A 288,358-nucleotide genomic window follows, 5' to 3' on the forward strand; every position below is an offset into this window, starting at 1 on the left:
AAATGGAGGGAAAAAGGCTTACTATAACTTGCAGTGTAGTGAGGAGACCTCCATCTCCACATCATAATAATTTCGTCACTCCGGTTCAGATGATCTGGAATGCCACCATGCACAACTGTTCCTATGTTCTGGCTGTTGCCTTTATCCTAGAAACTGATTGAAGTCATGTGTGTTTCTCAGAAAGGCAGCACACTGCCACATTCAAGGTTGCAGGGACTTCTCAGCCCCCGTTTTCTTCAGGATGCAGGAACCCAGGGAGAGAATGTTGTACCATAGTGGGAGGTGGGAATAGGCAAGAAACAGTGCTTGCTTTGAGTTGCTTCCCAAAGCCCCGTGGTTCCTGGCGCTGGACCAAGGAAGAGAGACTGGTGCTTTCCCTAGGTGGACGGTGGAAGGAGGCCTTGTGGGCCCTCTGAGGACAGTGGGATAGCTCTGGCTTCCTGAAGGTGAACTAGGACACCCATGGGGGGCCCTTGGGGTCTTTGGAAATACTGTCTTAGTTACACGTACTATTTCATCCTTTAAAATGGTGTTAGAGGCCATCAAATTCATTCAACAGATATTTACTGTGTGTTAGGCACAGTTGTAGGCACCAGAAAGTCCTCTTGAACGGATCAGACCCCGCATTCTGGGACCTAGGGTTGCCAGCGGAGTTGAAAGATTCCTCAGGCCTGCAGTGTCCTGCCTTTTTGTTATTGCTTCTTTCTTGTTTCCTTTCCCCTTCATTATTGTATTATTTTCCATACTTTTCATAGCTTCCCCTGCTAAATGGAGCAAGTGGTGAGATGGAGTCATTAAAGTTTACAAGGACTGAGGTTATCTGGTCCCGGAAGGCTTATCAGAGAGATGAGGTGCAATCCAGGTTACCACGCTACACTGCCGCTTCCCGCAGTGACGCTGTTCTTGTCTTCCAATCTGGCTTCCCAGCCTTCATTTTCTGTATCACTCTTTTTCTCTCTCTGAGTGATTGTAGATGACCTGGTAGAGGAAAATTTGTGACTGATTCTGGTATTTCATTGAACACTTAAATTTGGTGTTTTCAGATCATCACTAAGGTGACTTCTAAGTCAAAAGCCAAATCGTGTTGGAAAACCCAGACTGTTGCAGGGCAGCTGCATCTGTGGGGTCTTTTCCTGCACACCAGGTGAAACCTCAGGCTGGACAGGGGAGGGTTCTTGACTCTGAATGAGAAAGAATTCTCCAGCAGGTCAGAAGAGTGTAGCTAAGGAAGGAATTCCTTAAAGGGAGAGCAGCAGGGAATGGCAGCTGCCTTGCAGGCCAAGAGAACAAGTCAGCTGAAGTAGGACAGAGTGAAGACTTGTACTAAAGTCTAGGAGATGGAATGAAATAACAAAGTAACAAAGACACCACTGCAAGTGCACAGAGACAAAACCCAGTAAGTTGAGCAATGAAAATTTTTTATTTAAGGTAAAAAGTACACACTTGAAAAAAGAAGAGTGCAGGCAACCTCAGAGAGGAGGCTCACTTAAGGGCTTAGGATTCTGTCTTTGAAGGCTTTCAAGACTGGCGCAAAGGGCAGGGGTGGGGGTTGTTGGGCATAGGCTTGACGTGTGGTCTCATGCTGTCTCTTTCTGGTGAGAGACAATATGTTATTATCCAGTCAGTCCTCTAGATAATTCTGTGAGATAAGCTTAACACAAGGAATTTATTGATCTCATTCCTTTCCAAGACAGTGGTTTCCCTCAAGCACTAGGAACATATCAGTTAAAACTGCTTACCCTGTCTTAAGACTGGGTGGGTTATTGTCTAATTATCTAATTACCAAAGAATATGTCAGGAATCTTACCTCCTAATTCCCTGGTTTTTAAAATGGAATCTTAGCTCTAAGATGCAGTACCTCCTGTTCTTACTATACTGTTTATGTCTTGGCATTTTTCATTATAGGCAGGAAAGGTTAATCATGATGCTTGTCCCATGTCCCTGCCCTACTACCTCAAGACTACAAAACAGTACTTCCCACCAGCAACAAAAAAATTCCTCCCTCATCCCATAGCTATAGCCAGGAAAGGGGGAAGTTTCAAGGCTACCCGGACTCCACCCCCTGGGCCCTTCGACAGGTGATCCTACACAGAAAAGCAAAGGTGAGTCTGTTTTCCCAGACATACCTACCTAGTGCCAGGTTAGCCAGTGGAAGGTTTGGAAGGCGGGTCCTCTTATCAGGCTATTATTTTTTACAATGACAGTTTGCACAACAAGCGGCAGCTTAATCCAATAAGAAGAAAGTTGCCCACTTAAACTTGCTTTCTCAGCTTTTCACTGACAACCACGAGATCTTGGATGGCCACCAACCTGTCACTGAGGTGCTTCCTTCATGTGTAGATGGGAATAATGGACATCATAACATGTTTTTTTCAAGATGAGATAATGCCACAGTGGGCTTTGAACTCTTTTAAGGTGGCACCGAGGGACCCCAGGGTGTCATTACAGCCGTGGGGGAAACACATCAAAGTTGGATTAATGTAGTCTGGGTACTTGCACCTTGGGACTTAACACTTCTAATATTCTGTATTCTTTCATACCCTTTGCTTGCACAAAGTGGTGCATAGATAGGACCAAAAAACTGTCCATTTAGTGTCACTGAACTTGGCTTTTTCCTTTTCTTCCCATAATTGCCAGTCTTTAGCTATTGGGTGACTGCTAATACAGAGGGAAGGCATGTTGCTTCATCAAATTTGCAGCTTTACATTGTGACATTCTGTGTGTATGTGTGTGTGTGTGTGTGTGTGTGTGTGTGTGTGTGTGCACTCGTTCATGTGAACAAGCAAGATGCACATGGCTACCTTCTGTTCTGCCCAACCTCCAGGCCTGTCTCTGCAGTGGAGATGCCCCCTCACCCTCCATCTCCTGTGTGTGAAATGTTTGCATTGTCTTTGCTTTTGATAAACTGTCACCTTAAGCTATTTGCCATAAGAAATAAGGGTAAAACTCCATATCATTGTCCCTACCATGTTTCTACATGTAACTCAACTCAAACTTTGTTAATGAATGACTCAACAACTTTTACTTTTTCCAGGTCTGTCTGCCTAGTATGCCTTTTTTATTGCTCAGTGTGAACATTTCTTTCCTATAACTGCAACACCCAGCACTTCTTCACAAGACTTTCAGACTCCTGTTCAGGGAAAACCCCAAGTCCTTCCTCCATCATAAAAGGGGTTTTCTTGCTCTCAGAGAGGGGGTCGGTGAGGTGTGAGACTTGCCCTGAGTTTGACTCCGGGATGGAATCAGGTGATGCCCCTTCCACCTCACTCACTGAGCTCTCGCAGCTTTGCTCTCTTGGAACTCAGAAGCAATTTACTCTTGAATTGCCCCTTGTTTAGTGCCAGAGAGTTTTCACTCCCTGTTGCAATGCCCCACAGTAAGGTGTCCTGGTGGGGCGAGCCATGCTGTTCTGTGAAGTAGGGGCCTGGGCGGGTGGGGAGGGACAGGGTGTGGAAGCACAGTTAGAAGAGCTGAGCTCTCGGAATACAGATGTTCTCAGGCAGAGCGCTTATAGAAAAGAGGCATATGTATGTTTTAGAGCTGCAAACCAGTCCCTTCAAGCCATTCATGACTCTGCACCCCTGGAGAGCTGCATGTCCCCGCAGTTAGCATAACTCACTTTGAAGCCCACTTTGCTACAGCCGACCACCCGAGGAGAGATCAAGTCTCTCTGGGTCTCAGGTGTGAATTCCTGGAGAAGGGATTTTAGCTGGTCCCAGCCTCCAGGCTGGAGCTCAGAGGCCACAGCGCGGTGCCCATGGCAGTGGGAGGGAGGGGCCTTTCCACAGGGCTGTTCACACAGGGCAGGCAGGGCTGTGCCACACTGGGGTCGGGGACTGGTGTGTAGGAGCTCTGTGATCACTGCGGAGGGTCTTCATTTTTCCCCGTGAGAAGACAACACACTCTACCATGCAAGCCAGATTATGGGGCATTTAGCTTATGCCTTTAACAGCAGTTAGAGTGTAAAGATTCTGTGGCAACTTTATGAAGGCCTGTACGAGGAGCCGCGTTCTCGGGCCCTGAGCCTTACGCACTCACATACTTCTGAAAGAGAAAACAGGGGCGTCTGAAGGAGCAGCCTGCCTCTTCTCTCAAGTCCCCTTCCACCTGATGCATGAATTCCTATGCCATGCATGTGGACAGGAGGGATGGGCTGGACAGCAATTTAGGCAGTGGTGCTCTTTCTTCAGCCTCACATGGGCCGTGGTCCAGGAATGGTGCAGGTCTGGGAGGGCACGGAGCTCTTTTCCACCAGCTAGTCAGCAGGTTTCATTGCTGTCGATATTGTTGGACTAGAATCCAAGGCTTGCAGGAGGACTGGAGAGAAGGGGCAGGCTGGGCGGGATACGAGAGAAGCAGTGGTCCAAGGAGCAGGTGACAAGCTTGGCTTGTGTTCAGCCACATTAACCTAGAGGGAAGCCTTAGCTATACTTGCAAGGTGAGCCCAGATCACAAAAACAGGAAGGGCCGAGTGTAGAGAGCATTCAGTTTGGAATCAGAGTGGACTCAGTGGTGACTAAGGAATGCCAATACCTCCCTGTATTGTCCCTGTGAGGACTTACAGCCCAAAGCACAGTCCTAATGTGGGAGATGCCCACTCCCTGGAAAGTACTACAGTCATTGTTATATAACAGGATGGGAGGTTATATAATTATGTGCCAAAATGAGTAGGAAAATGTAGAAGTCAGAACTGAGAACAGGAATCTGCATTTCAGTGCTGTTGATAGGGAAGTACAGTGTAAGGTACTATATGGTCTAAGTGGGTAAAGTGTAGACTGGCTTCTCATCTCAGTCCAACACCTGTGGGCCCCTGGGCAAGTTACTTAACTCTTTGATCCCAGGCCACCTCAGCTTGATGTTGAGATAACAATGCCTTGTTGGGGGGTTGCTGTGGGGGCCAGAGATGCAGAGGGTGCTTGGCATGCAAGGGGCGATCTCCAAACAGCAGCTCTTACTGTCCTGAGAAGAGCATGGTGGGCTCAAAGGTGCAGCTTCCAGTAGCAGTGCCCAGAAAGTAGGCTATTGACCCAATGGGGCTCATGATAATGAGCTGATTCAGAAGCTAGAACTGTAAAGTAGGATTGTTTTAGAGATAATAACAACTTACAGCTTATTCCAGGTTTTGGAGGAAGACCCCTTATAATTTGGAACACAGGAGCCCCTTAGGATGATGGGACTCGGTTAAACACATTCCCAAGATGAGATGACTAAGCTTCCACACTAAGGTCGCCTTTCTTTTTTATTTTTAATTATGGTAAAATACACATAAAATAAAATTTACCACCTTAACCATTTTTAAGTGCACAGCTCAGTGGCATTTAGTACCTTTTTTGCATTGTTGCGTAAACACCATCACCATCCATCTCCAGAACTCTTTTCATCAAAAATGAAATTCTGTGCCCATTAACCACTAACTTGCCCTCCTCTCCTCCAACCACCCTTCCACTGTCTGCTTCTAATGCAGTTGACTGCTCTAGGAACCTTGCATAAGGGGGTTGTCCAGTATTTGTCCTTTTGTGACTGGCTTATTTCACTGAGCATAATGTCCTCAAGATTCATCCACGTTGTAGCAAGTGTTTGAATTCCCTTCCTTTTAAAGACAAGATCACCTTCCTAAGGGGAACCTTACAATTCAGCTGAAGGTTTATTCATGGCATCAGACTGAAAGCGTCTTGATGAACTGCATTCTGCTCTTTTCCTCCGTATCTGCCCCTTCTTGGCTCACCACCCCTTGCCCTGTTTCAGTAACAGCTTCCTAACCGGCTCTGTCCTGTGGGCCTGTCTCTACTCCCAGTGCTGCCCACCTCTGACCCCCTCGCAGCTCCCCAGCTGGCCCTCCTCCCGTGTTCACGCTGGGCCCTCGCTGCCCTTCCCATTCCTCCCACCTCATCCATCTGACTCCTCTGCATCCTCCCATTCCATTCTGCTCTTACCTCTTCTTCCAGGAAGCTCTCCTACCGGCCCCATCTCACCTCAATGATCCCCGTAACCCTGCTTATTTTTAGCCCAGCACTTGCTCTGTTACATGTGGTTGTCTGCTTGTCTATTTCTTTCACTGAAGGGAGCTATGTCTTCTTTAGTTTTTGATATCTCTGGTGCCTGCATGCAGTAAGAGTTCAATAATTATTTGAAGGGTAACATACACATGAGTAAGTGATAAACTCATTGGAAACGCACCTTCTGAAGGGTGGCCTTCTTTACAAACTCAGCAACATCAATATGATCAAAGGGTGGGTTTGACTGTTGCATTTTATGGACTGAGATATGCCATAAAGAGATTTTTGTGGAGCTATATTAAAGCTCAGGGTGAATATCAAAGGGACCAGAGTTATTTAGATAAGGTCACGAGCAAAAGTAGTACATACAATAGTCTTCTGCTCTCTCATTCAGTACAGAGATAACATATATAGACATGCTTACGTAGATGCTTAAGGTACTGAAGCTTAGATGCAAATAAGTGCTCAGATTATAGGTGTACAGCTCGATGAGTGTCCCAGTGAACACTCCCAGCCTTCCACAGGCCCCTTGGGGTTTTCCCTCTCACTGTCCTGGCCTCTAGCACCAGGGGTTAGTTCTGCCCATCTGGACTTTATAGAAACGGAACCCGACAGTACTACTCCTACGTGTTGTGCTTCTTTTTGTGGGATTCATTCATCTTGTGGCACATTCACTCACACATCCCACACGCTCTCACTTCCTTAAGATGCCGTGGCACCTTGACTGGTGCAGGAGCTGAGTCGTGTGAGTGTGTGCCTCCCACGTCAAGCGCGTGCCTGTGTACAGCTGGGGGAGTGGCCAGCCCAGGGTGGGCGGAGGTCACTGCATTCAAGGGCATCTTTGTCTCCCTAGCGCTCAATGCAGGGCCTGGAGCACAGATGGCCTCAGTAAATGTTTGCTGAGTGAACCCAATGAATGGACATTTTGTCACTGGGTCTTTTCAATCATTCCTTGGCTTGTTCCCTGACTCTCCTTGAAATACAGCTGCTTTCATGGGCTGTGTCTTTATTGGGTAGTTGTGCTTGTTTTCAGTGCCAGGAAGAAAAAGCAGGAGCAGAAAATGGACCTTCCCGGGCAGCCATATTCTCGGCAAAGGAGACCTTCTTGATGCCAAGAATAGAACCAGCCACAGACTGAGTGGGAGTTTAGAGGCCATCGAGACTCAAAGGGCCTGCGGGGAATCAGAGGGGCTGGGTGAGCCGGCTGGCAGACGGGCCGTGACTCACGCAGTGCTGCACGCTGTGGGGAAAGGGCTTTGACATTCTAGGGAGGAAAAACCCACAGCAGGCTGAGCGGTTGGCCCACCTTCTGTATCACATGACCCACTTCAGCAGGAGGGGGAGAGAGACATGGAGAGAAAGGAGAGAAACAGTCTTTTGTTCTGCCATCCTGCACGATTGTTTTTCTCTGCACAGTGCTCTGAAGTCAGCCAAGGATTTCCCTGCAGCCTCAGAAGATCACCCGGCAGACAGGAGGGTCTTTCACATCTGGGGGAACAGAGACGTTTCTTTGCTTCCTCACTGAGTCTCATTCTGCCTTACCCACCATGCCTGTGTTCCAGAGCCTCAAAGTAACCCCGAACACAGTCATACATCTCTACAACCACATATTTATTTCCCCATCTAAGAGTAGGTACCATCTGTGCAAAGGATCCCCCCAATATGTGTGAGTTTGCTTATGAAAAAAGTGGTGAGTCACAAAATACAACCACATGGAGACCTATCTTTCACTGAGATTTTAAAAATAGAGATTGTGTGGGGAGTTCTGAGGTATCAGATAAGAAGCCTGGAGTGAGAGGACAGAATACAAGTGCCCTTGGCTCCTGTGACTCAGCCCGAGAGCTCCTCGTGGGTGACCAGCCCTCCGGAGCCGACACGGAGGCAGTGAGGCATGCGCCTTCTTGCGCTCCCGGCCTTGTCTTCCTCTGGTGTCTAGAATCCTCTGTGTTCCCTTCAGTCCGGCTCCTAGGCCTGGGGTTCCATGCCCCTGGCTCTTTGGCTTCCTCAGCTGGAGGTGGGTGTGGGACCCAAGGCCCAGTGCCACCACTACCCATGCTGGGAGGTCTCCTTTGCACAGACCGTGCCCAGCCTTACTTCGGTGGGGAAATACGTGGTTGTACAGACATGTGACTGTGTCGGGGTTACTTTAAGGCTCTGGTAGACACGTAGGGTTGGTTAGCCACTGAATATCTCTGGGCACTGCATTTATTCTCCATCTTTTCATTTCCTTGTTTGAAATGTGAGTCATAATATCTTCCCCCCAGGATTTCTGTGAGACTCAGCTGAGACAATATAAGAGTCTTCCAGTATGTGACTTTACCCTAATCCAGCCGGGCTGAGCTGCTTTCCAGGGCACACGCTGCCCCGAGGCCTTGGGCACATCTATCTCCCCTGCCCCTGCACACCCTCTTTTCTTCTTTCAGCCTGACTAATTGTCACTCCCATTCAGGGCCTGGCTACTTATCCCATCTAACCTGCGCAACTCCTGACTGGTGAGTACTGGGGTGCCTCCACCCTCAAGGCCCCTGCCGCGCCCTGTCCTCCATTGTTAATTGTCTTGTCTCTGCAGTAAGCTGTCTGCGCCTGGAGATCGAGACCAAATATTACTCAGAGCTCAGTGGATCATAAAAGCTGTTGAAAGAAGCAGAGGTCAGTAAGGTGAGGACAAAATGCCACCCTCTGTGGCTCCCAAACTGCTTCTTGTTGGAAACCTCTTTCCTGCTTTGTTTTCCTAAGTCCTGGGGTCGTGTACATGCCCTTCCTGAAAGCAAGTGGGTGTGCATGCAGGCTGCTCCTGGCCTAGTCTGACTGGGGAGGAACCTTTCTTTCACCACTCAGAACCATAGGCAAGTACCAGACCTGCCTTGTGGGTAGAATTGGGCTGCTGCAGAGTCTGGGATCAGGTAATGGGGGGCCTCCCCGTGGTCCTCCTGGGGCTATCCAGTCTAAGGGCAGAGAATGAATTGACTAAGAGCTGTCCCCTGTACAAGGCAGGGCCGTAGTGAAGCTTAGTTGGTTAATAAAACTGTATTATTTTTTAGAGTTAGAAAAATCTCGTGATTGATTCTGCCTGTGAATAACAATGATGCTGTTCAACTTGTTTCTATCCACTTTAACCTTTTTTTTCTTGACTGGAGCAAACTGATAGGATTATTTTATTTTCCTTTTGTGCCAGATCCTGATGACATTAGAATTTGGGCAGGGGTTTTTCTTTTGTGCTCTAAGAAACGCTAGGGGACAGCTGCAGCCAGCAAAAATGCTTAATCTGCACTTGTGAGGAGTGTGTGGGGGCGGGGGCAAGGCAGAGGGGAGCATGCTTAGGAACACTAACCTTTTGGGGGATTTGAGGACTGATGGGAAATTATAAAAATATGAATGGTTCTTATAGCACCAGGGAAATCTGACATTCTAGAAGTCTTCCATGGAAACAGACTGCTCATATCTGACAAGTTTGGTATGAGAATCTAAGCCTCCTATTTAAAAATTGAGGTAAGGGGAAAAGCTGCTTTAAATGAATCACTCGGACAGTTCTGTTGAGGATAGATGACTGACAAGGGGATGAGGGTGGAGGCAGGGAGACCAGTCAGATGACAGTGCGGGTGATGGAAGTTGTGGGAGTTTTGGACAGAGCCAGCAGGATTTGCTGCTGAGCGGGACGTGAGGTGTGAGAGGTCAACAGGGGTCAAGGAAGATGCCAGGGTTTCTGTCCTGACCACCTGGAAGAATGCAGGTCCCATTTTCTGAGATGAGGGAGACTGCTGGGAAGGCACGCTTTGTGGGGAGCCTGCCTTAGGCTTCTAGCACACCTCCAAACGCAGAAGCTGACTCCAGTATAGGGGTGGAGCACAGGAAAGAGGTTGGCTCCAGAGGTACAAATCTGGGGGTTGTCGGGGTGTAGAAGACCACAAGCCATGAGCCAGGGAGAGCTGCCAAAGGACAGAGGCTCCGGGAGCACTCCCGAGGGGAGGCCGGCATTGCTGCTGAGGATCAGCAGGGGGCCTGGGAGGAGGGCCGGAAGGGAAGGCACAACCCAGCCTTGACAGTCCTTGCTGCTCTTAGCATCCAAGAGTTTGAGTCCTGCCTGCAGGCTTTGGCACCTAGAGTCTCTGGTGACCTTGGCGGAAGCAGTTTGAGGAAGGGGAGGGCAGCCCCGCTGGAGTGAGTTCAAGAGAGAAAGGGAGAAGGAGAACTGAGACAGTCACAGGCAGCCTCTCCAGTTTTGCTGCAGACGGAGGCAGAGCTCCAGGGAGGCAGGCAGAGTGCACGCGGAGGCGGAGATGTTCTGTAGGATCATGACTGTGTGCCGAAGGGAGCAGTCTCATAAAGAGGAGAAAATACTGCTGATGCGGGAGGAAGAGGGAAAGGGGAGAGACAAGGGCGAGGAGTTACCGGCCTGTAGGAACACACAGTCCCCTGCGGCAGTGGGAACAGAAACTGCCCCGTGGGTTCAGTGGCAGACAGTCTACTGGGCTTGGTGGGAGAAACAGATTTGGAGCAGAATGTGAATTATCATATTCTCTTCAGATTAGAAAAAGACTTAAAAAGTTTAGCTTGCTGGGGTGGTGGACCCAGCTTTGGGTCCCCCCTCTTGGCCCTAGCTAGATTTCTGTGGGAAATCTGGTTGGCAGTTGTAGTAACTCTCAGTAAATCATATATTTTTTTGGTTCCTGTGGCAGGGACAGTGGTGCTCATCAAACATTTGGCACACAGGACATCTGTCCCCACCCCACCTGCTGCCTTGGGAGGGAGGCGGCCGCAGGCGACTGTTTCTGAATAGTGGGCTATGAGAAGGTTTGACATGTCACTTCTAGGTCAGTGCATCAAAGGCAGACCCAACACTGCAGCTCTCTCCTCTGCTGCTGTGGCCCCCCCGTGTCAGTCTACTTCCCTGGGGACTATATGGAGCAGAGACCCCCCCTCACCTCCCAGCCCCAGCTAGGCATGCATCATGAGCTGAAGATAAGACTTGGTTGCATCAAGCCATTGCCCTTCAGGGTTAAAACATTACTAAGCACAGCCTAGCCTGTTACTAACGCAAGTACCACATTACCCACCGTGGCATATAGTAGTCCAGGTTTCATGAGAGACTCCCGTGATACCCTGGATGTTCTTAGGACTTGCTAATCACACTGTGAGCTTTTTCAGGTGACATGCATTTTGAACCCAGGACTCACCTTTCCTCACCTGGAAGGGAGGTGCCAGGTGCTGGAGCAGTTTACCTATCCATCACCTAAAAAATCCTGTAGTTCTTGGTTCCTAATGAAGTTCACATCAGACAAAGGCTCACAGCCCAAACTGGTAATAGAGGAGAGGGACGAATCAAAGCATCAGAGATGCCCTGGTTCTGTCTTCCAGCAGACAGCTGGTAGGCTGGCCTCTCTCGCAGCGGCTGCTGGGTGCTGTTGCATTTCTGGGCTACCTGGGAAACAGGACCTGCTGGTCAGCTGAGTATCCTAAAACTGCAGCGCCTAAAGGAAAGACTGCCTGGCAGAGGTCCTGAGTTAAGAGCCAACCCAGGGACTCCGCCTCCTTTTCTGAAAGCAAAAGCAGAGCTACATCTGGCCTGCTTCCTTCCCACCTGCCACCTGGTGGTTCTCTGAAGAATTACACCCTCTTGCTCAGGGCTGGCCAGGTGCAAGGATCTTGTTCCCATTCTGCCTTCTTACCGGATCTTAACAGGGTATTAGCTCTGGAAGGCACCTCAAGGATAATCTAAACCAGTCTTCTCAATTTACAGCTAAGGTAACAAAGACCTAGAACAGAGGCATAGAGCTAATTAGTGGTGGAGCCAGTTAAGCTAGAGCCTAAGGCCCTGAGGAAGCCTTCATTTGTTCTCCTAGCATTTGCTCACTCACCCACTTAGTGTTTGTTTTAGGCCTAGCACATGCAGCGACCATGCTGCAAGCTGCGTTGGAGATGAAAGCCTCTGTCGCTGCCCATAAGGAGCTTCCTGAGAAGGAAGGTGGGCTTGCACAAAGGCCATTGCATAAAATGACTGTTCTGTGGGAGGCCAAGGTAAGGGGAGGGCCAGGAGCAGCTGCAACCAGACTGTGTGAGCTCAGGAAGGGGCTGTGTTGGGGCTGACTGCAGGGAAGGGGTTTCTCTGGCAGGTAAATCAGGGGCAGGCCCAGGCATGGGTGCCATGTACAATGGTGCACCGAGCAAACGGAAGTGGTGGATTCTGGCCTTGCCAGGGGTTCAGTACCATCGGAGTACGTGCAGAATGTGGAGGAAGGCGTGGACAGGAAGTGACTGGAAGCTGGGTAAAGGAGCCTTCTCTGTCTGCAAAAGTCTTTGGGCTAACCCTCTTCAAAGGATTTTTTATTGGCAGAAGTAAAACAAGCAGGTTTATTCACTGGACAAATCTCTCTGGCAATGGTGAGGAAGACAAAGTGGAGACCAGAGAGACAGGAAGCTGGGAAGTGGTCAGATCGCCATCACAGTAGTCCGGGCGACCTGCCCTGCACGGCTGTGTGAGCAGGGGCTGGTGGGAGCGTGTGGACCAAGCCGTCACTGCTGTGTGCAGGAATAGAGGGGGTTCTTGAGTTCTGGCTTGGGAATCTGAGTGAGTGGTGGTGATGCTGGGGTTCTTGTTTGTGGAGTCGAGGAACGAACTTAGCAAACACTCAAGGTAGGAGAGGCTTTTATTTAGAGATACAGTGAGAGGACAGAGCTCCTGGCTCACGCCATGAGGGGACAACAGAGCCCTCATGGTGTTGGGAGCAGCAAACTTCGGTGAGTGGAAGTCCCAAAGTCCATGCTGCTTTTGTCAGCCTTGGGTTCCCTCCGTCTGCTATCATGGCTGCTCTGTTTGTGGCCCACATGCCAGCCCTGAGGTGGGGCAACAGGCTGATGGACACCAACTGGCCACATCATTTTGAGTACTTGTTGCTCCATTTCTCTTCTGTGATAGATGTTCTCTGCTGGGTGACAAGAGGTGATGCAATGACCTTCACACCTGTGGACTGTATTTCCATGTCCTTCCCCTACCTTCTTGTCCTTTATCTCCCAATCTTTCTCCCTACAGGTCCCTCATCAGCTGGCCGGGCCTCCCACCACTGCCCATGAGCCTGTATGTACTTTAACCTTGGGTTGTGGCTCTGCCCACACCGAATGGATGAACAGGTGGCCACCTGAGCAAGGCTGTTGTGTAGCTGCTGTCCACCTGCTGCTTGTACCCACGCACCCTCCTGTCCAGGAGCCAAGCTCAGGCTTTGACTTCATTCTGTAGCTACTTCTGGGGCATCCCCCACGCAGCCATGGGTGTGAACTGAAGACAGGGCTGCGGTGAAACAGAGGTGACAATGACGTAGCACATCAATGTGATATTCTGTGGAATGTCTACACAATCTAGGTCTCTTCACACTATACGCTGGTGGTGAGGGGTGGGCAGAAAGTTAACTTGGTCCTGGGTCAAACTAGGGGATGTTGTCCATCCTGTGTAAACGTGAGCTGCTCCTGCTCCTCTTTTCTGACTGGAAGAGAAAAGAATGCGTTTCCCGACTCCTGGGCCACCTAGCAAGTACCCGAGGCCTCATCATACTGCTCTACGAAGACACCCATTTGCTGTGGCAGCTGACATGGGGATTGTTTTGTGGTTGAGTTTTCAGGAGTCTCCCTTCCAGGAATCAGCTGGTGGAGGCGCGACCACCACTGCATCCTCTGGAGCCTTCAGGGTGGCACTCATTTCCACCATCCTCCCTGGCTATATTATCACTTGCCTGGGGAAGGGCAGTTTCATAGGCTCGCACTTGGCGTTTTCCATTACAAAAGCATTTTACCGCAGAGGCCAACAGCCCATTTTGGGGACTGTGCCAACTTGCAAGTATGCTTTATTTCAATTATACATTCAGGGACTGGACAGATGACCCCAGGTGGGTGTGCAGGCCTAGGGACCCTTGGCCAGGACTCCTCTTATTGTCTGGTTTCTGCATGTCACTACTCTAGCAAAAGGACTGTGATGACATTTCACATGTCTAAATCTCAATTCCAACACTGACTCTTGAAACATTTGGGTTTTCCTCTGTTTCTAGTGTGCTGTTAGCTTAGTAAATGGCCATTGGTCCCTTTGGGCAAGGGATGGGTGGCCATACTGTGTATATTTGCCATGGTGTTGCAGGAGACCTGGCCTCCTCTTCAGTTACAGGGTTCCAGGCGCAGAAAATGAGCAAAGGGCTGTAAGATTTTATTGGGATGACTATACTCAGCCTCCTGACCATCCATCCTCAATTTCTTCTGATGGTGTAAGGTGGATGCCACTCTTGCAGTAGTCAGCCTCAGCTGACCCCATGGGCACTCTGGAGCAAAAATGGCCCGTCACCAGGAGGCAGAGCCAAGATGGCGGCGTGAGTAGAGCAGCGGAAATCTCCTCCCAAAACCATATATATTTTTGAAAATACAACGAATACAACTATTCCTAAAAGAGAGACCAGAAGATACAGGACAACAGCCAGGCTACATCTACACCTGCGAGAACCCAGCGCCTTGCGAAGGCGGTAAGATACAAGCCCTGGCCTGGCGGGACCTGAGCGCTCCTCACCGCAGCTCCCGGCGGGAGGAGAGGAGTCGGAGTGGGGAGGGAGAGGGAGCCCAGGACTGCTGAACACCCAGCCCCAGCCATCCGCACCAGAGCACACACAGTATGTGGGGTGCTGGATACTAGGAAAACAGGACAGTAAGACCTGTGAGCAGGTCCCCGCAGCCGGTACCCCTGGGACAAAGAACAGCGAGTGCTTTTTGAAAGTCTTAAAGGGACAGGGACCCCACAGCTGGATGGAAGCATCCCAGGACACAGCCCAGCAGCTGGAATCCCAGGGAACTCTGGGCACCCTAACCCCCTGGGTGGCAGCGCAGCTTGGAGGCCCCTCACAGTGATAAACAGCCTCCCGCCCGTTTCCCCTCCGACACAGCTCCGCCATAGCAGAACAGTAGCCTGAGGCCGGCCATGCCCACAGCAACCACGGAGCTTCCTCCACAGCGGCCAGGCAAGAATCAGAGACCCTGTCTGCATGCAGCTGCCCAGCACAAGCCACTAGGGGGTCACTGTTTTCTCAGGAGAGGCAGGCCACAAACCAGCAAGAAGGGACGTTTTCCCAGCTGACACACACACCAGCTCCCCATAACGACCTCTATCGCCATGAAAAGGCAGAAGAATTTGATACAAACCAGACTAAACCAGACATCCTCCTCTGAGAAAGAATCTGGGGAGATAGACCTAACCCATCTCCCTGAAAAAGAATTCAAAATAAAGCTCATAACCATGCTGATGGAGCTGCAGGCAAATATGCAAGAGCTAAGGGATGAAGTCCGGAAGGAGATTACAGAAATGAAACAATCTCTGGAAGGATTTATAAGCAGAATGGATAAGATGCAAGAGGCCATTGATTGAATAGAAACCAGAGAACAGGAACGCATAGAAGCTGACTCAGAGAGAGAGAAAAGGATGTCCAGGAATGAAACAATATTAAGAGAACTGTGTGCCCAATCCAAAAGGAACAATATCTGCATTATAGGAGTGCCAGAAGAAGAAGAGAGAGAAAAAGGGATAGAAAGTGTATTTGAAGAAATAATTGCTGAAAACTTCCCCAAACTGGGGGAGGAAATAATCGCTCAGACCATGGAAATACACAGAACTCCCAACAGAAGGAACCCAAAGAGGACAACACCAAGACACACAATAATGAAAATGGCAAAGATCAAGGACAAGGACAGAGTTTTAAAGGCAGCTAGAGAGAGGAAAAAGGTCACCTACAGGGAAAACCCATCAGGCTATCATCAGACTTCTCAACAGAAACATTACAGACCAGAAGAGAATAGCATGATACATTTAATGCAATGAAACAGAAGGGCCTTGAACCAAGGATACTGCATCCAGCACAATTATCATTTAAATATGAAGGAGGGAGTAAACAATTCCCAGATAAGCAAAAGTTGAGGGACTTTGCCTCCCACAAACTACCTCTACAGGGTATTTTAGAGTGACTGCTCTAGATGGGAGCACTCCTAAGACTAAATAGATGTCACCAGAGAAAATAAAATCACAGCAAAGAAAGCAGACCAACCAAATACTAACTAAAGGCAAAAAACAAAATCAACTACCCACAAAAGCAGTTAAAGGAAACACAAAAGAGCACAGAATAAAACAACCAACATATAAAGAATTGAGGAGGAGGAATAAGAAGGGAGAGAAATAAAGAATCACCAGACAGTGTTTATAATAGCTCAATAAGTTAGCTAAGTTAGGCAGTAAGACACTAAAGAAGATAACCTTGAACCTTTGGTAACCACAAATCTAAAGCCTGCAATAGCAATAAGTACATATCTTTCAATAATCACCGTAAATGTAAATGGACTGAATGCACCAACCAAAAGACACAGAGTAACAGAATGGGTAAGAAAGCAAGACCCATCTATATGCTGCTTACAAGAAACTCATGTCAAACCCAAAGACATGCACAGACTAAAAGTCAAGGGATGAAAAAAGATATTTCATGCAAACAACAGGGAGAAAAAAGAAGGTGTTGCAGTACTAGTAGCAGACAAAATAGATTTCAAAACAAAGAAAGTAACAAGAGAAAAAGAAGGACATTACATAATGATAAAGGGGTCAGTCCAACAAGAGGATATAACCATTATAAATATATATGCACCCAACACTGGAGCACCAACATATGTGAAACAAATACTAACATAACTAAAGGAGGAAATAGAATGCAATGCATTCATTTTAGGAGACTTCAACACACCACTCACTCCAAAGGACAGATCCACTGGACAGAAAATAAGTAAGGACACACAGGCACTGAACAACACACTAGAACAGATGGACCTAATAGACATCTATAGAACTCTACACCCAAAAGCAACAGGATACACATTCTTCTCAAGTGCACATGGAACATTCTCCAGAATAGACCACATACTAGGCCACAAAAAGAGCTTCAGTAAATTCCAAAAGACTGAAATCCTACCAACCAACTTTTCAGACCACAAAGGTATGAAACTAGAAATAAATTGTACCAAGAAAGCAAAAAGGCTCACAAACACATGGAGGCTTAACAACATGCTCCTAAATAATCAATGGGTCAACAAACAAATTAAAATAGAGATCAAGGAATATATGGAAACAAATGACAACAACAATACAAAGCCCCAACTTCTGTGGGACGCAGCGAAAGCAGTCTTAAGAGGAAAATATATAGCAATCCAAGCATACTTAAAGAAGGAAGAACAATCCCAAATGAATAGTCTAATGTCACAATTACTGAAATTGGAAAAAGAAGAACAAATGAGGCCTAAAGTCAACAGAAGGATCGACATAATAAAGATCAGAGAAGAAATAAATAAAATTGAGAAGAATAACACAATAGAAAAAAAATCAATGAAACCAAGAGCTGGTTCTTTGAGAAAATAAACAAAATAGATAAGCATCTAGCCAAACTTACTAAGAGAAAAAGAGAATCAACACACATCAACAGAATCAGAAATGAGAAAGGAAAAATCACGACAGACCCCACAGAAATACAAAGAATTATTAGAGAATACTATGAAAACCTATATGCTAACAAGCTGGAAAACCTAGAAGAAATGGACAACTTCCTAGAAAAATACAACCTTCCAAGACTGACCAAGGAAGAAACACAAAATCTAAACAAACCAATTACCAGCAAACAAATTGAAGCAGTAATCAAAAAACTACCCAAGAAAAAAACCCCAGGCCAGATGGATTTACCTTGGAATTTTATCAGACATACAGAGAAGACATAATACCCATTCTCCTTAAAGTTTTCCAAAAAATAGAAGAGGAGGGAATACTCCCAAATGCATTCTATGAAGCCAACATCACCCTAATACCAAAACCAGGCAAAGACCCCACCAAAAAAGAAAATTATGGACCAATATCCCTGATGAATGTAGATGCAAAAATACTCAACAATATATTAGCAAATTGAATTCAAAAATATATCAAAAGGATCATACACCATGACCAAGTGGGATTCATCCCAGGGATGCAAGGATGGTACAATATTTGAAAATCCATCAACATCATCCACCACATAAACAAAAAGAAGGAAAAAAACCACATGATCATCTCCATAGATGCTGAAAAAGCATTTGACAACATTCAACATCCATTCATGATAAAAACTCTCAACAAAATGGGTATAGAGGGCAAGTACCTCAACATAATAAAGGCCATATATGATAAACCCACAGCCAACATCATACTGAACAGTGAGAAGCTGAAAGCTTTTCCTCTGAGATCAGGAACAAGACAGGGATGCTCACTTTCCCCACTGTTATTTAACATAGTACTGGAGGTCCTAGACACGGCAATTAGACAAAACAAAGAAATACAAGGAATCCAGACTGGTAAAGAAGAAGTCAAACTGTCATTATTTGCAGATGACATGATATTGTACATAAAAAACCCTAAAGACTCCACTCCAAAACTACTTGAACTGATATCGGAATACAGCAAAGTTGCAGGATACAAAATTAACACACAGAAATCTGTGGCTTTCCTATATACTAACAATGAACTAGCAGAAAGAGAAATCAGGAAAACAATTACATTCACAATTGCATCAAAAAGAATAAAATACCTAGGAATAAACCTAACCAAAGAAGTGAAAGACCTATACCCTGAAAACTATAAGACACTCTTAAGAGAAATTAAAGAGGTCACTAACAAATGGAAACTCATCCCATCCTCATGGCTAGGAAGAATTAATATAGTCAAAATGGCCATCCTGCCCAAAGCAATATACAGATTTGATGCAATCCCTATCAAATTACCAACAGCATTCTTCAATGAACTGGAACAAATAGTTCAAAAATTCAAATGGAAACACCAAAGACCCCGAACAGCCAAAGCAATCCTGAGAAGGAAGAATCAAGTGGGGGGATCTCACTCCCCAACTTCAGGCTCTACTACAAAGCCACAGTAATCAAGACAATTTGGTACTGGCACAAGAACAGAGCCACAGACCAGTGGAACAGAATAGAGACTCCAGACATTAACCCAAACATACATGGTCAATTAATATACAATAAAGGAGCCATGGACATACAATGGGGAAATGACAGCCTCTTCAACAGATGGTGCTGGCAAAACTGGACAGTTACATGTACGAGAATGAAACTGTATCACTGTCTAACCCCATACACAAAAGTAAGTTCGAAATGGATCAAAGACCTGAATGTAAGTCATGAAACCATAAAACTCTTAGAAAAAAACATAGGCAAAAATCTCTTGGACATAAACATGAGTGACTTCTTCATGAACATATCTCCCCGGGCAAGGGAAACAAAACCAAAAATGAACAAGTGGGACTACATCAAGCTGAAAAGCTTCTGTACAGCAAAGGACACCATCAGTAGAACAAAAAGGTACCCTACAGTATGGGAGAATATATTCATAAATGACAGATCCAATAAAGGCTTGACATCCAAAATATATAAAGAGCTCATGCACCTCAACAAACAAAAAGCAAATAATCCAATTAAAAAATGGGCAGAGGATCTGAACAGACAGTTCTCCAAAGAAGAAATTCAGATGGTCAACAGACACATGAAAAGATGCTCCACATTGCTAGTTATCAGAGAAATGCAAATTAAAACCACAATGAGATATCACCTCACACCAGTAAGGATGGCCACCATCCAAAAGAGAAACAAAAACAAATGTTGGTGAGGTTGTGGAGAAAGGGGAACCCTCCTACACTGCTGGTGAGAATGTAAACTAGTTCAACCATTGTGGAAAGCAGTATGGAAGTTCCTCAAAAAGCTCAAAATAGAAATACCATTTGACCCAGTAATTCCACTTCTAGGAACTTACCCTAAGAATACAGCAGCCCAGTTTGAAAAAGACAGATGCACCCCTATGTTTATCACAGCAATATTTATAATAGCCAAGAAATGGAAGCAACCTAAGTGTCCATCAGTAGATGAATGGATAAAGAAGAGGTGGTACATATACACAATGGAATACTATTCAGCCATAAGAAGAAAACAAATCCTACCATTTGCAACAACATGGATGGAGCTAGAGGGTATTATGCTCAGTGCAATAAGCCAGGCGGAGAAAGACAAGTATCAAATTATTTCACTCATATGTGGAATATAAGAACAAAGAAAAACTGAAGGAACAAAACAGGAGCAGAATCACAGAACCCAAGAATGGACTAACAGTTACCAAAGGGAAAGGGACTGGGGAGGATGGGTGAGAAGGGAGGGATAAGGGCAGGAAAAAAGAAAGGGGGAATTACGATTAACATGTATAGTGTGTGGGGGGCATAGGGAGGGATGTGCAACACAGTGAAGACAAGTAGTGATTCTATAGCATCTTACTACGCTGATGGACAGTGACTGTAATGGGGTGTGGTGGGGGGACTTGGTGAGGGGGGGAGCCTAGTGAACATAGTGTTCTTCATGTAATTGTAGATTAATGATAACAAAATGAAAAAAAATATATATATAATCCTATAATATTATCACCAACGATCTCAAAAAAAACCAAAATGGCCCATCACAGTTGTCCTGCACTTGGCCCAAATGCCTGGCCTTTACCCTACTGTCTCCGTCAGTTGTTGGATGTGGGCTGCCCTGGGAAGGGTATGCAGACTCTGATGGGCTGACAGCAGGTTTTCTGCTAACAGCATTTCCAGCAGCTGGAACAAGTCCTCTCCAGAAAGGAGATTTAGGTGGGGCATCTCAGAGTGCACCAGAGCCTTTGGAGAAACCACCATGGCTGGTGGAGTGAGGTTCTTCACCACACGGAGAAAGCTAGGGTTAGAGCATAGGTGGATAAGATCAGCCTTGGACAAGGGGATGGCGTCTCTCACTGCAATGATGGGAGGAGAAGGAGGTAAGAATGGGGTTAGATGAAGGTAAGGGTTTGAGTAGCAGAACAGGAGTCGGGGAAATCAAGCCTGATAACCTCTCTTTTCTTTGTAAAATCAGAAGCAGGGTCATCTGCTAAACTGGGCTTGGGTAGGTCCAGGGCTTGAGAAGAATAGCCTCCAAGGTAAATGAGAGAGAACACCATCTGGGGACTGCAGGCTGTTTGGGCGGGCATCTGATGTTGTGGGACGTGACTGTCTATGTGCCATGCCCACTAGATCAGGTGGTTTTCCCTGTGGCGCTGAGAGCCCAGCTGGAGGAGCAGAGTCACACTCTTCGACTCATACTGGGCAGATGCTGCTGAGGACATGAGGCGATAGGGTGTTAACTGCTGCACTCGTTTCCCCAGAGCGTTCTTTCAGATTCTTTAGTCATAAACTCTCCATTCAAAAACTTGTGTTTATTTTCTAGGGGGACAAAGCATTAGAGAGTTGAGGTGCGGGTGAGCTCACACTTGCTGATCAATTTGTTCTTTTATGGATCATGCTTTTGGAGTTTTATCTGTGAGACCTTTAATTAAAGGTCACAAAGTTTTTCTCCTAGAAGTTTTATAGTTTTATGCTTTATGTTTAGGTCTAGGAAACATTTTGAATTCACTTTTGTGTATGGTGTGAGGTACGAATTGAGGTTCATTAGTAATTAAGGAAATGCAAATGAAAACCACAGTGAGATGCCAGTGTATATCTCCCAGAGTGGCTGAGATGAAAAGACTGACCATACCATGTAGCTGACATGGCCCTGGCTGTTTGATGAGCATGTGAAGGACCCAGAACTCTCACACACTGCTAATGGGAATACATGATGGAAAATGGTTTGTTAGGTTCCTAAGAAGTTACACATATAACTTCCATATGATACACTCTATTTCTAGCTGTTTACCTGCCAGAAATGAAAGCATATGTCCATACAAAGTAACTTATACACATGTGTTCATAGCAGCTTTATTATAATAGCCTCAAACTGGGAACAGCCCAAATGAACATCCACAAGTGGAGGGAAAAACAACTAGTTGTATAGCCATACAACTGGAATACTGCTCAGCAACAAAAAGGAATGGACTATTGATACATAACAACCTAGTTCATTTGAGAGAAATCTCTAAATAATTATAAGAGCAAAGGCAGACAAAAACAATTTGTACATACTATATGATTGGATTCCATTTTCATGAGATGCAAACTAATTTGAAGTGACAAAATGCAGCTCAGTGGTTGTGCGGAGGCAGAAAGGATAACAAAGGGGCTTGAGGAAACCTTTCGAGGTGATGGATGGGTTCACTGGAGTGTAATGATGGTTTCATTACAAATGATAAATCGATAAATTGTTCAATGTCCATCAAAACTTCAATTTTTATTCTTTCAATAGTGCACTTATTGTATGTCAGTTAATCTCAATAAAGCTATTACAAAATATTGACCTGAAAATTAACTATATTATTGAGTCATTGATAATTAGCAAATAGAGCCTATAAAAATACTTAACCTTTTAAATTTCAATTTAGTCAAGTTAGACCTATTAGAGAGTGTTAAAAAGCAGAACTCTTGATATTCTGACTTAAGCCCCACAGTCAGCAGTAACTGACAAAATATGCCCTGTTTGCTTTTACCACAAACATTCTCTCAACACAACGCTTCCTATTTTAACTCCGCAGGGTCCCAAGGTGACAAAAATTAAAGGTCCTTTATCAGGATCTTAATGACCACCATTAACTGCGCTTCCCATGTCCTGGCTCAATCCTTTCCACTCCTGAGAGGTTCCTATTCACATTCCATTTTGCAGGTGAGAAAGCTGAGGTGAGCCCCAGGCAGGTTTAAAGGCAACCCCAAGGCCCACGCTTGTACACGATCCATCGCAGCTCGGGGTGGGAGCGGTCTGAGTCCGGGAGTGTGAGCCCATCGTCCCAACTTAGCCTACCCGATTTTCTTTTTCGGAAGCTTTCTCCCAGTCACGTTGCCAGTCTCAGGCTAGCTCCTTCCCAGGTATCCCTGGAGGTCCGGGGCTGCCAAGAGGAGGATTCTGGTGAACCACACTGTGGACTACCGGTAGGACGGTAGCTGGCTGGTCTCGGAGTGCGTGGGGTCTAAAGAAAATATGATTGTCTTTGTTGGGCTGCCGCCCATCTCCGTTAGGACAACTCCATCCGAACCTTAGGGTCACGGCGGAGAGGAGAGCCGCACAGGGCCGGGAAGCCGCCGCGGCCAGCACCGATGCTGACGGGCAGGAGGTAGCAGGGCTCCGGAAAGGAAGGCAGGCCGGCAGCCGGGGCCTGAAAGAGCAGCCCCGCCCAGGCCCCGCCCGGCCCCGCCCATGCCCCGCCCCTCGGCGGACCAGTCCCTCCAGGCCCCGCCCCATCCACGGGCCAGCCCCGCCCGCCAGTGCCTGGGCCGGAAGTGAGGGCGCGCTCGGCCTTTCGGCGTTCGCTTGCTCGGGTCTGGCCGGGCTGGCGGCGGCGGCGCTGGCGGCGGGAGCCCGGTCGCGGCATGCAGAAGCCGCCGCCTGCCGCGGGCGGGGAAGTCTCCCTGCACAACTTCAGCGCGCAGCTGTGGGAGCAGCTCGTGCACTTCCATGTCATGCGACTGACGGACTCGCTTTTCCTGTGGGTGGGGGCCACGCCGCACTTCCGCAACCTGGCCGTGGCCATGTGCAGCCGCTACGTGAGTGTAGGTCGGGCCTCTGCCGGGGGCGGCGTGAGGGGAGGGGACCGAGGACTGGGCGCGCGGGGACAGGCCAGGCCGGCGGGCGGCGGGGGCTTGAGCGTCGGCAGGTGCCCGAGGGCTTCGGGCTCCTGGGTGCGCGGCGTGGCCCCCGGGCCTCTCCGGGGCCCTGGCGGCTCTGCGGAGCGCCCCTGCGTGTCTCAGGGTACCGGGCTCGGTGGCCCTGTGCCCCTCAGGGAACCGTGTGCGGCCCTCGCCGGCCGCCCGAACGTCAGCGCCCCTGTAATCGAGGGTCTAGCGGCTTCCTCGTGACACCCCTGCCCCTGGTCACACCCCCGCCCCGGGCTACGGCCTCCGTCTCTTGGTTTCCGTGCCGCCTCTGTATTGACACACCGACATTGCTTTGTATTTCCAGCACAGCTTCTTTCCTGAACTTGGGACTCCTGTGTCTCCACGTGGAAGTCTAATAGGCATCACTGCCACCCCACATATATTCGAGACCAAGTTCATGACCCTTGCCCTAGACCTGCCCCTCTGCCAGCCCGCCAGCCCATCTCTGTTAGGGTAACTGCACCCCAGCCGTAGAGTCATCCCTGATCCCCTCCCTCCCCCACACCCCCCGTGCCCAACGTCAGCGGACGGCTAGGTCAGAACATATCCGGAATTCTGCCCCCTCGCCTCCCTCAGGTTTCCTCTCCTCCTGGCTGATTCCCCGTATTAATTTCTTAGAGTTGCTGTAACAAAGTGCCACAAAATGAGGGGCTTAAAACAACAGATTTCTCCTCTCACAGGTCTGGAGGTGGGAAGTCTGAAATCAAGGTGCTGGCAGAGCTGGTTCCTTCTGGAGACTCGGAGGGAGAAATCATCTGTCGCTTTTTTCCTAACTTCTGGTGCCGCTGTCAGTCCTCGGCATTCCTTGGCTTGCAGCTTCATCTCTGCAATCTCTGCTTCCAGTGTCACAGGGCCTTCTGCTCTGTGTGTCTGTCTCTGTGTCTCTTCATTTCTTATGAGGACACAGTGGTCGTATAGACTAAGGTCCAATCTATTCCAGTATGACCTCACCTTAATTTACATCTACAAAGGTCCTATTTCTAAATAAAGTTACATTCACAGATATCAGGGGTTAGGATGTGGACATATGTTTTTGGGGGACACAGATTAGCTCACAACATTGCGTTATGGCCAGTTCTTGACAGGCAGCCGGCTGCAGTCAGATGGTGTCATGCCTTTGCTCCAGACCTTTCAAGTTATAAGTTCACAGTCCACAGACTTTGCAGTAACCCTCCAGGCCCTGGTACCTGGTAGGGCTCCCTGCTTCCACCCTCCTTCCTGCCCACTCACCAACCCCTTGGCCGCTCTACGCACTGGCATGCCCGGATGTGCTCCCTCTGCAGGTTATTGTCAGTATCTGTGCTGGTGGTGAGGTTTGTCTAGTATTTAGATCCCTGGCACCTGACGAGCTGCTCCTTACATGAATGAGCGAGCTCCTTCAGGGAACTATTGGTTTGCTAGGGAGGGCTACCAGTGACCCGCAGCCAGTCTGGCAGGAAATGCTGTGATGAGGGGCACAGGGCCGGTGGGCAGCCAGTGAGGTGGCACTGGGCACTCTGTGGCAAGGACGCAGTCCCTGAATGGACTTACGAGTGTCCTCACACACTATCCCCCCTCTGCCTTTCCCCTTTTCCTGTATTCTTTTCCTAGGTGGATTTCCCTTTATGTCTTTTCTGTTGGGTACTGGCAGCTGGGCTTTTGGGCATGTGGCAATTCTAGGTCTTTCATTGGAGTAGAGGTGGAGGGCCTGGGGGGCAAGGGATGGTGGGCTGGGCTGAGCATTTGGAGGTCCCAGCGGGAGATGAGAGGTGCTGGCCATTATGTAAGGCAGCAAATACAAGATTCCTGTGGAACAGGGCTCGGCAAGCTATGACCTGTAGGCTGGCCTGCTGTCCGCTTTTGTAACAAAGTTTTATTGGACACAGGCCTGCCCATCCATTTAGTGGTGTCTGTGGCAGCTTTTGCACTTTGATGGCAGAGTTGGGTGGTTGCAGCTGGATCTTGTGGTCCATGAAAGCTAAACTGTTCACTCTCTGACCCCTGCAGGGAGGATGACCCTTGGTCATGTTGCCAAAGGGTCTGTCCCTCTTTCCCTAAAGCCCCACAGGTAAGACAAGGCCATATAGAGTAAAACCACATACCTCCGCCCTCTCCCAGGTGCCCTGCTTACATCAAGAAGGTCTGTTTGTGGTGGGAAGAGGAGCTGCATGACTGAGGTGGTACAGTGCCCTCCCAGCATGTGGAGCTGTCCTGGGACCAGGGGAGAGGGGATGAGGGACCCTGTGCTCTCACATAATCTGGGACATGTTTGGTCCACTTGGGGGGAGTGGATGGTGGTGCTCCAGTCACGTAAAACCATGTAGGCATGTGTCTGTCCAGGAGAACAGCTTAGTTTAATACGATTTTGGAAATAATGCAGTATTAAGAAGGATAACAATAAAGGGTTTTAGTTTTATTTTTAGAGGAAAAAGTCCACCCTGTTGAGGTAGATTTTCTATTTTCAGGAGGCTGAACTGTAAATACTATTAACATGTAACTAAATGTTTAATTTGAAATCCTTAAACAGCAAGTTCATTAACGGAGGTCAATTTTTTTTTTTCAACGAAAAAACAAGCAGTAAATGCTTTCATTCTTATCCTGTGTTTTTTGATTATCTTTTTTAGACCTGAACAAATTCTGTCTCATAGTGAAGTGGCTTTGAACCCTTAGGAGACAAGGAGCAGGCTGATCTGTGCTCGGCTCAATGTCTGGCACATAGTGGGTGTTTGCTCAGCTCACCTGTCTCCACCTGGATGGGGAGTGGGTGGGAGGCTTATGCCTCTAAAAACTGTGCCACTTCCCAAGATTCCTAGATTCCTGTACTGAGGCTATTTCTTTTAGAAGTCTGCTATTTGGTGGAAGCAATTTTGGCCATATTATAAGGTAGTGGGTTTTTTTTCCTTTTAAGTTGGGACTTTTCAGTGGTAAGGGGGGTTTCTGCCAATTACTTTGGAATCTAGATTACTTATAAATTTCAGGAGGGCCACATTCATTTATTTTTGGTTTTATTGCTTCTTGTTTGAAATGAAGATTGGCCAGGTATATTTAGAAGTTTTTATTTTCGTTATTTGCACACTAATAGCTGGTGCCCTTTTGCAAAGTCACAGGGCCCTTGTTGACCTTAAAGAGCCCAGACACCTTTAAGGGAATGGAGCTTGTGTTGTCTTACAGGCCTAGGTGAGATTAAGCACCTGTCTTCTAGGCTGACGGCCACCCCAGGGGCCAGGGGGACCTGGAGGCACGTGGCACCAGATTCTGGTTAGCTTCCTTCGTGCTGTGCCCTTGAGGACCTTGTTTGTTTCTGTCTTGGTCATAATGTTGCCCTTCAGCATGCTTTGGAGTTTCCAGCACTAAAACAAGCCCTAGAACTTATTAACATCTCTGTGATGCCAGCTTCAGGTGACTTCTCTCCGTCTGTCCCAACTCTGTAACCTCATATGCACTAGAGGGTCAAGCACCTGGCTGTTGACACAGACCTTCTTTCTCTTGGCAAATGTCTAACCGCTCAGAACCTGCCACTGCCACTTCGTGAAGTCTCAGAAGCCAGCTTCGTTTGGCTAGTGGAGAAGCAGCATATCACGCTCTTCCTTTTCCTTTTAGGACTCCATCCCTGTGTCCACCTCCCTCCTTGGAGACACTTCTGACACGACTTCCACTGGCCTTGCCCAGCGCTTAGGTATGTACCCGTGGCTGCTGTAAGAGCAGCCAGCTGGGGACCTCACTGCTTAATGGAACTGTGAGGCCAGTCACGTTAGAAGGAAAGAATCCGTATATTGAAAGATCAACTCATCATTGCAGGGTGACCATAGATCTTTGTGTGTTGGGTCTTCCTTAAGGAGGGCACATCCATACGCATGTGGTACTGCCGCTGTCTCAGGGCCAGCGTGCTCCCAAGGGACTCTTGTGTCTGCCTTGGCCGCTCTCCAGGCCAGGGAGTGAAAGGTGGCTTAGCCTCCTCTTGGAAGCACACCGCTTGCTCAAGGAGAGTGAGAGCGATGGCCTCAGTGCCCAGTGGGCCGGGGCTCCTGGTAGTCTCCTGGCCTCCGGGGGTACCAGCGCTGTGCCTGGGTACCCTGACAGTGGGGCGCCTCTGTCTTCTCCCCACGGTTCCCCAGTGTGCTTGGGCAGTTCAGTGCGGAGCCAGTAATGGAGCCCCTGGGTCCTGTGCTGGGGACCGCCTATGAGTGAGGCCCAGCCCCTGATTTTGAGGAGCTTATATTTCGGTTGTGTTGACCATTCTACCAGCCTGACCCTTGATAAGTGGGAGTTTTTATGTCAGTTCACTGTGGGGTACACCTGTGTAAACCGCAAAGCCACACAGTGGAGGGGGGGGTGTGGACAGGTCATTCTAGATGCCACACTCCATTCTATGCATGAATAGAGACCACAAAGGCAGTCACTGTTCTTTTTCTTTTGTCTGAAGTTAGAGCAACCTAACAAGTTATTCTAGTAACTGGTATTAGGATGTAACTTTAAATTTACAGAAAAATTGCAAAAAAGATACAAAGAATTCCTGCTTAGCCTTCCCCCAGATTCCCAGTATGTTTATATTGTTATTTTTTTCTGACCCACATGAAAGTAAGTTGAAGAGAGGATGCCCCTGTTGTCCATACTTCACTGTGAATTGGCCAGTGTGTAAGGGGTAATACACCTACAGCAAACAGATGGTGGTGTGCCGTGCCTGGTCAGGTAAAGGTGTGGGAGTGTGGATATTCTAGAGCCCGAAAACTGGGTGGGTAGCCACAGCGTGGGATAACAAAGTGGAGTAGAGAGGGGTGGTGGGAACTTGTCCGAATAAATTATTTATGTTAGTAAAGTAAGATGGGCTCAAGGGTATCCTTGAGATGGAGGCCTAGTAGCATTTTATATATGCAAAAATCGTTTTTTTGTGTGTGTGTGTGTGTGTTTTAAGTTCTGTGCAAATTTTTTTAAATTAATGTTTTTCTTCCTTGTTTATGTCAATTTATAATAATATTCATAAGTTAGAACATAGTCAAAAAACTAAGTCCTCGTCAATTGTTAAAGTCAGACATAATGAAGGGTCCCATCCTGCCTGTATCCGTAAAAGCCAGCAGCCTCAGCCTAGCCCAGCGACAGGCACGCGGAAGCAGCTTGGAAGTCTGGCGTGATGTGCCTGCCCACAGCACCAAAGGGGCTGGTGATGCCCAGTGCTGAGGTCACGAAGGGGCTGTCCAGTGCAGCCATGTGTTACGCCAGTTGTCTTGAGCTTAGGCCTGGACCCTGCAGTTGGAAATGTGTTAACTGTTGTCCTTGTCTAGAGGGTGATGAGGTGACAGAGGTGTTCTGAAACAGTGTCTTCTATGGAAGACGAACGGAAGTAGCAAAGGAGATGACCTAGTGGTCTGAGTGACCCTAGCATCATCAGAGAGCTTTGGTGGGGGTGGGGACCCCCTTACTCTGTGTGGCTCTGGAGGGCAGAACTGGGTCTGCTGGGGGATGATACAGACATAGTTTTGCTCCTTGTAAGACCCTGTCTTAGCAAGTAGAATGATTGGAATCAAAGTGGCCCCCTTGGGGATCGGGAATTGCCTGCCCCTGAGCAAGGGTAGGCTGAGCAGGCTGTGACTCGGCAGGCCCCAGTGTCACCACCTCTCAGCCGTCACCTTTCTGCCTTTGATGTTGGGGCTAGCGTCCCGTCGGACGTCGTGGGGCCTCTGGAGAGCAGGCGCTTGCACCTGCCCTGTGTGTGTGGTGGGGCCACGGGAGCGGCCTGGCCCTGGGTGGCCAGTGTTTAACTGTTTGAGGCTCACTGCCAGACTCTCCTTCAGGATATTGTCTTTCAGGTTCTGGGCATGTGCTTGAATTTTTAGTTGGGACAGTGTAACTCAACTACTATTGGTTCTGTAGAAAGGGGCTAAAACCTACATTCAACACTGAATTGAAAGTTACACATTTTGTAACTGTATTTGTGTGTATCTATATGTAAGTGCCCAGAAAGGTAGAAATGTAGGATCATCTTTGGGAGAGGAGTGGAATTGGTAGAGAGGGTGGTTAATATTTCAAATAACATTATCTGTATTTTTAAAAAGTAAAAAACCAAACCAACTCTACAGCAGTGGTTCCCAGACGCCCCTGTTCCATTCCCTCAATGGCTTGTGAACAGAGATTGCTGCCCCCACCCAGGCTTTCTGATTCAGTTGGTCTAGGTGGGGCCTGAGAATCTGCATCTCTGACAAGTTCCCAGGTGCTGCTGCTGATGTGGGGATTGCACTTGAAGAATCACTGTTTATAGAGTAGCAGAGGCCATGTGACCGCAGTCTGCACTGGCAGCAGCTGCCATTGAAGAGTCATAGAACTGAGCACCTCTGCCCTCCCTAAAACCCCATCCTCTTTTTCCAAGCATTTCTCAGCTCAGGTGTGGGGCTCGTGGAACCTCCAGCTATTTCAATCATGGCTGTGTCAATGTCTTTTCTCTTTTTAGCCAGGAAGACCAACAAACAGGTGTTTGTCAGCTATAACCTTCAAAACACAGACAGTAACTTCGCATTGCTTGTAGAAAACAGGATCAAGGAAGAAATGGAGGCTTTTCCGGAAAAGTTCTAGCCGAGTGGCAGAAGTGAGGATTTGTAACTTATGTACAATATATGTTTAAATAAATGGATTGAATTTTACTGTTTGTCATGAGACTAATGGGTTTCCATTTTATTTCTAAAGGGTTAATCTTACCTCCCCAGAATGTGGGCAGAAAGGCTGTAATTGATCAGCCTTGAGGACAGAGTAAAGCAAAATGGACAGTAATGTTTCCTCATGTGATTGCTCAGAAAAAGAGAAAAGGACTTAAAATGGGGTTTTGTTGGATCGAAGGGAGCTAATCTGATAATCCAAGAAAGAGTTGGGTTATTCGTGACCCTGTTAGGAGACCCCAGTCAGAGTGAAGGTGTTGAATCTTTGTAAAACAGGCGCAGGTTGACTCTTCCTCCTCTGGCCTGGCCCTTCCCCCTGGGGGTCTCTGGGGCCCCAGGCCCTGTGCTCCACTGCTCACTCCCATGGTGGGGTCTCCAACTTCTCTGGGCCCTTTTCTCACCTATAAAGTGGGAGTAATCTCAACCTTGCTGGGTCATTGTTAGGATTAAATATGCAGAAATGCTTTACAAACTGTGCCATGGCAATTAAGATGCTAATTAGGGCTTTACTTCATTTTCACGGACCCAGATGTTTCAGATCTTCCTTGCTTCCTATTATTGTCTTCTTTCCTTCTCTTTTCTCCCAAGTCCATGTACCTGTTTTGGTCACTTCTAGTCCTTAGCCTTTTACTGCCTGCCTCTTGGAGTGGAATCCAGTGCTGTTAGCACACATTGTCCTTCACACTCTTTGCAAAGCCAGTGCTCCCTGGGTCAGTGGCTTCACATTCAGAGGGCTGAGGGAGCTGTCACAGATTGCTGGAGCCTGGCTTTTCCCCAGAGACTCAGATGGCCAGGGACTCAGGCTTTGGCGGCTTGAAAAGCTTCCCGGGTGCTTTACAGCACAGGCAAGGTTGAGGACCACTGGCAAAGAACTCTAGAATCTCCTGGGTCTGTCAGGAGCCTTTTTGTCACTAGAGGCAGATAGTTTAGGGCCCTGGAACACGTTTCATTCAGTGGCAATAGTCTCACGTTGAGCCAGTGGTAGGCAACCAGGGGTGCGGCACTTTGGCCAGGACAGAAGCACTTTGGGGGAGTATGTGTGGGGGGCTAGTTGCTGCCCTCCTTTGTGGATTTCGTGTGCTAACCTTCAAGGCCTTGGCCAGCATACAGCAGGCATCTCTCTAGGAAGAGTACATAACACAAAATCAGGGCTATGGAGAGAAGAGTTTGATATAAATACTTTATTAAAGAAATAATCTTGTTAAAAAATACTACATTAGAGAAGAGGGTTTGGGGTTATCAGCCTTTCCTCACAGAATCACAGTGTAAAGTAGTCATTTCTCGACCTCTCTAAGAACCTTCCGGCCACTGGTTAGCAGGACATCAATACACAAGAGAAAAGAACTCTTTAAATTTACTGGTGGCCGCCCATTTTTCAGGTAGTCTTGATAATAGCCCTGAATAAACAGTTGGTTCAATCGATCTCTGGGTCTGCCTGCCTTCAGGACTAGGACTTTGTGGGCAGAGTGGGAGGGCACCCACTGTCTGCTCGGGTGGGAGTGAAGACTCAGTTACAGGGGTGCTGAAGTAGGGACAGTGAGGTCTGCATGAGCAAGCAGGGTGTTTATTACCTGCAGTCAGCGACACCCCTTCATTGCATACCACCAGGTGAGGGGGAAGACATTCCAGAGGACATTTGTTAATGGGGCAACATTTTTATTTCTTTACATTTACATACAAATTTTCCCCGAAGGTACAACAGATGTGACATCATGCAGACATTTAGCTTGGAACGAATAGTTTGGAACTCAATTTGGGCTTGTGCTGAGTGAGCACCTCCAGAGTAATCCCGGTCAGCAGGTACAGTAACACGGTTCTTACAGAAACCTCAGAGTTGGGGTTGCAGAAAGGACCGAGTGAGGGAAGTACTCCCCACTAGACATGACACACTGTACTGCTTTCCCAAAGCACACAATACATTAAAGTGAGGTGTCTTTTAAGAGACAGGGTTGAAGTGTGGGCCTTTTCCAGCATGCGTGTGCCCTGTGCCACCTCGGGGCTGGGTGGTGCGCTTGTCACATGATTCACATAATGGCACTTCAGTCATTCTTGTTTGGCTCTAGGAGGTGGTAATGTTTGAGTGCAGTACCTCCTTTACAAGGTTTATTTTTGCTTGCTTTCAGTCTTGTGGCCAAACCAACTTACCAGGCCCTTTCCTGTAGTTGCAAGTGACTATATTCTTAAAAAATAATGTTTAAGACTTTCCTATCTGTCTTGGGTGCTAATATTTAGGGTTTTTGATGGGAGTTATTACTGACTTCTGGAAAAGAACAAAATGAGGTGTCCAGCCCTGTCTCAGGCGTTCACATTTGTGCATAACTTACTGAGAGGGGGTCACAGCTTCCTGGTAGTCAGGATCGCAGGCCACAGGCGTGGTGGTGAGAGTAGTTGGAGGGCATGCCTTGGGTTGTTTCCCAGGCAGCAGGAGGGCTCGGGGGTGGAGGGCAGACTTGAAGTGGCAGGTGCCTGAGAAGTGTTTCCCTACTAACCACACAGGAAGCAGGAATGAGGAGTCCAAGCACAACCAGTGGGTGCCAGGGAGCGGGTGGCCGCCCCCCCCACAGAGCCGGTCAGGTGGGCCCTGCTGCCTTGCTCACTTGGTATGAGATCTCTTGGTGCTCGGCCCACAGGGAAGTCTTTCTGCTTTGGCTGCATTCATAAAGGTGTTCCTCAGGAGCTTCAGACATCCCTAAGCTGGGCCCGCGGCCACAGGGGAGCAGAGCTGTCGGGCCTCTGCCCAGGGACATCACCTGCGATTGTTAGCAAGTCAGCCTCCTTCACACCTGCTACACGTTGGTCCTAGGAGCCCAGTCCGCACAGCCAGCTTCTAGTCATCGAGTTGGTCCTGATTGCTGAAGTGACAGTGCTGACCGCCGTCCGTCTCCCCTGGACCAGTGTTTTTTGTTGTCACTAAGATGGAGATAGAGACCCCAGAGCAGGAGTCCGTGTCTGTGTCGTGTCTTGCTTCTGCCCCCCTAGAGACCCCTGGCAGCACTCCACAGCTTCAACTTGTTCCTTAAGGAAGGCCTGTGCAGCCAGGACACCTACAGGTCCTTCCTAGCACAGTAAGTGGACAGCAGGTGTCCCAGTGCTGGGGGATGGATGTAGACACAATGGCCAGGGGTCTAGCCAGATCCTTCCTACCTTCCCCTCTGCCCAGAGGCCTGGCTGCTGCGTATGTTGAGTCTTGGACTTAATGATCTTGTTACCAGGTGGCTTTGTAGCAAGTATGCTAAAAAGGCAAAAGGTATCTCATAAGTTTGGCACATGAAGGCTGCACAGATGTAAAGAAAGGCCTTTTTAAAATTAAGGTGAATGCAGACTAACATTGAAATATGAAACAAAAGTGACTGCAAAGAGACACAGGAAGGTGAGCATAAGCTGGGCCGGGAGCAGGGCTGGGGAGAGCCGGGCCAGAGAGCCTACCTGCCTGGGCAGCTGGTCCCTGAAGAAGGCCGGAGAGCCCAGGCCTGGGAGTTTGCTCACTTCCTGCAATGTTTTATCAAGTCAGTGGACTCCTATGTCTACCAGTTTTGGAGGAGAGTGGTGTGCAGAGACAGAAACAGCCCAGGTGGAGAGCTGGAGCGGGTGAAAGACCCCGTCAACCTCCCTTCTGACCCTTTGAGTTCGAGCAGTCGTCAGCTGAAAGTCATCCAACTGCTTAACCAGACCCGAAACGACAGTTTTCCAGGAAGAACTCAGCCTGCTGCAAGGACACACGTCAGGAAGTGGAGAGGTGGGCAATTCCAGAAAGAAGCCAGGCTGCCGCGACACTCAGGTGCTTGTGTTGCCACAAGGCAGTGGCTACCCGCACCAGTGAAGCATGTTTCTCAGGGGCCCCTGATTTCCCGTGAAACACCCCTCACACAGGTAGGGAAAGCCCGACATGAAAAGGCAGGAGGACACCGTCACTGGGAGGAGACGAAGTGGCCGTGTTTTCAAGAGTGCTGGCAAAAAAGCTGACCAAAAGAGGGAGCATTTCTGCTGGAGCTGAACTGGGAAGGACATACCCGCACACATCTCCCACCTCAACACGTTTGCTCGCCGTCGGGCACAGGGCAGGGCGGGGACTGCGCTCTGGTGAGTTATTGCTTGTTTGCAGTTGGTTGTGATGCTTTAGGAGGCTGAGGTCAGCTGCACTCGCCCAGGAGAGTCCCGCTGCTGGCCCTAAGCCCTACTGTGTGCTGACGAAGGGGCAGGAAGCAGGAAGCAGGCCACGGTGGGGGGAGGCACCCACGGGCTGTCACCTTGGCAGGAAGTTGTGAAGGCGCACAGTCCTTGGAGCTGGTGGTGTCCAGGCAGGGCCTGGAGGTGGGCCGGCACCTGAGTGTCCTCCCTCCATGGGCTGGCTGCCTTATCATCCATCTCAGCTCTGTCCCTACTGGTGTTAATTCAGAACGTGGCCATGTTTTCAATAGTGCTGGCAGAAAAGCTGACCAAAAGAGGGAGCATTGCTGCTGGAGCTGAACTGGGAAGGACATACCCGCACACATCTCCCACCTCAACACGTTTGCCCGCCGTGAACTTCATGGGACAGGCCTGTGTCAGAACACGGGGCACTGTTACCACTGATTATTTAAATTACTCGTGAAATGTTTCAGTTTTCCCTCCAAAGAGCTTACAACAGCAAGTCCAAAAGGATGATCTCTAGGGGAAGACTCAGCTGGTTTTAATGATACTTGTGAGCTGCTTTCTCCCAACTCATGGCACAAAAGTCCTTACCTTACAAACAGAAGACCTTTAAAAAGCACACACAGACTAGCAGAAACCTAATCATTTACATTTCAGTCCTGGTGATGCCCCACGGCAGCTGGCAGGCCGTTCCTGGGTGCTGGGGTGCAGGCGAGTGACCCCCGGCTGGGCTGGGCTACAGGAGGGGAGGAGATGTGCCGTGGGGCTCCCTGCGGTGCCTTCTCCCCACCGGGACCTCCTCCGAAGCCGGTGGTTCCATTTGGAGATCAGTGAGGGAAAAGGGAATAAAGTGCTTCTCATAAAAATGACCAAAATAAATACAAACATTTAATGGCAGAAAACAACGTCTACAGGGTTATTTCCAAAGTTTGCTTCCTCAAACACATGATCCTTAGGGTCTTGGAAAGACAGGATTTCACCGCACCAGTTGAGTCTCCTGGTCGGTGGCGGCTGTAGCAGAGGGTGATGCTCCTGCACCAGCCATGTGTTCGGTCCCTGGTCTGTAAACCTGTGCCCGAACAGACCCCAAAACTTGCAGCCCACAGTGCCCCCTGTAGGGAGCCGCACCTGGGGCTACATGGACTTCATACCGTTGGCAGTGGCCGTCTCGGGCAGCCCCTCTCCCGCTGCAGCCACGTCGTGCAGGCCCGAGTAGTCCTTGAGCTCCGCGTTGGTGAGCAGGAGGGGCTGCTCCCCCTTCCTGTGGGGCAGGAGCGGCTGTCGCGTGTAGTGCTCCCCATTGGAGATGTTCTCCGGCAGGTTCTGGTTCCTGCTCTCGGGCAGCAGGAGGATGCAGATGATGCAGATGAGCGTGCAGCAGGCAAAGATGATGTGATGCAAGAAGTAGCCTTTCTGGTTGTGCAGGTCAATGATGGGCGCCGTCAGCATGCCAAAGCCTGCGCTGGCCAGCGCCAGCCCCAGCCCGCCGCACCTGCGGGAGGGGCACGAGCACACAGAGTGGGCGTCCACCGTCAGAGCCCAGTGCAGCCAGGGATCGCTGAGCAGGGTCACAGCAGACCCAGCCTGGTGTCAGCTGTCCTGGGCTCCACCCCAGTGCCCCCATGTGGGATATTCTAGACCACCCTCACCATGGCTGGGTCGTCTGTGGATCGCCTCTAGTTCAGTTAATATTTCTGCTCATCCACTCAAAACTTTTTACTTAATTTACTTTGAAAGGCAGCCTATACACTGAAAAACAAAGTTGTGCTATTTTTCCCAAGGCTTGATCTTCATTTAGAAAAGGGGGAGTGGTGAGAGGACGACCAGAATTCAAGAAGGTATTAGAGACAGAGCAACTGAGAGAGATCTCTCCATGCCGTAACTGGAGAGATGGGAAGATACTTCAGAAGACAGAAATTTTCTTGCTGTGAGTTGATGCTATTTGTCGCATCCCATGTATTTCCTAACACTGCTATGCATACTCCCACCGGAAAGTATCCCATCTCTGGGAAGTGACTGCCAGCAGCCGGGTACTGATCAAGATAAATTCACGTCAGCACTGAGCTCAAAAAGTACTGAATACAGCATAGAGTGGGGGCCACTTATCTCCACTCCTCTGCCATATGAGGGAAACTACCAAACATTCCAAAGGGATTAGTAGATACACAACATTTAAAAAACACGTTAGAACTCTAGCATCTGTACTTGACATAAAAGCACATTACTAGGGGTGGGGTGCCAGGGGGCAGCTGAAAGCAGTACAGTGCTGGCTGCAGTGCAGAGGACTGTGGTGTCCCATTATGCCCTACGCTGCACAGGCCAGAGAGTGCCGGCTGGTGGTCTCATCTCTGGGGCCACAGGAGGGGGCCAGGCAGAGGCAGTCTCGTCTCAAGGAAGGGGTAGCAGAGTTGTTTCCAGACCTCAGAGAGCAGACCCAGACCAGTAGGTGGAGGGTACAGGCATGCGGGTTTAAGGAAGAACTTTCATGGAGCTGCTCAAGAATCATGCATCACCCTCTAGGGAAGCGACCTTGACTCTTGAATGTGCTGAGACAGAGGGGCTGAAGGAGAGGCCCCTGCAGCACTGGGGGGACACGTGAGCTCCCAGCTCTTGAGGAGCCTGTGATGCTCTTGTTGGAACTGTAGGTGGCGCTGACTCTCAAAAATACTGTCCCACAAGGGCACAAGGTGACTGTGTCTATACCCTAGCAACACACACACTGAAAATGAAAGTTTACTATAAAACTGTGCAATAACTCTGAAATAATAAAATACTAAGAAATACATAACAGAAGAAGTGTAAGACTTGTGTGCTGAAAATGAAAAAACACTGAGAGAAAATTAAAAAGAAAATAAATGGAGGTGTTCCATGTTCATGGATTGGGAGACCAATATTGTTAAGTTGGCAGTTCTTCCTGAATTGATCTATGGACTCAACACAACCCCTATCAGATTCACAGTGACTTCTTGTTTTTTTTGCAGAAAATGGTTAAGACGATCCCAAGATTTATATGGAAATGCAAAGGAGCCACAATAGTCAAAACAATTTTGAAAAATGACAAATTTGAGGACTTACCTTTCCAATCAAAACTTAATATATAAAACTACAGTAATGAAGGCAGTATGGTATTTGTGTATCAGTAGATTGATGCAACAGAAATAAACCCTTACATTCATGGTTAACTGATTTTTGACAAAGGCAAATTCAATGGGGAAAGGGTAGTCATTTCAACAAGTGGTGCTAGCACAAATGGATGTCCACACTCGAAAGCATGAAGTGGGATGTTTACTTCACATCAAATACACAAATGAACTAAAAATGGATCATAGACCTAATGTAGGAGCTAAAACCATACATAAAGAAAATAAAGGAAAGAAATAGAAGAAAAATAAAGGAAAAATAAAGGAAAACCTTTGTGACCTCAGGTTAGGAAATGATTTCTTACATATGACATCAAAAGCAGGATTCACAAGAGAAAAAATGATCAACTGGACTTCCTCAAAATTAAAAACTTCTTTCCTCCAAAAGATGCTCTTAAGGAAATGAAAAGACAAGCCACAGACTGGGAGAAAATGTTCACAAAACATATCTGATAAAGGACTTTTATCTGGCGTATGTAAAGAACTCTAAATAAGATAACCCAGTTTTAAAAATGGGTAAAAGACTTCAGTAGACATTTCTCTAAGGAAATTATACAAACTATAAAACATCCAGTAAGCACACAAGAAGATGTATAACATCCTTAGTCATTAGAGAGACATATCACAACCACAATCATACACCAGTTCACACCCACTATGATGACATAAGCAAAAGGACAGACATAAAAAGTGCTGGCAAAGATATGGAGAAAATGGACCCTTCAGACATTGCTGCCAGGGAAGAAAAATGGTGCAGCCATGTGGAAAAGGTCGGCAGTTTCTGAAAAAGTTAAATGTAAACTCCCCAGCGATTCCACTCTTATGAAACATGAAAACATGTGTCTGTATAAAAGCTTACAAATTGGTGTTCATTGCGGTATTATTCATAGTAGCTTCAAATTGGAAAGAATCCAAATGCCCATCAGCTGGTGAATGGGTAAACAAAACGTGGTCCACGGAATGTGATTCAGCAATAAGGAATGAAGTGCTGACACAGGCTACAATGTGGATGGAGCGCAAAGACATTATGCTAAAGTGATTATATGATTCCATGTATGTGAAATATAACAAAAAAATTAAAAAGGGCCAATCTAGAGACAGAAAGCAGATCAGTGGTTGTGGGGCTGGGGTGGGTTGCAAAGAGCTGTGAGGGGCCTTTTTGGGATGATGGAGACTTTCTGTGACTGGGCTGCCTTTGGAGTCGTTGAGCTGTATGTACACTGACGATGGAATGAATTTTTTGGTATGTTAATTATACCTTAACAAAGCTGTTAAAAAAACCCAAACTGCTCCAGCTGTGGGGCTGGGGCCTCTTGCTGACACCTGTCCCCAAAGCTTCCAGCCTGGGCCTCCCCTCCAGCCTACTCGGCCTTCCCGAGAAGTCAGTGACTGTCCGGGGCTACTTCTACCGGTCAGCCCTGCTGGGCTAGGGGTTTCTGCTCTGCTTTCCCCACTGTTCTGCTGAATAGCTGGTACTTTTACTCTACATTCAAGCCTTCTCGGGCCCTTGGCTGCCAGCAGTGAGGGGAGACCCCCCCTCTTCCCTACTGCTGTCCTGCCACGATGGGCTCTCTGGCTGGCCAGTCCTGGATCAGTGGGGTGACAGGATGGAGGGGGAAGAGGGGCAGCCCCTTGTGGCTCCCCAGTTGAACAGCTGTGCTCATGGGCCCCCTTAAAGCAGACATGGGCCTCCTTAAAGCGGTTGCGTATGCATGGGTGGGACAGTGGGTGGTCTTCCCTCTGCATTTTTTTGTGTTTCATACAGAAAGGTAGATGGCACTTATCTCCCCCTTTTCTCTCCATAAATGAGGGACGGCTCTGTATCTTTGCAGATGGTAGCCCACTCATCCTGAGATGCCTGGGCACATGGGGAGGGGTTTCCTGGGTAAGGAGGTGGGGGAGAGGCCCACTAGGCTGGACCGATGCCTGCCTGCAGAAACTGTGAGACAATCAGCATGTGTTGTATTCAGCCACTTAAATTTTGGGGTAATCTGTTGCACAGGTACGGATAGCTGACACGGTGAGTGACGGAGTTCCCTAGCCTTAGCCATGGAATACAGCCAGCCGCCTCTGAACCAGGCTGGGATGTGTCTTTGGTAATGTGCATTAGAAAACCTTTCACCAAGGGAGAGACTGAAAGGCTGTGGGAACAGTGACACTACTGTGCTACTGGGCCACCAAGGGGACACATTTTTAGGATACCAGATACCCATCCCTTCTAAGGCAGATGGCAAGTCTTGCCTCCTTGTGCTTTAGGAGCACAAAAATGTTAATATCCACTGGATATCTTTAATAGTAATAATATCTGAATTGATTTAAGGACATAAAGACTGACACACAGGCTGGCTTAAGTAAGAATTCCAGAATCCTCAAATCATTCTTTTAAACCTGTGAGTACCAGCATCCCGTATTTGAACACAGACACAGACCTCCCACTGTTCCCTTCCTCTTTTATGTTACTCAATTTGTCTTTACTCCATTTCTATGAAGTCAAGGATGAACAAGTATTTGTGCCAGTTTTTACAGAAATAAATATAACTGCCAAAACTATTCAGGTAGGAATGATTAATAATGTCAATTGTCATTCACTGAGTCTACTCCACCCCCCTCTGTTAGCATCTCTTCATAGGCCTGCTACCCTTATCAGCCTATGAGCCCTTCAGGGGCAAGGGCTGTTTTTGGACCATCAACTGGCACATATTTATGCTCAATAACTACTGGATGCTGTGGATTCCACTGGCTTCCTAGGTAGGAAGGCCAACTCATCCAAATGAATGGGACACGTTAAACATGGATGACCATTACAAAGAGCAGTGAGACTGAATCCACCTGTCAGAGGAATAATATGAACACCTAAAATAGCCACTTAGTCTTTTGGATAATTCTGACCACTTTGGAAACCACGGGATGTTGCCAGGGCTGTACTGGATGCCAAGGATCATGGGCGTGTTTCACTGGGGCCTTTGATACCAGCGGGACATCATTTTCTCTGAAACCTCCTGGATTTCCACCTGACCTTCTTGTCTTTATGAGTGAGTGACATTCACAAGCAGTGAGAGAGACTTATTTTGAGCTCAGTGCATGTAAAGTCCCCACCTGGGTTAATATATGGAATGTGGGGTACATGACCCACAAGGAAGGATGATTCACTGTGCTCAGCACTGGATGGGAGCCTCCCTTCGTAACACCAATGAACTACATCATAGTAACTTACTGTGTTAAAAAATCAGGTCTAATGAAATGAAATACATTTGATTTACAGTAGGATTAGGTGGCACACTTAAAAAGTACATGCATATGTATAAATATTATTCGTAAAATTAGAAACAATTTTGGCAGAATTTGGTATACTGTTTTTGGCTTTGCGTTTTCTTTTTGGAATGTCAGTGGAAAGGATGTGATCATCACATGCTTGGTCTAGGCTTCATTTTCCTCCCCCCAAATGTTTATTTTGTGCACTTCCTGCTCCTCTCTAGGTTGTTACTAGAGGGCAGCATATGCTCACATGTAAATAAATATCAGAGCAAGCGGACACCTCAACCTACAGGTAAAAGAACCAGATGGCAAGCTTGCCTCCTTGTGCTTTAGGAGCACAAAAATGTTAATATCCACTGGATATCTTTACTTTAATAGTAATAATATCTGAATTGATTTAAGGACATAAAGACTGACACACAGGCTGACTTAATTAAGAATTCCAGAATCCTCAAATCATTCTTTTAAACCTGTGAGTACCAGCATCCTGTATTTGAACACAGACACAGACCTCCCACTGTTCCCTTCTTCTTTTATATTTTCTTTCCTCCATTTCTGTGAAGTCAAGGATGAACAAGTATTTGTGCCAGTTTTTACAGAAATATATATAACTGCCAAAACTGTTCAGCTAAGAATGATTAATAATATCAATTGTCATTCACTGAGGCCAGGCCCTTTACATATGCTCTCTTCCTTCATGTCACTGCCACATATTAAGGCAGTTATGACTAGTTTCATATTAGGGCACAGAGATGAAGGCTGGCTAAAGGACATGCCTGGGGCCATACAGGGACAAGTGGCCTTTGGGACCAATAGCTCCATCCTGCCCTTTCCTCTGTGCCGAAGACCCAAATCTTAGGCTCGAGGCCACATCCCCAGCACTGTGGCTGCCCCTTGTCCTGCTGCTCGACTTCTGGCCTGTGTGCTTGTCTTCCTGGTTCTGGCCACTCACTAATCATTGTTATGTTACACGTTTTAAAAGAAGTTAAACAGACTCTCACACATAGGTCATCTTTGCCCTTGGTGTCTGTTCTTTAGAGCCAAGGATGTCAGGGCTGTGGTTCTGGTCCTGAGGTGGGGACAAGGGAGGAGTGAGTCAGAAGGCAAGTTCCAAGAAAGAAACTTCTAGAAGAAAGGGGTAAGAAAGACAGCCTCAGGGGGAGGGAGCAGATGGGCTCCGACAGAAAGAGGATTAAAGCCTCAGCCCAGGGCTTTGAGGGAAGCTATGAGGAACTGAGGATGAAGTGGGCTTGTTACCAACAGCACCTGCCCCCTCCTACCTCGGCCCCTGGGCTTTGTGAGGGGTCAGGGAAGACAGTGGAGACCTCAGGGGCTCCTGCTGACCTTCCAGATGGCCATTGGATTGGAAAGATGTCCTCCACCAAAAGCCATCTGCATCTAGATCAACCAGGACCCTGGCCAGTCCTGCCTGAGTAAAAGGGGAGAGGGTGCCGCAGATATGGCGGTCCCTACCTGCCTGCAGCACGCCACCCCTGAAGCCTCAGAAGCATGCCTAGGAAGAGCCTGCTGCATCGCTGATGACGGATGGATGGAGACTGGGCCTCCCGAGCAGGAGGAAGAACTCCCCGGCAGGGCGGTCTGGGCGGACTCTCGTGAAATGGGTAATTAGTTCAGACCCTAGTGAGTCTCTGTCATTCAGGGACAGTGGATTTCTACAAGTCATGTGCAGAAAAGTTCGCTTCCTATTTGCTTCTAGTTAGGCAATCCAGGCATCTTAAGCTTTTCTACTGCTCTTGTTCAGAAAGTGCGTTTTTAATAACAGCATTGGGGGAAACAGCTAGTTTTGTATTAAGAAAAGTGAAGCTCACAAACCCCAAGCTGCCCACCCTAGCTTATCTTGGATTTATTTGTGTAGAATGGGAAGTGGGGGGCAGGTTGGAAAGCCCATTCCATCCGAGGGCCTCTGTGGGGACTGTCCCTGAGCGTACACAGGCAAGGAAGAGCCAGGCCTTCTGAAGGGAAGGGTGAGGAGGGACCCACAGGCACGGTGGTATGGGGTTACCCGGAACTCTGCTCATCTGGCCAGGAGACCCCCACTTTGGGCTTAGCTTGCTTTCATCCTCTGCAAGTACAAAAACGTCACCAAGGGTCAAATAGTTTCTCTAGTTTGTCATCTTTGCAAGCTGAATCTGAGGACATATTTGTTGAGTTCCTATCCCAAAATAATCTTTCCAGGTTTGCATCAAAGAAGAAAAGGATACTGTCTTTCCTTCAGCTTAGCTTGTTAAGCAAAAATCTACCAATGAATAAGGAGGTCTGCCAACTCCCAGAACTGAGGGGTGGCTGCCCAGGGACATCTACATCATCACACCAAGGCCTGCCGGAAAGTCTAACTTTGACTTCTGTTCTGAAGAAAAAGTCCTCTTTGCTGAATTCTTTTGTCAAGTAGGTAAAGACAAGACACAGAGGCAGTTCTGGCTGCCTGTGGCATTTTGCAGCTTCTAGCTTGAAATAAGCTTTAAGTCTCTTCTCTTCATTTTGCTTTAGGAACAGGATGAACTGCTTGGCATTTAATTGCTTTTTTATTAAATATACAGTTCCTTGGAATTTTATTCCACAGGTACTAAGTAACCTTTGGACTTGTGATTTAACCAGGAGAATAAATCAAAATGAGGTCATGTGAAAATTCTCTTGTCAGCATGATTAGTGGAAATGTGGGAAGGAAGAAAGTCTGTGGACTCCCTGCCTCCTCCCAGAGTCCCTCCCAGCACCCGAGGGGTTGAGATAACTGGTCCTCACACACCCTCCTTGTTTTCCCATGTGGAAGAGGCAGGTGCAAGGCTGTCACCATGCTGACTTCTGGGTTTTACCTCACAGATGAATAATTGCCCATACTTACAATTAGATTTTAAAAAGCGTGTGTGTGGAAAAGGACCTCAGCAAATTAAACAAGACTGAAATTGCATCAACCAGCTCCTCAGACCACAAAGGTATGAAATTAGAAATAAATTACCCCAAGAAAATGAAAAATACCACAAACACATGGAGGCTTAACAACATGTTCCTAAAAACCAATGGATCAATGACCAAATAAGAACAGAGATAAAGCAATATACGGGGACAAATGACAACAATAATTCAACCCTGCAAAATCTGTGGGATGCAGTGAAGGCTGTGCTAAGAGGAAAATATATTGCAATACAAGCCTACCTAAGGAAAGAAGAACAATCACATGTGAACAGTCTAAACTCACAATTAATGAAACTACAAAAAGAAGAATGAATGAGGGCCAAAGTCAGTAGAAGGAGGGACATAATAAAGATTAGAGCAGAAATAACTAAAATTGAGAAGAATAAAACAATAGAAAGAATCCATGAAAGCAGGAGCTAGTTCTTTGAGAAAATAAACAAAATAGCTAAACACCTAGCCAGACTTATCAAGAAAAAAAGAGAGTCTACTCACATAGACAGAATCAGAAATGAGAAAGGAAAAATCACTATGGACACCACAGAAATACAAATAATTATTAGAGAATACTATGAAAAATTATATGCTAACAAATAACCTAGAAGAAATGGAAAACTTTATTGAAAAAAACAACCTTCCAAGGCTGACCCAGGAATAGAAAAATCTGAACAGACCAATTACCAGCAATGAAACTGAATTGGTAATAAAAAAACTACCTAAGAACAAAATTCCTGGACCAGATGGCTTCACCACTGAATTTTATCAAACATTTAGTGAAGACCTAATACCATCCTCCTTAGTTTTCTAAAGAGTAGAAGAGGAGGGAATACTCCCAAACTCATTCTATAAGGCCAGCATCACTCTAATACCAAAACCAGCCAAAGACACCACAAAAAAAGAAAATTACAGACCAATATCCCTGATGAACATAGATACAAAAATACTCAACAAAATATTAGCAAACCAAATTCAAAAATACATTAAAAAAATCATCCATCATGATCAAGTTGGATTTATTCCAGGGATGCAAGGATGGTACAACATTAGAAAATCCATTAACATCATCCGCCACATCAACAAAAAGAAGGACAAAACCACATGATCATGTCCATAGATGCTGAAAAAGCATTCGTCAAAATTCAACATCCATTCATGATAAAAACTCTCAAGAAAATGGGTATAGAGGGCAAGTACCTCAACATAATAAAGGCCATTTATGATAAACCCACAGCTAACATCATACTGAACAGTGAAAAGCTGAAAGCTTTTACTTTAAGATCAGGAACAAGATAAGGATGCCCACTCTCTCTACTTTTATTCAACATAGGCCGTGGTTAGGAGGTCCTAGCCATGGCAACCAGACAACACAAAGAAATAAAAGGCATCCAGATTGGCAAGGAAGAAGTTAAACTGTCCCTGTTTGCAGATGACATGATATTGTACATGAAAAACCCTAAAGACTCCACTCCAAAACTACTAGATCTAATATCTGAATTCACCAAAGTTGCAGAATACAAAATTAATACACAGAAATCTGTTGCTTTCCTACACACTAATGATGAACTAACAGAAAGAGAACTCAGGAAAATAATTCCATTCACAACTGCATCAAAAAGAATAAAATACCTAGGAATAAACCTAACCAAGGAAGTGAAAGACCAATACCCTGAAAACTATAAGACACTCATGAGAGAAATTAAAGAAGATACCAATAAATGGAAACACATCCCATGCTCATGGATAGGAAGAATTAATATTGTCAAAATGGCCATCCTGCCTAAAGCAATCTACAGATTCAATGAAATCCCTATCAAAATACCAACAGCATTCTTCAACAAATTAGAGCAAATAGTTCTAAATTTCATATGGAACCATAAAAGATTCCAAATAGCCAAAGTAGTCCTGAGAAGGAAGAATAAAGCTGGAGGGATTACGCTCCCTGACTTCAAGCTCTACTACAAAGCCACAGTAATCAAGACAATTTGTTACTGGCACAAGAACAGACCCATAGATCAATGGAACAGAATAGAGAGCCCAGATATAGACCCAAGCATATATGGTCAATTAATATATGATAAAGGAGCCATGGACATACAATGGGGGAAATGATAGCCTCTTCAACAACTGGTGTTGGCAAAACTGGACAGCTACATGCAAGAGAATGAAACTGGATTATTGTTTAACCACATACACAAAAGTAAACTCAAAATGGATCAAAGATCTGGATGTAAGTCGTGAAACCATAAAACTCTTAGAAGACCACATAGGCAAAAATCTCCTGAATATAAACATGAGCAAGTTTTTCCTAAACACATCTCCTTGGGCAAGGGAAACAAAAGCAAAAATGAACAAATGGGACTACATCAAACTAAAAAGCTTCTGTACAGCAAAGGACACCATCAGCAGAACAAAGAGGCCACTTACAATATGTGAGAATATATTTGTAAATGGCATATCCAACAAGGGGTTAACATATATAAAGAACTCACATGCCTCCATAATCAAAAAGTAAATAACCCAATTAAAAAGTGGGCGGAAGATCTGCACAGTTTTCCAAAGAAGAAATTCAAATGGCCAACAGACACATGAAAAGATGCTCCACATCACTAATTATCAGGGAAATGCAAAGTAAAACCACAGTGAGATGTCACCTCACACCAGTTAGGATGGCCAGCATTGAAAAGACTAAGAACAACAAATGCTGGTGAGGATGCGGAGAAAGGGGAACCCTCCTACACTGCTGGTGGGAATGTTAACTAGTTCAGCCATTGAGGAAAGCAATATTGAGGTTCCTCAAAAAACTTAAAATAGAAATACCATTTGACCTGGAAATCCCACTCCTAGGAATTTACTCAGAGAAAAGAAGTTCTCAGATTCAAAAAGACATATGCACCCCTATGTTTATCGCAGCACTATTTACAATAGCCAAGATATGGAAGCAACCTAAGTGCCCATCAGTAGATGAATGGATAAAGAGGAGGTGGTACATATACACAATGGAATATTATTCAGTCATAAGAAGAAAACAAATCCTACCATTTACAACAACATGGATGGAGCTAGAGGGTATTATGCTCAGTGAAATAAGCCAGGCGGAGAAAGACAAGTATCAAATGATTTCCCTCATTTATGGAGTATAACAATGAAACATAACTGAAGGAACAAAACAGCTGCAGAGTCACAAACTCCAAGAAAGGACTAGTGGTTACCAAAGGGGAGGGGTGGGGAAGGGTGGGTGAGGAGGGAGGGAGAAGGGGGTTGTGGGGTATTACGATTAGTACACATGGTGTGGAGGGGTCATGGGGAGGACAGTGTATCACAGAGAAGACAAGTAGTGACTCTGTGGCAGCTTACTACGCTGATGGACAGTGCCTGCAATGGGGTATTGGGGGGGACTCGATAATATGGGTGAATGTAGTAACCACACTTTTTCATATGAAACCTTCATTAGAGTGTTTATCAATAATACCTTAATAAAAAAATTATATAAAAAAAAGCGTGGGTGTGAGAAATATTAATGACATTCCCATGCAAAGTTCAGTGTGACATATATCAGGATGAGCTTTTCTCTAAGTTACAGTCCTTACCAGAAAATGACATTATTTGGCAGTTAAGTAAAATCCTTTTAAATACAGCAAACCCTTTTATTATGCTATAATCTTAATCACATCAGATGGTAGGCAGGGCCTGGGCTGTCCAAGGCCCTGCTCACAACGCCTACTGCCCGGCATGTAGTGGGTTCGCCATAGATGTTTGTAAATATATCAGTGTAGCTTGCTAGGCCTTCTCTCTCTGAGGCCTTTCTTTGGACTAGTGAAATGAAATTCTCGAACCAATTACAAAATAAGGCTCTTTCTACTTGCTTTTTCTTTTGAAATAGATTTTTTTAAATGGAGGTCTGTTTGAAGAATTGACAGCATTTGACTACAGCTGAAGTATGGGCATATCTTAAATGATCTACTGATTTCTCCCTCTTTTCAGTCATTGCTGTGCTTCCTGTACCCCCAAAAAGTTCCCTGGGCCCTATTCCTCCAGCTACTGCCTGGATAGGATGTGGGCTTCAGTTCTCACCTGACTGCTGCCTGGGGTCTGGGCCAAGTGCCCCACCTGGAGCTGACACGTCCGCACACATGCTGTGCCCTGGGGGCCAGGGCAAGACAGAGCTGATGCTGGTTCACCCCACATCCTTGCCAGACAGGCAGCCCTCGCCCAGGCTGAGATGGAAGCATCCCGCGGGGTGCCCCCCGTGACGCACCTGATCACCGTGGGTGTGATCTCCGCACAGAAGAACACACTGAGGCTGCCCACTGCGTGGGAGGCGAACATGCCCACGATGGAGAACGTGATGGAGAATTTGTCCTTCACGCTGTCACTCATGCCTGAGGGAATCACAAGGGGATGGTGAGGGGAGCAGGGAAAGGGACGCTGGTAAGGCTGAGGGGAGAGCAGTGGGGTGCACACGGAGGGCCCTCCTGCCATCCCTTGCCTCCCCGGATGGAGGTTCAGAACAGGTGCTCTATTCCCTAAGGAGGCCAGGAGCACCTCCAGGTATAGGTCAGACCAGCTCAGCACAAGACTTTACTGGGGTTCCTGTGAGTCCCCTGTGGGTTTGGAAAGGGGCTCACATTGACCCTGCCAGGATTCCTTAGGCCAGGAGCCAAGATGGCAGGAAGGGGGTCACTGGGGCTGCAGTGATGCCCCTTCTGTCCCCACCTTCCACACTGGCTCCAGAGAGGGAAGGTCTCTGTAATCCAGACAGCCCTGGCTGTTCTGGCTTCAGGTTTGACCAGTTCAATACATGGGACAGGGTATCTTAGGACTGATTTAAGGGAATAGAAACTCAAATAACCCAAGCAGAAGAATTTATAGGCTTGGAGAGAATGTGCTCAACGGATCCAGTCATCCTGCAAACGGCACCAGGGTCTGACCTCACACCAAGGCAGCGTCTAGTACAGCACACCGCATGCTGTTGGCGCCATGCATTTGGGGCACAGTTCGGTTCCCTGCAAGGCTGCTTCATGCACGCACGGCTCTCTCTGCACAGGGCCCTGAAGCACAGGCTGGGGTCACGCCAGGCACGTGTGACCAGCCAGGGCAGGCAGCAGCTCTGCTGTCCCCGTGGCCAAGAGCAGCACTTGCATGATTCGCAAGGGGGCCGGCAGCTTTCCCTGGCAGCACAGTCAGCCAGGCCTCCAGGGCTGCCAGGGCTTCCTGAGCTCCTCAGGCACTGTCTGTAAGACAAACAGCATCACTGCCTAGGCGCTGCTGGGGCCTGTGCTGAACGCTGAGGCCAGGGGAGGGGACAGGCATGCAAGCTGGGTGCAAATGGGAAATAAGTCGCTTTGTTTAGAGGCAAGAGGGAGTAGAGAATACAAATGTATGCTTATAGTGTCCAACCTACGGCCAACTTCAGCTGCAACTCTTGGAGGGGAAGGGGGAAGGAGAGAGAGAGAGGGGAGAGGGAAACCACAGGTCCGTGAGTATGAAAACACCTGTTTGGAGGCAGTAACAAGATGAGGAAGTGCATGCCAGGCACCTGGGGCTCACCTGAGTCTGGGTGCTGGCTGTACTTTCCGATCACTGGACCAAGGAAGGGGTGGCATCCACACGGACGGTGATGAAGAAAGCAGGAAAAGAGGGGAGAAAGCAAGCATGTTAGGTAGGAAGCTTCTGCTGCATTTTCTGTGACTTGTTTCTAAGTCAGCTCCCTGTCAGCTCTGGGTGAGCCCTACCTGCCCGCCACCAGGCCCATCTGGAGGCATGGCCAACACCTTTTGAGGGTGCAGTGCTGCTAGAGAAAAGGAGAAGGCTTGCCCAAGGTACAGTCCCAGGAAACAGAATTAGCACGGCACTCAACAAAGTGCTTTTTGTTGGGAAGGGAGGGGCTAGACTCCCGTGGCCTCCAAGCCTGGGGAGGAATCCAAACTGCAGAGCCGAGACTAGCACGTACCCTGACCTCAAGCCAAAGGGTTAATTTCATTGTGCCTAAAATCACTCAGGTGGCTCTGCTGGTCTGTGCTCGGGGGCATCGAGTACCACGGGGGCAGAGCCACAGGCAGCATTTCTGTGTGCTCTGAACCCTGATCCTCGCAGCTACTTGTCACTGGCATCAAGTTCCTGTGGCATTCCTGCTCAGGGACAAAAAGGGCATGTGACACTCCCAGGGGCTGCCACTCCCCTGCACATCCACCCAAACCATGTGAGCTCTCAGAAGCCTCCCTGGAAGGGCGGCCAGGGCAGCCCCGACCAGGGGTGCAGGATGGTTGGGGGACAGACACCACACATCTGTTCCCTCATTAGTCACAGCTGAAAAAAGGCCAGTCTCCCAGCAAGATACAGAGAGTGCAGAGAACTTGCTCAACTGAGAAAAATTGTTCCTGGGTTTGAAACTAGCTAGATTGCACAACAAGGCTGAGAAAGTTTTGAATTTTTTCTTTCTCTCTTTTCTGTTCCTGACACTGGCCCCTGCACCACGGCCAGCAGCATATGAATCTGAAATACTAGGTGGCTTTTTCCCACAGCTCTGATCTGGGGTGCAGCTGGGCAGCCACCGCATCTCATCGCCACTGCCGGGCAGGCTCCCCATGGGAAGGAGGGCACAGGTCGGCGGCATCTGTTTCCCGCATTGTCCCTGCTGCCCCGGGAGGGACAGGCCTGGCGGGAGGAAGGCTCAGCTGCCCGTCACTCGTCTCCCCTGGGGCGGCTCAGAGAGGTGTCTGGTGCCTTTCGCATGCACAGAGGCAGCTATTTGTTCACGAGGAGCTCTCCCAAGCCTGCCTATTAAAGCTGGAAGGTCTACATGGAGTCTCTTGTTTTTCTTTAAATTATTTTTACAATATACTGAGAAATTCTTTGGCCCGAAGACAAGCTGATGGACTTGGGAAGGTCTACTGAAAAGCAATATCCTCCTTAATTTCACCTGAAAGAAAAACAACTCTTTTGCTCTTCTTTGTCCCTTTACGGATCACAAAGAATCATCTGGCTGTTCGTGAAGTCACGTCCACCAGGCCCCACCTGTGGGGCATCCTGGGGCAGCCGGGAAGGCTCTAAGCTGGAGCCCAGGTCTGTGGGGAGGAGAGACCCAACACAGTACGGGGCAGTCCCCTCACATTCTGGTAAGGCTCATCCTCCCCCGAGGCTCCCCGGAAACTGCTCTTGAGTCAGGCCCCACCCCCCAAAGCCTTCTGCTGGACGCCAGCTGCCCCCCGTGGCTCTGCCCTCCCCCGCCTGCTCCCGGCCCACTCACGGTTGAGGAGCCCAAGCTGCAGGAGCGAGGCCAGCGCGGTGAGGATCATGAAGAGCAGCAGCCCTCCCCTGCGCCCCAGGAACCTGACCACCACGCACATAGCCAGGCAGGATGCCAGGGCGATGCTGGCCACGGTGTAGTAGTCCGCATAGAAGTTCTCCAGGAGCGGCACCTTCACCTCGTGGCCCATCATGCTGCGTGCAAAGCAGTGGTGGATCCCGTAGCCGGTCAGCCTGCGGAGACACCGGGAGGGACACACGTGTGTGCGGGTGCACATGAGGGCCATGCTGCCTCCTGGGTGGTCACTGTTTCTGATGGCCAGGTAAGCAGCTTAGAACATAGCAGGGAGCATTCTGTTTCTGAGAAGGAATGTGTGACAGAGAGGAGTGCAAGGAGAAGACTTGACAAGTGACAGGACTGCTCCCCGGGGGCGGGGGCTTGCGGCTCAGTCACTTCAGAGCATTGAGTACAAATGCAGGGTGACCCGTTCATGCACTATCTTTCACTGGCAGTCAACCTGCAAGACAGGGTGTTCCATGTGCCTCTGCCATTTAATCCCATGCTGGCACCATGGGCTACTGTCAGACCTGCGTTACAGACAGGCCAACTGGCTTAGAGAGGTGACTCAAGGTGACTCAGCAGCTGGTGACACAGCTAAGATGACTGCCTATGTGCACCTCGGCTTCATTCCTCTGTACTCAGGGTTCTGCCAACCGGGGGACAGCCAGAGCGTGACCACCTCCACCCATTCTTGCCACTTCCTGACAAAGGCACCCCTGGAGAAGCCAGCAGGAAGTCAGGTTGAGTGAAGACACCTGGTCATGGAGACTTTGTTCTAGTTCTGAGTTTATCAGCTTGCTTCCCTTCCACTGTCCTAGGCCAGGCCTCTTCTGCCCCACAGGGGCCTATAAACCTGCTGGGAACTCTGTGCCTCAGTTGCTGCAGACAGACATCCACTCTGGGAAATGGGAATAAAAATGTGACCGTCATCCTCAGGGAGGCTGTGACGATGCATGCCACAGGGCTTTCTTCAGGTTCTGAAGGGCCCTCCTGGACATCTGGACATGGTGTGTATGAAACGCCCTCAGTGTGAGCGTCCACTGTGTGTCCACACTGTGTGTCCCTTCTCTCCCAACTGCCCTCCTTTGCTTTCAGGAAATCAAAGTGCTCTCATCAAACCTTGAGGATGCATCAAGGTTAACTGCCATGAGCACCCCCTCCCCATCCCCAGGCCCCACCGCACACACACACACACAGGAAGAGGCTGCCCCATGCACGTCCCCTAGGGAAATACCCAGCAGAGGACCCAGCTCCCCTGTGTTTAACTAGTTTATAATCTAGCTGTTGATGAGATTCGGTTAGTCTCGGGATCCAGGTGACGTCCTCTGCCTCCCGGCCTACTGAGGGCTCAGGGAAACCTTCCACCTTTTTGTTTCAGTGCAAAGGAAGTCCTTTGACCATAACAGGTAATTTTAAGTTAATAACTCCAGAGAGATTCATTATTCCCAAACAAGAATCATTAAAATGGAAACTTGCCACCTCATCTATGTCACAATTCATGTTTTTCCCCAAATAAAAATTGGAGAAGTCCCTCAGTTCTTGACGATCCCATTAGCTCAGCCAGTGTCTGCCTGAGGTTGGGCGGTGGTGTGGTGCGTGGGCCTGGAGCCCGCTCAGGGTGAGGGTGGGGGTGGGGGTGGGGATGCAGAGGGCTGGGGCCCCGCCCAACGGCATGGCTGCGGCTCTGGCTGGTTGCTCCCTTGCTGGACCTCAGTCTTCTCGTCTGCAGGACAGGCTGTAGTTAGATGTGTGCTCTGTGGTCACTCTGCCAGTAGAACCTTTGGTATCCTCACCAGAATTGAAGCTGGAACCCCAATATCAGGAACTGATTAAATGGAGCTACTTTGACAGACACAGCTGTGGGGAATGGCAGTTCCAGAGCCTGACAGCAGTCCTGAGAGCTTTCCCGGGCAAGTGCCACCACCTGCCCTGCCACCAACTGAGAGTTACCCTCCATGACCTCTGACCCTGAAGCAGGGCCCGCCTGTGCAATCCCGGAAGGGCAGGCTTACTCAGCTGTGAGTCAAGGTAGGAAGGACTTGCTAGGTATACACTTAGCCCATCCTAGGGGCTGTTGGGAAACTGTGCGAGCAGTAGGGACATACAGGGTCCAAACCCCATGGCAGCAATGTGGGGGCCTCTTAGAGCATATCTAGGGTTCACACCTGGGGGTCAGGCCAGCCCACCACCACCTGCAGCTGCCTAGGGCCTCTAACCAGGGCTGGCTGCAGGCACTGGCTGCCAGTGGGGTGCGAGGCTACATGGCAGCCCAGGCAGACCCAGAGGCCCACCCGTTTCCAAGCCCCTGTCCTGTGAAAGTGCCTGGACATTCCAGGCTGGGAGTCCCCTCTGCACTGTGCCTCTGAAGGAGGCACACTGATCGGAAGGTACGTGGTGAGACAGCCCCATCCTCAGGTTTCCCACCTGCTCTCCACCAGGAGGGCCTAAGGATGGTGTCTGCGTGGGCTAGCCCCGGGGTCCTCACATGGTCAGCACGCAGCTTAGACCGGTGACCTGGCCTGGCATGGCTGGCCAGGGCCCCAGGAGCCCCAAGGCTGGGGGGTCCCTGTTTTCCAGCACTTGGAGCCCCTCAGGCACCTGTGAGGAAGCTCACACTTACCCAGGGCCCCTTAGCAAGGTGGGAGGCTGGGCAGGGCTGGGGGTCCTGTGTGGCCATACTTAAAAGTCCAGCTGCAGGAGGAAGAGGGCCCTGCCAACCCTCCCTTGAACTGCTCTCTTCCGGCCCTTCCCCGACCTCCCCCCGAACGTGTCCCTCTTGCGACTCACGAGTTCACACACAGGACCACGATGTTCTTCCACAGGTTCCGTGTTCCCACCACCTTCACAATGCAGACCTTCTTGGGCCTCCGGGAAAGCCCCTTCTCCAGCTCTGCAGAGAGAGAACCGGTGACGTCTCGGGGAGACCTGGACTGGCAGCCTCACAGACGGCCTGCAAGGACAGGCCCTGGCTTCCAGGATGGAAAATGCATTCATGTAGACACTAACTCTGAAGGTCAAATTTGCCCACGGGGTCTGAGGGAGCCATCAGCATACCTTTTTTGGGAGCCAGGACACCCACAAATAAATACCCTACATTGCAGAACTAAATGATGATATTCTAGGTTCCAGGGACACTGAACAGGCCTGCGTAAACCCAAGCAAGCAGCCGTGCCCTTATAGAGTCTGCTTGGCCTGTGTCACCACTGCCCAGGGGCCGGGGACACACAGGCTGACGCTTCCCTTAACTGTGTGTAGTATGTCTGCACACACAGCTGTGGCTGCTGCTTCTGGAACTGCCCCAAGAGTGCATGCACCTTTGAAGGAGAAATGAATGAATGAAGATGTATGCAGAGCAGTGTGTACATATGTGCACACACACATGCCTATCTGTGCATGTTACACTTAACTCAAATGTCTTTGGGAGCTGAGCAAGACTCACAGTGATGTGACAACCTACAAAGTTAAGGGACAGAGTTTCTCCTGAGGCTCAAACCCGCTCCAAACAGTGCTCTGAGCAGACCCTGACTACCACACGAACAAGGTTAAGGAGTTTTCTGTAGTCCTGGTGTTGACGTAGCAATTAAACAGGGAAGATCAAAACAAGGAAATGTTTCGGGCTCCACGATGCCCTCCCAGTCACCCACCCTCGCATCTGTGGGCATAAATGCCATGCAGTCAGCCTCCTCGTCCTCTGCTGTCCTGGCGTCCTCAGGGAGTAATTCCCTGCTCAGGAGCTGAAGGAGGAAAGGGGGACCCGACCTGCCGTGCCAACAGGGAGACTGCATGAGGAACACTCAGAAATTCTGTACTATCTTTGTAACTTTTCTGTAAACTTGAAGTTATTCCAAAATACATTTGCTAACATTTTAAAAAGCAGTGGGGGTGGGAAGGCCGCAGGGACGGAGGGCGCTGCAGGTGCACGGAGGGACCGTGATGCCGCAGGAGGGCTGTGGGCACCGTGTCTCCGCAGTGCTCTACCTCTTAGGGCCACTCCCGGCACGGCCCGAATGCAACCCTCTACCTGCCGTCCACTGCGGGAGGCTCTCAAACCTCATCGATTACAGTTCGAAGGACAAATACGCTGCTTGACCATAAAGGTTTAGGAGTTGTGGATCCCAAAAAAAATTTTTGTGTGTGTGTCTGAGGGATACCGTGTCACTTGGGTTTGCAGAACTTTCTTACTTCCCATACTCAGATGCAAAGCTTGAGGTCTGTGCCAGAACATCTGCATTTCGGTCATCCATGCACAGTGCCTAGCTCTTGAGGTCTTCCTGGTCTTTATTTCTCCCCTCTGCAAAAAGTTGGCTAATTTGCTTTCAGACATTCTTTCTCCATGCTTAGAAAACTAAAGAATTTTTAAAGAGCATGGAAATATTATGGTTAATAGATAGTGTTGGATCCCATGATTTGAGTACCTTCACTGTTATAAAACTCACCAGGAATCAGCTCTACTAGTCACACTTGCTCACCATGAAAAGCTTCCAGCAAGAAAATTTAAATGTCCATTAGCATGCTCATGTAAGTTTAAAGCTGTTACTTGTGGTAATGTGGCCCAAACTTGATTCCTAATACATTATTGTATGTGAAATAGATGTTGTTAAACAGCTGTAACCATTGTAATTATGACCTGAGTTTTTTTTTTATTAATTTTATTTTCGTATCATTAATCTACAGTTACATGAAGGACATTATGTTTACTAGGGTCCCCCCTTCACCAAGTCCCCCCACATACCCATTCACAGTCACTGTCCATCAACATAGTAAGATGCTGTAAAATCACTACTTGTCTTCTCTGTGTTGCACAGCCCTCCCCGTGCCCCCCACACATTATACATGCTAATCGTAATGCCCCCTTTCTTTTTTCCTGCCCTTATCCCTCCCTTCCCACCCGTCCTCCCCAGTCCCTTTCCCTTTGGTAACTATTGGTCCATTCTTGGGTTCTGTGCTTCTGCTGCTGTTTTGTTCCTTCAGTTTTCTTTTGTTCTTATACTCCACAGATGAGTGAAATCATTTGGTACTTGTCTTTCTCCACCTGACTTATTTCACTGAGCATAATACCCTCTAGCTCCATCCATGTTGTTGCAAATGGCAGGATTTGTTTTTTCCTTATGGCTGAGTAATATTCCATTGTGTATATGTACCACATCTTCTTTATCCATTCATCTACTGATGGACACTTAGGTTGCTTCCATATCTTGGCTATTGTAAATAGTGCTGCGGTAAACATAGGGGTGCATATGTCTTTTTGAATCTGAGAATTTGTATTTGGGTAAATTCCAAGGAGTGGAGTTCCTGGGTCAAATGGTATTTCTATTTTGAGCATTTTGAGGAGCCTCCATACTGCTTTCCACAATGGTTGAACTAATTTACATTCCCCCCAGCAGTGTAGGAGGGCTCCCCTTTCTCCACAACCTCGCCAACATTTGTTGTTGTTTGTCTTTTGGATGGTGGCCATCCTTACTGGTGTGGGGTGATATCTCATTGTGGTTTTAATTTGGATTTCTCTGGTGACAAGCGATGTGGAGCATCTTTTCATGTGCCTGTTGGCCATCTGAATTTCTTCTTTAGAGAACTGTCTATTCAGCTCCTCTGCCCATTTTTTAATTGGATTATTTGCTTTCTGTTTGTTGAGGTGTGTGAGCTCTTTATATATTTTGGATGTCAACCCTTTATCGGATCTGTCATTTATGAATATATTCTCCCATACTGCAGGGTACCTTTTTGTTCTATTGATGGTGTCCTTTGCTGTACAGAAGCTTTTCAGCTTGATATAGTCCCATTTGTTCATTTTTGTTTTTGTTTCCCTTGCCCAGGGAGATATGTTCAAGAAGAGGTCACTCATGTTTATGTCTAAGAGATTTTTGCCTATGTTTTTTTCTAAGAGTTTTATGGTTTCATGACTTACATTCAAGTCTTTGATCCATTTCTAATTTACTTTTGTGTATGGGGTTAGACAGTGATCCAGTTTCATTCTCCTACATGTAGCTGTCCAGTTTTGCTAGCACCATCTGTTGAAGAGACTGTCATTTCCCCATTGTATGTCCATGGCCCCTTTATCGAATATTAGTTGACCATATATGTTTGGGTTAATGTCTGGAGTCTCTATTCTGTTCCATTGGTCTGTGGCTCTGTTCTTGTGCCAGTACCAAATTGTCTTGATGACTGTGGCTTTGTAGTAGAGCTTGAAGTTGGGGAGCGAGATCCCCCCCACTTTATTCTTCCTTCTCAGGATTGCTTTAGCTATTCGGTGACCTGAGTTTTTTTTTTATAGCATTAAACTCTAGAGCCCAAAGTCTAAAGAACTGCCTGAGGTTTACAGAAGTAACTGCTTTATTTGAAATGAAATGAAATTAACTTGTTCAGGCTATCGATGTTTTGTCTGTCTCTGTTATGCATATCACCAGTCTAGCAACAACAATGTAAGACTTCCTCTGCACTAGATCTGTTCTGGGACAAAAATCCCCCAGCCCTGAGCTGGGAGGGAGGGAGGGGGGCCAGGAGTATGATGAGCAGCTCTGAGTTGTAAGAAACATCAGACGACTTCTGAGACCCCCTGAGGTAAGCGAATACAAGAGGCCTTTCTGTCTCTTGAGTTATCAGATGGAAATCTCAGGGACTTTCCAAAGTGCATGCATGTGGGAATAATAGCAGTACAAGAGGCTGCTGTCGTTGGTCAGACTCTGCACCTTGGAAACAACTGTTAAAAAGCATTTCTTCTTGCTGCCCCTCTTCCTAAACTCTCTAACCCTCTTGATTTAGAGCCACTAGAAAAATCCTAAAACAGAAAACAAGCAGGCACCCTGTTAGTTTTGACAAGCCAGGCACTGCCTACTCCATCCTGCAGCCCTGTCTATCCTGGCTCCTCTGCATTTGGCTGACCCCTGCAAGGGCACAGCCAGAGGGCATGCATCTGGCCAGGCCACCAGCTCCTTTCCTAGCGGAGCTTTCCTGGGAGGAGCCATGGCCCCTCAGTGTTAGAGATCCAGGGACCAGAACATTGAAACTACGCTTCCCAAGGCCAGTAGAAGGAAGAGATGGTGGTAGATGACTCAAGACCAGGCTCAGAGATGCAGGGAAAACGCTCAGAGGGTACTTTGCATTCACTTGGATGGGAGTGTGAGGTAAACTGGCTTTGCTTTTATACTTCTGTACACTGCTAGTGTGTTCCTGGTGAAGGTGGATAAACATCAGACGCCGACATGAGAGACAAGAAAAGACAAAAGAAAAGGCAGGGAAGACGAGGGGCGGGTGGGGAGGAGCAGCAGGGGGAGGGGCAGCAGCAGGAAAAGCAGGAGGAGAAACAGGAGGGGCGGCCCGCACCCAAGAGTCCTGACAGGGCGCATGCGCTGAAACCTCTGCGGAAGCAGCTCTGAGCCCTGAGCCCTTGATCAGAAGCAGACAAAACGCCTGCTGTCTTTTCCATGGGGGCCGTCACCCCTCCGGTACGGGTTTAGAAATGGTGGTGGCACTGGGCCACTCAAATCAGTGCCTCGGCTGAAGCGGATGGGGTGCCTGTAGGGATCGTATCATAAGTCACCTCAGACAGCCACACTTCAAAATCCATCCAAATTCTCGACATGTGCCCTAGCACTGCTGGCCTCTGTAATTCCCTCTCCGTTCACGTGGCTCTAGCTGCGCACAGCTTCTTAGGAAGAGAGGAGGGCTGTGTGCCAAGTGCCCAGAGGCAGGGAGCTGGGGGTGGCCTGCTTGGGGTCAACCTTAGTGTTTCCCTTGCCAGTCGTGTGATTTTGGGCAAATTACCTAATGCTGGGGACTCTGAGGTGGCCTGATACCTGGAGCCTCTTCTTGCCTCTGGTTCTGAACAGGTGGACAAGACAGGGCTTGGTGTGTGAAGGCACAACCCAAGCTCGATCTTGGAGCGGGCTGGGGGAGACCCGTACATCCTGGCAATGCTGGGCCAGCTGGCTGCTGGAAGGGGCTGCCCAGGGAGGGCCTGGGCCATAAGGTGGCTCACTCCCAAGGGGCAAGGGGGAGAGAGTCCACTCTTCCTCCCTGGGCACTCTTTCCTTCTCCACAGAGGGATGCAGGCAGTGGGGGGAGGGCACTGCTCCCCCATGCTCAGCCTCTCTGGGCTTCATTTCCCCAAATGCAAGGCAGGGCTGATTTGATGACTGACCCCTCAGGCTCTGATGTGGGTCAAATGCACAGAGTGTCACACCCCCTGCCTAGCAGAGCCACTGCCCAGGGCTGCCCCTGAGAGCAAGGGGTTGAGCGTGGCCCTCATTCCAGGATTCCTTTCCCAGTGGGGTGAGGCTCACGGCCACACTTGGAACCAGCAGGATTTCTACCCCAGCGCTAGGTGTTTAAAATCCTGGGAATTTCATAAGAGAAGGAGAGCTGTCCGTACTCGGACACACCTGTGACACTGATGGCTGTAGGAACGGCACAGTAGGAATGACCCTCAGGGGTGCATCCAAATACCTACAGAACCCAGCTGCAAGCTGCACTGAGAGAAGTGTTCAAAGGTAACCCAAAGGTCACTTTAAAAGAGGAAAGGACATGGAAATGCTCGGAACATCAGGATTTCTTCTAGCATGGATCCAAGGCTAGGATGCACTGACGGGGGCACAAGTCCTCCCCCCAAACTTGAACAAGCCTGACATTCTCACCCACCCAGAGGCGACATGCCCGGCAACTGGGCTGATTCCCATGAGAAGACACCCTGCCCCTTCCTGTGCAGGGGACACTGTGATTCATTCATTCAATAGGTATGCATGGAGAGCTCACAGCTGTCAGGTCTTTGGCTGGTGCCCGGGGGCAGTGGGGCTGCTCTGCAGACACGGTTCCACCGTGCCAGCCCCAGCAGCACACAGGGCAATGCGCCCAGAGGAGGTGCCACACAAACCATGCAGGATGAGGGCAGTGGGGAAGAGTGCCTGCAGCTAGGGCAGCGTGTCACTGGAGGATGGGCTTGGGGGCTCCCACCTTGTCCCCAGGAGCTAGCCAAGGGAAGTTTAGGGCTGAGAGGAGTAACTGGAGTGAAGATGGCGGTGCACTGAGAGCCTAAAGAGAGCCCGAGCACTTGTCGAGAGGCAGGCAGAGGGGGGAGGTCTCCGAGAGGCTTCGTGAGCTTGGGGGTCCAGCCGAAAGGACGGGGAGGCCACGGAGGAGTTTCTGAGACGGTGATAGGACAGGGACACAGGGAGGGCGGAGTCAGGGCAGTCTGGGTGAGGCAGTGAGGTGGTGGGTCGGGTCCCAGCAGAAGAGCAGTGCAGCCCGAGAAAACTGGGAGCCGCAGATCCCGACGAGGCGGAGCCGTCTCTCCCCCAGCACACCCGCTGCCTCTCGCCATGGTGCTGTCACCAGTGTGTCTGACAGCCGGGAGTGAGCAGATGGGAAATGGGTGCCCCAGGAGTGAGTGCTGCGATAACCCGTGGCGCGGTGGGTGCGTCACATGTGTCGGCTACCTCTCCCCCAGCCTCCTGCTGGGACACCCGCATGGAAATAGACGCCAGCACAGAAAGGAAAAAAATATTTAATAACACTTTCCAAAAATAGGAGGGAAATGAATCAGTGTAATTAGGATTGAGAAAATAAGCTTTTCCCAGACAATATTTTAACTGGAAAGAGGTGGTGTGGTGACTTAATTAGGGAAATGCCAGGAACAGATTATGCTGTAAGATTTAAAAGCATTAACCTGCTAATAAATGGAGTCTGGAGAAGTTTGGGGAAGACAGCTGGACATTCCGAAATGAGCAGTCATGGCCCAAAAGGAGAAGTTAATTCAATATGCATCCCTTTCCACACAGGAACCCGAGCACTCCTGTCTCTGTGCTCTCCTTATCTCTCAGGGGCAGCAGTGAAGCCACTTCACCTGCACTCCTTGGGTTCAAGTCCCAGCTCAACCGCTAGCTGTGTGATGTCTGGCAAGATACTTAACCTCTCTGTGCCTCAGTTTCCTCATCTGCAAATGGGGATAGTTACAGTGCCTCACTCACAGGACTGGTGTGAAGAAATATGTTAATCATGTAAAGCACTTTAGTATTAAAGATAAGTTAGTATTTGCGATTATTTGGAAAAGTGAATGACATATAAGCACTACGTAAATGTCATCGTGTTTATCATCACTCCCACTGGATAAAAAGGAACCCCAGATGCCACTCTGCAAAGCACCAGCATGCCATATATCACATAACACACACCTAGCTCACATCCTCTCCTCCAGGTAAGCAGGGCTCTCGGCCTCCTGAACTTTCCCACCTGTGCTGAAGCACTCGACAGACCAAGCCAGCCTCGCTGTCCCCATCTCCCAGGTTGTGGGCACAGGCTTCAGCAGGGATGCCCTCCTGGCTGTGCAGCAGCATCTGGAGTGACGTCTATGGATAGTGAACCCCAGGTCTTCTGAATCAGGGGTCTAACGAAAAGCCTATCTAGGAATCATGGAATAGGAGATTCCAGAAGTCCCATCCAGCCAGTAGGCTCTGACTTCCCAGATTTGGATATTCCCCATGTTCCTTCCCTGACTTGAATGGAGATTTGCAGGGCACACTGTCCTGCCTCGCTCAGGTCTCTGTTCACCTGGCCCCTTGGCACTAGACTCTCCCAACCATCTGACTGTGGTCACCGACCACCACCGCCACCCCGCCACTCTGCCGAGTTTTCTTAATGGCATTCAGCCCTCCTAATGGATTACACATTTAATTGCTCATTGTCTGACTTTCCCTGCTTGCCTGTAAACCCCATGAGCAAGACCTTGCTGTTTTCTTCTCTGCATGGCACATGGTATGATAAATATCTGTTGGATAGAATTTCAGATCATGGGAGGAAATGGGCCTATTCTTTCTTGGACAAGGACCTGCAGATTATTTTCCTAGGAAACTGGTAACAACAGTACCATCTATACCAGGTTCTTCAGCCTGGGGCAGTGAGCCAGAGCTTGGGATTGGTTTATCAGGGATTTTCAAAAGGTCTGCACCACGTGCATCCGAATCTCTTCCCATGCTTATTAGAAATGCATGTTCTCTCTGCTTATTCCAGATCTACTGAATCAGATTCTCTGGGAGCCAGGCAGGGGCCCAGGAGTCTAGATTTTAATAACCCCCATTCTGAAAACCTTGCTCTAGACTGTGGGATGCTCCTGATACATAGGAATTCTATGGATCTGCAGCACTATATGAAAATATGTCACTTTTCCACTTTTTTAGTTGCCCAACATAGGTCATGACAGAAATAGACAATGGTAGGTCTCTGAAGGTCATACTTAGGAAATGAGAGGAAGTGAAGGCCAGCTGCCCCCCAAGTCAGGGCTCTGAGGCATTGAAACTTGGCAGGCAGGCAAGGCTGTGTGCCAGACATGGGTGTTACACCCCCCTCCCCCAAGATTCCCTGGATGCTCAGGTATATATCAGGCTCCTATCTTGCTTCTGGGTTTGAACAGGCTACTTGGGGCACTACAGTGTATTAGATTTGACCGAGAGGATGCCAGCACCTAGAAGGTGAGGAGGATGTCAGTTCACTCACATTCCTGGTCAAGCTGCAGACCACCCATCATGAGAAATTAAACACCCGGCTAAGGCAGCTGCGGGGTAAAACAACCACCCCTAGCATCAGGGAAGTGTTCAGAACAGGCGGCCGTCTCTCGGACTGAGTGGAGCTGCTGGGTTGAAGTGAACGCGTACTCACCGGGCATCACACCTTTGATGTCACTCTCGGGGTTCATGCAGTTCTTCTGTGTGAAGCGCAGGATCAGCTTCTTCGCAGACTCAAACTGCTGGGTAGCCATTAGCCACCGGAGGGACTCAGGGAATATCCTGCAAAGATACAACAGGAACTGGTGGATGTCCTCCGATTCCGCAGGGCCTCTGCTGTGGGCCCGTGAGCGCACGTGTGGGCCGCATTAGCTTCCCACCCACAGGGGGAGGGCCAGTGAATGCTCAGGACTCTCATTAGCCCGATGGGGGGGTGGATGAGACTGTGGGCACTGCAATGTTTCCCGTTTTTTCTTTTAGAAAGTGTAAAAATTAGTTTAAAAAAACGTGGCAGATAAAAACAATTTTCTACCAACTGTGTCAAAAAAATCAGTATATGCATTTAAAAATAACTGGATTTCTAAAACAAGTTTAAGTACTTCACTGAAGGGCTGCTTCTGTTATATTTTGTCACCATAAAACCAAATATTAATAGAATGATTCTGTTTTAAAAAATGTCCCCAGTACTTGCAACTTGACAGTTCTTTCTAAGTTCAAGGACCTCTGCAGGTTTACTTTTCACAGGGCTCAGCTACAGTTGTCATCTAACTGCGTATCACATCTCCCTGAGACGATGCCATAATGCAGCCATTTTCAGGTTTTATTAGCAATAGATTCCTTGTTTTGTTTGATTGTTTTTAGGATTAACTCTTATGAGGAGTCCCAGCAGGACAAAAAAACCAAACAACTAGTGTTTTACTACCAGTGCATTTTAAAAGTTTGCTTTTATGACGATATTTACAAATCAATCAAAGAGAACAATATGCCTGTTTGGAGCAGGAGTCAGCTCACTTTTTCTATAAAAGTCTAATCATATTTTAGCCTTTGCTGGCCATAAGGTCTCTGCTTAACTCCTCAACTCCGTGTGCAAGCAGCCACAGACAACACACACACAAATGTGTGTGGCTGTGTTCTCTCAGAACCTTACTGTAAAGAGGGCAGCATCCTTGACTGGGAGAAGGAAAAACCAGAGCTCAAAGTCATAGTCTTTGTCAGCCCAGTGCCCCAGTTATCACTGTATTTCTCCTTATAGAATTTAGGAGTCATAATTGATGCTGATAAGAAGTTATCATTGTAACCACCCAACATCTGCCCCACAGGCTCACGAAAGTCTCTGATTAAAGTAATCCAGAAGCTGGAAAATTTTTATTTCAAAGTCACATCACTAATGATATTAATGCTGGCTACCACTCCCTTACCTACTTGAACAAAATCAAGTTTCTATTTGCTTGTGATGTACTTTGCAGAAATAGCGAGGCAGATTCCCACTGAATTCGGGGGCACATTTGGGATGGTCTGATCTGAATGTTAATCCTTGCTGGGAGGCCTGGGAACTTCTCCAGGTGTTAAAAGCCACCCTCGTGCATACCTGTTGGAGGTAGGAGGGGCTATGTGCGCCCCCTAGAGGAGGTCTGGGGCCCGAGCATTAAGACTGCCTCAGTGTCCCACACTTACTCATATGGGAGCCCCATAGGAAAGTCACCAAAACATGTGTTTCAAATTGTAGGCACTGATATTTATTTTAATAATCAAATTTAAAGTTTGTTTTACTGGCCTCTCAGTTTTACAAATTAACTTTGAATACCATAATTCAATCAAACAGAAGCACGTATAATGTAACAGACATCGCTGTTGTACAGATATTAATATCTTGCCATGTTTTTCACCAGATCTTTTATTTATAATGAAATAACCTAACAGAAGTGCCGATCCCTACAGATCTCATCTTTATTATTTCCATCTTTTTGATTTCTTGAGATGGACACTTAGATCATTAACTTTAATTCTTCTTTTCTAACACATGCATTTCAGACTTCAAATCTGCATCTATCACTAATTTTGATATGTAGTTCTTGCTGTGATTTGATTATAAAAATTCTGTGATTTCTATTAGCTTTTTCCTTATCTGATATCTATTTATCATATATATATATATATGTAACATTTCCAAACACAGCAGGTTTTGCTATGGGGTTAGTGGCAAGGTTGCAATCTTGTTTCATTCATTTTGAATTTTATTAAGTCACAATGAAGGAGCACAGTCATATCCCTGGACTCTCTGGTTCTCCCTGGGACTGGCTTTGTGACACAGGATATGATCAGTCTTTGTAAATCTTCCATTTGTTCACACAGGATTCCATACAGCTATTAAATCAAGCTTATTTTTGTGTTGTACTTTCTCTGTCTGATCCAGTTGTCAAGCACTAAGCAGTGGGTTAATCTACTTCTCTGGTTCAGATTGTAGGTCCTGTTCAGGGTAGAGCCCTCCTTGCAGGGTGGATGATGTCAGGAACTTGGGTGTTGGTCAGAGGTGCTTCTATGAGCAATGCTGGGAGGCTGGCTAGGGAGACTCATGCCGGCCAAGAAGCGCCCCCAGGTTGCAGATGCTCCATGTGACAGCCCCAGCTTGGCAGGCCACCTGCCATGGCACTTGGCCACAGGGCATGGCATAGTATAGAGCCTTGCCAGCTGTTGTGGCTGTGGCCCAAGCGTGGGGCTGGGAGCCCCGTGCACTGGAGCATGTGGTCGAGCAGAGCAGCACATGCAGGCCTCACTGGCCCTCCCAGGGCAGAGCTGTTGCCTTCCTCCTCAGGATGCATGTATGAGGAGCTCGTGGGTACTTGCTCACCTAGGAGAATTGCTTTAAAAGGTCTCTCAGAAAACCAGTTAACATATTAACCTGGCAGCATGTGTGTTCTGCAGGTGGTCTCTGAGGGGTACAATGTGACAGACAACATGGGAAAGTTTGAATCCTTTTAAAATAACTTACATCAGATGTTTATGGAATAACTCCAGAGCAGGGAATGGAGTGTGAAAAAATTAAGACCATAAATGGACATGCAGAGGACCGGAGGCAGCAGGAAGGTCCCGCTCCCCCAAACCGACCGGCCTCCCAGGGGCTGGGGCCCAGGCCCAGGCAAGCAAACAAGGGGGCACCTCCGCAGTGGAGCACAAGGCTTCATGCCCCGCCACTCGGGTTCTCCTCCGTGTCCCCAAAGCCAGCGCTGGCAGGGAGGACCACCGCGAGGTGCTCACTGTGAGCGGTTTGGATCCCTGAAGGGGAGGTGCACCCGATGACATTCCACCTTCAAGGCAAAGCCTGTGTGATGCACAAAGGGCCAGCGTTTTCGTTACTGAAATCCCACCTGTCTAGGCATTAAATCCCACTGAGAACAGCGGCTCGCTCACCTCTTCCCTGGACCACAGAACCATCATCGTCCAGAAGAGTCCCCTTTCCTAGGTGTTAAAGCCACAGACAGAGATCAGAGTCCCACAGGGTGGCCTTTGCTCCTGAGGGACTCGTAACCCTCTATCGCCCATTCTTGTTCCCCCAACTCCTGCCTGAAGATAGCAGAGTTTGGACAAATGAAAATTAATAAAAAAAAATAAATGCCCTTATGAGAAATGACAATGAGAATTTTCTTCCTAGAGAATCTTTGAGCATTGCCAAGCTTGTAGAAGAGATCTCAAGGGCAGCACGTTTGCAAAGGCATGGCAGGATCTCTGGATTTAGGAAGTGGATGCAGGTCTCTTTAGGAGCTCACACATTCATATGGTCTCCAAATTCTTTTTTCCTAATATGTACTGAGCATTTTCACTACAAATACATCCCAAATACGTCCCTGTAAACCCTCACCTCAAGGAACTTAATTAAGAGTCCTGTATAAGGAGCTCTCTGTCACTAAATAGGTAGATAAACTAAGTAAATACACACACACACACACACACACACACACACACACACACACACACACACACACTCACATACATGAGTGGTTTGGATAAAAGCCTGTACAGTAGGGGGCACAATGGGGCCAAAGAAGAGAGAAGCTGTTCTAGGAACAGAGTAAGGGCGTGGCCAGGGAAGGCTCTGCAGAGTGGCAATATGCTTCGGCTGTCTTGGGGGATGAGCAGGTGTCACTCAGACACAGCACGCATGGGGGGGTCTGTGGGGACAGGACCCAGGGAGGAGGCAGAGAGCCATGAGCCAGCATGCTGGGCTAGGGGGCTGCACGCTGGTAAAACAGGATGCCAGTTACGAGATAAGAGGAGACGAGGAGGCGGGAGGCGGGCGAGGCCCAGGCAATGGAGGGTCCTGAGCCTTGTGGAGTCTAGCAGCCCTCCAAGCAGAATGAACCTAAAGAAAGAGCGAGTGCTCCCCCAGAAGCTTTGGGTGGACTTCTGTTAGCCGCACGCCTTTGTTTCCAGGGGCAAACAGCCTTGCAAACCCACATTCCCAGGACTGGGCTTACAATCATCAGACTCTCTTCTACATGTTTCCCATGTAGTTAATTCTCTCAAGCTCAGTATCTGCTAATATTATTCCCATTTCATAGATGAGAAAACTCAGGAAATCCAAGCACATTGTCTAGATTTCAGAGCTGTTAAGTGGACAGAGCTTGATTTGAACCCAGGCAGTCTGACTCAGGAGCCCGCATCCTTAGCTTGGGTGGACAGGCACAGAAACAAACCCTGCATCCTAGATGGCGCTCAGGGGACTGAAGCTTGGAAGGCGCTGTTCCAGCGATGCCTCCTCAGTTGGTCCAGAATGCCACAAGCCCAAAGGGCACACGTATTGGATATGGAGCTTTATGATCCTCTCCATGTATTTATATTTGCTGCAAAGTCATAAAGAACTCATTGGCCCACTGGCCAGAGATGGCTGCTGTAGTTTGGGTAATGTGCAGTGTGGTCAGATTAAGAGAATTTAATGAAGTCTCTCCTGACAAGTACATAATGTTATAACATCATACAAATTAGAAAGCCACCAACAGCCCAGGAGCTAGCAGGAATGTAGCTGAACTTCAGAGAAATCAATCATTTTCAACAAAAATAAAACAGCATGGTAGGCAGCTGGAGGTCACGTGTACTAGGTGCATGCTTACGTGTAGATGCTGACAAGGAGGCCTTGAGGGTGACTCCTGCAACTGCTTAAGGTAACCAGGTGTACAAGCCCCAGTGGCGTCTCTGGGAGCTAGCTCTGCAGTTGGCTCCTAGAAGTGGCTGTGACCGTGCGAAAACAAAGTGGTCCACGGAGCAAGTGGTTGCCTGGACCCACAGGAGCAGAGCAGGAAGTTTCCAAAGCTGGAATTATTGAATTATGTGGTAGCAGTATTATGTGGTAATACTCATTATATGGTAGTATTGCTATTACCCCTCTTTTACAGATGGGAAAACTGAGCAAAGAAAGCTCAAGGACACTTCCCAGATTATGCATCTATTAAGTGGCAGAGCTGAACTTGAACCCAATTTTACCCAAGAGATCGTAGGCTGGGGGCAAACTAAATGTCTCTGTTGGTCCTGCCCAAGTGGCAAACCCCACGTGGCAAGTGCAGAGCACAGTGAGGGCAAAGGAAGCCCACTGCCAGCAGCAGTCTGGCGTCACCCCCGCTGAGGGCCACAGGTCTGTGGACTCTCACCCGAGGCAAAGGACGCACTGGTCCTTGTCCATAATACGTTCAGTGTGGTTAGAAGGTCCACGCTCCCCTGTTCACAATTCCAGAGGCCAAAGGCTCTGAAATCCAAAAACCTTTCCATTTAACTCAGTTGGCACTGGAACTTGTCCTGGCCTGAACTCCCTGGAGAAAGACTGAGGGGGACCTGATGGATGTGGGGTCTTGAGTCCTCTCCTAAGGCGCAGATGTTTCACCACAGAAATACCCATATCTAACTTGCGTCCACACCCTGGGCTGCCGGCCACTCCGCTGGCGGTGGAGCTGCGTGGGCCGTGCGGGCCAGCCAGAGCCAGCTTGGAGCAGCTGGTCCACCCCCACAGAGGCCGGAGTACCGTCAGCACTGGGGTACAGCACAGGAAACTGCAAAGATTGGCCACGAAACTAACTTTAGTCGAGCAAATCCATTCTCTACTTAAAAATTAAAATACTCCAGAGAAGACAAAATCCCTCCTGACCTCTTGCCCAGACCCTGGTACCCCTGTTCTGCTCCATGCCTCCCTCTTGCCCACCAGGGGCTGTCTCTCCCCAGTGGGTATCCTTCAAATCACGCTCTGGGCACTTGTCTACCCATGTATCTTGGTGCTTTTTCGCTCTAACACACTGCCCCTGCTTTCAGTGGAAAATGCAATTTTACTCTAAAAAATTCCCTTCCTTCCATACTGGCACACATTTGCCCACTTGGTAGTCCAAAGACCCTCACCCCTGAGTGTTGGGCACAGTGGTTTCCACCCTGAGGTCTTGGATAAAACCCCCACTACCATCTTTGTGATCTGAGGACCCTAAAGCAAGGTCAGACCAACCTGAGCCACACCAGTTCCCAGCATGTACTCGGATGTGAAACCACTGCACGGATCTATAGGTCGCTCACCCTGTGGTCTCAATCATTCTACAAAAAGCCAAGAATCAGGAATCAAGTCAGAAAGGCCTCTGACTGAACAACCTGAGGGGTGCAGAGGCCATGTAGTGAGAACACAGACTTTCTGCACAGAAGAACCCTGAGGCTCTCACTCAGACAACTGAACTCTAGGCTAGAAAGCCCCAAGTCACAGCCAGGGATGAGGAGAGGCCCCTGGGAACAGAGAGGGGGCCCGCTGACTCAGGGGTGACAGTGGGACAGCGCCCAGCTGGGAAAGCACAGGTGTTCTGACCCGGATCAGGTGGGCACAGGACTTCAGACCACATGGACCCCTGGGAAGGCTCACACTACTGTAACATACACATGCCCAATGCCATAATGAAAACCCTCTGAAAACTCACTAGGAAAAGGTAATGTTACAAAAATGAACTGCAGAGTCAGAGGGGGTCTCTGATTGGCACAACCAGCCCTTAGTGCACAACAGATCAGCTGAGCCCCTACAATGCCTTCCAGGGAGTAACATTAATGACAGGGGCAAACCTACACTTGGTCTTTAGAGCCTAAGACGAGTGTAAGTTTCTCCACATCACATTATGTTTATCATACTTCCTAAAAAGCAAGGAAAATATATTTTAGAAAGATGCCCACCAAATAGCTATAATAAAATGTTGATTCTTAAGAAGTTATATGGAAAATTTATTTACATGGAACCATTTTCCCAGTGGTATGCATAGATGATGTTACTATATCAAGACAGAAAAAGCTGAAAAAGTTTTCGTGTTTCCCTGATCGATACTATTAGATGGTTGTTCCTCAAAGTGGCACGATTCAAACAAGGAGAACTCTATGTGCTTCTCCTTAGCCCCACCCCAATTTACCACATGCTTTTCAGGCTATGATACGTCATGATTTAATAGTAATGTGTTGCTTCTGATACACTTTCCCATCTTTGTCTTTATTTCTGCTTTTTCTATCATTTTGCTTTTCTCACACTTCCCTGATTTACATTCATGGATCTGCTTTATACCTTAGCCTCCGTAGCCTGCACAGCCACTCAGAGAATTAGTAATTAAAACTCAGTACTGTGAAGCCTTCATAATACCATGAAGTTGATTATTTTTTCCTTGACATTTACAAATAAAGCCAACTATTTTTTCTGCCAGTTGGAGAATCTGACACAGACGAGTATTCTATTTAGGCTGCCTTCTTGCTAAGTTATTTAATATTCACTCTGATAAAATGCCTACTTGGCAATTCTCACATTAAATGAATGTCTATCCTTTTTAAATTAGTACGCTAGAACATTTACTCACAAGGAAAATACAGGAAATAAGGTCAATTGCTAACACTTTATTAAGTCAGTCCTCAAGTCATTTGTTTTCCTGAAGCGTTTAGTTTTAGGGTGATACACATGTAGATAGGAATGACTTCACATTCGTGATGCAACATTACAGCATTCGTGGAATAAACATGTATACTGAGCATTATCAACCTGCCAGCAGAGAAAACCATGTAAATTAACAAATACCTTATAGGACAGGGTAGAAGCATCTATCAGATTGGTTATGCCATACGGAGTGTAGACACAAGTGCGGACTGATGGGAATTGAATCATGAAAGGCTTTGTAGAGATGAAGTTTCCCTGAATATGTATGTGGAAAAAGTCTTAGACTGTACTAAGGGTGCTTTTTATTTAAAGAGGTGATTGTAGCTATTGACACTTTAGGGTATTATTATCAAGTATCGCACAGTGTTATGAAATTCTAAAAGATTCTCAAAAAAATTATATAAAAGCCTAGAATTGAAATAAACACCAGTTGGGAGAACATCTTAAGTTTCTGGTTCAAAGGTCTTATAAAAATATAGGCTTGGTTCTAATAGATAAACTTCTGCTTGGATTTTTTTTTTTAACTTTGGTTCTGTTTGGGGTAAAAAAAAATAGTAGGTTCAATTTAGGGGATTCCAAATGGATATGAATTAGCTCTTTTTTTCAAGGCAAAAATTGAGTTCATGATTTGAGTTAAATTTAGTAATTTAAGGAGAAGGGGTGAATATCATAAAAAAGTAAAAATGGCTCTGGATGGTTAAATGCCAAAGCTTTCCTAAGGTAAATGAACTTTTATTGTAAATATTTTTGTAGAATAAGGAATTCTTTCACAATTTAACCCCATTAATTTATCTGTTACATAAACTCAGAACTTTATGTCTCTATTGTTTTTCAAAATGATATGCACTTTAGCACCATAATTCTTCCACTCAGGAAAATCATGGGGAGACTATGTATCAGGAGCCCTGGGCTTTTATACCAGTTTTGTGACTTTGGACAAAAGTCCAACCTAACCTTCTAGGCCTTCCTTCCCCCAAATCTGAATGGGGGTGGGGGTGCGGGGGTGGAATGACACTAACTTCTCTGTCTAGATATAGTTCAAAGGGCTAATGGTAACTGTTGCTTTCTTCTGAAAGGTAAACAAAATGCTGATAATAGAAAGGTATTGGATTAATACTCTAATGCTGTTTTAGGTTTTTGCCAGGCAGAATAAAGTCAATATCTAAAATATCTTCGAAACTGGCTTTAGATCAAGCAACTCGGAATGTGTCACAATGAGGTTAAATTAAAAATGTTCCTCAGTTCACATTATAAACAGATGAATACTTGGAATTCACCTAAAAATATTCTGTAGCTTTGAATGTAGGTGTGTTAATTTCCTCTACTTTCTCCTTCGTTGTGCTCTCCTCATTATACTAGTTTATACAAGTAAGCAATTATCAGGCCACAGAAAGTATAAGGCGTGCAGGGTATTCAAAACATAATGCTGTAGGGGGTATTAATCTGGTATTTTTGCAAATGATTAAAAAAATGTGATGTTGACAATTTAACACATTAACATAACAAAGCCATATGATTATCTCAATAAATGCAGAAAAACCATTTGACAAAATTCAACAAAGGATCATAACAAAGTGGGTACAGAGGGAGCACACCTCAACGTAATAAAGGCCCTGTATGACAAACCCACAGCTAACATCATACTCAGGAACAAGATCTAAGATCGGTAACAGCACAAGGATGCCCCCTTTTGCAACTTTTATTCAACATTGTGCTGGATGTCCTAGCCACAGCTGTCAGACAAGAAAAACAAACAAACAAACAGATAAATAAAAGGCATCCAAATTGGTGAGAAAGAAGTAAAGCTGTCACTACTTGAAGATGACATGATATAGTATATATAGAAAATTCTAAAGACTACATAAAAAATTATTATAACTAACAAATGAATTCAATAAAGTTTCAGGATAAAAAAATAAATATACAGAAATCTGTTGCATTTCTCTATAATAATAATTAGCTAGCAGAAAGAGAAATCAAGAAAATGAACCCATTTACCATTGCATCAAAAAGAATTAAATACCTAGGAATAAGTTTAACCAAGAAGTTAAAGATCTGTACACTGAAAACTATAAGGCACCGATGAAAGAAACTGAAGACAACACAAATAAATGGAAAGATATCCTATGATCACGTATAGGAAGAATTAATATTGTTAAAATGGCCCTACTATCCAAAGCGATCTACAGATTCAATACAGTCCCTATCAAAATGTTAATGTCATTTTTCACAGAATTAGAGAAAATAATCCTAAAATTTATACATACCCACAAAAGACCCCATAGGCCAAACCAATCCTAAGCAAGAATGAAACTGAAGCTGTCACACACTCTGATCTCTAACTAGGTTACAGAGATAATAATAATCAAAGCAGTATGGTACTAGCACAAAAATAGACACATAGGTCAATGGAAAAGAATGGAGAGCCTGGGAATAAATTCACATTTACATGGTCAAGTAACATATGACAAAGGAGAGGCAAAGATATACAATTGGAGAAAGACAGTCTCTGTAATAAGTGGTGTTGGGAAAACTGGACAGCTAGATGGAAGAGAATGAAACTGGACGACCATCTTATATAATACATGAAAATAAACTTGAGATGGATTAAACACCTAAATGTAAGTCCTGAAACCATAAAAGTCCTAGAAGAAACTTTAGGCAGTAAACTCTTGAACACTGGCATTGGTAATTTTTTTCTAGATATGTCTCCCCAGGCAAGGGAAACAAAAACAAAAATAAGCAAATGGGACTACATCAAACTAAAAAGCTTCTGCACAGCAAAGGAAACCATCAAAAAAATGAAAAGGCAATGTACTGAATTGGAGAATATGTTTGTAAATGACGTATCTGAAAATAGACTAACATCCAAAATATATAAAGAACTCATATAATTCAACACCAAGAAAACAAAGAATCTGAATTAAAAATGGGCAGAGGATCTGAATAGACATTTTTCCAAAGAAGACACAGATGGCCAATTGACATATTAAAAGATGCTCCACATCACTAATCATCAGGGAATGCAAATCAAAACCACAAGGAGAAATCACCTCACACCAGTCAGAATGGCTAGCATCAAAAACACAAGAAATAACAAGTATTGATGAGAATATGGAGAAAAAGGAACCCTCCTACACTGTTGGTGGGACTGCAAATTGTTGCAGCCAGTATGGAAAACAATATGGAGGTTCCTCAAAAAATTAAAAATAGAAAAGCCAAATTACCTAGTCATTCTACTTCAGGGAATTCACTCAAAGAAAACAAAATCACGAATTCAAAAAGATATATACACCCTTATGTTTATTGCAGAATTATTTGCAACAGCCAAGATACGGGAGCACCTGAAGTGTCTGTTGATAGATGAATGGATAAAGAAGATGTACATACATACAGCTGAGTACTACTGAGCATAAAAAAGAAAGAAAGCTCTCCATTTGTGACAACATGATGGATCTAGAGGGTATTATGCTAAGTGAAATAAGAGAAAGACAAATACCATATGATTTCACTCATATGTGGAATCTAAAAAATGAAACAAATGGATAAACAAACAAAACACAAATACACTCATAAATACGGAGAACTAGTGATTGCCATGGGGGAGGAGTGTAGAGAAGGGGTGAAATAGGTGGAGATCAAGAGGGACACACTTGCAGTAATAAAATAAATTAGTCACAGAGATGAAAGTAGAGTACAGGGAATACAGTTAATAATATTGTAGTAACTTTGTATGGTGACAGGTGGTAACTACACTTAACATGGTATTTACTAATGTATGTAATTGTTGAATCACTATGTTATATGCCTGAAACTGATATCATATTATATATTGACTATACCTTAATGAAAGTAAATAATAAAATAAAAAAACTTTTAATATGATATTGAAAAACAATTTGAGGAAAGCAGTGGGCAGTGGAACAAAGGGTTTATGCTGCCATCACCTCTAACTGGAACTTCATTGGCAGCTGTGGGTTGGCAGCCAGTCTCGGGAGTCCAATCAATACCCTGCCCAAGAGGCAGCCGCTCTGGTCCCGCCGGCTCCAACCTTGTTCCCCAGCAGGATGATAAGGAGCCCGTGGAGGCTGCGCACACACTAACTCATCATTAGCTGGCCCCTGCTGGTTCCACCCCGAATGCACACCTGGTTCTGGAAAGTGGCTTCTTGCCATTACCATGCTCACCTCTCCCAACTCCACAGACACAGTTCCAACTTGTTACAAAATCCCAGTGGTCGAGCAAGGTCATCCTGATCGCCTGTCCAGAACTCCCATTTCTTGTGGTACTGGCATTGTGTTTTGCCAGAGTCCCTAAGGCCAACTGATGGGGGGCTGGGCCCCTTGTATCTATCTATGCATGTGAACTTCTGCCAGCTACCAATGGGCAACCGCTTAACAGCTCTCACCAGACACCTATCACTAAAGGACCACTACTTGATTTCTGCCAGCGGACAACAGCTTGTCCCCAAAACACACAACTGCACGCATGTATGCACACATACACACACTGGCTCCCTGGGGTCTGCCTGGTTTTGAGGCTCAGTGATCCTCAATCTGGCCCTAAGCAAGCCCCAGATTCCTCAGGTGGGCAGTGGAGGCAATATAGAGAGACAGAATGTTGGCACACATTCCAAGCATGGGGACAGTGAGGACAAAGCAGTGGCCCTGGAGTTGGAACACCAGCCTGCAGAGCAGAGCCCAACCCTCTGCTAGAGCTCTCAGCGTTTCTGTCCCCACTCCTACGGGTCTCTCTCTGCTTCCACGGGGAAGTAGCTTTGTTGATCACAGGGGTTCCTATCATCTTACATAATCTCTGCATACTCAGAGGTTAGAAATGGGGCAGCCTCTTGCCTGGGGGCTCCCTAAAATTCCATGCCCTCAGCAAAACTCAAAACACCAATTTAGAGAACATTTTGACCTCACTTTTAATTGCTGATTCAAATTTTACAAGCTGAAATGCAGGCTACCATTTTACTTATACATTTTGTCAGTATTACCTTGTCAATATTACCTAGTCTTGCCCCCATTTAGTGAATTTTTACACAAACAGGATTTGACTAAAAACATTGTTTCCTTAAAGTTTCCTGTAAACCTCCCCAAATTAAGTGTTTGATAACCTGTAAAAATAATTTGCGCACATATACTCATGCTCCCAGGGGTGATTTGTCTTTTATGATTCACTTTTCTTTGAGGCATTTTCCTGGGTGACTTAATTGTTGCAATGACGGAATTAACTCCCCTCCTGGAGTGCAGGGAACCCTGCAGCCCTCATTTTACCGGTAACAATATTTGCATAATGTGGCGTTTTGAAATACAATGGTTTTCGATGGAGGAAGTGTTATGGCCTTCCAGTGTGTGTGGACAAGAAAAAAAAGGTTGATAACCATGGGAATGAAAAACTGTATGTTAATATATAAATTTAAAATATTAGTAATTTATTAACTAATTTTTCTATATTATTAATATATTAATATATACATTTTAAAGGGTCTTTAAACCATTTCAACAATGACAAGAAGCAGAATTAATTCATTCACTTACATTTTTATTGAGCTTTCTTTGGGGAAGGTGCTGATACCCCAAGTGACTTTCAGAAGTGTTTTTGTAAATGTAAATAGTATACTAAATAAAGAGGAACTAGAAAAGTCCCCCTGGGTGTGGAGCAGGGCTCTGTGCCAACTCACACTGCTCTGGTGGCCCAGGGTTGGCCCTCCGCCCAGCATTTCGGCACCCAGTCCCTGGGGCCGAGCTGAGAGGCTGCTCTGGAGTCACCTGCTGATTTCCGGTCCCCGGCCCCACATCCTGGCTCAGGGGTGGTAATCGTGTTGTGGAAATCTCTCTTAGCCTCAGTTTCTCCATCTGTACTTGAGTCTTTGGGAAGATTAAAGAGGTTAAGTTATGGGAGGGTCTTAGCAGTCAGTGCCTTCCTCAAGAGTAAATGCTCAGGAAATGTTAAAAATTAGCATCGTGTTGGCCAAAGTATTTCTGATGATAGTTGAAAGATTCCAATATTTAGGACCCTTTATATACTGGAGCTGCAAGTAAATTTTGTTGCTGTGTTGGATATTTACCTAACCGGAGGCCATTTAAATGTTTTACAATGGATTTTTTTTCTTGAAATATAAAAAATTTAAATCCCTTTGGCACATACCTGTCCTGCTAAGGGTTTCAATCATCTTCCGCCTCTGCCTGGTGAGTTCCTTGTGACAGCACGCCCTAATTCCCTCTGTGTCAAGGTGGATCTTGCACTCGGAGAGTGGACACTATTACTTACTCCCCCATGTTACACAGTGTGGCTCGATCTTTCTCTGATTTCCTCATCATTTCCCGTATGGTTTATCTTCTTCTTTATGCTTTCCCAGATGCATTTGATGATCATGCTGATTGCCAACAGCATTTTTCTCTTGGTCAGAATGAAATTCCAGCGGAACAAAGTACAGTTAGTAATTCACCATCTTCACACACATTGAACGTCATCTCTGTTCCTTCTTGAAGCAGTTCAGGTGAATATACATTAGGCAAGTCCAAGATGGGGATCCTTCCTAACTAGGCACTTGGTTCGAAGTCCTAGAGTCAAAGAAAACCACCCCCACGCATTGCTGCAGGGGTGTGGGGACACGTCTGAGCAAAAAAAATGTTCCCCTGCTGCCCACTTGGAGGACAGGTAAAGAAGGGGGAGAAACCTTTCCCTCCCATTAACCTCAATCACTGGGTGTAATTTAAGACTTCACAATATAAATGGGTACAGGTTTATGTTTCTCAGAGGGCAGACGAAATAGCTAGATGTACTGAGATATTTTTGCCTTCTTTCATCAGTTCCAGGAATACCTATTCCTTCTTCTTGTCTGAGAGGATCAAGGCAACTTTGCTCTGCACATGGAACGGGACTGGGAGCCGGGTCCTGCACGATCTCTCACTGACTCTCAAGGATGGCACCTCTTTCATTTCAGAAGCTCTTCTTACGAGAAGTGCATATTCTCCACAGCCGACTCAAGTCTCAAAGAGTACCCAGTCCCTTGTTCCATACGCAGGACGTCCGGCTTTCTCTTCTATGGTGCCTAGCACGTCTCGAACTTAAGTGCAAATCAGCAACCTTGAAGGGCTTCTGAAACCACAGAGCATGGGTTTCTTAAATCCCCCACGTTCTGACTCAATAAGCCTGGCCTGCCGTCTGAGAATTAGGAATGAACAAGTTTCCAGATGGTGGTGAGGATGCTGGTCCAAGGGGCCACACTTTGAGAACTCCTGAAGCTCAAAAACCAGTTTTGAATGACTTTTCCATACTTCTGAGTGTTATGGTAGAGCTTTTTGATGCCCTGGTTTCCCAGCTAAAAACAGGAATAATCCCTCCAACTACCTGTTCCTACCTAGTCCAAGAGTATTATGGCTAATGTAGCCTCATGCATGGAAGCCTGCAGCTGATCTCGGGTAAAGCGTATCCCTAAAATTTTAAAACATGCTCAAGTCAGCATACGTCACAGCACATCTGCCTCAAAAGAGGCACAAGACATAATACCAACAATGAGTTTTACATCTTCCCTGCTGAGCTGTTCCAAGAGGCAGGATGTATCTGCCATGTTTACAATGACACCCTGATGCAAACACTGCTTGAAAGAGGACAGATGCTGTCAGGTTGCAATGAGGAACCTCATTGGGGACCTCAGTGACCTTGCATCAAGACTGTCCCCCAGCACATACTTGTTTTCATAAATACTCACAGGAGCTCAGCACCCTCAGTTACACTGTAAGAAGTGGGGACGGCGTGTACCCACACCTTGGGAGAGCGGCACAAACATCTTCATCATCATTTGGATCTTCTATTTCTCCTCGTTTCCTCTAAATACTGTAGACAGATGCCCCACGGCCGGCTTTCCCATGGCCTCCTCACTCCTGTGTCATTCCTCAGCCGTGAGCTCCGCCCAGAAAACCTGACACCCTGTTCCATGGATCACCTTCCTGACTTTTACCCTGCAGTTTTCTTAGATGTTCTAACTTAACACAAATCTGGACCCTAAAAACAGGGACCTAGACTGTGTCTTGCACAAGGGCTCCTGGCTCCGGGGGGCACTGTCACCAAGCTGCGTGCCCTGGAGCAGGCTGCAGCCGCCTAGAAGGGACAGCATTTGCATGATCTGTACGGTTAGAAAGCAGCGGCCACCTTCTCCATTTTGGCACTTCCTGCCACTGCCCGCAGATCTAAGCGGAGTTTCTCTTAGATTCTTCCTTCCTCTGTTATTTTGGATCGTGAATCTTTTCCTCCTCCTCTGTTTTCTGTGAGCTGGAAGAATTGCACATATATTCTGACAAAAGGATGGGTCAGTCTGACCTCCTGCTAGGTTAGCACTGAAGCCCTGTTCCCTTTCCTGAGTGGTAACCGATGCCGAGAACGCAAGCACTTCTGCCTGGTCCCCGGGTCCCATGGCACAAAGGCAGCGTGGTCTCAGCTGCAGCCACCGGCAACCACAAATGGAATTACCCGCTCCCTCTTGCAGCATGTATGTTCAGGTAAAAACATTCACAGTATTCTCTCTTCTATTCTTGCTTCACGCTGACGTGCCGACACTGGGCTCTGCAAAGCATGGAATGTACCAGCATGCAAGCGAGCGCAGTTTATGTTCTCTTCGGCCACTTCGCTTCTTGAAGCTCCTCCTTTACCTAAAGCCCACAGGAAAACAGCAGCTGGTCCTGCCTGGACCTGGAAGTCATGAGTCATGACAGGCAGCTTGTGCAATGACATGAATCTCTTATCTTGGCTCCACTAGTTAGGGCACAAATCAGTCACCATCGTCAGAATCCACCTGTACTCACATACCCCCTGCCAAACCCTGTCCAGTCCTCCTGCTGCTGTCACCTCTTCCTGGCTGGCTTTTCCAGCTCCAGGCCTTCATTCTAGAACATCCCATAACCATAGGGCTGTGAACTAATCATGCCTTTTTATTTCCTGCAATTTCTGATGTTTCCGGGAGTGAAGACTGCCTCTCTCAGGACTAGCCAGTGGCTAATGACAGAAAACAACCAACCTGCGAGTGCCTTTCACATAGCGACCAGCAAGTCCACAGTCTACCCTCTCTCCTCCATGAGCTCTCAAACCTGGCCACTGTCCGTCCACCTGCCTAACCCCCAGGGCCAGGTACCAGACAACCAGGGGTGGCCTGTGTGCCCCAGGGTCACTGAATTATTGAAACCGGCCAATCCTGAGCCTGCTTCCCTGTACCTGCTTCCCTGGCCTCACCTCTTCCTTCCCCTAGGAAAACCACAGTAAAGGCTATTCTCCATGTCAGTGCCTCCCTCTGCCTCCTGACTGACCCTGGTGCTTGCCTGTCAGTCCCTGTTGGCCCCCCCTGGCATGGCATGCCCCCTCTTCTTAGGAGCTGTACTGAATTATCTTTTTAATAGCTGCATCTCCTTCTCCGTTGGCCCCACCATACCTGCATAATAATAAATCCAAAGTTTGAACAGGCTGTGGTTTCAACCAAGTCTCCAAGCTTTTCACAGTGGCTCCTCCACTGCCTTCAAGACCAAAAATGTCCCAAAGCTCTCCCTCAGGACAGGGCATTATGCTCCATTTCCTCGCTGGGCCCACATATGTCAGAGAGCACATTCTGCCACCTCGGGAGACACCCAACCCTGAACCATTGCTCATTCTCTGCCCCACACGGGCAACAGCAGGTCTACCAGCAACTCTTACTGGGGCCCTTCCAGAACACACCTCAAACCAGCCCTCTTTGCGCAGCACCTGCACACCTCCAGTGCAGGCACCAGCTCTCCACAGCAGCCGTGCAGCCAGCCACCCTCTGCCCCAACCCTCAGGGCCCTGTAACCATTTGCCATGCAGCAGTGAGTGCCCGTCAAGAGCACAGGCTTCCCTGCCCGGCGTGGCTAAGGGAAAGGGGGCACCTGAGAAGAGGAGGCCTCCTAGAGGGCCTTCTCTGCTCCAGGGAACACTGAAAGCTATGACACAATTGACTGACTTCTTGCCAGAAATTTGGTTTTCATTGGTGACTAAGTATGTAAGATCTATACTCGATTATCCTGTGTTTGCAGGAGAAGTGAGAGAGTTTGTACGGAGAGGGGATGGGGGGAAAGGGAAAAGAGGAAAAGAGCTGTTTTTAAAGAGGGGCAGAACGCTCATTGTTTTCCTAAACTTCTTCTATCCAAGAGCTGTGGCTTTCAACCTTGGCTAAATATTAATCCCCTGGGGAGTTTGAAAAATCTAGTAGACCAGTGTGTTTAGTTGTTTTTTTTTTTATCCTCAAGTTAGCAAGCCAAACACTGGAAGTCATACACAGCTCTGAAGTTTGCTTGGACTCCTCTAGCAGAGGGTAGGGCAAACATTTTCTGTAAGGGCCCAGATAGGAAACATTTCCAGCTTTGTAGGCCACATGGTTTCTGCGCACTTACTCAGCTCGGCCACGCAGCAGGAAAGCAGCTGGCTGTGCTCCAGCGAGACTGCACCTCCCGGAAGAGCGGGCAGGCTGGATTTGGCCCACGGGCTGCAGTTTGCCCATCCCTAATCTAGGGGGCATAAGGGGGCTTTTCTAAATCACTGCAGACATCTCAGTATTTCCCTCTCCCAACACCAGAATCCTCTCCTTGCAAATTCATTCATAAAAATCACGCCAATACCCCAGCGAGCAGGTGGCAATCCCTGCTGATGGAGGGCCGGTTCCTGTTGCTGGCGGAAGGGCCCCCAGGGGGCTCATTTCACTCTTCTATCTACTTTTGTGCATGTTTGAACATTTCCCAAGATAAAACATTTAAAAAATGAACTTAAAAAAAAGGAGAGGAGAATTCTCTCACAAATAAACACAAGCTGAAGCTCCCAGGAAGGTTGGGGACTGCAGGGTCCAGGTCAGTGCTTCGAAGGCACTGGCAGATGCGTCAGGCGGCAAAGCCTGCAGGGTGGGTGGGGGTGGGGAGATACTCACGACCAATAGAGCAGCATGAGCAGGAAGGGGCAGATGATGAGGGCCTGGAGGACCTGCCAGTCCCGGCACAGCACGGCCAGCCCGGGCATGAGGAACTGGCCTGCCATGGCCACGAAGCTCGCCACCATCGTGATCATGAACCGTTTTCCGGGGGGACACAGCTCTATTCCTGGAACACAGAGGGTACAAGAAAGACATGAGTGTCTTGCCCATGGCCCAGGAGAGCAATGGGTGCACCAGGGCCAGTGCACTTTTCAACCCACCAAGAACTGGAAAGTTGTTTTGATTTGCTGGTGGCCATGGGAGCCCTGCAGGGTATGTCAATGCTGAGATTCTCGTTTTTACAGCTGGATGAGCTAAAGCCTCAACTGCGAAGGGAGCACAATCCTTGCTCAAGGTCACAACAGAGCAAAAGAATGCTGTAATTCAAAGCCGCCTAGCCCAGAAAGCAGGGATGGCTGCTTCATAGGGGGATAAGGGCACCAAGTTGTTTGCACCGCCTCGGCCCTCCAGATGGCCCTGAGCTTGTTGTGGGTTGGCTTTCCCCTCCATCTGTGATGCTGTGCTATGGGACCCTTTCAACCTCTGACTGAGGCACCAGGAATGCCCATCTGCTCCCACCCACCTGCCCCATCCCTGTTTCCTTCTGGCTCTGACTCCAGTGCTCCTGGGAACTCTGCATTCCAGGCAACCTCCTCACGCTGTGAGGCCAAGGCAGGCCGAGTGGCACTGCAGCTTATCTATTTGAACAAGACAAAAACCTATCAATAAAGGAGACCGGATCATGCAGTCATGATCTTGCGGGGAGTTCCTCCTGGGTATTGGAATTCTGCTGCCCACTCTGACCTGGGTGTGCTGAGCATGCCTCTCTCTGTTCCTATTAGGTAGATGGCTCCCCTGGCCGGGGCACATCTGATTCATCCTCAGAGCTTCAAAACCAAACCAGTGTCTGCCTTTGATAAACATCAGCAGAATGGAAGGACAACATAGTCCCCGCTGTTTGCAAGAATCTATGCTCTTAATCTGATCTTGAATGAAAAAGATGGTTGCAAAACCCTAAACTGTAGCACGCAACTAACAACTAATACATATCTACTGCATGGATTCCTACAATAAGGGTCCTTAATACTGGAAAATATGGCTGGGTTTTACACACTTTTTCTACGTATAGAGCATGTAAGTTTGTTTGCTATTCTTTTTCTACAGTTTGCAGTATTTCCTAAAGCTTGTCTTTTTTTTTTTTAATGTGGTTAGAATTATTTTTTAAAAAAGGAGGAGGACCCTCAGGAGAATACTTTTCGTGCCTCTGTATCTGGAGACTGTATGCAGGTCAATTGCTACAGCCTTTCTGTAGAGACCAGAGCAGAGGTAAGAGGTAGAAAGGCAGTCAGGAGGGGAGCAGATCAGAGGTGAGACAGAGAAAATGTACTTGGCCACAAGAATGGAATCAGCCCTAAAAGGGACAGGGCAGCATGCCAGTTAGTATCTACATCCGCTTATCTGCAGGAAAAGAATAATAAAGTCATCAGAATTTCCATCCCTGCTTTGCCACAAATAAGCAGGTCATCATCATAGGCACTGGTGAGTGGCAGAGAAACCTGGCCTCACTGAACACAGCTTATAAAGAACTGTTTTGCCATTTAATTAAGGAAACAGGATTAAGCACCCCTCAATGGCCATTTGCTATGATGTCTTTCTTTTCAATGCACAGGTCAGGTTCACTCAAAAGATCACTTCCTCTTGGGGCTGAGGTATTCACCCCAGGCCTGGCATTTCAGCTCTTGAAATTAATAGAGATCAGGGTCGTTTTATAAAAGACTAACAGTTACAGGTTCTAGTTTTCACTTATTAAGCTCATACACAGATTTGCTCCTATGGAAACCAGAAGTCTGCAGTCGCCAAGGTAAGTTCAGGGAGCTGAGGCTGGGCACATGCTAGTGTCAGAGAGAAGAGTCAGCACTTGACCACCCAGGTAAGCTTTACACCATGTCACAGAGATAACATCAAAACAGCATGACGGCTTCATGTCAACGGGCTTGCTGGTACAATGGGCACTACATAGAGCTTGCAGTTTCCTGCTTCACTGTCTCTCTTTAATTTTTTGCAACAGTAAGTAAGAAAATATCTATGATTACATTTTTTTTTACTAAAGACCCCTTTTAGGATGCCTAACCCCACCCACAAGTCTACACTGTGCTCTATCCCACAGCGGATCACAAGGCAACTTTCCAAACCAGGCTCTAGGTTTGTGGATGACAAGGACAATTGTCCTTTGACGGGCAAATGATCCATTGCCTGACTTCCCACTCTCCCCTTGTGGCAAATGAGATGCTGTGACTGGTACACAGGTCAGCATTACTGAAGACACAACAGTGTTTAAATTGTCATAGTTTCTTCCCTTGGGGTCTCTCGTTCCTCCACCGTGTATGGTCTGAGCGATCCTCTAAGTCCTCGCTACTTGGACCTGAAGCACCCCTGGCACCTGGGAGCCTGTTAGATACTCAGAACCTCGGCTCAACCCAGACTTACAGAATCGGCATGTGTAGAGATCATATTAAAGAGATCCCCAGAGGCCTCACTGAGACTCACTGGCTAACTGTACTTCCTCCAAACTGTAAGGAGCACCTGCGGCAGGAGAGAGATGTTGGCCTTGTGACATGGAATGAGTAAAATCATCTTCTGACCTCTCACACCCATTTCTGCAAGGGACCGTAGCAGACATTTACTTTTTTCCATCAGGTAGAAAAATGCAGAGCGCTCTAGCAGATGTATGTTATTTTAGCATTCCTGCCAGGGCGATGGAAAAACACAGCAGTTTGATGTAAGGACACAGGTATGACACTCACACATGATGACCTTTTTGCCTTGACACACCAGAAATTCTTTCCAAACTGCCTGAAATCAACTGTGTTCTGAAGGAGGCTATAAAGATGTTTAAAAATAAAAGCAATTATCAAAGAGCCGCAGGCACTTTAGGCTTGCCATTAATCACATGTTCCTTTTGGATGATGAGAAGTCAGTTTTCCTGAAGTGGAAGAGGGGGAGAAATACATCAGGACATTAAAGCTTTAAGTCCTGGCAGCTGGTAGGAGGGGAAAGGGGCTGTAGGTAGGTCACTTCTGCTCATGAAGGGCGCTCCCAGCTCTGCAAACAGCAGTTGGTACAATGGCTTGCACACCTTGGAGATGTTTACTGCCAGCCGGCTAGGGCCACAGGCTTGGTTTTGAAAGGCAGGGAAGCTTGCCACCAGGAGAGAATGGTATTCCCAATGCAAGCATCCCCTCAGGACCTGCTTTTACAGGTCACCAGAGACAGACGTCCACGCTGTCAGCAGCATCTATGGAAGGTCTGGGATGCAGCTGCGTCGTGGCGCTTCTTAGAGCTACTTTCTCTGCCAGTGGGGCTCGCCCTAAGTCGTCTTACTCATGGCCAGAAACCTCCCCCACCTTCATTATGTAAAACATTTCAGGGTCATAAAAAACTATCAACTCAGATGAGGCATCATAGATTCAAATATAAAAGTATCTCAAGCATCTGGCATGTAGCACTTTCACTGCTATGGTTAAGAGCCTGGACTCTGGAGCCGGACAGCCTGGGTTCAAATCCTGTCCACAGGACTTACAAGCTTGTGAGCCTGGTTCTGTCCTCTAGGAGTTCTGTGTGTCAGTTCTGTCATCTGTAAAATGCTGTTGTGAGCATGAAACTAGCACAGAGTGCTGAACACAGGAAATGCTGTTATGTTTTATAAGTAATAATATCATGCACTATTACCATCATGCCAACATAATCATTGCCAAGCCACTCTTTGGCTTCACTTGATCACTTTGGTATTCACCTGATCTGGTGAATTCAGGGTAGAACTAAGGCTTGTTCTAAGAGACTAAAAAAGAAGAACAGCCTGCAGTGACAATCTACACTCTTTCTTGTCCATGTATTTTATTTCATGGAGATTCTCTCAGACCTAGAAACAATCCATCAATTAAAAACAACTCAGTGAATCCAAGAAAACCACATCAAAAATCCCCATTGTTCAGTGACTTTTTTTCTACCGCCTTAACAGAGAAGGCTCAAAGCTGCTCTCACAAGTGTGATAGACTTTGCCACTAAGCAGAGAAGTTACCGAAGGTTCTGACAACTAAACAGCATGTAACAAGACGGACCTGAGCCACGTGGCTATAAAGCCAGGGGCTCACGGCTGCAACAGCCTGAGCATGTGGGCAAAGGGCAGCCCCAGGCCCTCTCCCAGTTCTGCTGGAAGTGTAGTGTTGGCATGTGGGAGCTCTCAGGGGGCTGTGACTCCAGGAGATTTGCTTTTCAAATGTTTTCAGATCCTTACACATTTCTCGGAGGAAAAGAAAGTTGTGCTGCTCAGATCAGTCACCTCGGGTGACACAGGAGGAAGACCCCAAGGGAGCGAGACGCTGAAGCCTGGCGGTCACCCGCTGGCCCCACAGCCATTCCTCGGAAAAAGGGTGTCAGCATCCTAGGCTACAGTCCCAAGGTAGTCAACCAACAGTATGTAAATTTTGCCTTCAAGCTATTTTATAGATGGGATTAAAGACCATTAAAGTCAGTTGAGTTTAAGAAAGGGACATTATCCTAGATAATCTAGGTGGCCCAACTCTATCAGTTGCAAGGACTTAAAAACAGAGGGGAGGCTTCCTCAAGGATGAAGAAAACACCCTGCTTGTGGGTGGCAGCGCACCTCATGCCTGAGCTCCAGCCTCTTTCTGCAGGCCTGGCCTACGGGTCTCAGATTCCACCATCGTGTACGCCAGTTCCTTGCAGAAGATATTTCCCTATGTGTCACCTCCTGGTTCTGTTTGTCTGGTTGAGCCTTGCTACAGCCCTCACGCCTGGTCACACAGGGTTCCCAAGAAGCTCTGTGTCAGAATCTGCTCACCTGGCTGGACACCTGGCCTTCCTGCGGTGCTGCCAGGAAGGACCGACACCTCCCGGCCTTGCTTCTCTTCCTAGGCGATTCCAGACCTGGTTCCCCAGCCTCTCAGGGCACTGCCGAACTCCAGGGGCATCTAAGTCACAGCTTCTGAAGGTGGCAGGCACTGTTCTACTGTCTCTGTTAAGTATGTAGGTGGCCCTTAGGGAGACGACAAAAGGACATTGAGAACAGGCCCGGACACACGGCGCAGGCATCCTCCAGCGGAGGGAAGCCAGGAGGAAGGAAGGCAGCTGACAAGTCAAGGCGGCAACACGCAAGAACTGAACCTTGGTGTTCAGAGAGGATTTTGTAAATTCTGCAATGGAACAAAACACCATGTTGGCTTTTATCTTTGTTTTGGGGGCAGAAAGGTTAGGGAGAGGATGCTCTGTCCCACCGATGACCTCTCCAGCAGGGATTTGAGGGCCAGCCTGAAAAGTGAACAAACATCTCCGCAAGGCCCATCGAGGTGGGAAACCCCAGCATCCTAACCAACAGCCATTAAGAGGCTTTACATGAAGAGGGAACAAATTCAAATACTCCCCACTTAGAGTGACGGTGTCGGGGCAGACTAGCTGAAATAAGCCATGTGGTCTGAAGGAAGGGTACGGGGTGTGGAGCCCCTAGGGTGGGTCCCAGTGACTCCATCCCCGAATCCGATTCCACTGTGACCTTTGAACCAGGAGCTCTCAGGGGCAGCCTCTGTGAATTCGTGGGCTGGCACAGGGCACCTCTGGGGGAACCTGGATAATGGGGAGGTGGTACAAGAACAGGGGAGTCAGGTGACTCCTTTAGAGAGACACGAGTTTCCTCTAGAAAACATACCTGAACGTGGCTGCTAAGAACTTCAACATACAGAATGCCCTCCTTCGGCTGAGACCAAGGCTCTGTCTTGTCATTTATTCATTCTTTGCCACCCACGTTGGGTCTGATGGGTTTTAAAACTTATGGTTTCACTGGTAGTCATTTTAGAAACTCTTGGCTTAAACGACTTAATTAAAGACAAAGACACCCCATTCACCCAGAACGTGGCCCCTGTGGATATGTGTGCTCTCGGCACCGGCAGGCCCCCGGTGAGGGCTCTGGTGCAGGACGGGAGCCGTGCCCCTGCGGACGGGCACGCTGGGGCTCCTGGGAGGAGAGCTGGGTGAGAGGCAAAGCTCGGTGCCAGTACAAACTGGCAGGACCGATCCCTGCTTTGCGCCTAGGGTATTTCTGTCAGAAATAGCAGTTAGAGAGCTAGTTTCCAGATTCTCTAACTCCTCCCCACACCATCCAGCACACTGCTAACTAACTACTGTTCACTGGATTTGGGAATTATGTTTTTTTAAGTAAAAAAAAAAAAACTTTTGGAACCAGTCTAAAAAAGACATTTCTGATCCTCCTATAATTTGCAAGTGAATAAGACACAAAGTTATGCTGTCTTAAATATATTTTTAAAAGACTGAGGGTGTGCCCGCTGAAGTTTGTGATTTCCTGGGATTGCTAAGTGTTCATGGCTCCCCTAAAATGAGTCTACGGTACTTTTCTGGGTGGGAGTTGGCTAGTAATGAAGGAAAGGGTGCAGTTGATGACATTTACACCAGAGCAAGAGGAAGTGTGCCCTTCAGGAGGAGCTTGAGGCTTAAATTCCTTCCCTGACTTCTCCAGGCTGGGTGAAGTCATTCCACCAATTTGTGCTCCTGTTTCCTTGTCTATAAGTCAGATAATAACCATACCCGCTGTACGCCGGTGCATATCCGACAGCTCTAGAAGGCCTCCTATTTGCTGCTGTCCTTGAGACCTCAGGGGCCTCCGTGAGCTCTGGGTGGGCTCAGGAAGCTGAGAGACCAGCTCCGGAAGTAAGTTCTTCCCTATGGAACCTCACCTGTCCTGTGTTAGGTGAAACTTGGTCGGAGATGACTAAAACGATACAGTGTACAAGCCCGGTGTGATAGGATTCTTATTTTTTAATAGCCTCTGCTATCCAGGAAAGGGTCCCTGCCCTGCCCGAGGTTGTAAGGGTGGTGGGGAGGGGGCCACCTACTTTCTCCCACAGGGCTTCAATCTAGCCAGAAACCCCTGTCCAGACCTGCTCTTCCCTCTCTGATTCACACTCGAGCTTCCAAGGAAAGACACAGAGAGGTCTGAATTGAGGAGAAACAAGACTGTACGTTGATAAAAGCACATGCTCTCCCTAATGAATTCAGCAATTCATTAAAACACATTGACTGTCCACTCTCCTTTCTGAGAAAAGCTGACACTTGCAGTTTCCCTGGGTCACTGACCACACCCAACACCTCTACACACAGGATGACAGAGAGGCTCAGGAAAGGGCAGCGTCTCCCCAAACTGCACTCAAGCACCAAAATTAAACTCAGCTCCTGAACGGGCCTGGAGAATGAGAAATCTGTCAAACCAGAGCACTGTGGAATGGCTCGGCCGTCCCCGCAAAGGGGCAGCCCCCAGCAAGGCCAGGGCCATGGCCACCGACGGCACACCTGTGCAGGAGCCCACGCAATTCCCACAGGCCACTCTTCCAAATGCACCATCCTTTCGAAGGGAGCCCACCTCTCCCAACGCACCTCTGTTATCAATCAAATAGCTCAGAAGTGCACGGCAGCCCCTGGAGATAGACTGCGGGTGGCAGGAGGCCCTGCTTTCCCCAGGGCGTGCTCCCGCCTCACCTGGGAGTGTGGTTGGCAGTGCCACCTGCCACCCTTGGCACATCTGGGCATGGCTCCTCAAGCCTGGCTCCTGCTCAAACTCAGGGCTGCTGCTGCCCACCAGGAGGCCACCAGGCAGCCTGGAGCCACTGCAGGCTCTTCCTCATCTCTTCCCAAGGGGCAAAGCTCCAGAGGCCTTCTGGCTGTTCATGGCCTCTTGTCTCCTGGTACCCGCCAGCCTCTCCTCTTGACTGCACTTCCCTTCTTCCTGCCACTCACCAAGCTGGCCTGGAAGTGAATACCCCTCTCAATAATCACCATCCAGGCCACACACACAGGGCCCCCAGAATCCTGAATAATAGACCTCTGGGCATGTGACTGTAGACTCCCTTATTACAGCAAGAGGGCCTGAAACTGCCAGCCATGTAGACTTAAATAGCATTTGAGAGTATGACTGTAGAAGGCAGCTCCAAATCTTCCCATTCCCTAGGGAAAACTTCCTTTTCCTCTTAATTTAGGAAATGGTGACCTAAAGGAATTGTCAAAAGACTCTGAAAGGTTTTCTCCGTTTAGAGAAAGAGAAAATAAAAAATACAGAAATTTAAGTACTTCCTACAAATCACACTCCAGTGTCTGCCGGACATGCAGACATGCAGACATGCAGACATGCAGACATGAACAGTAATGCTGAAATGCAGAAACACCAAGTTAACTGCCAGCTGAGTACCTATTATGTCTCCAGTGCTGCACTAAGTAACAATCCCACTTGCTATGGGTTAAACACTTAGGTAGGTATTTTTCATGCATTAAACTCATTTAATCTGCACAACTCGATGCTGGTTTTGTCTTTAATGCTTGTTTGACACAAGAGGACCCTGAAACTCAGAGTGATTAAGTGACTTTTCCAAGACTACACAACTAAGGAAAAAGCAAGGTAGGAATTGAAGGCAGGCCCTGCTGTGCGCGCCCACCCCTCCGCTGCACGCAGGAGCCCTCTTCAAACAGAGTCCTGGTGAACAGAGCCTCCTTCTCGGGCCCTGCCACCACCTGAGCTCCATGGAGGCTAAACGCTTCCTTGGCTTTACTCACTGTTCATCCTCAGAGCCTAGGACAGTGCCTGGCACATAGTAGAGGTTCAGGTGTCTGTCAAATTAAGAAATTTATAACAGATTTGTCTAATTTAGTCTCTTTACCTGGGTTCCTCTTTTCTTCAATTTCTACAACAGAACCAATTAGAGTCGTGGTGGCTGAGATCTGTCAGTAAATACGGAGAAGCCAGTTCTACACAGGAGCTCATCATGGTCCACATATTCTTGTGTTGATAAAAACGGGGGGAATATCAACCATAAAACTCAGCTACATGATATAAGCCATAAAATTCAGTGTCCTTTCCAGATAGTAAATTCTACAACATTATATTGTTTCTTTTTTTAAACTAATATCACAATTAGTCAAAATGAGGAACAGGGCTTTAAATACTCACTAATGTTTCTGCCCAGCAATCTCGTCTGTTTGGAAAGTAGTGACTGATGCTTACCAGAATGTGCTTAAGAGTTTAAATCAATACCACCTTTAGTATTTAATACAAGAAGAAAAATCCAAGGAAAGAAACGACTTTAAACCTTGAGAGAACAGCTTCAAGCCCATTGAGATCCTTGCATTTCAGGTCTGCTTTGCATTTTCCAGTGAGGGAGTAGCAGAGATGGAGAACGGGCAGTTTCAGGGTCGGGAGCACACTTCAGAAATTACCGCCCATGTTTTCCAGCTGCCAGGTCCAAAGTAACGATCCTCAATCCTCATTTTCTCTATCCATTCTAGGGATCAAAATCACACTGATTTACTGATCATGTTTGCATAATCAGATTATGTATCCAAGCAGACAGGCACCTCATAGGCCTTCAGATTTGAAATCACAGAGGAGTAACCAAATATAACCGTCCTAAATCACTTCCAACTCTGCCCTGCAGCACCGCGCACTCAGCTCTCCGCATGCCAGAGGGCAGGGAGGATTGACCAACTTCATTTTCTCAGCATCAGCATTGGTGATATTGTCATTATTTTATGAGCTCGCTGAGCCATCAGGAAATGAGGGGTTGGGTTAATGGTAAATAGAATATATCTCCGTATGAGTTCATAGTATCATTACTGTGTAACAGCTAGTGATTGTATATGCATGTCACTCTTCAGCATGATTTTCCTAAATAGGGAAGAATTATTAGCAACTTACTTTTTCTAAATGAGGCATTCCTTTTTTCTTATTTTCTCCCTTTTCCACGTTCTCTTGCACCTACGTTTAAAAAATGTTTCTTTTGAAAGTTCACGCATTCACAAAGAAGAGAGAATAGTGTAAAGAGTCCCCATATACCCTCTGCCGGGTTAAGCAAAGATCAGTATTCTGCTTCTCTTGGGTTCTTCTGTCTCTTTCACTCTTTCCTGCAATGTTTGAATCAGTCTTGAAATCATGTCATTTCACTTCTAATTAAAAAAATATGTCCTGCTATAAAAAGGTCATTTTCTTCCATAAAGACAGAGCCATCATCACATCTAACAAAATTAGTAATAATTCTTTAATATTATTTAATATCCAGTCTGGGTTCAAGTTATTCAATTACTTCAAAAAATAAAATCAATTACTTCAAAAAATAAAAGTCTCTTTATGGCTGTATTTTTAAAAAAATCAGGTCCAAACAATATCCATATGCTGTACATCTCTGAAGTCTCCTTCAATCTAGAAAAGCCCCTCCCCATCCACTTTTTCCCCATGGCATCTTTTTTAATAGTTGATATACAATATTATATTGCTCTCAGATATATAACATAGTGATTTGACGATTATATTCATTATTAAATGCTTGCCACAATGAGTGTAGTTACCATCTATCAATATAGAAGGAAATCACAATATTATTGACTATATTCCCTATGCTGTACTTCCATTCCTGGAACTAATTTATTTTATAACTAGAAGCACGTACCCCTTAATCACCTTCACCTATTCCACCCATTCCTCCACCTGCCCACCCCCCATGGCAACCAACAGCCTTTTCTGTGTTTGAGTCTATTTCTGTTTTACTTGTTCATTTTTTTTTTATATTCCACATATAAGTGAAATTATATGATATTTGTATTTCTCTGTCTATTTCACTTAGCATGATACTCTTTAGGTCCATCCATGTTGTTGCAAATGGGAAGATTTCATTCTTTTTATGGCTAATATTCGTTGTATATATGCAGCACTTCTTTATCTGTTCATCCATCAATGGACACTCCGGTTGCTTCCATACCTTGACGACTGTAAGTAGTGCTGCAATAGATATAGAGGTGCATGTATCTTTGTGCACTGATGATTTTGTTTTCTTCTACTAAAACTCAGAAGTGGAGTTACTAGATCTTACAGCACTCCTATTTTTAGTTGAGGAATGTCGATACTGTTTTCCATAGTGGCTGTGCCCATTTACAATCCCACCAACAGTGCAGGAGGCTCCCTTTTCTCCACGTCCTCACCCCATGGCATTGTCTTGTTGAAGACCCCAGGCGGGTGATCACTGCCCCAAGGTGGTGCTAACCTGTTTCTTCTGCCCCTGCTTTAACCTCTAAACTGGAAGCCAGACCTAAAGGTGTGGTTGGACTCAGGTTCAGAGTTTTGGGTAAGAACGGTTCATGGGTGTATCTGTACTTCATGCTGTGGTACTCAGAAGGCACACGGACTTTGATTAATGCCAGAAGGAGTAACAGATTCAAGTGGTAGATCTCTGGCTTCAATCTTGGAGCCTTTCACCAACTTTTTCCTCCTGGCATTAACTTCCTCTGATGATCAGTGTCCTTATCAAATATTTCACTGGAGGTACAAAATATGATTTGATTTTCTAATTCCGTAATTCATTGTGCATTTTTTTCACCTAGAATTATTCTGTAAAGAACTTGTATTCACCATTGAAGATTATTTCTTTACCAAGAAATAAAGTTACTTCAGAAGAGGCAGCCATATATAATCATGATCACTCTGGGAGATAATTTCACATGTCGTCTCCCTCCAACAGCGCCCACTGCACCACTGCATTCAGAGCAAAAGTCAAGTCTTTCACAGTGACTCAAGACCTCCTGTGATCTCCGCCCGCCCCTTACCTCTTGGACCTCATCAGCTGTTACTTTCCTGTCAACCACTCCACTCAGCTACCCGGACCTGCTTACAGCCTGTCCTCTGTGCCTCTGACATGTTCCCCAGACGTGCACGGGTCCCTCCTCCCTTTCTTCAGGTCTGTGCCTCAGTGCCAGCCTATCAGGGAAGCTTTGCCTGACCACGCTGTACCAAAAAGCAATCGCTAGCCCTTCCCACCTCCCCACCTGTCACATGGGGTGGGGGGGATGTGCCTCTAGAACAGTGGTTCTCAAGTGTGGGCCCTGGCCAGCAGCAGCAGCAGCTGGGAACTGTATGGGAAACATAAATTCTAGGGCCTTTCTCTGGACCCACTGAATCAGAATCAGGGGTGGTGCAGCCATCTGTGCGGGCAGGCCCTGCACAGTTGCTGATAGTTGTCAAGTCCAAGAACCACTGTGGTAGACTTTACAAGTAGTATGTTATTTAATTCTCCTAATTACCCTATGAAACAGGTACTATTTTATCATCCCATTTTGGAGATGTCCAAACAGATTTTTGGGCCCCACCCCTGTAGATTCTGATTGTGGTAGGGGAGAGGGGGGCCAGGGACAGAGTCCCAGAATTGGCATATCTAACAAATTCTCCGGTGATGTACATGCTGCTGGTTCATGGACCACACTTTGAGAACCAGTGCTCTGAACACTGTAGGTAGAGTTTTACACTTCTGAACCCTGCAGTCCCATAATTAACTTTCCCTTTGTAGCATCAGTATATTAAAAACAAAACAAAGCTACATTACACCTTATAATACCTGTGAGCCTACTGGTCTCCCAGTGACTAGATGTTTCCATTTTCTATCACATGTGATTTATTTTTCCATTGAACAAAATAGTTCTGCAGAGAAGGCAGAGGCGAAAAAACCTGGCACTGCAAAGTAATTCAACTCTCAATTTATTTCAGATGAAAGGAAACTCAGAGAACCTCTGCCAGAGCTGGCCAGTCAAATGACAGGCAGATAAGAAACGCGCGAAACTGCCTTAGTGGGAGGGGTGGGGCCTGTGGCAAATCACCAAGGGCTCACCCAGTTTAAAGGCCTTCAAATTCAATTAGAAAATAAAACACTGTCTAGGTCACACAAAACATGACTAGGGTCAGGGTCTAGCCATGCACTGCAGGCCTGCAGCCCCTGGGCCTCACCCAAACTGCTCAGTTTATTCAAGGGGAAAATAAGGTCACAGAGTCCGTAGCAAAAGTGAGACATGAATTCCGAGCCTGGGGCTCTCCGGGCTTTACTACGTTGCCTCTGGAGAATACAAGTCACTTGGATTGTTTTTGGTTTATTTTTAAATGGAGATTACAATAAAAACAGAAATCAAATTTGATGGGACATATGGCAGTTAAAATTAGCTCTCTCCTCCTCCACCAAATTGGAAAACCCCTCTGTGCTATATTCAACTGAACAACAGCGGCCAACGATCGGGCAGTAGCTGGGAAAGGATTTTCAAGAAACAGGTATGTGGTAGGGGATGAACTGGATGAGGAAGCAATAAACGGTCTTCCTCCCAACCCAGGAGCAAAGAGGAGTCCTCAGCAGCAGGGAGTGGAAGGTTCTGTGCTGTTCCAAGACCCTGAACTATCCTGCGTCTCACAGAGCTTGCGCCACTCAGTGTTGACCTCTGAACTTCTCATACACGTGGCAGGGGTGGGGTAGATGAGGAATTTGACACCATGGAGCACTAGTCTCAGCCAAGTTCTGCCCTGGAAATTTGGAGACAAATTCACTCTGTGGCAAAGCCTTTGGTCCCACGTGGGGGCGAAGCCTCAGAGGGCCTGGCTCTGATGTCCCATCTAGGGACTCCTAAGGTCACACTGTGTTCATCAAGCCCACGCCCTGCTGCCTGCACAGTGTGGGCTCAGTAAATAGCTGCTGAGTAACACATTTGTAACCTTCAAGTAACAGAATCCTCTCCCCCGCATGTTCGCCAAACTCCTCCAGAGCTTGACTTGAGGTCAGTCCACAGGACAAAGCCCTACTGTGACCCCGCTTACGGCTGTGTGGCCTGGAGGCAGGCGCTTACAGCTATTCAAACCTTGGTCAGGAGCCTTGCCTTTAAGATGAAGATTACGCGTTTCTTCTCTCTCCTGGAAGTCAGGGGCTTGTCTTCCCTGGGAGACTCCATCTGCCCTGCAGCTGGAAGATGTATCACTTACACGCCAGTGGCCTCAAACCCAGGCCCTGGGGAATCTCTGTGCTAACGTATTGCTCTGCTGTTCCCTAGAAGTGGCTGTTGGAAGCTGTAAAAATTCACACACACAGATTTGTGCCTCACCCAACTCAGCAGTTAAGCAAATGTTTCCCAGCATGGAGGCCTGATCATGTTATATAGTATTACATGTCAACTCTACTCGACCTGGAGGTAGAAGACAGCACCTGTGTCACGTGTGTCCTGCTCGTGGTGATGGTCACACCGTGTCATTTCTCACTGGGACTGATACAGTAGCTTCTCATGAAGTAGTACCCAACATGCTGACAGATCACTACCCCTAAACCACAGCTCTGTCATATTTCAATGCTGCTAAAGGTGCTATGTCAAGTCCAAATTCTGAGCCTGCTATTCACACATCTGATTTCGCCCACCTTCCCAGGCCTGTTTCCCTTCATGCTGTGCTCTCATCACCGAACTCAATATTCCTGGCAAATCAGATGACTCTAAGCCTTACACAGGACACCCATCCCTGGCCTCTCTGCCTCTGCCCCCTCAAACTCCTTCCCTCCCATTAAGACCCAGCTCCCCTGGCATCTTATCTTTTTTTTACGAAATTATAGTTGATATGATATTATATTGGTTTTAAGTGTACAACACTGTGATTCAACAATTATATCCATTACAAAATGCTCACTATGGTAAATGTAGTTACCATCTGTTACCATACCAAGTAATTACAATATTATTGACTATATTCCCTATGCTGTACTTGTCACCCCCGTGACTTATTTTATAACTGGAAGTGTGTATGCCCCTTTAGTTCCAGGCAACCATGATATAAAAGAACTTTTGTAAGAGTTTGTAACTTTTGCAAAAGTTGGGGGCTTTTTGCATATAAATGGCAGCTTCCAAAGTGACTGGAGTTCTAACGACAGTATTAAAACATTGCTAAATGATCCATTGTATAAAGGCAAAAAAGGACTTTCAAGGTCCCATGTGAAAATGGATGAGACAATTGCCATAGCAAATTTGTAGAGCAACCGACAGCGATTATTATGGTAAATGGACGAGGCCGGCTGGGAAAAGGCAGCCCCACGTGCTGATGGTTGGGCAGCTGGATTTTCCCAAGGTATTTGTGGTTTTGATGGGATCAGTTTAGAAGGTACACACTAAGTATTTGCAAAACCAGAAATGGACACAATAAAGGTTTAAAGTAATATTTAAAAGAGTAGAGTCTTTACATTCCATTATTTCTTTTAAGTATTAAGTAGAATGGTCAGGAGCCCGCTGTACTGTTTCTGGGAGGCACATCCATATTATCACGCATGCATGCTTTCCCGCCTTCCAGTCATTTCACACTGTCACAAACTGCCTGCAGAGGAGCCAGGAGCCAGGACTCCTGGGAGTTCTTGATTCTGTATGAAACGTGTTCAGAACTTACAGCATCTTAAAGAGAAATGCTCCCTACATCAAGGCTCTAGGGGCTGACCCAGCCCACAGATGATGCCCTTACAAGATTTGGGCCGAGAGTTTCTCAGAACGCATCCCTCCTATCAAGTTGGGCAGGGGTAATACATACAAAGGATTTGAAGTCTAGAAAAGCAGTGTCACTGAAATCCAATTTTGTTGTTGTTCAAAAGATTTTATCCTGAAAGCCTACTTTTAATGTGGTACAAGATGCTGTTTCAAGGTGAAGCTTGGAGGGCACATTTGAGTTCATTTTTAATAAGACGATTGTCAGACCTCATGGGAAAACTTCTACATGGGTCTGTTTCATTCTTTCTCCCTCCCACCTACCCTCCCTCACAGCAGAGAGAGCTGCTCCAGAACATAAAAACTCAGAAGAGTCATTCTATTATTCCCCTTTGGATGTGAGGCTACAGTCACTGGTTAATCATTTCTGAGGTATTAGGCGACATTCAAATGTAAATGCTGTCGTATAAAACAATCCCAACCATCTGGGGGTGAATGTTCAGCCAGCCCTTCTGATTCATGCTGGGCCGCCTTTGACAAAGTTGACAGAAGAGAAAGGGGAAAAAGAGCAGAAAGCACATGAACAATCCATTTATTATCTATTGTGACCAAAGCTCTCCAGCCAGCCTGGGGGAGAAGAAGCCAGGCTTGGCAATAAAATACAGAGAAGAGTTCCAGGCTAGGCCTTCCTTCCCTGCACTTGGTTTGGGAAAAATCAAATAAAACTTGAGTGATATGCTTTGTACAAAATAAATAATTCATGTAAATTGTTGAAAAGAAAAGTTAACATTTAAAAAATCATGTAACTTAAATACCTATGCACTGCTCTCATTTCATAAACACCAGCATCTTGTTCCTCTAGGTAAATAATGTGGGTTTAAGCGCTACGTGGGTCTGTGTGAAAACTTGTTTATGGTCATCATGTTGTCTCAAGATGGAGCCCTGAATTTCAAATCAAATGCATTACAGCTTGATATTTTAAGACTGTGTATCTCATTATCATCATTCACCTCCTTGAAAAAGTCATTTTTGTGTGTGTGGACATACCGAGATATGACAAACTGAGATAAAGTAAAATTGAAAAGAACATCTCTGTTCATTTAGGGAACCAAACATTAAACTTAAAATTGAAATTCCGAACGAAGCACAGTCCCAGAAACTATGGAAGTGATAGTAATCACCCCCCCACCCGCCCGGGGCCGATGAAAGCAGAGGTCTCTGAAAGCAGAGCTACTCAGAAGTGGGGCTTCCTTAACCCTCCGTATCAGATTTTCTGGACTCGGGGGCCCTCAGCCCAGACCTGCAGAATCAGACACTTTCAAGGCGGAGCCCCACAAGCAGGAGTTCAACAGACGGTACAAGAGATTCTGACACACATTAAAGCTTGAGGACCTTTGTCATCAAGTGTCAGCAAAATTGCTGGGATTTTTCATCTGCCCTATCAAAAAAGAAAGACACAGGCCCAGTATGGTGTCACTTCTGCTGGGCCAAGTCACCAAATCAGGGCTTAATACCTCACCTAATCGCAGTTTCAATCTCCTCCAGAAATGTAATCAGGCAGGAATTTTCTGGTCAGTATTGATAAGATAATGTCACATGTGTCCTCTCCATTCCCCAAAAGAATCTACCTAATAAGACCATTTTCTCCCCAGATGAAGGTGACCTCACCTGAAATTATATGTATTTTTGTTTATGACTTCCTTGTCCTGCCTTTAAAAACCTCTGCCTTTCTGTAGTGCTTTAGAACATCTTTCTGTGCTAGAAGGGATGCTGCCTGACTCATGAATTGCTTAATAAAGCCAATTAGATCTTCAAATTTACTTGGATGAATTTTGTTTTTTAACAGTCTCAAACTACCATCATACAAATAATACCTTCACCTGTTAGTGTTGGAGAGGAAAATCTTTTCCTCTATCCTTTTGGGTTCTTCATTGGGGTCTGTAAATTAAACTGACAAAAGACAAATTCGTGAGAGAAAAGTCAAAGTGTATTAATGAAGGTATGTAAGCAGGGACTCACAAAGAAAGTGGCTCAAGGAAGTAGTTAAAATTGGGAGCTTACATACCATTTTGGGGTGGGGAGGGAGTTAGGATATCAAGGGATGGTAAATGGTAGTAAATGACTGCAAAATAGATAAGATAAAGTATTGGAAGGTAAGGTTTGTTTTAGTAAAGTTTGCTTATGTAATTTCTCTCTGGTGACAGGAGTCACTTTTTTCTCCTGGGTATGGGAAGTTTCCTTAAAGGGAGATTTATGACAGTTGAATTCTTTCAGAAGGATCTGCTTTTAAGCAGTAAGAGGATTATAAGGAAAGCCTCTTCCTACATCTTTGATTCTCAAATGCCTTCATCTCAAAATAATGCTTATGCCATGGTGTCACATTCTGGACCCCTTCATTAGCCAGCACGGTCATCTGCATCGGTGCATTTATTCCTAACCACATTCTTGTCATGTAAACAAAAGTTATTCCCATTTTATAGTGCAGCCCCAAGAGGCAGGTTACCAAATAGGCCTCGGGTCACATGTTCTCAGATCTTTTTATTTTAAACACCAGGCTTATCCTTTAAGAGCAAAGCAAACAACCCTGCCCTCCAAGCCCATTATCTCCCTTTTAGTCATCTCTTTTCAGTAAGGCTAGCAGTTTATCACCATGACCAACAAGGAGAGCAGCCCTTAGTAAGCTAAGCTGATCAATGAAAGCTCACTCCAGTGTTTGCTGAGACATAATTAAACACTCAGCAACCAGCCAAATGTCTAAGGACCATAGGTTGCTTCTGAATTGTCCATCTGTTTCCAAACATAATGACACTGATTGATGACCTTGGGGACTAGGGTGTAGTTAAACCTAGTGAAGAGGTAAGCGTCAAACACTAGTGCCAACTAAGGAGCAGCTCTTACACAAACAAGAAGGAAGAAAGCCCTTTCATTTGGAAAAGGACAAGTAGAAGATAAAAGATGGAGGAAGAAGAAACTTACGTTCTAGGAATATATAGGATATTATTTCTTTCTATAAATTGTAGACTGGATAATTAATTCCTAAGATCTTCTAAGAGGATTTTTGCTAAGGAATCGTACATGAATTAGAATATACAGCCCAGTCTCTGATAGCGGTGGAGGAATATCCTGGTTTCTGCAGATTTTTCTTCCAGAACTGCACCTGTCCAATATGGTAGCCATATATGGCTATTTAAATTTAAAGTTGAATTCGATCAAATTAAATAAAATAAAAAATTCAGTCGCTTTGTGCACTAGCACTGGATAGTGCTCATCTAAATGGAGAGCAGTCATCTAAAATCTGATGTTAGTGTTCTGGGTAAAACTAATGTTTCTAGAATATTGCACCTGGCTTTAGTGCATCCTCAGGGGTGGAGAGAAGTATGGCTTTAGTGCACCTGCATATCAACGGGCATTCCTCAGTGATGGACACAAGTTCACTCCATATCAATGGGTAATTATCTGGGCAACTGAGGGCTTGTCTGACCCTGAGAGGTGAAGGGGAGGGGCTGGTTTTGCTTCTGCCACAGCAGGAGAGATGGTCCCGGGCTGCAATTTGTAAGCAATAAACGGATTTTAAACTTTATTTCTCCCTTTGACTGATTTCAGTTTTAGAGGTATTTTGCCATGGGATTTCCTCTTCCTGGACTTACAAGTGTTAAGAGAAAAAGACACTTTGCCAACATTCTCAAGAATATCTAAGTAGGAAGGAGGTAAAAACTGAACTTAAATTTGTTTTTAAATCTTGAAATATTTGTATCTATTGCTATATAGAAATATTTCAAGTATAAGAAATAACAGAGAACACATGTGCGCCTAACACTCAGCTTGGTCAAATCATTCCAGTTACCATATCCCCCCATTTCCCCCTGTTCAAAGTGAGGATAAGAAATAAAATGCAACAGGTATAATAACAGAAGCCCCAATGGACCCCTTTGATGAATCCAATAAATGTTTAAGGGATACGAGGCCAGTGTGTAACACAACCATGCAGTTAAGAACCTGGGCTCTGGGACTGGAAAGCATGAGTTCTAAGTTTCCTGAACAATGAAGACCAATTCTAGAATGTTTACAGCTTCACTGATATTAAAGCAAAACTAATCTACAGAGCATGATGCATAAAGATCCTTTTTATAGAGGTACAAATGGACAGTGTGTCTTGAAAGAACAGTTTTCAAACTTTGAGCATATTAAAATAAGTAATCATTAACCAATCACAAACTCTTTAAATACCACCTTTTGGTCCTTACAACTTAAGAAACTAGCTTCTTGCCAACTACCCACCTGCTGCCTCCTTAAAACAGAGACAAGGGGCTTCTGTGGCTAGAAAATTCTGTAGCAGAAAATAGTTTTCTTAGCAGCTCTGGGTGCCTAGGGCGAGGCGACCATCTCCCTAGTCTTAGTAAATCATTCAGTATACTTTAAGTGTCTGGAAAGAATCAGACCCTCACCAGGCAACCTTCCTTTATACAAAGAAAATGGTTATTTATCATCTAATACTTGACAAAAGATCCATCATTAAGTCTAATAAATATATACCTATATCCAAATGCAAAAACCATCTGGATTTGTCAGCATCTTTACACTCTTCATTTTAGTGTCTCTTCTATTATATTTGAAGGCAAATCCTGGCACGCTAAGACCCCACCCGTTAAGATCCAATCACCAACGCAGAACACACCCCACCCCTACTCCTTAAAAACCTGCTTCCTCACCCACGAGCTGCTGCTCCCTCTCTCTGGGGGCAGCCACCTTCTCTTTCAGATAATAAAAACTCCTGCGTGGGCCCGTGTCTCCTGAGTCGTTCTGGGGTAAGGAGGGTGGCTGCGAGATACCCTTTCAATATTCTCAAATATGTTAGACTCCAAGAATCAGCATTTGGGGAATTAGCACACACAGATGTTTGAATGGCTACAGAGATTCAAATGATTGAGAAATAAAGGCAAAGGCAGGTGTTTGAATTTTGTACAATCCTTTTTCCTTCAAAGAAAACACTTTCTTAGAGGGAAACCACTCCCTTTTAAGCTGTAAAGAAAGTACACAAAGGCAACATTTCCAAAAACACAGTGCCTTTTGTAGGACAAGACATGAGACCTGTATTTATGCAGATGCGAGGTGGCAGGGACCCAAAGGTCAGAGCAGCTGGCGACAGTAAGACATTTCTGTTGCTATACAGAAACAGCTCTGCTCTAAATAATTACGTGATTAAACTAGCCTATCTGATGCTAAAGACATTCTTGTTTTGGTTTTGGTTTACATTTATATACAGCTAAGCCTTTCCCTTATCTTGGCGTCTACTATCTCTCAAGTGTGTAGTCTGATGTAGGCTTCTTTGCTATTGCAGAATGTGCCATAGGACCCTGAAGCGACACGATACCGTGCTTGCTGTCAGCTGTTCTATCGCCATGCAGGGCTCCCACTTGAATACTTAAAATGATCTTCTTGCAGCTTATGGGCAGTTCTATTTGGTACCAATGAAATTTTTTCTCACTCCAGCTACTCAAAGCCAGAGATGCACTCCTCTCCGTTGGGGGACATGGCCTCCCCTCAGTTGGTGAATGATGCCAAAAGCGTACTGTCCCAGCAGAACACAGAGCACGTGACCCCCCCAGTAACACAGAGCGGGGTCCAACCCTAGCGTGACTCCCCGATGCCGGGTGCCCCGGGTCTCCCGAGCCGTTACCCTGCCCGCCTGCGGGAAACCTGGTGACTTCTCCTGACACTGTCCTCACACGCATGAGCCTGGCTTTCCTCTCCCTAGGGGCCACCCACAGCCTGTTTCCCCACCTGCTCTGCCTGTCCCCACCCTGGTCTGGTCTGCAGTCACCCACCCAGACAGCTGTGCTCCCCCTGCCCAATCTCTCAGCTACACTCAGCCAAAGTCATCTCTTCAGGACACAGATCTGGTATTACCTCACTCTTGCTCTAAGACCCACTGGAGCTCCTATGTTATCCAGGAGACACCATGGACTCACGGAGGCCTCTTCCTTGTCCTGCTCAGGCCACAGCCGGGAGCTCCGCCCTCCACCGCTCAAAAGCCCAGCTCTCCCAACCCCAGGAAGAATGGGATGCAACCTTGGCCCCACGCTCTCCTGTCCTTCCCTGGCCAGGCCTCTAGGTCCTGCCTAGATGCCGCCTTCACAGCACTCATCCTGGCTGGGGGCACCCCTGTCAGGGCTCAGGAGGAAAGAGACAGTGCTTTGGTCTTTAATGCCATGTCTCTGATCCTTCATGCCTATGCATCACAGTGGTCTGTCCCTGTGGGGAGAAGCAGGTAGAGATGGGATGGAGGGACTTGGTTTCTGCCCACTGCCTACAACCACTCCAACTTACCGTCCTAACCTTAAGCCAAAGCCCAACCATGATGTTCCCTGGGGCAGGGGTTATCTTTTCTATAAGCTTACTTTTTATCTTCTTATGTCTGCAAGAATGTTCTTTGGTGGCTTTGTGGCCATTTGCTCAGAGTGACAATAGCAGCCTGCAATTTATCCACCTTCCTCTCACAGCTCTTTATTTGGTTAGGTCACTGCCTCCCATCTGTGCATCTACAGGAGGGCACACTTGGAATCTGGGCACTGTGTGGAATGCGTCATCCTGCCACTCTGCAGTTATTGTGCCAGCAAACATGTGAGGGTCCACCACACCCCGGATGCTGACTGGCAGTGGTGCTTTTCCCCACACCCAGGACCTGCCTTCCCACCACCTGATGCCAGGTGCCTCCCCACAGCACATGTTCACTCTAATCCAACTGGGAAGCTGCAGGGAAAATATGGCTTCAGAGTCCCTGAACCTTCCAGCAAGGGTCCTTGACCTTGAGGAGACAACCCCTCCCCACCAGCCTAGAGGTCAGAGCTGTTACCTCAAACAGGCCAGGGCAGATGGTGTCTGGTCTAATTCAGGCTCTTTGTTCTGGAGGGGAAGCAACTGGTATTCTCTTCCCTACCTCAGCCTTCATCACCACCCTGGAAATAGAAGCTAATCCTTAATTATCCCTTCAGAAGAGTAAACACTTCTCCCTCCGGGTAAATGAGAGCCACAGAGCATCCCTGAGGCAGAATACAAAAGCAGGACATGCTCTGGTCCTGCCAGGACACCTTCCCCCCAGCAGCTCAACAGTTGCACTCATCAGAAGCAGCTAGCGGGCCCCAGGGCTACGGTCCCTGCTCCTCCACCCCATGGATGCCTTCAGGGCTGGGAGGCCTGGAGCCCTCTGGGGAGGCTGCCCTCAACCCCCAGGAAGCACAGGGCTGTTCCCACTGTTCAGGGGAACCTCCAAACCTCCTTTTATCCCCTACCTCTCCAGCTGTCTCCCCACTTCATTTTCTAGAACTGGTCCTAGGCAGGAGCCTAGGGGGCCTGCCTCTCCCTCCTCCGCCCCCATCATTATCCTACTTGCCAGAAGACTTTTTAACCCCAGTGCCTCTGACCACCAAACCCAGAGCCAAAGCCCCAGGGCAGCCCGGTGGCCCCCAGAAGTCCTGGAGCCCTCTCCAGGACATGGATCACCCACAAGGCACCCCCGGGGGGGCCCTGAATTACTACTGTGCCAAATATATTCCTTCCTTCTTCCTCCTCCACATCACTACAGCCTGGCCTGCGGTTAGGGTAACACCTTATGGTTACATGAGCTGTTTTTATCAGATTTAAATGTATCATCCCTCTTCCCACACATGATTGTGTTTCTGTTTGGGGAAGGGTCCTGAATACCTAACCAAATGCTTTAAATATCACTGAGTCTGGAGAGACACAAGAGCAGGGAGATGAAGCCAGAGTCTTGGAACTACTTAGAAATAAGCAAACATGAAAGCGGGGAATTCATAGTGGGCAGCACCCCAAACATTCCCTAATATCTTAAAGATAGATGTTTGCTTGTTTCCTCCTCTCTGTCTTTGGCTGTTGACCTAGGAGAAAGGACCTATGCTAAGATTCTAGAAGGTTCTGATGCATGAAGGAGGATGAGTACACTCAGCTCTGCCCTTTCTTGTTGGCTAACATTAGCACTCCATTGATTCTGGGACTTTGTGTTCCTTGGGGTACACAGAAGTCTGGGGGGCGGGGAGGGCCATGGTTGATATGAAATTCTTTCCAAGTACTTGATAGCCATAGTGACCAAGTATGTCCACACCTACACACACCTGCACACACCCACACACCTACACACACCAAAAGTTTCATGATACAAACTTTGCCCTTCTTGTGTGTGAGGCACTATATCCTATTTCCTTTTCTTTTAAAATGTAAATGCACCTCATTAACCCACTGATGTGTTATGAACTGCTTTAAAAAGCTGCGTTAGAGTAGGTCTCAGAATTGCTTCTCACACTTTGTCTAAGATTAAGTGTAAGCAGGGTTCAGATGACCCATGGGCCAAATCCTGCCCACTGTCTGTTTTTGTATAACCTGCTGCCAATTTTTATTCAGTGCGCTAAGGATAGGTTTTACATTTTCAAATGGTTCAAAACAACCAAAGGAACAATACTTCTTGTGTGAAATGCATGTGAAATTCAAATTTTAGTGTTTGGAAACAACATTTTATTGGAACACGGCCATGCTCTTTCACTTCCGGATTGTCTGTGACGGCTTTCCCACTAGAACAGCAGCGCTGGAGAGCTTGGCGTTTGCGGCCTGCCCAGCCTAAAAGGAGGACTTCCTGGCCCTTAACAGAGGAAGTCTGCTGCCATGCGCTCTGAAGCCTTGACAGGTGCAGATGGATTGTCTGATCCATTTGTCACATCGGCTGTGAGAGCTAGGATATTTTAGTTTTACTTCAGTTTGTAACAGAAAAGTCAGTAAAGTCACTTCAAGAACATAATGGTTTTATTTATAAGAACAGATTCCTCAAGGGAGGCTGGATATCTTTGCATAAGAGAGATCACACCAACGGAGTTTCTCAGGGTGTGGGGAGACGGCCCCTCTTACGCATGTATTTCAAGGGCAATTGGCATTTTAATTTTTAATGCTCTTCTATTGAGGCATCTAATTTGTGGTGGGAGAGAAAGATTTTTTAGAAACCATCCCTCTTGCATTTAGGAACTTATAGTCAAAAGCCTGCATTTCCTCTACAAGAAGAAATAGTGGGCTGAACAGAACAAATTTCACTTAAAATTCAAGAAACCAATGTCAGATTAAATGTACCCTCAGAATGGCCACAAACAAAGACCTCGTAAAAGGCTGATGCCATTTGTATAGAATTACAGGAGAGAAAGGGAGAGTGGGAGAGGGCCCCCCACCCCCCACCCCAGCTAAAGCCCTGGCTTTTGTGAGGCCCACACTGGCCAGAAAAGAAATCTCTCTGTTAGCACTCCAGCCGGGGGTTCATTGTCCAGGGTAATTGGAGGGCGGTGGAAAACGCCTGGGGATTTAGCCTCCTGGGGCAGAAAGAGGGGGGAGCAGGAAAAGGTAAGGGGGCAAGTGACCTGATGTTACCGCTCATGCTGGCTGCAAGATAAACCTGAAGATTTTATGGGGGTGGACTGTGCACGGGGTTCTGCCTGAGAATGCCCAGCCAGCATGGAACGTTCTGCCAAGTCTTCAGCCGCGCTAATGAGCAGTCTTCGGCCAAATAAATGGCGCTTTCTGTTGTCTCTCCCCACTCCACCCCCTTCCCTTCCCACCCCAGCAGCTCTGGAAACCTGTCCTCTTTACCTCTCCTGGCCTAGTCTAGGAACATGCCATTGGCCACCTAGAAGGCTCAGTAGCACCCCTGCGCCACCCCAACACTGCGCACAGCTGGCCTTACGGAGGCCACACTGCTGTTACTTGGCATCAACGTGGTGCTTCCTTCCAGACTGAGCTGGAGACCCAGATTCTAAGATATTCTCACCAGATATGCCTGTCCCAACCTGAGCAGGAGTAAGGAAAACTACGCTAAGGCCCGCCCTGCACCCTGCAGGTGGTGGGGCCGCCCCCAGGCAGCCCTCCTCCCCCTTGTGGCTGATAAATGCTCAGGTTGATAATCGCCCAAGGCCCACCAGGCAGGTGGCCCCTTCTCCAGCAGCTGAGATCAGAGCCAAAGGGAAAGCACCCCCCAGGCTCCCCTCCCCTGGGCAGGGGAGCTGGGACACTGGACAATGGGCGACTGCGGCAGAGAGCAAACCAGGCCTATGAGGACCATGGGTGGGGGGCGGGTTATGAAAGGAAACATGTGAGAGCCTCCTGTCCTCCTGCTCTGACAGGAAAACCATACACTCACCTACACACACACACACACACACACACACCAGGGAGAGCACCAGTGTGCAGTGAGCCAGGCTTCAATTGCAACAATAATTTACAACAAAAGGTGAAAAAGCCCGCTTCAAGGGTTCAATATCCGTAGGCTCTGATCTCTGTCTCTATCTCATTTTCATTCTTCCATCTGTAAATCAGAAACCTCTACCAGGACTCATGGAAAACGGAGTCATGTGGGTCTAACCATATTCTTATATGTTGTGAAAACTGCCAAAGTCTCAGCAGAAAGTTGTTTTTGGTTCTGGGAATAATTAGTGTTGCTTGCCAGAATTAAAGACAATTACAGTTCTGTTACTAATTCACATGAGGGGTTTTTGCTGAGAAGGGGAAGCACACAGAGAAAAGCTCAGCTTAAGTAACCATTTGGAAACACTCAGGTCTAACTTGTTGACACACTGAGAGCATTGCAAACATCTGGGAGGACGTTGGACAGCCTGCACAGCATTCCCGTTGCTCACAGAACCAACCTCTGCTGATTAGCGTTGTTTCCACAGAACTCTGTTGCTGAGGAACGAGGTAAAAGTCCTACTTAAAAATGAAGGCGGCAAGTAAATATAATTCCTGTACAAATATTGACCGGGCTCACTGTACGTGAGGGGATGTGAAGACTCGCCGGTGTTCTGCTTGATCTGAAATTACATGTTAGAATTGCTAATGTTCAAAAGAATAACTTCACATCTTTTTGTAGAGCAGAGGGCAGAGGACTGCAAAAGCATGTAATGGGAGTCTTTACCTGGCTGCCCAAACAGAAACCTGGTTGTCCAATGTTTGAACAAAAAAAGAGAAAGCTTTGTCTGTTAGATTCCCCAGCCACAGCCAGAACTCCAGTAAGGAGGTGCCTCTGCCTCCAATTCTCCCAGCTGCCAAATTTACCCATCTCTCTGTCGGTTCAGTTTAAATGACTTTCTGTGTCTCCTGGGCTTTGAAACATCACACTTCTCCCATTTAGATGCTTTGACCCTTTACAAAATCACAGATATTAAACATCAGGGAAAAAGCTCAACTGAAAACCAAAACTACTAGGCTTTTTGTCCCCAAATTACCAAATGGGTCAAGGTCAAGGTCAAGTGCTGCTTTCCCAGTGGGGTGGTGTACCCCCCTCTTTTCCTTCTGGAAGTTCTGACAGGGTTCTTTCTGTCTCTCCCACTGCCACCCAGACAGGCCTGTGGGGTTTCTGCTTCTCGGATCGCTATCCTAGCAGACACAGCATGGGGAGCCCTCAGCCCCTTTCTTGGTCGAGGCAGAATCCCTCCTCCACTGGCAGACATTTCCCAGCACCCCCACTCTAGCCCTGAGCCTGACACTACTGGAGCAGCCCATGCAGAAGCTCCTTCCAAATCCTACTCACTGACGTTTTCAGATCTCCTGTAGGTGGGCTGCTTTGCTCTTCTCTAGGAAGACAGTGGGAAAAAATACTGCTCCAGGAGCAGGTTGGCTGCATTCACTGATGTGTTTCTTGGAATGACAAGTAGCCAAACCAGCTGTCCGATTAGGTAAGCCTCCTAGGCAGACTTGAATGCCTTATGGGACTTTTGATGCAAATCACAGTATTTTTTCCTTAGAGTTGGCAAGGCCAAGACAAGCACCCCATGAAATGCTCAGGGAAACTTCCAGACGGGAAACACACAGGCCACTAAGCCTGACCGGACAGAGTGGGTCCTCTCCCCCAGAGGCAGCCAGGGCACCAGAGCAAAGATACTCCTTACAAGACACCTCCTGGGTGAACTCAACAAGGAAGGTACATTCGCCAAGAAGCTAGTAAACAAGAACACTCAGAGACTCGCCTGTCTTCTGCTTTGGGTAAACAGCATCTGTGCATAAAGGTGGGTTAGGGGAAGGAAAAAAACCCCAGGAAGGATGAGATTCTCCTTCCCTGTCCCCACTGCACCCGGTATGTGCCTCCATCACGGCCACCACTGTGCTGGCCAGATGCTAGGCTGCCCCACGGGCCCGGCGTGGCTCAGTGGCAGGACAGGGCCTTTTCATCTCCGGGGCCCTGGACCCAGCCAGCACTCGCCCCATGAGGGATGGATCATTCGGTAATGGATGAACCCCATGTATGAACTGAAACAAGGCCTCTGCTTTTCAGCACATGCCCCTAAATTGAAGTATCGTTGTTAAGGTGACAGATGGTAACCACAATTACCAAGGTGAGCATTTCATAATATATATAAATGTCAAATCACTATGTTGTACACCTGAAACCAATACAAAAATGTATGTTGACTATACTTCAATAAAACTAAAAAATAAAAATTTTCAGATATACAGGAAGTTTAAAGGAAAGCCTAATGAACACACTTATACTTTCTACCCCAATTTAACAATTGTTAATGCTTTGCTTTCTCTCTATTATGTTTAATTAAATTAATTTTTCTGAAACATTTAAAAAAAGAGCATTGGGGGAAGACAGGGACTTGTAGGGGTTGCTCAGATTTCTATTATCCATAGCATCCCTAATTTCCTACTAATCAATCAAATAATTAGTGAATGTCTACAGTGGGGAAGGTACTAGGCTGGTCAAGTTGCCATGTAATTGGTTGCTGAATCTCATAACTCAATGTCATCTTCTTAAATTAATACTTGTCCTTCCATGTCAGTTAAGAAGTAACCTTGTCAGTTCACGCGTAGGCAGGATGGTGTAACAGAACAGACAACGATCTGAGGGTCAGAGGGTTACAGCACTGATTGTGTCCCTAAAAGCATGAAGCATTTGGATGCTTTTGTGCTGTACCTTTTCCTTTAAATAGGAACTGAAAATACACTGGAGCTTCTATTATTGAGTCTATAAAAAGAAAAAAAACAGCACCTCTCTTCCTATATAACCTGTGTGTATTTAAAACCTCACCTTTGGGGTTCCCATACTTCACTTGCTTGGAATGTGTTCCCCCTCTTCGTGGTTCTTGCCCTCACCAATCAAAAAAATAACTTGCTTCCCAACTACTGGCTAGGATCTCTTCACCTTTATGTTTTGAACATAAAATGAGTAGAGAGACCCTAATGCCATCAATTTCTCATCTTCGAACTGAAAATCACAAATAAGAGTATCGAAGGAAAGAGATGAACTTTTCTATGTATGGCGAGATACCTTTGAACTTAAAATAAAAACTAGGAAGAAGACAAGTTTCCTGCTCACGGGTTCTGCATGTCCTATTCCTGTGTCTATGTCTACTTCCCTCTTACCATGTGTACAACAGAGAGAGTGATGGGCTGGCAGAAGGGCAATGTTGGGTGGAGAAAAGGTCCTAGCAAGGTGACAAGATTATGAGTTGGGGTTTTCATCTGGGCCCCACTCACAGTCCCCAGAACTATTTATAGGTCATTTATTGCCCGATCCATCCTTCCTGTCCCTTCCAAATTTTAATTTCAATATAGAGGAAATAGGCCATATGATTTTCTGGCTCATCTACAGCACTTCTTTGCTATGTCTTAAGTCAAGACCTAAGACCTTGTTCAATCCTGAGCAAACCCCAACTATGAAGTTTGATGTTGTTCTAGTTCATTCTTTCTATGTATGTCAACATGTAGGAAACTTCCCAACATAATGCTGAATTCTAAAAAAGAAAGGAGCTCAGAAGAACAAACAAAGCACCTTACCACAAATCCCGCATATGCCTGCCAGATACTCTTAGGGGCAGGCACGATGTGGTACAGCTACAGGAACTTCACGGGGCAGGGATGGTCCCCTGCCAGGCAGGACTTATGCAAAAAGCAGGTGGAAGGGAAGAGGGTTGGCCTACACTATCAGTGCTTCACTTCTAAGTCCGGGTAGAGGGTACGTAGATGTGTGATGTCAGCAGTATTTCCCAGTTCATAATAACAAAAGGAATCGATGTGTACCAGCATCTTCTGAGTGCTTCTCCTAAGCATGCCAGCCCTTGGGATTCTCAGGAGCAATTCAGAAGGAAACGGTGTGCAACTGAACAGCTGACAGAACTGGACTGTGACGCATTGTATTAAATTCAACCTGACCACCTGCAGGGTTAAAGGGCCACACCCCCATCTTGGAGATGGCAGTGAACTTGTCAGGAGGGGGAACCTCCCAGGTTCTTGGCAGCCTCTCACTTCCCCATCTGCCTCTGAAAGTAGAGCTGATCCTACACCGAGACACTCTGCTCTACCCTCCCACTTGCTTCTCCATTTCACTGGGCAAACCTTCAGCTTAAGAAACAGGGGTGTTTAGTTTAGACCTAAATCTGCAGGCCAGGACCGTATCTGCAAAGAGGCTTTCTTTCCAAATCTGGAGTTTGTTGTAACAGTGTCCTCTCCCTCCTCTCCAGCCCAGCAGTAAGGACCAGCCGGCTTGGGTCTGGGTTTGGAAATTGGGCCCGTGATAGCAACAACATCCAGTGTCACACCTGAGCCCTTCACGCATTTGGGGTACATTGCCTCCTAAGCCCTCACCAAATCCTATAAATGCTATGCCCATTCTAAGATGGGAAACAGCCCCTTCAAAGGTCAGTGCATGGACTCAGTGATGCCAAGCGGTGCTCCCCAGAGAGGCACAGCCTTCTAGATGCAACCACTGTGGTTGCTCACAGGCTGTGGCAGTTGGAAACACAGACAAGCTTTAAGCAGACAACCTCGCAGTGCAGCCTGGAAGAGAAAACCAAGGCTGCACAAGAAACCAGAAACAAGGCTGGCCCGGCGTGACCAGGAAGCACACACATTTCACGTGGTGCCCACATCACAGGCCCAGAGTCTCACACACTCAGCAGCGCTGAAATGCCTCCAGGATATTTATTATTGTTTTTGCCAAATAACCCCTCCCTTCCCTTAAGCAAAGGTCAAATGCACTGTAAAACCCCAGTGCAAACAGCCAGCTGGGAGGACTTGTCACAGCCTTGGTAAAGTCTGCTAATAATTACCCAGACAGTTGTCTTCTGCAAACACAGGTGGCTCGGCAGCAGTGTACAGATGACTCCCTTATCAGTCTGCATGAGGAAATGCCTTCAAGCGCAGAGTACCCGTGCTTTTCCTAGCTGTCTACAGGCAGCATTAGCCACCAGTCTCAACTCTTTCAAAAACTGAACTCCATACACTGTGTTGTTTACCTCTGTCTAAACACCAAAAAGAGATCTAAAAACCTGCTATAAGTGAAAAGTTAGAATTGCCTTTTCTTTTTGCCAAATTCAAAGTTCCTTGAGCTCAGGGACCATGTTCTTATTTGACATCCCATGCTTAGGTCTTGACCCAGAGAAAACACTGAATCACAGTAAATAAAGGAAAAAGGAAAGACAACCATGCCTAATACATGCGCCACAGTGCTGGCCTCAAGGGACAGCAGGCTGTTGGAGGAGACCCACCTCTGAGCTGAGGCTCACCCTGTGATGTCAGAGGTGGGGGCCAGAAGAAAGAGCAACTGTAGAGAAGACTTCCCAGAGGAGGTGGCATTTGAATTTGACCGCAAAGGGCAGGGCAGTCGGACTGTCCTGTCTAGGGGGTGAAGGGTGAGAAGAGCTTTTCCAGCAGAGGCGCTAACTCCCTGAAGGAGAGCGTGTGCAGAAGAGGCTGAGGGCAGGTTTGGTCATCGGGATCCCAAAGTCCCCAGTGGCTTCTGTCCCACGGACCAATCACAACACCAGAAGGAGTGCCAGCTCCGGTGAGGACCAGCAAGCAGGGATTTGCCTTCCGGAGGCTGGCAGGGGTGCTGGGAGATGTGCTGATTCAAAGGGAGGCTCTGGCCCCTCGGGTACAGAGTCCTGGGTGGCCTCTGTCATCATCTGAACCAGGTCTCTATCCCCTACAGTATTTCAGAGTGAGGTTCTCATCCCCTCCTCCCCATCCCCCTGCTCCCGTGCACCTCAGTCATTTAGGATGAAAGGAGGACAGGGAGTCCAAGACATAGAAGTGTAAGAAAGAAAACCCTTTTATTAATTCAGTGCCACAGACACAGGTCAGAGGCAAGACAGGCCACATCCTGAATCACAGATCATTTCATCAACTAAGAGAAGGACGGCTTTCACAAGGGGAAGTGGGGAACACAGCAACTGGGAGTCATCTCCCTCTTGGACAACCTAGTGAGCGTCTCACTGAAGACTCGCTGCCATCGGCCGACAGCAGCTGCTCTAAGCTAAGCTGGTCTGGCACATTGCCTTTCATCACCAAGTGGTTCTTCTCAGGTCACACGTGTAAATATTCATCTGAGTAAGTACCTTGAGTGCAAGCTTACAACCAAGTGGAACAAGGAAGATACACAGCCAATAAGCATGGGGAAGGTGGGCACCATCCCTAGTCATTAGGGAAATGCAAATCCACACCCCCTGAGATACCACTTCACACCTGTTAGGACGGCATGACGGTGGAGCAGTAGGCCCACCTGTGTACTCCCAGTGGCGACAGAAAGGCAGTTCCCCAAAACATTAAGCAGAATTACCATATGATTAGCAATCCTACTTCTGGGGATATACGCAAAATAATTGAAAGCAGAGACTCAAAAAGACATTGTACACTTATGTTCATAGCACTATTCACAATAGCCGAAAGGTGGAAACAATCCAAATGCCCATTGACAGATGAAGGATAAACAAAACGTGCGTTACATACGTACAATAAAATGGCATTCAGAACAGAAGGAAGGAAATTCTGACACAGGCTACAACACGGATGAACCCTGAGGACATTATGCTCCGTGAAATAAGCCAGAAACAAAAGGACAAATATTGTATGATGCGTTTCATATGAGGTCCCTAGATTAGTCACAGAGGCAGACAGTAGAAGGGTGGTTTGCAGGAGCTCAGGGGAGGCGAGAACAAGAAGTTACTATTTAATGGCCTGTCTTGCCTCTGACCTGTGTCTGTGGCACTGAATTAATAAAAGGGTTTTCTTCCTTATACTTCTATGTCTTGGACTCCCTGTCCTCCTGTCCTCCTAAATGACTGAGGTGCACGGGAGCAGGGGGATGGGGAGGAGGGGATGAGAACCTCACTCTGAAACACTGTAGGGGGGAGAGACCTGGTTCAGATGATGGCAGGGGTTCAGTTCTGCAAAATGAGAAAGTTCTGGATGCGAATGGTAGCACTATAATGTGAATGTACTTAATGCCCCTGAGCTGTACACTTGCAAATGTTTAAATTTATCTTATGTGTATTTTATCACAATAAAAAATCCCCCTGTAAACAAAAAACCCCCCAAATTAGGGAGCTCTGACCCCCGGTCTGGAGCCGTCCGACCTTCCCCACACAAGGGTCCTCATGCTGTCCCCTTTCCCTTCAGGACAGTCACATAAAGTCAGTCACCAAGGAGTGGAAGTGATTCACAGAGCTTGTTGAGTTCGCATTCTCAGAGGTCAAATCTCCCCTTAGCTTAAAATAGAGAATTACATTCTAACGGTCAGATTCCAGGCCCTGGCTCAACAGCAGGAGTGCATGCCAGGGCCTCTTCATCTCCTAAGGTCAACCTCTCTGCCTCCACGTCTCCCTACACCCCTGCCCTAATTGCTCATCTCAGCCCACATGCTGTCCCCATTCCTTAGGATGCAGAGGACCATGAACTGGGCCCTCAGTGACAGAGACAGGACAGGCAGAGACGATGCCATGTGGGTGGGCATCCTCCCACGGGTGTCATGGGCTCCCGCCCCACTGAAGGAGGCACCTGGCATGGGAGGGAGGGGTGCAGGGATGCCCAAACCCGAGGAGCACAGTGGGTCCCTAAGGGAGTCAGACAGGAGCAGGTCACCGCAGAGCAGCACGGGGCTGGAGCCGCGTGTCACATTCCTGTAGAGCGTGTATTTCCTATGTCTTTGCTTTGGATGCTTGCCACAGGTTAAACTGCTCAAATGACTGGAACCTGAAAGCACTGTACTTAGATCAGGGCTCTCTCCCAAAGAAGCCTTGAGCCTGCATTTCACAGGACAGACCCTCAATGCTACCTTCCTACAAAACCCCCAACTGAACAGTGCTTCAAGGTGAGGTGCTGGGTCCCCCAAGCCCTCCCTTTATAAGGAGCTTGAAGGTGCCTACATCGTCTTTTATCTTTTTAAAAAGATGGATGAATTAAGTCTATGTCAATGGCTACTTTATCCTATACTTTGTCCTTATTAATTTCAAGCACCTTGGCTCACCTTCAACAGTATCCTTACTGCCAGGTAAGGAGGACATGTCACAAGAGGGAAGTGTCTAAAGGTCAGCAGCCAAGAGAGGTCACATAGGCCAAGGTCCTGAGAGGGGTGACTTATACTTGTTATCCTGTCCATTTCCAAAACTCTGGGGTTTGGGCCTCAGACTTAGGCTTCATGCTCATTTCATGGAGGGCTAGGAGCTGGAGTGACCCTCGTGAGGTCTCTCTGCATCACCAACACCTCACTCTCTTTCAAAGGTGCTGGGAGCCCCCTTTCTACAAAGCACGGTCTGAACAGCACAAGCCCCGTGTGACCCCAGAAAAGCCCTCGATGGTTTGTTTCCCAGTTGTCCTTCTGCTGAGTTACATTTTTGGGGCCTCAGGAAGCACAAAGCCATCTCAATAGTTCACAATGGCAGCACACATTTATGTAGTGTGACATAGGGACCAATTCCCATGCAAACAGCTCGGAGCCTAAAGACACAGCCCTGACTTGGGAAACCTACAGTCAGATACAGACACTACCCCAAATCCAAATACAGCTAACTCATGTTGTCATGCAGAGACCACAGAAACAGAGAGGAAACATTCGGTAGATGTTTCTTGGAGATTTATATGCTTATCAGTAGATCAGAGGCTCTGTAAACCTCTAGCAAAAAAAAAAAAAAAAAAAGTTATCATCTTCAAGTGTACTTAAAACAAATTAGTATACATTTTAATCAAGCATTCAAACACCTGAAGAAACCCTTTCCTGACCTAAATAGCTGTTAAACAGGCCAGGGCCACGTTCCTCCTGGGATCAGGTTTAAGGACTCTGGCAAAGCCCCAGGCCCATCTTTTTAGGAAGACAGAATAAGACCAGACGTCTGGGGACAGGCGGGGATCCCCAGTCCATTGTCCCGAACCTGGTCTCTCTGTCTTTCCACGGCTCATTCTGATCAGTGGAAGACAGCAGCCCAGCTGCAGGTTCCAGAAACATGCAGTCCCCACTAACCGGGAGAGGAAACATTAAGTGTTGACAGTAGAGAACCACCAAATAAAGGTTTTTGAGGGTGAGAGGTACAGGGTGGCAGGAAAAGTTCTGTGCAAGCTTCTGCCAGGGGCCAGTCTCTTTGTTTCCACATGTGTGTGTGACTGAAATATTAAACAGGCTCAGCTGATTCACAGCCCAGCCTTTCAAGTACAGGCCGCCCAGAGCTTTGCTGGGCGTTCTCACTCGATGGCTTCCCGTTCTGTTAGCGTCCTGCTCAACCCGCTTCCCAACAAGCTGGCAGTCCTGCATGGATCCGTGTCCTCCACAGCTTCCGGCATCCTGGCCCTGTGCCTATCTATAGCAGGAGACGTCCCTGCCCTGAGATCTATCCAGGGTCCCCACTGTAGCCCCAGCGCCTGTCCTGAGCCCACCTTCCAGAACCTCAGACGAGCGTCAGAAATGGGCTCCCAGCTCAGCTGGGAAGAGAGGCACAGTGCGCTCAGGCAGTGGCACTTTCCTCTGTGACAGGTTTTTGCCGTTTTTAAACAAAACACAAACGCAGTTGCATCTCTGGCCATTAGGCAGTCTTGTCTTCCCTCAGCCCTGACTCACCTGTCTCCTAGCACAGAAGCAGGGCACAAGCTCAGACAGCTCCGTCCAGGTAACCTCAGCCGATGGCACGCAGGAGCTTGTGGGGCTCTGTCCTGGGGCCAGGCCACCAGCCAAAATGGGACATGAGCCGTGGGCCGATCGGGATGCTGCTGCTTTAGCAGCCTCAGCAGCCTCCCTCCTCAGGAAACTGTGATGCCCCAGGGCACAGGCTGAGGAAGTGCTGAAGGATGGAGGGGAGAAGGGCAGGGAGAAGGAATGGGCAGGAATATGGCTCATGGGCTCAGCCTGGCTCGCGGCCCAGCCAAGCGGGGGTCACTTGATGAGACAGGCTGCTGCCTGCAGTGAGCCCCGGCCCAGTGTGTGCCCAGTAGCCATGCCCAGACAAGCATTCAGCTCCCCCAGCACTGAGAGGCCTGGCTTCTCCTCTCCCAGGACAATGACACTTCAGAGGAAAACCATGGTGCTGCGACCACGGCCCCTGCCCCTCCTGTCTCGGCATGTTCAGGGGTATTAGCTTTACATTTCCAAGGGGACATAGGAACATGGCAGCAAGCCAGGGACTGGCCGACCCCACAGGGCACTGGCCACCTCCAGGCACAGTCAGAGGACATCCTGAGACTTTAGGCCATGAGGTTCAAGTTTGGTCTGTCGGTGGCCCAGATGGGTGCCAACTTCACCTGGCCGGGCCTGCAGGCCAGGCACCAGAGGTTCCCAGCACAACGGATGTCCATGCATCTCACCGAGTTTGCGTCCGACTTCCAGCTCTCCTGGGGCACTTTTGTGGGCCCAGGATGGGCCCGTTGTAAGGCACAGTGGGAGGAAAGCTCACTGTCTGGTCTGCACACAGATATGCACTATTCTCTTGCTTGGAAATGAGCATTAGGTGTCCTGATGGTGCCCCTGAACACTTGTGTAGGTTTTGTTAGCTTAGCAAAACACTTCTACACCTGAGTGTACTTGGTCCCTGCAGTGATTGGTAAGACAGCATAGGTACAATTCCCATTTCAGATTCTAAGAAACCAAGGATCAGCTCTCTGAATGCCCTAGGTCACACTGCTAATGAAGTGCTCACTTTAGGACCTGAATCCAGGTTCTCAGACTCCCAGGGTGATGGTCTTTCACAGTCATCACTTCTCTACAAACGAATGACAATAGTCAGGACCAACGCTGGTAAGGCACTGCATGGCAAGTTCACACCTGGGCCTTGCTCACACCACGGGATAAGGTCACACCTGTCCCAGGTGCCCTGCTCATGCTATGAGATGAGCCCACAGGAAAGGCACTGAAATTTGACACCGAGGTGAAGAAGGGCATCAGGGGTGACCCCACCGGGGCATCTCAGGGTCAGTGCACATAGCTCATATACGAAGGACTAGCTGGAGAGGGAGAGGTTGCTTCAGGCCAAGGAAGCCACCAAAGCGAGGAGGAGATGCCCCCATACCCTTTGGTGGGCCTGTGGCCCAGGACGGCCTGGAAGCACAGCAGAGGGAGCAGCAGGAGATGCACTGAGTCAGCCCACCGCCCAGGGAGGCAAAGGCTAAGCGTGCGCCTTGGGTCACTGGAAGGGTCTGGAGCAGGGGTGGTGCGCTGGGCTTTGGGTTTAGCAAGGTCACTCTGGCTGAGGAGTGGGGAGGGGATTAGAAGGAGAGCAAAGATGCTCAGAGTTCCCAGGAGCAAACCAGGACCCTGGGAGCCCGGGGGAAATGGAAGGACTAAGAGAGTGAGTGCAGGATCTGCCACGGTGGTTAAGGCAGTGGTCTGCTGAGGACCCACGGCAGGGGCAGAACAGGAGGAGACCAGATGAACCTGCCTTGGCACGGCACTTCGAGATAAGGACAGGACTTCCTGGAATACCGGACTCTAGGTCTGTCATGAAGGGTTTGCTGAGCGGCACTGTTCAGGTCCTGAGCGTGTGGGAGGGAGCAAAGCCTGCCTTGAAGAGCACACATTCTCTGTTTTATAGCATTTCTCACAAAGAATCAAACACTAAAGAATAGAAACACTAAACCATGGAAACTAACCGGCATGGATTTTCCAGAATAATCCCATTAAAAACATTCTTTACTGTTGTTATCATAAGGTAGGTGTTGTGCCATGTATTCTGGGTTTTTTTCCCCTAAAAACTTTAAAACCTTAAAAAAAAAAGTCATCAGGTCTATCAGGTCTGTAGTATAAGCATTCTTGTCATGAATTATTCTGGGAACACCAGAGGCAAAAGGAAAAGGGAAACAGAAAACTTTATCCTTAAGGCAAATGATTAATTCGTCAACCACAGGACATGTCAGCTCCTCATTCTTTGCTCACCTGATTTCTCTTTGACTCCTTCTTCTGGTCACGGTGGTCATGCCTGCAGTAGAGGGCTCACAGCACCACAGACAGCAGAGGACATGGCAGAAGGATCATGGGAGCCAGAGAGAGAGACATGGGTATGTTCCACCACGCCAGGCTATGTGGTCGTGGCCCACCTCGGAGCCATAGGATTCCCATCTGATTTCTTTACAGATTCAATGTTTAATGTTTAACTCAAAGTGTTGTGGGGGATGGGTTAATATGTGGTAAGTGCCTAATACAGCTTCTGATTCAATAAATAACTTATTACTGCATTATTATTGGCACCAGTAATACACAAAAACTAACTCTTCTAATTAATTTGTCACTCAACATATCTCACATGGAAATACACTTTATAGAATCTGGGCAATGGCTGAAGCCTACAGAACTCACTCAGATCTTCCCCACAAGCAAAACACCCCCCCAAATACCTGTCTTAGAGAACTAATCCATCACAGTGCTCATCCCAGCAGACGCCACCGTGGACGTCAGACATGAGGGTCCTGTCCTAGCAGTGGCAGGTCAAAATCTAGTGGCCTCTGTGTTCCACCCCACCCTCTACTCACAAGTCAAACTTCATGGAGATTTGTCAGTGTTGCAGCAATCACCCTCCATGTTTCCTCTAGAAGGAAAGGGCAGGGGGCAATCTCAAATCCCAGGCAGTGAGCAGCTGAGCAGATCCTACTGACCCACAAATGTAACAAGCAGACTCAGTGTGCCCCAAGAACTCCTGACGAGACATGCCTGTTCTCCTTCGCCACACATCTGTTAGTAAGCCTTTAGAGAGAGTGCATGTGTAGCTCAAAAGAAATGCTCTTTTTTTTAATGGAGCTTTCTGCTTTCCTGGGCTTCATGGAGGTCACAGCTGCTTCTGTGGCAAGAGTATCAGTCTCATAGGCTTTGAAATTCAAAGCACATGTCTACAACAGTCTGGAAATCAAACTTGCAACACAGTTAGTTGGGTACTCAAAGCCTTGTCTTCTGGTCATCACTGAACATGTCTTTTTCTACGCGCCATCATCTCAGGCATTAGCAAGCCTGCCTAATGGCATCTGCAGGGCTGTCCTCTCATGGCCCCAGGACCAGGTCTCAGTAAGTGCCTACAGATGGCTCCGTGGTCTTCTCACTCCCAGTGTCCCCTCAGGAAGCACTGCAGGTCCATGGCCACCCCAGCTAGCCCTGAGTTGCAGCTGGGCCATGGAGAGTGGAGAGAAGGATCCAGGCATCACTATTCAGCTTTACAACATGGGCTCTCAGCAGTCCTGAGAATAAAACATTAGCATTCCCATCTCACAGACAGGAAAACTGAGGCTCAGGAGGTGAGTCAGGTTGCACAAAGTCATACAGCCAGTGGTGGCAGAAGATTCATGGACGATGAATCTTAGGTCGGGTTTTTTAGTGGCTGCTCTGTTGAGGAGTCCTACTATTTGTTTGCAATTTAAGATGAGTCACATGAGCAGAAAAAGGGATTTGATGCCCTCCCCTGATCCCCATCAATGCACCCGATGACCTAGATCGGACTCGAGTGAGCAAGTACCTTGCCTTCTGCTTAGAACAGGGGTGAAACCCAGGCACTGGTCTCCACATCTTTCTCACTGGGCTAAGTCACATTTTCCTGAATCCTAAGTTCCACCATCCATGCTCTCTCAGCCTCACCCAGAAACTTCTGGCCCTCTGCATGTTTACCAGCAACCCAAGGCCCACCACGTGGCAAGCCCATGACGAGGCTGCAACGAGGCCATGGTGACTGAGGGTGGAGAGCAAAGGGGGGGAGGCCCTTGGGTGGCGAGTCACGATGACTCACTTCCCACCATTTGGACAGGTCTTTTCTGGAAACAGGAGGTTTCAACCAAAATTCAAATTCTTGGTGCTATCTGACAAAATACTCGATAGCATCTACACTTTAGAGAAAGGCTCCTGCTTTGGTGCTTCACGTGACAAGAGCCATGTAATTTTCAGCTTAGGGTCCACAGATGTGTTTTAGAGATAGCCATGAATATCTGTACTTTTATGCAAAACTGTGTAGGCATGTGCATATGTGTGTGTGTGAGTGTGACATGCATTTTTCCAGGGGAAGAACCCATAGTTTTCATCAAATTCTCAAAGGCGTCTCTGACCCAAAAAAGATTCAGAAGATTCAGAAGCACTGCTTTAAAAGGAGCTCTCATTTCGGTCAAACTGGCCAAGTTCAACATAAAGTGGGTCAAAGCGATTAGAGTATGAAAAAGTCAAGGATGAGCAATTTAATACATAAGGTTTCAGGGAAATGAAAACAAATCCTCTGATGCAATAAATTATGCAAAAGCATTCCAATCCGAACGGGACTCATTCGCTGCGGAAGGGGTGGGGGTCTGAGAATATGAAGTAGGAGACAGAGAACCAGCAGAAATGCACGTGGAAGAGGGAGCCCCGTAAGGGCCAGGCAGCAGCTTCGGGTCCCAAGACAATGTTGCTCATGAGGGGGGCTCCCCAGGCAGCTGGTTTAGGTTGCACACCAGTTCTTCTTTTTACTTAAACCAACTGACAAAAATGTGCATACTGCACAGAAGTCCGGGAGCACCACCCGCCCCCAGCCCTGGGGACCAGCCCACTGATGCGCCAGAGCTGCTCAGAGCCATGAGCTAATTAAAATGCTATGGTCTTTCCCAGAGATGGCTCTATTTTTAACCTAATTCTGTCACTTCAAGTGTGAGGTTTACACTTTTTTAAAGAAAATGTTTTGCTCCCTTTAATATCCCCAGGAATAATTTAGTGTAGCTGGTGATTTCTCCAGTCTCCTCCAAGCCTTCTCTCTAAAGACAGATGGGGACCTTCTGGGCAGAGGGAACTGATGAAGCCATGTGACTCCTTGCATCCCACCCGGCAGGGCTCCTAATTCAGAGGAAAAAGAATCATGACAAAAAAGGACTGTAGCCATAGCCATTTAAAAAATCACCATTACCTCCCTGTAATTTTCCTCCATTCCTATGCCTAAGGCAATATCTTCCTCACAAATATTTTTCAAAAATTCATGAGTAACTTGCTGATTAGAAATAATGATGTAACTAACCACAGTGAGATATCATCTCATACTACTCGGAGTGGCCACCATCCAAAAGTCAAGAAATAACAAGTGTTGGCGAGGATGTGGAGAAAAGGGAGCCCTCGAACACTGTTGGTGGGAATGTAAATTGGTGCAGCCACTGTGAAAAACCATATGGAGGTCCCTCAAAAAACTAAAAATAGAAACACTATAAAACCCAGTAATTCCACTTCTGGGAATTTACCTGAAATAAACAATATCATTTATTTGAAAAGATATAAGCACACCTATGTTCACTACATTATTTACAACAGCAAAGATAAAGAAGCAACCAAATGCCAATCGATAGATGAAAGGATAAAGAAGATGTGGTACAAATACACAATGCAATATTTCTCAGCCATGAAAAGAAATCTTGCCATTTGCAACAACACAGATGGACCTAGAGGGTATCATGCTAAGTGAAATAAGCCAGGCAGAGAAAGACAGATACCATATGATTTCACTTATATGTGGAATCCAAAAACAAACCAAACAAAGAAATAGACCCATAAGTATGGAAAATCGACTGCTGGTTACCATTAAGTGGGGTGAGAGGATGGGTCAAATAGGTGAAGGGAATAAAGAAGTATAAACTGTAAATTTTAAAATAAGTTAGTCATAGAAATGGAAGTATAGCATTTAGAATATAACCAATAATATTGTAGTATGGTAACAGGGGGCACTATACTTACCATGTGTGGATAAAATGAAGGTTCCTGCGGCCAGGATTCTCACCTGGCCCTGGTTGGCTGGCTCACTGCACACGTGTGGGCAATGTGTCATTATTGACTTTATATAAAGAGCCCTGCCCAGTGCTGTGTGTGACATGTTAGCATGGCTGCACGGCTGCAGGAGAGCAGAGGCTGGAGTGGTGGCAGTGCCAAGGACAGAGACTGAGATGGCTCTACGGGCAGAGAGGCCCAGAGGCAGAGACCGGCTTGCTGCATGCAGACTCGCTTTGAGTGAACAGGATTTTAGTGATTGACCCACCACCATGGAATTAAGTTGGGTAATAACCCTTTCACCCCAAGAACATTCTACTGTCATTTCTTTGGTCACATTGAATCCATAGTGAACTTGCCTGGGGCTGAAACCCATTGGCAAGACACCATGTCAAGTATCTAGGAACATATAAATTATCGAGTCACTATGTTGTACATCTGAAAACAATATAATATTTTGTATAAGAAAATATTTTATATCTTTTTTTTTTTGAGAGGGCATCTCTCATATTTATTGATCAAATGGTCATTAACAACAATAAAATTCTGTATAGGGGACTCAATGCACAATCATTAATCCACCCCAAGCCTAATTCTCAACAGTCTCCAATCCTTTGAAGCATAACGAACAAGTTCTTACATAGTGAATGAGTTCTTACATGGTGAACAGTGCAAGGGCAGTCATCACAGAAACTTTTGGTTTTGATCACGCATCATGAACTATAAATAATCAAGTCAGATACGATTATTTGTTTGATTTTTATACTTGATTTATATGTGACTCCCACATTTTTAATATCTTATATATATAACATCTTGCATCTTATTTTGTATATGTATATAATACTTTGTATAATTTATATAATATTGTATGTCAAATTTATTTTAAAAAAGGAAAGAATGGTGTAAACCTATGCTTAGGCCTCAGTTAAAAGTCACATTTTTAAGGGGCTCAGGACTAGTCTACATAAGCATTTTAGCCCAAAGACTTTTGAAATTCTTAAGACTTAAAATGTGTATATGTTGAAACAATACTGCTTCAATGTTAGAAGTGGTCTCTAGTAAATCTTAAGCATGACCTATTTCTTGTGACAATTTCCCTTACATATAGGTACACTTCCATATTCAAGAGAAAAATAAAAATAAAAACTCAGTACACTGTAACCACAATTATTATTTGTTGAGCATCATTTTTAGGAGAAAAAGGCAAATTAGAAGCAAACAGATCTAATTTTCTTAGGATGACGGTTAAAGAATGGACTACCGTGTGCTCCTCTGAACTTCACTTTATGGAATATGTTTTTCCACTTAAAAAAAAATGCCTTGGTTGGGGATCTTTTCCTGTAAACTGATTTTTCCATAAACTTATACTTTCCATAAAGCATCTGGAGTTGGTCCTCGAGAAACTTGCAGTCTTACGGGGGTGGGCCGGGATCGGGGTGTTGCACGCAGCCTTCCAAAGGCAGGAGCCCCAGCTCTTGGTTCTGACTTCATGTGAAGCTTTCTCCACACAGGTGTGAAGAATCAGGCCTCCTCCCGCGGGGCCCCTGAGCTCGAGCGAAAGCCCTCTCCAGCTGAGTGAGCAGGGAGGGCCATAACCGAGCAGAGGCCAGGGCACCACCGGCTGCGCTGGTCCGAGGCTCCTGCAGCTGCCCCCACGGGAAGCTCGCGCATGCGCCTGCCCCTGCCTTTGTGCAGGCAGAGGGGGTGGGGCTGCTCGCTCCCCTGGGCCCCTCTCACCTGACTGTAGCCCCACCCGCCCAGGGCTGGCTCAAGCTCCAAGTTGAGCAACTCCCCATGACGGCCTTGCTTGCCTTGTAAACATTTAATGCGGCAGAAACATTGATCCTGGTTTAGTCTCAATAACTTGATTGATCTTTTGAAAACAACAGGGCCTTCAAAGCCAGGACATCATGGACTTGTATTTTCAAACACCTGCTGAAGGGCCCTCTGACAGCTGACCCCCTGTCATCCGCACTTGGTCCTACAGCAGCACAGCAGGGCTTTCAAAGGCTGCCAGGCAGGAAACAGCCACTGTTTAATTTCCTGAAAACAACTCCTACCTGAGATGTATGACCCACTAAGCTGCACCCAGGAATGTGCCCTTGCTCTTAGGGCATCGCTTTAGTTTATTTACTCTCTACAAGTTACTGTAAGGCAAATGTGAACTTACTTGAAAAGTGTCCCGGAGGGTCTCTGTAACTGGTTTTCCTATGCAGGCTGATGAGTATTTTGATGTTTATCTGATGCCATGATAATGAGCAAGACTTGAGATTTACTTCGAATTAGGAGCAATTATAGGAATTCAATTTAGCAAACAGTTATTCAGTGCCTACCATATAAAAAGATGAACAAGACACTCTCTTTCCACAAAGGACACGTCAGAGTGCCAAGAACTAGACCAGGAGTCGGCAAATTTTTCCCATTTGCCAAATGGCAAATATTTTAGGCATCGCAGGCCATGTGGTTTCTGTTGCAACTACTCAATTCTGCTGCTATAGTGCAAAAGCCACCACAGACTATACATAAAGTATGAGCCAGGTTGCATTCCAAAGATGCTTTATTGATGGACACTGAATACTAAATTTTTTATAATTTTGACCTGCGACAAACTATGAATCTTCTTCTGATGTTTTAGAACTCCTAAAAAATGTAAAAACCACTCATAATTCACAGACCATATAAAGAAGGCGATAGGGGTTAGCTTATAGACTCCTGCCCCTCACCAGTTCTGTGGGGGGAGTCACCCAGACTTCCTGAGCCTCGCTTTCCTTGTCTGTAATATGGGGATGGGAATCGTTGTCTTGTGAGCTCTAAGGATTTCACACCCAAGCAGAGAAAACACTAAATGAAAGTTAGCTGGCCTCCTCCCTGGGGGCATCCTGTTTGATGATAATAGTGACATTGGTAAGAGCAATAACAAGTAACCTTCCTTAACATTTGTTTCCTGCTAGGCATGGTGTTAGCGCTGTGACCTTTTTACAGTATTTAATCTATAATGCCATCGATTTTAAGATGCATCAGTACTAAACATCCCCCAAGGAAGAAAAAGCTTTGACTGTAAGATGTGTCCTGATTTCACAAATGCTAAAATGTGTGTGTTGTGGGGAGGAGGGAAGGTGCATTTGAGAACCAGTGGAATATGGTACCTCCTTTAAGCTCACAATTGTCCTAGGACAGGATAGTACCTAGGTAGGTACTGTTATTGTCCCTATTTACAGATGAGGAAGCCGAGGAATCTTCTAGTCTACTTTAAAACAGCTAAAAGTCTCAGTGATGGAATTTCTTTTTAACATGGGTAATCTGGTCTAGGGTCTGAGGTCTGTCTTAAGGGCATAAATGCCTGGAAGAAGGCAGAAACAGTTGGAACTTTAATTATGAAATGGCAAGGTCAAGGAGGTTTGGCACAGATGAGCTTTCTGCTCAGTCAGAGAGCTCACACACCAGGCCAGTCCATTCCATCCTCCTGGTGTTTCACAGTAGGGTATGAGTACAATAAGGGGTCACAAGAAACAGGAATTTTAAAATGCAGAATAAAATGGCAAGATGCGCTAACATCTGAGCTTGCAAATTCCTCTCAGCGACTACACTGGGAATCCTTTCCAGTTCAAGGAAGGATGGGAGCAGATGCTAAGACTTTGTGACATGGACAAGGTCAGGGTGAGGTTCCTATCCTTGAGCTTCATTTTCTTGTGTGAAAGGAATGCATGTGGGAGGTGGAGTCCAAACGCCAGAGACCAGCTAGCAGCTCTGTCACCTAGGAATCACGGTCCCTGGGTCTCCCATCCTCACTGCACGGGGGATCTCTGGTGCGCTTCTCTGGTACATGACACTTCACCCGCGGTGTCATGATTCATCTGGGGGAATGAAGCTGCCGCCCCGTGTGCCTCTGCTGGGGGAGCTCTGGAAAGCTGGAGCCTCGTGTTTATCAGACTTTGCCCCAAGCACCTCTTCTCTTTGGTGACTTGGCTCGGTATCCTGTCGCTGTAATAAATTACAGCCAAACTAATGCCAAGCTGCTGAGTCCTGTGAGTCCTTCTGGGAATCATCAATTCTGGGGGTGGTCTTGGGGACTCTCGACCTAGCCATTGTCGGCCAATTCATTTTAGAGCACTGTCCTGAAACAGCACTGCGCCAGGCATAGGAAGGCCTGGGGGAGATACGGAGTCACTTGCTGCACTGATTCGGAAGCCGAAGTACAGGAGCAGGGGGCCTCAGATTATCTATTGTCCCACTCAAGTGTTGACCAAGTACCCAGTACATACATGCTCAGGGAGACGGTAACCTCGTGATTTCTGTCCTTCAGAAATACGCTGCCAAGGACAGGAGACAGCAAGGGAGATGACAGATGACGGTGCTGACAACAGAGATGGGGATGATAATGGCCGGCACTCACTTAGTGCTCACTAGATAAGGCACTGTCAATGTCACCTCATCTAATCCTCACAGCAGCCCAGGAGGTAGGCACCTTCACCATCTCTTCATTCACAGACGAGGAAGCTGAGCACAGAAAGACTAAGTACCATCCCAGGTCTCACAGCCGGTTATTGGCAACATGTTCTCTGGCTTCAGCATCTGAGTTCTTAACCTCTCTACTCTACTGCACCTCTCTCTCTCTGGGCATAAAGATAAATGTGAACTAGTATAAACAGGCTCAACTTTACCCGTATCTTTACATAAAAAGTGTAGTATTTATTACATTCTCCCCAGCATCAGAATTATTTGTGTGCAGGCTTTAATATCTGTGCTGGACTCTCAGCTGTGTGGCCAGGTTCATGCCCAGTGCATATTTGGGTCTCCTACCTGGAACCCCGCTCTGCAGATGGTGAGCACCCAGATGTGGGCAATGGAAGAGAACAACCATTCAGGAGTGGGAGGTCAGCGCAGCCCAGAGCTGTGATAGGAGGCCTCCGGAACAAGGGAACCTTGGGTGGAGCTCAGAGGCAAGTTCCGAGTAGTCAGACGGGGAAATAGGCATTCCACGTGGCAGTCACAACACGAGCACAGAGCTGGACCCAGCAGTGACTATGGTGAGTTGAGAGGACCCAGCAAAGACTGGCTGGAAGAAAGGGTGTGCCTTGATAAAACTGGGTGAATTCAAACTCTGACGACCCTTAAGTGAACAGCAAGAGTTTTAAAGCAATAGGTAGGCAGTGAGGAAGAAATGACAGGGATAAAAGTGATGACTTGGTAAGATTTATCTGCGGGCCGAAGAGAGGGACGGCTTGATGGGCCAGAGCCCTAGGGCAGGATGAGGGTGTGAGAAGCTGCTGTGAGAATATCCACATGATGCCCACCAGCTCGGTGTACAGCCAGAGCCCAAGACTGGAGGTGGGCTCAGGGTTAGGTCTGCTGCTAAGACAAGTGGGACCTTGGACAACAGTCCTGCTCTGAGCCAAAGGTGGGACCTGCAATTTCAGACATTCTTCCCACTTTAACCTTTTAGATTCCATAGATTTGGGTTGGAATTAGGATGGCAGCTGTGGCTTTTAAGAACCATTTCTAAGGAGAGAATTGATGGAATCTGGTATCTAATGTGGTAGGGATATTGAAGGTGACCAAAGAGAGTGCAGAACACTAAGTGAGTAACAGTGACACTGATGGTAGGAAGGAAGTCTGGAAAGAAAATTCAGACATTCTTTATTTCACACCAAAAATATGTTTAAAGGAAAAAAGTCATCTTAATAGTTATAAGAAGACTTAAAATGACAGTAAGCTATAAGAAAAAGCAGAACAAAATTAAAAGCAAACCCAAGAGAAAATGAATTAGCTGATAGCTGCTTTACCCACATTATTCATCATTTAACATTTTCACTTTTCCCAGCTTCAAAACAAACAACCTTCTGTCAAAATATTGCTTGTACTATTGTGGTTGAGTCTGATTAATTCTCATGATTATATCTGAGCACACTCTGTGTTTTGAAATAGAATATCAGCTACTGGCCCTCAGGAAGCTAATTGCTTCTCCACATATTCAGCACAGTTATGCATCCAACTAAACCATCTGCCTGCTATGGTGGTGGTACCCACCGTGAGCACTATGGTGGGGGGCCCGTGGGAGCCAGCGGGTAGTGCCAGGCTATGCTCAGTCCTACTACACAATCGACTGTCAGCAGCTGTAATTTATTGCTCTGTGTATAGTCTCTCTCTCCAGGGAGGGGACTTCAAGCATCTAACATGTGCACCTGTATTGAATAGACAAGACTGGTACTAAATATGGCAGGGTAAGCAATCCTGCAACTGGGCCCCTTGCAGTTAATCATCTTGCCTTGTGTACATATACTGGTCACTATTGCCAAAGACCAATTTCTGGTTTAATGGGGCAGAAAGTAGAGATCCAGATATAAATGTCTATCAGCTGTTTTATTAAAATTGTCCCCTAAGGGGAAAACACATGCCTATACTGTTTACTTGAATTTGCCTTTTAAGTAGTTGGTAAACTAGGAATTTTAATAGAAATAAATTCATTTGGTGTTATGTGTACTCCAACTCCATTTCTAGCAGGCTTTATGAAGCCTCTTCTATATTTCATCTTTGAATATTTTATAACCATACATATTTCTTTGGAAAAACTCATTGCATTTGGGGTAATAAAGATCCTGCAAATTTTATTAAACAATTGTGCCAGTCAGAGCAGAGCAGTAAATACCAAGACTGGCTTCAAAATACAAATGTTTACTGTGTCATCATTTCAGGGTGGCACCCACTGGTGAGAAGCCAGACCAAAGACTGGAGTAAGACCCCCATGAGAGGTGTAAATACCTCCTTCCCGGGCAACTACCCTGGTTGCCTGAGGTCTTGCTTGGAGTGTCTCCATAGTGCCCTGATCAACCTCCCAGTCCTGGCCCCCTGCTATCCTAGGGCTGCTCTGGGATGCCCACCATCTTTCTAGACCATGGCATGGGTCACTCTGATTGTGCAGCTCAGCACACTTACACATCTCAATGCCCTTTCTACCCTACCTCTCTGTCTGATTTGAGCAATTCATTTAACCACTGCTATGCCCTGGCAATACCAACTTGTGGCGCAGTGAATATGCCCACTGCTCTCCTAAGCAGGCAACAGCCCCTCCCAGCCCCGCAGCCCCCATTGCCCCCCCACCTCCCAGATACTCAGAGCAGGTAGCAGATATCATCTCTTCCACTGCAGAATATGACTTCTTATCTCTTTGCCTCTAAATACCTCTATTTCGAGCCCTCCTTCCACAGGAAAACTTTTCTATCTCTCAAAGCTCTGTCTTCTCCTTCTCCTAAGTTTCCAATGACTTTCAGACACCCAGCATCAACCCTTAATTCATTCACTCATATCACAAATGTTTTAGTGTCTGCTAAATACAGCTCAGTGTATTTTGGTGCAGTTCACTGTACAAGTCAGGTCATTTGGACAAAACTGATGGGACTGTTACCTTGTAGGCCAGATGGAGACAGAAGTGATTCTGATCATAAGAAAGGCAAAAGTCAGGTTGGACAGGGCTTCAGAAGAGTGAGCCTGGCCTCCCACCCAGCTTGGGTGGAGGAGACAGGAAGGTGTGTAAAGAAGAAGGGCCTTGGTGCTTGCTCGGTGGCACAGGCACTAATACCACAATGATGTAGAGAAGATCAGCACGGCCCCTGTGCAAGGTGACAGCAAGTGCACAAGCATTCCACACTGAAAAAAAGAAAGGGAAAGAGCCTTTTGATTTGGCCCAATGAGAAACTGGTAGAATTTGGAAATGCAGATGGGAGGAAGGGCACTTCAGAAGGAAGGTACAAATGAAGACATGGAGACGAGGGTCAGGTGTGGGATAAAGAGGACTGGGAAGAGGACAATGGAAAGACAGAGGAAAGAGCCCTGGCTGCTCAGACCGCCACCTCCAGGAAGCCTCCCAGCTCCCTGGGCTGTGCCTGAGCTGCAGTGGGACGGGACAGACATTCCCTCTCTCCAGTCTGCAAGCTACAGGAGGGCAGGTTTCCATGCTGGCTGCCTCCAGGGCAGCCATGCAACCACCCAGAAGGTGGACGGTGCTCTCCCCCCTGTGTGTGCTGAGGTGGGTAAGTGTGCAGAGCTACAAAATCAGAGTGACCCATGCCATGTTCTAGAAAGACAGAGCAGCCCAGAGCAGTCCTGGGACAGCAGGGGGCCGGGACTGGGAGATGGGTCAGGGGACTATGGAGACACCCCAGGCAGGACCTCAGGGAACCAGGGCAGTTGCCTGGGAAGGAGATATTTACACCTCTCGTGAGGGTCTTAACCTCCTCCAGAGAAGGGATGCTCTCGAACGCATCAAGCCCTGCCCAGGGCCTAGCGGCCACTACGACAACACGACATGCATGGTTTGCCCAGGATGCTGCTGGGAGAGGTCTCACCATGGACCAGGACACATGTGTAAGAATGTCTGGCATGTGTGAGGTGCTGGGCGACATCACTATGGAATCTGTTTACCTGGAAACTGGCCACCACGCACAGACCAGACACATGTGTGACTAATTCGTACGTGCACACACCTCCCCCTTTAACATTCCACATTCATTACCAACCACCCCAGGAGCCCCTCCAGCTGGGCCTACCTCCAGGAGGGTGGGCTGTGAGGCCAGAGGTCATTATGGCCGGAAGTCCATCAAGCACAGGCAGTGAGAACCTGGGCGGTTCTCCCGGTTAAAGCCTGAAAGGCCATGGAAACCTTAGCCCACCCATCAGCACTTACTCCTGCAAGACTTGAGGGGCCTTTACAAAGCTTTTTACAAAGTGGCCATTGCTGTTATTGTTACTAAGGCAATAGGCACCAATTTCCCTTGAAAAGCCATCACTTCTGGTCCTTTCTGTATACTCCTGACAGCTATGCATTCCCTTCACTACCTGAGAGACATCAGACTGTTATGCAGGGGTTTGAGTTCTGCCTCTGGGTCAGACACCTTATGTCTGATCTCTTAACCTCTGACAGCATCCATTTTAACAGGAAAGATGGGCTGAACTGTGGTCTGGCCACAAAGACCTCAGGCAAACTTGTCTTTCTAGGACAGCCTGGTCCTGGCCTCCTTGCCAGCCTGCGCCCATCTGCTCTGTTTTCTCCATGATGTAAGTCTGATTTCCTTAATGAGCTCCCTGGAGATTCTCCCCTATACCTGAGCAGTTTCTAAGACAAGTTCCATTCTCCAATGCGGAGTGTAGACTTGAGCAGAAATTAAAAACACACTTACTACTAAAGAGGCTTACGTGTTTTCTCCCTCAAATATGCTTTCTTCTTTGTAAAAGTCTCACCACATATTAGATTAGAAGCTCTCTAAGGGAAAGGCCCACCTTTTAATGACCATCTATAAGCTTTAAGAATCACCAAATGTTCCCTGAGAAAATTTAGGGGATTGCTTCTCATTGTCAAAGATGGAATTTATATTTCATGCTAGAGGACACTGTCAGTGAACTAGAGAACACCATGCAGCAAATTCAAGATACTATACTTGTAGGGCCAGCAGTGGGGAGGGGAGGATGAACACTGTTTCTACTTGATTCGGGAAATTTTAGCTTATCTGAAAGAGAAAGGCAAACACACCTTATGGGGTTGAAATGTTGCCATTTATCCTTTCTCCATATCATCTTGAACACAAGTTGAAAACCTAAACCCCTGGAATATGTTCTTAAGGCAGAAACTTATACAATTCAAACAAGTCATGTGGTGGGCTCGGATTACTGGTCACTTCTCCACAAACTTCCTCAATCCCAGCAGAAGCCATTCAAAGGAACTCCTGCAGTTTTGTTCACTAGAGATGATGAGTAATGTCCAGACATTTCCCCAGTGTCAAGGATCTTAGAAGAGGATCAACCCAAATCTTTAGAAAGAGAGAGAATAAGTGTGTGTATGAGTGTGTGTATATGTGTGTGTGTGTGTGTATGCCTGCATGTGAGCAAGATAAAGAGAAAAATATGAAGAACATGATTACCGATAATGAAGAGAGAGGGTGAAAGGTACAGAAATACCAAATAATAACTATTAAAGATACAATTAATAGAAAAAAACAGGTGTGGGCTGGAGTAGTACTTGATATGTGAACAATACACTAACTCTGTAGGGCCAGTGGGGTGAACAGTTTACCCAGACTCAACAAGTTGAGCATGTTTTAGAAATGTTTAGAAGTTGCAAATGGATGGGAATCAGTTTGGACAAAGAGAAATTATATTGTTGAATGCAACACCTACACAGCCTATCCTGCAATATCTGATATAGTTGTGTAAGATGTTAGTAGAAGTTCTACCTATAAAGGACTCTTTCAAACCACAATAATAAGGAGTCGAGAAGAAGAGTATTTAAGAGAGTAACTAATTTGGATGTATTTATATATATTCGAGCCCTTTAACAATGGCCTGCCAATGAAACAAACATTTCTTGACATTATCTTGAAACCAGCCATTTTGGTAGATTTGGCTATATATATATATATACACTATAGATATACACACACACACTATTAATACGTACAAAGTCCTATGGAAATGGACTCTGCCTTTGGAACTTCTTGTACCCCTGAAGTCAACAGTAGCATTCTTTCATGCTAGTCTTAACTCACATCAAGTCAAAACAATTGTACAAACAAGCTGTTTGCAGGACAGAAAACAGCAGTGGGTTTGTGTATTAGTCATGGGCTTTGTCATGCTGCAATAACAAACAATTCTTAATTTCAGAGGCTTAAAACTTCAAGTTTATTTCTTGCTCATGCTACACGCCCACTGAGAGTTTTCAAAGGGCTCTGCTTAGCATTGTTACTCAGGATACGGGGTGAAAGAGTAGCTACCATCTGGAATATTGCCGGTTGACGTGCTGGAGGCCCAGAGGGTCTCTCAGTGGTAAGGAAATGTTCCAGGCCAGCAGCGGCATGACAATCCTGCTCACAGCTCATTGGCCGGAACACATGGACCACCCAACTTCAAGGGGAGCCAATGCAAAAGACACCAACAACTTCCACACTTTGGTATGTGGGGTTGATTCTTCAAAAATGCTTCAAGTACACATCATATGTGAAGACACCGATACAGTTTCCAGGACGCTTTGCATCCTTAGAGAGATGGCTGATGGCTCTAGGCCATCACCAGAGCCCTAGAGTCATCACTGGGACTGCCTGAAATCTCTTGCCTTGGCTGTCTCTGTGAGGCACTGAGACACAGCATCTTGGGTTGGCTTGGCAATGTCTGCCTGGCAGCTGCCCACAGCCCCTGCAGCGCGGTGCAGCCTTGGCTCTCTTCAACTCTGCACCCTGAGATTTTTTCAGGGACCTTTGACTAGGGCAGCTTTTGCCTATTCTCCCATAGGTTGAGTATGATCAACAACAGGAGTACAGAACGGGGCAGACCAAGTCACCTCACTGGTGAGGGGTGTCAGGACCACTCCCCAGTAACAATACACCAACAGCCAAACTTGAAGCATTGGTCCCAACATGGCAAGAAGCAGTGTCATGGTGAAGAGTGGGGACTCTCCAGCCACACATGCGTGGATCAGTCCTGTGCCTACCACTTACTAGCCAAGCAACTCTGGCCCAGTGATCTACCCACTCTGTTTCATTTACCGTCTGTAAAAGGGGGTCAGCATGAGGACAAAATGAGGAGTGAGGAGCTAGAGCAACGCCTGGCTGTGTCAATGAGCATTACTATTTGTTGTTCCTATTTTTCTTTCTTAACCTCACCATCTTGATCTCCCTTCAGCCATACTTCTTTCAAACTAATTTGCTACCACAGTGAGCAAATCACATTCCTCACAAGAAGCCTCTGAGGTAGGTATATATATCTCCACTTAAATAGTGAGAAGCCCAAGACTGACCCAGGATTCAGATATACCTGAGCCCACATTCTTTCACTGCGACTACCTGCCTGGTTTGCCCTGATATCACAAATACAAGAGGGTGCCCTTTAACCCAAGGAAGATGACTCCATCAACGTCATTTCCTGCCTTGTAGCTAGGACTCTTCAAAGAAGCCTCTCTGCTCATTCGAGGATAAGTCAGTGTTTTCTCTAACAGAATATAGCCTGTGTGCTTGACTTAAGTTGAGACACCAACTCTTGGTACTCTGTATGTGGAACCAGCCAGGCTAAAGCCACAGATGCCAGAGAAGAAAGGGTTGGGATGAAAGACAGTGACATGGATACCAAACTCAGTCCCAGCCTACAACTCAAATATTACAGTAGCAGTTTTGTTCATGGCTTTGTAACACTGTCTATATACACACACGTTGACCTTTAAGATGCACTTCAGTCCTCATCTGAAAATTGCTACATTTCCTCCTTGACTAGAGCCATTTTATTTTGCCTATGGCCTTACAAGGGGTCACATACCCACTCTGTGTGTCCTTGTCTGTCCTAGACTGGGAGGTTCCCCTGGCTCACACCCGGAGGTGTGATCAAGCCTTCTCCTCTTTGACCCAGTAGCAGTACTGCCCTCCCTTCTAACCTGCAAAGTCTTTTAAAGCAGAAGTTGGCAAACTATAGTCTATGCGCCAAATTCAGCCCAATGCCTTTTTTTGTAAACAAAGTTTTATTGGAACACCCATTTGTTTATGTATATCTATGGCTGCTTTCACACTATAATGACGGAGTTTGAGTAGCTATGAGACAAACCATATGGCCTGCAAGGCCTGAAATATTACCATCTGGTCCTTTATGAAAAAAGGTTGCCGAGCCCTGGTCTAGAGAACGGTGGCAGGGGAATGTGCTGGGGGGAAAGAGCATTCAGACAAGAATGGTATTGTTGCTGATCGCCACTCGCAGGTGGACTCTAAAAGGGCACACGTTTCATTTAATAAATAATTTCTTACACACTAGGACATAACAATGAGCAAAATAAACTCAATCTCTGTCATTTGGGAGTTTAAATTTGGGTATTGGGGCACAAGGGAAAGAGGGGGGAACAGAGATATGTCAACAAGCAATTACAGGCCAAATAAGGGTGATATATTTACACAGCAGGGAGACGAATGAGTTATAGCTATAAAGGCCAACACAAATGCATCTCAGGAATAATGCTGAGTGGGAGAAACACACAGAACACACGCTATTCAGTTCAAATTACTCAAAATTCAAAAACAGGCAAAACTAAATGACATGTTGTTTCTGGACTCCTAACAGATGAGGTAAAATTCTAAAGAGCAGGGGAAGGGATCATAAAAAGCCAGGCTCATGGTTACAGGGAGGGCAAGGATGGCTGGGGCAGGCACACAGTAATGATCAGATTCTTCCTCTAAAACTGGGTGGGGAGGACGCAGTTGTTCATGCTGTCGAAATTCTTTATATCTGACATACACTTTATTAGTATTTTTATATCTACTCAATATTTAATCAAACTAAAACTTGCAAGTAGAATCAATGTGATGAACGCTGTGATTCTGTCACAAAGGCAGTAAAGAGTACTGTGGGCGCCCAGAGGAGGGGCCGCTGACTCGGGTGTGAGGGTCAGGAGGATGTCGCTGGACAACAGGGCACATATATCACTTGAGGACCTGCTGAGCACACTTCACTCTGAGATAGGGTCACTAAAGAGTATTCTAGCAAAGAACAGCCTGTGCAAAAGTCCAGAAATGTAACATATTGCAAAGCTTTCAAGGAATTGAAGTCAGCAAGTGAGGTGGACAGCAGGGCAAGCAGGGCAGAGGGTCCTCTGGGTCTACACTGGAGCCTTAAAAATTACAATGAAAAATGTGTACTTTATTCCCAAGCAAGGTGCACTGTCGAAAGACTGAAGCCAGGGAGTGTAGAGACATGATTGGAGTTGTCTTTTAAAAGGATTCTTCTTGCTGTGGCAACATCAGTTTGCTATCCTAAAATCCTCTCGGATTTCTCCTGGGTTGAAAACAATGCCAGATCTTGTGTGTGAGCAGCAATAATGCATACCACTACTATAAACAAAACCCAGAAGGTGTCAGGCCAATATTATGGGGTCCTTCATTACAGAGCATATGCATATTGACTCTAGACTGCTGGGAGTAGGAACGCGAAAGCTTTGTGTCAGTTTTTGGTATACTGAATTAGACATTGTTGCACTAGTCGAGCTTACCATTATAATGACATCCCAGGATGAATCTTTGCAAAGCAGATGTTCTTTCCCTAAAACAAAGAATCTCCTACCATGTCAACTTTACAGTAATAGATTTTAATCTATTAGACTCATTTTAAATAAGCATTCTATCTAAAAATGCTTCTTAGTTCATTAAAAGTATAGGAAGTGAAAACTATGAATGCCATAAATGCTTTTAAATCGTATCAGTAGGAAAGCAGTTAAAAAACACATTTCTTTAGTGGCAAGACTAAACTTGAATATATACACTGCTACAAAGAAACGGAGCATACAAATGGCACTGCCTCCTGGGTTTATCATCACACCACCTAGTTCAAATTTATGCCTTAATTACTAAATAATGACCACATATTTTGCATCCTGTTACTTCTCTTTGAAATATGTTGACATCAACTTTTATTTATTAATGTTTGCACTTAGACATCTTCAAAGATAATCTCCAAAGAATATAGTGATATCATGTCCTCAAAACAGTATGATCTAGCAACTCCACTCAGAGTATACACCTAAAAGAATGGAAAGCAGGTCTCAAACAAGATACTTGCCCACCCATGTACACAGCAGCATTATTCCCAACAGCCAAAAGTTGGAAGCAACTCAGGCATCCACCAATAAATGCAGGATAAACATGCATATATGTTCATATATATAGACGAACCTATATAAGGAAGGAAATTCTTACACAGGCTACAACATGGCTGAACCATGAGGACATTATGCTCAGTGAATAAAGCCAGACACAAAAGCTCAAAATTTTGTTTGATTCCTCTGATATGAGGTCCCTAAAGTAGGAAAATTTATAGATCCAGAAAGTAGAATGGGGGTTGCAAGGGCTGGGGGAGAGGCAGACGGAGAGTCAGGGTTTAATGGGGACAGAGTTTCAGTTTGGGAAGATGAAAAATGTTCTGGCACAGATGGTGGGGCTGGCTGCACCCCATGCTGATGCCACTGAACTGTACACTTAAAAATGGTTAAAATGGTAAATTTTATGTCATGTATATTTTACCATAACAAAACAAAAAGCTCCCAAACCCTGAACCACACAACTGGTGAGTTTAATACAGACTAGACTCGTCTCTCACTGTTGGACCTATTCATCAGGACTCCCTTAGAAGTCTGAGGGTTCCGGGGGACGTCCTCTGAGGTTGCAGCGAGTGCTTGGCCAGTCAAACATCACCATCCACCTAGTGATGGTACTCGACACACGTGGCTGCCACGGGCCCACAGGAAAAGCGAAGCCCCTGTCCTCAAAACAAACCAGTCCTCAGGGAACACTTTGTTGCAGGATGGACAGCTGCGTTAGCACCGAGATGTTGTGAGGGTAGATTCGGTCACCTGCTTTCCGTTCAGCCCATCTTCCCTAAAGACCGTCCACAGAATAATCCATTAGGCTGCCAAGATATGCAACAAGTGTCCCAGCTCCGAATCCAAGCAGGATGCTGCCAAATGAAATGCATCGCACTCCAAATGACTTGGCTCTCAAATTCCCCATTAAACATTGGTCCCTGCTGGACACGAAGAAGAGATTTCAATAGGCTTAAAAAAAAAATCAGATCTTTCCACACTTCTCCTAGGTCTTTAATTACCTTGGAAGATGGATTTACTGAGTGACCCAGCTCGACATTAATTAGAAATATGGCATCGATGTCACTGAGGGACGGAAAGCACGACACTGGGAGTGTGGAGTCAGACCAGAGGAAGGGTGAGGAGGGGGCGCAGAACGGGATGCTGGTGGGGGAGCAGCCAAGCCAGCACCGCCAGAAGGCAGGCCGCCTCAGAGCTGAGAGGAGAGAAGGAGAAAGAAAACCCCCTTGTTCCACAGGACCACAAAGCCAGCGTCTATGAACTCTCTAAGTGGGCACGTGTAACTCGTCGTTCCTTATTCCTCCTCAGAAGTTTGGTTGTTTGGAAGGTTGGGGGAGGGGCTTGAAATAAAGCAGCCGTGGGAGGCTCACAGTTCTTCTAAGACAGCTTTGTTCTTAGTGCCACAGAGGAGCCTGGCACTGCCGGGCAACAGCCCTCCCCACGGGCTGGGGGCTCTGAGGGCCCGGGTTCCTCAGTAGCCCCGCCAAGCATTGCTGCAGACGGCTGCAGAGCTCAGAGCAGGCTTCAAGGGCCAAGCCGTCTGTTTTACACATGAAGGAAGGGAGTCCGTAGGATCCGACACTCCTGGGTATATATCCAAAGAATTGAAAGCAGGGTGTCAAAGAGAGATTTGTATACCCATGTTCAGGGCTGCATTTCTCACAAAAGCCAAAAGGTGGAAGCCACCCAAATGGTCATCAGTGGATGAATGGCTAAACAAAATGTAGTACACTTGACCCTTGAACAACCCGGGCTGGAACTGCATGGCTCCTCTTACACACAGATTTTTTTTCCATAAATATGTTAGAGAATATTTTTGGAAATGTGTGACAATTTGAAAAAAAAAACATACTTTCTTTTCTCTAGCTTACTTTATTGTTAAGGATATGATATATAACATATACAACATACAAAATATGTGTTAATCAACTGTGTATCAGTAAGACTTCTCGCCAACAGTAGGCTATTAGTAGTTATGTTGTTGGGGGGTCAAAAGCTATATAAGGATTTTTGCCTCCAGGAATGGGGTTGGTGCCCATAAACCCTGGGTTACTTAAGGGCCAACTGTACATACATGTAGTAGAATATTACTTAGACTTAAAAAGGAAGTTCTAATGTATGCTACAACATGGATGAACCTTGAGGATACTACACTCAGTGAACTAAGCCAGCCACAAAGGACAAATACTGGATGACTCCGCTTATTTGAAGTCCCTAGAGTTGTCAGATTCATAGGGACAGAGCTCTCTGACATCTTTCCTTTCTGCTGCCCCACATCTCTACCTTTTCAGGCTGTTTTCCTGCAGTCACTTCTTCCTTCAACCTCATGAAGGTCTAAACTCATCAGGATGATGGAGTTAATGCACGGTTATCTGTTATCTGGCCTGGGGCTCATGCAGGAAAATGTTGTCCTTCCTGACTTGTGAAAGCATCAGAATCAACCCATGCCAACCTGGCAGAAGGTGAAAGGCTGCTGATATTTGCATTTCAAGTTGTTGCCAGCTGCTTAGAACTGCCCAGCATAACACCATACCTGTTAGTGGAAACTGCCTTGCTGGAACCAGCCTCAAAGATGTGCCCCAATTGTTTTGTTTGCCTTTTGTGTTAACTCTGCAAACTTGGTATCTCTTGTCCTCAGAAAACAATACTCAGCCAGTCAAAAGGCAGCTTAATATATGAAAATGACACCACAATCTTGCATTTCAAAAAAAGCCCAGCTTTGGAAGAAACAGACCTCTCCTGGCAGGGCATTACCAAGCCAGTGGCTGCCAGCTGTCTGCTGGCTTAAGTGGCACAGCCGCCAGCTGTGAGCCACAGTCAGGCATAAGGGAATGGGGCCATGTCACAACCTCCTGGCCTAAACTGAACCTCATATCCAGTGACACTAAAGAAGAAAGGTTCAGAGGAAAGATGCATGCTTGCCTGGAAATGTACATATATTCAGTCATCTCAAGTAACTGGCCTCAAATCACAGAGCAGGCTAATCAGATTTTCAAAGATCGCCCCTCCACAAGTCAGAGGAAGGCACATCCTGAGTCTATGTGCCTCCTCCTTTTCCTACAAGCCCAAAGCCCAGTCAAGTCCTCGTGCACATCCATGTGTGCAGGCCACGAATTCTATCCCTGTCTGCAGTGGCCCTTGTCCACCCAGGCTCTCCCACAAGGACAAGCCCTTGGGGCCCGGAGTGAACCTAGTGTTCTAGGGGGCCAGGGTTCTGAGGTATACTTAGTGCTCACCTGCAGGTTTAAGTATCTTCTAAGAAATGACCTGGGCTGAGATGCATCCTCTGTGGTCACTTTGGCTCCATTTCACTATGAGTCTGTTTCTCATTTCAATCTGACAGAAATTGGAGGACTGGCATGTACCCCATGCTGGCCCCTCGGCATTCCTGAGTCTGGTACGCATGCCTGGACCTCAGTGAGGATACAGAGTTTATGGAACTCTGCTTTGTTTTTTCTCTAAATGTTAGTTGCAAGTCCTGTGGGCTTAACTATCTGTCAAACCATTAGCTGGATGAAATTAGAGCCAAGGACCCAACACTGAAGCTGGAGTCCTGCCTAAAAGCCTCACACGCAAGTATAAATAAGCCAGAATACATATTGTTGGTGCTGTTTCTGTTTCTGGAACACATTTGGTGAATTCCATGGATGGAACATAGAGAAATGCCACCCTGACTCTATACAATAATGAAAAGCTTCTCAAACTTACCAAAACCCCCTGATGAGACTTTTTCCATCTCTCAGTGATGCATTACTCAATCCTCAAAAGTTTTCATTAAATGTCTCCTGGGCACACACTGTGTTATATACAGAGGATACAGGATTAGTTCCTTGCCCCTGCCATGGTGCTACACGGAGTCATATTAGCCAAGACTCATGGGGGAATCAACTAACAGCAGTAAGGAAGGGAAGATGGTGACCCTACCTCATCACTCATTATGACCATCCCCTCATTTTCTGCTCATCAAAACATTATTTGCACACAAATGTCCTCATCAAGTCACTGAGAGCTAATTCTGACTGCTACCAATTAATTAATCAGTAATTGTAGTATATAGTTGAGCTCAGTTTTGAATCCAAGCAACTCTTGGTATCTAGTCCAAATCCGTCCAGTTCAGAAGCTTTCATGAGAAATCTCAGCAAATTATCTCTACTATTCTTAACCACCTAAATGACAACATCAGTTCAGTTGTTCTTTTCCTCATCTTTCATATGTGGGCACTGGCCTAAGAACTCCAGCCCTCCCAGCTTTAATGTGCTACAATCAGGTATACCTCCATTCTGTAATACTACTGTGCAGATTTTCATCACATTCCATGAATTCATTCATCATCCAGCTCACATGCAGATGCCCATTTTGTGCCAGGGACAAATCTAGGTCTTGAAGATACAGTGGAGAACATGAATGATACGGTCTACTTCCATGGAGTTTACTCCAGAGCAAGGGTGGGTTGGCATGCATGGAGGTGCAAATAAATAAATATATTTTTAGGGAGTGGTAAATGCTTCAAAAAACAGGTGATACTAAAGGAATTATTTGGGTGATGACTAGATGGGTGGTCTGAGAAAGCTTTAAGATGTCACATCAACAGAATAATAGTGACAAGACACGGCCAGGCCTGCAGAGGTCAGGGACAGAGTGTTCCAGGCAGGGAAAAGCTGGTACAAATGACCTGGAGAGCAAATGAGAGCTTAGCATGTACAGAATGGAGAGGTCAGTGTGTGGTACAAGGTCAGCAGGGTTGACCACATAGGCCCTCACAGGCCACATCGAGGAGCTTGGATTGCACAATGGAAGTGTTAGAGGGTGTGGCAAAGACCACTAGTCATCCCCCAATACCTATGCTCTCCTTCTTCCAAAAGGCTCAACGCTGCACAAAACAAGATGATACTCCCCAGCCACGCTTGTGATTAGGTGTGGGCAGGTTACAAAGTTCCAGCCAATGGGATGAAAGAAGTGGTACCTACTGCTTTGAGAAGTGATCTTAATGGGGAGGCATGTCCCCTCCTCCTCCTTTCCACCTCTCTGCACGCTGGAATATGGACATAATGGCTGGATTAGCCTGACAAGAAGGGGCTGGGCCCCCAGTGTCACGACACTCTCCATGTCAGTCCTGGACTGACTATGTTGATGGTAGAAAAAAACTTCAACTTTGTTTAAAGCCCTGTCAGTGTGCTGTTCAGGCTTTAAGGGTGAAGCTGTCACTAATATGATGGGTGTGGAATAGGTGAGTATAAGGTCTGATTCGTGATGCATAAAATCACCCTGGGTGTAAGTAAAGGGTTAGTTGTAGAATTTGGACAGGAAGTAGAAAGACGGAACAGGAAGCTATTGTGTTTATCCAGGCAAGAAATGAAAGGCTTTGTTTGCCTCAGGGGGTTGCAGTGGAGGTGGAGAGAAATTGAGGGACTCAGAACATAATCTGGAGGAAGAGCTGAGAGGACCTGCTGATCAAGGGAGAGAGAGAGAGGAAGAACATTTTTGTCAAACATTTTGGTTTGAGCAGCTGCATGGATGGTGGTTCTATTTAATGAGATTGGAAGGATCAGGGTGAACGAGCTCTGAGGGCAGGGGGGCAATGAGGATAGTCATTGGGCCACACTGAGCTTGAAACACCTATTGGCCATCCAAGTGGAATCCACTAGGCTGCTGGTGCGTTAGTGTGGAACTTGGTAGGAAGGTCAGAGCTGGTGATATAAATCATACGAGATGATTTAATGCCATATTTCTGGCAGAGCTGACCAGTATACTAGCTGCTAGCCACCTGTGGTTACTTAAACTGAGTTCATTAAGTTAACTAAAATGACAGATTCAGTCCCACTCTAGTCACATCTGAATGCTCGATAGTGACTGGCAGTTATAAACATGGTCAGTGTAGATAGAACGTTTTCATCGCCACAGCAAGTTCTCCCAGTAAACTCTGGTTTAAAGCTCTTTAGAACTAATTTATTGCGATTGGTTTGCCTTGTCTTGTAGGATTATGTGTGAGAGAGAAAATAAAAGCATGAGTTTTCCCATTTGTTCATTTTTTATAACGTAGACATGTAACAACCATTACTTCTATTCATCTGCCCAAATTCTTCAATTCATGTTTATAAGGTATTCACAGTCATTGTAAATATTTGAAGAGTTCAGAGGTCAGCATGACTTCAGAAGGCAGTTATTCTAAGATTTGCAGCTGCTCTTTTACTCAAGTTGACTTATCATCCTTCAAAGGAGGCTGGAGACAAGAGCGATGCTCGTGCCACAGCCTGTCCCTCCGTCCACTCTCCTCCCCCAACACGGCCACCAAAGCCACAGAAGGAGTGGCAGGGCCGTCTGGGCAGGCAGTGGTTTCTCCTGTCACAAGGCAGAAAGGAAAAGTGCCAAAAAGAAGGGCTTGGGAAAACAGCAAAGAGCAATTATCCCCTGAAGAGAGCATGAAATAAGAACCACCATGAGCCCACAAAGGGAATGGAGAAAGATCAAGCAACCATGGGGAACAGGTCAGAGACCATCACTGTGTTTTCAGGGAATGATCACAAAGGAAAAAATGGGCTTTGGGAACTGTGATATCCTGGGACTTCGGCTTGGGACTCACTGGGTGGTGCACCCTGAAACTCAATTAAGTCATTTTAAAGAACAAGATTCATGCATCCGAGAATACCTTGACCACTTCAAGCATGCATCCAAGTTCTAACACGGATCCTTACATGTGGTTGGGGGCTGGATATGCATGGGACTCAAGAAGCCCACGTGAACATGAGGAAGCTGGAAGAAGATTCCTGAGAAGACCACCTTCACAGCGACAGACTGCCAAGAGGAGGAATGGTTTTGGTAAATTTCATTTATGGGGAAATAATAATTTGAATTTGTTCACCAGGGGCGCTTTCTGCATGAAAGAGGAAAGTATCAGGTCAAACTTGTCCAACTGTGCAAACTGTTACTGCTTCCTGGCAGCCCACGGGATGGAAAGCCGTAACCCCCTGAGTCGTCTCCCCAAAACACAAAACGGAGTACATCACTTCTCCAAGGAGCGATGACTCTCCGCCGCCTAGCGTGAGGTCCGAACAGCTCATCCGGCAAGTCCGTTCCTCTGTGGCCTAAGCCGTCTGGGGCCCTTCCCAGCCCCTCCTCTGCTGCACTTTTGCACAGTTCCCGCCTGGTGAGTCCCAGTGGGGAGGTGACATCTTGCTGACTGGGCTCCAATTTGTGAGGGGATGAAGCCTTGGGAAGGTGACTCATCTTCAGGATGTTGGGGCACAAAGCTGAAGAGCCCACGTGACAGGGATGAGGAGTGTGGAGCAGGTCCAAGCCAGTCAACAGTCCAGTATGAAGTACGGACAGGGATGAGGACATGGAGAGTGGCTCACACACTGGGGCCAGACTCCAAGGCACTGGTCCCGATGGGGGTGGGAGGGCCGGGGCCAGCTCCGGGTGTGCTCTCGGCAGTCTACTAGAATTTTTAAATTTTATGTTCTTATTTCAATGAGAAGCTGACTCTATATTAACAGAAGCATAACCCGGATGGTGTGGATGGGCTGCCTGTGACCAGTGTGGACCAAACTCTAGAACCCATGTTTGCACCTAGATTTACACTCACCAAAGCCAAACGTCACCATGATGGCTGCACAAATGCAGGTGTCACAGTGGCTCACAAAGAGCAGCAGGATAACCGAGTCACAACCTGTACCATCAGGCACAGGTATGATGACCTCCACCGAGGCTGGCATCAGGCTGGGCATACAGGGGCTGTGCCCATTGTCTCTGCAAAGGCCAACTTCATTAGCAGAAGAGCATAGGAAACTGGTTGTAATGAAGGTTTCTCATCTCAATTCTAGTCAAAAATGGATTGCATACCTATTTAATTAGTATTTTAATAATGCCACAAATCTAACTTTATCTTCAAGAGCAGTAGACAGGTTGGCAGAGCTCTCAAGACGCGTCCTATTAAAGTGAGTGACTGAGGCAGGCCCTGAGCCATGGCGGAAGATGAGGTTCGGGCGTTCTGTGTTAGTGAAGCCCTAAAATTGTCGGCGCTATTTCAAGCAGCAGAACTCATCAGGTGCACGGGAATTTTTCAAGTCCACATTCTAAAATAGATTAAATGTGAAATTGAATCTGAAGCTCTCTTTCTGCTGTTTAACCCAACAAGGGTGAATGGGTGATTCCATTTTCAGGAAAAAACATCAACAGTCACATTAAAGAACCACTATTAATTTGAATTGTATTGGTTTTGGAATTGGATGTTGTTAACATTTTGGTCCTATAGTTATTTAGAAGTTATAAGAATTAATGCAAATTCCTTATGGGATAATTCATACACATTTAATAATACAATAACATTTTAAGTCAATGAGAAAGAGGGCCATTCCAGTTATGCACAAGGGTGCTGGCACCCTGCAGGCCCGACTTCCAGGGTTGGCTCCTCTGTTCTTGGTATGTGGATGGGGACACCTCAGGTTTCCATACGTAAAACAGGGATGGTAATAGGATTATAGGGTGGATTAAATGAAATACTTATATTGCATTCAGCACAGCATCAAGGTGGGTGCACTGTAAAGTCCAATACATGTTAGTTCTTGCTCAAAGGTCCCACTAGTGAAGTAGACATTGGAGGTCTCAGTTCTCTGTAAAATGGGACTATTAGCAGATCTACTTGTATAGTTAGTATGAAATATAAATATATATATGTGTGTGTGTGCTGTGTGTGTGCATATGAATGAAACTCGGCAAAGTACTGAACTTAGAAAGTGCTCAAATACCTTACTCTTGTTATCAAACAACTACCACCATGACTTCTTCAGTCCTCCTTAACATCAAAATAGTCCTCAGCTGCACGGCACCACCCACAGGCACACGGCCCAGGGCCCGGCCCACAGGCTGCAGCTCACAGAAGGGAAGTGTCCACACAAGGGTCTCCGGAGCTCTTCCGTTTAACCCTTCACAGCAGAGCTGTCTGGGATTCCTTCTACAGGGAAAGAAGTGAGACAGCTGCCTATCTGTCTGTCTGTCTGTCTACCTACTGATCTGGGCAAGAGAGTAATATAACAAGACACCAGACAAAATCACGCTTCAAGCACTGATGCCAGCTAAACAGTGAGCAAATGATCAGAGATGAAAGGCCAGCGGCCTCCCAGCAGAGGACAGTAAGAACAGGCACACGCCCCACTCCAGCACAAAGGAGCCAGTAAACACTATCCACAAGGATAAGTTGTATTTATCCTCACATTCTACTCCATCTCTGGAGCCCCTTGTGACCCAGCAGTTTCCTGGGGCCTTACCCATATGGACAGCAATGCCAACTGGACAAATTAAAAAGATGTTAGGGAAGAAGCAGAAATTCCAAGTCGCACTGCAACTCGCAAAAGTCCTTTCTTATGTAAAACTGACTTGGCTCAGGTGCTGGGCTAGAACTAAATTCCTGTCCCGCCCCCACCCTGACAGTGGTTTGGAGGGAGTTCTGAGCCCTTTCTCGGAACCCCACACAAAGCAAATATGAAGCAGAGGTGCTTTCAAAAGGCACAGGTTAGAGGAGACACAAACACCTTTCAGCTTTCAAAGTAGATGCGCAGAGCCAAGTCCGGTTGGACACAAAGCACACTTTTCTACAAGAACCATCAAAGGCCCTACCAAAGGTGAAATGCAGGGAAACAGCAGCCCCCGGTTAGAGACCCATACTCTTCTGGTCTCTATTCCACATGGCAGACTCGGAAGGAAGTCCACATGGGGGCCTCTGAGCTGCCGCACTTGATCACCTGGCAGTGCCACCCCTGAGAATAGAGGTCTCATCCTGGAGCATCCCGGACCGGCTGTAGCCCTTCCCTGGCCCCTCAGACTCCCGGAGGTGGGTTTCTATCAAGGTAGTGGTCAGAGCTGTTAAAACACCCAGAGGGGTCACCAGCAGGAGCTGCAGATATAGCAGAGGCCAGGCCCTCGCGCCTGCCATGAAGTTTGGTGGACTCCAGGGAAAAAGGCCTGCTGGGTCTCTGCATCCAGGCAATGTTCACAGGACATCCCGGCTCGCCCTCACTCACGTGCTTCCTGAGGCCTGCACACTGGGGGCTGCGCACGCTGGGGGACCTTCCTCGGAGGGCACAACACGGCAAACAAAACAAGGCGCCAAACATCATTTCCCCCAAACTTGCCAGGCCTTACATGGTCTCGGACCAGTGAATGGAAGGCAATTCCTGAACAGCTTTCCCTTCCGAAGAGTCATTGGGAAATACGACAGAAAACAAGCCTTGAGCTACTTCAAAGTAACGCTCATCCTCACGCTGCCCGTCCTGGGAACAGATGGTTTCCCACAGGTCAGGCCACCAGGACTGTCTTCGTCCTGACATGAAGGAAAGCCAGTGATGCTTCACAGCAGAGCACGGCATACACAGGGCCACAGGAGGCTGTGTTAAAGGACAGTGGGCAAGTTTCCTCAGTTAACATTTAAAAACAGAGACAAAATGTATATAGACACATTTATAAAACAGGGGTTGACTAAACAGGGAAATGGAAGGGAGAGCTTTTCCAAATACGTGTAAGATAAATGTTGAAAATGACTACCTGGTTATTTAGTGACTTCTCTCAACAGTTAATGGAGTAGTCTGGGTGGGACGGATATGCAGTCCTGCTGTCCGACAGGAGAGCCAGGGCCCCTGTGGGTGTTTTGGTCCAGGAAGAGTTTTTCCTTCAGTGTATTCTTTTCCCACCCTGAGGTGGTTAGGACTTTGAAAATCCAGTCTCTGGAGCTCTGAATGGATGTTATAGGAGAGGTAATTTATTAAGCTGGTCACTGGAGAAACGATTAGGAAGCAGATTCTTACCCCATATCTGTCACTGTCTTAGATGACCCTAAGCCAGTAGCCAGCCCCAGTGCAAAGTTCTGTTTAGCTAAGTTCTCGGTGCTCGAGAAGGCTTACTAGAAGAGGAAAGCACTGGTTTTCTCAGTGCAATTCCTGCTTTTGGCAGCATGGTGGCTGCCATGGGGACAGAAGTACTTGTGCAAACACACATGCCCACCATCATTTCTCTGATCTTCATGGTTTATTGATGGTGATCACATTCATCCTCTCAATCTTTGCACAGGGGAGAAAACCAATTTAGAGAGAAGTACCTTGCCCAAGATCACACGGCGGAGTAGTGGGGCCTGGCTTACACCGTTGGGATCGTTTCCAGGATCTTTCCAACTGCTGACATGTGACCGTGCACATGCACGCACGCGTGTTGATAAGAGTGTGGGGTGCACAGCAAGTCTTCCGATACCACCTTCAGTGTGAGCAACATAATGTCACATGGAGAACACAACTGCATCTCCAAATCAGCTGGAGTTTGGAGCTCCTTCTTATTGAGACATGTTTAGATAGTGTTTCAGGTGACTTCAGGTAAAAACAGTCATTACCAATTTGTGTTCCAATTCAGTGTTTTCTACCCAATTAATGAACATTAACCATGTCAAAAAGTTATTTTCTTGCACAACAATGTGGATTACTTAAGCTGCTCAACTGTGCACTTTAAAATGGTTGAAATGGTAAACTTTGTTACATACATTTTACCACAATAAAAAAAAGTTATTTTCTTTTTAAAATAGACTTGACAAAAGGATAAGAATACTCCTGTGGGGAATACATGAATTAAAACCTAAGCTTGAAATAGTTTAATCACCGAATTGAATTACAGTCGCTTTTGTCCACTTACCTCTGACATACTGGGCAATCATTGCCACATCCACAGGTCATTTTTCAATCCTCAAACCTCATCTCACATCATCTGACACCATCTCAGGCCCCTTCCTCAGCTCCTCGGTTATCAGCCGATTTGGACTGACCCCTCAGGCTGTTCCCTGCCATCTCCCCCAACCGGTTCTTCCCCTCTAGCCATTTATTTCTCGTACACAGTCTCTGGGTGATCTCGGCTATTCCAAAGCCTTTATCTGCTACCATTATGCTGAGGAACATGGACCTTGCTCCTGAACTTCTACATCACCTGCTAAATCAAGCCCTCAGATTCCCTTAAGGCACCACCAACTCAGATCTGAAACTGAAGGGGTCATCTTTGCCCACCAAACCTGTCAGAGGAAGGGAGTGGCCAGTAGCTTCAAAGTCTGTAGGATATGGAATACAACCATTCGGAGGGAAATCTACCCAGGAGCTCGAGCTGGTAACCCGCCCCTTCCTTCTTCCTTTTCCCCAATCTTCAATCATGTAGGCTGTGGATTCCACTTCTGTAAAATCTCCTACAGCCTTTCACCTTGGTCTGTTCTCCACTGCCACAGCCTGAGTGGTCCCCCCCAGCATGTACCTAAAGGTTTGCCTTTTAGCATGAGACCCTTCAGTAGCCTGGCACTATCCTAAGGTCATGGAGGACAGACTCTTTGTACATTGTCCCAAACCCCTTCCCAGGCTTTGCTATTCAGAATTCAGACACTAGACTCCTCTGGCCCCTAGTCACCCACAGTACCCAGATGTACTAGGCTCCTTTGGCCTCTGAGCACCCACTGCAAATAGCAAATCCCTACTCTCCCTAACCCTGCAAAATGCAGTGGCTCAGGGGTTGCTTTCTGACACTCTCAGTCCAACCAGGGCCTGTCCTGGAGTCTTTAGTCACTAAACTCGGAGTGTCCTGGAGGCCAGGAAGGTGAGTCTGCCTTCTTCGTGTGCTCAGCACCTGACAGCGCCCAGTAAGTACTCAAGTTAGCGATCGTGTTCCCCTGGCACCTAGTAAGCCCTCAAATGTTTGCCTGTGTTGTCATGAGGGTCACCAAAAATCAAAACTTATGAGCTTTCTGAAGCTGAGTTTATCTGGCATGACACAGAGCAACACAGTTCAGGGCCAAGCACCCCTGGTTTCATGCCTCTCCCCCAGAGCTATGAAATCCTGAACACTGAAGGATGGATGGTACTGGCTGCGCTTGGAACTCCAAAGCCATAGAATTCTAAAACTGGAAGGGATGACATAGACCAGTGGTTTTCCACTTGGTATTTGTTGTCATTTATTTTTAGAGCAGCATTAAATATTGTCAGATAGAATCCATTTGTTTTTCTTTTCTAAACATTTTTCCCACAAATGGTTCCAGGAAGGGATCCCATGGTTCAATGAGATACAGTTTGAAAACCTATGGCCTGACTTTATTGAGAGGGAGACAGAAGCTTAGAGATAAAGCAGTTTGTCACAGACAGACAGAGTCAATCCATGTGGAGCTCACACTACAGTTCAGATCTCTTGATTTCCAGATCTTTCTACTTCCCTTTTTGATGGGTAAACAGCTTTGTTTCAAATTGAGCTCTCACGCTCCACTAAAATTCCAGTCTGGAAAAATCTAGTACTTAAGAATACCCACAGCTTGAATAACATCCTCTCCTGTAGAGGCATCCAAGCACTCCAATTTTAATATGCCAGATATCTAATGTTTGCTGCTTTTTCTTCTGATTTTTGAGACAGGACTCTCTTCACTAAATTTAAAACACCCAGAGAAACATGCGCTCTGAAGCCGACTTGTACATTCAGGCAATGTATACAATGCTGTCCTGCACTAACCTCCAGACAGAGCTGGCCTGGGCTTAGGGTCTCAGTGATGCCCTGTAAACATGTCCTACAGACAGATAGACATTTACATTTTGTTTTCAGAGGACAGTCTTGACATAAATCCAAGTTTTGGCTAACATGCAAGTAGGGATAGAGAGGTTTCTCAACTTTGAGAAACAGCCCTTGGTGGCATTTGCTGGTTCCCTGCTAGACAACTCCCCCTTCCAGTCTCTGACCAGTGGGCAGCATGGCACTGACTGGCTGCTGTGCCACCCCTCCTATTGTGACTTGCTAGCCAGAGCTTCTGCTCCCACTCAATCCTCCATGTCCTGCAGAGGTGTGACACAGAGAACACAGGGTGGCAGAGGGCAAAGGCTTCATTACTTTTTTGCTGATACATTTCCTTTGCTTTTCATAGTCAGTCTGCAGGGTTACTAATGTGCTTCTGGTGGAGAAACAGACCAATGGAGAAACCCTTATCTTTCTGATTCCTCAGCCATGCCAGTTTGAACCTGAAAAAAACCAAAATCCTTCTGAAGCTTTAAAAAAAAAAATTGTTTGTCAAAGGCTTTTGGTAAGCTTTGACTCACTTCCTTGGTGGGAAAAGCCCTGTCAGTAGAGCCGGTCCCACCAGAAGAACGGGGTCTTGGCTCCAGGGCTTGCTGCTCTGGGGAAGGCCCAGGTGTCTGCAGGTGGGGGAGGCGGGAGAGAGAAACAGATGCGCTATGAACCCAGCCCACGTTCACGGAAACCAACCGCCCCTTCACCCAGAGGCAAGGCAAATATTTGCTTCCCAGAAGGAACTGTAAGATGGTTAAAGTCACTTGCTCTTGACAGTGCAATTGCCATTCTATTCATTCCATAGTTCCACAACTCACTACATTTGGTTCAGTCATTTTTTTTTTTTAATGAGCAGCACAGCTCCGATGCTTAATGACCCTGTTGACTGAAATATATTTCAAGGAATATTAGTTCAGAAAAACATCCAAGTATAGAACCATATGCAATAGTGAGGAAGAAAAAGTCACCTTACATCAGCACATTAGAAATTACTCAACCACTGTAGTCAGAGTCTAAACCATTACTGCCGCATGAGACACAGAACGTCACTCCACCCAGAGCGAACTCAAGCTCCCTCTTCATCTATTTACCAGCTAAGACTTGGCTTCTGTTTCAAAGTAATTAGTGACTTAGTCACCTGTGGCGTTTCTGGTCACTCCTTGATGATGTGTGAAATTTACCAAATCATTCAGGTCGGCTGGGTTTAAGGAGGGTTATTATAAGAACACAAAGCTTTGAGAGAATTTTTCCATGAAAACTGTACACTGTTGGCAGGCCAAACAAAACAAAATAAAAAGAATGGGATGTTTGTTCACCCACTATAACTATAAGGTATGGTACCTGCCAGCAAAACGTAGTGTTCGTTAGTTCAAGTTGGGTTGGAGGGAGGTTGCTAATGGGTGGGGAGAGAGAGGACAGAGATCAGATGAGGAAAGAGACTAAAAAACGTATTTATATTAAAAAGATATTTCTGTCTCACAGGACTTATTACATCCGTCACAAAATCAACTTGAAAGGCTTTTTTTTTTTTTAAAAAAAAAAGACCTATCTTAAACAATGCTCTATTTCCCTGGCTGTGATGTGATGAATCCTGGTTGGAAAAAGAAGTCATATCACAACAAATCATGTCTGTCTATGTTAAAAAGTGACTATTTGTTTAGTCTTTGATAAGAGTTTATTTTCATAAACTATGGGATTGATTGTTTCTTTTCTCAGTCAGAAGTTCTCTGCCTCTTGCCTGGCTAAGCCAAGAGTTTCTACTTTTTGTTTTTTTGACCAGAGGTAAAGGGATACAATAAGGCCACTGATGTAGCCCAAATGTATTGAATTATTCTAGAGTCTCATGAAGGCCTCAGAGGCGTCAGCCCCTCCCAGGCCCATTCAGTGTCGTCTACTGTCTCCTGCTGTTGTCAATGTGCACTCTCCTTCCAGGTAAGGACTCCTGGGGAAGAGGCCAATAATCTCTCTTTAATGTCCTAATTACACAACCATGTTTCCCTTTGATGACCTGAAGGAGATGAAAGTTTAAGGAGAGAATATTTAACTAGAAGGTACCTTAGAAAAATTCCAAACTAATAAAAAACCTTAAGCAGCCTTGCACACAAAGCAGAAAATGTTCATGTCAGCAGCATTTACCAAAACTAAGAGTCCACCCTCATGGCAAGCTAGGCAAGAAACAAAATCTGCAAGAATCATTACTTTCCCCAGTTACATTACCAAGCACCTGCAAGACTATAAAAAGAATGATATCCAGTTCTCTTCTGAGAAAGAAAAGGTCTTTCCAGCAGATGCATTAAGTGAGACGAAAAACGTTGTGGTTGGAGGGGGAGAAAACATCAGGATCATTAAAAATGTATCTTCTAAATAAACAATGCCCCACATTTTAAGCCTTCTCTGTAGAGTCAAGAAATACTTTGGTCCTGTGACCCAGGTTATCAATAATTTCTTTGAAGCAAAACAACATTCCAAGCATTAACTAAGCATGTATACTATTTGCTAGTGTATAGCAAGCACACCGATTTGGAAATTCAGAGTCACCCTGCCCTACTGACCAGGAGTTTATCTCCTAACTTCTCGTCACCAGCTTCTGTCTTCTCCAAGACTGCCTAAGAAATGAGCTACCCCAGCCCAGTACATAACTTATCCTATCCCAATCCTGTCTGTTACAACTTTACTTTTTTTATGATTCTCCCTTGCTAAACTTAGCTCTTCTGCCATCTCACAATCAACCCCCTAAATATTTTCCCTGTTTAATATGTTATTTCAGTGAACTCCAAGTAATCCTTTGCATCCTTTGGCTTTATTCTAACTTAACTGTATCTGATACTGTACTAACTCTGACAGTAGGCCACTGGTTGAGACTAGGAAATCTTCCCTGCAATGGTGTTTGTCATGATGTTTGACTTGTTATCTCAATCTAAAACAACATAACTATTTATTTATGCTCTGCTTTATTTCAGAAAAAAATTTAAGGCTGTTTATCAAATACATACAATAAAATAATGCATTATGGAGATAGGAAAAAGGGACAAAGGAGAAATTAAAGTAGGAAAATTCAGAGGAAAGTAGGAGAGATGATAATTTAAAGTTTAGCTTGTCAGACCCACATATGCTCAGGTAGATTCTAAGCTTGCTAAGTTTCCTAGCAGTCAATGGAAAGACAGTGATTCACTATATCAGTGGCAGAAATATTATGGTTCACTGGTCAAATCCAGCCCACCATCTGTTTCTAGAAATAAAGTTTTTTTGGAACACAGCCACACCTATTCATTTACATATTATTTATAGCTGCTTTCATGATATAATGGCAGAGTTGAGTAGTTGTAACAGAGACCTGCAAAGTCTAAAATATTTACTACCTGGCCATTTAAAGAAAGTTTGCAGCTTACAGGGTCACATAACTCTGTGCCTATGAGATAAGAGCAAAGCAGTTTCCTAGGATAAGCACATGGTACAGTTCTGAAGCAGAAGAGAACTTTTCATTATAAAGAGCTCACTGCTGTATCATGAAAAAATCCTTAGCTTCATTTTGTACAGTAAATATAGCAAAAGGTCACATAGAACTAATGGCATGATGTCACAACACCAGTCGGTAAAACAATTCTAAGTTAGACTGGAATGATGCAAGTCAGGGGACATCTCTCTTGCTCTGGCTTACTTCAAGGAGCGTCTGTAGACATGGCAAGTGCCAGCTGCCTACAGACCTTCCATACCCTTCTTCCTTGTTGCTGGGAGACATGGCCAATGGGTCAAAGTGTTCTTTCCTGTTGAGTCCTGGAGTGTTCTCTGAAGTCTTCTCTGAGTTCTCTGGCATCCTTAGCCAATCATTAGCAGTTGGCAAGATAAAACCAGTATGTCATCTTTGTTTAAGGCATTTTTCCACTAACATTTCCTCTGCTGAGGGGAATAAGCACTGAGGGGCGCGATGGTGGTCATGCTCTTGCTAAGATCCTAAAGGGGAGCTATTCCATGCTGCCAGTGTGCAGAGCTGTTCCCTTTAATGAACGCCCTTGAGGAGGTGGTAGATGGACATCCTCCTATGAGAACCAGGAACAACCCCACAAGGGCAGGGGCCAGAGGGAAGCCACCATCACAGCTTGCACATAATGTGAGGCAAGAGAGCATCTGAGAGCAGGGCCAGGGACTCTTCAAGAAAAGAGCACAGAACCTGCTCCTGTGCACAGGCCAAGGGCTGTGTGGGGCCCAAGCCCCACCAGGCATTGCTCCCGGACATACTCAAGCCCCGTGCCCGTGCTGGTTGTTCCAAGAAACAAAACCTCCGCACAGCCATCACATAGGCCCACTGACCTTGAACACGTGTATTCCTAAAGGACCCCCTAAGAGACAAGGGTGCCAAAGTAAATGCAAATAAACTGGGAAGCTAACTTCTAAGAAACCACCATTCAGTGCAGCACTGGAGGAGGAGGACAAACTGACGATGCGGCTTTAGAATACATTCGTCACCTTTCTCTACAGTCATACCTTCTTTGTGACTACAAACTATCGCAAGTTGTAGGTCTATTCTCTAAAGTAAGGGAACAAAAATTCATGTTATCTGAAAGAGTTATCAAAGACTTTAATATGCAAATTTAAGAGGGTAAGAACTCCTCTTATCACAATGGATGCTGCTACTTTATAACTAACTCCTACCTAAGTTATCAAAGGGAAAAAGAAAGACAAAACATACAATCATGTTACATTATTCCTAACAGATCATTCCACAAGGTGATTAAAAAGTATAAAACTAGAAAATAAGGAAACCATTGATGCCTAAAACCTTCCTTCTCCTTATAGAGAAGGCTGTGCTCTAGAAAACACCAACCACACAGAAGTGAAACATAACCATACCTGACAGGAGCAAATATTATGGCCAACAAACACAATAGATCAATGGACATTTTTCTTTACCATAAAAAGAGCAAATACTAACAAAGACTGCCATTTATTCTTCTAGTACCAATGCTTAGCCTTCAAGTCCAGACCATTTAAGGCCGTATCTGGGTACATGAGAATGTGGAAAATTTGGATTCTGTATAGCCTTAGAAAAAAAATAAGAAAAACTCAATGAGTCAATCAAAATGCTAAGCCCAGACCAAATGTAGCAGGTACTTGGTATAGTCTTCTGGAACCAAGTTCAGGGGTGCCCCATCACATACTGGATTTGGAAGTGCATGGAATATCAACACAGGAAATTCTACAGGAAAGCAAAAACCCCTTCATCTCAGCTATGGGTTGATCCCCAGTTCTTCAAGCAATTATGCAACCCTCCATGTCCTTTAATGTGCCCTGAGCCCAAGCTGGGAATCAGGATACAATGGGTCTTGGGTGACTTTGCTTAAGAAAGCTTTTTCATAACAATTGAGGCCATTGAAGTTTGTGCTTCCAAAAGACCACTGTCCTAAACCACAGCATGCAGAGTTCCCTTCCCAGAGCCTCACAGGCAGCAGCAATACTTTTGCTAATTTCTTTAAGACTAGTTGTGAAGCATCCTACTTACGTAATGCATATAAGGTGAGAATTATTCCAGCCAGGCAAAATCCTTCAAAGAACCTGAGTGTGCTGAACATTGTCACATTCACTGACAGGGCCACTGTCAGTCCAAAGATCAGAATGAAGATGATAGAAAACAGCAACACAGGCCGCCGGCCAACCCTGCAGATAGAGAGGGAAAATGTTAGCAGTCATTGTTATTCAAGGTTGCAATGATAGATGCTTAAACCCAGTATTCAGCAGGTGCTCAGTAAATGTTGAGTACTAGCTTAAAAGTCTTCATACAATCTAGATCCACTTTGGTAGATCTAGGGGTAAAAAGGCCCTCGGGAAATTTCACCCAACCACCTCGTTTGTACATAAGGGAGCACAGATCTCACAGCCACTGTGTACATAATTGAGAGAAGAGCCCAAATCCTGTTGATGAGCCCATCTCTGAGTATACAGGGGGAGAATCCAAGGAAGTTACAAAACCAGTAATAACTCCCCAACCATAAATCTATACACATCCAACATAAAATGTCTTAAGAAATCGCTGACCTTTGGAACTGGCTCCAAAGTCAACACAGACACTGAGCAAAGTGACTTCATTTCCTTTCTGTGGCAGATCACCTGTCAAGCACCTGACTTTAGGCGCGGCCACACGAGCCAGAGTTGAGACTTCCAATGATTTTTTCAGCTATGTGATGAGAACTAATTTTTAAGGGATCACAGTCTAAACTAAGATGGTTTGAACTTTAAATAACAGGTGTGGACCTGAAGTGAAGCCCAACAGGCAGCAAGGAGTTGGAAAGTGCCCAGTCCACTGTGTTTCTGGAGAGGACATTAGGCTGGTGGATTGCAGAGGTGGTCCGTGTGAGATAGGCGACCACTAGGGGGCGATGTGCTTCAAGGTGTGTCTGGGAGGAGAGTATGGGAGTCTAGGGGAATGGGAGGTCACAGTTCTCCATCCCTCCCAGGCTAGCCTTCCATTTTTTCCTTCATTAACTCATTAGGAAAAAACAAACAAACCTAAACTCTCCATCACACAAATGAACACACGACATAAACAGCTTGAACTAGAAAGATAGCTCACAGAGCAATTGGAGCAATTTGCCAAGGGTACCTCAATACCCCAAAGGTAAATATTTTGAACTCAGTTTTAGACATACTTATGACAAGGCATCTGCATAAAAGAAAAATGCCCAGAAAAGGCAAAGAGAAACAGAAAGTAGAAAAATAGATTCTTGGTTGCCTAGCGCTGGGGATGAGAATGGGGTGTGACTATAAGTAGGTGTATGATTTCCTTTTAAGGTGCTAGAAATCTTTTAAGCTTAGGATGTGGTGATAGCTGTGTAACTCTGTAAGTAAGCTAAAACTCACTGAATTGTGCACACTTATAGTGTGTAAATTACCTCTTAATAAAGCTGATAAGAAGAAAAGCCATACTCAGTAAAGTACTCATGGCTTTGTCCTATGAAGGAGATGAATGGGATTTCAAGAAAATTGAGGGAGGCAACTATAGGACATGATTTCACTTGCATTTCCTAAGTTTCCAACTATCTCTGTTAGTCACTTTGTTTTAGTGAAATAAGGCCAAGGCTATGAGTTCAGTGGCAATGTAAGTCCATTATCTTTGCCAGAGATTTTAGCCATTACTTCCCTTGATTGGTGCTGGGGTTGCGAATCCCTATCAGGAAAGACTTGATAGGTAGTTTTCTCCCAGCCCAACTCATTTGCAGAAATACAGTTTAAAAATGGCTTGGTTGGTCTCCTAAAATGAAGGGAAACAAACAAAATCTGATTTCTCCATTTTTATTTTCCTTTACTTCCCTTGTCTGTAAAATGGGGATATGCCTCCTACTTTATGGTGTTACTAAGATCAGTAAGATGTGACAGACACAGCACAATGCCTGGCACAAAGCAGACTGACAAGTTTTAGCTTATGATTCCTTCCTGCGTGCCTATCTCCCCATGCCCATTCCCAATGCCTATCAAACATGGGTCGCCCTGTCCTGCTACTTTGGTAAAGAGTCTTATTTTTTTTTTTTAACTTGAGGAAACTATTCTAAATCTCTCCCTCCCAAATGGTTGTAACTGTAGGCTATACACAGTCTTAAACTCAGAGCACCCAGGCTTGATTGCAGGCTTGGCACTTCAGCACTGCATGGTCTTGAGAAAGTTCAAGTTCATTCAAACGAGCCTCAGTGCTTTCCTTAGGAAGGGTCGGTCAGTTAATGCTGACCTCATGTGGGTGTCGTCAGGTGTAGATACGTGCATGTGATTTAGCAAGGGTTCAACAGATGTGAGTTATAACCACGGGGTTTTAGTGTGAACTGGCTCTCTCCCAGAGCAGCATCCCATCAGCCATGACTGATGAAATCACACTGCTAAGTCTGTAGTTGTAGAGGGCTTTTTATCAATTAGCATTTCTGGTGGCAGAATATTGGCCCTTAAGGACATCCATTTCCTAATCCTCAGAACCTGTCAGTATGTTGCCTTTCATGGCCAAAGGGACTTTGTGCATGTGTTAACATTACGGACCTTGAGATGACCTTTACTCCTTATCCAGGTGTGTCCAATCCCCTTTTCCTGGCTGCAGGGGACCAGAGAGATGGCATGAGAAGGACCTGACCGGCACTGCTGGCTCTGAAGCTAGAATGGGGCCACAAGCCAAGGAATGTGAGCAGCCTCTGGATGCTGGAAGAAGCTGGGAAACAGACTGTCTCCTAGAGCCTCCAGAAAGTAATATAACCCTGCCGGCACTTTGCTTTTAGCCCAGTGTGAACTACAGAACCGTAAGTTAATCAATGTGTGCCACCGGGTGTGTGGAATTTATTACAGCAGCTACAGAGAAATCATACTGGGTCTCAATAGGAAACAGACGTCCCACACAACTGGAGGGATTTTAATAAAGGAGGAGATTTTAATAAAGGAATCATTTGCAAAAGTGTGGGCAAGTTGTGAGAGAAAGCTTGGGGCTGCCCCCAAATGGGGCTTCCGAGGAAGGATGGTCTCAGAGCCCAGGGAGAGGCTGTGTGGAGGGGTCCCTGGCGGGAGGCAGCCACCCCTCAGAGACCCACTCACTCTCAGGCCTCCAGGTTTCCCCCCACACCAGGCTGAGCCAGGAGCTGGAGGGTAAGGGGTCCTCTGGTGCAGCCAAGGAGGTCCAGCCTCCCAGGGCTGGTGGGAGAAGGGACACAGAACACCCCTTGGCAGCACCAAAAGTGAGGGGAGGGTGCACACTGGCACAGCACCAACTGGCTACTCCCTCTCCTCCATTTCAAGTAACACGTGTCACCACACATGCAATATCCCCACACAAGATCTGTGGGGAAACAGTAACTTTTTAAAGAAAAATGTATATACTTCAGTTTCATGATATGCTGACTGCAGTGTTAGAAAGCTGAACCTATGGCTTGATCAATTTCCCTGTGCAGCCGTGAACTGGCTGGTAGCAGCTGTCAAGTTTGAAGTTCCCTCTGAATGTGTTTGTTTCCTATTAAGCAAGGCTCCACAGGGAGTAAAATGCCATAAATAAAGAAATAAAATGTGGAAAACACCAACCTTACACTGGAGCTGAGGCCAGAGCACAAAGCAGCCTGCCTGTCTCTCTGGGCACCCACGCCACCCACCATGGGCCTGTGAAAGCGACTGCAGAGAAGTGGGTGCAACATTAGACTCTGGTCTCTGACAACGGAAGGCCCCAAACTCCGCTGTCCTTTGTCCCCAGGTCTGCTGTGTGATCAGGGGGACCAGACAGTATGTATATACAGGAAGTAAATAATCACAGATACAGCCTCTGAACAATTTAAACCATTAAAGACTAATACATGAATAGAGTTCATATTTACTTTCCCTATTAAGTCACTGAATAAGGACACTAAAACCTTAGTCAAGTCTGTGTTTCTTAGAAAGAAGTGACATGGATTGTATTAGTGTATCTTCCTAACCTATTTCAATGCAGATTACTGGGAAATAAACGTTCTCATGGTTAAAATATTAGGATTAGTAAAGCTCATTCTGAAAACCTATTATCTCAAGTATTTGGTTAAAAAAAAAAACTCCCACCACCCCCAAAAAAATACCCCAAGGGGGCCTCGGTATAGGTTTCCAGAGGTCATTAACAGCTTCTCTGCTACTGTCCCCAGGGAATGTGTCCTTAAGAAACACTTATAAATGATGATTAAGCAAAATCTAAAAACACAGGCAATCACGTTATATATTAATACAAGGAACTCCCCCCAAAATGTTAGCTTTTAGGAAAAAATGTCTAGAACTTGAAAGTGGTCCTGGAACCCCTCTGGATTCCATCTGCTGCTTTGTTCCCCCAGGCTCTTGCTCAGCCTCAGCCAGCTTCCTCAGCTGACCAGGGTTCAGAGGGCATGGTGGGTGAAGCCACAAGATGTAAGGAGCTTGCTCCAAATAACTCTTGGCCCTTATTATGTCCTTGGGCCCAAGGTGTCCTCATTCACAAAAACAATTCCTCTAAAGTAAGAGAATGTCAAGTGGGGGGACCAGCTACTCCGTGACCCTCTCCTGAGCAGTCCCATTACTTGAAAATCCTGTCAACATTGAGCAGCTGTCTCCTGCTCAGATGTGACATCGCTGCCGCCCCTGTGACCCTTGAATGCCTTAAATAAAAGTGTTGTAGTACACTCGTGAAGAGGCAGGCTCTGGAGCCATGGGACTTCGTTTCAAAACCTGGCTTTGCACCTTAGAAGCTGAGTGCACTTGGGGATTGCACTTGGACCTCTGTGCTTCCATTTTCCACTGTAAAACAGAGGTAATAACAGTAGCAGAGTGTGTGAGAATGGGGTATTCTAATGTATGGAAATATTCAGCCCAGTGCCTGAAAATTGTAATTGATCAGTACGCGTCAGCTGCTAATACTGTTGCTATTATCACTCCTGCCACCTCTACCACCATCTCCTCCTCCCTGCCTCATCTCTCCATCCTGAAGCTTACATTTGCTCCTAGCGCTCAGACCTCCTCACCTCTGCTTCCTGCCCTTCCTATGCCTGCAGTGCCTGGGTAGTGTATCCAAATGCTGTCCACTCTTCAAGGTCCAGCTCCCCACCACCCTGCAGATCGTGGCCAATGGCACTTCAAGGACTGCCCCTCTCTAGCATGGTGTGGCACTGTGGGGTGCTAATCAGCACAGCCCCATGGGCTCAGCCCAGGTGGGTGGAATCTCTAGCTCCTCCCCTCCCTGGCTTTTCATGCCTGCTGCTCATCCATCCCTCAGAGACCGAAACCTATGTCCTCAGTCTACTGCTAAGTAAACACTGAATGTCAGTAGTAACCCAGTCTACAGGCTGCATGCATGTTTTGCTAGATTCTAGCAGTGAGAAAATTACAATGAATTTAAATTTTGACTTCAAAAAGGTCTGTTATGTGTACTGGCCAATTCTTTCAGTTCTGAATTCTCAAGGTGATGGCTTCAGCCTTCTGCTCAGAGAAAAGATTCAGTAACAGTAAGCCTACACTGACCACTCCTTCTTAGCCAGCGAAGGCTTGCTGTGGCTCCCAAGGGGCCGCACTGTGGGCACATAGGTACTTACCAGTCAGCAATGCATCCAGTTATTAGGTAGCCAAAGATTAATCCAACCAGTAAGGAGAACTTAGCGATATGGACCTTCCAGGCATTATCACACACAAGATCCCACTAGAGAGGGGCAAATAGAAAATAAATCAGAGAGAAACATACACAGATGCTAGTTGTAGTCAATCACATGGGCGATACAATAACTGCAGTAAGGACCATGAGAATGTGCCATGCCTCGTCACACATACTGTTGGCAGTCTCTTCAATGTTTTTGAAACTCCAACACCAAGAAATAGAATTTGCCCACAAAAGACAGTGTAATGTTATAGTCTGAGACAGATTGTAAAAATCTGCAAGGAGTAACCTGTGACACCTAGGACGTCTGTCATCTCTGTTACCACAGGCAATACAACCCCCAAGCCAGGGAGCCAAGTCGCTGGGTGCCCCTGACTACCAGCAGGGCTGTCACGCACACTCCAGGGCTGGGAGGCCCTGCCGACTTTTTGTACGGGGTATCACGGTGACATGAGGGAATTAAAAGCAACTTCTGTTTCCATCCCAAAACACCCTGCAAGCTTTGCAAGCAGTCTTAAAAAGAGTTAACAGTCAATGTTGAAATATCATTCACTAAACATTCCTATTTCTTTCCTCATAAATGTCCCTTGTGTTTTTCTATATTCCACTCAAAACTTATCTGTTCTTCCTGGAGAGAAAGCCAATCAATTGGTGAATACAATACGTTTAGACTATTTGTACAATTGTTCTATTATTTAATAAAATAAATAAATATAATTCTCTAATTTTTCTATTCTCCTTTTGCAGAAACAGGAAACCCATGTTTGTTCCCTCAAAGTGCTGTGTGTCCAGGTGGAACACAGGTGAGCACACAGCCTACACCTGGGCCCTGGGGACAGGCAAGCTGGGTGTCTGCCAGCGGTCCGATGTAGACTGTAGCCCCCCATCCCATCAGATGCCCTCCTTCTGGTGGAAAGAAGTGGAGAAAGCATCCCATTTGGAGCTTTAACTCAAGATCAGCGGAGATGGGAGAGACGATGAGGTAGGGCCTGGGGAGGCCACAGGAGGAGTTCTGGAAGCAGCAACAGGGCTTGTGGGTGGGCATGGGGGTGTGCATGGCATTGGGCTGAGGCTGAATCTCGGCCCCCATCCCCTTTTCTGTCCATCTTGATGCCCAGGTTTAATGCAGGAGATCCTTAAAGGGCACTGTAAGTTCTGGTTTCCTCTCTGCTCTAAACTTGTGGGAAGCCTGATGGATGTCCCCAAGGGCCCTTAGCTGTGGGTCTCAGCCTCAGTGGGCTTTGGGAAGGGCCAAGCTTTTGCATCCATGGCTGTGGAGTAAGGCGCCTGGCCTCCACAAAGCAGAAGGCAGCTGCATGTCACTTTGCCCCCTGGACTCCCTGGGATGTCTGCCTGCTCACTGAAGCCCCCGAATCATCTTCGGCTTTTCAGAGACCTGCAGAGAGCAACTTACTCCTCTACCCAACCTGCTTCCAGAGCGATTCCCACACCAGGCTCAGGAAGAAATGCAGTGCAAGCAGACCACGCAGGTCTCATCAACACAGCCTGGTTTGGGACTCGTCAGTGCCAAGGCTTAGTCACGGGTTTGCATAGCGGGCCACTGCTAGTTGCACAGAATCTCGCCATTAAGTGAGATTCAGACCAGGAGTTCTTCAGAGGGTTAACTCCCTCCAGCATCTACTCCAGGTCCTCAAAATGTGCTCCAGGGACCAGTAGCATTAATATCACTGGGAATGTGGCAAAAATACAAAGTCGTGGGCCCCACCGCAGACTCACTGAAGGAGAACTTCAGGAATTGAAGCGGAGGAACGTAGTGTAACAAGCCCTCCGTGTGATTCTGATGCTCACTCAAGTCTAAGAACCAGAAGCTGGCCCCGTCCTGCTATTTCCCTGCCATCCAGAAGATAATGACGGAGCTTCACAGTCCCAGGCTGAAGTTCAATCTATTCCCAAGAGAAGGTGGAAGTGAATACTGCATGAGACACGCACAGTAGTGTGGTCTATTGTTTTCTACTGCAAATGCAGGATTATAAAACTAGATTATAAGTTAAGAGGGCTTTTGGAGTTGGAAACTGAACATTCACATACATATTGTTTCTGGGAGAAAATGTATTTTTAATAACAAACACCTTTCAACCTATCTCTAACTTCAGAAGTGCAGGGGCTGCCTTATAATGTGAGTTACAGCATCATAACTAGCAGTGTGTGCATATCCCATTTCCTCAGCTGGGTTTATACATTCTGAGGCCATTCCTAGTTATTGTCTCTCCTCTCTGCCCAGCAGAAGACCCCACCCAGAAAGCAGTCCACTCCAGGAGGGAGAGAGCAACATCTATAAGCACACCTGGCTAATCTGGGAGAGGAGGTGCTCACAACACCTGTAACCACTAAAAGCCCAATCATGTCACACCTTCCTGTGCCTCAGCCTGGCAAGTTCTTGGCAAGATATGGGCACACCTGCTCCCAGATTTCTGCTGAGGAGGAGGACATGGGCAGCAGCTCCGTGGCAGGCAATCGTTTTCTCATGTCTCCATCCAGACTGCCTACTGATGAGTTTATTTGAGGTCAAGCAATGCAAAGGAGCACATTATGCTTTCATTAGATGGCCAGGAGAGAAAAGAGATTTTAATAAAAGCATTGGAGAAGTAGGGGAAATTGCCAGAAATGTTGTGAGTTCAGCCACCTGAAAATAACCCTACCTGGCCTTGGGCAGCTATAGCCCAGTTTAGTTTCCACCTAATAAGATATTCAGTGGCCTTCTCAGTGCAGCCTCTATCAATTAACAATGCTAGGTGGAAAATTAAAACAGTTGAGAGGACAGAACTGGCACTGTGGCGCTCAGCCTGGGGGAGGAGCCAGGGAATCCAGGACAAGGCAGCCCCCTGGTGCTCAGCCCCCTCAGTTAGGCACTGGAGTAAACAGCATCTTGGAGTCAACAGATGGACTGACTCTAGGCCCCTGCAGGTTTGCCAAGATAAGGCTCCTCATGCCTGGGGATCTGCCTGAAACAGCAGCCTTGAGAGCCTGGTGGCCCCCCGCTGAGGCACATTCCATACACTGGGTGGGGTGGGGTGGCTGGAATCTGCTGAGATAGCATCCCTTGTTTGACTTCTACTGCTGGTATTGATAAAATGTACTGGGAAAATCAAGTATGTTCAGACATAGTAATCTCCAGAGGAATTTCAGAAGTATGAGGAAGCTCTGAGATCCTCTTGCTCTCGAAATTTCTTTGCACGACTATCAGTAAGATACAGCAGTCGATCGTTTCACTAAGCCAGGACTGAGGGACTTCAAAGAATCTAAAATGTACCAAGCCAGGACTTAACGTAATAGGTTTTATCTCTGATATGACCCTTGTCACCTCCCTCTCCTCACCCTCACCCCACATCAAATCAAACACCAGTTCCCGAGGATTCTCCGTTGCAGACTCATCCTGTACATGTTGGCACACTCCATCCCCACCACGCATAACCTGACTCATGGGGACATACAGGGCTCGGAGCACATCAAGGTTTCAAATGTGATTTAGATTCTGCCAATCAGCTGCGTACCCCAAAATAACTTTCAGTACACAACCTAGTTCTGATTTTGGGGAAGATGTGAATTAGGAGGAGTAAGTGGGACATCCATCCATGTGGCCGGTTGGATCTGGCAGGGGTTTGGTCTGGAGGTGGCTCAGGGGCCCTCTTGAGCCAGCGTTTAGACAGTGACTTCCTGATTCCCCAGCCTCTTAACTGTGATACAGCTCCCTGGGCAGGCCATGTCCAGGGAGTTGTTCTAGGAATCCTTCTGGAGACCCCGTCTATAGCTGCTTCTGCAATTTAGGGAGCACTATTTCCCTGGATTCAGTTCTGATCTCCTTAAACACTTGGAGCAGTTTCTGTTATCTGCAAGAAGAACCTTATTTCAATTAAATTTCCTTGGAGTTTTCTAGGAGAGCACAGGACGTAGGCCATGTCACCATCTTTCCTTCCTGAACATAATAATACAAGAGTCTCCAAGAGTTAACTCCCGCTTCCCCCCAATCTATTCCCTACAGAACAATGAAAACAATCCTCTAATTAAGCATGTTAACACTTTATCAGCAGGTTTAACAAGATCATAAAAGCGTTAAAGTCATGGCCCCGTTTCATAATCTGAGCTTGCTTGCTCGGCAGTTGTCCCAAAACCAGGGGCAGTCTATGGTCATGCCCCGTGGTGCTGCAGGCCATGACTGAAGGGCGAGGTGGCTGACCCTAAAAGGTGTTCTCAACTTGAGTGGCACAGGTTCTGTTCAAAAAAAGGGGCAGAAGTCACAAAAAATCTGGCAGACAATTTTTCTACCTATTTATTTTAAGAATAAGCTAGAAGACAAGAAATAAAATTTACCTTATTTTCAAAGGAATAATCTGATTGTTTGATTTGCCAGAGAAGAGAAATACACATTCAAGGAAACTAATGAAATTTCTAAAGAAGATGGAAAATAATAAAAGAGATAAGGAAATCAATCTCATTTTCAGCAATCATGAATCCTATGATAAAATAAAATATAAAATGACATAAAAAAATTGGAAGAAATCAGATAACTTACTCAATTTTGAAGTGGAGATGAGACCCCTAAGGATAAAAACTAAGGGGAAAAAACTACCTAAGGAAAAGACTGATAGGTCTTACCCATTTAACTGTTAACTATTTAATTATTATTCATTTTAATTATTACTTTCAACTTCCATGCATCAAAATACCATCAGCAAATTCATAAAGATCCTAAATTTATAAAATATATTGTAGGGGATCAGAATGTGCCACCCTGAAATAGGCTACTTTGGCATAAAGATTATTTTGAGCTGAAGGCGAACAAGAATGGACAGATGCAGAAAGAAGACTTCTCAGGGCTTAGCTTATCTGACTACCAGCAGAAACTTCGGAGAAATGAGGACTGCCGTAAGCCCCTTCCCTTGGGGAAGTTTTATGGTCTTGAAGTCTGCAAACAAACCTTACTAAGATGACCCTCACCTTCCATTTGTTTCCCCCTTACATTTATCTTCCCAAATTTGCTTCCCCTGAGAGCCTAAACCCATTTTCCTTTGTCTTGTCACTTCTCTGTAAAGTTACTGTTTTTGTTAAGACGGAATATAAGCCCAAGTTCTAGCACTGCTTTGAGCTACTCACCACTGAGCACCCCCATGTGTTTGTGAACCATGTATGTTAATAAACATATGTTTGTTTTTCTCCTGTTACTCTATCTTTTATCAATCTAATTTCCAGGGCCCCAGCCACAGATCCTAGGAATGTAGAGGAAAAAAGATGTTTTTCCTCTCCAACAATATCCAAAGGGTTAATATCCTTACTATTGTTTTTATTTACATAGCAATATAGACAAATGCTCCAACTGGAAATGGGTAAAGCACCCAATCAACAAAATATGACACAAATAGTTTTTAAGGAAACACTTGGGAAATACTCAACTCTAGTAACGAAAATCAAGGCATAATTTGTTTTCCAAATTTTTTTTTTTTTAATTTTCCAAAGATGCAGGATTAACACAGAGGTGCAAATCTGTGCTAGGAGTGTAAACTGGGCACTGTGTTTCTGGAAGACAGTCTGACAAACACATCACATTACTTTAAATAGCGTAAACTCTTCATCTCAGCAATCCCCTTTCTTGGTACTTTTCCCCAAGGAAATTACCAGAGATGCCCACAGAGGTCCCAGTGCAATGATGTTCACGGTGTAACTTAAAAGAGTAAAAAATGGGAACTTGACTAAATGTTCCAACAATACCACCCAGCCATTAAAAATTCTGCTTTTAAAAACTAGTGACTGAGAAAAATGCTCATGGATAGTGGTAGGAGAAGCCCCAGTGTAATAAACAGCAGTGAGTAGAAGAGATGTTTATGTATGCCAGGGAATTAGAAAACGATATTCCAAATTATTTTAAGTGATTATCTCTGGAGGGTTGAAAAAACCTGAGTTTTATTTTTGATTTTATACTTTTCTTGACTTTCCAAACTTTCAACAATTAATCTAAAAACCTTATAATGAGAGAATAAATATAGGTAAATATAATGTAAGCTCTCACAGAGGCAGGTGGAAGAAATGGTGTGAGGCTGACAAAATTATTAAAAATAAAAAATAGCAACTATAAACCCTTCCTACCTTTTCAGGAATATGGGTATTACCACACTATGAACTCTGGCCTTGAGAAAGCCTGTCTGGAGAGTGACTTGAAACAAATCAGATCTTCTGAGCGTGAAGTTTATTTACATAACAATCACTGACTAAAGCAGAAAACACTTTTTAGGGAACTGAAGGAAAATTTCCCCCAAGTTTCATCTATCTGGTGGGGATCCCCATTTGAGCTTCTTCTATCAGAAACCTTGAAGGTTTACCCTTCTCTGTGAAAGCCATCTGCTCTAAGCCTGAGGATAGTCCATTGATATAAAAGGAAACATTTCTGATCTATACAACAAGAGGGATAATATGGCTTGAAATTTCAAAATTTCTGAGTCATAGTAATTTAGAAAACTGTAGGGTTGCAATTCTTTGGCAACCATTTCCCCATTATCGTATCATTTCAGAAGCTTCTCATGAACAATTGTTTTATATATCATGGATATGCCATGCTCTGCATTTCTTAACTGAAGACAAGAGAAATGGCAAGAACACACACACCCAGATCCACCCTGGCAGGTTAGTCAGACAGGCAGAAGAGATACTTTCCATAAACTAGCCTGACGAAGCATATTAGTTCACAACATTTAGGCAGCCTATGCTACTACTCTATGGTCAGTATTTGTTTAACCCAGAACTATATGGGTTTATTTTTTTCCTAAAAGATGCTATTAAAATTCAAGATATACTGCATGTTTGAAAACCCCAAATTACTGCTTTTTGCCTCTAAGCTCACCCTCCAAGGTTAAGAAATTGACTGTCAACAGTAGCCAACACAAATGCCAATCAGAGTTGGCATCCTTGCAAGCTTCCTTAGCTGACATAATAAATGTCCTTGCCACATACTCCAGGAGGATTTTTTTTTTAGCTTTGTCTCTTTGTGTTTCATTCATTGCTACTCAACTTTTTTTTTCTTGCTTAGTGCCGAAACACCAAACATGGCACGTTGAGTGAAATAGTACCAAAAGTCTACTGCAAGCCCGTTCCTGGGGGATGGCTGAGACACCCTGACTAGCAAACCTGCGTTCCCACTCAGTTGCAGGAAACCCACCTCAGGGTTAGAGCTGGTCAAAATTCCTCAGCTTCACATAGCCCCATTTTTGACTGATGTAGTAATTTTAGATTCATCCTAACCCTTATGCAATGATTCCTTTCTTATTTCTTTTTTCCTCCCAGTGACAACTCGCATTGCCTGCCACCCTTCACTGCAGCGTGGCTCTCCCAGGGGAAGAGAAACGGAAACTACTACACTTGAATTATTGACACCAGGGACTTCCCCAGTTCGTACTGGATTTGACCATTTTTAAAGGGCTAGAGATATAAAACCTTTTTCAAAGAGAATTTTAAAGGGAAACAGAAAAGTAACCACCCGAACAACCCTCAGTAGTCAATGTAGGATTATCTCTGGAAGAATGGTCCGAGGCATTCATTCCTTTACTTTTTCCTAAAGGAAGTAAGGACATGTATAATTTTAAGCAGAGGTTTACATTAGTGAATGTTCTTACTCATTTGGCATAACGTCCTCTATGGCCTTTGGGGAAGATGAATATATATCCCACAAGGCAGCAGAGCCCATAAATAAGCAATGGCCTCCTACCCACCAAAACCTGGGAGAACCTTTCTAAATTCTGCAATGCATGTTTTACTAGTGGCCCTCACCAACTGCTAAGAAGAGAAATTAAGCATAAGCCCTATAAATTAAAGAGACCTACTGCAAAATCAGAAAGAGAAACCCCAAACCTGACAGCCCTAAGCATTAAAGGAGGAACTATTAATGCTCTAAGTGAAGTAAACACACACACTTTCTAGCACACTGATTTATATTAAATGACTGGAAGACTCTCAACTTGAGGAACTAAAAAGTTGTTCCACGTGTTACAGAGAATGTCTTTTTGTATGATGCACAAGCAAAGCTGGGCTGCAACATTAACATTTAAAATAGCCCCACTAATTCTGGAAAGGAGCCAAGTATGGAGAACTTCTGATAGTGGGATCAGGGGCTCTTTGAGATGAGAACTTGATGGCCCGGGTGATTGATCATGGAAGAGCTCAGAGGCAGAAGGAAAATAAGTGTCACTCACTGAAAACAAATGCGTCAGCCCTTTCCCACGCCCTGGCAGGCTGCGATCCTGACTTAACACATCCCTGCTAAGTTCCCTTTATGACCTGAGTCACCCCTCACCTCATTCACATGCCTGCCCCCTGCTTGCCAAGCCCCACCCTGACCCGGCCACACCAAAGCACCCCGAACTCCCCAAAGCCTTGGTGCCCTGCCTGCGCCATGCCTGCCCTGCAGGGGCCACACAAAACCTCATTTTGTGCCTGTGATCCACAACCTCTGCTGGCTCAGTGCCTATTCAAAGGATAAACTCATTTCAACCAAAATTACTAACATTTGTATATCATCTGGGGGTTGCCATATGGCAGACTTCCTGTACTGCTTGCATTCTTCCTTTCAATGAGCATCTATTACCTTTGTAAGCCTATGATTGTGTGAAGAGGGGAAAGGGACATAAAATTAAAGAAAGAAATGTATATATTTCTATATTTCTATCAAGTTTAATAAACTCTATTGAGGAGTTCTCTGTCCTTTTGTGGCATCCTGTGTTATGATAAACACCCAGATTGTTTATCAAAATATATTCTATTGCCTGTTGTATACAAGTCTTTGTCTTATTAGCTCAGGGGTCAACAAACTACGGCCTGAATGACAAATACAGCCCTGCCATCTGTTTTGTAAATAAAGTTTTATTGGAAAAAAGCCACACCCTTTCAATTAGTATTGTCTCTGACTGCGTAGGCAGAGTTGAGTAGTTACCAAGAAACAACATGGCCTGCGAAGTCAAAAATGTTTATGCTGTTTGGCCCTTCATAGGAAAAGTTTGGTGACCCAGCTGTAGACTGTGAATTTGTTGAAGAAAGGAACAGCGTCTTATTTCTAGATTCCTAGTCCCTAAGCTAATGTCTGGAATGGGGTTGGTGCAAAGGGATATTTCACATATTGCCACTCCCAGAAGTTGAAATGTTCTTTGTGTCCATTGTGCTGTGCATCTTCTTAATCCTTTTTTTTCCTTGTGATTATTTATTCAAATATAATTTAATTTAATAATTAATACATAATTAGTATACATAATCTATATAGGCAATATACTTTCTAAATGTATCTGCTAAACTTTTCACTATTAGTAATTTTCCCCCAGAGAAAGATAATTGTAGTTTTATTATAAAAGCCAATAGAAAATTGGGTATATGAGAAATTTATTTAAAACACTGAATAATTCTACTCTTCATAGAAGAAATTCATTATATAAAGCATTATATAAATATCTAAAGCTATTATATAAAAGCATTGTTCTAAGAAGAGAGGAAAATAATATTTGTTAAGTATCTACTTAACACTCTGCTAGCTGCTCTAAGTTCACTCAGGCAGCACCGCAGTCCTAAACACAGGCATTATTAACCAGCATGTCCACTTCACAGATGGGGAAACTGGGGCCAAGACAGGGGAAGCAATTAGCCAAAGGTCAAATGGCTGTTAAATAGATTCTAAATCCATTCTGATTAAAACTCATGTTCTTTCTCCCAATAAACTCAAAGAACAGCCCTAGTTCATGTAAATACAAATAATTCACTGGTTTATATTAAACTGTTATAGGTTATAGCATTTGCCTTGCCAGATGTTCAGTACACCTGAGGCACAAGGAAACAAAGTATTACAGAAGTAGCACAGGCTCTGGTGTTACGTCATTGTTATGGTGGCTAAACAGCAATAATTAATGAGGTGCCTGTGAACGGCAGGTGTTTACTGATGATAGCTATCAAAAATAATATCACAGTATCTTATTTTTCATAGAATTTTAGTACTGAAATGTGGGAAAAAGTCAAGGTCAACATTTTAATTGAGACCAACTCTTGGGCTTTCTGTCAAATAACTATGTTTTTTATGATGTATGAATCAGAGCAGTTGAGAAGCGAAACCAGTTTTCCTCCTGTTACAACACTGCTCTAACCATCCCGAAAGGACATTAAGTGAAACGGTCTCTTCAAACGAGGATATTTTTGCTTTGTTCGACTCAAACTGGAAGCCAGTACAACTGTGAAGCGAAGTGATCACCTTCTCCACGAACACAGCCAGTACCAGCCTGCTCAAAACGAAGCATACCAACCCCTCGGGCCGCTCCTGGCCGCGCCGTATCCCCGGCTGACGACCATGACAAAGAGTCTAACTGCAGTACAGCAGTTTTTCCAATTTTTACCAATTTGGCTTCTGTCTTAGTGCACTCAGGCTGAGGTACAGTTCACCCTTATCTTTGAGCAAGAGCACCTTACAATAAACAAGAGCCTGGAGATTTAGAGACTAACACAGGGTCTGAGCCCAGGGCCCCAGGGTGACTGTCAGGGGCAGAGTCGCGCCATGGTGATGGCACAGACTCTGAGTGGACGGACCTGAGTTTGGATTCGAGTTTTGTCCCTTGACAGTTGTGTGACAGTTGTGGGTAAGTTATTTTACCTCTTGGGGCCTCAGTTGTAACATCTGTGATATAGGAATCACAAAAGCCTATTCTACAGGTTTGTTGTGAGTCAAAAATAATATAAAGATTGTGCCTAGTGTAGCAAGTGGCACAAGGTGATTATTATTCATTAATTTTGTCTGTCATTTAAGTACCTCGTTGGAGGCTTATGTCTGTTGGTAAGTATCATCCGAATGTGAGAATATCAAACTACTTTCAGAAAGGGTTGTGGTATTTTGAGTCTATTACTCGTGTAGCCTTACCTCCAGCTGGTCCGAATGAAGCTGCGTTTTACCAGTTGTACCTCCTGTTTGCATAGGCAGCACCAGAACAGAACGTGGGGCAGGAGGGCATAGGGGTTCCCCCCCAGGGCACAGCTCTACCACAGCTGGGAGGGGCTGGAGAACAGACGCAGTTACACGCGGGTTTTGTCCACGCGCGCCCCACCCGCCTGCGTCTCGGGAAGCGATGCCCTTCACTCCGACCTCAGCGGCGCTCTGGGACAGCCAGGGGAACAGCTCCATTTCCCAGACCTCCCACACTCATTCATTAAATTCACTATTTCTCTGACCAAAAGGAGAAAAAAATAGGTTGGTTCTCAAAAGCTAACACCATTATTATACCCTAAGGGTGTTTATATTTTTTTCTTGAACTCTTAATCTCCTGAAAACACTGTGCTGAACTGGCAACGTGACAGCAAGATGTGACTGTGCGTTTTGTCTCCGCAGCTGCCTGGCTGAGTGGGGAGCGATGTGCAGATACAGCCCAGCCCCCGGGGGCGGCGGAGGAAGAAGGGAGCCGCGCCCCGCGTAGGGGTGAGCGAGGAAAGGGCTCTCACCTTCCCCTTTCCGTACCTCTGACACCCCGGGAGCCTAGTTAACTAACAGACACTTCTCCGAGACTTTTCCTTAAATTAAACTGAAGAGCATTCTCACGCCAAAGCCAGAGTCATGTTCCTAAGAAGCACTGCTCACTCCCATGCACCAATCCTCCCGAGGCCAGACCCCCAGCAACCCACTGGGCTGGGAGCTGTGTGGGAGAGGGCCATGGAGAATATAGTGGACGATGTGAACCTCAGCAACAGGAGGGAGAAAGGGGGGCAGAGACCCTCTCAAGCCGTGCAAGGCTGCCAAGTCACGGTCCTCAGGCAGTTTCCCTGGCAGCCCTTCAGCTGGGCTTCCCTGATGTTTTCAGACGGCCTCACCCTCCAGGTTGGTCACGATGACACAGGATTTAGTGCTGGTGATGGGCTGGGGTGGCTAGTTCCAGAGAGGACATCCTTCTGCTGCTAATGGATTTGGAAGTAGAGGACACAGAAGCTGGCTGGGGGAAGCTCACACAGTGGACATGACCAGCAGTCGTGGGGCTTCCCGTGGCCCTTTGAAAACTGTGCTCTCCCCCACCGTAGTATTAACTTCAACCAGTGTTTGGGGTTTCGTGGGCTCGGCCTTGCTTAGCTGAGCCAGGGCAACTGAATGCCATCCCAGCCAAAAGGCGTGATCTGAAAAGGTACACTTCATAGACACTCCAAAATAACATTCTCCATTAAGCACTGACTCAGCAGAGTGGCCTTTACAGAGCCTGTCACACACCAAACCCACCCCTTCAATATTCCCCACTCCTGCTCCTCTGAGGCAAACAGGGAGCAAAAGGTGAGAGAAAGTGAAGGGCTCATAAATGAAACCCTTCAACTGGATGATGCTCCCCTGTGTGGCTGCATTTTGGAGACACAGTCACTTCTAAGTCAGGAGATGAGGCATTCTTTAAGGAAGCATGCTTGAAAGCGTGCAAATAGGTGTTCATTTCAAAGAGGGCATCTGTGGTTAAATAATTTGACATACTGTTCAGTGAAACAGTGAAGCTGGTGGGTGTCTGCTTTGCAGTTCTGTCTTTACTATGTTGCTGTGCGTCATGAATCCTGAAGAGGGGGCTCTGCAGGCTGCACTTCGGAAGCTTACTGGCCTTGTAAACCCTCCCCCACAAACACTTTAAAAGGTATATTTTTCGGATGCGGAATATGAGAGATGTTGCTATGTATATTTGTTTGTCCTTCATTACCTAATATAGGATCACAACACCGACTATAACTCAGGACCATTCTGGGTTCTTACAAGTGGGGTAAATCAGCCCTGCCGTCGCTGGCAATCCACAAGAGGGGAGCAGAGGTGCTGCTTGTGTGTAGCAAAGGCTATTCGAGGTGAGCAGGAGGATTTTTTTTCTACTTTTGATCAGAGAAGATAAAAATAACTATTTTCCTCCGTCTTCATAAGAGATCTTAACACTAATTGGCAATAGATGGACAAACATTAAACACTCTTAGGAGATGATATGCAAAAGGTCAACCACAACAAAAAGCAATCAGCTGTGTACAATTCAACCTCTGTGAACAGAAATGTAACTGCGCTGCATGTTCCTGCTGCTGTCTCGGGAGGACACTCAGTCATCAGCCCAAGCCAGCGGCGCTCATGTGTTCCGTAGGGAAGTGCTAACACTATCTCCTTCTTTAAAAAGCAGTCTATGTACCCAAAAGAGGTGAAAGCAGGGACACAAACAGATATGTGTACCCCCATTCACCACAGCTAACAAGTAGGAGCAATCCAAGTATCTGTCCACAGAGGAATGGATAAACCCAACATGGTCTAGACATGCAATGGACTAAAGAGGAGACACGCTCACACAGGCAACAGCATGCATGAGCCGTGAGGACTTGATGCTCACCGAAATTAGCCAGACCCAAAAAGCCATATATTGTATGATTCCACTGATACGAGGTCCCTGGAGTAGTCAGATTCATGGAGACAGAAAGTAGAAGGGCATGGGGAGTTAGTGTTTAGTGGGGACACGGTTTGTTTGGGAAGATGGAAATATTCTGCAGATGGATGGTGGTGATGGTTGTACAACAGTGTGAGTGTAACTAGTGCCAGCCACTGAAAATTGTTAAAATGGTAAATTTTATTTCATGTATATTTTATTACCATTTTAAGAAATTTAAAAAAACATATCTTCAAATCTTAGCATGAACTGTTCAATTGTACTCCAGTCTATCAGCAACAAACCCAAGATGAGAAATGGGAGGCAGTGGGCTAGTCTTCCCTTGAACAGATGGCCCATGACTTTGAAGAGAGCCCCAAATTGAGATCTTAGCAGAAGGTACTGACGCACCCACTTCCCGCCTGCAATCCTCAGTGCTATGCATTGCCATCTCAGGCAAATCCTCCCAAGATCCAGGCGTCTCTGCACAACATCTTCTCCTCATGGGACAGGCTGCACCTTGCTGTGAGACATCCTTTCTCCTCTGACTTGCCCTCGAGCGGAAGGGACATGCTATAAAAAAGGAGGAGAGACCATACCTTCCTACCTCCCACAGTCACCTGCCCCCTGCAGCCTCTCCCTTCAACTGCACACTGTGCTCAAGGCAGGTTTGTGCAAGCTCTCAGGTTCTATCCTCACATAGGTAGGTTCTTCCCCTTGGGTCACTACAGCTAGCACACTGGCCCAGGTCCCTGGGGAGCTCGTCTACCTGCTGCCGAGGATGGCACAGCTTCAATGTTTAATGACCATTCTTGGTCACCTACTGAGTGCCACACCTCAGGGAAATCACAGTGCAGGAAGTGCTCCTTGCTCTCAAGAGTCCAGTGCTGGACACGGCCGTGAGCAGGAGATGTCAACATGGAGAAGTAAAGGCTGTGGTGGTAAATGTATATCCGTGCAGGAGAGCCATCAGAGGGGCCGAAGGCTCTGCTCAAGTCATGACCTTCTCTTCCGAACTTCCCAAGCCTTGGCCAGGCATGGGGGCTGGGGTGGGAGCAGAGTTACATCAGACTCCATCCGAGGTGTGGGGCAGGCACTGCAGCAGAGATGGGGTGGAGACAGCAAGGCGGCAGAGCCCGTAGGGGCCAAAGTGCACTCCGTGTTAGACAGTTGAAACTTCCAAAACCATCTTGTAAATGGGATGAAAATGTTAACCAAAAGCAAATCATATCTGGATTTATGCTGCTGTTGGAAATATCCTGATCAAGGATTGCAGGCTTTCAGAGGAAGAGGGCCAGATCCCTGACCTTGGCTCTTCAGGGGACTGTGTGCATGGGAGGGAGGGCCAGCAAAGCCTTTCAACCTAGACCGCCTGTGCGTGGGTATGAAGGTTGCAGGCTAATGATCAGTTATTGATGAACAGATTTAAAGATATGGATGGACTGAGCCTCTAAGGAGGATTAACCCTATCAGTCATTTACATGATGGTGTGAAGTGCTGTAATCTCTTAGCTAAGATTAGTTGCCCAGATATTGTAGAAAGTAGGAACACAAATAGGAAATTTTGAAAAGGAGGACATTTAAGGGGACCTAGGAAGTACATCTAAATGAAGAGATGTTGGTTAGCCTGGAGATGACAGGACTCTCAAGGAAGAGGGGTTCAAAAACTGAGAAAGCAGAGTCACCACCTATGGCCACAGCTCAGCTGGCTAGCCACCTGCCAGAAGGAATGTCTTTGGCTGGGACTGATCTTATGTCCTGGGACCTTGCATACTTTTTGTGTGAATCATTCCATTTAATCCCCACAAAGCCAAATGCAGTAAGTGTCATCTCCACCTTGGAAATTAGGTTCCAAGAGGCTAAGCAACTCCTGAAGTTTCTGAGGGGCCAAGTGTTAGCACTGAGATCCCGACCTGGGTCTTCTGCACCAGCCCCATGCTAGGCTCCCTACCTCTCCTCCTGGCTGCACAAGCACGCAGGAAAGCCCGGTCTCTGTTGAATGCACACTGGCTTCTTTACAACGACTCAGTGTGTGAGGGCAAGTTGGCTGTGAGATGGTGAAAAAGCCCACATTTACAATAATTTTTAAAACATCTCCTTTACAAATCATGTAAACTGCTTTTACAAAGCCTAAAGGAAACCAGCTTCTTTCCTGCTGTGCCCAACTCCTGTTCAAAACACTAAATACTTAAATGTAGGGAGAACATCTACTTTTTTCTTTGGCTCAGTAATTTCAACAATCATCATGATAAATGCACCATTATGCTGAACATTTTGGAGTGTCCAATTTCTAAACTATTAACTCACCAAAAGAACCCCACTGGTTGCTTGATCTGCTTTTAAAAAGAATGCAGTTCATCTCGGGATGACATATGTACACAAGCACAAACATGCTTCCTGACAAAATGCTGAGTAATTCACAAACAGAGTAATGTGAAAACCCTGGGGAAAAGGCCACATTTTTTGTATGTTTAAAAATGATGGGAAATGTTTGCCTGTATTTCATTGCTTCCTTTAAGGTTTTTGGACTGGAGGTGAGAAGTGGGGAGGGATGACTCTCCTCTCAGTCCCTCAACCCTGCTGGGAAATACTCTCCTCACTCCCTCCTTAACCCAAAAGGGCACAAACAGGATCCTGCAGGGCAGGTTCCATCAGAAAAGGGTTCCCCTCACTCAGGTCTCTACAAACTGGCACCTTGCTGCCCTTGCATTCAGCTGTGGGTTGGGTGGCAGCAGATGTTCCATCTGTTTTGTTCGGGATTTTGCTCCAACTGTTCTTTAAACTCTGAGCTGTCTTTCTTCCCAAGACCTACCTGGATCTTAAAAAAAGGAAGGATGAGGCAGTTCTCAGCAAGGTTCCCACCAGCAGGTGGCTACGAGATAGGCAGGAGTCTCAGGTGTCTCATATGCCATAGGAGATGGGATGAAATGACATCAGATCACCTGGTAAGTCACTCGGGGGACAGGACAGCAGCTGCCTGGCAACACCATTTCCAGGTGCGGCTTCTCCCTGCCCACTTATTCTGGTCTGTCCCCACTACCGTTCCCAGGGCCTCCTCATCAGCTGGCGGTTTGATCCACTGGAGCTGTGGGGCCACCAGTCTCTAGGGCCAAGGACACAGCACCTAGAGTCCTGCCCCGCCCCCACGCACTCTGCTGCTCCTGCTTCCTGGCCCCCAAAGGAAAAGAGAAACAAGGAAACTCTCCTGCACGATAAACAAATCAAGGCTTCTCACTCGCTGCTCTGATTCTGTCAATCAGCTTTTAAATATTAGAACGAAAAGTCAGTAAGCACCAGGAAGGATTTACAAAATTCATATCGTAATGTCATGGCAGCCTGTGTAACAGCCACAGCAGGAAACGCTCCCCATATCCATCAGCGGTGAGGAAAGAAACAAGCCGTGGTATTGTGTGTGCTGGAATCGCACCCGGCAACAGACAGGAGAGGCTGCTGGTCAGCTGGGCAGCGCGCATGAGGCCCCGCGGTAGCGCTAGGGAAGGCGGCTGCCACAGTGACTGCGCTGCACACTTCCGCCTCAGCATGTGCGCCCTGGGCGAAGCTGCCCTTTGGTGGCAGAAACAGAAACCAAAATGGCAGGGGTGGGCGGGCTGGAGACAGGCAGGAGGGCACTGACTAGCAGGAGGCAACTGCCCTTTATCTTAGTTCAGGTGGTGGGTAATGGGTGCAAGAGAGATAACCTGCTAAACTATACACTGGAAAGATTTCCCTTTAACTACAAGCTAACTACCCCTCAGATTTAAAAAATCTGGAAAACTGTTGACAGCAAAGGACACCATCAGCAGAATAAAAAGGCATCCTACAGTACGAGAATACATTTGTAAATGACATCTGATAAGGAGTTAACATCCAAAATATATGAAGACCTCACATGCCTCAACACCCAAAAAACAAATAATCCAATTAAAAAATGGGTGGAGGATCTGAATAGACACATCTCCAAAGAAGAAATTCAGATGGCCAACAGGCACATGAGAAGATGCTCCATGTCGCTAATCATCAGGGAAATGCAAATCAGAACCACAATGAGATATCACCTCACACCAGTTAGGATGACCACCATCCAAAAGACAAGGAACAACAAATGCTGGTGATGATGTAGAGAAAGGGGAACCCTCCTACACTGCTGGTGGGAATGTAAATTAGTTCAACCATTGTGGAAAGCAGTATGGAGGGTCCTCAAAAAACTAAAAGTAGAAATACCATTTGACCCAGAAAATCCACTCCTAGGAATTTGTCCAAAGGAAACAAGATCCCTGATTCAAAAATACATACGCACCCCTATATTTATTGCAGCACTCTTTACAATGGCCAAGAATTGGAAGCAACCTAAGTGTCCACCAGTAGATGAATGGATAAAGAATATGTGGTAAATATGCATAATGAATATTATTCAGCCATAAAAAGAAAACAAATCCTCCCATTTGCAATAACATGGGTGGAGCTAGAGAGTGTTATGCTCAGTGAAATAAGACAGGCGGAGAAAGACAAGTACCGAATGATTTCCCTCATTTGTGGAGTATAAGAACAAAGCAAAACTGAAGGAACAAAACAGCAGCAGACTCAGATTCTAAGAAGGGACTAGAGGTTACCAAAGGGAAGGGGTAGGTGGGGAGGGAGGGAGAAGGAGATTAAGGGGCATTATAATTAGTGCTCACAATGCTGGTAGGTCACGGGGAAGGCAGTATAGCACAGAGAAGACAAGTAGTGACTCTATAGCATCTTACTATGCTGATAGACAGTGACTACAATGGGGTGGCGGGAGGGACTTGACAATATGGGTGAATGCTGAAACCACAATGCTGCTCATGTGGAACCTTCATAAGATTGTATATCGATGATCCCTTAATTTAATAAAAATGTGGAAAATCGTTTTGAATGGGTTCCCAAAGAGTAGGCAGAGGAGATGCAAGGTGTGTGGATGAGTCACCCACAAAATCACCTGAATAATGGAGTGAAGGCCTTTGTTTGTGCTTTTCACTGAGTCCATCTCCAGGCCAAACTCTCAGAAGAGAGTGAATAACTCACACAGTTGCCATTTCAAGGCCTGAGATTCTTAAAAATGTGGTTATGGGTTGTATGTCCGTTTAAAACAAGAATGTTATTGTAACTGTATCAAAGGCAAGTGAAACAGTCCACCAGAGAAGCCACAGCACCATAACCATTCGGGGAAGGAGCTGCCAGGGCCTGCAGAAGCCTCTGTGCACAGAGGCAGCGGTACACCAGAAAGGGCTGGACCGCAGACCCGCTGTGGTTCAAATCCCACCTCGGCCACTTGGCTCAGCTGTGTCAGTTAGCCCTGCTGCTCAAGCTCTCTGACCACCAGGCTCCTCATGAGTAAGGCAGACACAGGCCCACCTCTCAGGATGGTTGTTGTCAGGATTCAGTGGCATCACAGATAAGATACTCTGCCCAGAAAACCTCTCAAGGAACGTTCCCACAGACATGCCACCGTGCTCATAGCCACCTCTTCTCTTTACCTGCCCATCAGTCATTTCATGACAGACAAACCTCGTTTTTGCAAAGCTGATGTGAAAGACAGATTCACTGGTGTTTCAGCAACCCTGACCCTCTTCCCTTCTCCAGAAAGGACTCTGTTGTGAGCTGAATTGTGTCCCTTCTGCAAGACCTGGTAAAGCCCTAAGTCCTGGTGCCTCAGAATGTAACCTTATTTGGAGACAGGGTCTTTACAGAGGTTATCAAGTTAAAATGACATTATAGGGTGGACCCCAACCCAATATGACTGCTGTCCTTATCAAAAGGGGACATGTGGGCACAGAGACACACAAAGGCCATGTGAGGAGAGAGGACTGGAGGGCTGCATCCCCAAGTCACAAAGCACCAGAGATTGCAGTGGCCACAGAAGCTAGGAGAAAGGCCTGGGGCAGATAATCCCTCAAAACCATGGGAAGCAACCAGTCCAGCCAATGCCTTGATTTCAGACTCCTGTGATTCTTCAAGCCCTCCCACCCCCCTGCACCTGATCCAGTAGACAGTCCAGTCTATTTAATTGCACTGTGTGGCCTCGGTCTTCTACACCAACAGCCCAGACTCCTCTAACACCTCTTCTGTTTCCTCCTGGCTTAGTGCCATCCCTTTATCTCCTCCATGCCACCTAGTTTTGTCTTCTGAAAATGTGGAGCTGGTGTCATGGAAAGAACCTAGATTTTGAAGCCAGGGTGATGCATCTAGAATGCTCATTTCACCATTTATTGACAGCATGTTCCTGGACAAGGTTTGTAGCATCTTCACCTCAGTTTGCTCACCTGTTGGATGCCGCTGACAGAAAGACCTCGCGGGGTTATTGCAAGTGTGAAATGAGTGGCCTGCTTCAGGCAGCCAGCACCCAGCTGCTTGAAGGGCACTGGGATGCTGCCATGACTTTGCTCAAAGTCATCAATACCCTCCTGCACTTGTCAGAGAAAGTCTGGACTCCTCTGCAGAGAGATGTGGGCTGTGCTGGTGACCTACAGCACCTCTTCTCCCCAGTTTCATGCCTCCCAGAACCCAATTCTGTGCAGGCTGGCCCCTCCACATGACTTGGGGGAGTGCCCATCTTCCACACCGCACTGCGTCCCTGCTGAGTGGGCTCCATGAGGTGGTGCAGATCAGAGGGGAGGAGTCACACTCCACGCTGGAAGAAGGCTGTCATTCCCTCTTCTCCAAGTCAGGAGGGGCAGCAAATAACCTGCTGTCATGAGAAGCCACCTTGCATTGCAGGGAAATGAGTATTTGTTATGGGATGAATTATGTCTCCACAAAATCCATCTAAATCTCCAGTATGGCAGAATGTGGCTGTCTTTGGAGACAGGGTCTTTACATAGGTGATTAAGTTAAAACGACTAGGGGTGGACCCTAATTCAATGTGATTTGTGTCCTTATAAGAGGAGATGAGGACACAGACACACACAGAGGGAAGACCACGTGAGGACACAGGGAGAAGGCGGCATCTACACCCCAAGGAGAGGGGCCCCAGAGGAACCAACCCTGCCAACACGATGATCTCAGACTGCCAGCCTCCCGAGCTGCAAGGAATACATTGTGTTGTATAAGCTGTGCAGCCTGTAAGGCTTGGTTTGGGCGGCCCTTGCAAACTAACACAACATTAGAATGAACCCATGCTGATGAGTGCCTAGGAGACAGACAGAGCGAGCTGTGGCCTGGACCCTATCCAGGCCCTGGACCTCCAGAAATATTCTATGGATTTTTGTATATTTTTAACATCAGTTTGATCTGAGGTTTTGCTATTTGCGGCAGACAGCATTCTGGCTGCTCTTCCTGCCTTCAAACCCTCCGCAATACTGTGCTCTTGTCCTAACTGAAACAAATGCTTCCGCCCACTCCTTCCCCGCACAGAACGTACATCCTGGCTATTCCCAGTTCATACTGGGCCCTTCCTGGCTCCATCTTCTAGCTCAGCGCTTCCCTCTGCCTGGACTGCCCCCTCCCGGCCCACCTGTGCCTGCTGGGACCACCCATTCACCAGGGCAGAGCTCACAGCACCTTCTCCCCAGCAGCTTCCACTCGGTGCTGCATGTAGTAGCTGTGCAGGAAGCATCTGAATGGCGCACACTGCTCTCAACTTCCCTTGGGTGGTATTTTTTTCTGCACATGTTTTCAACTATATGAGAGCAGGTCACTCTATTTGCTACCCAGATTCAAACAGATCACCAAAGAAAGACTGCTGTGCACCGTCGCTTCCCCATGTCAAAGGAGAGAATGCTTTCTGCAGATTCAAAAACCCATTTCCAGTATGATGAACTAGGAGTCTAAGTTCCCCGGTAACCTTCTGCCTGTTCAAAGTCATTTCAGTTTCCCCAAAATTGTTTCTGGAAATGAGACTTGTGATCATGGTTGTAGTTTGCCTTTCTTCACCTTCCCTCTCTGCAGTCATTTATCTAGGACTCTGTCAACGAAGAAATAGAGGTATACTGGGGGAAAATGAGATGACAGCCGAGAAATTAATTAAGAAACTTCTGCTGATACCTAAACCACAATTCAAGTCAAATGTGTCATCAGCAGACATATAAAACTAAAAAAAAAAAAAAAAATCCCCCAAATCCCCAAACCTCCACCCTCATAACCTTGATGATATTTATTTTTTTTAAGTGTTTATGGGACTTTCCAGAAAAAAAAATTAAAAATAAATCTTCTATTAAAATGAAGTAATAAAAAACCTTACTCGGGAACATGCAGGATTGGATGATTCACCATGCAACATAGCTTCCAAACGACCCAGCCATGGGCAGGCCCCTGCAAATACGCATCACATTCTTGTATCTTGCCGCCTCTCACTGGAAGACCTCTAGTAAAAGCATCTTTACTTACTACTTGAAAGTCACTTCAGAGAGTCAGCCGCAGAGCACGAGGTGGTCTCTCACCGTCAGCAGCCCCACTAGCTCTCCAGCTCTCTCTCTACTAGGGATACCAAGAATGTCCCACACAAACCCTCAGAAAGGAATACAAGGGAGTGGACAGGCAGTCGGTGCTATGAGTGTCTAAGGAAGGAAGGCTCCTTCTCGGGAGGGTGTTCAGAGGCCCAGGATCGGGACCTCTCCGAGGTGGAGAGGTGGGCTTGGGCCAGTGGAGGGGCCCCTGTGTAGCAGCCTGGGCTAACTCCCTGCATGCTGCTTTCAGAGGCCTCCGCCCTAAGCCTGTGGGGGGGATGTCGTGATGGGACCACTCTGGGTTCACTGCCTGAGCCCAAGGCAAGGCGGGGCAGCCCCGATCTATTACTCCACAAACGTAAACAGAGCTTGTGTGGATTTGGTTCTGGTCTCCAGTCCTTGGTATCTGTGTCCCATGGGAGAGTTCTCATTTCCCGCTGCTGAAAACACTATTAAACCACCTTAATGGGAATTAATTATGGAAAAAGCTAGCCTGAATTAGAGACATTTTGAAAATAAATACCTTTTACTTCTAAATAAATGTTTCCTTTTCAAGTAATTAACCATTATTCTAAGCAGAGGTTCCAAAGACCTACTTTAATGAGTGACTTGATCATTAGCAACATTCATTTGTACATAGACACACTAAGGCGGAGGTTCATAACGTGCTCCCCCAGGTAGGCTAACCATGCCCTTTGACTCTTGGTTTACGCTATTTAATGGGCTTAGCAAAGCCTTTCTTCACAGACGGCAAAGGGGCCCTGGCTGGGCTGTGACGACTCCTGGCATGATGAAATGGCCTTCTATAGCTCCTGCGGCTGCACCCCAATACTTCCCCCCTGGGTTACAGAGGAGGAAGCCTCACCCAGGCTGCCCCCGGCCATCTGTTGGGGATGGCCAGAAAATACAATGAATTTTTATGGTAGTCTAGACCAGGATTTCTCAAACCTGGCCAGCCCAGCACTTTGAGCTGGATCATTCCCTGCTGCAGAGGCCTCCCTGCGCACTGCAGAGTCTCAGCAGCCTCCTTGGTCTCTACCCACCAGATGTCAGTAGCAGCGCCCTCCTCAGTTACAACTACCAAAAAGACCCCAGACATCGCCAAATGTCCCCAGGCGGGGGCGGGGGGGAATCATACCACATGGAAGTCACCCAGAGAACTTCTTAAAATAACTAAGGCCTGGGTCCCATAGGTGGTTCCAAAAGCTCCCCCCAGCTGCCCCGAAGTGCTCCAGACACCACCATCCTGCTCCCAGATTCAGACCAACCAGGTCAATGGGGAGCTTTCATCAGAAAAAAACGTTCTAATACAAAGTTTCGAAAAACAGTGGCTTAAAGTAAAGGTATCATCCACTCCATAGCCCCGTATGAATTCAAGTTAGATGAGTCACTATTTCAGGCAAACCCTCCTCCTCATCTTCAATAGCTCATTGAAATCTGACTTTCCGTCTGAGCTGACCTGTGTATCTCTGTCCTCTTCTCACTACCCTAGAATTAAATCACCTTAGCTCGCCAGATGAGAGCAACAGCCCTTACCACCCCATGACCTTCACTGTTCAGGGAGGGCTAACTGAGCACCTACTCAGGGGCTGAGGATGCATATCTGGGCCAGGAAAGCAGGAGTGGGCAGTTGGAGTGGAGGAACAGGAGCCAGGACAGTGGCACGGCAATGCGGGGGAGCTGGATTCTGGGCTGAAGGAACCGTCAAAGGCCGAGCGTTTGAGAAGTGATCAGGGGCTGGAGCACAGGGTCCCTGTGCAAACATGAGGGGGCAGCTGCAGGACACGCAGGCAGGCGGGGCACGATCACCAGGGCCACCAACCAGGCCAGCTACATCCCAAAGGCTGTGGAGGGCCACAAGGGATTTGGAGCAGGGGAGTTGAAAGGGTCGCTCCGCTACAATTTAGGACCAAAACACTGGGATTTGAGACACAGAGGGTAGACGAGATCGGAAGCCTAAGAGTTCCAGTCCAGCAGGTAACCAAATACAGAGGCCCGGGGCTTCAAGGGAACACCCGGGTCACAGATAACATTCCAGGGCTGCCCTGCTCAGGGCATGTGCTGCACCTCAGGTGTTTCGGGCTGGACTGTGTCCCTCACCAAAAGCAAAAAACGATGAAAACGAACACCTCATGCATTGAAGCCCTGAAAGTCCATGAAAACCTCTTCTGTTAACAATCCTAGAACCTCAGGATATGGCTGTACCTGGAGACAGGCCTTTACAGAGGTAACGAAGGTAAAGTGGGTTGGGTCCTACTCCAGTCTGACTGGTGTCCTTCTAAGAAGAGATCAGGACACAGACCCACACAGAGGGCCGACACGTGAGGGCACAGGGAGAAGGTGGGGGCTGTAGGCCAAGGAGAGGGGCCCCAGGGGAGCCGACCCTGCCCACACCTTCATCTCAGACCCCAGCCTCCAGAGCTGTGAGGAAACAAGTTTCTGCTGTTGAAGCCACCCAGCCTTTGGTACTAGTTACGGCCGCTGAGCTGAGCGAGACACCCGAAAATGACCTTAAGGGAGAGGGTGACTGAAGGGATTCCGGAAGGGCACTGGGAGAAGGCCCGCTGAGGAGGAAAGGAATCAGAGCAAGCACATCCGCCATCACAATGACAGAGTGCTGTGGCCTGAACGGTCACTCCAGTACCCACAGGGGCCAGTGGGAATGTAGGCACAGTCCTGAGGGACCAGGCATCAGGCAGACCTGACAGCCTCTTGCAGCACGGCAGTACAAGGGCAGGGCTGGCATCCCAGGAGCCCCCACAAATGAGAGGGAGCAGGCAGCAGCCCCTGCACAGGGCTGTGCTGTGATTTATGTTGGGGTTCGTTGAGGTGGCTTTTTAAGGAGACCCAAACAAGTGTGTGTGGCCGTCCACACGTGGAGGCTGCATGGATAGGGGCTCAGGGCCTCTGACAGGGGCCTGGGGACATGGTGTGGATGTGGAACCACCCTCAGGAGAACAGGAGCCGGTGGCCAAGCACTTCTCTCCTGGGTCATTTCTGTTTATGGACTTCAGACGGCTCATTGTCTGCTGGGGGAAAATCAAAGTGATACCCGAGGGCTGACTTTCCGGCCCTGTGGGGTCGGGGCCAAGTCTCCCCACAGGACCCCCCGCCCAGGCTTTTTCAATCCTTCCCGAACCCCAGACTTCCTTTAAACTTCACAGCATCCTGGGTTCCCTCTCCATGCTGAGAACCCGGGCCGTGAACACAGCTCACCTGCGCCCCACACCTCCGGCACTGTCCCTGCATGAATCACGCCCGCCCCTCACAGCTGTACCAGCTCATCCCACACTGCCAGGAACCCTCCATTTGCCAACTGTCTCAGCTATGCCATGAGCTCCTCCCCCAGGGCAGAGACATTGTTGACCCTGTGTCACCTGCCCAGGGAGTAGCGGGAGGCCTGTCACAGAGCAGCTCTTCGGGGAGAAGGACCAGGGGCAGGCACCACACAGGTGGCTGCAGAAGCCGCCTCAGACAGGGAAGAGGAGGCCTGGGCCGTTGCATGTCACAGTCCTCAAAAAGGAGGCTGACATCCATGTGACCGGCAGCGTTATTCACACTAGCCAAAAGCTGGAAGCAACCCAAGTGTCCATCAACAAATAAATCATAAACAAAGTATGGTGTATACATACAATAGAATATTGTTCAGGCTTAAAAAGTTAGGAAATCCTGACACAGGCTGCAGCATGGGGGAGCCTCGAGGACATTGTGCTCCATGAAACAAGCCAGCCACAAAAGGACACACGCTAGATGCTTCCATTCAAATGAGGTCCCCAGAGCAATCAGATTCAGAGACAGAATAGAGAGGGGTGGTTGCCAGGGGCTGAGGGTGGGAGAGGGGGAATTAGTGTTGAATGGGTCCAGAGTTTCAGTTTGGGAAGATGAAAAAATTCTGAGACAGATGGAGGGGATGGTTGCCCAACAATGTGAATGTACTTCATGCCACTTCAGGATAGTTAAAATGGTAAATTTTCTGTATGTGTACTTTACCACACTTAAATATTTTTTAAGTAGGAAAAAAACTTTGTGCTTACTTTATGATTAGCACACATAATGTAGGGGGCTCACGGGGAAGGCAGTATAGCACAGAGAAGACAAGTAGAGACTCTAGAGCATCTCACTACGCTAATGGACAGTGACTGCAGTGGGGCGTGGGGGGGACTTGATAATATGGGTGAATGTAATAACCACAATGTTGCTCATGTGAAACCTTCATAAGAGTATATCAATGATACCTTAATAAAAAAAAACAGCTTTATGCTTACTGCAAAAACTCATATATAATCCGTTTGAGAACAGGGGAGATCCTCAGTATGTAAGAATCAAGGATACCCAATTTGTAAAGCATCTTTTAAACACACAAATAAAGCAGCTTTTAATCTAATCTGGGAGGAAATACTCTGTAGTGCAAATTACAATGCTGAGCACACAACCCATCCATAAATTAGGACCACTGGGATATTTGTGGCTTTTATGCTGGCAATGTCTCCTTTGCACTTATTCTTTAAATGATACTAGGAAATAAAGTGTGACTATTAGCTAGTAGAATTATATAAAGCTCTCACCCTCCTCCCCACTTTAAAAAAATGACTGATAAATACTTCACTAGCATTCCTATGACTTAACATTCTTTACCACACATTCCTATGACTCAGCTATTTGGTTCACTGCTCAGATAAGTCAACTGACTGTCTTCCTTCTGGAGTGGTGTTTGCAAGGGTAAGAAGTCTCCCTGGCTCCTTCATGCCACTGCACACCATGAGCTAATGAAACATCCAAAATTGGTTAAGGCCTTATGAAGCTGTTCCCTGGAAAAACAGACCTGTAAAACATACGTTTCACTTTTACTACAAGAAATCTAGAAAAAGATACAAAATTCAACAGAGGAGTAGAGAAGCAGAAAAGATACTGAAAAATCAGAAAGAAAGGCTCATAAAAGCTAGGGGAACACCTGCTTACCGCAGGAGCAGTGACAACTGGCTTTGTGAAAGATGACAGGCCAGAGGTCACTAGAGGTAGGGCCCCTGCTCAGAAGAGCCCCACATTTAGCTTAATGCTAGGCAGTCACCATGTTCATATCTTTTTAATAATTTCTGAATGAGGGACTTTGCATTTTCATTTTGCACTAAGCCCCACAAATTCTGTAGCTGATCCTGACTAGAAGAAAAGTTTGGAAAAACAGAGACTCATGCCATGTGGAGGCAGGGGTGAGGGTAACAATTTACAAAGTGTTTCAGTGACTGCCAAGCTCCCTTGGTGGTCTGGAACTAAATAACTGAGACCATCTAGAACTATTTCTAGATGTAATATTCTTTATTGGTGTATTTTTTATTTGTTGTATTCCTGCCAATTCTACACTAAGCTTAAACAGCCAGGTAAATTATATCCTGAGTCTCTGGGAAGAAAAAGAATACTTTGTTCAAAGCATTTTAATGGTTCAGTCATCAGTATTCAATTATTCTTGATTAATTGCCAAAAACACCCATCCCTCCCACCCCAATGAAGAACAACTACTATCCCACCTTGTCCCATGATCTGAAGTAACTGGGTAACTGCACCTATGCTCTGAAACCCGCCTTTCTCCACCCAGCCCTAGCTGGACATCAGATAGGCACCCAGGAACCTGTGGTTGGACAGGGGATGCTGGCCTCTGTGCTGACTGTTGCTTGACCAGAGACCAAGTGAGCAAAAGCGTGGGACACAGTCCGTCTACAGCAGTAACGGAGCTCCCTCCTGAGAACGGGGCAAGAGCAAACGCAGCCTCTACGAGAAGGATGGCATGGCGGCGGCAGGGCTCTTTTAAGATTCCCCCCACGCCCCCAAGCACGTTTGCAGGTCTCAAATCCCACTCTAGGTTCCCTGAGCCGTCCCTGCATCTTTCCAATAAATATACTTCTTTTCTATTTTGTTGATGTAATATGAAATTTATTTTCATTACTTGTAATGAAAAGTCAAAAGAAGAGAAGTTTCATAGAATCTAACACATACAAATGGTAGGCTGGAGATACTCCTGCTGCCGTCTATCACAGCAATGATTCTCTTAGGGGATATCCGGCTGAATCAGCCAGTCACCCCGCCCCCTTCTACTCTGCAGGCCCCTCACCTGGAGGGAGGCTTGCCCCTGTGCAATGACCAGCACCGAGCAACTGCTGAGCAAATAACACAACAAATTACAGACCCCAACTCGCAGAGGACCAACGTATGTGGGCCAGTGAGGCCAAAGGCAACACCTCCCAAAGAACTCAGCAAGGACAACACCCGCTGCGGGGAGGGGCAGCTTGGCAAGGTGGCCCCTGGCCCTTCCTGCTGTTTTCACTCTGACGTTCCCTCTCTGCCCCTGCTGTTAAGGCTCAGGTTTACCACCCACCCTCTAAAAGTCTACTTCCTATCAGATCAGTTCACCCAGCACAGCCAACCCAGACTTGAAATCGTTCTCCAGCAAATGACATGAACTCAGATTTCTGCACCAAGACTCCATGGAGGCAGGGAAGCACTTGGCAGAGCCCGACCCCCCACCCTGGGCCTTGGCCACCAGAAAGGCCCTCTCCTTTTCAGGCCCTCTCAAGTCCTGTGGCCAGTGACCTATTCTGTTTTCAGGTAAGAACTCCAAAAAAACAAACTCCTTAAATGGTCTTTCAAACAAATCCCCCAGAGGTCCTTTTTGATCAGACTCCTCAGCCACCTGGATGTGGGGGTCCCATCTGAGGGGCACACCTCACTTCCCACATCATCAGGTCCTGGGCAAAAGCAGTAGACACCTTGGAGCTCCCAAGGAATCACTCACCCACCAGGTGTGGTCTATCAGCTCCTGCCAGTCTAAGCGTTCCTCAGATGACTCACTCAGCCAGTCCTCATCCCCCAAACGGGAAGAAAGGGTTCGGCAGTTTCCCAGGTGCCTCCTGTTTGCCTGGAGGGAGGGCAGTGGGCACTCTGTACCAGGTATTCTTGTTCTAGCCCGAGACAGCCCTCCAGGTAGGGTGAGCAATGACCCACTTCACTATGAAGCTCCTGCCACTCCCAAGATAAAATGGGCACTGGTCTGAACTTAGCAGGCAGGACTTGAACCTGTACCTGCCAAACTGAAAAGCTCTCACTCCTTTTATGACATCAAGTGCAGGTGAGCTCAGGCATTTATGGTGGAAACTTTGCGGGAAGAGGACGAATAAGACTCACCTCCAGCAGGGAGCCAGACAGACACACTGATCACCACACAGTGAGGGCTGGGAGGAAGGGGCAGCAGGCTCTGGGGGCACCAGATGCAGAATGAGCTGGTCTGAAGGATGAGTGGAGACCAAATGGCTGACGGAGGGAGAAAAGGGCGCTCCCGGGAAGTGGCTACCGAGGGAGAAGGAGCAGAGGTGTAGGAATCTGCCCGGAGAGGAAGTCTGCACGGAGCCACCACATAAAGCCATAGCTTGAATAACCACATCTCAACTTGCTGTAACAAACACACACAGTCAACATTCTCAGACAACAAAAGGACCATTAGACAGGCCAGTTCAAAGGAACAAGCCAAAGAGAAAGGCAGGGGGGGGACCCCTCCCACCCCCCAGTGCTTCCCAGCGCCTATCCCCTGGTGGAGGTGGCAGCTAGGCAGAGACAAGGAGGCCCTACTGGCTGAGGAGAGTTGTACACTAACCCTAACACGCTGGAGGCTTTGACAGGTCAATGCCGACCCTCCAGCCTCAGTCTCCTCACCTACCCGGAGGACTCTGGACCAGGATGTTACAAACGGATGCTCAGGACAATGTTTTACCTGTATTAGGTACTTTGCAAAGGTAAAGCTGGTTGAATAGAGGTAAATTCCAGACTAATGGTTTCCCATATCAGGGTCTTTGAGCTTGTGGAGATGTAATTAGCACCCCCTTCTCCCATCACCTCTTGAGCAGGAGGGCAAGAGAAAGTGCTAGAATACTCCAAACAGGCATTCCTGTCAACAAGCTCTAGGAAAGGGCTTCAGGCCCACTTAACCACAGGCAGGTCTGGACCTGAAGCTACAGTGTGATTGTCCTCAGCTCCTCCCCAGGACTCCTCCTTGGCCATCCGGCCTCCCTTTGCTGCACATACGAGATGCTTTCCCCCAGACCCTTTGTCCAGGCTTCTACTTCACCTCTCCTCCCTCTCTCTGCCTATGCCAGAGCCCCCATCTCCATAGCAAGCACAGGGCATAGTCCTAGGGCCTCTTCTGAGCCCCTGGCTGCTCTCCACTCTCAATTCATTCCCTTAGCTGGCTGAGTTCACCTCATGGCTTATAAGCAACCCCTTGCCGTATTCCAGCTGCACTGCCTCCTATCATTTCCAAGGTCTCATGTGCCACAGGGCCCTTGCAAATGCTATTCCCACTCTGCCTCTCTCCTACTCAAATCTCAGAACTCATCTCAGATGTCAGTTTCACTCAGGGCAGTCAGTCCAGCTCTGGTTATTTGTTATAGTCTCATTTCCCTTTCTTTCTAAACATTTAACTCAGTTTGTAATTAAAAGATTGTTGAATTCATTAACATGCTCCTCCCTCATAAGTCTGTAAGCTCTCTGATTGCTGAGCTATTTCCTCCTATGTGTATCTCCAACACACAGACATTGCTTGGCCCAGAATAAGCACTCATATCAATGAAAGGAAGGAAGGAGGGAAGGAAAGGTTCAAAAAAAGAGGAAAGGAATGGCCCAGGGTCACTCTCAAAGGTGTGATAATTGCTTACTAACTGACTCTCTGAAGAAAACAATAAAACCCTGATGTGTAGTGTTTGCCGATTTCTGTGGTGTAAATGCTCTCACCATGGCCAATTCTAAGCCACCAACATGACATTCCTGAATGTGCAGTTAGAAAGAGATGTGCACCGGCTCAGAGTCAGTAGAGGCCAAGCTGGCTCCAATACACTGCTGGTTTGCGGCAATGCCAGGATGGACATGTTTTTAAGTGACATCAACTTTTGACTCAATCTTACCTTGGACTAAAGGTCAAAATGAACTGAGACTTGCAAGAAATACTGAAGAGAGAAAAAAAAAAAAAAAAGGAGGAGGTTTTGCAGCTAGTCCAGAATAAGAAGGTGAAAGGTGAGACCCACTGTCTGGGAAGAGCATGATCTCCCAGGAGATGGACAGAGCTGCTTAACAACTGTTTAGCTTCTGGTCTTTTTATCAATAAGGGCTACTGGCTACTGTCAAAGTCAACGTTTGGGACACTGTTATGAGTAAGTCAAAGCCTACGTGAAATGCTGGTTATATCTGTGGACCTAACATTTGTTTCTCTTTCTAGCAATTTATTCTCAGAGTTCAATGAAAGGAAAACTGATACCTGCAATACCAAATAAAAGAGGTCCTGAGATAAAAAATATATTAGAAGAAAACATGGGATTTTTTTTAATTATCCCAGGATTATGTAAACCCTAAATCTAACACAAAACCCAGAAACCATAAAAGATTAATAAATTTAACTCTAAACAAACCAGAAGTTTCTGCAAAACAGAAACACCATGAGCAAAATCAAAATACAAACAAAACACCAAGGGGGGAAAATAAACATTTACACAACATCAAAGGATTAATTTACTTTATGCATAAAGTACTCTACAAATGAGTAAGAAAGGAATGCCCCACTCCAACTACACATAGGAAAAAAAAAGGACATGAAGAAACAGTTCAGAGAAAAGGAAACACAAATGGCTCAAAAATTTCAGAGATGTTTAATGTCCCTCAAAACGAGAGAGATGCAAATGATAATAATCAATGCAATTCCTCACATATTAAAGTAGGAGACCTTTAAAAGTGTAATGACTCCCTGGGTCAGGGAAGGTGTGGGAAGAGGCCCTCACACATTGCTGATGGAAGTGTAAATTGGCAAGATCTCCATAAAGAGCACTTTGACAGTATCTATCAAAATACAAATGCAGCTTACTTTGAACCTCCACTTTGAAGAATTTCATGCATGCTGTAATTTCATTATATATTATGTGATAGCAAAGATGGAAACAACCCAAATATCCCCTTGTAGGTGACTCATGAAATAAATTAAGGCCTGGTTCATACAATGGGATACTGTGCAGGCACAGTGTACTGGCGTGCACCCATCCCATCCAATATAGGTGACAAAAGGCATAGAGCAATGTATATGCTATAATACTGTTTGTGAGAGAAAAACATGTAAGTGGAAAGAGACCATTTCTGGAAGGATACATAAGAAAGTGGTAACCATGGTTGCTTCTGAAGAGGAAAACTAGAGGCGGAGATGGCAAGAAGTGTTACTTTTACTGTCTGCCTTCTGTTCCATGTGTGTGCATTATCTATTACAGTCAACTTTCTAAAAATAGGTATGCACGAAGATGTTCACTGTTGTGTTGCCTATACTAGATAAAATAAAACACCACTAGGATAATCTAACGGTGGGTTTTTAAAAAAAAGAACTACTACTGCAATGAAATTGTAATGACTTTAACCCTAATTAAATTGTACTGTCACTTTAAGTAACTTCTGGTCTTGAGCCCCAGAAAAAGAATATAAATTACTACCCAAGATATTTAAGCACCTCTCAGATGTACTTATAGGATAAAAGCCAGCAATTTGAGAATTCATGGAGAATAGAAGAAATATCAGAAGACTAGAGATAGACTAAAATCTCAAACTTCATATAGAGAAAAAGGACAGAGCTTGAAAAACTGACATTGATTTTTGGCAAAATTCTAGGGATTTATTCAAGGAAGTGGTGAGCAATAGAAACCCATATGGATTCACTCAGCACAACGCAGGATAAACTATGCAAATTACAAAGAGAAATATTTAAAAATCAGCAGAGTTGTGTTTTTTAGAACTTTGTTGAGAAAGTCTCAGAAGTACCTGAGAATCTGGGTTGCACAAGGAATGCTGGCATGTGGGACAGGCAGGCCCAGGGAGCAGGGCCCCCAACTGCCTGGTCTCTGTCCCCATAGCATGGCCCCTAAGGAACTCTGCAGAATTTTGTTGGATTCCTCTTTTCAGGAAGGCGTTGACAATTTCAACATGGCCAGGGGATAAAATGCAGAGCTATGAGTGTCATCAGGAACTTGCACACCAGGCTCCTGGCCCACTCAGGGTGTTTACTGATTTAAGATCCAAGATAATGCTTGGTGTTAACACTGGCCTTAGATTACTTAACATTCTTAACCAAGAGAAATCTTATATGTGAAAATGTTTTGAAAACTTTATAGGGCTGCACAAAAGAAAGGTTGTATTATTATTTATTATTATTATTATTATTTTGAAGAGATTGCAAATTACCAAGGCAAAAAAAGAAAAGAAACAAGATCCTAACAGGTGAGATCTAATAACTCAAAACTATTAAGATGAAACCTAAATCGTGTGCCATGTCACAGAAGCAGAGGCTGAGAAAGCCCTGACTTAATACAATCCCATAAAAGTTTGGTGACTCTGGTCCTCAGACAGCTAGAGGCATGTTACGTCTACTAAAATGCAGACATCAACTGTAGGCTTCATCGGTGGAAGCACAGTGTCTCTCTGTGCCCTCTTTTGATTAGGACACACAGGGCCTGCCAGGCTTTGTTCTAAAGGCCGTGCTTAAGAGATGCATATGCAAGAGAAACAATCAATATGGCAAAATTGAGCATATATGGAATGACTGAAGTAGCTAGAAATTTCTTAGCCAGGAAAGAAACTACTTGGGTATCCGCAAATATCTGAACATGTATTATATATAAAGGAAACAATTCATTCAGAGGAGTGAGCTGCACAAATAAGTGAAAGACCACCCCAGTTAAAGTCACCCAAAAACATGCCTCTCTGAAAGGAAGAGCAAATAACAGAGTGAGCTACCCAGCTAACAGGGCACTCTTTCCCATCCAGCAGGGACATACACGGCAGGGGTATTAATCAAGGGGGAAGGGAGCATTGTCAGCTCTTATAATAATCTGGGATTCTGTTTTGACAGTTTTATGCGTGTAGGTGTGCTATTATAGCCTGTGTAATATATATATATATATATATACACACACACACACACTATATATACATATAGAATATATATATATACTATTAATAATAGAATATTTATTTACAATGTAACATAACATACTATAATATACCATAATATGTGCCTGCTGGTTCTGCTGTAGCCCTCATAATACCTAGGGATAGAATAGGGCATGTATTGCAGGGACACATACATGCTGAAGGAAGTCTAATGATCTAAGGACATTGTCTGAGGCTTGTTTGCAAGCAGGAAAACCACGGTATAGAGTGAGGGGAGAGAGTACAAAAGGTAACTTCTCAGACCCTGCACTTCCACCCACTGACAGAGGCAGAACCTTCCACTTCTGTTCTGCTTGCAAACCAAGCAGATGGGCACCTGACCCCTAGAATTCTGCACCCATCACAGTATACATCCAGTATTTGCACATCTGATGCAGTATCTAACATACCCAGCCAGCTGAGGAGACAGTCTGCCTTAGTAGGTGCCTCAGTGTGCTTTAAAAGCGCTAAAACATTTGTTGTGGAATAGAACACTGCGGAAGGACAGTTGTTCATTTAGATCTTATTTGTGCATGAAAATCAATATCCTTTATAGTCTTTATCCTATAAGCAAATGTGTCTCTAACTGTTGTCCCAATGTCTTCACCTCCCAGTCTTACCCTGTCAGCTATATATATAACTGCACATACCTACAAATGCCCCCAAAACATACTGCACACAGTGCCATCCTTGGCCCAGTCCAGGGCTAATTTAGAAAATTTATCCAGCCTTCCAGTATGCTTCCAGAGCTTGTGTTCAAGAACTATTTAGGCTCTCTTCTCCCACCATCCATGGCGGAGTATGAATAGCTGGTACCCCCCCACCCACGAAGATGATGATATTCTTCCTCACCTCCTAACTTTCAAGCTGGCCTCCCCTGAGACCCCAGCACCCTCTATACACATTTGCTTTGACGTGTATCATTCCTCTGCTACTTCAGAAAAGGGGCTTAAAGTATTTGCAAATGTTGCCAAATCCTAGCTTTCACAGACATACAGAGTATTAAAATTAATATAGTCATTGTTCTTAATGTTTCCATGTTGATAAGAAAAAAACATTGCCCTCCATGGACGGGAAACAGATTCACTGCAATATTTTTGGGAAGGAAAGGCTGTCTGGGGAACAAGGTGAAGCAAGTCAGAAGGATCTTCCCCATTAACAGCTAATTCAGGCAGTTCCCACAGGACAGATCATTTCTTGCCAGGTTCGTACAAGATTAAAACAATGATTATAATGATGTAAGAGTTTCATCTTACACAACCATGAGCTGTAACTGTTTACTAACACACATTTGGGGAAAAAGATAGAAGCATATTGATTATACTGTAAACTGTTAAATTTCAGTATCATTTAAACAAAGCATTGAAAACTCTGCCCGGAATTGCTCAGATTGGGGTAATGGTCTACATTTAATTTGAAATGCAAATTAATTATTTAAAACCACAGAAAGGGCAAAACCCATAAATGGCTTGACTAACGGGGCACACATTTCACTTACGCGTTGAAAAAAAAACTAGAAATTATAGAGGTTTGGGCATTAATTTTCTAACATTGCCCATTCTCCAGTTTCATGCCTAGCACGCAGCTCTCACAAAACGCCGCTTCTTTCCACACAATGTGAATCTCTGCTAGAGGGGCTCCCCCAGACTCTGCGCCAGATGGATGTTCCGCTAAGGCTTACGGGGTCTCAGTGCCTCAGACAAAAGCAGCTGCTGTGTAAGGGCAGTGGTGGCCCCGAAATACCAAATTCTTAGCGTCCTTTCCACACTCCATGTTTACTGAAGTCCTAAGAGAACATTTGAGGGAACACTGGGGTAGCAACGTCTAAAGACAAACATGCCACTCTTTGGAGAGAATTGAGCCTGGGGAGAGGGGAAAGGGAAATTTCGAAGCTTTTGCTCTCTGGCTACAACTTGGGTGCTTTAGTTGGCATTAGTCTGTAAGCCAAGCGCCAGATGGCTGAGGTCTGCCGGAAAGAACACTGGGAATAGGACACTATTCTCATGGATAGACATTTCTTTGTGGGAGGCACAGGGATAAGGAGCCAGGCAGCCGAGCAGAACAGCGGTGCTGGTTCCAGCCAGCAGAGCTTAAATAAGGTGAGTCCTACAGGGCTAGCTGGTGACAGGTCAGTGGCCTTACCCTCCTCGCGGGCTACCCTGACTGATTGAGGGTGACAGCTCCCAAGGTGTAGTACTGAATGAAGCTCGAGCCTCTTGGCGGGGAGGGGCGCTCATTGAATATGTATGTGCACCGGGACAGGAGTTTGGGTGCAAACTAGGAAAGACTATGGTGCCCCCTTAAAGTTGGAAGGTAGCGTCACCTCCGAGGGTGGCAGTATCCCCGCGGGGGTGATAAAAAGCCCTCGCTTCCTATCCAAGTAATTACATCTCCTTTGGGGGACGGAAGGAGGTTAAGCCCATGCGAGATGCATGCACACACAGGCTTGCACCACTTTAGGTACTTCGGGTTCCAGATGACTCCCACTAGGACCTCGGTCTGCTCAGCAGGGGATGTCGGGAAGGGTGGAGGCGACCCAGGAGTGAAAAGGGCTCAGGAGAAGGACGCGGGGCCAGGGCGGTCGAGGCCCTTACCTTGCTGACCACGTTTTGGACGAGGCCTGTGCGGATGCCATAGTCCCACGTGTGGCAGTCGCAGTTGGAGGCGTTGTCCCCCTTGTCCGGAGGGGACGGCAGGGGTGGCGTGTCGCCCCCGTCTGCGCCGCTGCTATTGCTAAGATTGCCCGCCGCCCCCCAGGCGGCCGCGGCGAAGGGGGTGGTCGGGGGGCTGGTCCAGTTGGCCACGTCGCCGGCGCCCCACCGGCCGGTGGCGGTGACCCCCGCCAGCTCCGCGTCTCTGCCTGACCCGCGACACCAGAAGTTCGGCTGGTCCAAGAGGAAAGAGTCCGAGAACTGGCTGAAGCCGATGAACAGCGCCGGGATCCAGGTGAGCAGCACGAGGGTCCTCTGATAGCCCCCGCCTAGGCCTCCGAGGAAGGGCAGCACCGACCCGTCGTAGTCCAGCAACAGGAGGCTCGGGGCCGCAGCCGCCGAGCAGCAGCTCGAGTGCGGGCCGCCGAGCGCGGGCTGCGCGGCCGGCAGCGGCTGGATCTCTGCGCTGCCGCTCGGGCCCGGACGTCCCCCGAGGGGCGCCGAGGCCGCCGCGTCGCCCGGCGGCAAGGAGCCGTTCTCCTCGCCCGGGGCCGGCTGCCGCCCGGGCCCGCCGCCAGCCGCCTCGCGCCGCCGGTCTATCGCCATGGCCCGGGCCCGCGGCGCCCGCAGAGGCGCATAGAGCGCGGCCGAGGCTCCCGCGGGCGCCCGAGGAGAGCGCGCCGGGCCGGGCGCCGCCGCCTCCGAGGATGGCCCGCGGCTGGAGAGAGAGCGCTCGGCCGCTCGGGGCGTCAGTCCGTCCCCATGTCCCCCGCGCGGACCCCGCGCCCCGGGCGCTGCGGCGCCGGGCAGAGGACGGGCAGAGGCCGGCCGGGCCCTCAGCCGCCGCCGCTCATCGGCTCCGCGGCCCGGGCGCCGGCAGCCAAGCCCGCTGCCCTCCGGTGCTCGGCGCGGCCACGGGAGGAGGGCGGGAGCCGCGCCGCAGCCGGTCGGCCCTGAGCCCTGCGGGTCGCGGTGCCCGCGGCGGCCGCCGCTCCCCGGGAGCCGGAATGGCTTTATCCGACCTCGGGCGCCTCCCGGAAGCCGCGGGCTCGGGTCCCGGCCCGCCGCCCGCCCGCCGGCCCGCGCTCTCCCGCTCTCCCGCTCTCCCGCGCCGGGAGCCGGCCTCCCTCCCTGGCCTCCGCTCCCCGACCCCCGGCCCGCCCCCTCTCCCCCCGCGGAGGTGGAGGTAACCGCGGCACCTGCTGCGCCCGGCTCCTGCGCGCGAGCGCCCCCTCCGGCCGGGACGCGCCGCCGCCGCCGCGGGATCTACGGCAGGGGCGGGGGAAACGGGACACCCGCGCGCGCCGGGCCCGAGGATCCCCTGCCCGTTCCCGCTCCGCGCCGGCGGGCGGGGCGGGAGGAGGCGCGCGGAGCAACGGACGCGGGGGGCAGGGGGCCCGGAGGCGGCGGCGAGAGCGGGGAGCGGGAGGCCTGGGTTGCCTTCGAGGCTCATCTCCTGCCGTCGCGCGGGGTCTCGGTGACCTTTCTCTGATCGCTTCGGAGGTGTCCGCACCCTACTTGCAGTTCCGAGCCCAAGGGTCGCAAGCATTCGGGAGCACCCCACTCGCGCCTTTTCGAGGTGCAGATACGGGTGATTATTGTGTCTGTGGAGTAGGGTCAAGAAGGCACATTTGCCAATTTCAGGTCGTTGGACACCCGCAGCGTCCGGTCACTCGCGACCGACCGCAGTACCCACTCTCAAATCGCCATTTCTTCCCCACTTTAAAATGAATGCTCTGTAAGTACAATGCTAGAAGGATACATTGCCAGTCCAAGTTATATATACACATTAACGTGAGTGGTAATGGTATTCCCCACCCCCTCCCCAAGATCTTGAATTCACATTTGGAACCCCAAGTGCACGGGCGCACACATGCATGTTCGCACACAGGAAGACAAACCTCTCCCTCCTCTCCCGCGCTCCAGCGCCAACCTTGCCCAGCCAGCGCTGTATAAATAACACCAGCCCTGCGGCAAACGCCTGTATTAGCATATTTCCTCGGGCACCCACGGCCCAGCCAGGATGAGCACAGCGTGGCACCTTTTACCCCAGCGCTCCCACACGTTGGAGACCTTTCATATTCTGAGAAATTTATTAGGAAGTCTTACATAGAGCAATCCATTTCCAATATTTTGGGAGGGGAAATGTGAACGAAATGCTTCTGTTTTCCAAAACAATACCTTCTAAGCTACATACACGGAAAAAATCCTTTTGCATTTCCACTATCCCTTTACATTTTTAACCCGCGGTTCTTTTTTGCTACGGGCAACATGTGCTTACTACTAAAATTTTGGCACATCTGAGAGAATTCTTTCTGAAGGTTGTCAGTGGGCTGGGCCTTGGGGCCGGGTGGGTCATGGGCTTTGCTGCTTGGCTGAGGAGGTGAGATTAGATAACCATGGGCCGAAGAGGCCCAAAGAGTTGCAGGCCTCCAAGAAATGCTTCTCAAAACCTGCATGTATTTAAAGAGCTTTTGGGAGTGATAATGTACGTTGTGTAGTAATGATTTCTTTTCCAACTTCACATTATTAATTAGCTTGATTTTTTTTCTTCCCTCCCCACTCCCGCTGGAAGAGATAATAAATGCAAAAGTGTTTACCATGTTTCCAACGGAGAAAGTTATTAATAAATGTTAACCACTTATTATTACCTCTACTGCTCTTGCTATTATATAAAATCTGCATTTCTATTTCTGAATTTAAATACAAGTTTATTGTTATTATTCATTTCCTCTTCAGTGGCTGGTTTTAAGAGTTCCACTTTGTGTTTGGCTTTTCCTATTTACCTCAAAGTCACAAGGACCCATTTGCTTTCTTATAATTCATGGTAAAAAATAACCATTGTCAGTGACCTCCAGGGCCATTCCAATGATAATGAGAAATAGCATTGAACTCTGTAGGGCTGGTTTTCAAATACACACTCTCATTCATTCCTCAGGGGGCCCCCCCAGAGGTGGGTCTTCCAGATGAGGACTGTAAGGTTAGGTGAGGACCAGATCAGAGAGTTTGCCCACAGAACTTTGAACCCAGAGCTTCTGACTTGACAATCCAGGTTTTCTCCATTTCAACATTCAGGGGGCAGATTACAATACCATAAGAAAGGGTTTTAAAAAGTTATTTGTTAATATGCATTTTAGGTGGAAGGAGCCCTAGCCCTGGGGAGGAGTTTCATTGCCAAATTCTTAATACTCCTTGTCCCAGAAAAGTGATGAAAATCCTTATATTGTGTATTCCCAGAATTGGGGGACACAGTAGAAATTGGTGTCCTCTAAATTCAAGCCAAAAGGAACCAACACAAAATGTTTGAAATTCTTCCTTTCCTTTTTTTCCTTCTCTGTTGCCTGTGCTGCTTCTACAATTAGGAAACATGAAAAAATGGTCACAATGAAAACAGTAATATTGTAATAACTGAAAACAAATGTATGGAATTAGCCATCTGCAACACTGATACGGACATTGTAATTAAGTTGCTGATTAGATTAGTGGTTTCCCTAAATCCCTCTTGAATCAATATGCCCACCAAATGTAGAAGATTAAAAAGTAGCTAATTTAAAATAAACTGGCCTGTAATTCATTAAGACCTACCACAAAATGCCTCAGAGAGGGACCTAGAAGGAAAGGAGTAAAGAGGAAGAATTTGATACTGAGATAACCCCAGGGAAGTTATTTAGGTTCACTGACCAGTATAGGGCAGCCAATCAGGCACCTGCTTTCATTTTACCCTATTTTACTTTTCTGGGTGATGGCTATTACTAAGTGCTAGTTTTCTTGCTTATTTATTCATTTACTACCTCCTACCTCTAGACAGGTACTTTGTACTCAGCTATATTCCTGGTACCTTAAACAGCACTTTTTAAAAAAACATTCAGTACGTATTTGTTGAATAAATTGGTGTATCAAATTATTATCACTCGATGGTATCATGTTAGTATCCTACAATTCTGTTAACTTTGATTCCTAAGTCACAAGCAACCTTTTCATGTTTGCTCAATCTTTCAAACATAGTGGTCAGATCAGCCAACATGAGAATTCAAATGAACTTAACAACTATTTTGCTAATCATAAGTTATTGTGGCTAATGGATTAGCTCCGAATATGACGTTCTTGGGGGCAGTTACTGGCTTGCAGATGGTTGGTTTATAGGCAAAATGCAGCTCACAGACCACACACAGTGTTTTGGGAAAACCAATTGCCAACATTTGAAAATCAGGATTGAACACTAAAAAACAAAATAGCAGAAACCCTGGCCCTTTTGTCTCCTCGTATTTGTAGGGCCATGCTTCCTTGGTGTACAGTGGATAGGCAAGTGATCCTCAGTCCTCCTGGTCCATCTGTGCCTGGCACACGTCCCTCAGGCCCCATTTGTCTGGCCCCCCCAAAGCGTCTGAGTTTGTGATCCTAACTTCACGTTAGTATCCTGACCTCACCCATCTCATAAGGAAGATGAACCATTCTCTCTTTGAAAGCATGTTAAATAATCTGTCAGTTTTTAATTTCCTAAAAATTGAGAAAATAAAAAAAGGAAGTGAAAGGTGCAACCTAATCACCAATGTACTTGAACAATTTCATTCCCTTAGAGATAACAAGAGGAAAGAAAATTTTATCTTACTGCTAGGGTTGATAGAAATCTAATTTTAAATCCTCTGTAATTCCATGAAAGTTAGTTCCGAGGAATTGGCATCAGAGCTAATTAACTTAAACTGTACAATACTAGTCATAGCAAATGGATTTTTAATTAGTTTTACCTGTATTTCATGTTTTTAATTTATACTTCAAGTATAGATTCATGTCAAATATTGGATTATCATGTGTTTTTTTCTTACTGCAGTTTGATTTCTTTCAAATAATTATCTGAAAAGTAGACTTTCTTGATTTTTAGAGGATTGGAAAAACTGATAGAAAATTACTCAAGATTTTAATTGTGTACATTCGAACATTGTTTTGTCATCCTTTGACTTTTGGAATGCTAATGCTGACTTTCTAACAAAGGGTTTGACATTTACAAAACCTATCATAAACAAAAATGAAAATGTACTTTTGTTCAGCGGCAGAAGTAATAAAAATGTCATATAATCACTCCTAAGGAAGCTACAGGCAATAGCTTGAGGAAAACTACTTGCTCATCCAGTACAAGCCAGATTCAGCCTTCCTGATCAAAAGGCGGAATGAAAATAAACAACAAGGTAAAGATAATGCTTCTATGCAAAAGCTATTCAGTTGTAAATATGATAGAGAAGGCTCAATTACTTTTGAAAGCCTGGTCAAAAATGTAATTTTGAACTCTTTTGAGTTAAAAACAATTAGTACCTAACAAATTGATCCAGAATTTGGTGTTGGCTTTTGTTTGCTAAAAACCCCAGATGTAACATTTGCCTTAGAGTGCTTAAGAACGTTCTTATCACACACATATACACACAGACACCCAAGAAAAAGGTCTGAATGCCAGGACTTTAAAGTGAACATCATTTGTCTCATTCCAACATGGAAATAGCTTCTTTCACTTGATGAGAATCATCCCAAAATTTGCAAATGACCCTCAGGCTTCAAGTATGTACATTGGGGGCGTTCAGCAGTTCATGAGCCATCTGAAAGTAATCATTGTCAGGAGCCTTTGTGGAAACAGTAATCAAGTAACAAAGGTTAAGTGAAGGAACTTTCACTTTCTTAAGGAAGATTTAAAAAATTCTCTTTCAACAACTCTCTCCGTCTTTCCCTACTAATTCTAAATGGAGATGAGGAAAAACCTGAAACTGCTAAGGCTGGGTGTTCTACCAAATCTAAAGCGATGAGACTGATTTCCTTCAATGACTACAAGCTAGAAGAGGATAGATAAGAGTAAGGAATATTCCTAAATGGGGTAAGTCATGGTCCCAGAATTTACTTTCTGAGGCAAGATATTATGGTCAAAAAATTTTAGATAAACATTTTGTCTCTAATCAGGTTAGTCTGAATTTTTGACTATTAGAGAATCATAAAGGACTTTTCATATTCAAAAAATTAGCCATATATGCATATTATTATCCATTTAAATTGTGGACCACCTTAACAGTTTTGAATAAAAATGTCATGTTTCTATAGCAAAAAACCCCTATGTAACTATATAAGGTCACTGAAACATTTTTTTCTTTGTTAATAGTCATTTATTTTTAAAAATGAAACCAAATTGTTGAACTTCGAGTAAAACACTTTTGCTATGTTAGAAGGTTATTTAACACCCTTGTAGCAATGAGTACACCTAGTGTGGGCTCTTGGCTTCTAACACCATTCTCTAATCAAAGGAACCAAGGCTCCCTGGAGAAATGGCTGTTTCCGGGGCTGGGGGAGGAAATACCCAAGAATGAACCTGGGCCATCTTGTAGTGCCAGAAAGTAAGAAATGCTGAAACACTCCCACCTTCACTGATGCAGTGTGTCAAAGGGACACAGGAGCCGGTTGGAGGAGCTCCCAATCTGAGCCACAAAATTAGTAAAGGAGTGTTGGATAATAAATAGCCCAAAGTATGAAATAACTATCTTTGAGTCCATACTTATATAAATAAGTGTTTAAATAAATACAGAAATGGGGAAGAAGAGACAAATCTCCCAGGTAGAAGAATCCCAATAATGTATGTAGATATATGGTCTTCGAGGGGGTGGCATAACTCTCAGATGTGGGCTGTGCATAGTGTTTCCTTCCCAAGAGGAGAGTATGGAAAGGAAGAAAGGGAGAGAAAGGCTACAGCGGAGAAACCTGATAAGCCCCATCTGAGCAGGTGAAAAAGGTCAACCCGCACTGCGTAAGTCATGTCGATGGCATGTAGCCTCGATACGTGATGATGGGAGTGGCTCTTTACCTCTGTGATCTTCCTCCCCGAAACCATAACCCCAATCTAACCATGAGGAAAACGTCAAACAAGTCCCGACTGAGGAGCATTATACAAAACAGCTGACCAGCACTAAAAACTGTCCAGGCGATCAAAACCAAATGATGCTCAGAGTGTGATGTGGCATCTGGATGGGATCCCGAGACCAGGGAAAGGATATCATGGAAACACTAAGAAAATATGAGTCAACTATAGATCTCAATTAGTAAAAAATGTATCGATATTGGGCTCATAGTTGTGACAAATGTTCCAGATTAATATAAGATGGTAATGTCAGGGGCCAGTAGGGCAATATGAGAATTCTGTGTACTACCTTTGCAATGTTTTTCATAAGTCTAAAACTATTCTAAAACAAAAATTCTACTTTTTTTAAGAAAGGTGATTTAACATTCCTCAAATGTGAATATTTCATTTTAAGCTCTAAATCAGTCATTTCACTCTGTACAGGTTCTATCTCTGTGATGATATTTTTAATCAAGTAAAGATTTAATGGTTTGGAAACTGAAGGTGATGGGGGGAGCAGAAACAATAGAAATCATTGAAAAAAAATTTTAATAAAAGCTTATTAGAGCAACTGATTTATAAAAATTCTCCAAAATGTTAAAAGATACCAACATCAGCAAGCTTGTCAGCTGTGGCCCAGGCTCTGGTCAGTCCAAAGGCCAGCAAGGTGGGGATGCCTCAAGCCCCTTGGAGGGACATGACAACCCCAAGTTTTTCATTAATTAATTCATAATTCATCAATAAATCATTTCTTTTGAGTTTACCTTTCCTTATTTTATCATGTTTTCATCTGTACTAACACCAACTCTCCCTTTAACTTCTCAGGGCTTTTCTTCCTGCTGCCTTGTTAGCCTCCTCAGAGATTCAATTTCTTTAAAGTTCACATAGAACCTTCAGGGAGGCTGCAAAATACATGTGTGGAATAACCAGCACGCTTTTAGGTAATGAAATGCAGCAGCCTGTAGCCTCTAGGTTTACATCTTTGGCAGAGTCTTTTTACCAGCCAGAACATGCTGGGAATATAAATCTAAGGGCATTCAAGTAAAACTCCATTTTCTAGTATATGTCCCTAAAGGACAGGGCCCCTGATTATATGTCTCAGTAGCCCCACTGCCTGTCACAGGGCCCGGCATTCAATAAATATTTGGGGAATGAATGAAGGAATGAAGAATGGGATGATATGTAGGATTTTGCCACAGAGAGAAGAGGGAACAATGTATTCCAAGGTGAAAGGAACAAAACGAATGAAAACACAGAGATATCAATGATAAATGTATGTTTGAGAAATTTTGTGGTCCTCATGGCATTTCTATAATATGATTTAATTAAGTACTTTGATGGTACTATTTTAAATATAAATATTATGCATCTTGAAAGGGAGTTAAGAAAATCCTAGGGAAATATCTCACTTAAAAAAATCTTTTCTGAGGTTTGTTTTACATACTTACATTTTAAATACACTCAATGATATATAACCCAATCAAGATACAAAACATTTCACTCACCCAAGACAGTTCCATTGTGCCTCTTTGCAGCCAATGCCCCGCCCCACATACCACCCTAGGCAACTACTGATCTGCGTTGTCTCACTGTAGATTAATATTTCCTATTCTAGAACTCAGAATAAATATAACTGTGCAGCATGCACACTCTTGTATCTGGCCTCTTTGACTCAGCATAATGCTGTGAGAGTCACCCACGTTTTTGCATGTTTCAGTATTTTATTCCTTTATATTTATGCTGAGTAGTGTTCCATTATAACTTGTTATCCATTAGCTTGTTAAGGGACATTTGAGTCATTTCCAATTTAGGACTACTTTGGATAAAGCTGTTATGAACCTTCATATATGGTTCTTCATGTAGACATGTATTCATTTCTCTTGGGTAAATGTCTAGAATTGGTGGGTTGTATGGCAAATCATACCTCATTTTTTGAAAATGATACCTTGTGGGTCACCAACCCACAAAAACTGTCCTTATGGGCATTATTAGAACAAAGAATACAGGGTTGGATAGAGTATCGTCTGTGCTGGCATGGAATAGCTTACATTCTCATGAATTTGAATAATGCTTGTATTCTTTGAGGATACAAATAACAATGAGGAGATGACACAGAATATACTTGTTAGTAAGTCTAAAGCCAAAATGCATGCTTTACATGTCAGTATCTGAAAACTGACTTATTTTAGGCAGTGACACAGGGTCTCATTATGCTTGCTTACCTAGCAAGAAATCTATAGGCAGTTACCAATACTGTGAGTGCGTGAGTATTTTTTCCATACATAAACTATAGAAAACTCAAGGGAAACTGACTAATGCAAAAAAGGGAACTTTATTAGCTTATGTAACCCAAAAGACCAAGGACTGCGTGGCCTTAGACATGGCTGAATCCTGTCTATCTCCATCTCTTTGATTTGCTTTCTTCTCTCCTAGGGCTCTGGGTTGTGTTTCCCCTGCTCACTGTTGGCAACTGCAGCAGAAAGAGTGCCTCTCCTCTAAAAGCTGTAACACTATCACAGTCAGTCTCATCAACTCTGATTGTTGCTGGCTGGGTCGCATACTAGTTTTGAGCCTATCATTGTGGCTGCCAGGCTGAGATGCCCTGATTAGCCAGGCTTGGTCACAGACCATGGAGGTGTCCGTAGCCTAGTCTGAACCATGATGACTGAAAGTAGAGTAGCAGAATTTCCTGACACAGTTACCAGAAGGAGAAGCAACAATGTCCACTTCCATTGTTCTAGATTTTTATATATACAGATGTCACTAAGGGCCCCCAATTGAAAACAGAAAATAGAGGTGTTAGTTACAGATTGTGTCAGGAAGGAATCCTCTACTTTTCAGGGTAACCCAACAAATAAATCAGAGGGAACTACTTACCACAAAAACACCAATAACTCCAAGTTACTTAAACCCTATCTTTCATCTAAAGCAAATTTGTGTGCACAATTAACGTGGCCCATCATTGAGGAATCGGGATACAGGACCCCCTGAAACCCTCCTGGCTAAGTGGCTGTGGGGGTGATGTCAGTGCTTTGCCCAGTCCCCTCCGGGCCCTTTTAACTATTTTTATTCGGAGATCTGGGGCTGGTGGAAGGAGGCCAACCTCAGGAGGCATTTACTTCCATCAGCCCCCAACTCAAACATTTTTTTCCAAGTATTTCTCCTGGATTACCAGTGCCAATTTGCCAAGAGAGCAGACAGTCCCTGCGAACTTAGGTCCCCTTAAACTGTGACAGGTGAATATGGACAACAGAAGCTCCAGCCCCCTTGTTCCTTCCTTGCACGTGAAACTCTCCTTCAGGGTCTGCTTCTAGGCATCAAAGCCTAAATACGTGAAGCTAAAACTTTCAAGCCCAAAGAGATACTTGACGAGAATCTAGTAGGGTAAACGGAGCATCAAAAGTCAGGCTTCCAATTTTTTGTCAAGGCCTCATAACCTTCTGAACAAGTCACATCACTTTGGTGAGCCTTATTTTCTTCATCTGTAAAATGGGAACAATCATAACACTTTCCTACGTCCGTATCACACGGGGTTGCTGTGAGGGACAAATGAGATGGTGTGAACACAGCTCACTCACAAGTGTAAATAGTTACACAACATCCAGTGTTATTTAGGTGCTGTCAGAAATGGTCATCTTGACCCCAACTACTCAAGACATCTATATTGAGCTTATCTGATTCCTATTACCACAAAACCAGGGTCAGATTTCAGGATCAATCAAATAGAGAAAAGAGGTTGGAATCCCCAGTGGACACTTCATTCCATTAGCTCTGCTAAATAATTCTACAGTAGAGCCAGATAGACACAGAGCTTGAGTTTGCTGCCCGTGGTCAGACTTCCTGGTAGTGAGTGTTTGCTGGCCCAGACCTTTATGTATTGTCCTGAACGCCTGGTTGCCTTGTTTTGTCCAGGGGTAGGCGGGCCAGTCCTCCATCTTGTCCACTAGGCTAAATCAACATCATCAAGGGTGGAGAACCATGGGCAGCATGTTATTCACTCACCCCAGCACCCTCCCAGCAGCAGCCCTGCTCCCTGGCCCTGATTTTATCACTGGGCACATCAGATGCTGGGCCCTGGCCTCACCTCACCCTGCTGGGCCTGTCTTGCTGCAAACACATGCTCTGCATCTTTGGCAGAACCAGAAATATGACACATTCCTAAGGATCTTAGAAATGTTCACAGCTACCATTCCTTGAGCACCCCAACACCTTTCCATGTATATATTACCCCACTTAAAGGACCCCATACACCTGTGAAGGAAGCACCATTGCACCATTTTGGAGATGAGGAAAGCAAGTTTTAAAAAAATTTTTTTATTAAAGTATTATTGATATACACTCTTATGAAGGTTTCATATGAAAAAACAATGTGGTTACAACATTTACCCATATTTCAAGTCCCCACCCATACCTCAATGCAGTCACTGTCCATCAGTGTAGTAAGATGCCACAGATTCACTGTTTGCCTTCTCTGTGCTACACTGTTTTCCCCATGACCCCCCACACCATGTGTACTAAACATAATACCCCTCAATCCCCTTCTCCCTCCCTCCCCACCTGCCCTCCGACACCCCTCCCCTTTGGTAACCACTAGTTCCTTCTTCGAGTCTCTAAGTCTGCTGCTATTTTGTGCCTTCAGTTTTGCTTCGTTGTTATACTCCACAAATGAGGGAAATCATTTGTCACTTGTCTTTCTCCACCTGGCTTATTTCACTGAGCATAATGTCCTCCAGCTCCATCCATGTTGTTGCAAATGGTAGGATTTGCTTCTTATGGCTGAATAGTATTCCATTGTGTATATGTACCACCTCTTCTTTATCCATTCATCTACTGATGGACACTCAGGTTGAGGAAAGCAGATTTTAAAGTTGTCAAGTAACTTGCCCAGAGTCACACAGTATCAGAACCAAAACTGAAACTCAGATCAGTGTCATGCCAGAGCTCAGGATTCTAGTCCAGCACAGTCAGGCCCCTGCCCTGGTAGGAAGGAGCTCAGCCAAGCGGGAATCCCCACAGGTCTTCCTCATTCCATCCCGTGAATGTCCACACACGTCAGGGCTCATCCCCAGCCGATGGCTGCTCTCCCTTTCTCTCCCTGACCTCTCAGCACAAAGGGGTGCCCATTCCTTGACCCCTGTGAATGTCTTTTCTTCTTGAACCAGCTTCGCCTCTGCCCCAATACCAGTGACCTTGGGAGACCCCAAACTGTGTCCCTATGGGAACATGTCCACGTACAGATCCTTAGGCCAGGACTGTGACCCACCACCCTCACCAGGGACAACTCTGACCCCTTAAGTCCTCCAGGAGTCATTTACCTAGTCAAGGAGATAATTTCAGCCTTAACCTTTCATCAGTGAACAAAACAGACAGTAAAGCCTTCCTCCAAACTTGCCTGATGCCCTTTTGCTTTAGGTTCAGAAATATTCCCTCACTGAAAGGGCTCTGGAGCGTACTGGAGCGTACAGTTCTGTGTCCTGCCCCCCGTCTTCACTGTGTGAGATGCTCAGAAATCCTGCTGCAGGAGACAGAATGAGGCGGAAGCACGGGCGAACTACTTTTATCCCTCACCTTTTGTCTGAGGCCTCTTGGGGATTCACCATCTCAGGCTGGAGCGGAAGCAGGCTTGAGTCACCAAGAGAGCCAAGGACAGCCCTGGAGATACCCGGGGAGCCTTTCTGCAGATAAGATCCAACAAGGAGAATTCAAACTCTATCTCCTGTACATCTGTTTTGTGCTTTTGCCTTTTTCCCCACTTAGTTCATTTAAAAATCACCTTAATGCCTTGTATCAGATGAGACGTTTACATATAGAAAAAGATATTTTTGAACGCACAAGCCAGAATGTATATGTACAAAGTTTTTCTCCTTTTCAAAAGAGGACAATAGACTTAAGAAAAGGAGCTGCTATTGTTCAAATCTTTCTGGCCCTCTTCTCCTGAAGTTGCATTTGGAACCTGCAGCACATTCTTTTGAATATTCTCACTTGTGAATATTTTTTTACCCTCTGGACTTTAGGAAAAGTGGCTAAAAGTCAATTTAAACCAAGTCTAGTGATTAAACTGAGAAATACCATTTGGTCTTAAAATGGCCTATATGATAAAATAAGGAGGAAGAATTTCTTCCGTTGTCCTTAAAGTGGCTCTGATGGTAACAATTTTCTTCTGAGCACATGAAAGCTTCTACGGAAGAGGAAACCTCATCCTGGTGACAAGACAGGGAGAAATTAGGCTAGACTCACTGTTAAATAGCTTTCTTTCTTCTCTATACCCACTTTAAAACACCACACCCTTTTTGATTTTTGCAGAGTGGTTATCTTTCACATTTTCACTAAATGAGAGTGACAAGTATTCAACCCCCAAGAGAAACTGGTCAAGAATTTAAATAGTTCCTTGCCCATATGTCCTCCACTTAAAGGTTTGACCCTTGCTTTTATATTGATGGTCCGAGCTTTCTAATTATGGTGAGATAAAAGGATTAGAAAACAAAGTCAAAATGGTGTCCTGTTCCTCTGGGCTCATTCTTCTACACTTTCTGGCTTCCCCCTTCAAAGGAGTAAACAAGTGATGGTGCCCAGTTCGTTTTCCCATCTAAAGAAATCCTGGGGTGTGAAATCTTGTGATATGCAAGTTTCAACATAAACGCCCCTTTATCAATAGTTAGATAGGGATCTTGAGTTACTTCAGATTCATATACTAATCAGCCACTTAGACCTTGAAGGGAAATAGCTCAGGTGGCTCCGCCCCTTCTGCTAATTACCAGGTGCCCCGATTTCTGGACTCCATCAGAAATCTCGGGCACTCACTTCTAGTAGAGTCTACACTGGCCTCCTCTTGAACATCCTCTGTTGCTAAGAGATACTGTTCTGCATTAAACCCAAGTGTGAACACACACTAGTAAAGGCCTTTATGCAGCTTTGCAAATACTAGCCACGGGTACAGAAGCCATGTTCTTTTCATTTGTTTCAATAGCTGCCTTAATTAAGATCCTTAATGGCTGGTGAAAATGTAAGAGGGAAAGAAGCAGTTTGTTCAGAGTTGGACTTGTTAGTGCATTTGCTAGTGCACCACCACTGGTTTTCTTCCAAGAAAACAGAAAATTACTGATTTCTTCCACTCTGAGGCAGGAAATAACAGTATTTGAATGATAACAAATAATGAAGTTAAATGGAACCTAGTCATCACTTTAAGTCTTTCATTTTTGTGGAGGAGGAAACTGAGGCCCAGGGAAATTGAATCCTTTGACCTAAACCAAAGAGCTCATCAGAGGCCAGCCTGGGATGAGAGCTCAGATCTTCTGTTTCTCAGTTAATACATTCCCGATGCTGCATCCCCAGAAGCTGAATTTGAGTAGCAGACCTTATGATCAATAAAAGAACTACTGACCATCAGTAGGGCATTGCCCCTCTAGCTGAATGATGGATATCCAGTGATCACACTCCGACTTCATCTCTCTAAACAAACAGCTTAAATGGGTTAAGATAAGATTTTTTCTGAGTCTCTCTCCAAAACTTTAAGCTCTGTGAAGACTCAGCTGTGTATCCTTCATATTGTGTACCTAGCAGGGGCTAGATAAGTGGTAAATGGTGGGGGGGAGATGAATAAAACAAGACAAAAAGAGTTGGCTCACAAAGGATGACCTCGACTCCTCTGTGAATGCCAATTAATTCAGCTAACTCTGTTATTTTTTATGAGGTTAGCTTATTTCAAAACATCAGGGCGATATTTAAAGTGAATTAAAATCCAAGATAAAATGTCATCCAAAGTTTATCTCCAGATTCTCAATGATGAGTCCCCAGAAGAGAGGCAAATCTTGTGGAAAAACTAGCCTGTCCCATAAACTCTGCCCTGCTTGAAATGTCTAAGCCTTTTACAAAATTCTCAGTCTTTTCCATTCAGCCTCTGACCTCAGCACTCCAAGTGTAGGAAGTTCTGACTTATGTCCCCAGAGATCATCTGAGGGCTCCACACAAACAAGGCAAGACGCAGCCCAGGCTCCAGGGACTCAGCACGTCCTGTGGACGCCCCGCAGAGCCCCGTGGGCCTGAGTGGAGAACGCAGTTCCTCTTTCTTTCTGGCAACATAAATCAGACGCTAGACCAACACGAAGTATAAGTGCTTCGCAAAGTTAGAAGCAGTGCAAATACTCACTGTTATTATTCTACTGAAGTCCTCACAAGTCCAACTACTGAATGTCAGGGGGTGTGACCACTAGCAGGTGGCGTTTCTCCCCAAGGGAGAGGGGTCCCTCGTTGAGAAGGATGGGCATTGGACTGTTGTTTGAGGCAAATGCCCCCCCACTCAGGGGAGTCTGCTTGTATGATCTGGGCTTCTTACATCAGTGGAGTCTTGTGCGGATGACTCGTCTCCTCTTGATTCCTTCTGCTGTCATTTATATGCTCAAGCCAGCTGGTAGGTAGATGGTACTTGTAAATAGAATAAAATGTTTCCACTGCTTTCCTGACTGCTACAGATTCTTATGTATTTTCAGGGGGAAAAAAGCCACTGTTTGGTACAGGTAACTAAGGACAGAACTTGCTCCTCACTCAAGCCCACGTCCCTCCCCTGTGATTGCTTCCAACCACTAAGTGTTGACTCTGGTGGTGACTTCCTGTCTTTTAGACTTACAGGTGGAATGTGAGAGTCATTCAAATTTAAAACACTTCAGATAGTAACTACAGACAGAGTGTAACTATACTATCTAGTTAGCATTTAACAATGTAGATAACGGCATAAAAATTTTTTAAAAATAAAATGAAATACTTCAAAACATCACTTTATCAGCCAGCAATAGTAAGAGGTCTTTAGGTGCTCATAATTTGGGTGGGCTGATCGGATTGATTTCACAGCAAGATGAGTAAGTCTGTTGTCAAAGGTGTCCTATGGAGAGACTGTTCATGGACACATTTTGTTCATGTGACATGGGGGAACTCTAGAACAATCCACGGTAAGGGTATCACCCATGGCCATGTCAACTTTCCTCCAGGTACGCGGATACTGAAATTATATACCAATTATGTGCATTCTTCTGGTAAGAAGGCCCACATCCTTCACCGGGCTTTCAAAAGTGGCGACAACTCCTTGAGAGATTAAAAGTTCCTGAAGTGGAAGGGTTTTTTTTTTACAACCATTTAGTAAGGTGTGCCATAAAAAAAAGTAGCACCAGGTTGCAAAGTTTGAAGCATGCACATTAAAAAACTGCCAATAATTTAAGAGTAAATTCATTTTAGATTTAGAACTTTAAAAATGAAAAGAAGTTAATCCCATGTATTGAAATGCTCCAGAGCCAGATACTCCCATTCCCCGGATGAACAGGCTCAGTGGAGATGATGGCCTGACTGGTGTCTAAAAGGGTGGATGCCTGCTCATTCACAAAACATTCCTTGAGCTTATGCCATGTGCCTTATTCTGTGATAGGACGACAATCCGAAGGCTGATGTGGCTCGTAAAGAAGTCACAGGTCAATGAGCAGGTGAAGCAGGTGCATGGCATACACAGACAACTCCTGACCTAGACAGGGGTTCAAAGAAGACTTTGAACAGGCAATCCATGAATGATGTCCAGACAGAGCCTGAGGAGTTGGCTGGGTACTAAGAGCAGAGGGCAGGAGGTACCAAGGCGTCAGGGGCAGCGTAATGGCGCCTGCTCCTACTTTAAGGGACAGGGGGCTTGTCTAGGGCTTGTAAAAATGCAGATTCTGCATCTTCTCGTCTGGGTGGGACCTGAGCATCTGCATTTCCAAGAAGTTGCTAGACCATCACTGTTGGCCAACCTCACTTTGAGTAGCAAGTGTAGAGGAAGTTCTGAAGCCACTTCGGGACCGGCAGGAGCACCAGGGGGCTAGGGCTCAGGGTGGCCATGGTCCAGATACCTGGAAGAGTCCTTCTCTCTCTCCAAGTGTTAGTGCTGCCCACTTCATTTCTTGATCTTCTTCTGGTTCTTAAGCGTGCTGCTGACTTTCGGGGTCTCTGACTTACGCTCACTGGTGGTACTCCTTAACTCCCTCAGAATCTTCTCAGCAATTGAGTGACAGTAAATGGACTCACCCTGGAGCATGAACCTCTCCTGGTTGCTGGGCTCCTCGCCTCAGATCCAGTGCAATTGTGTGTGGCATCCATCAGTCTGTGCCCAGTGTTTCCTGTGCAGCCCCTCTGTGAGCACTTTTCATGTGCTGTGCATTTTGCAAAGCCAACCCTAATCACCCCTGAGGACACAGCTGGAGCCGCTTCTGAATTTCCCTTCAGAAGCACCATCGCTCTTCTCTGATCATCTTCTCTTTTTTGCCATCTCTTGTGTTAGGAGTTGCCTTTCTTTCAGGGTCTTTCTTCATAGAGAAACCTTAGAAAGACATTTTGAGATTTTGATCTAAGGCATTTGGGTACAGAGCCTAATGTTTGGGTGGCAGAATCACTGTAGTGTCATTTCTTTTAGGTCACCTGTTCTTTGAAGCAGTGATTTACCTCCTTGTTCTCTTCTGTACCCCATTCTGGGGGTCTTAGAGTCTGCTCTTCCTTCCCTCCATCAGGGGCCATTTCTATCCCCAAGTGGATCAGCTAATCCCGTTACAGGCCTGCTTTCCGGGGTCAGCATTCTAACGTGTGTGAAGCTCACATTCTCCCATCTATAGGGACCAGCATTTGGGGAGCACTTACTGTCCACCATAGCCACCAGAGCTCACACGCCTCTTATTCTTCTCACCCAACTTGGAAGCCGTCTTTGTCATCTGTCATCTCTCCTTATCCTTATGATGTGCAAGATGAGAAGGTGGGGCATGAACGTGCTGCACTGATTGCTCAAACACGGTAGACACGAATTATGTTTATAAACTTATCATGACTTGTGTTTTGCAATTTATGTATTTATTAACATTACATCCTTCTGTTGATTCTACCACATCATAAAACGGTTGACTGATACGAAAATATGTTCCCCTCAAAAGAGCTGGGAGCTTCCTCCCCCAGCCCAGCCTTCCAGCCCTTCTTCTATTATAATTTCCAGCCCAAGAAATACGGATACCCCTGTGCTTGCAACTTGCCCCTGCACATTCCCTCTGCTTCCTTGTTGCAGCAGATGTCTGCTTCTCTGGAGGATACTGGGCTATCTCTTTCCCAGCAGCCCTCACCAATGGCTGCTGTTCATTCTCCTCAAACCTCAGAGTCAAGACTGGGAATTGTCCCTTCCTTGTCATTTCTACTGCTTTGAGACTCACGTAGTCCACCCAGTCCTCATCCTACCCCTCTAATCTGCTGTCATCTAACACCTCCTGGTAAGTTCCCCAGGTTTGTGTTTAAAGACTTCGCAACTGCTCATTGTCTTCACCACCCTAAATCCTACCATGGTTCTGGTGACTTTGGTGTTTCAATGGCTGACCTGACCCAGCTGGAATTCTAGCTTCTCAATCCCTTGGCTTCCTCAGTTCCAGTGACTTTTCCTCTACTCTACACGGACCATTTCTCCCATGGCCATGACTGTATCAGTCAGCTCAGACTGCCATAAAAGTATGTGTGTGTGTATAGAGGGGTGGGAGAGATCTCTTCTGCTTCTTATAAGACCACAGTCACATCAGATGAGCATCTCCCGTGACCTCATTTAGCCTTAATGACCTCCAAATATCCTGTCTCCAGAGGCACTCATATTGGGAGTTAGGGCTTCAACATATGAATTTGGGGGACATGACTGAGTCCATAACAACCACCTGACCTCATTGGTACCCAAATGGCACCAACTCTAAGGTTGATGATCTCAACTTGAATATTACATTGTTGCTTCCAGACTTCTCACTTAGGCCTCCTAGACCTGATTGAACCTTTACTGGGATGTTAAGTAGTTCAACTCTTCTATGCATCTCCTTTTCTTTACCACCCCCTTCTTTTCTTCCTTCTCCAACCTAGACTCTGTGGCCCACTATTTTCACCAAATCTGGCTAACACCCCAAACCCCATAGTTGTTCTAATCTGCCCAGCAACCTTCCCCTGAAAACCCTATTCCTACATCAGTCTTACTCTCCTTTTTGTGTTCCTAAGCCTAGGCTGTAAGCCTTGTTGGACAAAAACATTCTACAATGCAGTTGGGTGTTACCATTAAGGTCATGGTCAACTGAGCCGTTGGCACAACCTGGCAGCCTTTGATATTTCCAAAGTCAATGTCTACTTCCATTCTTCACTACATCTAATTCAAGTCACTTCTTCTAATCTCTGCCACCCTGCTTCCTTAACTTCCAGTACTGTGACCCAGCCCCAGCTCCACATACAATGAGTGCCCCTGCTGGGTGCTCCCGTCCCCCCACGTTTCCTGTTCTCCTGGGTTTGCACGATTCTCTCCGCTCATCCTTCCAGCTCTATGGGTGCTAACAGTTTCTCTCTGTTGCCAGACTCTAGTGGCCTTAATACCCCTGTAGCCTTCCAACAATACTCTGATTTTTCGACACCAACTTGATGTCCCTCAATTTGATTCAACCCTGATGCTAACTACTCAGAGTTCACACATACCCCGCACATTAAGAGGCTCAGTCCCACAAGACTGATCTCACTTCAGATGCCAGTTGCAAATCGCAGGTCCCCAGGTGACCCATAATCCTGTCCAACCTGGCTACAAATTCAGGGGTCCTCACAACACACTCTCAGGTTTGGTAATTTACTAGAATGACTCACAGAACTCAGGAAAACACTGTCCTTACAATTAAACTTTTATTATAAAAGATACAGCACAAAAACAGCCAAATGGAAAGAGATGCCTAGGACAAGGGGTGTGGAGGTCCAGACGCTTCTGCCCCTGTGGAGCTGGGATGTACCCCCCTCCTGGAACATCAAAACGTTCACCAACCAGAGCCTTGTTGTTCAGAGTTTTTATGGAGGTTTCATCAATTAGACAGGACTGATTAAATTACTGGTTATTGAACTCAATCTCCAGGACTTCTCCTCTCCCAGCATGTTGAGAATGGGTCTGCAAGTTCTAGCCCTCTATGCACCTGGTAGCTCCTCCATTGACCAGAGCCATTCTAAAGCTGTCTAGGGGGCCACCAATGGTCACTGCGTTACCATAAACTCAGGGATAGTCAAAAGGGGCTCCTTATGAATAACCAAAGACACTCCTATCACTCAGGAAAGCCAGGGATTTTAGAAGCTCTGTGCCAGGAACCAGCGACAAAGATCAAATACATTTTTTTGTTTTACTATATCATAAGCCCCAGTTGTTTCCCCTGACCCTATCCACACATCTGTTCAGACAATAATCTGGGTGGAATTTGCTTCTCACCTATATGCCCACCACTTCCTGGCAGACACAGTGGCCATCCCTGCTGCCCCATGTGCATGTACCATCACCACATTCACGATACCCCTTCACAGCACCCTGTGTACCTGCTCATGTTCTTCCCTAAACCATAGATTCCTGTGGCAGGAACATGTCCAGGTCACCCCAGTATCCCCACCATCCTAGCCCAGCGTCTGGCCCATAGTGGTTGCCAGTCATTCTTGTAATGGATTAGTGAGTGGTGCCATTCTCATTCTGGGCATCCATTCATTCAGCATCTCATATGTGAGACTGCGCTGGTTGCTGGGCACACACATTCCCTGCTGGCTGGGTCCTGATACTCTCTGGCAGGGTTGACAACAGGACCACCCAGGTTGGTCTGCATTTGTGCCACTCTCCGGTCATGCCTCGGCAGCAGCACAGGGTTCCTGCACAGACACTGAGGCAACCTGTGGCAGTGAGGACCCTCTAGGGCTCTCTGGTGGGGATACTCTTTGTTGCTCTGCTTTTCATGTTACAGGGACCTTCTTGGCTGTCTTCTGGGACCTGGGGAGCAATGGCTTATTTATTCTGAAATGGTTTACCCCTTTAAGGTAACAGAAACTGCAGATTTTTCTTTCTGCCGGAAGACCAAGGGAGTAGAAGTTAGGAGCTCCAACCCCCCCTGGTTCAAATCCTACCTCTGTGCTGACTTTGGAAAATTACTTAACTCAGTTTGTATGTGCCTCAGTTTCTGCATCTATCAAATGGGGATGATAATAATATTTACCTCTTAGAATTAATTTGAGGATTGAATGAACCCTTAGACAATGTTGTAAGTACATAATAAATGTAATCTATAATTAGCATTCTACCTTTTGGGGGTAACTCATCCTTTTGGGGGAAAAATAAAATATATACATGTATGCATAAAGGAAAGCTGGACAGACATACCAAAAACTGCTAAATAAGAGCAGGAGAATGGCTTTTTCATGAACAGATTTTTAAGTCTAAATTTTTTCACTTGTTTTAAGTTTTTACCATTTTATCTATTTAAAAAACACTTCTCTGTTATGTGCGGCAAATTTCAAAATCTCTTTTCTGTATATATTTATGATGATCTGAAACTGAGCACACATCCAATTTTATACTCCTCCACCTCTGCCCCACTGCACCACACTTGGGTCACAATAAACAGTTCCATGGGTTTGTCTTGCATCTGGGTCGAACCAGCAAATGAGCATTTGAATTAATGGCTGGGGTAAAACACAGCCCTATCAGCAAAGTCCTATTTATGTGAACTTGTACTTCCATCAGTGATGGCAATGAGAAACAAATCAAAGCAGGGCCTGGATTTAAAATGATTTGAATAGATTATAGCACATTAATTCCAAAGAGGCTTTCAGACCGACTGATCAGACGTTTGAAAATCATTTACCTTAAATGGGTCTCTGAAATGTACCAGGACATTAAAAATGACAGTGAATTATGTTTACTTCATGTTTCACATTAAAAAAAATAGGAAGCATCACAATTCCTGTTCAGATAAGGGCATTTTTCTAATCCCATAATTATCTCTGCAAGCATCTGAAATAGCATCTAATTCCAGTCTTTCAAATAGCCATCTCTTTTTAAAAAGCGAGCTAATGTATGCTTTTGCAGACACAAAGACCAAAATAAATCAAGGGGTGCCTGCTTTGGTGCCTTTAGGTGCTGAAATGTGGAAGCAAGAACAAGCAAAGGAAGTCACCGTGGGCATCGCCAGCCCTGGGAGCCAGACAGCACCCCGCTTCATTCATTTGATGGGTTGCCCCCCACACAACTCTAATGATGTGGGAGATTGTGTGCCAGGCTTCAGCTACAGAATTAGAGGTGCTCCCTGCCCTCAAGGAGCTCCTTGTCTAGCGACAGAGATAAAGCAGCACTATGCAGTTATCATACTGCGTGGGAAATGCTAAACGGCAGAATGAAAAATCACTATTGGAGCATATGGAAGTGAGATGCAGGTACACATGGGTAAATCTGCTTGTACGTTTTTATTGGTTTAATTATCTTCAGTATTTTTCTTGTCTGAGATGACAGGTGGTGGTCTGTTGTTCTGTTGGCTTTGTGATTCAAGGTAGGATGTGTGAGGCCTGAAGTCTAGCGATGCTTCCTTAACAACGCTTTGTATGTGTGTGTGCAGGAATTCACTCATCAAACATTTACTCAATGCAGGGTGCTGTGCTTTTTCTGTGATACTGAGGACTGACAGGATGGTATTTTGGGTTTAATCATTAAGTGGCGCTTTTCACCTTCTGATAGTGTGAGTCCATATCCTTAAGCAGCTAATCCGTGCTGGAGAGTGGTAGCATGGACCCTAGAGCCTAGAAAATTGGAAAACAAAAGGTTAGCGACTGACCACCTGTGCCCCAGGTAGTCTGGGCTAGGTCTGGCTCCTCCTCTCATGCCTGTGACACATGTCACCACCCGGTCAGCCCATGCTGCACTGAACACAGGTGAGACACCTTTGCGACACTGCATTTACTGTCCTTGGTCTCTGTTCTGAAACAATGGCCCCAAAAGGAACGCTACCCTTCCTGTACTTACCAGCAGGCAAGGGCTCAATATGAAAGGCATGTGCCCAGGGGTGAGGATAAAAATGGGCTTTGACTGGCTGATAGATTTGGCTGATAGACCACTTGGGGGCCTAGAAAGCTGGGACTAGGAATTCCTTGGGTGTGCAAGGTGCTAAAAATGCCTAGGAATGCTCCACATTCACGACTGGGCTTAACCTTTGTATAACTCTGAGGAAAGATCATGTTTTCCCCCACAACAATACTAAGACCTGTGGGTAACTGGCTTCCCAAGGAGGATGGGCTAGGAAGAGAGCAGAAGATGACCTGGCTGAGGTCCGGTGCTCACTCCACCATGTGACAGCCACTTAACAGAGGGCCATGGGATATAAATTGTCATGGATTGAAATGTGGAGCACATCTCGTAGTGTGGAGCCCTAACCCCCAATGGGGCTTTAGGGAGGCAATTTAAGGTTAAATGAGGTCATAAGGGTGGAGCCCTAATCACATAGAATCGGTGTCCTTATACAAGTAAGAAACACCAGAGATTTCTTTCTCTCTCCACACGTGCACGGAAAAGAGGCTATGTGAGCATGTAGTGAGAAGGTGGCCATCTACAGGCTCTCAGGACAAGAGTTCTTACCAGTCACTGAATTCTGAATTTGCTGACAGCCCCAGAACTGAGAAAATGAATTTCTATTGTTTAAGCCACATGGGCTGAGGCATTTTGTTATGGTAACCTGAGAACACTCACCGTGGTACTGAGTGAGCTGCTGCTATGACAAATACCTAAAAATGTGGAAGTGGCTTTGGAACAGGATGATGGACAGAGGCTGCAAGAGTTTTCAAGTACATGCTAGAAAAAGCCTAGGTTGCCTTAAAGTGACTTCTGGCAGATATATGGATGTTAAAGACAGTTGTGGTTAGGACTCAGGAAGAAAGGAGAAGAGCTGAAGAGAAAGCCTCCATCATCTTAGGGAATACACGTGTCATCCTGAACAGATTGACCATAAGGGACGTTTTTAGGAGTCTCAGAAGACAGATACGAGGAGTGTGTTTTTGGAAACTGGAGGGAAGACAATCCTTATTATAAAGTGACACAGAACTTGGCTGAACTGTGTTCTACTGTTTTGTGGAAGGTAGAACTTGCAAGCAATGTAATTGGATATTCAGCCGAGGAGATTGCTGAGCAAAATGTTGAAGAAGTGGCTTGATTTGCTTATGGTAAAACTCAAGAGGAGAGAAATAAATTGCAAGTAGGAACTTGAACAGATTTGCACACCAACATTCCCAGCAGCATTATTCACAAAAGGTCGAAGCAACCCAAGTGCCCATCAATAGATGAATGGGTAAGCAAAATGTGGTCTATGCGTACAACGGATGTGATTCAGCCCTAAAAGGGAAAGGAATTCTGACGGGGGCTACGACCTGGATGAACCTTGAGGACATTATGCTCAGGGAAATAAGTCAGTCATATAAGGACAAATACTATATGATTTCACTTTGTGAGGTCCCTAGCATGTCAGATTCATAGAGGCAGAAAGCAGAAGGGTGGTTGCCAGAGGCTGGGGGACAGGAAATGGGAGTTAGTGTTTAACGGGGACAGAGTTTCGGTTTGGGAAGAGCCAACAGTTCCTGAGACGGCTGGTAGTGATAGCTGCACAACACTGTGAATGCACTTAGTGCCACTCAACTGTACCCATAAAATTGGTTAAAATGGTAAGATCTGTTATGTGTATTTTTCTACAATTTTTTTAAATAATAAGATTTTTTTTTTTGAAAACAAGGAAAGAGCTCCCCAGCCAATTCTTACGTCACTAAAATTTGCCCTAAACTTTTCATCTCTCTTACCTCCTGGGGCCCTAAAGCCTTTCTTTTCTTCACCAAATCCTGTGGTTCTTCCCTTGGGGCTGTCCTTCCTTACGCCTGTCCCCCAAGCTACCACTAGCTGCTCTGCCCCTGGGCTGGCTTCCCTGCAGCTTTAGGTCCACTTCCTCTTCTGCCAGCTGAGCAGTCTCTGCATTACCAGCCTCTAGCTTCACGCATCGGGGCTTTGCACACCCCACCAGCCAGCCCTACGGCAGCCAGTTACCCCTGCTGACCAGCTGTCCCAGAGTGGCCCTCTGTGCAGGTGGGCCAGCCTCCTAACCGTGCCTGTCCCCAGCTCTGTGCCTTTGCTCTGTGCTGCACAACCCACGACTCCCCCTCCTGTGCTCCCCTTGCTTGGGTACCAGCCCTCCTTTCCCACCCACCACCGCCTCCAGGCATCTTTCGGTTCCCTCGGCTGCTGTTAGTGCCGGGTGGCACCCGTGTCACAGCAAAGCAACCAGATGCCATCCTCAGCATTCCTCAGGACTCCTCAGGGAAGGAGGAACACGCTTCCTGGTGTGGAGCACTTTGTGTTTCTTTTGACCTAGCAGAGCCCCCGCTTCTAGTAGGTATTCAACAGCTACTAGTCTATTGATAGGAAGAGATTTCGACTCAGGCAGCTGAGCTGAGCCAACATCAGGTTATTTTCCAAAATATCAGCTGTGCTATTTTAAATCTATTTAGGATGTGCAGTCCTGGCCTGAGGGTGCCTGCCAGTGGCAAAAATGTGCTGGGTCTTCTCATTTGGTAAGAGGCAGCTTTCAGGGTTACTCAAGGGCAAGGCTGAGGGCATCATGGGAGGGCTGTGTGGGTAGTGGCTGAAATGTGTGAGACAGAGAGCTGTCAACCAGGACACCTGAGCCATCCTATGAAGAAACTCTACTCTATAGAAAGGCAGCCTGGATTCCTGGCTCTCAGATCTCAGTGGTGGGCAGGGAAGTGGGTGGCTGGACTGCTGGAGCTCAGACTGTCTTCAGGGGAAGAGTGGAGGTCAAGGTCACAGATGCATCACTGTCCCTGCCTCTCCTGGCCACACCTCTCACCCTTTCCATCCTCCCTCCTGCTAAGGCTGCCTCAGTGCCTCTTGGGAGCAAAGAACTTGACTCTGGAGTCCTCAGTGGCCTGATGCGGGTTCATCAAATACTTGCTGAGCAGCTCTAGTCCCATCACTGGGCAAAATTAGTGTGCAAGCCCTGCAGACACCATGCCCTGTGGTGTAGCTATGTGCCAGGCATCATGATGGATGCTGGAGATTCTTTGATGAAGACAACACAGGCTTTACAAGAAGGGTTTATGGTCATGGGGAGAGACTGGCATCAGAGGCAGTTACAATATAATGTGTGAAGCCCATTCTAAATAGTGCAGTGCATAGGGCTTAGTGCTCACATATCACATACTTGGTCAATGGAAGGAGAGCAAAACTCCTTAAATAGGGGCATATTTCATTTTGTTTGCTTTCTTTTTTCAAATTCTATAGGATTAAAAAAAGAACACTCTTCTTTATTGTATTGTCAAAATTGTCATTCTCTTTTTTTTTACCAGATCTCAGCTTCTCGCCTTCCCTGCCAACACTACAGGCCTATAGAGGCTAAGTCTTTCGTAGATATATGTGATGATTTTCAAGCACCTGGTCTTGGGAATGTCCACATGGTCCCTAGAAGACTGGTGGCAGAAGATCCACTCCTATCCACCAGCAGCAGCAGAAAGACAATTGCCTGCCCTTGAGGATGACAGGTGTCATTTAGGGTGGGAGCTGGCTCTTGCCTTGAGCACAACTCATTGCATTCTTGGACAGTGAGTACATCTCTCTGTTCTACAGAAAACAACTGGCTCTAGAGCCCGTATCTCAACCTCCTATACTTTCTGGCAAGGATGGTCCTACAAACTGCTGAAGTGTCCCATTCTGTTGTTATTTGAACAAAAGACTTTTCTGTTCACAAATATTTTCCCACCATTGAAGTTGGTGGTTGAAATTCTCACAGTTAGGGTCACTTTTTAAATAAGTGTAGTTTAAAATGTAAATATACCACCTATGGGAAGGATACCCAAAAGGAATGGTAGAAATACCTGGACGGCTTTTAAAAAGCACTGACTGAGGCCCATTCCAGACCAGCCAATCAGGATCTCTTGGAGGTGGGACGATGAGGACTTTGTTCAAGCTCCCTGGATGGTTCTACTGTGCTGCAAAGGCTGAGAACTGTTGTACTAAGTTCTTGGAACACAAGGAACTGTTGAGAACAGCTCAGTCTTTCAGGCCAGGGAGCCCTGCTCAAGAGGAGAACAGGGGCCCCAGGAGAGGTCCTTTTCCTTCTCTACTCAAAATGTGGCTCGTAGACCACAGCATCATCTGGCTATTTGCTTTAGAAACACAGAATCCTAGGGCCCACCAAAGACTGTTTGAATCAGAATCTGCATTTTATATGCCCCACACATGACTCATGGGCACATTGCAGCTTCAATGGGATGGCACAAGATAATTACAGGGATGGTAGGAGTCTTCAGCGTTTGCCTTGAGCACTCTGTCGGTTATTGCTGTTATGGGCTGAAGGGCCTTCCCCCGAAGTCCTGTGTTGAAGTCCTAACTCCTAGTACCTCATATACAGACACAGTCTTTGTAGAGAAAATCAAGTTAAAGGGATGTCATTAGGGTAGGCACTAGTGCAACATGACTGATGTCCTTAGAAAAAGGAGAAATTTGGACACAGAGAAACATGCTGAGAGAACATGTATGAACATGACAATGGCCACCTACAAACCGAGGGAGAAACCTGGAGTGGATCCTTCCGGCTCAGCCTCCAGAAGGAATCAGCCCTACCAACACTTTGATCTTGGCCATGGCCCCCGGCACTGAGGGACAATGAATTTCTGTTGTTTAAGCTACCCCATCTGTGGAACTTTGTTATGGCAGCTCTAGGAAAGTAATTCCCTTCAGCTGCCTTCTATCTATTTTATATCCAAACTGCCCAAGAAAGGACCAGAATAGACCTATCAGCCTCTGTCATCCCTGATCCACAGAACCCTTAGTCTGGGACACATCATGGACCACCTACCAGCCTACATATTGGCTGCCAGGGGGTCAGAAGCCCAGTGCGAACTCCATCAGCTGTTGGCAGGGTAGAAAGCAGGCCCATAACCAGCTTTCTTTGGAAGGCTGAAGGGTTTCCCTTTCACAAAGTCCCTCAGTCAGTCTTGAGCACCCACTGCGGCCAACGCACTGAACAGGGTACCGTGAAGACTAAAATTTTTCTTCAGTATTAAACTTTCTAATAGGCATTTACAGATGGACTGGTAGAGAGGAAGTCTCGGTATCCCAACAGATAGAGGCTTCAGGAGCCACCCACCTCTCTTGAAGTATCTTCTTATAGCCAGTTTCTTCAGCCAGTTATTATAAGATCCAGCACCACTCTGCCCCAAACCCAAACCCAACTTGAAGAGCTTAATGAGTAACATAGTCTTGACTGCAGGTTTTGTCAGGAGATGGAGAAAGGGCTTTATTGCCCTCACAGAGACACCTGCTTTAATATGCACTCCAAACCTCTCTCCCTTTACAAGCTGCCAGATCCTCTACTTAATCTTCAATGCCTGCACTTTATCTTCCTTTGTGCACCTGTTTCTTTGCACACCTCAAAAGTGTTGGCAGTAAGCAGATCCTGCCCCATCGGACAAAAGCCAATTGAACGGGCTATTGTTAATGAGCTCCAACCAGAGATCACGGAGCACACCTGCTCGGGGACGGGTCAGAGTCATTACTAACCACAGGGAGGGGAGACCTCACCATGAGCAGCCATGGGGTGTTTCAGTAAAACGGTGCTGGGAGTGACCTGTTACAGGATTTGGGATTTGGTTGGAAGATTTGGAGGAGGGTCTCAGGAAGCCAGGATTTGCTCTAGATTGGAAATTGGATGTTGCCAGGAAGTGGAAGCAATTCTTTGGCATCTCAATAAATCTCTACAAGGAGGGGAGACTAAATAGGTAAAGCTGTAATTGGCAAAGCAGCAGTTGCTCGTTTGAGTCAAAAGATGGGTTTGGGGGAAGTATTATTGTGGGTGACACAGTGACCTCATTTTTTACTGTGCTTGGATGAAATTATGGAGTGGCTTTGCTTTATCTCATTTATTGTGGTTTCAGAGTAACATTGGGGATTAGCATCTGTGTGGTGGCTGATGTTCAGTAGGAGAACAGCATGACCAGGCCAGCTCCCAGGTGTCAGGGACTGTTCTTTTCAAATTTTCTCAGCACTCAGCAAAAGGAACACCTGTGGGGTTTTGGCTAATCCTTTTTGCCTATTGTTTTTCAAGCAGCTCTGGGCAGGGGTGAGGGGCCTCATTTTATCTCACATATCTCCTTCATCAGGTGAGGCACATATAGTGGGCTTTATTCTCGAACTATCAGGACAGTACTTAATATGGACACCTATCCACTGATTCAGTCAACATCCATTTACTGAAGGTCCCTAAGGACCAGGGATCACCCTAGGTGGGAGGAGGTCCAGGATGAACAATGCTGGATCCCTAAGATGCCAAGCTGTTCATTACATTTTCGGGGGTAGCTGTCTCAGTCAGCTAGGGCTGCTGTGACAAACACAACAGGCTGGGCAGCCCTGCTGAGAGCAGCCCACTCTGTTCTGTTGGACCCACAGGGGCCTCCTGGCTTGTTCATTTGTGTCTCCCTGTACCCTAGCTTTACACCCCTTAGCATCTTCCATGGGCCTCTGACCAGACCTCAGCCTCATTGCCGGCCAGCTGAGTGACTTCAGGCTGGTTACATAGCCTTCCTCAGCCCAGTGTCCTCCTCTGAAAAATGGGACAAGGCCACCCCCCACCCCACCTCCCCAGGGCTTCCATAGGAACATGGAGAGGATATGCAGCATGGATCGCTCCCTTCCCTGTCTTTCCACCAGCACTGAGTACCCCTGAAAAAGAGGACACACAAGAGCAAGCCCACCCCTGGCCAGCACTTGAAGTGCTGAGGGACTCACACACATGTTAAATTTAAAGTTAAAGAAGCAGCTGTGACCAGGTGTCGTCTATGGCCCAATATGCTTTAGAAATAACTTCATATTTATAAAAAAGGAACCTTCAAAGTCAATTATCCAATCCTCACATTTTATAGATGAGGACACTGTGGACCAGGTATGAGCTGACCAGTGTCAGTCTCACAGCAAATGACTGGCAGAGCTGAGAGGAGAACTCAGGCTCTCAGGCAAGACCCTCGGCAGCGTGGTCTGCTTCCTCGGGGCCAGACCAGGGGCACAGAACAACCGACCGTATCACCTCAACTTAAACATTCATCATATTAGCTAATATGTGGACATGGTCTGTGCCATGTGCCAGGTGTGGCTCTAAGGGCTTTTTCCGTATTAGCTCATTCAGTCCTCTTGACAATCCTGTGAAGTAGGTGCTACCGTAATGCCCTTTTTAAAGATGAGGAAACCGAGACTCCAAGAAATAACTGCCCAGAGTCACACAGGGATGCACAGATCTGAATCGAGGAGGTCAGACTTTCAGAGTCTATATTCTCAGCCACTGTCATTGACTGCCCTGTCACCAGTGGTTCTCAAAAAGCGACCTCTGGACTGCCAGCGTCCGCATTGCCTGGGAGTTTGTTAGAAACCTGAGTCGCTGGGCTGCTGGGGCCAGCCAGCCAGCTCACAAGCCCCCCAGGCAATTCAGATGCCCACTTGGTGGGGAGAAGCATGGCCTTCTTTCCCTTGGTCCCCCAGAGAGCCTTTGCCGCAGGTGGAGAAGGAGGCTGGAGACGTCCATTAGTAAGACTCTGGAAATTCCCTCAGACACACTGGGGTCACTGCTTTTGAATTTTAATGGGCACAAGAAACGATCTGGGCTGGGAAGGTGCCATATAGGTACTTGGTCCATTTCTTCCTGCAGAAGTAAACTTGGGCTTATTTATATTTTTCCTTCTTTCCCTTTGCCTAAGTACTTACCCAGTGTGGACCATTGATAATCAATAAGCTTTTATGGTGTCCCTAAATTACTTGTTTTCCACACAAAGCTAGCCTGAAAGCATGAATGACTGATGGGAACGGGCCTCCTGGGTGGAGACTGTGGGAAAGAAGAAAGGGCCTGGCGGGAGGAGGTGGAGAGCCCCAAACACGGCCCGCTCAGCGCCGCGGGTCTCGCGTTCTCTTTTCCCCCTTCTTCTCTTCTTTTTGTAAAAGCAACATTCCATTCCATTATCACTATTTTAAAAATGACTTCAAATATGATACTTGGCACTAACTTTGGGGGTTAGCTTCCAGAGCAGAGATGAAAACTTGATTCATAAAAAAGATAAATAGCAGGAATAAGGGAAAGAAGGGACAGTGTGCCAGCTGGCTTAGTGAGGGTTTGATGTTTTTCTTTTTTTTTTTTGGTAAGGGAAGGAGAAATGCTTTGACAGTCACACAGGGAAGTGGATTTGCACCGTAGAGTGACCACTGCATCTTAGTGAATGTTGGTGTCTATTGGGAAAACTGACACCTAAAATATGTAAACTCAAAAAACCCATTTGGGGGCTTCTGAGGGCATAGGCTGACTCCCACCCAAACTGGAGAAGCTGTTTCCGGCTCTGTGAGATGGATGCCCCAGCAGGAAGTGATGAGGAAGGCCCGTGAGATAAGGAATGACACACGGAGGGCATCTGTCAGCAGGGCCAGAATCCGCACGTGAGAGCAGAGCTGGTGGCACAATGAAGTGCGAGGAGCAGAAAAGGAACTTTACTTTCTTTTACCCTTTGTTTCATTCTATCTCTCCTTAAAATCTTCGTAACTCCTTCAAGATCATTTGACAAGAAGTTAATCTGTAGCATCTTGACAAAGAGAAAGGCACAAACTAGTTAAGCAAATTCCACTACTTTATTGCTGGGGGTATGGGTAGGATGGATTGGAAATCCTCACTTTCTTGATTTAAATACTCTCATCAATCTAACCAGCTTTCCAAGTTGAGGTCTCCCTGGACCTACTTCAATATATACATATAGAAAAAGAAACAAATTGCTTTTGAAATCAAATCAAATCTGTTTTTTAAGGAGAATGGATTCTCTTAAAGGAAGTGTTAGAAAGTAAACACAAAATGATGTGTTATTAATGGAAAAGCCTCCCCTTTATTTAGCCTTTGTCTGGATTTGCACCAGAGAGCTCAGAGCTGAATTTGGGGAGAAGGGCCGGGAGAGCTGCATTGTTGTTCTGCAAAACAGAATGGGAAGAATTCAGAGTTCTTGGCAACAATTGAGGAGGAAGGGATGAGGCAAACGCAAGAAGAGGCATCTCAAAGGGCCTGGGGCAGGCCCAGGGGGCACAGCTGTAAGCAGTGTCTGCCTTGGGGGGGGGCCGACAGGGTGTGAGGAACAGTGGAGCTGACTTCATTCTGGTGCGCCCCCTTCCCGACCCCCGCCTTCAGGAAATGTGCTACGGACACCGGGGCTCTGATGGGTGCTGTTTCTTTGGTGGAAGTCCAGGAAGGGCCAGTCATCCTCATGCAGATCCTGGGCCTAGTAGGGCTGCTTGCACAGGGCAGGGGGTCAGCAGACTGAGCTCACCAGGTGAAAGCATGGGTTCAGGACCGGCAGCCATGAGAAACCCTGAGGCTGTTCCTGAACTCTGACAAGCTGTGGAATAGGGATTCCTGTAATCTAGATGTTAAGGGTCATGGTGACACCAGCTGGCGTGGGTTACAAATGAGTGAGAAATGTCACAACTGGCAGCAATGTTCTGCACACACCTGCCTAAGAGTAGTGTTGATAACTGTTCCCAGTCTTGTTCACATTATGCCAGTGTTATACAGACGTGATATGACATGGAAGGGCAGGGTTATTTTGTGGGTCTGGATTATCACAATAATGTTAGACAATATTGCATTCAAGTGACCCTAGGTAGTAACTCCCTGTGTGACTGTTGCAAGTCCCTAGTTCACCGTGACTTGGTTTTCTTAATGGAAAATAAGTGTAACAAGAACAGGCTTGCTTGTCCCCCAGAATTAGTAGAGAAATATACACGTGAGAAAACCTGACTGTGTTTTGAGCCAGGAAATTAAGATTCTAAGGTAATAGTGTGTAGAAATGCCACCTTTCCTATTTTTTAGTTTTCTGGGCCCAAACCAGAATAATAAAAGCAAAGCACAACCAAAACTAAAATCAAACAAACGCAGAACAACAAAGCAGGGGACCAGTTAGGTGAAGAGGCGACCACACAAAGAGGAAGTTCTTTCTGCCTGCCGTCTTTGCCCACCTCACACTCCTGCCCCTGGTCAGATCGTTCAGAAGATGCTGGACCTCCGAGTGGGGCGTTCGGGGCCGGGTGTGATGGAGGGTGGTGTGCTTCCACGCCACACAGGTCAGGCGAGGGAACTCAGAGAGAAAGGCCTGAACACAGATCCCAGCGCAGAGGGGGTGTCAAGGCCAGGGCTGGAGGAGCTGCTCTCTGATGGCAGACGGACGGGAGCCGGCATCTGTCGCTTGGCCAGTGGCAGCACCAGGGTGACTGTGGCACATGGACAGTGACTGAAGCGGCCGGGTGTGATCTGTTCTCTGGGAACTTGCCCAGGGACATACTTCTGGGGACTTTCTGAGTGGGGTCTTTCTCTGAAAGTGGTAGCTGAGAGGATGCTGGCAGGGCTGGCCATGGGCACAGCCTGCATCGGGGAATGGGACAAGGGGAGCTTTCTGCAAGGGGAGGTCTCAATGGATCCACAGTGCCACCCCCAGAGGCCGCCAATGTGACGCTGTAACATCCTGTACCATTTTCCTGTGCTTCCTCTCGCCTTCCTCTCCACTTGGGGGGTCAGAGGTGGCTTGAAGAGTGAGTGGAGGGATGAGGCAGAGAAATGGCCAGGAAGCCAGCTGGCCCCTCTCTGCACGTCTGAGCCCGCTGCAGACGAAGCAGGAGAGCAGAGGACTGAAATTGACATCAGACTGCACTTTTTCCACCACAAGACCATTCATTAGAATCAAAAAGGTTAAGACATATGTCTGACATATATAGTCTAGGCACAGGAAAAAGATTCGACCCAGAAGGTGATTTGAAAAAAGAAAAAAGAAGCCATTTCAAGGTATTTTTCCCTATGAGGATGACATGTTCAAACACCTGGTCACACCTATGTGACACAGCCCATCACCACATGGCGCAGCACAGGGCTACATTACACGCTTCATTAGCTTGATATAAAGCAGTAAAGCAAATGTGAGCTGGGGTCATTTTTTGATGACCATCTGGAGCTCCAGGAGTCCAATGAAAGTTCTTAGGCCAATCAGGAAACATTGTACGCTCTCTAGTGAGTCTCTAAAAATTTTAAATCATGCATATCCAGTACTTAAAAAAGATTAAGCGGATATCTCAAATATATTTATATTCACATACTATTGTGCAAATATGTTAATTATAAAGCATTGAAACACACAGGGCTTAGTTGTAGAAAGAGAACATCTAAACAGAAAGGATTTAATACAGGGAATTAGATGCTTACAGAGATCTGGAAGAATAAGCTGTAGAATCTAAGAAATGACTCCAGAAACACACTGCAGGACAGATCCGCTTCCACATCTGTTGCAGTCAAGCAGCGGCGCATCAGGAAGGCTCCGCAGTGTCTCTAGGCTCAGGTTAGGAAGCCTCTTCTGGAACTTTTCTGAGTGTCTAAATCTACCAGCAGCAGCGATCAACACTGAATCCCCAACAGGGCCCTCTGTCCTGGCGGCAGGTTGATTGCACTGGACCTCTTCCGTCCTTGAGGGGACGCAGACTCTTCCTCACAGAACAGACACGTATTCTGCATTAGGACATCGCCCTCCCTGTCTGTATTGCCCCCTCCAGGATGTCCACTGTAGACTCTGGAATGCCTGTGGTATTCTGCCCGCATTGCCTCTGATCGAGGGACTGACTCACGGCAAGGGAAGCGCAGCAATGGTTTCACGCCACACAACTAAGGGATGTAACCACATCCTCCATCATCTGGAAGCAGGCAACTGGTGGAATTGCAAGGTGGAGTGGCTTACGGAAGACTCAGTTATGATGCCAGTTGGGACACCACCCACCGAAGAATGGGATTCTGACTTACAGGCGGTTTCTCCTTCCCAAGATTCATGGATCTAGCAGTCAGGGAATGGAAGTGTTCCTCTATTATCACTAATAACCCACTCATAGAAAGTTTGTTTCTTTGAATCTTTGAGCTCTGCAGGCTTGGAGACCTTAGTTCCATCGTTGGATACAGAATGGTTTGGTTGAATTGGATGATGAGACTGTCACCTGGCTATTTTTGGCTCCTTATGCCACTGAACCATTGGGCAGAAGAGGTCACTGTACTGGCTGGAGTGATTACCTGTAATAACCAAGGGGAGGGGGTGTTTCTGCCACCTGGCAGGGCAGTGAGGACTATGTCTGACCCAAGGGGAGTCCTAGGGTGACTCTAAATATTTCCATGCCTGATAGTGAAGGTTAATGGAACATTATAGACCTCCGAAAAAGTGGGGGCTGGACCATGCAGGATTCAGACCATTTTACATATGAAGGCCTGAGTCATTTTCCAGGGTAATGACCTAAATGACCAGTTGAAGTTCTGGCTGAGACAAGGGATATATGGAATGGGTAGTGGAGGAGGAAGCCGCAGATGTCAATTAGAACCTCGATACCACCTACACAGAGGAGAACTGAAGTCCCTCTGCCTACTTCTCTCTGCTTCGATGGATGTATCTTCATGTGTATAGGTTAGCCATTTTCTTCTTCTCACCCCTCTTCCATTATTATGTTATAACAAATTAGCTTTAGTCTTTAGGTGGCAGAATATTCATGTGGACTCTGACTGCAGTTGAACAGTAATTAATGTAACATGTGATGATGTATACAATGATGTTAAGGCTGTGTGCCTCATTTTGGGGAAGGGGTAAACACGTCACTTTCATGAAGCAATGCTGTGTCTCACTAGCTGGAAACAGTTATACAACAGTTCAAATGTGTATAAACGGATACATCTGGAAGCCAAATAGCCCAAAGGGTGGATTATTATCAATGATCAATTTGATGCTTCATATCATGAAATCTCCCTCCTATAAGCGGCTTTGTGATACTGGAGCTGATCTGGGTCCACAGTGCCTGGTGCCAGCAGCACCCAGAGTCAGCAGACTGCCCTGGCACCCACCCTGGAGGCTTTGCAGTGCAAGAACTCCACTGAGATGCTTGCCATGAACGGCTTTCTGGGGTACCTTCGTGGACAGATTTCCAGCAAGTTCCACTGGGGAAGCAGCACAGCAGCCTCTCTGCTATTGCCCTAGTCACGGCCACGACCTCCCTAGCAGTCTCCAGACCTCAGCCAGGGGTGGGCTGTATGTTGCGTCCTTGGCACTCTATTTCAGCCCCAGGGGTAGCTGATGCTCCTTCTAGATGCATTTCCTACATATTCCAGAGCGTTCTTCTTACTAGCAAGTCCCTCCTTATTCCCATCCCCTGTTATAGGTAATAATGATTTTTATGAGAGTTTGCCTGTTTCCAATTATTGTGTGGTTTCTCTCTCTGGATTGGACCAGAGTCATGCACATTAAAAGAGGAAAAGGCTTCTCTCCCTGGACCCAGGGCCTTTTCCTCTTGCGCCCTATGGCCTGGCTGCCCCCGGGGACGGTCCCCACCAGTGGGTACGGGAGGGCCATCAGCACACTCCCTCCAATGAGTTTTGACAATGGCCCAGCAGGTAACTTCTCAGCAAGTCACCCCAAGGGGGCCCCCCAGTGAGCCTCCCCGGCACCCCAGCTGGAGCTTTTCTAGCCAGTTTTGCAGAGACCATGGCAAACAGTTTGCTGCCAACCAGCCCTGGCATGTGGCCCTCCAGTGAACTTTTTCACTTACCAATCAGCCACGGCCGCACCTTCCCATGAGGTCTGAGTCTCCGCGTGGTGAGAGGAGGGAGACCCTCATCCAAGCGTGTTCCTGCCTCAGATGCTCTCCCTGGGCCCTAGAGGCAGCTCTTCCCACATCAGCAGCTCCCGTATTCCCAGCCTTTCTCTGTTCCTCTTAGGAGTGAATCCCCTGTTACTAGTTAAACTTTCTCTGTTCAAATTACCAGTGCGGTTTCCATCTCCTGACTGGATCCTGAGTGATATATTTATTATGAAACATTGTATCAGGCAGGGTTCAGTTGCAGATAACAGGAAGTTTAAACAGAAAGATTTAATACAGAGAATCAGGTGCTTACAAAACGCTGGAGGAATCCATTCGGGGCTGGAATGTGAGAACAGCCCCCAGGAATACACTGCAGACCAGGCCTGATCCAGGAGCCGTGAACGTTGCCACAGTCCGGGCACTGCGGGCTCAGGAAGCACACACTGGGTCTCCTGGCTCTGGGACCGAGTGCCTGAGCTGCAGCCCAGAGATCAGAAGCGGCTGCAAACCCTTAGCTCCAGAGCCACACCGCACCTGGGTGGGTGTTTCTCCTACTCCCTTCTTAACCCTCTACATCTGTTCTCTGTGGGCACAGCTGATTGGCAATGTCTTTTGAAAGATAGTATATTAATAGAAAATTTGAGGTAGGCTGAGGCCAATAGATCAAGAGACAACTGTCACTGAAAATATAGCTTATTTCTCATAGATCCCAAGAGAAGCGCACGTCATACAAGGACCACTCAAGAAGTGCCAGGGTTGGCCAAGAGGCAGAGGGAGAGAGGGACATGCGAGTAAGAGCCTGTACTGTGGTTTCTGTGGGGAAGAACAGATGAAGCAGGGTCGGCAAGCTTAGGACTGGCTAGTTTGAAAAATTTCAGTGGGCTCTGAGACACAGGGGCGCCCCTAGTTTTCTGGTACCTGGTCTTGGCATGACTAGAGCAGGTGGCCAGTGGCAAGTATGAGAGCCCATGGGAGAGGTGGTGGGTGGACTCAGGATTGGCTGGTTTGTATTTGAAAAGCGTGCCCCGCACCCAGGCGGGAGGCAGGAGGCCGAGGTAAGGTGACTCAGGCAAACCACTTGGCTGTCCAGAAGGCCTGACTGGTACGGGCATGCAGGGCGGACGTGAAAGCATCATGTTTACAGAAGCTAGAAACACCATCAATCCACCAAGCTAGGTCACCTCTGCAACCTCAGCTGCCAGGGGTATCTTTTCCTGGGAAGTGTCTTTTTTTATTTTTAATTTTTTTTTAGCTTTCTAGCCTCTGCAGTTTAGGAGGACAAATCAGAAGTAGGTTGGAACTGGTGCCGAGAAAGCCAATCTACCATCAAATACACACAAATCACATGCTCCACAAATATGCTCAACAAGATAAATTAGGTTGAGAGTAAACATTCTGGGCATACTGGTATTTTCTTCCTGCACCTCACTGGGTCCCTTTGCAGACTTCTCTGTGGAGGCTAAGACTGGTAATCAAAAGCCATATAAGGACAATCTTGTATACAGCAAAGGGCTTCCACAAGCTTTAAATCATTTGAACTCAAGTACAGCTTTGGGAGGTGGGCTTGCCAGGTGTTATCCCCATTTCATACACAGGAAACTGAGGCCCAGAGAGGGTAAGCGATTCACTCACCATCATATGTTAAATAGTAGCAGACCTACAGCTTGAGGTATGGAGTCTTCTCAGTCATTTACCATTAGAGTTTCATGAATGTTCTAGAAGAGTCGTTGTCTGGAAAAAAATTGTGGTCTTGTATCTGGGTTCTAATAATTGTGATTATCACTGATTCTTTTTTTAGCTCACAGCCAAAAGCTAAGTAAACCTTTAGGAAGACAACTTATTTGAACTTTAGATAAAATATTACTTAATGGCTGTGGTGCCATGAAGTTTAATGGACTTGAAAAGGTGTGTGAAGGGGGCCTCTTTGATCTTTCTTTAACTTTCTAACACTGACAGGAGCATCTGGGAGGGTGATCATTTCTGACGTCTGTAGTAAAGCAAGTGCAGTGACAATATTCACCACTACATAACAGTTCAGAACTGTAACAGCATAGAGTGCATGGCTTTAAAGTTTCCTAAGACATGTGAGCAAATTCTAAAATAGAAAACACAGAACCCATTGGGTTCTGTGCTAGAAAGCCTGTTTCTAAATAAATCATGCTTTGAAAAAACATACTCCATCGAGATTAAGAAAGAACAAGTGGGAAAAATTCTCTGAGGGAGTTGAGTGACTCAGGCTGCAGACAAATAAATTACACCTTTGGTTCAGACTAATTCTGTGTGTGGGCTTCTAAAAAAATACGCAAACAAATGTGAAGACTTACTTAGAGTTTAATTGGCTTAATGTATTAATCACTATGTTGCAAAACCAGGACACTAAGGTAGCAAATTTAATTGTGGAAAGAGAATCCAATTGAAGATTTCATTTATCAGAGAACTATTTACCTCCACTTTCACCAGATTTCCATAACAGCAACGAGAAGTCCTTCTTCACTGAGACCTTTGTGTCATGAGAGAAACCAAAATGCTTAGTTTCCTTTTGTACCATCTGATTGGAAAAGAAACAAGCAGGTTAACTGTGAATCAGCTAGAAGACTTGCCACTAGTCCAATGGGGAAGACCCACAGGGATCCAGGTGGCTGTTTTTATGCTTTATGTTTATGTGAGGGAGTCCCAGGTCACCCAGAAGGAAATCTGTCTTTTAAAAGGAAAGGGACCCAACAGGGTATTCTCTATCTGCCTTTGAGGTTATGGAGATGTGGTCAGTGCTGATAAAATATAATCTTAGAATCACATGGGCAGGAGAATGAGACAGCTGTTAGTCAATTGAAAATGAATTCTATAGATCACAAATCTTTGCTGGATTCTCTGCAGGAAACAGTTTTAAAATACTCTTCTCTGGTCTCAGAGAGCTTAGATTTTCATTTCAGTTTTCTTGAGAGTTTTACCATCTCCCCAAGGGGGCAGAAAGAGGAAAACAGAAAGCAAGACAATCTCAAGTCTGCGGAGGCACGCGCACATTTCCTGTGGTAGCTGGTGGCCTACTCATCCTTCTTTCCTCCCTGCCCACTTTTATAATTCCCCAGGGAAGTACTCCATAATCTTGATTTGGAATATGAGTTCTTTATCCATCAATGGATGAATGCATAGAGAAAATGATACACACACAGGAATATTATTTAGCTATAAAAGAGAAGAAAATCCTGCCATTTGTGACACCATAGCTGGACCTTGAGGGCATTATGCTAAGTGAAATAAGTCAGGCAAAGACAAATACTGTATGATCTCTCTTATATGTGGAATCAAAAAGAAAACTTAAAAAACCAAGCTCATAGATACAGAGAACAGATGGTTAGTTGCCAGAGGTAAGGGGTGAGAAGTGGGTAAAATGGGTGAAGGGGGTCAAAAGGTACAAACTTACAGTATAAAATGAATAAGTCACAGGATGTAACATACAGTGTGGTGACTGTAGTTAATAATACTGTATTGCATATTTGAAAAGTTGCTAAAAGTAGATCTTAAAAACTCTCACCCCAAGAAAAAATATTAACTGTGTGTCATAATCAATGTTAATTAGATTTATTGTGGAGATGACTTCACAATATACACAAATATTGAATTATCATGTTGTACTAATATGATATTAAATGCAAATTATATCTCAGTTTAAAGAAAGAAGGAAATGAATAGGAATTTGGTTATAAGTAAAATTGGAGAAAGAAGTGATGATGTTACACCGTTCAAATAAAAGTTTTTCATGTTTCTGTTAAACTTTGTCTTCCAAAACTTTAGGAAAATGTGCCAAAATTGCAAATGTCCCCTGACAGTTGATTTCTGTGTGGAAATGAAGGAAAGAGAAAGAGTTCTGTGATACAAAACAGGTTGAGCGCATGAAGACTGCAAAGCATTCCACACACTGGAATTTTCCTTCGGTGACAGCGGTATGAGTCTGGAAATGACCTATGAAAATTTACCTCAGGAAATTGAAAGATATCCTGATGATGATATGAACTTCCAGAAGACATGGACAGCCTTTCCAAATAATGTTATCCATCTACTTTCAATTTTGTTTAAATATTACAGATTAGACTAGGAATAAAAGCATTACACACTCATGATTCAATAGTCTTCCAAAATGTCTTCTTATTTACAATTTATAAATGCATAATAAAAATTATACTGTATAGTTTATGTAATTTATATCCCTTTGTAAAGCCTATTTGTATAAAACACATAAACATATAAAATACATTATGTTGTATGTTTTACATAAAGACATTTCACTTTCTTCAATAATTAGCACTTTCTTATTTTCACCAGAATGGCAGAAAAAAATACATTAAGTGAATATTTTTGAGTTCTAGAAACACTCTGATTTCTCTTTAGAATCCTTCCTATTTGTTTATGTCTACAAATCTTATTTTCAGGATATTAAATATTTCCAAAGAGAAATGAAATCAACTAACCATGAGAAAAAAATAATCAATGAAATTTAGCATTTTCTTAACAAGTATAAATGGAGGCTCACCCTTCACAAAAAAAAAAAAAAGGAAGGTGGGCTCTGGGGTCAGCAAGATTCCAAATCATGTTCAAATCTCAGTTAGTACTAGGATCTTTAGTTACTTAAACATTCTGAGTCTTGGTTTTTCTCAAGAGTAACATGGGGATAACACCCACCTTCGGGGCAACTGTAAGGACTCAACATAACATTCTGTGGTACCAGCCAGGTTTCTCCCCATACCCACATTCCTGGCAAACACAAGGACTTGGTACCTGTGACTTATCCTCTGGAAGCATATATTGCTTCAAGGGAGGGAGCCCAGGTACAGGAGTTCATATCTTAGCTTTTGAACTTCCATATAGGCTTCTCCTTTCCTGTTCTTAAAATTTTCATTAAGACAGAACAGATAAAGTGCCCAAATCAACCATGAATTACCTGGCTCTCTCACCTGGAAGGTCCACCACATGACCGACACACGAGTGAGGAGATGCCCTTACTGAGGTGCAGGGCGGAAACAGTGAGACACCAGTAAGATCCTGAATGCTCCTGGGGAAGGAAAATAGAAAAGGTCACATACCAAGGGAAGTGAATCCAAATTTCACAGGGCTTCTCCAAGGGCAGAAGGGAAGCCAGAGGACCATGGAGAAATGGCTCTCGGCCCATCCAGTCATCCACCCAGAGGGAGGGTTGAATAAAGACCATTCAGACATTCATGGTTCCTTTCATACACCCTTTCTCGTGAGGTGTTATTACAGAATGTGCTGCCCAGAGGCGTGCACCGAGGACGAGGAAGACATGGGCTCCAGAACCGAATGTGAGACCATACAGAAGCGAAGGGTGTCCCTGGCTGAGGTGCGGGGGGAGACCCAGTGCAGACGATGGCAGGTGGAGAGATACATCCAAGAAAAAACTGAAACTATAAATTGGATCTCTGATATGTTTGGTCATGTAAGTAAGCAATAAATATTCAGTGGGTTTTCACAGTTCTATTGGAGATCTTGGGAAGAATTGATAAACAAGCAAAAAATGCTTAGCTTCCAAAGTGATAACTAGTATTAGATGGAAGGGAAAAAATTTAAAAGATATATAGGAATGAATTAAATCATAGTTCCGGGTCATCACATGGAAAGTGCGGACTATTGATGGAGCCAGTAAGCAGAAGATGGAGGAGGAGGAAGTGGGGACAGGGCTGAGATGACACAAATGCTCATTTTCTATAACAGGAAGACAGTGGGTAATGTCCAAAATCAATAAATTAAGAAATAATGGTACTAATGATACTATTTAGAATTATGGCTATAATCCTAGAAGACTGAAGAGTTATAGGTGCCATTTTTCATTACAAGACTTGTTATTCTATTTGATATTATTTGTGTGCATGTATCACTTTGATAATTTTTGAAAAGACACTGAAAAGAAAAAGGGAACTCCAGGATGACAGTCTTGAGAGAAAAGGCTTTTGATTTGCAAGAGCACACACCTGAGAATTTACAAAGGTTATGTTCTGAAGTCCACAGGCATAAAGTAAATAGTGTGTTGTTAAGAGAACCACTGTCTAGCCCACTGTCCTGCCCCTTGGAACTAGATCCATGAAGCTAGATCCACTAGAGACAAGGACACTGGAAAGGAGTCATACAAGAAGTGCCGGCCAGTGTCGATGGACCCTATCTCGCCCCTGTCCCCCTACGTGGGCTGTGGGTGAACCTCATTCTCTTGGACCCTGTTGCTCATTTGCAACAAGAGTGGATTGAACCAGTGGTCTCCTAAGGTCACTTCTGTTATTAACATGCAGGTCACTTGTGGCTACACAGGCCAAGAGGAAGGGATGCAAAAGCAGATGACAAAAAAGAAAAGAGAAAGGAAAAAAGAAGAAGATGAAATGGAAAGAGAAGACTGAAGAGGAGGAAAATGTGAAGGGAGGAAAATCCCACATTGCATTTGCTGAGAATGGAGTAGAAGCCTTTACATTTTGTATCTTAAATGGAGGCTTATTAAATGATGGAACCACAGCCGAGTAAAGAGCCCTCAGCACTGCATCTCAAAATAGAACTCTCAGTATTTATTTGGAAGACAGTAATTTCATTTTCCAGGGAAAATTTTCAGTAAAAAGAGTTTGCATGGGCAATTAAATTCTTACCTTTCAACATATCTCCCTGAAAGCTAAAAAAAAAATAATAATGTTTTGTATCTTCTATGAGCCAGCACTTTCTAAGGACGTACATTAGCTAATTCAGTTCTCTTAACAACATCACGTCAGTACTACTAATAGCCCCATGTACCGATCACGCACACCGTGGCTCAGAGGTGAAGTCATTTGTCCAGCAGGAAGGCAGAAACACCATGATTCAAACCAAGGTCTCCTTTATGCCAAAGCCCATGTTCTTGCCCTCTGGCCTCCCCGTCCATGACCCTGATACCTGGAGAGACAATAATGTAGAAGAGTTCACCAAGCTGTCAGACTCAAGCACCGTGTCGATTTCTCCATCTCCTTCCCCTTCATCTGCTCTGTGTTTGGCTTCTTTCTGGGCTCTTTCATCTTCTCCTTGTGCTCTGTGTCTCTTCCTCTCCTCTCTGCTACCTTCTTCATTTTCTGGAATAGGAGCTGCCTTCATATTGCACACAAATCAAGCCCGCAGGAAGGCACAAATTGCCTGGCCATGCTCCCGCCTCCACCCCCACTGTCTGCCACCATTCCTTTCTTTGTTTCTTTTTGAAAACACAAGAAAATAGAAATGCACGTCCTTACTTCCTACTTTTTTACCCCAAAGTTAGCATGCCAAATGATATTGTACTTTGCACTTTTCTGTTCTTACTTAGCCATGTGTCCAGGAGATATTTGATTTTAGTCCACAGGGGACTTCCTTATTCTTTTCTACAGTTGTAGGCTATTCCATGGCATGAATAAAAGATTTATTTCACTAGTTCTTTAGACAAGAACACTTGGGTGGTTTCCATGTTTTTTCGTATCACAAAGAATGTTGCACGGAATTATCTTGTTAGATATCAGTTCCCACTAGTCAGCTACAGCCCTAGGAACAGGGTTGCCGGGTCAAAGGGAAAGTCCATTTAAAATTTTGAAGACTATTGCCCTTGGTAGGGGCGGTACCTTTTGGCAGTCCCACTGAGAAAGAGCTCCTTCCCTGACACCTAACCCACAGGTGTTTTGTCAAACTTTTGGAATTTTTCTAGTCTGATCAAGAAAAAATTCTGACCTAGTATAGTTTTAATTTTCATGTATCTGATTATGAGTGCCTGCAAGTATTTAGGATCATTTGTGTTTTTTATTCTATGAACTGCCTGTGACCCTTGCTCGCCATTCTATCAATCCTGTGGTCTCTATTTCATCTCTGGAGAAAAATGAAAAGAGAAACACTCTTTTCTGTGTCATAAGCTACAGGTATTTCCCCCAGTTTTCACCTTTTTTCTTTCTCTGTGTTGTGCTTTTTTTTTCCTTGTAGAAGTTGTTAACACTTACAATTATTACTGTTTCCTTTTTGGTGTCTGGATTTTGAGACATTTAGACAAGTCATTGTGTTCCAAGGCTATTCTATCAGAGTTCTAATAGGAAGTAAATGGCACACTCAAATCAGGGTGATTCAAGAGGGGTTTATGTACCGAGGGACCAATTACAAGGGCATGGGCAAGGTTTAGGGGCCTCCCAAGGGGCTGTGCAAGAGTCAGAGCCTGGTGGCAACAGAGATATCATCCCTGCCCCGGGCTGAGGGGCAGAGAAGTCAATGTAGCCTGGACGGCAGGAGAATCGTGCAGACCAGGCTGCCGAGAGAGGAGCGTTCAAGTCTGCTCGGGAAACAGGCCTGTGGGGGGAGACCAAGACATGTGTACTCCGTCCTCATCTTTCTCCCGTGCGCCAGGGCACCCGTTGGCCACAGAGAGCGGGAAGGGGCCTGCTGGAGTCACTATGCACTGCAGCCTTCCAAGGCAGGGGAGGGAGCCCCGAGTGGACCTGACTAGGGGATGGGTGAGGGTGGGAGAGGTCCATCACAGCTATTGCAAGCCTTCTGGTAATATTTATATGGTTGCATTGTTCACATTTAAAACTTCGATCCATTGGAGTTTATCCTGATGTACTATGTGTAGTATGGTTCCAGCTTACCTTTTTCCAAACAGCTATCCAACTGTCCCCGTGCTATTTAGTACAAAGTCCACCTTTATCCACTGATCAGAGTACCCATGTTTGTCATATATTAATGTCCCACATACACCTGGGCCTTCTTCTGGATTCTGTCTTCTGTTCCATTGGGCTGTTTGTCTATTCAGGTGCCATTCTGTATTAACTACCAAGGCTTTATGATGGGTTTTAAGAACTGGGGTGACAAATTCTTCTCCTCCCAATTTTTCTTCTATTTTAGGTTTTCTCAGGGCTATTGCTTGCTTATATATCTTGAATGAACCTGCTTGTCTACTTCTGAAAAAAAGGGCATTTTGGGGATTATGTTACATTTATAAACTTCTGAGTGGAGGATTAACGTCTTTAGACCATAGCTGATTTCTTCTTTAAAACAATGATTTGTCAAGAAACCTGGCAGATACCACCTTAACAAGTGAGAAAAGTTGTCATTGGCAATAATGGCACTGACATTAGGTCCCTCTCTTTGGGGTGCATTGAGAAGAATGCGTCACTCAAGTAGCAAAACCGCATAGCCTACGTCTAATCATGAGAACATGTGATACAAAATCAAATTGGGGATATTCTCCGAAAGAGGTGGTCCGTGCTCTTCAGAAATATCAGTGTTGTTCATTTTACTTCAATAAGCTGAAAAAAAAAACCAGTCTCTTTAAGGACAAAGAAGGGATGAGGACGTGTTCGAGATTAAAGAGGGAGGCAGGGCACCTACGCGCACTGTGTGGTCCCACTTGGATCCTGGATCAGGGAAAACATACCCGTAAAGGATGTTCCGGGGACAGCTAATGGACATTAAATACATACTGTATCAATGTCAAGTCATCTGAATTTGATAATTGCACTGTGGTCATGTAAGAAGAAACTCTTATTCTTACAAAATGCATGATGAAATATTTAGGGGTACTAACTTTCAAATTGTTCAGAAAAAGATAACAATGGACAGTTACGTTCAGAGTGAAGTAATAAAGAAATGTGGCAAAATGTTAATTGATAACTGGGTGAAGAATGTATAGGAATTCTTGGGGCTATTCTTGTAACTCTTTGGCAAATTTAGAGAAAAGTTAAAAGAGTAGACATTTGGGATGAGTGGACAGGGAGAAGGTGACATTCAAAGGCATGAGCTCCCTCCTGCCCTTAACCAGTTTGAGCTTGATTCTGCCTTTTAATGCACTCTCCTAAAAACCAGGAGAAAATCAATTAATCAATATTAGCCAACCTTATTTTTAGTTCCCACAATCAGTCTCTACTGCTTTGATTGCCACACCCACACACGTTTACACACACAGACCGCCTGCCCCGTAGGTCCCAGTGTCAGCTGTATTTGGCATTGCTGTGTGCGAGCGCTTCCTTAGGGATTTAGATGTTCTTAGTGTCAATGACTAGAAAATGATATTCGATTTTGTTTTACAAACCAAGAGGGAATCTCCCTAATGTACTTCTGTGGGTCCATCCTTGGGAGTGGGGGCTGAGGTGACCTCCAGCCAGCCATAATAGCTACAGTGAAATTGGGAGAAACTACAGTCACTAGGAATGGATAGCACTTTCTTTAAAAGTATGGACCAGTGTTTCAGAGAACCAGAATGCTCCGTGGAGAGGAACTGGCCTCTGGGAACCTGTGAGAAAGTTTTGAGAAGGGTTTGTACACAAATTGTGAGTGTTCCAGGAAAGGAGTGGCAAATAAATTCCACGGATGCAGAGGTCAGTGATGAAAGGAAACAGGGCTCAGGAAGCAGATGCTCTTTCTTAAACAGACTGTGAGGCTGGGGCAGGAAGGAGCAGCCTGGATGTGGCGATACTGCCCAGTGATGAGGCTGGACCCCAGGGGGCCGGGGGGGCTCCCACCTGGGCGCCTCTTCTCAAAGCCCACATAGTGAGATTCAGCATTTGCTGACTGCTTCTGCCATGCTCTGAAGGCAGTCAGGCACGTGTGTGTGTGTGCATATATGCCATGTGTCACTCTGCATGTGTGCATGTGTAAGCATTTGCATGCATGTACATGTGCACAACAGAGAGGGAGGGAGGGATTAAGACTGAGGCTTACGTTGGCTACCTGATGATGCCAGGATTATAACTGGGCTCTACTGGTTTATTAATCCTCAATTCTTGGCAGAGCCACATTAAGGAGTGGCCCAGCTGGGCAGCAGTTGCCCCAAGTGCTACATGGGCCGCAGCACTGTGGCTGCTGCTGGTCCTCTGCCCAGGTCCTCATGGCCCTTTATTGTCCCTGTGTGCCCAAGCCTGCCCTGGTGTTTTGCTTCTGATGGCAGCCTTATGCCTGGACTGCCCTTGGGCAACTGGCCCTCGCAGAGTCTGCAAGTGTCTGGGAGTTATGCGCCTTCTGCTTTGATGGAGGACAAACTCTGAGGTTCAGTTTCATTCCAGATTGCTCCTCAGGATGGACTGAAGCTGCTCCTACAGGAGAGCATGGCCACCGCCATTTCCTGCTCTGCTGTTCCCCTGACTTACTCAGTATCTCCAGGGGGACTGGTGAATTAATAACGGGCTCATAAATCTAGGTCTCAAGCCCTGCCAGCAGGGAGGCTGACCTCCGATGAGCACTACCACGGTCCTAGAAATACGCTGAGGAAGAGAACAATGCTTGGCTCCAGGGGATTGCCCAAGGTGCAAGGGGAGCCCTTAGCTCTGTGCGTCAGGGTGGGGGATGAGCGCCTCCCCAGCCCAATGTGTTGACTACCACCAGCCAGACCCTGCGAGTGCTGAGGGCAAGGGAAGGTTTGTGGGGAGAGGAGCCATGAAAGCAGGCGGAGGTGCCCTGGGGACATGGGCATGAGAGAGCACAGGCCGGGGGTGCAGTGCCGAGTTCAAATGCACTGGAAGAGGAGAGAACATGGCAGGAAGCTGGAGCTGCTAAGGTAGAGGGTGGGGCATCAAGGGGCTCTCGGCTGACGGAGCAAATGGGCAGCTTGGGGGTTTTGGAGGCTGTGCGTGGGCATCAGGCAGCCAGAGGGCTGGAGCCTGGAGCTGGAGAGAGGCTAGAGGCCAGGAAGAGCTGCAGCCCCAGGGGAATCCAGGGTGGGTCTCAGCACCCAGGGTTCAGGTCGGGTGAACCTGACACCGTGGGAAAGAGAGAGGCAACGAGGAAGACCAAGGCTCTAGTGATGAGGAGAACCCGTCCTTATTGAAGATGGGGGCACATCTTGGGAAAAGGCTGAGGTTTATTGTAGTATTTCCAACATTACTATTTGAAAGTCAGCTCGTTTGTTTCTGTGGTGCTGCAAAATTCAGGATTTACAAAATTCAAATAGACTTATGGAAAAAAAAAATACAATTTTAGAATTAGTCATTGATAACGCCTAACTGAATAATCATTGGCTTGCTGGCTAACATCCGTCATTGCTGCCCACCCTCTCCACCCTCCAACCACATGCAGCCTCTAAACTGTGTTGCAAAGGTGTAATAACTCGACTTTGGAGAATCACACGGAAGGATTAGAATAAAGCCTAGAAGACACAAGGCAGTCCATTCTGACACCGTATAAGGACAAATGTTTCAACAACTGGAGTTCCCCAAATGGAATGGCTAACCTCTCCTGGAATTGTTCACAGAAGCCTGGGTGAGCAGGGAGCCTACACAGGAAGCATGAATGGGCTGATGGCCTCCGAGGTGACGCTCAGCTCTGAGGTCTCTGCTACTGTGGCTACAGCCTTACAGAAGGCAAGGGGGTCTTCTCTTCCCCGCTTCAAGTGATCTTCCTCCCACAGCACCATGAAAACAGCTTATTCACATTCTCTGGGAGAATCCTGGGCTCGTGGAATAGCAGTTTGGCTTTGCAAGCCCCTGAAGGTCTCCGCCTTTCTCCCTTGGTTTGTGGGCCAGCATCCCCTGAAACCCCAGACTACAGCTTGATTAACCCTGTTGCTTCGCAGTCACCACCCAAGAGCCGGGCCTGCCCGTTGTCCCTCCCCTCCCTTCCCAGCACCTCCCCGTCACTTCCCTTTCCCTGCACATCACTCCTCCTCCCTCCTAATCATCTCCCTCCCTCCCATTATCTCACCCTTGCTTCCCTTCATCTCCTCTTATTCCCTATCACCCCCACACCACTTTGCTGCAAACTGAGAGAGAAGAATCAACAGGAGCCAAGCACTGTTCTCTGCAGAGATTTCCACAAAGCTAGAAGGAGAACTTTTCCGAAGAGATCATGGTGCTTAGTGACCCAGAGATGCAGTGCGCCAGATTGTTCAAAATCCCAAGTGTGATGCCCTTTTGGGCTGATCCTCTCAGATCAAGCTCTGTCCCAGTCCATCCAGCCCACTGTCCCCGGTCTTCCCCAGAATACCCTGGCTGCAGTGTGACCTTCCAGTTCTGCCATGGGGAAGCCTGTTTTCCATGTAAACAGGTCTCTCTGTTGGTGTTGCTGTCAGTCACCTGGCCCAAACCGTGGACCTTGCAGAGTAAAATGGTTGACAGCACCACAGAATCAGATGCTAGTGCATAAAGAGGTCACACTTTAAGGAGGCATACAAATAGCCCTGGACTGGAACCCAGGACCCTGTGCACCCTGTGACCTTAGGGAACCCATAGTCCTATGTGTTCCCATCTCCTCCTAAGAGAGAGAACGGTGAATGCAATGATCTCTGAGGTCCAGGGAGCTCAAAGCCTGTATCATCTGACAGCTAGGAAAGAATTTAAATGAATATTTATTTTTCTCCTCCACCTGCCTAGTTTTTCTTAGCTAGGTTACAAAATGAGGAAATCAAACCAAACCTGGACACAGAAATACCATCATGGCTGCAGCTATTTATAGTGTGTTTACAACTATGGAACTTGCCCGTGTCATGTGCCTTTGTGCCCGCTTTTGAGTAGCGGCTTCTGGGTACTTTGAAGGGATAATGCCAACCTTCCATCAGTTTCCTGCAAACCCCCAATCCTGTGTTAATGCCCCACTGGGATCCCAGGGTGGCAGGTCACAGGAGAAAACTGCAGTGACAATCCGGGGAGAAGGATAAAGGAAACTGATTGGAACACAGACAAGCCAGAGCTGGAGATTCCACCGGGTGGCATTTCCAGCCAGAGGGATCACTTGGCCTGGGATGGGCTCCGTGGATGAGTCAGTGTAAGAATGGCAAACACAGCCCATCAGTTTCTGACTCTGATGGAGCAGAATGTTGATTGCAGTGGAGTACAAATGAGACAGAGAGAGGGACAGGGAGGGAGAAAGAGAGACACGATCACACCACATGGATGCAGACACAGGGGCAAGAGGCATTCAGCCCTGGTTTTCCTTCCCAAGGACCTGTTAATAGCTACAGCCAGGTCCTTACTTGCGTGTTGTTTTCCACTAAACCCTGAGTTTAGTGGGAGGGGAAGGGAGGCTAGTGGTGGCACAAAGCTGACAACGGTCCGTGATGTCCCAGCAAGCCTGCAGCACCTGCAGTGGCTGCTCATTTCTGAACTAGCTACACTCATCAGCAACAGTAATGCCTTCTGTGGGGGAGGGGCTGAGCCAAGGAGTTGACAGATCTCACCCTTGGCTTTTTAGTGGAGGATGTGTTGTCTATGGGTGAAATTACTGTGTTGCCAGAGAATGTGAATTTAGAGCAGGGCCACTAAGTACATCCCAGCCACAAAGAAGGGTTTCATTTTCCCTTTCAATATGGGGTCAGCCCATCTGAGGACAGCTGTGCCCTCTCCCATTCAGCTATGCCTGGAATTAATCTCCCAGAGATAGACTGTTGGGTGTAAAATAGAAATGAAAAACAATCCTTGAAAACTGGATACCATGTACCTCTTACAGGTACAAGATTCCAGAGGGAATGTGGACATTGGTTTTGCTTGATATTATCTCATACAACACTCTGCATAATTAGCAATAAAATAATCCAATTCAGCAAACATTTATTAAGCAGCAACTATGGACCAGGAATGCTGCTAGTTGCTGGCACTTCAAACATGACTAAGACTCTGGCTTAGTCATTTGTTTTCTGATGGTTTCAATGGTTGTGAGAGAGGAAGTTAGTATTAGAGCTGTTTAATGGAACAACCTCTCAAGTCATCACTAAAGTCTTTTAAAGAATAAAATTCATTACATTTAAATTTTAATCCGTTTGTAAAAGAACAAAAATGAACTGAAGTTGTTGAACCTTAAATAAATGTTTCTTTAACCCAAAAGAGATTATCTTTCTAAATAAAAGAGAGTACAGAGAAATTAGCAGGTTGGGATTTTATACATGTATGTGCACGTGTGCACGCACACATGCACACACACGCACGCACCTCTACACGATATGTCTTCGTTTTAGAACATATCAATCATCCACATCTCGTCCAGGTGAGGATATTGGCATTCTCAAACTGCATCAATTCCCTCCCCCCTTACTTTTATTCAGTTACATTATTATTACTGGTTAAATTGTGTTCCCCCAAAAGCTATGTTCAATTCTTAACCCCTGGTACCTGTGGATGTGACTTTTTTTGGAAATAGGGTCTTTGCAGATGCGATCACGTTCGAATGAGGTCATGCTGGATTACAATGGACCCTCATCCAGTGATTGGTGTCCTTCTAAAACGAGGGGAATTTCAATACAGACACATAGAGGAAAGAAAGCCATGGGAAGACAGAGGCAGAGCTTGGAGTGGCATGTTTACAAGCCACGCACCACCAAGGGCTGCTGGAAAGCACCAGAAGCAAGAAGTGAGGCTTCAGTAGGTTCTTGCTTGGGGCCTCCAGAAAGAGCCAGCTCTGTCAACACTTGATTTCAGACCTCTCGCCTCCAGAACTCTGAGAGAATGAATACATTTCCGTTGTCTAAAGCTGCCCGGTTTGTGGCCCTTTGTTACGGCAGCCAGAGCAACATGGCTCAGCTATCTGCTCCACTGTCCGGGTTTACAGTGGTCACATTCTCTTTGGAAACCACTACTCTTACTGTGCGTGACATATGTTGTCCATTTATATATATTCCTTGCTCGCCACCTGTTTCTTAGCTGGGCAGTCTCCCTTTTCTCTCACCTTGTTATTCTATCTTCTCATCTCTGAACTGTTGGTGATTCCCCCGCCCCCGCCTTTTACCCTTTCTTTGCGCCGCGCGGTACGTTCTCATAGTTGCTCAGCTTTTTCTTTTCAGCCGACACACGCTTGAGCAGCTCTCTCCAAATATTCCGTTTGCCCGGAGTTAAAGAGGGTAACTTGACATTACTCCTCCGTTCTCTGAGACTGAGTTGTTTTTCTCTGCAAGTGGTTTGAAGACTATTTTCCTTTCTGCTGCCCTAGAGAATGGCAGGAGCAGAAGGAAGGAATTCTGCCGACTTGATCTGGTCCATTTGTTGGGCTACCTGGAATTTCTTTCATGAAAGGAAATTTTACTGCATATCTGGTTCCAGGAGCCACCCCACGGGGTTGCCAGGCAGACTCCGCTCGCAGGCAGGCACATCACCCCAGGGCAGGGTGCAGCCCCGGGGCCTCACTTCAGGCCTTGCCACACCTGCCTTCCCATTTCACCAGTCTGCCTCATGACTGGTCCCGCTACCCCTGGTCACAGAGGACAGGAGGCAGCTCTCCGCTCAGCCGAGCTCTTAGGATTTGGGGGCCCACAAGCATGGCTGCTGGGTATGGCGGGGCTGCCTGAGGGCCTGGCTGGGCTGGGCCACGCTCTGGGCTCCACTCCAGAATCTTTCTTCTCTTGGTTTCCAGTTTTTGAAATGTATTTTTTGGGTTGTACTCTTTCCTCCTTAGCTGCTTTTGGGAAATTATTTTTTTTCTTCTTTTTATTGATAATTGGGATGGGAGATCCTGGAAAGCCCTCTTATCTCAGAAATTCACTATTAAAAAGAGTGAAGTTGCCTTGAATTGATGTTTAAAATAATAGCAACTGATGTTGACTGAATAGCTAGATGACTAGCTGAAGGCCTGAGAACCAGAGAAGCCAATCGCATAAGACCCAGTCTGAGTCCCAGGACAGGAGGATGCTGACGTCCCAGATCTGCAGTCAGCAGAGAGAGAACCCCCCTTCCTTTGCTTTGCTGCCCCCCTGGGACATGAGGCCCACCCACGCTGGGGAGGGCCATCTGCCTTACTCAGTCTATGGATTCAAATGCTAATCCCGCTTGCAAAGACCCTCAGAAAGGCACACCCAGAATAACATTTACCCAGTTATCTAGGCATCTTGTGACCCAGTCCAGCTGACACATGCAATTAACCCAGAGGCAGTATTCAGCAGAGTAGGAAAGAGTTCAGATCCTAGAATCAGACAGACTCGGGTTTGAATTTTGGACTCTGCTGTTTACATGCTATTTGGTCTGATTTTAGGTCACTTAACCTCTCCGTGCCATAGTTTGCTCATCTGGAATGAAAAGAAGTACCCCAAGGGCTAAGTGGGGCGATGAAAGGTGATAAAAGACTGAAAGTTATGAGCTGTGTGACTGGAACTTTGGAATACTTGATCTGGAAGGTATCCTAGAATCAGTCTGATTCTTTCCTATATGTTATATAGGAACAAATAAACTGGAGCCCAGAAAACTGAACCTACTCAAAGGAGGGCGTAAGGTAATGGTATTTGTATATGGTTCCCAAGAATGGAAATATGAGATATAAAGTGACACCATATATTGTACTGCACCATGCTGGGTGCTCTGTGGGGCTGGGAGTCAGCCTCGTCTGCCCAGGCTCAGCAAATAAGCCCAATTGTCAGGGAGGCTGGTGTCACCACGGACAGCGTCTGAGGCAGGATCTGAAATCAGTCAGGTGCTTGGGCACTGATCTTCAGATTATTCTATTTGTGTGAATTGTTCTATTTAGTCTAATGGCACAGTCTTTATTTATATCCCTCCATTTCTCCATTAGTTTTGTGTTTTCATTCTTACCAAATATGCCCTTTTGGAGAGGAATTGAAAAAAAAAAACAGGTAAGTGCTTTGGGAACCCAGCCATCATCAATAACGGCATCAATACTCACCATGATTTATTCATCGCAACAAACTTCTGAACCCAAAGCCCTCACCAGGCATTGATTCCCTTGTTATCTTTACATGGCCTGATGATGCAGCATAAAGGGCTTTATTCTCTTCTCTGGGTCATCCATGGGGAAACAAAGGCACAAAAATGGTCAATTGCTTACCAAGAGATACTCTTAACACTCAACTGGACACCTGAACAACTCAGCCTGGAGATCACCTCCTGAGACGGGAGGGGCCTCAAGCCTAGTACATCCCCTGCAGACAGCACCACCTCCCGGGTGGGCTCATTGCCACCCACCCAAAGCTAGGGAGCAAGACTCCTCTGGCAGAGAATGAGTCGCTTTGACATTGTTGTCTGAATGGCTGTGGATTTCACATGGGATTCCAGTCACCAGGACAGCAGGTACTCTCATTGCTATACGGTGTTTTTCATGGGAACAACTTTGTGATCTAAGCCTCAAGTTCTCTCCTTGAGGTCTTCCTGGCCACATGGTCTGCTCAGCCTTAGAGGTACAGCTGGCTTCAGAAGTGTTCCTGGATGGCCAGGCTATGAGCTGAGGAGAGCAGAGCCGGTACCTTAGTTTGCTATCCTTCCCAGCCCGTCATTCCATCCTGAACACACCAGGTGCTCAATGCACATTTGTTGAACTTACTGGGATCAATGAATTCACTCATATCAAAGGATATTCCAAGTGGATTTCAAAGGCACTCCCAAAAGGAGATTTTTATTCTTGTTTATTTACTAGGGAAATTAAATAAATGAACACCGACTGCTGTAAAGGCTTTACATAACAATGGTTTATCTTGCAATTATGTTCTAGTCCAGCGTGGGACTAGGGTGGCTCTCTCTAACAGGGACTTGGGTCTGGGCTGCTTCTGTCACCAAACCACCTACAGGTTATCCCTGACAGAGGTCATCTTCTAAGTCGAATACGGAGTATGAAAGTTGTAACTTCAATTGAAGCCCTTTAGTTTCTTATGTGAAAATTGCTGGACTTAGAGTGCAAATGTTTGTTTGAAAAACGATATTTATACTAGTGATCATAGAGGCTTAGTTTGAACTGTCATTAATTCCAAATTACCTTCATCAGGTCAGATTTTTTCTTTTAAAAGATGTATTAAATAGTTATTATGTATGGAGCCTGAGCTAGACAATGTGTGCAATGAAAAAGTAGAAGGTATTGTCCACAAAAGTTAAGCATCTTTCTGGAGAGACAATTTGGGAGGAGTAAAAAGTGAGGGTTTCAGCAAGGGTGAGTCAGTTTTCTCTCGGAGCCTGTGGGAGGGCCATCTGCCTTACTGGAGCCTAGGATGATTGAGAGAGGATGACCAGATGAGAAATGACATACCACTAGAACTTTCCAGGCACAGTGGGTTAGGGAGGAGTTAGGTATGGAAAAGTGGATGTGAATAGTATGGAAGAAGGCCTTGAAGCAGAGAGAGCACAACGCACTCATAGATATGAAAAATTTGCTGTGGTTTGACCATTTGGGCAGAAGAAGTGAGCCTGGCAAGTCCCTTCCAGGCCAGGGACTCTGTCTTGAAACTAACCCAGTTCTTGACCATCAGGCACCAAAGTCAATGATCCTGGGTGAGGTGTTAGCAGAGAGATATGTAAGTGTTCACAAAAGACAAGCTATTAAATTGGAAGATATTTGCTACATGTGTAACCGATAAAGGATTAGCACCCAGAGGGCATAAAGAATTACTACAAATCAGTAAGAAATAATCCAACAGAAAAATTCAGAAAAGCATTGAACAAGCATTTCCCAAAAGTGGAGCCATGAATGGCCAATAATGAAATGACAAGATGTTCACCAGACCGGGAATCAGGAAAATGCCCAATGACCCACAAGGATTCAAGGTGCCCTCTCCTCCTGTGTCCCTTGCATTTTTACTGAGGGACCTTAGAGTCCAAAAAGGTTTTCTGATCCAAAGGGATGGCACTCAGGTGGTGACATTTCCAGTTTTGAGTCAGGTTGCTAGAGAAGACATTTGGGTCAAAGAGTCCCTTCCTCTCCAGATGTCATCATGTGAGACCCTGCTACCTCTTTCTATTAAGGAAGCAAAGACTGTGTTTAGTTACTCTAAGCACTTCATTTAGTTGAATCCTGGTCCTGTATGATAATTCATGCAGCCGGCAGGGCCCTAGGAGCAGCACCCAGAAGCTGTCCTTGTAGGGGTCCCAACAGAGTTCTCTAGCCTCAACACACAGCCTCCTCTGATTTCTCATCCCTGACTCTTCTACCCCATAATTCTGGCACAGGAAACTATGTAAGCCCTCTGAGGATGCCTCGGTGCTTTAAACCTCTAAACTTTTGCATATACTTCCTCCTCTGCTTGGATTGCCTCCTTCTATCTCATTCCCCCTGGAAAACTCTTACTCTCCTTAAGAACCCAGTTGAAATGCTCCTTCTGCGATTTGTTCTTTTCCTGGTTTACACAGGCAGCATCAGTGTGGCCTTCCTCTGTGGTTCTGTTGCGCTTCAAAAACAAATGAAAACTCTCTCCCGTTATGGTAGCTGTTCCGTTGTGTTGTTACTATTACAAATCACTTGTCCTCTGCCTCTCTGACAGTGTGAGCCCCTAAGGGTAGGAACTGCATCTCTTCACGTTTGCCTGGCCTTTGGGGAGTAAATGAGTGAATACCCATTTACATGAAAATGAATATCCACTGATTCTCTGCATATTTTATTTTTTATTTTTTTTTGAGAGGGCATCTCTTATATTTATTGATCAAATGGTTGTTAACAACAATAAAATTCTGTATAGGCGACTCAATGCACAATCATTAATCAACCCCAAACCTAATTCTCAACAGTCTTCAATCTTCTGAAGCATAAGGAACAAGTTCTTACCTAGTGAATAAGTTCTTACATGGTGAACAGTACAAGGGCAGTCATCACAGAAACTTTCGGTTTTGATCACACATCATGAACTATAAACAATCAGGTCAAATATGATTATTTGTTTGATTTTTATACTTGATTTATATGTGAATCCCACATTTCTCCCTTATTATTATTATTATTATTATTTTTAATAAAATGCTGAAGTGGTAGGTAGATGCAAGATAAAGGTAGAAAACATAGTTTAGTGCTGCAAGAGGGCAAATGTAGATGATCAGGTCTGTGCCTATGGACTAAGTATTAATCCAAGCTAGACAAGGGCAACAAAACATCCACGGATGCAGAAGATTTCTCTCAAAACAGGGGGGGTGAGGTTCTGAGCCTCACCTCTGTTGACCCCCAATTTCTCGCCTGATGGCCCCCCTGCGACTGTGCCTGTCTTAGGTTGTTCCTCCCTTGAGGAATCTTACCCGTCTCTGGCTAACCAGTCATCTTCCGGGGCCATACAGGGAAATGTAAAGTTGGTAAGTGAGAGAGAAGCCATATTGTTTGAAAAGGTTAGCTTTTTACTTCTTTTCAGATTTATGCCCTGTGGCTTCTATGCCCAGCATTTGTCTTGAGGTATCTTTACCACTTGGAAGAATTATGAGATTTGGTAATTTCGATATGAGGCACGAATTCTACTAAAGGGTTGTAATTAGGAAGGAAGAAGAAAAGCTATAGAAGTAGCAGACGGAAGAAAACATGGGAGGATTGATTATTTCTTTGACATATCTTCTTGTAGAGTAACATAAGCATGTATAGGTTTTAAACTACTAATTAAATTGTGTACACACATTAACATAATAGGAAAACAGCTACATAACAAAAGCAGACCTACAATTACCAGCCATCTCCAGTGAAACCAAGAAAACCAGTTAGGCACCCTAGGCATTTGTGAAAACTTATCAATGATATGATGGATATTGTCTAACTGAATTTGAATAGTTTGAGAAAAATCAGACAAATTAAAACAACACATTCCTGGGAACTCTTCACATCCCGTTTGTTCTTTTAACAGTAGATAGTCTGTAGTCGCACTATTTTGGAGCGCTGCAACTTGCACTTCTCCTAATTCTTGGTTGAGTTCCAACAGTATAGATCCAGTCAAATTTGTTGTTTTACTGTATGCACAGGCCAGCTTAGATATCTCCTTCTTCATTCCAATGGCAAGTCCGATTCTCTGAATATTTTTAGGATGATCAGATAATCTGTGAGGCTAATGGATGTTCAGGAAAAAATCTGGGTGGATTGCGTAGTTGGGTCCCACAGCCTTCAGGCATTCATTAGCTGTACATTTAATCCCTACTAATGAGCTCACATAAATTGCTTAACTGAAAATTATCAGTTAAAAAAAAAAGCAGAAAAGTGCTTTCAGCATGTACTTTTAGTTTCACCTTACAGAAAATCTCCCAGGAACCTGATTTACTTAAGGTACAAAATTTGGCATTCTGAGCACAATATTCAGGTTCCTGCATAGCTGCATCCTGAACCATAATTATTCTGCTGAGAGAAGGCAGATGGTCTATGGTCTGAGATCAGAGTTACAGGAATGCACATCAATAGGAGAGCAGGGTTCTATCTCCTGATCTCCCCACCCAGCTCTCTCCACTTGGTGACAATGGGGCCAGTTTCACGCTGACTGTGGAGAAAGGGGCAGCTGGCTTCTATTCATAATGGGACATTCCCTGCAGAGCTGACTTTAACCCTGAGGGGTTTGGAAACCATCACAGTCCTCATCACGGAGGGCTCTCTAGTGGCAGATGACCAACGGTGGTGGTCACATTATATATCATTCTTTCAGAAGTTTGCCCTGGGTAAAGATGTCACTTGGGAATGGGGACCAACACTTAATGGGAGCCAGGGAACAACTGAAATGTAAGGAAGTGCTGCGAGTCTCAAATGGAGCCATTTCCTGTGGTTGGCTGGGAAGTGGCCTTGGCAAAGTGGTCTTGCTGCTAAGTCCCAAAGAGCAAGTGGCCCAGAGCATCTGAGAGTAGATACACTTTTGGAAACAGATGACAGTGAAAGTATTGGGTCCAGAGCCACCATATACAATTACCAAGGTTGTTCTCTGCACAATTCTTGGGAGGGCCATTCACATAGATGGTACTGGGAGCAGTGTTCCCTAGGCTGTACAGTGCACAGCCTGCAGAATGATATGTGACTTTGGGCTTCTGCATGCCTAGCTTCATCCAGGCAGTCTACCTTCATCATGCCAGCCAGACAAACTGTTTCCATGGGGCATGTGGGCCCCTTTTCCTGACTACGCTTGGAACCAGGTTACCAAGGAGGGAGGTGGTGAGCCCACAACACCAGTCAAGGACTCCTGCCCTCTGGGCAGCCCAGCTGGAGCTCTTCTCACAGGGCCAGCAGAATGGGAAGGTGGTGTGGGGAGGCGCCTCCAGAGTCACAGAGGTGCAACTGGGCCTCTTCCTAGTTCGTTGCTGCAGCGGATACCTCTGGCTCACGCATCCCACCCCCTGCCCCACTGACCCAGCTCAGGAGCACCTGATGATCTCATGCATCAAGAGAACACTACAGGTCTGTTTGCTTTCTGCCCTGGCGAGGTAGTGCTGGTGCCTACATGCTCTCCAGGAGAGCACGATTCTAGGACGCATTGCACAATTGTAGGAGGCATTTCTCATGCATGCTGTCATGTGATAATGTCTGCTCATGCTAACTTCCTTCATCCTTGTCCCACCTTGTGCACCTTACTTATCTGAGCCTGAGGTTCTCATCTGTATTACAGGTGTGCATGTCTCTAACAGGTACTTCACAGGATTTCTGTGAGGATTATTGAAGTGATACCTACAGAACATTTTGCACAGTGTGGGGCCCTAAGTGAGCAATCCACCCATATTCTTCATGTCCATTTGATGGAGAGGATTCCAGTCCATCTCCCTGCTGAAGGGATCCCAAATGTTTTCCTGACATCTCAGTTTGTTATTCCCAGAAAGAGTACCTTAATCAATACTGTGATTATCTGGAACCATCCATGGGAAAAAAAACAACAGCTGCAAAAACTAAGAATGCTCTTGGCAAATAGGAAATAGGAAAATAGGAAAATAGAAGCAAATGAAAAACATCCTTACAGGAACTAGCTGGTACTTTGAAATGAATTCTTCCTCCCCAGCCAGAAGCCAACAGTAATCTACTTCTGGCATAAATGCATGATGCCCTGTATTTCAGACTGGGGAAAACCTGTCTTCCTAAATAACGGTAGCAGTGGAATTGCCCCTCAGTAATTGTTCTTTTTACCCACAGAGATCAAAGAGGGGCTCCTTTGTCTTTATCAACAGGGTCCTTGCTGTCCTAAAGGCCTTATCCTGTCCTGGGCAAGTACACAGGACAGTGCTTGGAATGCCACCCTCCGCCTGCAACTGTTACTCCTCTCATTGCAGAGGCTATTTGCTGAACAGTTCCCTTGCCCACCCCACTGCCCTGCTGAAGACACTCTCGCACATTCTTAAGCAAAACTTCTTGAGGGCAGACTTCCATAGAGGGAAGCTTGGGTATCCCTCCCAGGTATTCCCCCAGGGTTCCAGCTGGGGGCTCGCACCTTCATCGGCATTCCATGGACAGGAGTCTAGAAAAAGTATGTACCTGCAGCTCCTGGTGCAGGCGCTTGCCCAGCACCACGAGAGTGTCCAGTGCTGAGGTTACCTTATGTTTACCACTGTCCCACTGAGAGTTCACCCCGGGCTCCTGCTCCCAGACCTCCAGGGGCTTCAAGCGAAAGCACCGGCTCTGAGTTTGTGAGCTCATTTGGCTGATCCGGTGACTCAGCCTTGCTGGCACCAGAATTGGTTAAACTTGTTTTAAAGGTCAATAAAGCTATCATGGCCCCCAGAGAGCAATTAGATCCCCAGACAAGGGGTTCTCAGTGCCACTGTAGACCCTGAAAGAGTTAATTAACCCCACTTAGGGAGAGATTTACTGCCAAGTATGTTAGGGAGGAGATAGATAAGACTACCTGGATAATACAGATGAAAGAAATCTTTGCTAGGGGAGTGACTCAACTGGGCAATGCTTCAATTCCCCACAGTGGAGCCCTGGTTAATGAGCATTTTTTTTCTCATTCTGGAGTACTTATGCTGAGATCTAGACCAGGGGCAGCAAATTTTTTCAATAATGGGGTAGATAATAAATACTTTAGGCTTTGAGGGTCAGATGGCCTCTGTCACAACAAGTCAATTCTGCTGTTGTAGCAAAAAAGCAGCTGTAGACAATAGCAAACCAATGGGCATGGCTGTGTGCCCATAAAACTTTATTTACAAACACAGACTGTGGGCCAGAATTGACCGGCAGGTACTTAAATAAGTTCTTTCAGACATAGTATCTTATTTAATTGTCTTATTGAATCCTCCCAATGGTCATACATTCATTAGACAGATTTTTGTTGAGCACATATTGCACTGAGCACCTACTATGTGCTAAACACTGTGCTAAGTGCTGGAGGTAAAATGAATAAAAGACAAAGCCGTCTCCTCATGAAGCTGATAGGCAGGTCTAGTGGAGAATTCAGATAAATGAACAGGCCATTGCACCACTGTATAAAAACCTTGGATGGGTCATGTAAGTGTGATGAGAGCAGAGACCACCCAAACTTGAGAGGTCAGGGAAGGCTTTCATGAGGAAGTGGCCTCAGAGCTGTGGCTGGAAGGAGAGTAAGAATCAGCCACACTATCCAGGGAGCACCGCTGGAGAGGAGAAAACGTGCATCCTAGTGGAGAGGAAAGAGTAAATCAGGAAAAGAGCAAAAAAGGATTGAGTCCGAAAGCACTGCATTCTGGGGCAAGCAGACAGGGGTGAGCTGGAGAGGCGGCAGGGTCTAGGGAGCCGTGGAACCAAGCTTGAATTCACCCTAAGGGTAACGGGGAAGAGTGGCAACACCAGATCTGCATGTAAAGAAAGCTCTGTCTGCCTGCTGTGGAGGAAGGCCTAGGAGGAACGTGGTCAGGGTGACCCGTGCGGTGGTCCCAGAAGAGACAACAGCGGCCCAGTGAGGTGATACCGGTGGCAGTGAGGAGGAGCTCCTGTATTTGACTCACTTAGGAGCAAAATAGGTGGACACTAGTGAGTCTCTGTTGATGATCAGCTGTTTCTAAGAAGAACATGTGGGTTTGAGGCTGGTGAGGACAGGAGCTGGCACGGAGCTAAGCTTGGATTTAGAGTTGTATGGGCCCTGGCACATCCAGGCTGGAGAGGGGGTGGTAACACGACAGAGGGATGACATCAGGCTTCTTGATGAGAGCGAGCTGACCAGCTGGGCAGAGGTGTCACAGAAAATGGGCAAAGAGCCAGCTCTTCCGTGGCCAGGGAGGAGGAGGGGACTCCTGCAGGAGAGGAACTAGTATCTGGTGGTCAAGTTCTCTGGGAAAGATTAGCTGCTTGATAAAGTTCTTCTCATCAGTGCCTTCATTTCAGTCTATGGAGATAATTTCTATTTGTTTCAGGACACATCTTAGAATTCATAATGGAAACCAGTGGAGAACCAGATCTGCTAGACAAAAAAATCACTTTGCAATCAATTTGATTGGCACACCTCAGAAAGGAAATCACATCAGAGTCTTAAGGATTCTTAGAGGCACCCCATGGGTCCTTCCAGCACCTCTAACAGGTACTCTAAGACCCAGCAGGAGGAAGGCCAAGAGTGGCTGCAATGCAAAAGTTTTTAATCTTCCAGTCGGGCTGAGACTTTAAGGCCAAATAAAGTGCGCTGGTTGACTGCCTGGGGAAGCCGGCAGGCCTGAGGGAGCTCAGGTTTGTCTTTGCCAGTGACAGAAGTGGGAATGTGTCAGGCATTGCACCCCTCCCTTGCCTCCTGCACAATCCTAGTAAATTGTGTGTTTGGAGGCCCTTGTAGCATCGGCCCCACTGCACAAAACTGCCACGGAGCGGGGGAGTGTGCCCTGCACATGGTTCCTTCCTCTTTCCGTGGCCAGAACTCTTGATAGACAGTTGTTTCAGGCAGTCTTCGTCCCTAGATATGCTACCCACTGACTGATAGCATGGCTTCTTCATGTGGCTGCTCACTGCCTCCTTGGGGGAAATTGTTTGTTTTTTAAAGAAAAACTGAGCCAAGAGGAAGGCAGTTCTGTTTGGTGCATCTATTCCCCTGTCTTACTAAGTTCTCCTGCTCAGAGGGTAGGTTCTAGAGAAGAAGCTCAGCCCAGGGAGCCCGGGGCCAGGAGCAATGGAATCTGCAGTGAGGGGCCATCAGCGGGGGGAGGCGGGGGCAGGAGGGGGCCATGGCTGCACATCCTGGTTTTCAGGCACCAGGCAGAAAAGCTTTGCTTTTGAGTCCGACTTCCCCGGTTCCTCCTTCCCTTCCCAAAGGCTTCACATCCTCACTGACAGCTGAGTGAAGATGCTTCCGTGGCCAGCCAGGCACTGCCCTACTATATTAGTTTTCTGGGGTTACCTTAACAAATACCACAGACTGGGGGGCTCTGACAAAGGAAAACAGGATACACCTCCAATTCTTGGCTTAGAAATCTCTTCAGCAAAATGTCTAAATTCAGTGTTTACAAATTTTGCTTTCCACAAAACAATGGAACACAACTTGGCCAAGTTCTCTGCCTCTTCGTCACAGGGATCAGCTCTCCTACAGTTTCCAATGATCTGTTCCTCATTCTGGTTGAGATCCCATCAGAAGCACATTAACATTCGTATTTCTAGCAACATCCTCCTCATGATGGAATATATATTCTCTAAGACAAAAGCAGCTTTTTCTATAGCTCTCTTTCCCTTCTATACTCACCTGAATTGATCTGAAAGTCCATGTTTCTACCAACAATTTCTTCAAGGCAATCTAGGTTTATCCAACTGCACGTCAAAGCTCTTCCAGCCTCTGCCCATCACCCATTTCCAACGATACTCCCACATTATTAGGTGTTTGTTACAATAGTGCTCCACTTCCTACTACCAAAATCTGTATTAGTTTGCTTGAGTACTGTGGCTCCCCAGAAACAGACTCTGAGAAGGAAATTTGCAGGGGCTTTTGGGGGAGTGTTCTCAGGATCAACACCTGGGAGACTTCAACAAGTAGGATTAGGGCTGGAGACTCGCTGAGGGGAAGCTGAATATCATCGCGGTATTGAGATATCACAGATATCATTGCGACTATCAAAGATGAACAAAGTCAGACACTAGTTTAAATGGTGAAGACAGATTTTAATCACAAATATACTACTGCAGTCGGGAGAGAGTCCAGCATGACCCCTGATTTGTACGCAGGCAAACAGACATGACTGGCATTTTAAAAGGAGAATGAGGGAATGGGTGGGCCCAGTGGAGTCAGGAAAGGGAAACATTGCAATGAGTAGGGCTGGGGGTGGGACTGGTCCATGTGAAACCCATCTGTGCTTGCTCTCTGATGCTTATCAGGTTAGGCTCCTGTCCTTCCAGGAGGCCGGCAAATGGGCAGTCATCTTCAGGTGTTGGCTGGAACACATGACTAATTGTTTTGTCAGCCTTGAGTTTTCTCAGGCAGGGGGAACAAGGGTCATCCTAGGGTTGTGTCCTTGAGCTGCTAGAAACTATGTTAAGCATTTTGTTCAAGTCTTAAAGGCCAAGGTTGAAGTCTAGGTAGAAGTGGGCTCAGAGGACCCTGGCTAGAGTTTGGTCAAAGAGACAATCTTCTTCACAACAAAGTGGTTAGTTCCCACTGGTCCCTCTAGAGCTGGGATGGCCCATCAGAGGCACTGCGGTTGGCAGGAAGGGCACCCGCTCTGCTGTGACTGCCCCTCGGATGTGGCTGCCTAGGAAGGCGACGTGACTTCAGGCAAGGCTGCTGTTACACAGAGTGCAGTTCCTGAGGACCCAGCTGAGCGCTATCTGAGCAATGCCCAGCAACCAGGAACCGATGCCTCTGTTCTCAGAGGGGTGAGGTGGAGAAAGGTCATGAAGCCAAAGTGGGAGAAGTTGATTATTGCTGTCCAATGGCATGACTGGAACATAACCCTGGCTCCAGAGCAGGTGGAGCTTGACAGGTTTCCAGGGTTGATTCATTTTATCATCAGTGTCCGGGACAGAAGGCGGAAGGCGCAGAAGACAAATCCAGTAGCGCTGCCTTGGACCTGCCTCCTAAACTGAGGTTTTACTTCCCTTGACCATGGCAGGCCTCAGTTCTGTCAGCAGACACTCCGCTTACTTCCTTAAAATGTATAGTCTTCATTTTGTTTCATTTAAAAATAACGAGGCATTCATGGCATCAGTCCTGAATCTTCCGCATTGCAGCGAGGACACACAGAGGCAACTGGAGTGTGGACGTGTGGTGATGGCCCTGGAGCTGGGCCCCTCTGCCCTCAAGCACAGCTCCCAGTACAGGCCACTGGGATGTCACTACAGCAGCATGATCAGTCCCTCTGTACAAACGTGCGAGAGGCAAGCTCTTTTTGCTAATCTTGAATCACGTTACGGGATCTTATGAGTCACCCAGAGATGATGACAGCAGCACTCCTTCTCACCAACCCCCAAGTAGAGAAAAGTGTTTTTTCCAGCTTCCATTTTACAGGAATGAATATGGAGCTCAGTGTGAACAATTTCTTTTAAGATTATTCTAATCCTGGAAGAAAAAAAGCCAGACTGCTGTTTCTAGTATAAAGAATCAAACTCTGAAGCTCAAATCTCCCAGTTGAACGGCTTCTCAGCACATCGGAAGCTGCGTGTCTTTGGATCTGGGGGAGCAGGTCAGGCGCTGGGCCCACCTTCACTTTCTGGAATGCACTGCGGGTACTCCTTCAACAGCTTTGTGGGAGGCCCTCTGAGAAGCAAGGCCATCTGTGGGTGTGGGGACACGTGGGGTCCAGCTCTGTTCTGATCCAGGACAGTCAGGATGTATATTTACTATGTCCACCACCATTGTTTTTCTCAGATAAAATCATTTGAAAAGTAGAGATTAAGGAGAGCCTTGAGGGAGGTTATTGACATGTTCCAAAGAGTTTCTCTTCTTTTGTATCACTGTAGGATAGCCTAAAACATATGCCTGCTGTGCTGTCCCCAGAAGCTCCCTGGCTTTCCAGGGACCCAAGGAGGACCCAGAAAAATCTATGCAATCAGAACCACACCATACTTCTTGAGGGCTGTGAGGATGAAAGAATATTTCAAAAGGTGTATGATATGAAGAAATTACAATTTATTAATAGGAATATAAGATCTTTTCTAGTATCAGAAGAAAGTTGGCTCCACTTAGGTTTGGAAGGAAATTTAAGGAAAAGTAACTACTCTTGGAGTTCTTAGGCCAGGATGACAGGTTGAATTGCAAAAGATGTCCCCTTACTATGTCATTAACCTAACTTCACAGGTCATGGGCCTAATGAGGAATTAAGTGTGGGAATTAACTGCTCTTTTTTCCTTCTTAGAGGCACATAGATTCCATTGTTCCACACCCTGGTTGGCATCCTGGCCATGCTGTGGCCCTTAGACAAGTTAATAAACCTCTCTGTGCTTCCGATGCCTCCTCTCTGATATGGGAAAAGGAGTGGCTTCTAGCTGGGTGGGTTGTTCTCAGTATTCAGGGAGTTCATGGAAGCTGGGTGCTTAGTGACTGGCACTTGGTAAGGAGCCCACAAAGGTAGTTATATTATTTCCTTCTTATTCTGGGGGTTAGGCTGTCCCAGACCCGGGGGAGTTGGTTAAGCTCTCAGTGCCTGACCCAGACAATGGTCAGAACAAGATCATGCCCTTGAGCTAGCAGGTTATGCTAATTACATTTTCCTATTTTCAATGTGAGATTTTTACAACTATTGTAGAAAATGGGGCTCCTGAGCTCTGTCACCATGGAGGGGTGACATGTAGTAGTGGGTGTTTCAGAGGCGGGCTGTGTGGGACGCTCCGATTTTAAGTGTGCCTGGGGCATCCAGAGCCCCCATCCAGCTCCCCGTTATTGCCAAGTGGCAGGGTACTTGTCCCCCACAGCCTGGACGGCTAGGGCGGTGCTGGGCCATCTCTGTTCTAACCGTAAGTCTTGGCCTTTGCTCCCTTCTAGCCCATGTTTCAAGGCAGCAGCAGGAAAAACACTCCTTCTCACTGAAGGAGGTGAACAAGCCTTCGGTGCACCCGTCTTATCTGGCCCCTTCGAGGAGATATATTGGTTTGTGCTTTTCTCTGTCTTGTCTCCCTGAAGTCTAACCGTTGGCCTTAGAATGACCTCCAGTGGCGGGCACAGAACGATATATCCAGAGGAGCGCGTCGATGTACAACAGGAGCTCACTGAATCCGTGCTAGTGAATCAAGTACTCACAGGGCTGAGCTGATGAATAAGCGAACCGATGAGGCACTCGGAGGCAGGGTCCTCTCATCCTCGTTGGAGAGGATGTGCGTGACGTGGCCCTTTAGAGGTCCCTGCGGGGTTCTGAACAAGAGTGGCCTCCCCATGTTCCAGGTCATCTCCAGGACCCTAGCTGAGGGTGCACAGCTCTGAGGATACAGCAGGGCCGGCCTTGGGAGCCTTCAGGGTCATGGAAACATGAGGTGCTCGGGACCGACATCCACGCAGATGCAGAAGAGAAGGGCCTGGTAGGGCATGTGTTTCATCTTCTCCCGGCAGGTGGTAACAAGGGCGGGCAGTGAGGAGGGAGGCCTGCCCCTGTGCTAGTCCTCTGCTCTGCTGCCTGCACCCTGGCCTGTGGTATGACCTGAAGAACTCTCAGACCCTTGCTCTGACAGATGGAGCTCTTTTCTTTGGATTTACTTCTCTTCTTGAGTATCAAGAACCGTGCTTGGGGAGTCATGCTAACTGAAAGGGAGCAGGGACACCCCAAAACAGGGCAGGTCCCCCAAACCAGAATGCCAAATGGGGCTGTTGTGACAGTGATGTCAGCCAGGAAATGCACACTTCCGGTGCACACTCACAGCCTGGAAGGAGTTCTGTTTGATCTCTACTGTTCTGGGCCACTATTTTCAGGAAATAGAATGTACAAATTATAGAAAAAGTTTCCAGGTGTGTGATTGTAGGGCAGGGAAGGCTTTCCCTGGAATAGAAGGGAAAATCACGTGGTGTGACAATGATTCAGACCAAAATGAGGCGGAAATGTGCCCGGGCCCCAGTCACATTCTTGTTAATGGGTTTCCCAGCAGAAGCAGTTTAGCTCCAATCCCGAATGCTTCCCTCTTTGGTGTGGCCGAGGCGGTAGAGTCAGTGACGTATGGGAAGTCCGGGGTCCTGTGTCAAATCCCTGCTCCACTGCATGGTGGGAGAGAGAGCTGCTCGGCTTCTCTGAACCTCTCTGCCTTATCTGAAGAATGAGGGTGGTAACGTACTCTGCAGGTGGGATGTAAAAACTGAGATAAATCTCAATAGGGCTGTTAAAAAATACATAAATAAAATAAAATCCACCTTAAAGAAATTAATTAGGATGCATTGTGTGCAAGTGTGGACCTAGCATAAAACGTCCACCCAGCATGTGGGCCCTTCGTCCTCCGCATCCTCCCCCCTTCCCACCGCCTCCCCGAAGGACCAAGGATTTCCACAGTCCCTCACGGGCCCATTGTGGGGAGGATGATGCATGCCCACCTCTACCCTGTGTTGTTCCTGGGATCCCCAAAGGCCCCTGGAACACAGTGATGGTTGGGGGGATGGGGGGGCTCCAGCTGAAATGAAACTTACCCTGCCACACCCAGCCACAGGGCCTCTGCAGCCGGGCAGCTAGGTGAGGGCTGGGGTGGGCTAGGGTGAAGCTAGGAAGGGCTTCCCTAATTTTGCCCTTCACCCCAAATATATTTCCAATAAAATCTCTCCCTGACTGCCAGGGGCAGAACAGTGGGTGGAGCAAACGCCCCATAATACTGCTCTACTGCTTTCAGATTAGGGAGATCTTAGGAAATGCCTCGGGGAAAAAACAAATTACTAGTCTACTGTGCAAAGGAGACTTTCAGACTTTAAAAGAAAGGAGACTTTACAGTTTGAAAAGAAAGAAATGAAAATGAAAGTTTCCGCTTCTTGTCTGACTGATCAGGCAAAGAGAAAAAAACTAGGAAGGGAATACTGACTGGCTGGTACTTAAGGGCAGTAAAAGAGAAAAGTCACAGGAAGTGTGATGTGAAGGGATTTTATGAAAGAGAAATTGCCTTTCCACATAGTTGTGAGATGTTTCTTTTTACACCTGTCCAGATTTGTAAAGTTATTTAAAAAGTATTATTAGGTATACGAAGGAGGTGGCATCTGTCCCTCGGCCCCAGGCCTCTTGGGGCCCTCCGTCCCGGGGCCAGCCGACCCCCCTGAAGGAGACGCTGGCAACTCACTACAACTCAGGAGGGCAGAGAACACTGGGTTCTTGGCTTTATCCACATCTAAACTGGTCTTCTGAGCCCCAACCCCTGGTCAGCAGGGGAAGCATTTTAAATTATGCTCTATTCTTTAATTTAAAAAATATAAATTAATGTCCAATGTGGTTCAAAGTTTGATCTAAAAATGTAAATAATTTCCTTCAGTGAATTCTCACTTTCTCTGGGCAAATATATCCAGGCTTCCAGATTACCAACCTCCTTCTCTAGTGGTTAGAAAAGTGACAGCTGTCAACTACCTTCACCAAGGGGAAGACCTGGCCCTCCCGGGCTGCGTCACATGCAGGGGACGTCCCATGTCTCCACTGTTACTTAACCTCTGGCACTCACAGCGAACATGGTGGTTTGTGCCACTCCTAGCCTGGCCTCCCACCTGTCTCCCCCTGGCAGAGGAACCTCAGTTGCCACTACTGTCTGCAGACTGCTGAGCCTCTCTCTGTCCACCCCCTGTTGAGTGGTGGAGCCCAGGGCCATCTCTGGCCTGCCTGGCTGTTCTGCCAGGTTGATGTGGCCATGCATGAGGTGGATGGGGGCAGCTAGGCAGTGAGCACTTATCAAAGCCCGTGCTCTTAGGGTTCCTTCCTTGCTAATGCACTTCCTGCCTGGGCTCATGGGCATCTTCTCTTCCTTTCCTGTCCTCCATCCTCTGTCCTACATCAACCTTATCCTCGTCTTTGCACTGAACTCACGGTTTGGCCATCACAGCAGATAAGCAAAGATGCCTCTTCTCTACAACCGAAGAGCTCTAAGGGAGGAAAAAGCATCTGGAACGTCCTCTTTCCAGACAACATCCTGCCTTACAAGTTGTCCTACAGGCTCAGATTATTATTTTGCGTGTCAGAAGCTGACTGCTCCTATCTTTTCTCTTTTTATCTTTTCTGCAACAAACAAAAATCATCTCCAGGCAGATGGGTTGCTAATGATGCTGGGGTTCTTGTCTGCAGAGTCAAAGAATGAACTTAGCAAACACTGAAGGTGGGAGAGCCAGGGAGAGGCTTTTATTTAAAGATAAAGTGAGAAGACAGGGCTCCTGGCTCACGCCAGGAGGGGATAAGAGAGCCTGGGGTGGTGCGTTGTCTAGGGGATTTATAGGCAGTTGAGGATTTGGGGGAATGTGATAAAGGGCTTAGGGGTGTGGACTTGTTAAAAGTGGTCTTAGGATGACTGTCCTTGGTGAGACAAGTCCCTTTTAGCATGCTAAAGTGAATCTTACACATGATTATAAATGATTAGCATAAAAACAGGGGCTATGCTGAGATACTTTCCTTTATCTGGGGAATATTAACTGATCTCACTGAAGAATGACTCTAGAGCTTAATGTTTCACACAGAGTTTTGGTAGGGGGTTTCCTTGCATGTAGTTACACTGCTCTGCTGCAAATATCCTGCCTTGCCTTTTCTGGAGACCCTCACCCAACTCTGACTACACCCATGGTCCCTGTCTCATTAATGGACTATGTACTTGGACAAAAGTGGGAAATCCATGAATAATATTTGAGATACAATCCTAGTGTGTTTGTGAACATGTGTATATAAATAAATAACTTTAAAAAATAGAATCACTCTAGATACATAGTTCTTCAAATTGCTTTATCCACTGAATAAATGTTTGTATATTTTCATCATTTGCATCTTTTAGATAATTTAGTTGATCTAAAATTGACCTAATTTATAGGTGGGTGAGCTGTTGAGCTGCCCACCGCTGCAGGCTCCGAGGGCCTGCGGCACTGCCGACTCTCATTCAGAGAACAATGCGCCCATGATTTTCTCTGAGAGACCGAGAGGAGGGCATGTATTCCTGACTCCCATCAAGGGCTGCTTCCCGCCCCTTGTGTGACATTCTGGACCATTACAGACCTCACATGCCCAGAGTGGCCCCACAGTCGGGGGAGGGACGGGAGGTGTCAGGTCTGGGAGGGGCAAACGAGAGAGCAAGGGACCAAGTGCTGTGCGTCAGGGCTGCTGGTGCAGCTGTAAGGCCAAGGCAGGCTTGGCAGTGGCAGCGGCCGAAGGCTGCCTCACACCCCGCCAACAGCCCACATTCTCATGCCACTCGCTTTCTGCCACAGTGAGTGAAAAGGTAACCCTTGCCAATTTTAAAATGTGCATTTCTTTGATTATTGGCTAACTTAAACATTTCTTCACAAGTTTATTGGCCAATTGTATTCATTCTGTGAATTTCATACATATATATATGTAATTTTATTTATAATTTTGTTGTATTAGTCTGTGAATTTCATACGTATGTAATTTCATCATGTACATAACTTCATTCTCTCTCTCTATAGATAAACACATATATATAGTATACCACCTGGCCCACACCCTCCCCCTGCCGTGTATTACCTGGTCCACAGTAGGTAACCAGCTCTCTGGGAAGCCAGAACCACTTCAAGAACCTCCGTCAGCTGCTGACCCCACCTGGGGTCAGGATGAAGGGGTCCAAGGGATTCAGGACCAGGTCCCGAGGAGGGTGTAGCTGGGACTCTAAGGGACCTGTCAACATGAGCCCCACCTGGCCAGCTGTGCCCCCAGGGAGTCTCTTTTAAATGTTAATACTAGCAACAAATTAGTCTTGTGCCTGTTGACCTCCCGCCAGGAGTGAAAGGCCTGTTTCCCACACCTCCGCAGGTGCTGGGGGCTGCCTACCTTCCAGGTGGCTGGAAAGAGGTATTCACAAGACCGCGCTTTGTCTTTCCTGCTTACGAGTGAGGTCTCTTGTCATCTGCTTGTTGACCATTTTTATTTCTTCTTCTGTGGATTTTCTGTTCCTATCACTTACTCTTTTCTGCTTCCCTCCTTCCCCATCATCCCAGCATCATTTATGAAGCATCTGCCCTGCCCTCATGTCACATGCTGAGTCTACGCCATGAATGAGCTTCGAGACTGTTGTGACGATCTCTTCATTTCCACTTCTGCACACTCTTCACTCCCCTTGGTAGCTCTCCCTCCTCATATGAAAGGTCATGTTTTATGACAGGACAGTCTGACATCTGAAACACTGACAGGGTGACGTCCCACTGCAGGTGAGATGATGCAGGGCCACCCCCCCTCTCTCTGAGGCTGGAGTCAGCCCACCCACAGACTCCCTTCCCTTCCTGGCTTCCTGCCTCCTGTGGGCAGCAGCCTGGGCTGACCCAGGTTTCCTCTCATCTCCTCCCCAACCACCCCCCATTCTGACCGAGATGGTCAGCAGCTAGCAGGTGATACTGAGGGGTCTGTGTCTGCAGGTCCCTGAGGGGACCCTAGCTGTGTAGACTCTACTGATAGCACGCTTCTGGCAAGCAGAGGCAACTCCATTCTTGCTCAGTTTTGGGGAGCAATTTTTTGTTGCCTGTTTAGCTCTTGGATGTAAACTTCTCTGGGGAGGCCTCTCCAAGTAGGAGGGTTGATTGTGGGGCTGGAAACTCCCGGGCCACATAGAGAACACACACAGACGTTTACTTCTGTTCCCGGTGTTCTTTCTGTGCGGTTCTCTGTCAGCACGGTGCGCTCTTGTGGAATGACAGCTTAGGTAAAGGTCAAGCTGTAAAGTACCCACGGGGCTAAAATTGCACATAGAAAAAATTATTTTAGATAATCCCTTCAACTGACCATTAAGTGCAGGATACAGACCACTGGACTCAGTCAAACCAGCACAGGTGATTTTTCCTCTCTTGTTGAATCTAATCTCTTTTTGTCCACTTGGGTGCTGGGGGAGGGGCAGTGTTGCGGGAATGCACGTCTCTCCAGCAGTAGGCTCACGCTCGGGTCAGCTAGAGGCTCACATCTCCACGGACTTTAAGTCCTTCGGGAGCAGCAAACTCTGGCGCCCGCCTGCTTCATGCTGCCATGGTGGCGAGCTTGCCAGCACTGAGTGTTAGTCTGTTCAGGCCGCCGTACCAAAGTGGCCGAGTCTGGATGACGTCCACAGCACACGTGTATTTCCTCGCAGCTCCGGAGGCTGGAGGCTGAGGTGAAGGTGTGGGCAGGGCTGGTTCCCCGAGGCCTCTCTCCTGGGTTGAAGATGCCACCTTCTCCCTGTGCCCTCACGTGGTTGTCCCTCTGCATGTTTGGATCTCTTCACTTGGGGACACTGCTTCCGTTGAATTAAGGCCCACCCCTAGGACCTCATTTGAACTTAATTACCTCTATAAAGATCTGTCTCCTAATGTTGTCACATTCTGAGGTACTGGGGGTTAGGACTTCAACATATGACTTTTGGGAAGGGGGACAAAGTGCAGCTCACAGTATTGTTGAAATCTCTCAGTCAGTGTTCCAATCTAACCTTTTCTTCCTTTGTCTCAATCCTTCTCCCTCCGTATCTATCATCCATCTATCTATCTGTCAATCATCTATCTCGTCTACCTCTCCAGAGACCACTTATAGAAGGAGACCACATGACTTAACTGATTTCATTTTTAAAACACTCTAAGAGATGGGAGTATTGTTATTCACATTTTACATAGGAGAAAACTGAGTACTTTACGGTGAATTATTCCAAGGTTATGTAAATTAAGCAAATGCAAAAATTGGGATTTTAATCTGTGTAACCCACTTCTAGAATCCATGCTCTTAAGCAAGAGGGAGACTAGTGTTTCAAGTATTTTTGCATGTTTGTTTTTTTGGTAAAAGTTTTGGCCACATTTCATTGGTTTTGAAATGTAGAGTTCTATTTGATGGCATTTTCTAATTAATTAATCTATTACTGAAATTATTTCATCTGTAATTCAAGAGTTACTTATTGTTGTCAGAGAATATGCTAGGTTCAGCTGCAATCCCTGTCATCTCTCTATCATCTAAATATCTACCTACCTATCTATCTATTTATCTATTGTCTTGCCAGTGGGTTTCAGTCCCGGACAAGTTCACTGTGGCTTCAGTGAGACCAAAGAAATGACAATGGAACATTCTTGGGGTGAAAGGATTATACCCAACTTCATTTCCACAGTGGCAGGTCAATCACTAGAATCCCGTCCACTCAGAGCGAGTCTGTATGCAGCAAGCAGGTCTCTGCCTCTGGGCCTCTCTATCCCCGGAGCCATCTCAGTCTCTGTCCTTGGGGCTGACACCACTCCACTCCATCTCCTACAGCCATGCAGCCCTGCCACTGTGTTGCCCAGAGCACTGGGCAGAGCTCTTTGTATAGAGTAAATAAGGATGAATTGCCCACACGTGTGTAGTGAGCCAGCCAACCAGGGCCGTATGAGAATCCTGGCAATAGGAACCTTTGCTTTATTCACATCTATCTTTCTGTATCTACCTGAATTTGTTAAGTTTTTCTTTATGGCACAGTCTACAACAATTTCTGTAAATAGTCCATGCACATTTAAAAAATATTTTCTGTTTAAGACAAAATAGAATGTCTATTTGTGGGGAAAATGGCAGTTCCTCTGGCCAGGATCCTCACCTGAACCTAAACTGCTTGATGATGTAACTGGCCTGCTGCTAGGCTACTGCTCCCACACCCGTGGGCAATAAGCTATTATTGACTGAGTCACTGTATGAAGAGCTCTGCCCAGAGGCAGAGATGGAGTATTACAGACCTGCAGACTGCTGGATGCAGACATAATTCTAGTGCTTGACCTACCACTGGGAGAATAAAGTCTCCTGTAAACCCTGTTACCCCAAGAATGTTCCATTGTCATTCCTGTCTCACTGAATCCATAGTGAATTTGCCCGGGGCTGAAACCCTCAAGCAAGACAGTATCCCAACTCGGTTTCTTAGCATGGAATGCCCAAATGTTTGGGAGAAAGTCTTATGCATAATTAGGATTGTCTTCACTGGCCCATGAGAGTAAAACTCAGATGGAAGTAAAAGTTTTTACTGTCAATCAGCTAGTCTTTCTTAATAATTGCATTGCCTATTGTGCATATGTTCAATTTCTGCAACTGCTGTTAAAGAGATATTGACATAGACTCTCTCAGACTCATCTGCTGTGTTATCTTTCTTCACAGTTTCTATCCAAAATTTTATCATGTTAGTGGGGGTGTGGATAAAGTGAAGTTTCCTGCGGCCAGGATTCTCACCTGTCCCTTGTTGGCTGGCTCACTACACATGTGTGGACAATACTCTATATAAAGTATTGTTATTGAGTATATAAAGAGCTCTGCCCAGTACTCTGGGCAACACAGTGGCATGGCGGCAAGGCTGCAGGAGAGCAGAGATGAGACTGGAGTGGTTGCAGCACTGAGGACAGAGACTGAGATGGCTGCATGGGCAGAGAGGCCCAGAGGCAGAGACAGGCTTGCTGCAGGCAGACTTGGTCTGAGTGGATGGGATTCTAGTGACTGACCTGCCACCATGGGAATAAAGTTGGGTATAAACCCTTTCACCCCAAGAACGTTCCATTGTCATTTTTTGATCTCTGAATCCATAGTGAACTTGCCTTGGGCTGAAACCCATTGGCAAGATAGCATAATAGCCATTTTAATTGAATTGATAGCTGGTCCAAGCAGAGCCATTTAAACTAATGGCAGCTTGCTCCTTGCTGCCCTTCATTAGCTTGTGATCATACCATCCTCAGTCATGTCGTGAACACTCCTCACAGAGCTTCACTTTGTTGCTGGCGATTGCATCTACAAAGCTCTTCCAATCAATCACCCTTGAGTTAGAAATTGCCCACTGAAAATAACAGTGCAGATTCCTGCAGGTAACACATGACCTTTGAAAGCTAATTTTCACGTAAGTGTTTTTCTAATTATGCAAGCAGGAACAATATTCCCATGCAGTGCCAATTCAGCAGTTCCATTGTGTCTCACAAGGAGGTTTGGGCTTTCAAGAAGGAGCCACGCTCAGGCAAAGACAGCATTAAAGTCAAGGCACACACACACATTTAAGGCAAAATAGGAAGGAGGATAGCATTACCACTGCAGAGTAACATGATTTCTGCCTTCCTCAACACAGGTGCAGCCAGTCGCTCAGTGGGATACGTTGTGGATACTGTTAAAAAGAAACTGTTATTAGGCATACAGTCCTGTATGAATTAATTGTCAGATGCCATCTGGAAAGTGTACACACCTTACTTTTTCCTGCTATGGTTTTTCTACTCTGTATTTTGTTGCTATGCCTACTTCAAATTGGCTCCCCCAAATCCTCTAGAGACACTTGGAACAAATTACTACCATGTGGGAACAGCTGCCCAGTCCGTGCAAATCCCTTCCCCTCCTGGTAGCTCTAGGACAGCTGCTCACCTCCTGCTCTGGGTTCCTGGGAAGGAAGCAGTTGGGGGAGTCCTGGATTTTCTGCTGAGGCTGAGCCAGGGGTGTGTTCCTGGCATCCCACATTGGCACCCAAAATTTTGAAACAATGCTTAAAAAGAGTGATTTGGTTCTCTGGAATAATCCATAATGTAGTCCAGCTAGTTAACAGAGTTTTTCCTCCAATGGCTACCCTGTCTACATAATGAGTGCTAATTACAGTGTTACAATTTTAAGTAGTCGGCTTATAAGGGGGCTCTCAAACCAGAGTCTGGTTTGACATCCAGGCCTTTGGAAAGAGGTATGTAGCCAAGTTCTCGGGAATTTTCAAGTTATGTTTAAATGTACATACAGCATAATTTACTGAGTTTTGTTGAATGCATGCAGTTGTGTCTTACTGCCATAAGGAAGGTGCAGAAAATTTCCATTATTTCAAAAACCTTTCTTTGTTTTGGCATTTTGTAATCAGGCCAACCTCTACCCCTATCTCTAGCAACCTCTGATCTGCTTTCCTTCCCCCAGTTTTGCCTTTTCCGGAATGTCATATAAACGGAATTATGTAGTACGTAACTTTATTATTTGGGCTTTCTACCCTTAGCATAGTGCCCTTGGCAGTCATTTTATTTTTGTATTCTATTTACAACTTTATTATTTGTTTTGATTTGTCATCCCTCTGCCTCGTTCGCTCTTCTGTTCCCCTTTTCCTGGTGTCTTTGGATTACTGGGGAAATGCTCAGCATCCCATTTTTGTTTATCTCTTGGCTTTTTACTGACATCTCTTTGCATTTTTAAATGGTTGTACAGTCAACTTACCATTACCACCTCTCATCATTAAAAATACAAGATAGAAACTTTACAACCATGTAGTTCACATTGTCCCCTATATACATTGAAAACCCCACCAGATATCATTATAGTTTTTGTTGTCCATAGTCATACATATTTTAAAGAATGTAATGGGAGGAAAGTGATTTAACATTTATCCAGCTCTCCACCAATCTGATTGCCTTACCTTGATTCCTGAAGTTAGAAGATTTCCTCCAGCCTACAGAGCTTTAGTTAGCATCCTTCTGGTTGGTGCCTGTTGATAATCACCGAGGGTTTATTTCATATTAATTCCTAAAGATATTTTCACTTGATATAGAATTCTGGGTTGATAGTTATTTTCCTTTAGCACTCTAAAGATGTGTTCCACTGCCTGCTCGCCTCTGTGGTTTTTGACGAGAAAGCCAGTGTAATGCAAATACCTGTTCCTCTGTATGTGGTGTGTTGTTTTCTTCTGGCTGCTTTCAAGGCTTTTTTTTTTCTTTTGGTAAATGTGTTTTTTTGCCTCATGCAGAGAAGTAAAATAACCAGCTATATTCAGCATAACAGTGAATTTGACTTGGTCACAGATCAGTATTACATTAAGCATATAACTTCTAACTATAAACATTCAGCATTTACATTCAGAGATAAATAAATAATTACTGAAGCCAAGGGAACAAAATGAGAATGAATGGGTTTACAAGTTGGGAATATCTGGGTGCAGTCGGTAGGATAGAGATTTATTGAGGAATACTTCAGTTTCCTAGCTGTTGGTTGTAGAGTAACCCCATAGTAGATGCAGAGAAGCGGGTGCCCACTTTCTGGAAAATATGAACGAGAGGACATCAAGGCACAGAGGCTTTCGTGCCACCGTCTTGAATCCATCTCCCTAGGCATTTTTTTTTCCTTTGGTTTTCAGCAATTTGATTAGATGAATCTGGGTATAGTTTTCTTTGTACTGCATTTTGCTGAGCTTCTTGAATCTTTAAATTTCCATCTTCCACAATGTAGGTAATTTGCCGTTATTATTTCTTAAACTTGTCTTTTTCTTCACCCACCTTTTTCTCCTCTCTTCTGGGACTCTAATGAAACAAATGTTATATCATTCGCTCTTGTCTCCCAGGTCCCTGGTGCTTGTTCACTTTTTTTTGGTGTTCTTGACTCTTCAGACTGTGCAATTTCTATTCACTGACGATGTTCAACTTCACTGATTCTCTTTTTTCATCTTCATTCTGCTATGGAGCCCATCCAGGGTGTTTCAATTGAAGATATTATATATTTTTAATTTAAAAAAATTCCATTTGTTTCTTTTTTTATAGTTCTATATCTCAGCTGAGATTTTCTATTTTTTCCATTTGTTTAGAGTGTTTGTTTTTACCTCATAAAGTGTAGTTATAATAACGATTTTAAAAACCTTGTTTGAGCATAGGTGATACAGTCAAGATATTATAATAACTTTGTATGGTAACAAATGATAACTAGACGTGTGATGATTACTTCATAATGTATAGAAATGTTGAATTATTGTGTTGTTCACCTGAAACTAATGTAATATTCTGTCGACTGTACTTCAATTTTAAAAAAGGCTCTTGCTGACAGTTCCAACACTTCCTAACTCATTCTATAAGGCCAGCAATACCCTGATAGCAAAGCCATACAAGGACACCCCAACAGAAAGATAGACGTCAGACCAATATCCTTTATGAACGCACATGTAAACATCCTCAACAAATACTAACAAACCAGATCCAGCAGCTCCTTAAGAGGATCACATATTACGAGCAAATGGAATTCATCTTAGAAAGCAAGCCTGGCTCAGCATGTGAAAATCTATCAATAGAATAAATAGATAACATCTATTAATAGAACGAGGGGAAAAAATCCATATGTGCATCTTAGTTGGTGGAGAAAACACATTTGACAAAATCCAGTACCTTTTCATGATAAAACATTCAGCAAACTAAGGATAGAAGGGACCTTCCTTGATCTGATAAAAAAAACATTTATGAAAAACTCACAGCTAACATAATGCTCAATGGCAAAAGAATAAAGGTTTTTTTCTCTCATATCAAGTCAAGGGTGCCTCGCTTTCACCACTGCTATTCAACAGTGCATTAAGAGTTCTAGCAGGAGAAATTAGCAGGAAAAAAGGAAGGAAGAAATAAAAAGACATCCAAATAGGTAAGGAAGAAGTAAAATCATCTCTATTTGCTGCTGACGTGATCCTATACATATAGAAACTCCTAAGGAATACACATACACACATGCAAACTACTCAAGCTAACAAATTCAGCAGTTTCACGGTACAAGGTCAATACACAGAAACCACTAGCAATGAATGATGCAAAAAAAATTAAGGAAGCAATCCCAATTATAATAACATTTAAAAGAATAAAATACTCAGGAATTGTAGGAATTGCTACAATTAATCAAGGAGGTGTAGGAGTTGTATACTGAAAACATACAACTTTGCTGAAAGATATTAAAAGCACACCTGAAAAATGGAAAGACATTCCATGTTCATGAGCTGGAAGACTTAATATTGTTAAGATGGCAACACTACCCAAATCAAACTACAGATTCAATGAAATCCCTATCAAAATTCCAACACCCTTTTGCAGAAATAGAAATGCCAATTCTGATATTCATGTGGAATCTCAAGGGACCCTGAGTAGCCAAAACAGTATTAAAAAGGAAGAGCAAGCTTGGAGGACTTACACTTCCCGATTTGAAAACTTACTGCAAAGCTACAGCAATCAAAACAGTATAGTATAGGTGTAAGGACAGATATATAGATCGATAGAATAGAATTAAGTATCCAGAGATAAACCCATGCATCTACAGACAATTCATTTTGATAAGGGCACTAACACCATTTGATGGGGGAAAAACAGTCTCTTCAACAAAGGTGCTAGGACAACTGGATAAACACATGGAAAAGAATGAAATTGGCCCCTGCCTCTCATCATTTACAAAAATTAATTCCAAATGGATCAAGTATTTAAATGTAGGAACTAAAACTATAAAACTCTTAGAAGAGAACAGGAATCAATCTTCATGATCTTAACTTTGGCAATGGGTTTCCTAGACATGACAACAAAAGCATAAGCAGAACAAAATGAAAGAGATAAACTGAACTTAGTCAAAATTGAAAAATGTTACGCATGAAAGGACACTATCAAGAAAATGAAAAGAAAAACATTTACAAACTTTATATCTAAGAAGGGTCAAAAACTCTTGCAACTCAACAAAGTTAAAGGCCCCTTAAAAAATGGGTCAAGGACATGAATAGGCATTTCTCCAAACAAGATACACAGATTTGGCCAAGAAGGGCACACAAAGATACTCACTGTCATTAGTCATTAGGGCAATGAAAACCAGCACTGCAATGACATACCATTTCACATGCACCAGGATGGCTAGAATAAAAAAGATAATAGCAAGTGTTGTCAAGGATGTAGCAAAACTGGGAACTTCACACATTGCTGGTGGGAATGGAACAGCCACTTTGGAAAACTTTGGTTATTTCTTCAAAAAGTTAAATATAAAATTACCATATGGCCCAGCCATTCCACTCCAAGGTACATATCCAAAGAACTGAGAGCAGATATTCAAAAAAAGACTTGTATACACATGTGCATAGCAGCACAATTCATAATAGCCAAAACATGGAAAACCCCAAATTTCCATCAGCAGATGAATGGATCCACAATTTGTAGTATAGCCATACAATGGAAAATATTGAATGAAATATTATTATAAAAAAGAATGAAATACTAATAACATCTTACAACATGGATGAATCTCAAAAACTTGCTGGGTGAATGTAACGAGAAACAAAAGCTCACATATTGTATGATTCCATTTATATGAAATATCCAGAATGGGTAAATCTATGGGGACAGAAAGCAAATCAGTGGCTGCTAGGCACTGAGGAAATGAGGGTAATGAAAGTGACTGCTTACTGTGTGTGTGGTGTTTCCTTTTGTGATGACGAGAATGTTTTGCAACTAGATGGCAGTGATGGTTGCCCAATGTTGTGAATGTACCAAATGCCACAGAATTGTGCACCTTAAAATGGTTAATTTTATCTTACATGTATTTTATCTGAAAAAATACTCCATTTAGTGAACTGTTGATTATTCAGAATGTATTACCTATACGCACTTCTCCTTTGCCTCCCAGCTAATTGCTAGGGCTAAGTCATCCATCCATCCATCCATCCATCCATCCATTCATCCATCCATCCATCCACCTACTTGACATCTTTTGAGTACCTACTGTAAACCAGGGCTGGTACTGGGCACTAAGACCTCACAGATAAGTGAGAAAGGCATAGTCTTTATTTCTGAGAGCCTCAAATTCTATAAGCAGCAAATAACTGCCTGACATGCAAGGGGTCAATGGGCAGTGTATTTGTGGGCAGTTGCTTTGACATCTTCCTTCCATCACTCAGGGTTATGATACGATTTAGTCAATATTCACCCCTCCACTCCCTTTTATTTGTTTATTCAGGTTAAAGGGAGAGAGAAAGAGGGAGGGAGATGAAACTGAGCCTTTCTCTGCCATATAAAGACTCCAAATCTTCAAATCCAAGCTGAGGCCAGCACTTCGGGGCTGAACTGAGAATGAGCAGAGGGAACGAGAACAGCCACTCCTAAAATCCTTTCCTGTTTTGAACCAACTTTGGATTTTTATGTTTGCTCCATATTTATCTTTGTTCTCTCCCCATTTTCTCTTGTTTTTCAGGAAGGAGAATTCTCCTTCCCTTTTCAGCCCAGCACAGTGGAATTTATACACAAACATCCCAGTCAGATTGACAAAGCATCCTGCAGGGGCATAACAGAGCTCATTTAATGCCCTGGAGAGGTGAGAGAGCAATGTGAGCCCAAGGGGGCAGCCTGCAGTGGGTTCTGCTAATGAATGGTGCTTTGTTTAAAAAGGGGAACTTGCATCTCTGTGTTTTTTCCCCCTTTTATGAACTTAAAAGCTAATTCTAGACCTAACAGGAAGAAATTTTAGAAGCAGAGTTCTATAGCAATTTGAGAGCAAAATGATGACAATTGGCACTAAAGTGTGCCTGACTTCCATCCGGAAAGACAAGTCTGGTTTCATTGTTGCTATTTTTCTTTCCATGTTCTGCATAAGTTTTGTAGTGGCACAAACTTGGCTGAAAAAATGTCTTCTGGAACTCGAGTGGTCCTGGAGCCTGGAAGCCAGCTTTGCCTAAGATCAGCAGGGGGCTGAGAGAAGGCTTGCTGGGATAATAATCAAAACTGATACTGTTTGTGGGGACAGGCACTGCTATAAGAGCTTCGCAAATGTGAACTCATTTACTCCTCCCAAGACCCTGTGAGGTCAGCACTATTATTATTCACCTCTTATATGAGGCACAGAGAAGGTGAGAAACTTGGCCAAAACTGCAAAGCTAGGAAAGCATTATGTCCTCAGAGCCTACATCCTGAATAAGTGTTATAAAGAAGAACACAAGAAACTTACTGCTCTGGTTCCCTCCCAGGAGAGTAGCTTCCCGGTTTGGCAGTGTATCAAATTAAGACTGTTTGCCCTGCCTCCAAGGAGGTCTGAGTTATTGTCTATTTGCTAAAAAGTAAATTAATAATCTTAATTCTTAAATTCCTGGGTATAAAAATGCCATCTTGTCTTTAAGATGGAATCCTTTCTACCTTTTACTTTGTTGTTTATGGCTGGTTCTTCATGTTAAATTAGTTGTCCAGGTTGCAAATTACTTGATTAGGTCTGAAGAAGGAAAAAAACCCAGCATATAGTTAAAGTTAAAAAATAAGCTGGGCCTCAGCGGAGAAAGAGAAATACCAAATGATTTCACTCATTTGAGGAGTATAAGAACAAAGGAAAAACTGAAGGAACAAAACAGCAGCGGAATTACAGAGCCCAAAAATGGACTAACAGGTACCAAAGGGAAAGGAACTGGGGAGGATGGGTGGGCAGGGGGGGATAAGGGGGGGTAAGAAGAAGGGGGGTATTAAGATTAGCATGCATAGGGGGGAGGGAGAAAGGAGAGGGAGGGTTGTACAACACAGAGAGGACAAGTAGTGATTCTACATTTTGCTATGCTGATGGACAGTGACCGTAATGTGGTTTTCAGGGGGGACCTGATATAGGGGAGAGCATAGTAAACATAGTATTCTTCATGTAAGTGTAGATTAAAGATTAAAAAAAAAAAGCAGTTCCTGTGTGCTGACCTCCAATGAGTTCTGCACAGTGGTATAGAGGGCATGTCAAAGTGTGGGCAAAGGGTCTGTTTGTTTCTATGCAGAAGATCAAGGCCTAGCTTGGCTACCCAGAAAATGAACTAAGATATGATATGAGGAGGAGCTTCCGGCATCAGCACTCTCTGGAGGACTCGTGCCGGGAGATGAGCATCAAAAAGCCTCCACAGGGATCCGGGCGATGCTGCGGTTGTGGCTGCGTCCACCCCACCGTTTCCTGGACTTGCCATTGGAATGAGGAGGGAGATGTCTAGGCTGGCATGTGCATACAGTGAGACAACGAATTTGACCGGATCTGTACTGTTGGAACTCAATCAGGAGTTGAGAGGGGTGCAAGGTGTAGCACTCCAAAATCTTACGACTATAGACTATCTACGGTTAAAAGAACATATGGGATGTGAAAAGTTCCCAGGAATGGGCTGCATTAATTTGTTTGATTTCTCTCAGACTGTTCAAGTACAGTTGGACAATATCCATCATATCATAGACTAATTTTCACAAATGCCTAGGGTGCCTAAATGGTTTTCTTGGCTTCACTGGAGATGGCTGGTAATTATAGATTTGCTTTGTTTATGTCACCGTATTCCTATTATGTTAATATGTGTGTGCAAGTTAGTTAGTAGTTTAAAACCTATACATACTTAAGGGACTCTACAAGAAGATATGTCAAAGAAATAATCAATCCTCCCATGTTTTCTTCCATCTGCTACCTCTATAGCTTTTCTTCTTCCTTCCTAATTACAACCCTTAAATAGAATTTGTGCCTCATATCGAATTTACCGAGTATCATAATTCCTCCAGGTGGTAAAGATACCTTGAGACAAGTGCTGGGCATAGAAGCCACAGGGCATAAATCTGCAAAGAAGTAAAAAGCTAACCTTTTCAAACAATATGGCTTCTCTCTCACTTACCAACTTTACATTTCCCTGTATGGCCCCAGAAGATGACTGGTTAGCCAGAGACGGGTAAGATTCCTCAAGGGAGGAACAACCTAAGACAGGCACAGTCGCAGGGGGGCCATCAGGTGAGAAATTGGGGACCAACAGAGGTGAGGCTTAGAACTTCACCCCCCTGTGTTGAGAGAAAGCTTCTGCATCCGTGGATGTTTTATTGCCCTTGTTTAGCTCAGATTAGCACATAGTCTACAGGCACACACCTGATCATCTACAATTGCTCTCTTACAACACTAAACTATGTTTTCTACCTTTATCTTGCATCTACCTACCACTTCAGCAGTTTATTAAAAATAAAAATAATAATAAAGGGAAAAATGTGGGATCCACATATAAATCAAGTATAAAAATCAAACGAAAAAAAAAAGCTGGGCCTGCCTGATTAACACAATAAAAACATGGACTATGCTGAAGTACCCTCCTTTATCTGGGGAATATTCAAACACTCCAGGCCAAGTTATTCCTGACTTTTTGAGCTTTAACTGATTAACTCATTAACTCTGGGTCTTTTTAGTGGGCTCTCCTGGCCTTATTCTCTTTCCAGCCTGGTCCTATCTATTTTCCTGCCTAACACATTCATTCAACATATATTTATTGACTACCTACTAAGTACCAGGTGCTGTATGTTTTAAAATACTGTATATCAACAGAAAATTTGAAGGATAGTAAGGCCTACAGATTAGGAGATGATGTCATTCAAAAGATGGTTTGTTACAGTTCTCAAAAAGGGGGACATACCAGGCTGTGCTGGCAGCCACTCTGGGAAGCTCCAGGGTCATCAGGAGATGGGGGAGAGCGGGAAGTGGTGGGTAAGAGCCTTGAATGTGGTCTCTGCAAGAAGGTTGGGCCAGATGGGTGAACAGGCTCAGGATTGGCCAGTTTGAATAACTCAGGGGCTCTGGGGCACAAGGGCTGCCCCCTGTTGTCTGGTGGCCAGTGGTCAGAGTGTGAGAGCCCACGGAGGAGGTGATGGGGATGTGGGAGGAATTATTCCTGGGAGGGGCTGTCCTTCCCAGTTAGCATGGCCTCAGATGTCAAAGCATCAAATACAGAAAATAAATGACTTAGTTAATACACTGTGCCAAATATCAAAGATACAGCGGTTGACAAGGCAAGTAACAAGCAAGTGTAAGTGTGTAGTGGGGAGGTAGAGCTTAAAGAAACACACAATTCAATCATGAATTACAGTCCTAGAACATTCTGTGGCAGTGCAGTCCAGGGGTGGTGGGAGGGGTTTGAGGACAAGGCCATCCAGTGGGGTGGGGTGGGGCCATGCTGGGGGCCGCTTAGAGGGGCATGTACCGGGCCACAGGGGTCTGGGGACTGGCTGCCCTGGGGGAGCTTCAGGTATGGTCCCGAATCACGGTTGCTTCCAGGATTGTGAGGCCTGACCTGAGGCAGGAGAGGTGCAGGGCCACATTATGAAGAGCTCGTCCGCTGAGGGCTGCAGTTTTTTAAAATTCATTTTATTATCATTAATCTACAATTACATGAAGAGCATTATGGTTACTAGACTCCTCTTCCCCAAGTCCCCCCCCACCACATCCCCCATTACAGTCACTGTCCATCAGCAGAGTAAAATTCTGTACTCACTACTTGTCTTCTCTGTGTTGCACAGCCCCCCCCCACCGTGCCCCGCCCCCACATTATACATGCTAATCGTAAGGGCTGCAGTTTCTGAAGCAGGGGAGTAACAAGATCAGAATGGCATTTAGGGTCAGCCACCCACTCACCTCTGCTGTTTCCCTGCTTTCCTAATGTCTTCCCAATCTTTGGCAGGAATCACGAGAGACACTGCCAGAAGTGGCCAATGTCCAGAGAAACAAAAAAGCCATAGAAGTCCAAAGTCAGGGATGGCTCACCTGAATCCCATAGTCTTGGGGAAGCAATGGGGCCAGAACCCAGACTCACATCTTTCGGTTTTGATCCACACAGGAAGACAGAAAAAGAAAATGAAGGTGAAGAGAGTCAGGAAGTCTTCCTGAGTAGGTGGGACTGAAATGTGCAGATGGGTGGGGCCTGTTCTGTGGAGCAAGAGACCTAAGCTCCCTCCTTCCCTCCCTCCCACATCCCACAGATTGTAACCTGGAAGACCCCTCAGGACTGTCCAGAATAAGAGGTGCTAAGGGATAACCCCTCCCTAAATGGCCAGAAGAGGACCGTGGAGAAGAAAGCATCTGTCTTTGTCTGACTGCAGCGGACCTCTCGGGACAGTTGGTTCTGTGATTCTGGTTTGGGAGCAGGGATGGGAGGAGGGGAGCTGGGTCTTCAGGGGCACCTCCAGGCCCACACCTGAGGGGGGAGGGGGAAGCTTCATCCTGAAACCTTCTCCCAAGCATTAGACAATTTTCTTTTTGATCACACCGATTTTTTTCTGGCGGTCTTGAAAATCAAAATCCTACACTGACTGATCCCTTTTTTCAAAAAATTGAGTTAAAATTTGCATACACTGAAAAGCACAGATATTAAACGTACATTTGATGAGTTTTGACAAATGTGTAACAAAGCAACCAACCAAAAGAGAACACTTCCACGTGCATTTGAAAGCTTCTGTGTGTTACAGGTATTGGCTGTAGCCCTTCTATACTTGCAATCATGTCAGGTTAGTCAACAGTTTTGTTCATATCTGCAATTTCCTTGCTGATTTTCTTTCTATCTGTCTTACCAATTACTGAGATGTGTTGAAATCTTGAGCTACAGTTATAGTTACCTGCTTTCCTCTTTCGATCTGTTTGTGCTTCATGTATCTTGAAGCTCTATTGCTTGCATACATATTACAATTATTGTCTTGTTAAAAATGACAAAGAGTAACAAGTGTTGGTGAGGATGTAGAGATAAGGGAACCCTTCTGCACTATTGGTGGGAATGCAAATTGGTGCAACCACTATGGAAAGATGTATGGAGGGTCCTCGAAAAACAAAAAAATAGAACTACCACATAAGCCAGCAATCCCACTTCTGGGAATATATCTGAAGGAAAAAACTCCACTGTGTTGAAGAGATATGTGCACCCCCCTGCTCACTGCAGCATTATTTACAATAACCAAGACACGGAAACAACCTAAGGGTCTATCAATGGATGAATAGATTAATAAGGTGTGGTATAAAATTGAATAGTATTAAGTCATAAAAAAGAAGGAAATCTTTCCATTTGTAACAACATGGATGAACCTTGAGGGCATTATGCTAAGTGAAATAAATCATACAGAAAAAGACAAATCCTGTATAGTCTCACTTATATGTGGAATCTAAAACAAAACTCTCAAACTCATAGAAAAAAGTTCAGATTCATGGTTAAAAGAGGTGAGATGGTATGAGGAGAGGTAACTGGATGAAGTCAAAAGGTACAACTTCCAGTTACAAGTACTAGGGATACGAGATACAATAGGGTGACTATAGTTAACGCTGCTGTATGGTGTATTTGAAAGTTAAGAGTGTAAATCCTAAGAGTTCTTATCATAAGGAAAAAGACATTTTTTTCTTTTTCTTTTGTATTTTTTGTATCTGTATGAGAAGATGGATATTAACTAACTTATTGTAATAATCATTCTACAATAAATAAAAATCAAATTATTATACTGTATGCCTTAAATTTGTACAGTGCTGTATGTCAATTATATCTCAACAAAACTGGAAAAAATAAAGTACCCCAAGTACTAAAGATAAAGTATTCTATCTTTTCAGGTAAAAAAAAAAAAAAGCAAACAAAAAAATGTCCTCATGATTTCTGCAAATCTAGAATTTTGAGAGAGCCTTTCTGTTTTACAGGTTGCAATTAATGTTGACCGGTGCTGAAGAATCAGGATCTAGGACGGCTCTCTTGCATAGCAGGTAAGTTAGTGCTGCTTTGTGGCGGGAGGCCTCAGGCTTCCCTCCGTGGACCCCCCCACGGGCTGCTGGCTGAGTTTCCCTCCCAGCTGGCTTCCACAGAGTGAGTGACCAGAGACAGTCAGAGAATGTGGTAGGTGGGAGCTGTCCTGTTCATTACCTACCTTTGGAAACCACATAGCATCACTTCTGCTACATTCTGTTGCTTATAAGCAAATCGTAAGTCCAGCCCACCTTCAAGGAGACAGGAATCAGTCTGAAAAAAGGAGTGTCAAATAATTTTTCAACATATTTTAATAACACCACTGACCTATTGTCAAAGTATTTTATTTCTAGCATATGTCCTAAACTCATAATAAAATATTGTTTTTATTTTAAAAGTTTGTTTTCCTTTTAAGAAAGGAAGGGGAGAAAAGATTATCTTTTGTATTTTTCCCACACATTTAACATTTTTAATGCTCTCCATTTCTGTAGGTATGAATTTTCTTCTGATGTTATTTCCCTGCAGCCTGAAGAGCTTCCTTAGCATTTTGTTGTTGTTGTACACGTCTGTTTGTGATGCATTTTCTGAGCTTTTGCTTGTCCTACACCTAATTTTTGAAGAATATTTTTTTGGGACATAGAAATATTATATATGCACAAAGGCTTTACTTTCAGCACTTAAAGCTGTTGCCCCATTGTCCTCTGGAATCCATTGTTGCACATGAGAAATTAGCCATAATTTGTACTGTTACCCTGAATGTGATGTCCTTTCTTTTTTCTTTCTGGATGATTTGAATATTTTGTCTTTGGTTTTCAGCAGTTTGATTATGATGTGCCTAATTGAAGTTTTGTTTGTGTTTTTTTCTACTTGGTATTCAACATGCTTCCCTTTGAGTATGTAGCTTGATCTTTATAACCAAATTTGAGAAATATTTATTTGAAAATTTTGTTTTTTAATGTGGTATAATACATTGACTGATATTTTTATGTTCAACAACCCTTGCATTCCTGGGGAAAATTCCATTTAGTCATGGTGTATAATCCTTTTAATATGCTGTTGGATTCAGTTTGGTAATATTGTTAAGAATTTTTGCATGTGTATTTATAAGGGATATTGGTCTATAGCTTATATTTTTGTACTATGTCTGTATGGCTATGATACTAAAGTGACGCTGGCCTCATAGAATGAGTTAGAAAGTGTTTCCTATTGTTTTATTTTTTGGAAGAGTTTGAGGATTGGTGATTATTCTTTAAATGTTTGGTATAATCCGCTAGTGAAGCCATCTGTCCATAGGCTTTCTGATTCCTAATTCAACCTCTTTAACTGTTACAGGTCTAGTCAGATTTTCTAGCTCCTCTGAGACAGCTGGTAATTTGTTTTTCTAGGAAGTTTCCTATTTCATCTAGGTTGTCTAATTTGCTGGTGTACAATTTTCATAGTATTCTCTTATCATGCTTTTTATTTCTGTAAATTTTGTAGTAATGTCAATGAATTTTGAAAATTGAGGTATTTTAATTTTCAGTTCTATACTTCTTATACTGTTCTTTCTATAGTTTTCATTTCTATGGTGAGATACCCTATCTGTTCACTCATTACATTCACTTTTTCCTTTACATCTTTGAAATTTTTATAACAGAATTTTAAAATTCTTTATAGAGGTATTTTAGCATCTAGACAATATCAGGGTCTGTTTAAATTGAGTTTTTTCTTTGATTATGGCTTACATTTTCCTGCTTTCTTACATATTATAATCTTTTATTGTATGATAACAATATGGATAATATATTTGTAGAATTTTGGATCATTTTCTCCTCCTTTAATAGATGTAGTGGGTGTTGTTT

The 288,358-nt window shown here is 46.1% G+C and overlaps 2 protein-coding genes and 2 long non-coding RNA genes across 15 annotated transcripts; 3 read left to right on the plus strand and 1 right to left on the minus strand.

The window, feature by feature from the left end:
- Positions 1-8,333: 8,333 nt before the first annotated feature.
- LOC140846738 (uncharacterized) lies at positions 8,334-22,324 on the plus strand. The gene is made up of 3 exons (XR_012126106.1): positions 8,334-8,488; positions 8,566-8,654; positions 13,024-22,324. It is a non-coding gene; the product is annotated as an uncharacterized lncRNA (long non-coding RNA).
- Positions 22,325-23,292: 968 nt separating this feature from the next.
- On the plus strand, positions 23,293-30,281 carry PSMG4 (proteasome assembly chaperone 4). The gene is made up of 3 exons (XM_017654073.3): positions 23,293-23,554; positions 27,245-27,320; positions 30,087-30,281. The coding sequence occupies exons 1-3, from the start codon at positions 23,381-23,383 to the stop codon at positions 30,206-30,208; spliced, it is 372 nt and encodes a 123-aa protein (XP_017509562.2). The 5' UTR covers positions 23,293-23,380; the 3' UTR covers positions 30,209-30,281.
- Positions 30,282-35,294: 5,013 nt separating this feature from the next.
- Positions 35,295-199,587, minus strand: SLC22A23 (solute carrier family 22 member 23). 11 transcript variants are annotated; one of them, XM_073224087.1, is made up of 11 exons: positions 198,361-199,560; positions 161,934-162,037; positions 156,398-156,552; positions 81,386-81,554; positions 62,692-62,819; positions 53,836-53,938; positions 50,989-51,221; positions 49,290-49,322; positions 49,140-49,163; positions 47,998-48,121; positions 35,295-35,911 (listed from the first exon to the last, which is right to left on the minus strand). In XM_073224087.1, exons 1-11 carry the CDS (start codon positions 199,021-199,023, stop codon positions 35,554-35,556), a joined length of 2,094 nt encoding a protein of 697 aa, XP_073080188.1. In that variant the 5' UTR covers positions 199,024-199,560; the 3' UTR covers positions 35,295-35,553. The 11 variants fall into 11 exon arrangements, 10 of the variants coding, with proteins under 10 accessions (XP_073080188.1, XP_073080189.1, XP_073080197.1 ...); XM_073224088.1 differs by lacking the exon at positions 49,140-49,163 and having other exon boundaries at positions 198,361-199,559; XM_073224092.1 differs by lacking the exons at positions 35,295-35,911; positions 47,998-48,121; positions 49,140-49,163; ... (3 more) ...; positions 62,692-62,819; positions 81,386-81,554 and adding exons at positions 130,400-151,352; positions 151,431-151,526 and having other exon boundaries at positions 198,361-199,581.
- Positions 197,726-238,906, plus strand: LOC108394934 (uncharacterized). Of its 2 annotated transcripts, XR_012126006.1 has the most exons (4): positions 197,761-197,865; positions 198,227-198,712; positions 224,474-224,725; positions 238,581-238,906. It is a non-coding gene; the product is annotated as an uncharacterized lncRNA (long non-coding RNA). The 2 variants fall into 2 exon arrangements; XR_012126007.1 differs by lacking the exon at positions 198,227-198,712 and having other exon boundaries at positions 197,726-197,865.
- The last annotated feature ends 49,452 nt before the right edge of the window (positions 238,907-288,358 follow it).

Source organism: Manis javanica, chromosome 16 (genome assembly GCF_040802235.1).
Source record: "Manis javanica isolate MJ-LG chromosome 16, MJ_LKY, whole genome shotgun sequence".
NCBI classification, from domain to species: domain Eukaryota; kingdom Metazoa; phylum Chordata; class Mammalia; order Pholidota; family Manidae; genus Manis; species Manis javanica.

Bases quoted from the DNA above. Each gene is read 5' to 3' on its own strand.
- PSMG4 (XM_017654073.3), top strand. From the start codon at position 23,381: ATGCAGAAGCCGCCGCCTGCCGCGGGCGGGGAAGTCTCCCTGCACAAC. The intron at 23,555-27,244 runs GTGAGTGTAGGT...TTTTCCTTTTAG, and splicing joins TGGCCATGTGCAGCCGCTAC to GACTCCATCCCTGTGTCCAC. The intron at 27,321-30,086 runs GTATGTACCCGT...TTCTCTTTTTAG, and splicing joins TGGCCTTGCCCAGCGCTTAG to CCAGGAAGACCAACAAACAG.
- SLC22A23 (XM_073224087.1), bottom strand. From the start codon at position 199,023: ATGGCGATAGACCGGCGGCGCGAGGCGGCTGGCGGCGGGCCCGGGCGG. The intron at 81,555-156,397 runs GTAAGTAGGATG...TCTGTGTTCCAG, and splicing joins TCTCACCTTATATGCATTAC to GAATAGAGCTGTGTCCCCCC. The intron at 53,939-62,691 runs GTGAGTACGCGT...CTCTCTCTGCAG, and splicing joins CATCAAAGGTGTGATGCCCG to AGCTGGAGAAGGGGCTTTCC.